At 43.4% G+C, this 288,358-nt stretch overlaps 4 protein-coding genes across 8 annotated transcripts; 2 read left to right on the top strand and 2 right to left on the bottom strand.

Moving 5' to 3' along the window:
- Window positions 1-13,334: 13,334 nt before the first annotated feature.
- On the bottom strand, window positions 13,335-108,311 carry NID1 (nidogen 1). Of its 2 annotated transcripts, none has more exons than XM_082407577.1 (20): window positions 107,951-108,311; window positions 84,180-84,479; window positions 81,805-82,031; window positions 78,555-78,925; window positions 76,048-76,200; window positions 71,952-72,203; window positions 69,113-69,313; window positions 66,784-67,029; window positions 64,999-65,142; window positions 57,437-57,562; window positions 51,265-51,414; window positions 49,758-49,880; window positions 32,481-32,699; window positions 29,745-29,917; window positions 24,752-24,878; window positions 20,960-21,131; window positions 18,939-19,096; window positions 16,397-16,520; window positions 15,602-15,714; window positions 13,335-14,598 (listed from the first exon to the last, which is right to left on the bottom strand). In XM_082407577.1, exons 1-20 carry the CDS (start codon window positions 108,173-108,175, stop codon window positions 14,477-14,479), a joined length of 3,726 nt encoding a protein of 1,241 aa, XP_082263703.1. In that variant the 5' UTR covers window positions 108,176-108,311; the 3' UTR covers window positions 13,335-14,476. The 2 variants fall into 2 exon arrangements, with proteins under 2 accessions (XP_082263703.1, XP_082263704.1); XM_082407578.1 differs by having other exon boundaries at window positions 76,048-76,197.
- A 55,822-nt stretch (window positions 108,312-164,133) lies between these two features.
- Window positions 164,134-212,083, top strand: GPR137B (G protein-coupled receptor 137B). Its single transcript, XM_082407718.1, has 7 exons — window positions 164,134-164,808; window positions 184,850-184,899; window positions 193,184-193,406; window positions 196,019-196,168; window positions 198,605-198,733; window positions 207,629-207,753; window positions 209,332-212,083. The coding sequence occupies exons 1-7, from the start codon at window positions 164,440-164,442 to the stop codon at window positions 209,441-209,443; spliced, it is 1,158 nt and encodes a 385-aa protein (XP_082263844.1). The 5' UTR covers window positions 164,134-164,439; the 3' UTR covers window positions 209,444-212,083.
- On the bottom strand, window positions 196,188-280,529 carry ERO1B (endoplasmic reticulum oxidoreductase 1 beta). Of its 4 annotated transcripts, XM_082407677.1 has the most exons (16): window positions 280,232-280,527; window positions 268,385-268,504; window positions 261,031-261,114; window positions 256,271-256,312; window positions 254,605-254,687; window positions 248,942-249,015; window positions 243,110-243,230; window positions 242,926-242,972; window positions 235,685-235,696; window positions 233,770-233,796; window positions 230,127-230,219; window positions 229,767-230,013; window positions 228,875-228,944; window positions 226,277-226,363; window positions 225,131-225,264; window positions 218,111-220,641 (listed from the first exon to the last, which is right to left on the bottom strand). In XM_082407677.1, exons 1-16 carry the CDS (start codon window positions 280,331-280,333, stop codon window positions 220,581-220,583), a joined length of 1,404 nt encoding a protein of 467 aa, XP_082263803.1. In that variant the 5' UTR covers window positions 280,334-280,527; the 3' UTR covers window positions 218,111-220,580. The 4 variants fall into 4 exon arrangements, with proteins under 4 accessions (XP_082263805.1, XP_082263802.1, XP_082263803.1 ...); XM_082407676.1 differs by lacking the exons at window positions 218,111-220,641; window positions 235,685-235,696 and adding an exon at window positions 196,190-197,556 and having other exon boundaries at window positions 280,232-280,529; XM_082407678.1 differs by lacking the exon at window positions 235,685-235,696 and having other exon boundaries at window positions 280,232-280,526.
- LOC309604755 (uncharacterized protein) lies at window positions 267,607-287,176 on the top strand (the record flags this gene model as incomplete). Its single annotated transcript, XM_082339687.1, has 4 exons — window positions 267,607-267,740; window positions 279,367-279,433; window positions 280,004-281,145; window positions 286,338-287,176. 4 exons carry the CDS (start codon window positions 267,607-267,609, stop codon window positions 286,573-286,575), a joined length of 1,581 nt encoding a protein of 526 aa, XP_082195813.1. The 3' UTR covers window positions 286,576-287,176.
- Window positions 287,177-288,358: the final 1,182 nt, after the last annotated feature.

The raw sequence follows: 288,358 nt of genomic DNA, 5'->3' as shown, positions 1-288,358 counted from the left end.
GTGCAGGGAAGCCCAGTAAAGTATTTTTTAATTAAGGTATGTACATTGTTTTTTAGACATAATATGACTGCACACTTGATAGACTACAGCATAGTGTAAACACGACTTTATATGCACTGGGAAACCAAAAAATTCATGTGACTGCTTTAGTGCGATATTCGCTTTATTGGGGTGGTCTTGAACCGAACCTACAATATCTCTGAGGTATGCCTGTATAAATCTTTCTACTCCAACTGGCTGATATGATTTCATAGTCCAAGATTTACAATGACTTAAGAAAACGAATGTGTTTTATTTTACTTTCCACGAATCCTTGCTAGCATGTAGATTTCAGCTGATATCTATGGAAACAGGACTTAGAATTCTTTGTCTCTATTTTCAGTTTTCAAAAAGGCTGTGGCATCATTGATGGTAATGGGGGTGATGATACATTTCAGAACCGGCCTGTTACTTCAGTTTTACTTTTGTTTTTTTTTCTCCTGGACCTTTGAGGCAGGAGCCAGACTACACACCTGGGCATGGGGACAAGGAAAGGAGGGTAGGAACTCAAGAAAGCCAAGAGAGGCTACTAGGTCCATGCTGAGAATGTCTCAGAGCTGTGCCCTCCAAGGGCAGGAGAGGGCAGGATGAGAGCCGTGAGTGGGTACCAGTCATTCTGGGAGGGAATCATGGGCCAGTCCTGCCCTTTAGCCTTCCTGCAGGGTAGGCAGGGGTACAATTCATAATTAATGCTCATTCAAGGCCTCAGGGATGGAGTTCTAGGAGTCCCACGCTTTCCTGTCCCCCTTAAAGAGTGGCCCATTGTTGACAACCCTGTCTGAGATTCCTGAGTCCCCTGACCCTTGCACATCCTCTTCTTGTTGTCTGGAATGCCCTCTCTTCCTTTATCTGCTTCGCAAACTCCTCTTTCCCTTCAAGACTCAGCTCAGGCCTGGCCCTCCCAATCCTCCTGTTTATCTCTGAATCCTGCTTCTATCCCCAACATCTGGCACAAAGTAGGTGCTCAAGGAATGCACAGGATGAATGAACTTTCACGCAAGATGGTTGGATGATGGAGACAGCATGGGTTCTGGCACTGGAGAGAGGTCCATTTGCATGTCATACCTGAAATGCACTAATGGTGAGACCTTAAACAAGAGACTTAACCTTCTTCCTGTGCCGCAGTGCAATCACACAGGAAGCAGGACAGAAGTATTTACACTGCGTTTCCCACAGCTTAGCAAAGGTGAAAGCATTACGTGGATTTTTAAAGTGCTTTGCCAAGCTCAGAAATAGCCAACACTTCCTGTGTTCTTGCTGCACACCAGGCGCTCTCACCTCCCATCCCAGGCAGCCCCACAGTGACGAGGAGATGGATATTCATACCCTAATTTCAGACAGGTGCAGGGACTTGTCCCAACAAGTGGAGGACCGAGGCTTCACCCAGACCCCTCCCACTCCTGGAACGCACGTCTGCTTGATGTACTGCAGGAAGGGGCACATCCACAAACAAGGACCCCAAAGAGCTCATCTCCAAATGGCTGTAGCCGAAGGGCCAGCAAACCATCCCTCACTTATGAATTATTCAAGCCCAAACCCGAAACCCCAGTGAACCTCTAAACACACCAAACGCTGCTGTTTATCTCAAACTTCATGATCAGTTTATTTTTTTCCCCTCCTGAAGGATCCCACTTGCATCTCAACGGCACAGAGGTGTTTCCTACTCAAATCCGGTTATTTCCCAGTTGGACCAAGTGAACCAGGACACAAAGCAGTTTCAAATCTGATCATCTGCTAAGATGTATTCCATGACCGGCAGAGACGAGGCAGCCGCTCTTCCTCTTCTTGTTTTTCCCTTTGAGTGGAAGGAACCAGTTGTCTCGAGAGAGAGGAGAGCCTGCCTGCTGCTTACAGGTTGTGCTGAAGAGCCACTCTGTGCGTCAGCCATTCACGGCAGGGTCAATCAAGGGTTCAAGTTCTGCGGCTGTGATGTGCTGCCCAGAGAGCGGGATCCTGCTTGCTTTGTGACAATTCACATTTTCCAAATAACAAAACTGGGTAAGGGCCAGGGCAGTGCATGGTTTCAGGGCTTTTACTGTCAGTCATCCCCAGCAAATGCCAGTTATCCATTGCTCTGTAATGAGTTCTCCCCAACACTGGGCTGAAAACAATAATCATTTTATTATTATCTCTCATGGTCATGGGTGTGGACTGGGGTCACCTGGGCTGTGCTCGTGGGATTGCTGTCAGCCAGTGGCTTGGGCTGCACTCGTCTGGGGGGTCTTCTTACCTGCATGTCTGGTAGCTGATGCCTGCTGTCGACTGGGACCTCAGGATGGGTTGCCGGCCCAGACACGTGGCCGCCCCGTGTGGCCTGGGCTTCCTCGCATCATGGAGGCTGGGTTCCTAGAGAGAGAATCCAAGAGGACCAGATGGAAGCTGTCCCACCTTGCAGGCCTGGCCTCAGAAATCACACCGTAGCCCCTCTGTAGTCACAGACGCCCCCCCCACCCAGTTCAGAGAGGGAACGTGGTCCTGCTTCTCAAAGGGAGGAATGTCAACATCACATCAACACAACGTCACATCAACACAGCTCTTTAAGAACATGTGGGACAGGAGACGGTGCTGAGGCCGTCTCGGAAAATATTATCTACAGAGTAGAACCTGGACACGCTTGGCCTCATGACTTCTAGGCCAGTGCTTTAACTCTAGTTCACGCTGCTTTGGGAAGATGTGGGGTAGTAAAATTGACTACCTATAGATTAAACCCTTCTATATGGTAAAGAAACCACAAAAACAAAAACTGAAAATCCCTGGGATATATTATTTGCAATATCTATGACAAAAGGCTAATTAACTTTAAAATGTATAGGGCCCTTATAAATCAGTAAGATTGTCCCAATTTTTTAAAAAACTAAGGACTTGAAGACTCAATTTACAAAAGAAATTAAAATAGGAGTATACATTTAAAAAGTTCAACTCAACTAAAAGAATTAGGTTTTAATAAACAACACCCCCGTGGGTATCTTCTAATTGTCAAAGATTAAAAAAAAAAAAAAAGAAGAAGAAAAATAAAGAATCACCCAAAGGCAAAAATATAGGGAATGGGCCCTTCCAAACACTCCTGCTGGTGGGTGTAAGTTGGTACAAACTTTCTGAGGGGCAGCTGGGCAGTATTTATTAAAAGCCATAAAATTTCAAATAATAGTGAGTTGGAATTTATCCTAGAGAAATGAATAAGGACACTTTGGTACACCTGAAACTAATACAACATTGTAAATCAACTATACTTCAATTAAAAAAAAGGTTAAAAAAGAAGTGCTGGGGCTTCCCTGGTGGCGCAGTGGTTGAGAATCTGCCTGCCAATGCAGGGGACACGGGTTCGAGCCCTGGTCTGGGAAGATCCCACATGCCGTGGAGCAACTAGGCCCGTGAGCCACAACTACTGAGCCTGCGCGTCTGGAGCCTGTGCTCCGCAACAAGAGAGGCCGCGATAGTGAGAGGCCCGCACACCACAATGAAGAGTGGCCCCCGCTCGCCGCAACTGGAGAAAGCCCTCGCACAGAAACGAAGACCCAACACAGCCATAAATAAATAATTTTTTTTAAAAAAAAGTGCTGTTCACGTGCACATTTAAGTGGAAAACAAAAATACCTAAAAGTATATTTAGCAGGATCCCACTTTTCTTATGTAATTTTTACAAAATATATATAACAATTTTTAGAACATTTCTGGGATAAGATACCAATGTATGAATGAGATGATTGCTGAATAATGAGATTTCTGGTGATTTCTTTTTCTTGTACCTTACGTTTATTTTCCAGTTTTCTAAATGAGAATGTGTTAAATACAAAGAAATAATAAAGTAAGATAAAGTAAAAATAAATTTCTACTTAAAATATTTTGTAAGGGAAAGGTGGGAAGGATGTGAAAGCACGGCCTTTAGAGCAAACCAGATCTGGAGTTGGACTCTGCTCTGATACAAAGTGCATGATCTTTGCCACGTTTACTTCACTTTGGGCCTCAGTTTCCTGAGCTGACCAATGGGCACAGTAAATTCTACTTCACAAGGTTCTAATGAGGAGGGACCCCATTTCCCATTGCATTCAGCAAAGGAAATCTCACTCCGGGATCCCTGCTGAGCCCTCTCCCTTATTTCATCTCTTAAAGGCCTGAATGTTGGAACTCAGCACCACTTGGTACCCATGTTGACTAAGCAACGAGACACACTTGTGGGTGAGGACAACGTCTTGTTTGCAAGGGGCCTGCATTGTCTGGAATTAGCCTTGTATTCTGTGTCATTCTCCACTGAGGTACACCGGGAACCTGGTCCCTGAAGAGAAGGGTACACTCACGTGTACACAGAGGCACACTTAGGAATACTTCTGTGTGTTCCTCATGTCACTGTGTGTTCCTCATGTCATGTATAGATGTCTATAAATGCTTACTGAATAGAGATGACAGACTCACAGACATCGAGAACAGACTTGTGGTTGCCAAGGGGGGGTGGGGAGGGAGAGGGACGGACTGGAGGTTGGGATTAGTAGATGCAAACTATTATCTATAGGATGGATAGATAACAAGGTCCTACTGTAGAGCATAAGGAACAATATCCTATCTCCTGTGATAAACCATAATGGAAAAGAATACAAAAAAAGGATGTCTATATGTATATAACTGAGTCACTCTGCTGTACAGCAGAAATTAGCACAACATTGTAAATCAACTCTACTTCAATTAAAAAAAAAAAAAGACTCTGGGAGGAAATGCTGGGCTGTTTGGGGGAAATCTGCAATAAAATGTAGAGGCTTGAACACATTTGGGACACTAACATTTAGACTTCCTTTGGTAGCAGGTTAGGCAACTGACTTTTAAGAAAGTTCGTTAGCAGGACGGTGGGAAAGCTTGAACCCCTCTTCTTTCGGGTAAGTTACGTGGGCGGCCAGGCCTGGGAGCCTCAACACCCCGCCCCCGATGCCCAGCAGGCATTGAGAGGTGTATCCTGCCCTCTAGTGGTCTCCTCTGGAATTGCCTCCAAGGAGAAACCTTGACGCAATGGGGCTGGAGAGCTCTCACGCTGTCGTCTGGGCCCGTCTACCTTCGCCTGCGCTTCAAGCAACCAGGGCGTCAGTCTCAGAGCCTGTTTTTCAAGGCTTTTTGGCCCTTCCATCTCTTAATTGTGTCTTGTTTTAACAAGGGCCCCTTGTAAGGGTTCTTCTCCAAAGTAAGGGACTCTGCTTTAGGCATCCTGGCTCAAGAGGGGAGGGAGCAGGCAGTGCCGGACCTCAGAGCCATAGCTGGGCAGTGACCGTTCCGCCAGGGGGGCTGGGGCCCTGCCTCCACCTCCTTCCAGCCCTCCTCAACCTGCTTGCTCCAGGATCTGTGAAAAGAATTCTGCAAAACCATGTTTCCTCTTAACATTTTTATTCGGAACATTTTTCATCATAGGTTCGCTCAGTTGTGAAGAGATGTAACTTCAGGTGTATTGTCCATGTTGGCATTAAAAAAAATAAAACTGTTACAATCACTCCACACATGTATCCAGTGAACCCCAATACAAGAGCATTTCCGATCTACTACCAGCTGTTGAAAAGAGCTGTGAATAAGCCCTTTAGGACGTCCTTTCTCGCTTTGCACTTGTATTCCCATTCCCCATAAAATGTTATTGTAACGTGATGTGTTTTTGTCCTGCAAAGTCTTTCATTGACTACCTTGAACTGAATAACCCAGACTCGAGGGAAAGGAAAGGATGCCGGAGTGAGGCACCCCACGGGGACGGGCAGGGCAGCCTGTCAGGTGGTGCGGACCCGCACAGCAGGGGGCAGACGGGGCTCAGGGCCCAGGAGCAAGGCTGAGAGATGTGCAGGGCTGCATCCTCCTCGGACTATTTCCTGTTGTCCTCAGTTCCCTTGCTTGCTTCCGGAGGGTCTGCCACCCTCAGCGCAGTAGCTGGGGCGGTACTGTGGAAGGAGCTGAGGGGCATGGGGAGGCGGGGTCTGCTCCGTGCTCTGCCCTCTCCTCGGAGGCCTTTGAGGAGGAAGACGGCAGTAGTGGGCCTGGGAGGCTGCAGGGGGCACATGGGCATCAGCGCCAAGGACACCAGAGGCCCCCATGGAGCAGAGAGGAACAAAGACCCACAGGCTCAGCAGCCAGAGGGCAAAAGACATAAGACAGCTGGAAATGCCAGAGGCAGGAGGTATAGGTCCTGATTGCAGCCCCTTCCCAGTACTATCCCTGGCCCCAGAGAGCTCAGTTCCTGAGGGAATGTGCCTGAAAGCCCCTCACCTACTTCTGTTACGAGACCATTCATTTCATGCCTTCTGTAGTGTCAGAAATTCTAAATGTTGGGACTTCCCTTGCTGGTCCAGTGGTTAGGACTCTGACCTTCCAGTGCAGGGGGCACGAGTTCGATCCCTGGTTGGGGAACTAAGGTTCCGTATGCCCCAAGCCGCGGCCAGAAAAAGAAAAAAAAGAAAAAAGAAAGAAAGAAATTCTAAATGTTAACATTTATATTATCTGAGGCCCAACACCATATGTGCAGCTAACAGATACTCAATGTATGGTGGTAGTTTTTAAACTAAATCCATGAGTGGATAAATGAAATAGTGGAAGCCCTCCTGGGCTTAGTAATCAGACCCCCAACATTTATTCCTCAGGTAAGAAAAGTTAGCTGCTATAAGTATTAAAATGAAATGGCTTAATAGAGAAGGAGATTCAATTGGCTTTGAGGATTGCAGATCAAAGCAACTATATTTGCACAGTGTGTCTGTCTTTTAAGACCCAACATCTTATTCCCTCTGAAAAGCCTTTCTGGATCAGTTTTACCCTTATTATTTCTTTTTTTTTTTTTTTTTTCTGGCCGCACCGTGCTGCATGTGGGATCTCAGTTCCCAGACCAGGGATTGAACCCGTGCCCCCCTGCAGTGGAAGCACAGTCTTAACCACTGGACCGCCAGGGAAGTCCCATTTTTATTGGTCTCTTAAACTGTGTGTGTGTGTGTGTGTGTGTGCACACGCGCGCAGGTAAATCAATCATTGGAAGCATCAACCTATGGGGTGTCCTTTCTCTCTACACCCCGACCCTCTGGGACTACACCACTGGGACTACATTGGTCCCAGGAGGGCTGTTGTTGGAATGATGGTGAACAAGGTGTGAGACCGAAAAGACTGGCAAGGCCATGCCTGAGGGCAGAGGAGTCCCCACTCTCACCGCCCCCAGAAGAACTCAGAGCAGGGGGTGGGGGAAGGGAGGAGGTCAGGGCACTCCTGACCCAGGAGCCGAGCCTGCGGGAGTAGGAGAGTGGCCCCCGAGAAAGGGCAGTGAGGGAGGAGGGCAGCCCACCGACTGCCCTGTCTCCCTCGGGGAGGGGAGAACAGCGCAACTTACCCCGTCTGCAGAAGGGCCGGGGAGCCGCAGTGGTCCAGGCAGTCGGGATGAGGAGGCTGCAGAGTGACCCCCGAGGATCAGGGGACCAAAGACACCCACGGAGGGAGACCCTGGGGCAAGAGAGCCTCGGAGCACCGCAGCACCCCCGGAGGGCCCCTCGGAGGGAAAGGCTGGAGGCACCCTAAAGTAGCACATCCACAAGCTCCAGGTGTTACCAGACACAAGTTCGCGTGCCCCATGCATAGTGAGGCTAAATAAACCGAACCCTCGAAGTGAAACAGGAGGGAAGCGGGCAGGGCACAACCTTTAAAAGGATGACATAGCCACCGAGGATACGACGAAAACTGGTTAGAACCGATTAGGCCCAAGATGGTGGAAGATTCGACTTCCGGTAGACCTCGAGCCTCATTATGCACTCGTTGTAATATATTAGCATATGATAATGCCCCCCCCCCAACACACACAGAGGCGCCATGACAGTTCCGAGGCTGACCGTAAAAGGCCAAAAAGTGGGCAGTGGCCCAATTCCCGGAAATCCCTGCCCCTTTCCCAAAATAATTGGACTAACCCTCCCACTTGTTAGCCTATGAAATTACGCAGCCCATAAAAACAAACCACTCCATATTTCGGAGCCGCTCTCGTCTTTTGAGATGGACCGCGTTCTGTCTATGGAATGTATATCTCTCTAAATAAATCCACTTCTTATGTCTCACTTTGCCTCTTGCTGAATTCCTTCTGCGCTGACATAAAGAACCTGAGCTTCATTAAGTCCTGACACCAGGTGTGCGATCTCAATTAAAAGACAGTCGGTTAGAATCCCATCTGAGTTGTGAGGTTTCAGGAGTTTGGAGCAGAGAAAGGTTTATTGTAGGGCCAAGCAAGGAGAACAAATGGCTTGGTGCTCAAAAACCCCAAACTCCCCGATGGTTTTGGGGGTGAAGTTTTTGCAGGCAAAATTTGGGGGGAGGGCTGCAGGGTGTGACTTTCTTCTGATTGGTTGGTGGTGAGGTAACAGGGTGGTGTTCCAGGAATCTTGTGCTCAGCCTGAAGCTACCATCCTCCACCTGGATGGGGGCCTTAATTCCCGCAGAAGAACTCAAAGATATTATGTATATCCCTTGAGGAGGAACCAGGATCCTGCTTTAATGGCTACACTATAGTTTCTTGACTGATCCTCTTCTGTTTCTGCATTCCTTTCCTTCCCTGATTAGTAATTGTCTGAATCTGCCCAGTGGTACTCAGGAAGGTCTAGGCGGCTGAAGTCTTTATCCTGTAAATAAGAAACTGGGGACACAAAGGTTTTTGTGCCCAAGAGGACCCCATGGGGCCCTGCTCAGTTTCACAGGGAGCTTAGGTTTGCCTCTGGGGGAGAACCTGAGGAAGGACTGGGCAACGATGCTCCTTAATATAACTGAGTTTGACCCCAGAGTGGCTGAGCAATTCCTGTATTGAACTAGAATTCCCCAGAGTGAGGAAATTAAGTTTTCTGCCTGTTGCAGGCTCTGCGCCTGAAAATCAAAATGAGCTACAAAATAAATAGGACTTTTTGGTACGTTTTTCTGTACATCTGTATGATTCATACATGCTAGTTACACTGTAACTAACATGTATCCTAATTGGACACAAGTACATGTGAGGTGTGGTTATAAAAAAGCTTTTAAAAAAATTTTTTTTTAACTAAACTACATTTAAAAACATACTCAAAAGGAGATCATAGAGTTATGAACTTACGTGTCAGGGTTTGTGCTCGAAGAATGTCACCTGCCATATCAGTAAACAAAGGATGTTGCTGCCATCAGCCACTGCAGTCACCGTGGACCGTGCACCCTGAGGGGATTCAGGATGGAGAAAACCAGAACACTGGCCCTAAATACTAAGGTGCATATCAAATGAACAGTTTCAAGAAGCCCAGATTCTTGCATCTTCCCATACATAGGAAAGCGCTCAATTCATTAACTTGGGATGTCTGGTTTTCTTTAATTAACAGTAATCTTTTGATGTTCCGGCTCCCTGGGGTTTTTTTGTTTGTTTTTGGTTTTTGGTTTTTGTTTTTGCAAAAACTCCTGTTTATCCGGCTCCTCCCTTGCCTCTTTAGAGCCTAGCCTCAGAGTGATCTGAGAGACTGTGAAGTCCTCAGTAAGTCTGCTGAATAGGACATAATTCTCAGCTTTTAGGCTGTGCAATTTTTTTTCAGTCGCAGTCTCAACAAAAGCCAGATGTACCCATGTTAGGATAATATGAGAGAGGTTTAAAGTTACTGCTGGGGTGTGAGGAACCTCAGAGGGAACGGAGCAGTCCTAGGGGAAAGTGCCAGGGGGCTGCTACCTCCCTGAGGTCCAGAGACCAGGGAAGGGAGTGGTTCCTGGGACCCTAGCAGACAGCGTGGGAAGGGGGACACCTGGGGAGGGGCAGTGACCTTCGGTGGTCAAGGGGTAGAGATAGCCTTCAGCAATTCGGCAGGGAGAGGGGAATAAACACTTAGATTCACTCTCCTCTCTCCCTCCCTCCCTGCTAGGAAACCAGGGGGCAAGGGAGACACAGATATCCTTAGATGGATTGGCTTCTCGGGGTCCAGCTAACCAATAATCTTAATTCCATCTGCAAAGCACCTAGATTAGAATCTTGGCATCTTTAGAATTCAGCCAACTACAATAATGATCAGCATTTTGCCAATCTTAGGTAACTCGCCTTTCTTTAAATTACAGTGTATTTTTAGAAAGCAGGTTTATAGAGATTATAATTCATATGTCATACAATTCACCCATGTAAAGTGTACATTCAATGTTTTTTTGGTATATTACATTAGTAATTTTAAAAATTGTGGTAGAATATATATTACACAAAATTTGCCATTTTTAAGTGTACATGTGGCATTAAGTACATTCACAATATTGTGTAACCATCACCACTATTTATATCCAAAACTTTTTCATTACCCTAAGTAAAAACTCTGAAACCATAAAGCAATAACCCCCATTCCTCTTGCCCCTAGCACCTGGTAAACTCTAATCTACTTTGAGTCTCTATGAATGTGTCTATTCTAGGTACCTCACATAAGTAGAATATTTGTTCCTTTGTGACTGGCTTATTTCATTTAGTACAGCGACTCCAAGGTTCATCCATGTTGTAGCATGTGTCAGAACTCCATTACTTTTTATGGCTGGATATTATTCCCTTGTATGTGTACACTAGCTTTTGTTTATCCTTTCATCTATTGATGGAATCTTGGGTTATTTTCATGTTTTGGCTATTGTGAATAATGCTGCTATGAACATTGGTGTACAAGTATCTGTTCGAGCTCCTGCTTTCAATTTCTTTGGGTGTATACCTAGGAGTGGAATTGCTGGATCATATGGTAATTCTGTGTTCAACTGTTTGAGGAACCACAAAATGGACTTCCACGGTGGCTGCACCATTTTACATTCCCACTGGAAATGCACAAGGGTTCCAATTCTCCACATCCTCCTCAACACTGTTATTTTCTGTTTTTGTTTTTGATAGCCATCTGCCACCCTAATGGGTGTGAAGTGATATCGAATTGTGGTTTTGATTGGCTTTCCCCTAAAGATTAATGATGTTGACCATCTTTTCATGTGCTTATTGGCCATTTGTGTATCTTCTTTGAAAAAATGTTTATTCAAATCCTTTGTCCATTTTTGATTGGGTTGTTTTTGCTGTTGCTATTGTTGAGTTATAGTTCTTTACATATTCTGGATATTAACCCTTATCAGATATAGGATTCATAAATACTTTCTACCCTTTCATGGGTTGGTTGTCATTTCACTTCTTTTTTAAAAAAATATTTATTTGTTTATTTATTTATTTGGCTGTGTCAGTTCTTAGTTGCGGCACGCGGGATCTTCGTTGCCGCGTGCAGTTATCTTTTTAGTTGCAGCATGCGAACTCTTAGTTGTGGCACGTGGGATCTAGTTCCCTGACCAGTGATGGAACCCGGGCCCCCTGCATTGGGAGTGCAGAGTCCTAGCCACTGGACCACCAGGGAAGTCCCTCATTTCATTCCTTTGATGCACAAAAGTTTTGAATTTTGATGAAGACCAATTCGTCTTTTTCTTTTGTTGCTTGTGCATTTGGTGTCATATACAAGAAATCATTGCCAAATCCAACATAAGGAAGAGGTTTCCCTCTGTGCTGGCCTCCCAACAATTAAAAGCAGCAATCAGAACCCACAAATCTGATTTTTGGAGAGCAGTGTTGTTCTTATCACTCACCCTGGCCCTAACAAGCTGCACCAGGAACGTGGGCTGCTGTCCCCACAGCTGAGTGTCTTGGGGCTGAGGGGTGGGTGATGATTGCCACTATTAAGAGGAAATTGATCAAAATTTATCAGCCTTTCATCAAGCTCTCTCCTGGGTGCTGCAAGCATTCTACTAGACACAGAGTTCCAAAGTACTTTAATCAGACGTCTCCTGCCAGTTCAACTGCTGTTTTGACGGATGGATAGATTCCTAAACCTTCCTAACTCCACCATCTTCCCTGGCATCACCTTTACAATTTTATGACCAGAATAAAACACTGGAAGTTTTAGCCCTAACGTAAGTTGTCCCTGTCAATAAATCCACATTGGCAGGCTGTAACTGATTCCACTATGGTGCCATTTTACAAGCAGGCCCTGACGTACCAGGTCCCTTCTCTACAACTTCAGCTCTGAGCACCTTGTTCCTGCTATTTCTGAGCCCCCTTCACTCTGTCCAAGTCAACGGTCCATTCTCATCCCCCCAGGGGTCAGCACGGGTGGCACTTCCCATTGGTGGCAGCTTAGAACAGAACGGGGGTCTCACTCCGTGGCCAAGGTCAGGAAGGTATCTTTGTTCCGGAGGGGAGAAAAGCACAGCTCATCTTCAGAACTGAATCAGGAAACCCTATTGCCTGTAGCTATAATTTTTCTAAAAAATGAAAACAATGTTTAAAAGGGTGATTTGAAGTCCACAACAGAATTAATTTTTAAGTCAAATATCAGCCCCTAAGTTCAGGGACTCACTTGGGAAACAAACCACCCCTTATAACACTGGGGACTAAATAGGTTTTGCAGATTATTAAATGGCTATCTTTCCATTGTGAATCCGCCTCCCGAGATTAAATATCTTCATTCATACAAGATAGAGGGAGATTTTTTAACAAAAAAAAAAAATTTATTTTCTGCACTAATATTTATACAGCTGTAAACTCAAAGAATCATCCAATACTTGTACAAATCTGGGGAACAGTTAATAAGCACCTTCAATGGTTTCCACAGTTAAAGAATTTATCATTTACAAAATTTTAGAATGAGTCTAGTAAAATGAATAAGATAGTTATAAACATTATACAAAGTCATGACAAAACATTTGATATAGAGGACTCAATATGGAATGATAAATATAAAATTAAACTAATTGATGGGGTTGGGCTATATAAAAGACCCATGTGTTCCCCAAACCTTGTGATTCTTGGGGATATGTGTGCCTCTCAAAACAAACTCCAATTATTCAAGGAAAGGCTCTCTTGATTCAGGTCTCATGTACTGCAGAAAAGGGGGTGGGAGGGGCTGAGTGTCCTGAGGTTTGCAGATAAGAAGAGGGGTCTCTTCCTTAAGGAGAAAAACAGGCATATTCTTCCATGTCAAGTGTATAAGCGTTCTCTGGCAAGGAACATACCATTTTTTCTTTGGCGTTATTTAAGAGTTTTTCTCATTGCTATTGTTAAATCCCCTCCTCCACCCTTTCTCTTGGGCTTTCCATTCCTGCTCTTGGTCAATCTCTTTGAGATACTTCTGAGTCTTCTCTACTCCTTTACCCCGATCTTTACTGACTCCAATTTTTTATTCTCAGCTTTCAATCCAAAATTTCTATCATTTTAGGACTCTGGGAAGCAGTTGACAAAAAAAACAAGCAAACAAACAAAAAAACCCACTAGCTATATATAGTCAGGAGAGGTTTTCTAAACAAACTGTAGAAACATACACATGAAATGTGGCAATGGTCCTTTTAATTACACCAATGAGCAATAAACGGTCTGGATCACTAGTATAAATATTCAGTTTGGCCCTCCTGGATTGTGATTTTGCATGAGAATACAGCCAGCAAGGGCCATGGATAGAGGGAGAAACAAAGGAGAAGAAAGCTTAGGGTTGATTGTAGATTGGATCTCATGGGTGGAGGCCAGAGGTGAGGGACTATAGGGGGTGTCATCACTGGTACCAGCCCCATCCTGTGTCTCAGATGGGTCTCCATTAGGAGGCTGGACACAGGTGTCAGCAGTGGGGCTGTGCCGCCCCAGAGACCAGATGCTAGGATCCAAGTGCTCTGGTAATCTTTGGTATAATTTAAGGCACATCAATAGAATCCCCATCCTCAAACATCTGACTCTACACATTGAAATTCCTACTACTGGACACTCCTTTGATTTGAGCCTTTGAGTACCAAAGACTACTGCTGAAATGCCAATAACTTATCTGGGAGAGGCTGCTCCGTATCATCCACCAAACACCCATGTATCCTTCAGACAGGGTGGGTTTTGACCAAAAAGCAGGGCTTGCTCTCTATAATGTGGGCCTTGGGCAGGATGCAGGTGGTACAGAACTCAGGGGTTAAAAGCCTGGAGTACAAAGAGGGAAATCAGAGCACCAAGATGAAAGTGTGGGAGGGCTAACTCCCTCCTTTGCTCACAGCCTTGCCTAGACAATCCTGGCTGGTGTGTTCAGCAGCTGACGGGATGATGGGGATCTCAGAGTGAGGCTGAGCTCGTAAGGCCACAGGGAAGGGGCAGCTCAGGCCTGGGGAGGTTCTGCTCACCACTGGGGTGTTAAGGTTGGCGAAAGTTTCCAGCACCAGGATGGGGCATATAATCCTCACTCAGGGCTGTATAAGCTTGTCTGAGGGTTGGGGTCAGAGAGGTTTTCTGTCTTTGTGTAGGAGTAGAGGCTTCCCCATTCCAGAATTGCAGGGCATATGTTTTGGGGAACAGTGAGGGCAATGCTGTTGGGGCTCAGGCTGGGTTGGCCCTGGACCTGGTGGCCACTTAGCCACCAGGTCAGACAGTTTTCAGTCTGGACCCTTTCAAGTAGGGTGTTGCTGTGAAATACTTTAGAGAGGGAACGAGGCACTCTTGTCTTCATTTCCGCTCGATACAGTCAACGCCCAGGGTATTGTCAGGGCAACGGCAGGTCCTGCTTCCTGGGGTGGCCAAGCAGAGGTGGGTGCAGCCACCATTGTTCACTGAGCAGTAGTTGTGACCTGGAAAAGGCAGAAGTCAGCTCAACATCTAGGAGAGTGGCCTCCATACTAGACCCCTTTTTGGTCTCTGGGAGGCCAAGCTTGTGGGGGCTCCTGGGGAACAGGGAAGGCTGCACAGGGCACTCAGCTCCGCTTATCTATCGGCTGTTTCCTCATCATTAAGGGTTTGCCAGATGTGCAAAAACCTTGATTCCTGATCTGGGGGCTATGCAGATTTACCATTGAAGCTATTAAACAGATCTCAGGGAGGGTTTTCCAGCTCTGATCAGAACATGGAGTTGGAATTTTAAAGCACAATGTACTCTTTATCTAGCTTGGCCACTTGAGTGGGGGACAGGAGGGAAGCCAGGAAGGAGGCTGGGTTAGGGGAGAGAATTTGGAGAGGCGACCTAGCACAGACTCAAGCCAGGCTGCATAGCTCATCCCCGGTTCTGCCATCGTGAGCACCATAAATGACCGTGTGACTCTGGGCACGTGGCTTCAGTTTCCTTATTTATAAGGTGAGCATAATAATAGTACCTACCTCGTAGGGTTGCTACAAGGATTAAGTGAATTAGTGGATACAAAGCACTTAGTATGCTAAATGACTTAATATATGTGATGTACCTAGCTCACAGTAAGTATCACATCCATGTTTGCCTGGTAATTATTATTATTATGAATTATTGTTGTTGCTGTCAGGCCAAATGGATGGATTTTAAAGCAGCAGAGATCCTAACACTGATGTTCCTCCTTGGAACCTGAAGACCGCATACTTTTAGACGCAGCCCAAGAGTTGATACTTTTCCTCACCCTTATCCTCTATCCACTTCATTCCTTAACATTTTCTATTGATTCATCTTGGCTCACCTACTCAATAATGAAGACCCTTGACGGAAGGGACTGTGTCTCACCTGCCATGTGATAAGGGCTACGAGAGGCCACATAGGTAGCAGCCAGAGTGTGGGCTCTGAGCCCCAGAGTGCCCCCAGCCCCCTGACCAGTTAGAGCACAGGTGAGTTACCTTCGGGACACTGAGACAGGGCGGTGGTGATGCCATACAGCCGGGTCTGTTTCTGGGGATGGAAGGAATCCGTCTCTTTGGAAATAGCAAGATCCACAGCGACCACAGAATTCCTACAGAGCACCAAAGGACGGGAGGTTAAAATACATCTAATGTCTTGAACTTTTCTCTAGGGGGCAGCCTCTTTTGTTGTTTGGGGGATAATTTGGAGGCCATAAACAGATTCACTGGCCTTGCTTCCTAGCCATCCCTCCCTCTTCCTAGGATGAGACAAGCGTGCAGTTCTCTGGCTTCTTAAAAAAAAAAAAATGGACAAAGGTCAGCTAGCTCTTCCCTCCAGCTCTAAATTCCAAGCTGGGAAATCGGCTTTCTATACAGTTGCCGTTGCCACATCTGCTTGCTTGGTTTAACCCCACCTTCCTGCAGGAAGAGCTGGTCAAGAAGGGGCTTTGGGAATACTGCAGTTTAAGAATTAAAATAAAATAGGGGCATGGAGCCCACCAGCCAAGTGACCGAGGTCGGCTCCTGGGGAGAGAACAGACATGCTCAGGAAGTCCAAGTCTGCACTTGAAGCTGCCCATCAAAGAGCATCGAGATGATACATGGCAACCCCTGCTCCCCTAGAGCCCCTGCCTCCCATTCCTCGCCCTCCTGTCTGACAACCAGAGGGCGAGGCAGAGGGGGCACCTCTGGAGGCGGGAAGGTCAAGCCAAGAGGCCACTTGGGAAGGGCGTGGCCTCCAGAGAGGGCGGCAGGGCAGGCCCCCCGCCCCCCGCGCTCCAGCTGCTGACGTACGTCTTCCAGTCTGTGTAATACAGATTCTTCCCGAAGCTTGTAACGGCGAAAGGATACTGGAGCCCTTCAAGAACCTTGCGTCTGCTGGGCTGATCGGGCTTCAGGCATTCGGCCTGATGGGTGCCTGTGTGGGGCAAACACAAGTCGTCCATTGTTCATATAAGAAATGGCCCCTTTGTGTCCAAAAACGAGAGTAATGAGGGCAAGGGTGAGGGTGAGCGTTACAGGCTCATATCCTAGAGAACACAAGACTTGCTCTTCTAAACTGCAAAGTTGTCTGTTCATCCTCCCTGGCCCCTCATTGGTCCACACCCCCTCCATCCAGTACCCATACCCGGTTCGGATGGGGAGACAGAAGCTGGAGCAGAAGAAGAGCACCCCGTCTCACCAATTCCCGGGGACTCAGGAACGATGCCGTCTTCCAGCTCCTGCTCAAGTCCCTCCTCCTTGAAGCCTCTCCAAACCTCCCCTCCCTGCATTCAGAGCCCTTAGAATCGCCAAGCTGCACAGCCTCGCGTCAATACCCGCATCATGACCAACTTAAGGCTTGGGCTTTCACTTGACTGCACGCTTTACTCCGTGCATCCCCCGTGGCACCTGACAGTGTCTAGAACAAAGCAGGAACACCAGGGAGACCTGATGGATGACTGACATTCCTCCCCGACCGAGCGTCCTGCCCACATCCCTCGCCCGAGGGACACCCCAGATCTGCCCGGGCAGGAGCACACATCAGGGCTGCATTACTTTATCTTCCTTGGCCTCAAGTCCTGCCTAAGCCCTTGGGGACAAGCGGGAGCTACAAGAATGTTAAGTTGTGACTTGCTTAATAGGTATCAGGATGAGGACAGGCTCTGGGGGTCGGCAAACGGTTTCTTAAAGGGCCAGTTAGTAACTAGTTTAGGTTTTGTGAGCCAAGAGGCAAAATCCAGGACATTATATAAGCATTTATATAACCTTTTATTTATTTATTTATTTATTTATTTTACAGTATCAATCTATTTTATTAATGTAAACAAATATTTTACTGAAAATGCCAAGGTTTAGTTTGTCCCCAATCTGAAAGGTAGAGTATTTGTATCAAATTATTTGGTCTTTGGGAGAAGACTTGACTGTACTGAAAATGAGTATGACTAGGCCGAATGTGTGATTTGTACTGACATTTCTGAGATGTTCAGATTCTTGCATGTGAAATATAAAATGAGCCTCAGCAGGAGTGTGACACTAATACATTTGAGCCAACTAGTTTGTCTGCAAAAAAGTCTATGGATTAAAAAAAATTTTAGATAGCTCTAATGCCAACTGATTAAAATACACAGTGTTTTGGAGGCCTCGGTGAAATCGTATTATGGTGTAGTACTCAGTTAGAAATGACTATGTAGATTATACACTCAGCAAAAATGGGTAGAGTCCAGAGCACACGATGGCATTGGTAACTGCAGGCAGGCCCATCAAACTTTGCTTCCATCTTTTAAAGCATTGTACACAAGTACTATTGGATGTGGAGGAATGAGACACCTTCTTTATATCTTTGAAAGTTCTTTTCCCTTTATTTGGCCCTTCTCTTCCTATGTGAGGAGGGAACTTGCCATGGAGGCTTCCCTGTTTTCCAAGCGGCAAAGAGAATGCATGATCCTGGGCTGCTTCTTTAAGGCTCTTCACTGGGGCTTCTTAAAATGCTTGAGGGAAATGAGTAGGAGAGAGGGAGGGATCGATAGCGCATGGTTGATGGAAGATGCTGATAATTTTGTTGGTGGCAAATAGGAAGCTGAAGCTCCAGCTACATTTTTCTCTCTCCAAACTCCAGAACTCCCCACTCCAGAGGCCCTCCTTTCCATGTGCTGTATATAACCTTTTAAAATGTAACATTTAAAAATGTGAAAACTGGGGCTTCCCTGGTGGTGCCATGGTTAAGAATCTGGCTGCCAATGCAGGGGGCACAGGTTCGAGCCCTGCAGGGTCCGGGAAGATCCCACATGCCGCGGAGCAACTAAGCCTGTGTACCAAAACTACTGATCGTGCGCTCTAGAGCCCATAAGCCACAACTACTGAGGCCACAACTACCAAAGCCCGCGCGCCTAGAGCCCATGCTCTGCAACAAGAGAAGCCACCGCAATGAGAAGCCCACGCACCGCAGCGAAGAGTAGCCCCTGCTCACCGCAACTAGAGAAAACCTGTGCGCAGCAACGAAGACCCAACACAGCCAAAAATAAAAACAAATAAATTAATTAATTTTTTAAAAAATGTGAAAACCGTTTATAGCTCCTGGGTTATACCAAGGAGGTTGGATTTGGCCCAAAGCTGTAGTTTGCTGACCCCTGACCTGGAAGATTAAGACCTCTCCCTAGACTGTGTCAAGCCTAGAGAAACAATAAATTTCAGAGCAAAGATATGCAGCTATTGTTTGTGCAGGAAAAAAGCAGTTATCTTATGCTCTCTTCCCCATAACAGATAATCTTGATAGTACAGGGGGTAACAATAATTGTTCGGTAAAAAACAAAGCACTGTTCCAACCCCAGGAGCCAGGCCTGGGGCTTTCCATCACCTGCATCCACCCAGCAGAGTTGAGATGAGTAGGCATCAAAGGTCAGCCCGTTGGGCAAACCCAGGTCATCCTGCACAAGGATCCTCCGGTTTGTGCCATCCATGTAGGAAGTTTCGATTTTGGGGCTATCTCTGTTCCAGTCTGTCCAATAAAGATTCCTGGAGGAGGAAAAGGAGGAGAAAGAGGAAGAAAAATATGAAGATGCATGAGAAAAAGTTCACTTAGAAAACACTTAAGACTCACAGAGTTGGAGAATGAACTTATGGTTACCAGAGGGGAAGGGTTGTGGGGAGGGATAGTTAGGGAGTTTGGGATTGACATGTACACACTACTGGTGGCGCACTGGTTAAGAATCTGCCTGCCAATGCAGGGGACATGGGTTCGAGCCCTGGTCCTGGGGGATCCCACATGCCGCAGAGCAACTAAGCCCGTGCGCCACAACTACTGAGCCTGCACTCTAGAGCCCATGAGCCACAACTACGGAGCCTGTGCTCTAGTGCCCGTGAGCCACAACTATTGAGCCTGTGCTCTAGAGCCCATGCGCCACAACTCCTGAGCCTGCATGCCACAACTACTGAAGCCTGGGTGCCTAGAGCCCATGCTCTGCAACAAGAGAAGCCACTGCAATGAGAAGCCCACGCACCACATCAAAGAATAGCCCCCGCTTGACACAACTAGAGAAAGCCTGTGTGCAACAATGAAAACGCAACGCGGCCAAAAAATTAATTAATTAATTAATTAATTAATTAAAAAACAATGGATAACCAACAAGACCTACTATATGGCACAGGGAACTCTGTTCAATACTATCTAACAACCTAAATGGGAAAAGAATTTGAAGAAGAATAGATACATGTATATGTATAACTGAATCACTTTGCTGTACACCTGAAACTGACACAACACTATAAATCAACTCGACTCTAATATAAAATAAAAAGTTAAAAGAATAACAACAACAACAACAAAAAACACTTTAAAAGAGGGGAATTCCTTGGCGGTCCAGGGGTTACGACCCCACGCCTTCACTGCTGAGGGCCTGGGTTCCATCCCTGGTCGGGGAACTAAGATCCTGCAAGCTGCAAGGTGTGGCCAAAAAAAAATTAAAGTTTAAAAAATAAGTTCATAAAGGAAAAAAAAAACACTTAAAAAGAACCCATGGTGAAGACATTAGCAGACACTGAGACACAGAATGGCTAAAAAGGATCTGCAGGTGTCAAGACATGTTTTCCTTTGCAAAGACCCTTGGATTTGGCTCTTCGCTTGAATCTTTCTGTTACTCACGATTTCACTCCCCTTAAACATAAGTTACATATTATATCTCGGCAAAACTGTTTAAAAAAAACCAGAACACCATAACTGACATAAACACATGGGAATAATTCCCATATGCTGTCACCACACAGGAAGACACAGCAGACCCAGGGGATGAGGCCCAGAAGCAAGGCTGGCAGAGGCAGTGGTCAAGGCACCTGCTGTCAGGGAGGTGGCTGAGTGGCCACAGAACAAGAGACGTGGTCTCAAAGGGAAGGAGTCAAAGCGTCAAGGAGACACAGGCCTGGGGTGTAAGATGTAGAGTTTGCAGTAAGGGAAAGGGAGAAAAAGCACTGATACGCTGACAAAACCCATAGGGAGGGACTCCAAGGTGTTCATGCTGGGTTGGCCCCCAGGAAGGAGCCCCAGGGGGACATATATGCTACCTTGATACTCTTCTGGGGTCGATACAAGTCAGGTGTTGATTCACATTCAACCCAAGTGGAAATACCCAATTTCTGAGCTGTCAACTTACAAAGGCTCTTGGTAAAAGATTGGAAAGTGGAACATGGTATCAAGTCCATGATCACACGTAAACATACTGCCATTTCACAATGGATATCTGTAAGCCACCAACTGTAGACTCACTCATCCTAAACTCATTCATTTCAGGAGAGCAATGCTGGAGTTACAGCCTAACATTTGAGAAAATCCAAAAGGGCAGATGCAAATAGAAGAGACGCACACACAGATTTACGCAAAGATACCCTCTCACGGAATCCGTTACGATGCCTCTGGGATTCACCAAATCAGTCTCAAACAGCACCCGGCGCTGGGTCCCATCCAGCTTTGCAACTTCTATCCGATCCAGGTGAGAATCTGTCCAGAAGATGTTGCGGCCCAGATGGTCAAGAGCAATGCCTTCTGGGCTTCCAAGATCTAGAAGCAAACACCAAACACTCCTGATTTTTTTTTAAAGCAACTAAGATGAGGTTTTTCTGATTACTCAGTGCTATTTCACCTGGCATCCAATCCTTGCACTGTGAAAAAACAAATGAGAGTGTTAAATGCTTGTTGTTTAAGATAAGTAACACTTAGTGACAAATTGAAAAATGCTACTCATTCCCTCGATGGACATCCACATTGGGAGCCAGGCCCATAAAGATGCTGAAGCTGTGGCCCTGCCTTCAAGAAGCCCACAGCCAATCACAGTTCAGACTGAGTTCCAGGTTCTGTGGGAACATGAAGGAGGGACACTGGACTCAACCTGGGGAGACCAGGGAAGGATTCCTGGGGGAGATAACACCTCCTAAAGCTGGCTCCTGCAGAAACAACAGGACTTTGTCAGGCAAAGATCCTGGATAAAGGTTTTCCAGGTAGTGGGACCAGCACATAGGTCTAAAGGAAGAAAAGACATGGCCCGAAGTAAACCGTATGTCATTTTGCGTGGCTGGAGACCCCGAGGGTGGAGGGTGGCCAGAGATGAAGTTAGGACGCCCGTGTTAATGAGCTTAGCGCTTATCCCTTATGCAAAGGAGAGGCACAGGAAGATCTGAAGATGGGAACAGGACAGATTTACCTTATTCATCAATGGGGAAAAGAGGTCATTTCAGAGAACTAATATATGCTAGAAATCACAGCTGTTATTACTTTTATACAAGTATTAGGATTACAAAGAAGGGGTGTCAGGAATTGTGAATAGCACCCAGAAGTCCTTACTAGGCTATAAGCAACTGATTTCCAAGCCAGGGGTTGCCACAGCATAAGCTGACTGCAATGGGAACCTTCAGCACCCACCTAACCTAATCAGGAGTTCAAGATTGCAATAGTTTCCTGACTAGAAATACAATCAAGCTAAAAGCTAAAACCCCACCAGGGTTTTACTGGTGTCATCTGGGATGCTTTCCCCTCTGCTGATTATAGAATCGAAGGTCATTAGTACAGCTGGAAGTGGAAACAGGAAGGGGGAGAGCCGAGGATGGAGCTACCCTGCCCCAGGGGCCTGGTACAAGGAAACCATCCCAGCACTGTTTTTTTTTTCTTCTTTCTTTCTTTATTTGGTTGCATCGGGTCTTATTTGTGGCAGGCGGGCTCCTTAGTTGCGGCTCGCTGGCTCCTTAGTTGTGGCAGGTGCAGCACTGTGTTCTTTCATCAATAGAGAAGCAATCCCGACCTTCAGCCCCCTCCATATCGGCTTTCACTAGACCCCTAATACAATCATGATTGTGAATGCCGGCAATGTCTAAGGCCCCTCAAAGGACCCCCACCAGAGGAAGTTTATTAAGAATTAAAAACAGCAGTTTCTAATTTTAAACAAGTTCTTTATTGTTCTAACCAAAAGTAAAGATTTATAAAGTATTAAAATATTTTCCATGTCCCTAGAGGCAAAGGGATGGTGAGACTGAACTCCAAAGGCCCCTTTCAACTTTCAGACAACATCAGAAGAAATCATTCTAGGGTATATTTGGAATGAGTACATCCTGTCTGAGAGGCATGAGCTATTCAGACACACATAGAACAGTGGGACCAGGGAAGGCTGTTCAATGAGTGTCTCTTTACAAGTTCCAGGAAGGAACTCCATGTCATGTTGTCTCTTTATAAACAGCCCTGCTCTTGACGTCAAACCCAAGAGCAACCATACCTCCTTCCCCAACCAGGAAAATACTTCTTTATGGGATAAGGAGCCAAAGGAAAGGCCTGGAAAACCTCATCCTTTGCTGTGAGTCAGGGCAAGATGGGAAGATGTCAGGGCAATATATTCCACACTGATTATGTTGAAAGGAAACAGATGACGATACTTATCAAAGATATTTGGCTAGGACTTTAACTCAAGGAAAGACAGAGAAGCCCAGGATTCAGACGTTACGAAATTAGGAAGAAAAGAAAAAGAAAAGATACACACTGCCATTTTCACTCACTAGGAATGTACCAACACATACCATGATGAAGATGTAAGTGGAAGTTTCTTTCTCTCTTTTTGAAATTAAAAAAAAAATGGATCCCTAGGGATCTTTCTTCTACAAAGATCACATTCTGATTTAATTCTGTGTTTTCACAGTGGGCTTTTGTCTGGAATGTTTCTTACTGTGCTTATAGCTTTCTTGGATGATTATCAGTTCCAAAAGCAACAGGAAATAGCAAACGATGACCTACTCCCCTCTTCCACTGGGTTTTGAAGTCAAATCACAGACAATAGCAACAACATTTTTAACGGTGATAAGATACAAAAAGGCATTTTCAAACTTCTGTTCATTAAAGCAAGCCATGAAAACTAGCAGACATTATTTAAATAGCATACTGAATTCCAGAAAAGGATTTGAGGTCTATGTCCAAAGTCAGACATATTTAACTCAACCTCAGTTTAATTCCTGCTACATCATCTCTTGTGAAGGAGTCAAGGAAGGAAAAACATGCCCCAGGGGCTACTTCGCAGGCACAGGGACCCTTCCAGAGTACCAGTTTCTAGGGAAATGTTAAATTGGAAATTAGAAAATCTACACTTGGTCCCAAGTAAAAAGAAATACCAAAGAGGCTCATATATTTTAAGGATGTATCTTTGATTTGAGTGTTTTGCAGAGGAAACAAGATGATTTTACACAGCAAATATCATTGGCATGACAATGTCTTTTGATTGAAAATATCTGCAAGTCAGCTGATGAGTCACAGACTTAGTAATGTGTAATATTTGACCTTTTCAGTACAGGAGAATTTTTACAGGCCCCTGGATTTTTGTCATAATGGACTTGAATCTTGATAAAACATATCCACCTAAAATAGCCTTGACTTGTTGAAGGTAGACATTAACATAATAGAGTCCTTGGCTTAAATCAGCATCCATAAGTTAAGGAATTGAGGTTAAATGTTGAGGGGTAAGCTGTGCCAAAGTGCCATGTGCTTTGTCATCAGTGATGCAACAAAACCAGAAATGTCTGTAAGAGTTCAGCCTGATTTTCTGTACTCTTCTGGCAATCTGAGCAAGGTCCAGTGGGGGTGAGGTAGAAGAGAGGAGACCCACCCCACCATGAGGTTACAGGTTGAAGTGACAACCCTTCAACTGGAAAACTGTCTTGGGAATAGACTCACTTCTCAGGGACAATATCTGCCAATATGCTCGTGATCCTCCCATCTTTACGATTCATCTGCGTATTGCCTGATGGACCACCCACCCTGGGGCAGACAGTCTGAGAATCGGTTCTAGGCTCAGCAGCCAGAGGGTGAAATGTATATCCAAACTGGATGGTTGAGTTTGGCCTTTATTATTCCTTAAAACTGGCTACAGGAGCTTGCAGAGACAGGCATGGACACTTACCCTGTTTTAATTTTATTCTCCTCAGGCTAGCAACAAATCCCAGCTAAGATGTTCATGATTTAGTGATGAGTCCTCAGAGGACTCTTCAGAGAAGGCTGGAAAGGGCGATGTTTGAGGTTGAGAACCCAGCCCCTCTCAGATTACCATATCCTGTAAGCAACCATACACTGCACCCCTCCCCTCTCTCCCAAGAGCCACGTGGGCTGCTAGAAGCAAAACTGAAAAGGAAGAATGACATTTGCTTGCCCACCTTGTCGGATGATGGTGCTTGGCTCTCCACCGTGCAGACTGGCTCTCCCAATGGAAGGCTGACTGATGTCGGTCCAGTAAACAATCTTGTCCACACAGTCGAAGGCCAGTCCAATGATGACTTTATCCTGGAAGTGCAGACCAGTGGTGAGAGTGGTCCACCTACTAGTGAATGATGATGGCGGGACTCTCTCCCATGCTTAGAGGCACTTAGATACCTTTTGAAATGAATTGTCTTCAAGTCTTTGTCTTTTTTTTTTTTTTTTTGGCTGTGCCACGCAGCATACAAGATCTTAGTTCCCCGACCAGGGATCGAACCCATGCCCCCTGCAGTGGAAGTGCGGAGTCCTAACCACTGGACCGCCAGGGAAGTCCCTCTTTTGTCCATTTTAAAAATTAAATTATTGAGTTGAAGGATTTCTTTATATATTTCAGATAAAAATCTGTTGTCGGGGCTTCCCTGGTGGCGCAGTGGTTGAGAATCTACCTGCCAATGCAGGGGACACGGGTTCGAGCCCTGGTCTGGGAAGATCCCACATGCCGCGGAGCGACTAGGCCCGTGAGCCACAATTACTGAACCTGTGCGTCTGGAGCCTGTGCTCCACAACAGGAGAGGCCGCGATAGTGAGAGGCCCGCGCACCGTGATGAAGAGTGGCCCCCGCTTGCCACAACTGGAGAGAGCCCTCGCACAGAAACGAAGACCCAACACAGCCATAAATAAATAAATAAATAAATAAATAAATAAATAAATAAATAAATAAATAAATAAAATATTTTTTAAAAAAATCTGTTGTCATACACATATATATATGTATGTATGTATATGTATATTTTTTCTCAGTAAAGAGCACTTTTTCATTTTCTTAATGATGCTTTTGGAGAGCAATAGTTTTAAATTTGTATTAAGTGCAATTTTATTTTTCTTTATGGCTAATGCTTTTTGTATATTATCTAAGAAATCTTTGCCCAACTGAAAATCATAAAAATTAAATAAAAGACATAAATATTGGAAAGGAAGAGGTAAAATCACTCTATTTTAAGACTATGATTATTTATGTAGAAATTCCTGGGGAATCTATAATAATATTTTAACTAAAAATTGAATCTAGCAAGGTTGCAGGATCCAAGGTCAATGTAAAATTGTATTTCTACATACCAGCAAAAAGTAGAATTTAAAAATAATAAGGTTTCTAATAGCAGCAAAATATTTAAGAATAAGTATTTTAAAATGTGCAAGATTCTATACTGAATACTATAAAACATTGTAGAGTGAAATTAAAGAAGACCCAAATAAATGAAGAGATGTTAGTTTAATGGATCATAAGATTTAATATTGCTAAGATATACTAAATAGAGTTTAGGATATCCCTAAATAGAGTTAAAGATCTAGTGGTATCCATATCAAAATCCCAGCAGGCTTTTCTTTTCTTTTCTTTCCTTTCCTTTCCTTTTCTTTTCTTTTTGGTAGAAACTTACAAGCTTACTCTAAAATGTATATGGAAATGCAAAGTGAGGCCCTGGGGACCATAGAAGTGTAAGACCAGGATGCTCTTTTACTGGGAGAATCAGGGTTATCAGCAGACACTTGCCCTCCAAAAGTCATGTCATAAAGGAACACAGATCCTTACCATACACCATATACAAAAATTAGCTCAAAATGAAGCAAAAGTCTAAATGTAAGAGCTAAAAATACAAAACTCTTAGAAGAAAACATAGTTGAAAGCCTCATAACATTGGATTTGGCAATGATTTCTTGTATATGACATCAAAAGCAAAACTAGATAAATTGGATCTTATGAAAATTAAAAACTTTTGTTCAGTAAACAACACAATCAACAAAGTGAAAAGGCAACCAACCCATGGAAGGTGATGAAATATTTGCAAATCATGTAACTGATAAGGGGTTGATAGAATATATAAAGAACTCCTACAACTCAGTAACAATAAGAACAAAACAACCCAATTACAAAATGGGCAAAGGATATGAATAGACATTTTTCCAAAGATATATAAATTGTCCATAAGTATATGACAAGATGCTAACATCACTAATCATTAGAGAAATGCAAATCAAAACCACAATGAGATACCACTTCACACATATTAGGATGGCTACAATTAAAAAACAGAAAATAATAAGTGTTGACAAGGTAGTAGGGAAATTGGAACCTTTGTGCTCTGGTGGTGGGAAATGCAAAATGGTGCAGTGCTAAGGAAAACCGTATAGTGGTTCCTCAAAGAACTAAAAATAGAATTACCATGTAATTCCAGGTCTTGTTTATATCCAAAAGAAGTGAAAGCAAGGACTTGAACAGATGTTTGTAAATCCACGTACATAGCAACACTATTCACAATAGCCAAAAGGTGGAAGCAGCCCAAGTTCTCCACTGATGGATGAATGGATAAACAAAATGTGATACATCCATATAATGGAATATAATTCAGCCTTAAAAAGGAAGGAAATTCTGACACATGCTACAACATGGATGAAATTTGAAGACATTATACTAAATAAAGTAAACCAGTTACGAAAGGGCAAATACTGTATGATTCCACTTATAGGAGGTCCCTAGAACAGGCAAATTCATAGAGATAGAAAGTAGAAGGGGATGCAAAGGGCTGGCAGGGGAGGAGGGAGTTATTATTGGATGGATCCAGAGTTTCAGTTTGGGATGATGGAAAAGGTTCCAGAGATAGATGGTGATGATTGTTGTACTTAATGCCACAGTGGCATTAGCTACAGTTAAAATAGCTAAATGATAAAGATAGATAGATAGATAGATACATACATACATACGTACATACACAGAAGAACAGACAGATAGATGATACATAGATAGGAAGGACGCAGTGACTATTTATAATGTTGTTTCAGCACTCTCCCTCCACTGATCCCATCTCAATTTCCTGCTTTTCATAGCCTCATTTGGCATTTAAGCCTCTCCCCTTGGTCTTGGGGGAAAACGACTTTCACACGGAATTTAACCCACTCCCACTACCCGGGAGTGTGTGCTAGTGGATACGGAGGAAGAATGATGATTACCCCTTGAGGGCTGTGTGCTTCAGTGAGGCAACAGGAAATCACAAAGATCACTTACACATTTGTTCAACAAATACTTTTCAAGTGCCAAGCACTGTCTGGGATCTTCGAATACCACTGTGAAACAAACAACTCCATGAAACAGACGGACAATTTCTGATCTTGCTGTGCTTATATTCTTGGTGGGAAGAGATACATCAGACATAGAACATGTACCCTGATATACAATGTTTCGAGTAGTGCTGGGTGCCTGATGAAAGACAAAGCAGGGTAGGTGGAGGCTGCAGTCTGGATAGGGCAGCCAGGACAGGTTTCTCTAAGAGCTGATGCGCCAGCAGAAATTCAAGTGACATGCGGCAGTGAACCGTGCAAGTGTCTGGAATGAGAGAACTCCAGGCAGCAGGGACAGCAAGTGCAAAGGCCCTGAGGTGGGAGCGTGCGTGGTGAGTTGAGGACCAGCTAGAAGACCAGAAGGCTACAGCCGGTGAGTGAGGGGGCAGTGGTAGGGAATGGGGTAGGAGAGGTAGCCGGAGGCCATGGAAAGAACTGGATATTTTTCTGGGTTAAGGGAACCGATCAGAGGGTTTTGTGTTGGGGAAGAACATGAATCCAATCAAGGCTGCTTTGCAAGAGGCTTCTGAAAAGCATTTTTACCATGGATGGACCTACAGATTATCATCTCTAGTAAGTTAGTAAGTCAGAAAGAGAAAGACAAATACCATATGACATCATTTATATGTGGAATCTAAAATATGACACAAATGAGCTTAACTATGAAACAGACTCAGACAGAGAACAGACTTGTGGTTGCCAAGGGGGAGGTGGTGGGGGTGAAGGAATGAGAGTTTGGGATGAGCAGATGCAAACAATTACATGGATAAACAAAAGGGATAAACAACAATGGATAAACAAGGTCCTACTGTAGAGCACAGGGAACTATATTCAATATCCTATGATAAAACATAATGGAAAAGAACATGAAAAAGAATGTATGTATATATATATATATATATATATATATGTATAACTGAATCACTTTGCTGTAGGGCAGAAATTAACACAACGTTGTAAATCAACTATACTTCAATAACATAAATTTCTTAAAAAAGAAGCATTTTTATTTTGCAGACTTTTTTGATCATGTTTCCTCCCTGGTCAAAAAGAAGAGGGGGTATGGCGGTGTGTAGAGATCCATGCAGGAAGAGAAAATAGGGCAGGTGGGAAAGACAGGGGAGTAGGGAAAGGAAGATGAGAAGAAAGTAACATTTCTACCCGGAATCTTCAAGCAGGCTCTGCAACCAGCACTGAGGGGTAAAGAGGATTCCTGCTGGACTTTCATCTCTAAGAGCTGGTAGCCCGCTCGCTGCTACTTCTTCACTCCTTAGAGACCCCTGACGGGCCCCACTGCCCTGGCAACCCTGAGTCCACAGCCAGGAGCCTCCACCAGGTCTCAGGTTTGGTTTCCTGGCAGGAGGTCAGGATCCCAGATAGAAAAGCTCCTCAAAAGTGTCTGAGCTCTAACTAACGGACAAAAATTCCCCGACTCACAAAATGCATCTTTGAAACTTTGAAAAGCTCTGGTTACTTACTGCCTCTGGGCAGACAGGAGCATCTTGAGCTGAGCGGCTGCCGAAAGATGAGTCACGTTGCTAATTTAGCAGGGATGGCAACATCAAACCTGGCAGATGCTCACAGACAAGAGAGCAAACTCACATGACGCGCCCACCTGAGGGGTCAGATACCAAAGGGGTCTCTCTGGAAGCCCTACTGTTTCTGCTCCCACCCTCGAGCCTCACGGGGGTGCTTAGGAATACAGTGGCCTCATTTAGAGGTGGACACCCAGGGTCCTGGGTCCAGGGGTCCAGCCCTGGTCCCTGGGCTGACTGCACCCCGCTCGTTGCTCCAGGCCATTGAAGCAGAAATTGTCACCAAGTGCCATCGGCCAGCACTCACCGGGGCGTGAAGCAGCGCCTTGGCTTCCGTCTTGGTCATGGTGCTTCCCTCCAGGGGGAGGTGCTCTATCTTCCCGGTCTGGGCGAAGAGTAGGTGGGTCCCAGGTGGCAGGGGGATCACGGCGGTAGGAACTGAGGGTCCGTGGTGAACCGGGGGAGCCACTGTACTCAGACCTGGGTGGTGGGAGACGGCAGTGAGTAAGGCCCGCGTGCAGTAGGAATGCACAAACGTACGCGTGTGGGCGCGTGCACGGACTCACACACATGCACCCACACCCGGTCACGTCACCTTCATGGCACCACAGACTGCACCGTCGCACGTGCACATTTAATATCCGAAAGCACAAGGAGCAGAAAGACCTCAGTCAGTCAAAGGGCATTTGTGATGAAGATGATGCAGGGCCAGAGTTTAACATTAAAGGTCGACTGGAAAGAAACAATGGCTCAGTCTCCCCCTTAATGGAACTAACCTGGCTATCGGTGCCCTGCTCTGCACACGGGCTGCAGCAGTGAACGGAAACAATGCAACAGCAGCAACCCTGAAACCCTGGCCACAGGGAGCTCGCACCCCAGCAGGAAGCTGCTGAGTATTTTCATGCTCGAGGAGACCGTCTGAGTGGACTAGCCCCACTCACCCCATCCCACGGGGGTGGGAGGGTCTCAGACGCCACAAACGGGAACACAGGCCTTCTGGGCTTTCCAGAACGAAATGATGGGCAGGGCTAATCCTCCCTCAGACTCGGCCTTGCCTCCTACCTGCTGACCTGGTGGCCCAGCACAGCTCCTGGCTCACCTGACAAGAGAATGTCCCAGGAGGGGACAGGCAGCCTGGGCTGCGGGTAAGGAACACGCAGTGGCTGTCGGGAAACCTGGGTCCCAGACCTGGCCCTGCCACTCGCCGTGTGGACACGTCGTGGACCTTCCTGGGCTCGTTTCCTGCTCTCTGAAGTGAGAGAACGAGACCAGGTCAGCACCGAGCTCATTTTCAGTTCTTTTCTCTTGTCCATCTTGCCTGTTATACCCAATCAATGATATAAACCAATCTCGTGGACCTTTTTAATATCTCTGGACTCTATCCCTCCAAACTCACTGCCAGCACCTCAGGTCAGACCCTCGCCGTTTCTCACCTGGATTAATTAGAAATACTGCAATTAATTAATTGCACCCGCCTCCCCACCACCAGGGCCTCACTCCTCCCTCTCAGCTCTTCTAAAACTGAAACCTGGTCACATCAGCGCCTGCTCGAAACCCTTCCTGGGCTCCCCTCTGCCCTCAGGACCAATCCAGACCCCTCAGCGGGGCATCTGATGTCCTTACCTCCATTCTGCTCCCCTCCCACAGGACACAAACCCCTGGTGGTTTTTTTCCTGCCTCTCCGCCCGTTCCTGCTGCCTGGACCATGGGCCTCCTCAACCCCTACTCCCCAGCGCAGCTGACTCTGGCCCTGCTCAAAACCTTGGTTCTCACGGTACTGCTCTGCAAAGCCTTCCTGGGCTAGCCCGCAACCCCCCAAGCCACTGTGCTTCCTGGCCCACCTACTCTCTCTTAAGGTTCCTTTCCCTACCCTGCACCTGTTTACCTGTCCTCTGAGGTTCTGGGGCTGGCACTGGGGCTTCCCTCTGTGGGCTGCCAGCACTGACCACACCAATCTGACACTCAGTTAATGTTGGCTGGCTGGTGTAATGAAGTTTGTGAGTGATCACTTCTCACTTCCTTTTTTTTGGCCACCCTTCGCAGCATGTGGGATCTTAGTTCCCCGACCAGGGATTGAACCCACGCCCCCCTGCATTGGAAGCGCAGAGTCTTAACCACTGGACCGCCAGGGAAGTCCCTGTGAGTGATCACTGCTTACTCAGCAGCCTCTTAGCAGCTTTGGGAAACTATCTGGTAGGGGATCAGTTTATGATTATTAGCTAAATGGAGAATGGAGAGGCAAGGACTGATTGTATTAGATTTTGGTAATTTGTGACAATTACCATTTTCTATGCCTGTGACAGAATTTTAGAGCTGAGAAGCATCCTAGAGATTATTTTGCTTGAATCCGATGTTGAGGCCGAGGATGCTGAGACTCAGGCAAGTATCTGTCCAGTGTCACACAACCTGGCCCCCAGCTCGGCGCCTTCCCACCGTCATGGACTGTCGCAGAACTATCTTGCAGAAACCTTTGCGGCTGTTTGCTCCTGCCGTTCTAAATGGACCGAGTACCTAAAGGTCCAGGCGCAACTGTGAAAGAGGCAAGTGTACCAGGAGGAGAACAGTTCCACACCTGAGTTAGCCCCTCCATGCCTGGGGAGGGGCTCCGGTTGGTCTCTCCCATCCCTGCACTGTGTGCCAGCGCAGAGCCGCTGGAACGCTGGGCCACCCACTGCAAGGTTTACCTCGGGGACCCCTGAGCACACACCCTCTCTGCTACCAATTGCAGCCTCAATGCAGCGGGTCCTGCCCATCGTTTGCACAGAACAGGTTTGCACAAAAAAAGAAGAGGAAAGGGTAAGAGGGAGGAGAGGGAAAGTGGGGAGAGAGATGGTGGGGGTGGGCAAGTGATGGGGAGATGGAAAAGGGGGCTGCAGAGGGGAGAAAGGGAGGGAGGGACGGGCTCCGAGCCAGTGGAGCAGGTCAGGATTTAGGGCAGGCAGAAAGTGCCAACTGCACCTTTGGCAAGGGTCCCCGGCAAGGGTCCCCAGCGATGCTTGCAGGTGCTGAGACTTCCTGTCTCCAGCACTGTCCTCTGACTTACACGGTGGCCTCATCCCGGGCGTGGTCCTGGTGCCCTCCACCTCGCGGCCGTCGCGGTCCACACACCAGCAGTAGCCAGTGCTGCCGTGGCACTGGGTGGGCGCGTAGTGTCCGTGCTCGTCACACTCGGGAACAAACAGTCCCGGAGGCCGGGGGCGCTGGGGGTCCACCGCCCCGAGGATGTGTTCTCGTTCATGCTGGCATCGGGTCTTCTCCACTTCTATTAGAGACGCGAGCAAAAGGAGGGTCATCAGCTCAAGTCCCCACATCCCACTCAGAACCTCAGGAGCTGCCGGTTCACTACTGAGTTTTGTTTCATTAATTTAAAATTTTTTAAATTTATTTTTATTGAAGTCTAGTTGATTTACAATATTATATTAGTTTCAGGTGTACAACATAGTGATTCAAAATTTTTATAGATTATACTCCATTTAAAGTTATTATAAAATATTGGCTATACTCTCTATGCTGTACAATATATCCTTATAGCTTATTTAAACATTTTTTTTAAATTTAATTTTTATTTTGTATTGGCGAATAGTTGATTTACAATGTTGTTAGTTTCAGGTGTACAGATAAGTGATTCAATTATACACATACATATATCTGTTCTTTTTCAGATTCTTTTCCTATATAGGTTATTACAGAATATTGAGTAGAGTTCCCTGTGCTATACAGGTCCTTGTTGATTGTCTATTTTATATATAGTAATGCATATATGTTAATCCCAAATGTTTTATTAATTAAAAAAAATTTAAACATCATTATTATTTAGTGAATTTAACGGTCAAGAACAGTATACCTACATTTTCTTTTCCTTCCTAGGCCATGTTTTTTTTCAGTTTTGAAAAACTGAGGCAAACTGAGATAACATAAAATCAACCTTTTTTTTTTTTCTTTCTGGCAGCACCATGTGGCTTCTGGGATCTTAGTTCCCAGACCAGGGATCGACCCCAGGCCCTCAGCAGAGAAAGCACCGGGTCCTAACCACTGGACCGCCAGGGAATTCCCCAAATCAACCATTTTACAGTGAACAATCCAGTGACATTAGTACAGTCACAATGCTGAGTGACCGACCACCTCCTCCCTGTAGTACCAACGCATTTCCTCACCTCAAAAGGAAACCCCAGACCTATTAAATGGTTGTCTCCACTTCCTCCTTCTTCCCAGCCCCTGGCAACCACCAGTCTGCATCTGTCTCTATGGATTTACCTATTCTGGTTATTTCACATAAATGGAATCGTACAATATGCGACCTTTTGTGTCCAGCTGCGTTCGCTCAGCAGAATGTTTTCAAGGTTCATCCGTGTTGTAGCCATATAATAGTACTTCATTATTTTATTTTTTTAAGATTTTTTATTTATTTTTTTTGGCTGCACCACGCGGCATGTGGGATCTTAGTTCCCCAACCAGAGATCGAAGCCGCGGCCCCTGCAGTGGAAGCTCAGAGTCTTAACCACTGGGACCGGCAGGGAAGTCCCAGTACTTTGTTCTTTTTTGTGGCTGAATAATATACTATTGCATGGCTACATCACATTTTGTTTATCCATTCATCACTCGATGGACAGCACTGACATTTGTTTTAAGAAATTTTAAGTGTTTCTTAAATGTGTCCTTTTTATCATCACCAGCTTCTTGATTACCCACACTGAGTCTGGGTCAAAGATTTGGGGGACCAAAGACCACAGGGCACATTTACCAACATTTGTATGTTTCCTTTTAATTACATGCTAGTGTTTGGCATGAAACATGGCCTTTTGACTGTGTAACTCACAGATCCCAAGGCTGGGAAATACTGCTCTATCTTTGGGAAATTGCCGATGAGAAGCTATGAACTGGCATAAACTCCCATGTTTATAGAGTTGTAAGTGGCAGAGTTGCAGCTGCTTCCACGCTGGCTAGACTCCAGCCACCACAGCACCCAGCCAGGCCAGCGCTGCCATCACCTCTGCGGCATCCACCACCCAAAGCGACGCCCAGACACTGCCGAGAGCCACACTTCAGCCAAACTGAACCACGTCTGCTGCCCCTCTCCTGCAGGCCTTTCCATGTGCCGTTCATTGTGTGACTACCCCCCCCCCACTGCCCCCGCTCCTCCTGCCCGGTGAATCCTTCAAGAATCAGCTCAGACATGTGCTTCTTGGGCCCTCCAAGAGCTTCCAGGATGCTCTGGCCTCGCCCGCCCTGTGACTCTCATCACACTAATGCTGAGACTCTAAGGCTGTTCCTGGTCTGTCTCCCTGAGCACATTCTAGGCTCTGAGAAGGTAATGAGGGACTGCATCCCCTTAACCTTGACTTAGGAAGCCCCTCCTGGGCTGGAGTGGGGATGGACATGGGAATAAACCCCAGGCCCTGCCCTCAAGGAGCTCCCAGTCTGGAGGGACAGGAACAAGCAAACACACAGTAACCATCCAATGAGTCAGTGTCTTGACAGAGGAGCCCAGGACACAGCACATACACACAAGAGGTCCCCTCCGTAGGGCTTGGAGAGCAAAGGCGTGCTGGAGTGCGTTTTTTTGATCTTTACTGGAAGATTGTGGTTATATAATCGAGGGCAGGGCTCCACTGACTTTTCCTGCTAAGGAGCAGAGAATAATTATTTTTGGTTATGTGGGCCATATGGTCTCTGTCACAACTCAACTCTGTGGATGTGGCATGAAAGCATCCAAGCTTAATACATATTGTAAATGAATGAGTGTGCCAATAAAACTTTATTTACAAACAGTGGGCCAGATTTGGCCTGTGGGTCTGTAGCTGTCAACCCCTGCTCTAGGGCATTGCTAGTTATGTTAGGGAGAAATCTTATATAAATACTCTAATTAATATATTAATGTATATTAATATATTGCTGTGTTCATAATATATATATTGTAATAATAGAGTATATAATAATATATTACATATTTCACAGAATTTTGTGTCTGAAAAATGTTTTTGATGCTCAGTTCCACCACATCTGGCCCTGTCAGCAATGCTGGTTGACGAGCGATGGCAGGAGTAACTAATCCCACGGTATTATTTGAGGCGTGAGTAGAATGTGATGAGACAATGTAAACGGCTGGAATTTTAAGTCTTGCACTCCAGCGTTCATCTGTGACTGTATCTACACCAGATGACAGAAGGAAAACAAGTCTGTGGGCCACAGATAATTTCGGGGAGTGAGTTAAGCTAACGTGTGTGTGTCACCGTTGCCATAACATGTTCAGTGAGCAGGGGGTGTCCTAGGCACTGGGCATGTGGGTGCAGAGGGCCCGGGGCTGGGCTAGGAATCCAGAGACCTGGGTTCTAGCGTTCATCAGTGACTGTATCACACAAGAGATCCTCTCTAGGGCTTGGAGAGCAAAAGTGTGCTGGAGTGCTTTTTTTGATATTTACTGGAAGCTTGTGGTTATACAATCGAGGGCAGGGCTCCACTGACTTTTCCTGCTAAGGGGCAGAGAATAAATATTTTTGGTTATGTGGGCCATATGGTCTCTGTCACAACTCAACTCTGTGGATGTGGCATGAAAGCATCCAAGTTCAATACATATTGTAAATGAATGAGAGTGCGTTCATCCGTGACTGTATCTACACCAGGCCTTCACAGTGTGTTCAGTGATGTGCTGCCGATGACTGTTTAAAGTGCCTTTGTGTGGCCAGTTTTCACATCAGCCTGCTGGACATGGCTGGCCCCTCGATTAGAAACAGCGAGCCTGCCAGGAAAGTATGTGTTGAACCTGGGAGGGGAAACTGGGTCTGCTTTCTCTTTTGTCCCAGAGGCTAATATAAAAAACAAAAGGCCCTACTGTATAGCACAGGGAACTATATACAATATCCCGTGATAAACCATAATGGAAAAGAATATAAAAAAGAATGTATATATGTGTGTAACTGAGCCACTTTGCTGCACAGAAGAAATTAACATATTGTAAATCAACTACACTTCAATTAAAAAAATAAAATTAAAAACAAAACAAAAACAACAACAACAACCACAAAACGTATTTGATGTAGGAAGAGCCAAACAAAGGCACAAATAATACCATCTGGTTGATGATAAAAATGTTGGTTTTCTTCACTCTTGGATGTAGGGCTTGTTTACTTCCTCGGTATCTTACATTTGTACAGGGCTTTAGTTTCTATACAAGCTGTCTCTGCTCACACATCGTTCACTCAATTCTCACTATAATCCTATGCAACAGGCAACTACGGTTTTTACATCAAATGAGAGAACGGAAGCTCAGATTGGCTTCCCCAGGCCACGGCACTAGCGAGTGGCTCAGCTCAAGCTAGAACCCGGGTCTCTGGATTCCTAGCCCAGCCCCGGGCCCTCTGCACCCACATGCCCAGTGCCTAGGACGCCCCCCGCACACTGCATGTGTTATGTCAACAGTGACACACACAAGTTAGCTTAACTCACTCCCCGAAATTGTCTGTGGCCCACAGACTTGTTTCCCTTCCATCAACATATGTATATAGTGCTGCCTTTCCAACTAGAAAACAGGCCTGGTATTCTGTGTACTGTCAACCAAATCAAACTTTTAAGGGAGGAAGGGGTACCTCCCTTGTACGTGGCTGACAGTTTTGGGTTAGCCAATACACAAAATCTCAAGTGATCTAGAATTTCCAGCGGAGCTGTATCTCAACTGTATCTTAAGTGCTGTTATCTTGAACTTATATTAAGGTGGGGGAGACCTCAGCTGTGACTCAGGAAACAGAATTTCAAGTGTGTGTTTTTTTTGTTTTTTGTTTTTTGGCCGCGCTGCGTGGCTTGTGGGATCTCAGTTCCCCGACCAGGGATCGAACCTGCGCCCTCGGCAGTGAAAGCGCCGAGTCCTAACCACTGGCCCGCCAGGGAAGTCCCCAAGTGTGTTTATGGAAAGCTGTGATATCACCGTGTTCCCTGGGATGGCTTCTCAGCCTGGCCCACAGCAGCCCCTGTGGGCGCCTCCCCTGAGGGCTCCAGGCTCCCACAGGGAATGTCCCACTGTGGGTGGGGTGGGGAAGGGATAATAAGGACACGTCGGCCTTGCTTCTGGTTGAGGCAAGATTCTCTTTACTCACCTAGTTTAATCTGCTCGGGGGAGGAAGCATTCGAGACCTGATACTTATCCAGGGAACAGCAGGGAGTCTGGGGTGACTTTTCTCAAATTGGGGACAAAGAGAATGAGAGGAAAAGGAAATAGATGGAGAAGAAAAAAAGCACATGTTTTTGTCTCTTGATTTGCATCCCATTCCCTTGCCTGATTAAACTTCTTCCTAGGTGTTAATTCAAATAAATAACTCTTGTAGCCTCTGATATACTCAGTGGGATGGAGGAACTTGTTGGGGGCTTCCGTTTATTCAACCTCTTCCTGCACAGTCCACCCCCTTCCGTAAGGGGCCACCTGATCCCAGTGGCACTGCCACACACACACATCTTGGGATGAGCTAACATGGGCGTGGTGAAACCATGCCTGGTCTCTGCTGGGTTTGAGATTTTTGGCTCCTGGCCTCATCTCCTGAGCTGCCAAATGGACCCTTGTTAGTCCAAGACTGCCAAATTTCCAAGAACGGGAATTTACAAGTAAGAGAACAATACCCATCTGATGTGAGGTTTCCTAAGGACACCACCACAATCTCCACCACCGATGATGACGATGGTGGTAAAAATCTCTCTACTTATGAACTCTCTTCAGGTCCCTTCCCAACATTTGCCCCCAATTCTTACAGGACTGGTGAGGAAGGAGAATGCCCAGAAAGGGGGAAATAAACTAGCAATTAGCAAAGGGCAAAAGGGGAGGGGAAAGCAGAAAGGTCATAAAGCAGCAGGAAGAGAAAATGCACCTCTAGCCTGTGTGCCGTCTCATCGTGTGAAACTGCGTCTTTGGGTTTTACTCCCGTCTCCTCGGTCCACCCCGTGCATCCTTCCTCTCCTGACACCCTATTAGTGTGGGCCTTTTTTTTTTTTTGGGGGGCCCTACTGTGCGGCTTGCAGGATCTTAGTTCCCCGACCAGGGATCGAACCCGGATCCCCGGCAGTGAAAGCGCAGAGTCCTAACCACTGGACCGCCAGGGAAGTCCCTAGTGTGGGCTTTTTAAATTGGTGTACCTCTCAGATCAGGAACCCCATGGACCCTTGAATCATTTATGTATTTGTGATAAGCATTTACTGAAACCTCTGCGAGCCAGGTGCCCGGCAGGTTGTGGGCATCGTCGCTAGATACGAGGGCCCTGGGAGTTCACAGGACCCCACCAGGGTAACGCATTGTGAGAAGTGGCTGGTAGTGGTCGAACAGGCTGCTTGGGAGCCGAGAGGAGGACCCTCTCGGTCAAGGGGTCACCTGACACCGAGGGCAATCAATCTGCAGTGTTCCTAATACACCCCTAATACTCCGCGTGGTTGAACCCAGTGGCCTGGGTGTAGCACTCACCTCAGGCTGGAGGTTTTCAGGCCATGCATGGAGGAGAATAAAGAAGCCAAGAAATTCAGGATATTGGTGAGGGTGGTTGACATGATGCTCCTTGGGGTTACGGTGAGAGGACTTCGAGAAAAAGAAGGGATGGAGAAGCTGACTTGGAAATGAGGCTGTGTGAGGCTACAAGGCAGGGAGGTGGTGGTCAGAGGGGGCCACGGGCCTCAAGACCATAGGAGTTCTCCAGCCTCTGGGGGCCTCGTTTTCAGGATCCTCTATGCCCTGACCTCACCTGAGCTGCTTAACCGTATCTCGTCCCCACTATTCCTCCCCATCTCCTGTTCAAATCCTACCCATCTTCCAAGGCCAAATCCTACTTCTCACGCTTTCCCTCACTTCCCTAGCCCACCTGGATCTCCTCTCCCAGCCACTGGTTACCACTTACAGACTCACTATAGTTTCAAGCGCTCTCTTCTCCTGCCCAGGGGCAGTGTGAGCTCCTCCCAAGCGCAGACATTACTGTTTATGTGCCGAGTACAGTGACAGGCATATCACAGATGCTTAAGAAATATTTAGCAATTGATCCTGGCTAGTTAGCCAGGTGCCTTGGGCAAGTTAGGTGGCTTCCCTAACCCTCGTCCATTCAATGAGGTTAATCGTACCCCCAATGACACATACCAGCCAATGATGGAGAAAACTAAGAGGTGTGGTATCCTGGACACCAAAAGAAGAAAGTGTTTTAGGCGGGAAGGTGAGGTCAACTGTACCAAGCCTTACTAAGAAACGGGGGCAGGGCTGAGATCTAACAAAAAGTGAAGGTCATTGCTGACTTTTACAGGAGCAGTTCCAGGGTGGGGAGGGGGGTTGGGGGATGGTAGGGCAAAGCTGACTGCAGTAGTGAAACCGAGCAGGACCCTGTGTGGCTCCTGGGCACAAAAGCCTTCCTGTTTCCCCCCATTTCTTGATTACAGGAAATAGGCTTCATTCAGCCTCCAAGACCTTCCCTGAGTTCCAAGGGGTAGGTTCAAACAGATGCTAATCAGGGAAGGGACAAGAAAGAGACAGAGACAAGGGAAGAGTAGTCAAGAAACAATAGCTCAGCCTTGGGGCAGGGTCCTGGTTCCCCCTCAAGGGATACACAGAGCAGTATCTTTGAGCTGTTTTGCAGACACTGAAACCCTCACCAGGTGGAAGAAGTTGACTGTTTGCTGCCCACAAGCACGTAGACCCCAGACTGGCTGGAACCAGAAGGCTGATGACGGACTCCCGCTTACCTCACCACCAACCAATCAGCAGAAGGGCCACGAGCTGATCACACCCTCTTTGAACCATTGCTATAAAACTCCTCACTACTCCCTCCAGGTCAGGACACACAGTTTTGAGGGCATTAGCCCACTGTGTCCCCCTTTGCCTGGCAAAGCAATAAAGCTCTTCTTTTCTACTTCACCCAAAACTCTGTCTCCGAGATATAATTGGGTATCGGGGTACAGAGGCTGGATTTGGCTTCAGTAGTTCAAGAGGGAATGGGAGGCTCTGGGAAGAGGGTAACAGCCTAGTTTTAGAATCTAATTACAGACAGACTAGCTACAAAAGCCATGGGCAACATTTACAATGAAACGAGGTGACCAGGTTGTCCTATGAACCCCCAAACACAAGCAGGGGTCACAAAGCCCCCCTGGTGTCAGTGTCTGTGTAGAGAAAGGAGAGGGAAATGGCAGCAGGGCATCTAACAGTTCTGGGAACAGGAGAACCCCAAGAGCTAACAGGTACTCAGCTGGAAAGCGGGCCAATTTGAAAATGGCAGCTGAAACTTTGGAGGGATTTTTCTACTCCAAGATGGAATGTAAAGCCAACAGCGGCTGGAAGATCTAGCCCCTACTGGGGAGAAAGTGCTGGGAATGGGATCAACTAAGGAGGATGAAGATGACACGTACAAGGAAAGAGAAGGTCCAGCGGGGGAGGGGAGCAGAGCCAGGAAATCGTAATGTAAGCTGAAATATTTTTAAACACTTCACCAAAAGAGCAGAAGAGGAAGCTCTGTGTCGCTAGAAAAAGCTATCTGCACCAAGCTTCTTTCAGAAAGTTCAGGAAAACTAAAACTCTCATAAAAATGAACAACAGAAAAGTATGGAGGGCAAATCCAACACAAAGTTACTATAAGGAAAAAGGATATAAAAGGATAGTCAGGAGTACAACAACCCTACAGATAGTGAAAGCTTGCCAAAAAGATGTGCTAATGGATCAAAACTGTAATCGTCTATTGGGTTGGCCAAAAAGTTCGTTAGGGTTTTTCTGTAAGATATTATGAAAAAACCCAAACGAACCTTTGGCCAACCCAATGTTTCAGCTTAAGCGAAAAGACAGTAGAAAATGATAAAAAACAGGAAAGAACAAAATGAATCAGCATTTGAAAAACTCAAAAATGAGGCAACAGAATTCAGGAAAGAAGCAGAAACTTTTAAAAAAGAATCATTTCAGAAATGAAGACTCAACTAGATGGAACACAAAGTGAATAAACATAACAGAGTATGCCTTAAGAGAAACAGAAGGTGGAAGTGAGGAAAATGTTTAAAGACAAAAAGAAAGGATATCAGACAAATTTAGGAGATTTGGGCAAATACTGGAGATAGGCAAAGAAGATTCAATATGCAAAATGGAAGTCCCTAAAAAATAACCCAAAGCAAGGAAAGAGAACAAATACTAAAACTAAAATTCCAGAAAAGTTTCCTGAAATTAAAAGATGTGAAATGACAAATTGAAAAAGCACACCGTGTAACTAAGACCCAGAACAACCAACACCAAGTCATATTCTAGTAAAACTGTTGAACTTTTGAAGGGAACTATGGAAGAGAAAGAAAAACATCCTTTGGGCATCCAGGTAAAAAGGGGAAAATTATCTTCCGATTATCATTTGCCCTTTGGACAGCCATGCTTTATGTCAGAGGAATATTTGAGATAGTCAAGGAAAGAAAATGAACCAAGGAATACTGTTTTCATGAGCCCTTCCTGAGAAATTTTCTAGAGAACAAGCTTCTGACAACCAGATAACTAGAGAGGCATTGACATAAGGACTGGTAACAAGCAATAAATAGTGACTTGTTGAACTAAGACCAAATGAGGGTTCAAAGTGAGAGAACATAGGGACTTCCCTGTCGGTCCAGTGGTTAAGACTCCCTGCTTCCACTGCAGGGGGCGTGGGTTTGATCCCTGGTCGGTTACTAAGATCCCACGTGCTGCAGGGCACAGCCAAAAAACAAAAACAAACAAACAAACAAAGTGAGAGAATATAGTAGGTGTTGGTTACATGTACATGCCCAGGCAATGTAGATATAACTGTAAAAACAGGAGGGCACGTGCAAAAAATTTTAATTGTTCTAAGAAACTGTATTGGTGGTATGTAGTATTTGAATGCTCAGCCTGTTATGTGTGTGATGTGGAATAAAGTAAATCCGGACTTATGTTCTATTCTAATTCTTACATCCACTGTGCCCTTGAGAACCAGGATTCTCAGTATGGAAGAAAGGAGATATGGATACAATCTAGACAGTGTAAAGGAAAAACCCTGTGGTCATGTATTTGAATTGGAACTATCAACACAGACACATGAATTCCTAGCTCTGTCTGAACATTTCTACTACTTAGATTGTGGTCCTGCAATGCTATTTCCCACTAAAAGAAACCAGAGCTTCATGGAAAAAAGGCTGGTTCTAGTTCAGAGAGCAAGGGAGATATTAAAGACCACAGTGGACCCTCTGTATCTGCAAGGTTCCACATCCTTGGATTCAACCAACTACAGATCGAATATATCAGAAAAAAAAAATCCCAGAAAGTTCCTAAAAGCAAAATTTGAATTTGCCACACAATTTACATAGCAATTTTCATTGTATTTACAACCATTTACATAGCATTTACATTATTTTTACAATTTTTTACATACCATTTACATTGTATTTATAATTATTTACATAGCATTAGGTATTATAAGTAATCTAGAGATGATTTAAAGTATCTGGGAGGATGTGGATAGGTTATATGAAAATACTACACCATTTTATACAAGAGATTTGAGCGTCCATGGATTTTACTATCCTCGGGGGTTCTGGAACCAGACCCCCATGGATACGGAGGGATGACTATACTAGGATCATGTCAAAAGGACCAGGAGCCAACTTGAAGAGGTTCCCATGGGCCAAAGATGGGACTCTGAACCACAATGAGAATAATGATTACAACCAATTGATATCCATGAGTCTATAATGCTATTAAAAAACTAACAATTAATTAGCAAACTTCAGTGGCTAATAAGGAATCAATCTGTTATCTTATCAACCAGTAAAAAAAAAAAAAAAAAGGGAAAGATCCAAGCATCTATCCTGCCTTTTCTTTATGAAATGTACCACTGGGCATCCAAAGAGTAGATGAGGGGAAGCATTTCTTTATAAGTATTCCAACTAATAAATGAAAAAAAACAAAAACAAAAACTCACCATGATGATAGAATTAGACTATTGCCATTTTGTTACCCACTAAACATTAATGGACCTAAGCAATGAGCATCAATTCCAATGAATAAAGGAGAAAGAAATGATAGAATTAACGTCTCACCATTTGCCACTCCCTGGAAATTAATGGATCTAGGACATAATCATTAACAGCTCCTAACATCACCTAGACTGACACAAGCAGACTTTATGCGCTTCTGATGGAAGGTAAGACCACCACTTGTCTTGCCGAAAGGACTGAACCCAAGTCTGATCAAGCCTCTGGACTCAGCTGCCAGTTTGCAGACGATATGGAGAACAGAGGAGCATGTTGAACTGCCCCCGACTGTGCAAAACTACAGCTCAAAAGTCTTGGGTTCTTCAATAGATGAACTTCAAGGACAAGAAAGGGATGGCAGAGGAACTAGAGGTAGAAAAATAAGCAACTCTCAATCTGTAGTGTCTAGGAATGTACATGCATGATAAAACAAGAAATGCAAGGAAGTGATTTCTGTGAAGGTGATGTTGGTGGTTACTTTTGGAGAGAAGGAGAAGGCAATGACTGGAACAGAGCACCTGCAGCAGCTTCTGGGGCTGCTGGTAAAGTTCTACTTCTTGACCTGAGTGGTAGTTACAGGGGGGTTCACCTTAGCTATCCATCCTTGAGCTATCCATCTGTTCTATACGACTTTCTGTATCTATGTTTTATCTTACAATAAAACGGTGGAAAAAAGGAGAGAAAATGGGAGAAGAGGAAGCGGAAGTAGAACTCCAGACAACCTTCATGAGGAATTAAACACTATAAAAGGGAGGAGGAATGGGACGGCAGTTGGGGAGGGGTGGAGGCTCAAGGGAAGTCCTCATTTGTGTCTTTTAGATGAGAAATGGCTTCTCTGCAGGCTGACTGGAATTATCCAGTAGAGATGGAAAGAATAACCATCCAGGATGGGAGAGGCTACCGCAGGAAAGACAATTTCATCTCAGACAAACAATAATCTGGCACATTAAATGAATGTTGATTGGAAATTTATGATTTGACATTTGGTTGGTATTTAATTTGTAAATGTGCTTTGCTTTTATAGTTATAGAAGAAGTTGATACCTAGATTTCTCCATAATAATCTAAGCCAACCCTGGAGATCTTAAAAATGTTTTTCTTTCAAAAAGGGTCTTACTCAATTTTGAGAAAAGTTGCTTTAGAAAATTCTTTTCTATAATGAGTTCAAGAAACCTTTTTGTAAACTAAGAAATTATTCGGGCCTCATGTTCCTTATTTACAAAATAAAGGAGATGAATTACAGAATTTCTGGAGCCCTTTCCAGCTCTCAGTGGGAAATTCAAGTTTTCTAAGAGCGGGTTTGTTTGAAACAAAGTGCAAACTGTAACACAAACAACAGACACACAGCAAACAAAAAGTACATGTTAAATTGTTCCTCAGTTCTCCTCCCTTTACACTGTATTATCCTAAATGTTTTGTTTTCCTCTTTCCACGCAGCCCTACTTTCTGAACTCTTTAATTATCTGCCTTGTGGATCTGTGGATCTGGAAACAGTAAGCTGGTAAGCGTGCCTGGTGCCAAGCGTAAAGAAAAGTGATCAAGCATCCCCAGGTTTGGTACTTGTCCTTAAAAATTCGGGCTTTACATCTCTAGCCCAGGATTCTTCATACTCCTCTTTCATCCTCTAATAAGCTCTCCTATATTCCAAACCTCTACCCATTTCCATTCCCCCAGACCTGTCACCTCCTCATATTCCCACACTTAGGTAGTTCCTTTTCACACTGTAGGAGGGTTGGCCTGTGACTGATAGTATCAGCAGAAGTGACAGCATTGTAATTTCCAAGCTTAGGTTACAAAAGACTGTGGCTTCCATAAAAAAAGAATGAAATCATGCCATTTGCGGCAACATGGATGGACCTAGAGATTCTCATACTAAGTGAAATAAGTCAGAGAAAGACAAACATATGATATCACTTATATGTGGAATCTAAAAAAAAATGATACAAATGAACTTATTTACAAAATAGACTCACAGACATAGAAAACAAATTTATGGTTACCAAAGGGGAAGGGGGTGGGAGAGGGATAAATTAGGAGTTTGGTATTAACAGATACACACCACTACATATAAAATAGGGAAACAATAAGGACCTACTGTATAGCACAGGGAACTATGTTCAGTATCTTGTAATAACCTATAATAGGAAAGAATCTGAAAAAGAATATATATATACATATACATAATATATAACTGAATCACTTTGCTCTACACTTGAAACTAACACAACATTGTAAATTAACTATACTTCAATTTAAAAATGCAAAAAAAAAAAAATCTTAAGAAAAATTTTTTTGAAAAAGACTGTGGCTTCTATCTTGGGCATGCTCCCCTTCCTTGCTTGCTCTGGGGGGAGCCAGCTGCCAGGTCTTGAAGACACTTAGGCAGCCCCGTGGGGAGACCCGTGCTATGAGGAACTGAGGTCCTCCGTCCAACAGCCCATAAGGCCTGCCAACCACCATAGGGATCCTTCAGCCCCAGATGAATCTCAGAAAAGATGGTAGCCCCGCTAAGGTCTTGACAACAAACTCTTGAGAGACCTTGAACCCAGACCACCCAGCTAAGCTCCTGAATCCCTGCCCCACAGAAACTGTGAGATAATATACATTTACTGCTTTAAGCTGCTAACTTTGGGGGATAATTTGTTACACAGAAATAGATGACTAACATGGCAGCTTTCAAACTTCCTGACCACAACCCATAGAAATGCTTCCCACTCTGCAATTCAGGACACACACACATGCTTACACATACAGACGCTCAGCCATGCACTGGACAAGCAACCACAACTATTATTTCATGAAACAATACTTATGCCTACTGCATATACTCGGCATACTCTATTTTCTTGATTATTGTTTTCTTTTCCGTTCCATTCCATTTAAAAGAAAATGGTAATAGTGCCCCACTGAGCTGATTTCACAATCCACACATGCATTTTGGGCAAAGAGTGCAGAAGGACAGTGGGGAACAAATCATCATTTTTTTGGTTTTGCTTATCATTGGCTGATACTGCAGTAGCCATGACCTTAACTGACTCACCCCTAAAGCTAGTTTAGTTTTTTATTTTTTTAAACTAGCCCCTGTGTATAGAGTAGGTACCAAAAAATGCTCAATGTCTAATCCCTACACTTCATTATGTTTGGCAATAGGAGTCCAGATGACACTATACTTAATTTTTCATTAATATTTCATTAACTATTTAGTCACACAAAATTTAGAAAAATATGATGAAAACCTCAGTGTTCATATTCCAGCTGGGAAAAAAAAACACATTAGAAATACAAATGCAGCCCTTGTGCAGCCCTTCCCAACCCCAATTCCCTCTCCTACCATAGAAGTAACCTTTATCCTGAAGTTTTTGTTTCTCATTCCCATGCATGCATTTTATAGTTTCATTGTATATGTTTACACATATGCAGGTTTCTTTTCATACAGGCTTATATTTCATATAAATGGGATCATACTGCATATATCCTTTTATGACTATTTTTTTTAATACGTAAGAAGTAAATTTATTGAGAGACAGACACACTCCATAGACAAGAGTGTGAGCCATCTCAGAAAGTGAGAGTCTTTTATGACTTTTTTTTGCCCAACATGCTGTGGAGATTTATCCATTAACTCTAGTTCACTCAGATTTATTTACTTACTTACTTATTTATTATTTAATGTGTCCATTCATTCATTTATTTATTTGCTGCACCTCGCGGCTCGCGGAATCTTATTTCCCCGACCAGGGATTCAACCAGGGCCCTTGGCAGTGAAAGCGTGGAGTCCTAACCATGGACTGCTAGGCGATTCCCTCTAGTTCACTCATTTTAACTCCTGTATATTATTTCGTGGTATGAATTGTACCCAAACTCATTTGTCCATTCCTCCTGTTGGTAGTCACTTAGATTTTTTTTTCTGTTATGAACAATACTCGATGGACACATATATTTCTAGTGTATATTCTCTCTCGAGCATATAAATAGATGTTGAATTTCTTAAGAAAACAGGATTAAACACCTAAATAATCCTAGCAAAGAACTCTGATTGATTTTATCCTTGTCCCAGTTTTGTATCCCAGACTATAGGTCTGGATTTGTTTCTGTTTAGTCAATAGAGCCTCGAAAACGGGGCAAGGAGTCAGGTTAAAAGAACAAAAATAAAAAATGAAACATCTGCTTCCTTTTGAACTGGAGATGTGAAGGAAGCCTAAGGAGATAATGCCTTAGTCATTTTTAATAGCTGCTGGAATGTCTTAACTCAAATGATCATGAACTTTTCTCTATGTAACCTGCCTAACAGAATCTGTGGGGAGAGCCGTGTCTTTTACCCATAATTTCAGGAACAAAAGGTTGATCCTGCCTGGGTTCATCTAGGCTGGGGATCAGCAAACTTTTTCTGTCAAGTGCCAGGTAGTAAATATTTCAGGCTTTACAGTCTCTACCACAACTACTGACCTCTGTCTTTGCAGAATGAAAGCAGCCATAGGCTATTCATAAACTAAAGAGTATGAGTGTTCCAATAAAACTTTATTAACAAAAACAGGCAGTGGACCAGATTTGACCTGCAAGTCATAGTTTGTTGAGTCCTGTCCTAAGCAGAAGAAAACAATTTAGACCAGCAATATGTAGTACTGTATATCGAAATTTAAACTTTAATCTGATATTTTTCTCCTTTTAGATGGTTAATTATCCTAAAAACTGGTCACACCCAGTCCTGTTGAGAGTGCAAATAAATAATTATCAATACTATTATACACTGCCGGTAGGAGAGGTGCATTCATTTACTTCCTCAACAACTATAAAGAGCTACGAGCCCCAACATAGGCCACGTACTCTACAGGATACTGGGGACGTGAAAATAAAGTGCACAGGCACCCTATGCTCAAGGCACCCAAGGCTAGTGAAGGGAGGCAGACATTGGAATAGCTTGTAGTTGCCCAAAAAAGTAATGAAATGGAAATTTCCATGTATCTCTTATTGAATCATTGACAGTGGCATAAATATGTTTGGCCAACAAGAGCAGCAGCAATTAAAATAAGTAACAACTCAACTGGCTAACTGCAGTCGGAGGCATCAGATACATCCTTAATCTCATGACAGGATACCATGTGGTTTTGGGAACTGAATCCAGGTTGGGAGTCCATCGGGCAGACCTGGGTTTGAGTCTTAGTTCTAGTACTTACTACCCCCGGGACCTTGATTGTGCTTTTATCTCTGCGTTTTAGCATCCTCTATGTAAATGGCAATAGTAATAGGACTTACTTTAAAGAGATGATTATGAACATTACATGAAATAGTGTCGGTAAAGCACCCAGCACACAGTAGGCTTCATGCAAATGGCAGCTAATTATATGTATTCATTCAACAGCATTTGTTGAGTGCCTCCTAAGTGCCAGGATCATTCCAGGTACTGAACTAGGGCTATCATTATCCTCATGATCTAATGAGATACCACAAAAGTCTCAACTTTAGAAGCTGCACGGTCCAGGTGTAATAGGTGGTACGTGCAATTCTGTGGGGTCCTCAGCCTGACTCTTCCCACAACTGCTGGCCCTTCACCTTCCCCACCCTCACCCCAGCGCTATTCCCCGTGACTCTTAGGAATCTGTGATGGTTAATTTTCGGTGTCAACTTGACTGGGCCACAGGGTGCCCAGATACTTGGTCAAACATTATTCTGGGTGTTTCTCTGAGGGTGTTTCTGGCTGAGATTAACCTTTCACTCTGCAGACTGAGTAAAGCAGATGGCCTTCCCTTAGGTGGGTGGGCCTCATCCAATCAGTGGAGGGCCAGAATTGAACACAAAGGTGGACCCTTCCCCGAGTCAGAAGGAATTCTCCCTTCCTGATGACCTATGAATGGAACATGAGCTTTTTCCTGCCTTTGGATTCAGACACTGGCTATTCCTGGGTCTCCAGCTTGCCGACTACAAGCCTTGGGACTTGCCAACGTCTATAATTGTGTGGGTCAGTTCCTTCTGATAAATCTCTTTATATATAAATAAATAGATTTCTCTCTCTCTCTCTCTCTCTCTATATATATATATACACATACACACACACACACACACACACATATACACACATCCATGAGTTCTGTTTCTCTGCAGAACCCTAATACAGATCGGTTCTTACCCTGTATCGCTCAAGTCACAGGGATGACCAGCCTCCAGGCTGCCAGCACAGTTTTGGTCCAGGTGTGGGACCCCCGGAGTTGTGCAGTGTGCAACCCACATGCTCACCACCGCAGCTGTGCTCTGATCGCCCACCTCAACTCTCCACGGAGCCCCACCTCGCCTCCTCTCCCAGGGCCATGTACTCAGTACTCACGGACAGGGCAATGACCCACCAACTCCAAACGTCCCCGACACCTTACCTCCAGGCATGCAACGGAAGCCGTCTCCCTGATAACCGGGTTTGCACTGGCACGTGAAGGACCCGGGAGTGTTGTAGCAGACGGCATCAGGGTGACATCGGCTTAGCTGGCATTCATCCACATCTGCAAGACAGGCACCAAGCCCGGGGATAGTGAGATTGCTTCCAGAATTCCTAGTTTACACAATAATATAAGCCACTTGCTCAACTTCTGGGGACTGAGTTTCTGATCTGGGAACAGTGATTTAAGAACTCACCAAACATTAATTATCAAAACACTAACTCCTCAATTTCTATCTAGTGTATTTACAAATGTGTTTCACTTTGATGTTTTCATGAAAAATCAAGCATGCAAAAGGAAAAACGAGAGGATTTTTTTTCATTATTTCCTTCTCATCATAAACGAGAGCTTCAAAAATGTCTGAGTTTGGAGACAGATGATCAACTGCTTGACAGAAAAATCTCAAAGACCAGAGAAAATTCACATGTTCAGTAACAAAGAGAAAGTATTTCAGAAATTATAATCCCTTAGAGAAGCTTGGACTTTCCAGAAATACTCCATGGTATAACGTTAAGTAATTTTGCAAACCAGGGGACCGGGGAACGGTGTTCAGAGTTATTTCACTTGAAATTATCTTTAAGAGCACCCTGGCTGCCAACAATGGACTGATCTGAGGTCTGAGAGAATTTTGTGGAACCATTTATTCTCTGCATCTGAAGTCATTTATTCAAAAAGGGGACTTCACTTTTTTTGGAACACAAGATTAGAGCAGGCCAGGTGAATGACTGTATGTATCTTATTAAATAAAAGGCTGGACTTTAAGCTCCATGTGTGTAAGGATTGTTTGTCTTTTCATGAAAGACAAACAATCTCCTCAGTCCCTAGCAGACAGCAGGTGTTTAATTATTGCCTGAACGAGCAAGTGACATGGAACAAAATGGTACGGGGAGGACAAGTGTCTTCCCCAATGAGAACAGCCCCCCAAAGAAAGCACATAATTCAAATTACTAGAGATACAAAATCCAGCCCATCTACTCAATAGAGTTGAGAGAAGAATTCTCTTTTTTTTTTTTCTTATTTTATTTTATTATTTATTTCTGGCTGCGTTGGGTCTTCATTGGTGCGCGCGGGCTTTCTCTAGTTGGGGCGAGCGGGGGCTACTCTTCCTTGCGGTGCGCGGGCTTCTCGTTGCAGTGGCTTCTTTTGTTGCGGAGTACGGGCTCTAGGCGCACGGGCTCAGTAGTTGTGGCTCACGGGCTCTAGAGCGCAGGCTCAGTAGTTGTGGCGCACGGGCTTAGTTGCTCTGTGGCATGTGGGATCTTCCTGGACCAGGGTTTGAACCCGTGTCCCCTGCATTGGCAGGCGGATTCTTAACCACTGCGCCACCAGGGAAGCCAGAGAAGAATTCTCTTGAATTCAGAGTTGAGTCAGTAATTAGCATATGAAAAGTATCACCCAGGGGATTTTTTCAGGTTACACAGGGAGGAAAGTCAGAGTGACCACGTACCTTGGCAGGCTCTGCCATCCCCAGAGAAGCCTGGCAGACAGGAGCAGGTGTAGGACGAGCCTCCCAAGTAGATGCACTGGGCCCGCTGAGAGATGTCACAGTCATGAAGGCCAGTCTCACAGTAGTTGATGGGGCGCTGGTCCACGACAGCTTCAGACAAAAGGTTGACACGCAATGTTTGGAAGAGTCCCCTGAGCAGTCCCAGGGCCCTTCCAAGCAGTGCAGTCCACTGAGGTGGACTATGTCTGGACCCCAGACCTCCAGACATCTCTTCAGGTGCATCCCTGCTCCCCGCTGGTGGTACCCTGGCTCTCCTCCTGTTTCCTCCCACCTGGATCCCACCTCTGATTAAGTCTTCGCAGCCTGCCACTGCAGGGGGGGTCCATCGGCCTGACTCTAGACCTCAGCTTCGCCCCAGGGCTCTGCCTCAGGCCACTCTCCACACCTGGTCCCCGAAACCCAACTTTCCCTTCATCTGGTTGTGGAGGTGGAATCTGCAGGTAGACACGCTTCCTGTGGCACCTCTGTTGGTGGAGCGTTTGGAGCTGAGGATCTGAGACTTCCACGGTATCTTTGCCCTCGGCTCACTGGGCGGGTGGAATATTCACTATGAATGCCAAAGTCACCCACTTCCCACCAAGGAAGGTGAAATAAATTTTCCCAGGGAAGTGAGACGGGGATGGTAGAATGACTGTGGGCCTCTGGGGTGGGCAGCCCTGGGTTTCTACTAGGTGCATATGAGTTCACCATATGGCTTTGGGTAAATCATATAACTTCTCGGAGCCACAATTTCTTCCTCTGTAGAATAGGAATGACTTCCAGCTTGCCAAGCATGGGGAGGCCCAGTAGATGGGACTATTATTTTCTAAAGGGTCCTGATGACAAGACTCAGAGAATGAGGTCGTAGGAAGTAGGCATGTGACATAGAGGCTAGAATATCATACCCCATCTTGTGCTGTTGCCTCAAGATGAAAGTCAAGGACTAAGGTCTAGAGGGTGATTTCCAACAGCTGGTTCAGATACTCTGGGGTTTGTAAGGCACTTTAACTTCTGGTCTTAAAGCTCTAAGGCCCAGGTCAGAGTCCTGGCCCTCGCAATGTCAGAACAGAACACTTTCTTCCTGCAAGGAGGCCCTCAGGGTTTCGATTATCCTGGATACAGGAGGACTCCTTATCTTTATCCTCAATGAGTCTTCCCAAGATTAATTCCAGTTCATCCTGCCTCAAGTGCCTCGGCAGAGAGAGTTCCAAGCACCGTCAGGGGACAGGTAAAGAAGAGGCTCCTCTTCAAAGGTCTGCGCCCATGAAAGGTTAGCAAAGTACCGTATTGGTGGATGGAGGCCCAGCCTGTGGACTCAGCACTTCAGACTCCTGAAGTTGGACTGTTAACTAACTCCCATGGGACAGGGACCATGGAACCAAGTCTGTGGGACAAAGGGTTACTGGATTTTAAATTGCTACAAGTGGTCCAAATTTCTTTCTAGAAAACAGTAGCCCAGATTACACTGAACCAGCCCAAGGACACACTCTGTTTCCTTGGACCACTCCTGTTTTCTCTCACTTTTCATCGTTTCTAACACTCTTCTTCTCTCCAGGGTCCTCTTTCCCCCAACTCCTTCAGCTCGCAAAGTGTGAAAGGGACACTCTCGGAGAATTGGGACCGAAAAAAGGTAGGGGAAATATACCCAGACAGAACAACCAGGAAAGGAGTCTCACTTCTCTTCCATCAAATATTCATGTCATTAGAGTGCGTAAGTGATCATTTTACACATTGTGTTTGCTCCAGCCTCATTGTGCCCCACCCTTGGTAACAGGCGAGGACCTTGCTGCAACATGGGTAGGTCCTAATGTCCCCTGCCCTGCCATCACCTTCACCTTTGCTTCTACTTTTATTTTATTTTTTTGGCCAAGCTGCTTGACTTACAGGATCTCAGTTCCCCGACCAGGAATTGAACACTGGGCCCACGGCAGTGAAAGTGCAGAGTCCTAACCACTGGACCGCCAGGGAATTCCCACACCTATGCTTCTATAATTCTCAAATCCTTTCTAGAAAAAGGCAGTTTATAATTTAATTTTTTAAATCATGTTTTCCTTCATGTAAGACCATTTTTCACACCAGAGCAATTTTCTTCTGAAGGAAGCTTTAGAACTTTACAACTCCAAATAATTTAGTTCTACCTTTTTCATTTTCAAAGTATACAAAGCATTTTTTTTCCTTTTTTCTTTTTCTTTTTTCTTTCTTTATTTTTTTTCAACATCTTTACTGGAGTATAATTGCTTTACAAAGGTGTGTTAGTTTCTGCTGTATAACAAAGTGAATCAGCTATACGTATACAAATATCTCCATATCCCCTCCCTCTTGTGTCTCCCTCCCACCCTCCCTATCCCACCCCTCTAAGTGGACACAAAGCACTGAGCTGATCTCCCTGTGCTATGCAGCTGCTTCCCACTAGCTATCTATTTTACATTTGGCAGTGTATATTTTTAAGCAAAATATACAACAACCCAAAGAAGACCTTTCCACTAATTTACACGAGAGGGGCCACCAGCACATCCAGCTGTGCTTCCTTCCCTCAAAGGCTCCTAACCCCGCCGGCCGGCAATTTCCTACAATTCTCACCCTGCCTGTCAACTAGCAGGGGGTGCAGGGTGGGAGGGAGGGGAAAGTTTTGGAAAGGACAGAAAATCAGGCTCAAAATGGGATTTAAAAACAGTATGGAGGTTCCTTAAAAAACTAAAAATAGAATTCCCACATGACCCAGCAATCCCACTACTGGGTATATACCCAGAGAAAACCATAATTCAAAAAGACACATGCACCCCAATGTTCATTGCAACACTATTTACAATAGCCAGGACATGGAAACAACCTAAGTGTCTATTGACAGACGAATGGATAAAGAAGTTGTGGTACATATATACAATGGAATATTACTCAGCCATAAGAAGGAACGAAATTGAGTCATTCGTTGAGACGTGGACGGATCTAGAGACTGTCATACAGAGTGAAGTTAAGTCAGAAAGAGAAAAACAAATATCGTATATTAACGCATATATGTGGAACCTAGAAAAATGGTACAGATGAACTGGTATGCAGGGCAGAAATTGAGACATAGATGTAGAGAACAAACATATGGACACCAAGGGGGGAAGGGGTGTAGGTGGTGGTATGATGAATTGGGAGATTGGGATTGACATGTATACACTGATGTGTATAAAATGAATGACTAATAAGAATTTTTTAAAAAATTACAAGGTGAGGTGGTGGGATGAATTGGGAGATTGGGATTGACATATATACACTACTATGTATAAAATAGAGAACTAGTGAAAACCTACTGTATAGCACAGGGAATTCTACTCAGTGCTCTGCGGTGACCTAAATGGGAAGGAAATCCAAAAAAGAGGGGATATATGTATACGTATAGCTGATTCACTTTGCTGTACAGCAAAAACTAACACATTGTAAAGCAGCTATACTCCAATAAAAATTAATTTTAAAAAATTAATTACAATTACATGGTCAGTTGTGGTTTTACTTTTCTAGCTCCTGCATTTCTGAAGAGAACCCTGAACTGTGACCTGGCATGGGCAGAGCCGAGGAACTGCCCTGAGATGCTGCCACCCAATGTGACATTGGTCCCCGAGAGACACCTGCAAGGCTGGCTGGGGCCAGGAAATGAGACAACGTGGAGAAGGGAGGTGATGCCAAGAAGGAAGGACAAAACGAGGGACAGAAGCCACGTGTTACAAGGAGAGAAAAGGGCGGGGAATAAAGAGCCTTTAGGGGAGTGGTTTCACAGCCTCTAGTTACTTTAAGTTCTGAGAATAAGATCACAAAGATGAATGATTCACAATAATTTTTCCTAACAACATGACAGGAGAGGGAGGGAGAACAGGAACGCTGGGTGAGCGAGGCTGAGCCTTTAGCCTAAGCCCACCTGCCCTGACCGATGGGCAGGTGAATGGGGCCGTGCACTGTACAACTCGGGGTCCCAACCTGCCCATGCTCCGTCCAGGCCACGTATCACAGGGGGCAACTGTATCTACACATAAAGGTGATTTGCAGGCCAGCTGAGGCTCTTTCCCTTTGTGTCAGCATACTTTGCACATTCCAATTAACTAAAAGTTTGCACCAGTGGAAAAGAGAAAGTCACAGGCTTGCAGAAAATGACAAAGATGGAAATCCACAAAGCAGCCCCTCCCCTAATGGATACCCATCCTCATGGAAAGACAGTCACCTCTGGCCATCCACACACCCTGCATGAGCGCACAGCCCCTCACAGTTGTCAGGACACAGAGCCGGCCCCCTAAACCATCCAGATTCTTTCCTCACCCTTCCCTGCTCTGACCTGACAGACGTCATCATCCCAGCCTGGGCTTCAACCCAGGACGTAGTTTTAACAAGGAATTCCGGGACAGTGAAACTGACCACTAAATTATCCAGTGACGAGCCAGAGTCTTTGTGTGAATGCATTCAGGCAGACTTGGTTTCACCCAGTGAGCCATCTCTCTATGAGGTGAGCCTCAAAGGAGCCAATTAAAAGAGGCAAAAGGCCAAGTGGGATGGAATTGCACAGGGGGCCACAGGCAGGGGGAGAATCAGGAAACCTCGATGCCAGGTCTTGGTGGAACTCAATGATCTTCAGGTGGTTTTCACACTTGCTTCTGAGAGGGGGGAATCCATTATTCAAACAAAATCTTACTCAGAAATTGATATACAGAAAAATGAAATAGTCCTTGTATCCCCATTGGCAGATCCTGGGGCATCTCCAAGGGTTCCACGGGACACAGGAAGCCCATGATGCAGTCTAATCACCTCATTTTACAGGTGAGGAACTGAGGCCCAGAGAGGTTGTCTTCCTCAAAATCAAATGCCTAGGAGTAGACGTTTGCCCACCACCTGTCTTGCACCCCACCCTAGCCCTTCTGTGAGGGTGGATTCCAGGAATGGCTGGAGACAGAAACTGAGGACACAACGTGCCTCACACACGTCTGCCCCAGGACTGCCCACGTCACCACCCAAGGGGTAAAGGATCCACCACCAAAGCTTGAGCCGAAATGTAACGTAGATGGTGTTGCCACAAAAAATAGACCTTTGGATCTCCTTCGTCTCAAAAAGCAGAGAAGGAAGTCAGGCCAAATTCACAGAAATTGTTGTTCTGTATGGAAAAAAAAAAAAAAAAGATGGAAGTAACTTGAGCAGAGCTGAAATCTCAGCTCTGTGCAAAGGGGACTGGCTGCTTCTCAGTTCACAGATGTTTGGGTCACACTCAAAATATGAGAACGGCCTGTTCCCTCCGCCCTCAAGACACCATCTCACCCCGGGACCTTGGCGGCCTCATCTGAGTTTCAAGACAGAGCAAACAGAAAGCATGCTAGGGTTTAGTAAACAGCAAGGAAAGCACAAGGAGATGGTTCACTGAGGCAGTAAAAGGAATCTGTTTTAAATTGGGAAGAGATGTTGAGTTCAGACGGCCCCTTTAGCATGCTGCCCTCCAGACCTGGAAATCTCCAAGAACCTTTGAACTTGAAATTCTTGGAAACAACAGGTCAAAGTGCAGCGGTCGGAAAAAGTGGGGAAATTTAAACAATCTGGCTCTTTGGAGTTGGCCCGTCACCATCATCACCAAAATCATCAGCAACCTAAAGCATAATTAGCCTAATTAATAGCCTTAACTTCTAACTTGGATAGGCTAGGAAGTTATGCTAGTACTTGTGGCTTGTAAAATGGAAATCCATAAATAGAAAAGCTCCGAATGGAGTTTTAGATGTAAATCAGGAAGAATTCAATCTAAGGCAGGTAATGACACAAATGCCTATAAGGTGTTCCCTCCACGTGAATCCCAAGGCCACTAATTATAAGGAGAAACATGTCTAATTGTTTGAATAGCTATTAAAAGAATAATGAAAAGAGTTAAAAGGAATTTTATAAGAAGGGAAGGATATTACCAGTGTAGACAGACAACACTGCTTATTTCTTGTACCTGTGACTCTCCAGGCAGTCGGAGGGAAGGAATGAAGTCTGATTCACCTTTGTAAGCTGTCCTCCCCAACAGAACAGGGAACCTTCCATCTCAGCCAGGATAACTACCTGGGGCAATACCATTCACACAGGTGCTGACATAGGTCATGTGAATTACTCGTTTTGAAAAGTCACCCACAAAACTTACCCACACATGTTCCCTCCTCTGAAAACCGGTAACCCTCTACACACTCGCATCGGAAGGTCCCTGGGTGGTTATTGCAGATTGCATGGCTCCCACACACCGAGGGCTGCTCTGAACATTCGTTGATATCTACAGCAAAAAAAATGTTTTTAAGATTTATTTATTGATTTATTTATTTTTGGCCTCGCCGCTCGGCTTGGGGGATCTTAGTTCCCCGACCAGGGATCGAACCCAGGCCCCCTGCAGTGTAAGCACCAAGTCTTACCCACTGGACTGTCAGGGAATTCCTCCCAAATTTTTGTTTGAATGCAGACTTTAAAAATAAAAAACCTCTTCAAACACCACTAAACATAATAAAATAGAAAGCATTTTGGCATGCAAATGGATCCACTTTAAAACACCCATTTTTATATTCTAAAAATGGTGTTAAAGAAATCTTTTTTTCTGTGCATAATTTGAGAGTGATCCCAAGGCCCTCCTCCTAAATAAATGTGTACTCCCCGCTCCCCGCCCAACCTGCCCTGCCTTTTGGAGTTAGTTGCTGAGCCTGGCGCCCACTGACATCAGATGGGCAAATACGTGTTAGAAAGACGTGCAGACAAGTCTCCAGACTCTGAATAAGGTTCCTAAACTACAAAACGTAATTAAATATGCTCTTGTTTAAAAATATTTCCTTTCTCCAATGATAGTGACAAAGCAAAGTTGGACCGTTTAAAGCCTGATTGTGAATCTTGGAATGTTATCCTGAGCTTAACGCACTAACAGAGAAAACCATTAACTCATAAGATTGTGAGTGATGCTCTCCCACAGGACAATACTGTGGCCATCGCGTGGGGTGACTGGAACAAAGGAACGTATGCTCTGGAGCTGGACACAGCTAGGTTCAAATCCTGCCTCCTTTCCTTACCAGCTTGTGTGGTCCTGGGCAAGTTGCCTCACTACTCTGCCTCAGTTTCCCCATTGGTGAGTACTCACGCTACTATTCATCTTGAGGGGTTCTACTGAAGATTACAGAAAATGGATGTAAGCCTAGCCTGCTCAAGAAACATACCTATTGGGACTTCCCGGGCCGTCCGGTGGTTAAGACTCTGTGCTCCCAATTCAGGGGGCACGGGTTTGATCCCTGGTTGGGGAACTAAGCTCCTGCATGCCGTGGGGTGCGGACAAAAAATAGAAATAAATTAAAAAAAAAAAAGAAATGTACCGATTATTATTATCCTACACTACCAGCCGGAGGGATGTTCCGATTCTAGGAACATAGCCGTCAGATGGCCACTGGCATTGGGGGCCGGTCTGTGGTTACCCCTACAGGAAGGCTGGTTGGCCCAGATAAGAAATCAAGCTCCTCTGTCATCACCTGGGTTACCTGTCTGCTGATGGATTGAAATAAATACAGTCACACAAGATCCTTCTGTGCCAACCTCACTCTCAGAGCGCACAGGTACTTCTGGCGTTTTTAGAACTCCTGGAGACGCATGTGAGGAAGATTTCATGGTGGCTGAGACCACACAACTCCCCTCCCCCTCTCAGCTGCCCCTCCTCAATTCCATCATGTGAACCTTCCTCGTGCTCTGCCTCCGATGGCCAGTCCAGCCGGTCTCTTCACTGGTGAGGCAAAAGCCCCTGCTGGCTTTTTGGACTACATTGCACAAGACAGGCATTTTTGCCACTTCAGCCCTGTGGTTGGACCTATACTCAGAAAAAAACCCAAACCAAATGGCATTCAGCTTTTGAAACTACACTGCAATGTAAGTTTCTGTGACGTGTTTAAGATACAAGATCTCATATCACTTATACGTGGAATCTAAAATTTGGCACAGATGAACCTATCTACAAAACAGAAACAGACTCACAGACATAGAGAACCAAGGGGGAGAGGGGGAGGGGGAGTTTGGGATTAGCAGAGGCAACCTATTACATATAGGATGGATAAACAACAAGTTCCTACTGTATAGCACCGGGAACTATATTCAATATCCTGTGATAAACCATAATGAAAAAGAATTTAAAAAAAAGAACGTATATATGTGTATAACTGAGTCACTTTGCTGTACAGCAGAACTTAACACAACACTGCAAATCAACTATACTGAAATTAAAAAAAAAAAAAAAGCTACAAGATCTCAGACCAGAGGATGGCTCCAGGCACAGCTAGAAGGTTACAGAACAAAGCCCCTCCCAAGGCAGCCTCTTTATGAGCTGGAGCTGGGATGGGGGGTGGAGGGATATTCAGCAAGTGTGGACTTTCCAGCTCCATCCACCAGCTGCTGCTTCAACAACATGGGAGAAAAAGATCATTCTGCTTCACCGTGTCTGCACTACAGCTCTCAGAGGACACTCCAGGCCCAGATGTCTGGACACACCGTGCAAACTGAAGGGATCCACGGCTGAGACTCAACTGCCAAAGCACAAGAGCACAGAGCAGCAGTTTTCAATCAAAGGGACAGAACACAATCACCAGGGGAAATTTGCCAAGCTTCATTCCACCCCTAGAAGGTTTATGGAAAGGGAAACCGCGTGTTTCAAGAAAGCTTCTTAGGTGATTGGACAGATGCTCATCCTGCACACCTTACCTGGAGAACCACGGCAAATAGGATCTGGGGGGCCCGTGGGAGGAGGGAGGAGATGGCCCCCTAGCACTACCCCACCTCCATGCAGGTCTGCACATAAAATCCAAGCTGGGCGACTCCTTTTCTTTGAGAGCAAAACCCTAGCCATTTCCCTGCTATTATTTCACGGTCCTTACAGTTTGGAAATTCTCCCTAATGCCTAATTTAAACCCTCCCTTCTGGGGTTTCCCTGGTGGCGCAGTGGTTGAGAATCTGCCTGCCAATGCAGGGGACACGGGTTCGAGCCCTGGTCTGGGAAGATCCCACATGCCGCGGAGCAACTACGCCCGTGCACCACAACTACTGAGCCTGCGTGTCTGGAGCCTGTGCTCCGCAACAAGAGAGGCCGCGATAATGAGAGGCCCGCGCACCGCGATGAAGAGTGGCCCCCGCTTGCCACAACTGGAGAAAGCCCTTGCACAGAAACGAAGACCCAACATAGCAATCAATCAATCAATCAATCAATAAATCTTTAAAAAAAAAAAATGGGGGAAGCATACCCAGTGTCTTTCTCATCTCCTTGGTATTGCTTTTCCTCCTATTTCTGCCTGCTTTGTGTGCATTCCAGTGCCTTCAGCTCTTTCTTTTTTTTTAATGTTTTGTCTACTGTTAATAATTGTTATCTATAGGAGAATTGGTCTGATATCACTGGAAGCAGAACTCTGTTCATTTTTTTTAGGCATCTTTTAAAATGTTTTTGTATTTATTTCTTGGCTGCGTCGGGTCTTAGTTGTGGCACACGGGGTCTTAGTTGCGGCATGCGGGCTCTTTGTTGTGGCATGCTGGTTCCAGAGCCTGTGGGCTCAGTAGTTGCAGTGTGTGGGCTCCAGGGTGTGTGGGCTCTGTAGTTGTGAACAGGCTCCAGAGCACATGGGCTCTGTAGTTGTGGTGCGCAGGCTCTCTACTTGTGGCGCACGGGCTCAGTAGTTGCGGCACGTGGGCTTAGTTGCCTCATGGCATATGGGATCTTAGTTCCCCGACCAGAGATTGAACCGGCGTCCCCTGCATTGCAAGTTGGATTCTTAACCACTGGACCACAGGGAAGTCCCCCTGTATTATTGTTAATGTTGATTGTTATTAACAGGTACAATGTTAGAGTCACCAATAAACACACAAATCAATGAAGATTAAATTTCTTGTTTGCAGTTTATCCTATTCCTTTGTCCTCTAAAGAATTTATGTAGGGCTTCCCTGGTGGCGCAGTGGTTGAGAATCTGCCTGCTAATGCAGGGGACACGGGTTCGAGCCCTGGTCTGGGAAGATCCCACATGCCGCGGAGCAACTAGGCCCGTGAGCCACAACTACTGAGCCTGCGTGTCTGGAGCCTGTGCTCCGCAACAAGAGAGGCCGCGATAGTGAGAGGCCCACGCACAGCGATGAAGAGTGGCTCCCACTTGCCACAACTAGAGAAAGCCCTCGCACAGAAACGAAGACCCAACATAGCCATAAATTAAAAATAAATAAATAAATAAACCCTCCCTTCTGTAATTGGAGGCTAGGACTCTAATCCATTCTTTAGTAGAAACAGTGAACTAGCAGTGATAACAGTTCCTTATAAAAGATCACAACATCTGCTTGAAGATTATTGTTCTTATTAGTCATGATCTGGTCAACGTCTTCACTGGGAAGAGGTTTCCTTTCACATAAACCATTCCCTAACCCAACAGGAAAATCCTGGATTATTCTTGTAATCACTGCTTCCTTTTTGACTTTTTTTCAGAGTGGCTACTTTTCAACAACTCTAAGTTTCTCTAAAATGTGTCCTTTTCATAAACACCAGGCTCTTATTGGAGAAGAGTCTCAGGATTTATCTGTTAAATGCCTTGTGCGCACTCAAGATTACTCAATGAGAGATTGTGCAAAACCCTCTCTTACAGCCTCCCAACTGAGAAATATAGGGAAGTCATTCTGTCAGGCACCAGAGCTCTTGTGATTCAACTGGAAATCTCCAAATTAGCTCGCAGGGTCACTCTGCAGTGTCTAATCAAGCCCAGCCTTATTTTGAATGTCATCTATCATTATATCAATGCTACACACACTGAATGACAAAGGCTCACCCTCATTCTCTTCAGAGGCACTTTCCAGATCAAAATATTATGTGAAGTGATCTGCTTAATGCAATTTCCTATCAACAGCCCGGTGTCTCAATGCATTAACACTACGAGGCTTATTCTCGTGACCCAGAACAGAAAGTAGCCTGACTAGGAATATACCCACATTCCATGGTGCAAATCTGCCAGGATGAGGACTAATCACAGGGCGAAAGCAAGTGCACACAAACACCTGTCTTCCTGGGCCAACACATCAGAGGGGTTTCCACGATAGCAACGGATTCCATCCATAAAGCATGGCTGGTTGTGCCTTGGGAAAGTGAAGCAAGCAGTCCCACCACAAGCTCAGGCACCAAAAGCAGAATTAGCCAGAGGTTATGGGTCAGCAGGTTGGGGTAGCTCCATGTTTTACTAATACAGTAATTCCCTTACATACGAATGAGTTCCATTCCGAGAGTGCGTCTGTAAGTCCAATTTGTTTGTAAGTCCAACAAACTTAGCCTAGGTACCCAACTACCACAATCATCTATATACCGCTCATTTTACGCATGCTTCCGGACATCTGGGCTTGAAATAAAGATACTGTACTACTGTACTCTATACAGTACTGTACAGTAAAGTACACAAAAGCACAACCACTTATAGAGGATGCACGCACGTGACAATGTACACCAGACACGTGAACTAACTTAGGTGACTGGACATGCGAATGCACATTTGCAGCTTTGAAGGTTTGCAACTTGAAGGCTTGTATGTAGGGGACTTACTGTATTCAGTTGGCTTATGAAGCTGAAGCAGAGCTACATAAAGACTAAGGAGGTATAGGCTTCTGCTGGAGAAATGGGGGCACCTCATCCCTTCATGCTGTCCATCACCATCACCATGGCCTGGGAGGTCTCTGCTCACACACACACAGTATCACAGTTTCAAAGTGGCCTGAGCCAATTTAGCCATTCAAGACTGTTGGGCTCTTTGGGGAAACACAGGGGAACTCTGATGATCAGAGGTGAGTAGGAACTACGTCCCCTGCCCAGTGGTATGTTACAAGGGAAGCGAGTCTCAGATTGAATTCTACCACACGGACAAAGTCATCAGCGAGCTGGCTAAACAGTTGTACAAGCTGTTCCTGTAAGCCCAGTCCCTGCTCTCCATCCTTTCCAATGAGCACCTCACATAAATTTCACTCTGAAGTAAACGCAGCAATACCCCCACAGCAGGATCTGCTAAGCTTCACGTGAAATCAGCACACTAAAGCTGCCATTCATTGGAGGCATCCAATGGACTCCATTCAATGGATTCCGGACCCAAGGCATTGTTCCCAAATTCCAAGGCTGCTGGGCTCCCCAGATTCTTATGCCCCAGTCATTCAAGGGGGCTGCTCATCATTTTGGCCAAAAAGACATGTGCACACCACCCATTTCACTAGGGAAGCTTACTTCTAGCACTCTTTACATTTGTTGGTGAGCCCCTGTGGCGGGTTTAGGAAGCTTTGACATTCTTACCCTAGTTGCCTCTGCTGTATGGACTCTTCACTGAGTCAGGAGTCAACTAACTGCCTTTTGGTGGTGGATTAAAATTTAGTAACAGACATAAATATCAAGCTGTCTACGTGAAAGTATTTAAAGTGAAATTATAAGTAATAAAATAAGTACAATGAAGACAGTATAATATATGCACTTGAGTCAGAGTCTCAAGGTCCAACGTTCCAATGTCCCCGGCTCATCTGTAAAAACAGGAATAGACCTCCCACCCATTAGGATGGCCGCTATCCAAAAAACAAAACAAGTGTTGGCAAGAATGCGGAGAAATTGCAGCCCTTGTGCACTGGTGATGGGATATAAAATCATGCAGCTGCTGGGGAAGACAATATGACGGTTCTTCAAAAAAATCACACACAGAATTGACGTGACCCAGCAACTCCACTTCTGGGTATATCCCCAAAAGAGTTGAAAGCAGGGTCTCAAACAGATATTTGTACTCCATGTTCATAGCTGCATAATTCACAACAGCCAAAGAACTGAAGCAACCCAAGTGCCTGTAGACAAATGAATGGATTAAAAAGAAGAAGGAGTATGTGTATACAATGGAACATTTCGCAGCCTTCAAAAGAAAGGAAATTCTGACCCAGGCTACAACATGGATGAACCTTGGGGCCACTATGATAAGTGAAATAAGCCAGATACACAAAAGGACAAATACTGTATGATTCCACTTACATGAGTTACCTAGAATCATCAGATTTGTAGAAAGAATTATAGAATGGTGGTTGCCAGGGGCTGGTGGTGGAGAGGAGGGACGGGAAGTTGTTATTTAATGGGAATAGAGTTTCAGTTTTGCAAATGAAAAGAGTTCTGGAGATGGATGGTGGTGATGGTCACACAACAATGTAAATGTACTTAATGCTGCTGAACCTTACACTTAAAAATAGTCAGAATGATCAATTTTATATTATGTGCATTTTACCACAATTAAAAATAATTTCTAAAAGACAGAAATGAAAGAATCTATCTCGTTAGAGTTGCTGAATTAAATCAGTTAGTGTTTGTGAAGCACCTAACACAACAATGCCTGGGTACGTCACAGGTGTAGTCATATTATGTGTGTTAACAAACAGCGCTGACTTGCCCTTCCTTTAAGCCCATGTATTCTCGACGTGAAGGGGAGTGTGGCCTTATAAATTCTACTCTGCTGCTTAGAGTCAGGGCATCTGACCAGGTGAAGGAAGGGCCAGGACCCCTAACATCACGGAGGGAACACTGAGCGTGGGGCTTCAACAACTCAGCGTGACCATCAGTGTTTATCTCACCGGTGCTGCCTCTCCCTCGCCCCTCTGCTGTACAGGATCTGTTTCCGCAGCCCCCCACCCCGCTGCCCACCACCACCAAGTCAGAGCGGACGGCTGTACCGTAGCAGGTCTGTCCGTCTCCCCGGAAGCCGATGGAGCACTCGCAGGTGAACTGGGTCCCGGGGCCGGGGCGACAAGCTGCATTGGTGTCACACCCATGGGTGCCGATGTAGCAAGGATTCTGAAGCGCATCAGGGGAGCCGTCTGTGAAGGCAGAGACATTGAAACCCAGTGAGCATTCAGAAACCCTTATTCCTCCAGAAACTCCAGAAAGTAAGGCAGGACTGATGACCAGGAAACCCACCGACTCCTGAGTCACCTGGGGGTCACCTGAGGCGGGATCAGCAAACTACATCCCTTTGGACTTTTGTCTGTTTTTGTAAATAAAGTTTTACTGGAAACCAGCCACACCCATTCACTTACATATACGGTCTATGGCTGCTTTTGTGCTACAGTCACAGAACTGAGAGAGACTGCACGGCTGGCAAAGCCTGAAATATTTATTGATACTGTCTGGCCTTTTAAGAAAAAATACGCCAACCCCTGATGCCTGGAGCTACAACTGTCAAAGGAGGGAGACAGACACCTGCCCTCCTTCTGCTTTATGGAGCTGAGGACAAACCCGACTAGCTGGAGAAGTGACCTGGGTACAGAGGGAGAATCAAAAATAACTGAAAAAGAGAAAGACCTTCACACGTAGACCCCAAATATACAGAACCCCTAGGGCTTAAAGATTTGGATGACGTGAGACCTGACACTGGGCTGTCCCACCAGCTCCAGCTCCTTCCACGCAGCCAGAAGCACCCCCAGACTAGATCCCACCTCTCGCAATGTGCCGTCCCCAGGCAGAAAGCTCGTTGCAGGCTCCGTGCCTAACTTTTAGCACATTTGATTTGGATTTCCCCAGGCCCTGAGCACACAGTGAGTATCAGAGTGTTTTAAATGCCTGGCCATCAATAGGCACATGAAAAGATGCTCAACATCGCTAATTATTAGAGAAATGCAAATCAAAACTACAATGAGGTACCACCTCACCCCGGTCAGAAGGGCCATCATTAAAATGTCTACAAATAACAAATGCTGGAGAGGGTGTGGAGAAAAGGGAACCCTCTTACACTGTTGGTGGGAAGGTAAATTGATACAGCCACTATGGAGAACAGTATGGAGGTTCCTCAAAAAACTAAAAGTAGAACTACCATATGGTCCAGCAATCCTACTCCTGGGCATATATCCAGACAATTCAAAAAGACACATGCACCACTAGCAGCACTATTCACAATGGCCAAGACATGGAAACAACCTATGACACGGAAACAGCAACAAATGAACTTATCTAGGAAACAGAAATAGACTCACAGACATAGAGAACAGACTTGTGGTTGCCAAGGGTGTGGGGGAAGGACAGGGATGGATTGGGAGTTTGGGGTTCGAAGATGCAAACTGTTATATATAGAATGGATAAGCAACAAGGTCCTGCTGTATAGCACAGGGAACTATAGTCAATATCCTGCAATAAATCATAATGGAAAAGACTAAAAAATAAAACAAAAATAAATGCCCGGCCATAGGCAGCTGCAGCCCTTGGATGGTCTACTCTTTAAGGTAACTCAAGGATTATCATTCTTCTCTAATGGAATAATGAGGAGGCCTTAGGTTAGCAGAACAGAGACGGGTAGGTTTTCTAAGAATCATAAATGAAAAGACGTTTATTTCTGTCGGGAGCTATTTCAGCGTAACTTTCTTCTTCTTACTGAGAGTAAGAGACGAAAAACAACACGTCAGAAGCACCGAGAGAGCCGTGCAGGCAGACACACACAACGCCCAGCCTGAGCTGCCACCTCTTACCCCTCACAGGACCGACAGAGTTACTCAGAGCATAGCGCAAGATCCTCTCCTCCTGGTTGTACAGGACAAACACGCTGTCCACCGAGAGCTGCTGGGTTCTGGGCAGGGCTGGCCGGGAGTCGTCGTGGACGCACTCCTGGAAGGTGATGGTCTGGCGCCACTGGTAAGTGTGGACGTGAGAAGGGGCAGCGCCGTCCCGCTCGGGTTCCGTCACTGTGTACTCCCGGCTGGAGGATGATGTGATCACTGGACGCGGGAGGGAAGCAGGGACACAAAGGAGAGATCTTGAAGGTACGAGAGGCTTAGTCAAGGGCTCTAAAACCAACAGCAGTATTCTCTGCCCACACTGCTACCAGATGAGAGATCGGATGGAACAGCATAAATAAAACTATTTATTTCAGCACTGGGACTCATTCTGCCACCTAGATTTCCCATACTATTATTGATGTTATTTGCATTAGGAATAGTTACTGCTTTTTCTTATCAGGTGCTTCTCTATAAGTTCCTAAGTCACCCAGAACCAACCCAGAGTTTAAGGTCTGATGGAAGGAGCATGGGCTTGGAGGGAGAAACACCTGAATTCACACCTTGCCCCTTCGCTCACAAGATGTGTGCTCATAGACCAGTTACTAACTTCTTTACCCTCTGTTTCCTTTCCGACACGGGTTGGGGTGAGGATGCGATAATGTATGTAAAATTTCTGGAATCAAGCAGGTTAAGACTCTTATTAAGACACACTACCATTTATGGAGCATTTATCACGCGACTAGCCGAGTGCTAACTGCTTTTTATGGGTTATCTCACTTAGGATTCAATAAATAGAAGCTGCTATAAATAACCCTAGATTAAACGGTTCTCTGATATATAAAAATGAGACACTAATAGGTTTCAGTAGCCAACTTCTATAGAGCTGTGAGCAAATCTCAATAGAGAAGGGAAACAGTCTTCCCCACTTAGAAGACAGCTCGCTTTTCACCCAGACAATGAAAAATCTCAACTTCCTATTTTAAAAAAAGTATAAAAGACTCTTCACATCTGTGTGCTCTGCTGTAGTTCATAATCAAAGCCAGAGGATACATAAAAGACTAGTGTAAGTTGCCTTCTGTCCAGCTCCCACGTGCCGGGCTGTCAGAAACACCATCTGGTCATAGCCTGACTTGCAGACCGGGGTGCTGCGGCTCCTTGCACCTCCTACTCACCCACTCGTTTTCCCCAGGAGAGACGGAGCAAGCCACAGAGCCATGGTAATGGGTACAACCTTTCTGGATGGCCATTTAGTAAGAGCCTTTAAAGAGTCTCCATTGTTTGACTTGGCACTTCTATTTCTAGGAATTCGGTCAGAAAAGAATCAGGAATGTGGTCAAGATTTATGATGAAGATGATTATTTCAATTCATTATGAGAAGGAAAAAGTGGAAATAACCTAAGTTTTAGAAAAGAGAATGGTTTACATTGATAGCCATACAATAGAATGGTAGAGATTCATTAAAAAGTGTTTGCAAAGCCTATTTAATGAAACTATCAAGTATTCATAATTTGACGCTAACTGGAAAAGTGAAGATACAATAATGTGGTATGACTGAAATTATGTAAATAGAAACTATATACTTGACTGTAGAGTATACAGTAGTATTGCATCAATGTTAAATTTCCTGATTTTGATGAGTGTACTGGGACCGTGTGAGAGGACGTGCTTGTCCTTAGGAAGAACACGTGAAATATTTAGGGAATGAAGGATCACGGTGCCTGCAGCTTACTCTCCAAAAAACCCCATATATATATGTATGTATGTGAGAGAGAATGATAAAGTAAATGTAGCAAAATGTTAACAACTGGTGAGGCTAGGTAAATGATATGTGGAAACTGCTATTTTCAACTTTTCTGTAAATTTGAAATTTAAAAAGTACATACAGATGTATATTATAATAAAATTATATTATTTTGAAATTATATAATATGATGAGATTTTACGTTGGGATATTATTTGTGTTGGTATATATACATATGTTGGGATATTTTTTATATGGAAGGAAAAGGCTGAAAGGAAATACACTTAATCTAATAATAATTGTGTCCTGGTTTTACATCTGTAAGTTATGCTTATTTTCTTTTCTGCCCTAAATTCTCTCCAATGAGTGTGCACGATCTCTATTAGAGAAAAGGTGATTTGTATAAGGTACCCCCTGCACTTTCCTCTCCGAAGGCCAGGAGATAGCATGAGCTCAGGGCTGGAGCCTGTGGGTGGCGTTGCCCCGGGACGCGGCGTTGCCCCGGGACGCGGCGTTGCCCCGGGACGTGGCGCTGCCCCGGGACGTGGCGCTGAGGCTCACCCTGGTGGGAGTAGTGGTAGAGCTCCGTGTAGGGCTCGATGTGCACCGAGGAGCCGAAGGCGATCTGCGGCACTCGGCCCTCCAGCTCCGTGTCGATGGTCAGGTGTCCATGCTCATCGATACCGCTGAACTGCTGCTTAATGAACAACTTGCCCGGGTGCCCCACAAAGGTCACCTCAGCCTGGCGGGTGAATTCGCCCCCTGCAAAGCAAGGTCAGTCTGTCACGTTGCTGTCAAGGAAGCCACCCTCATGCCCACCCTGGGCTCACTGTGGGGACAGGCTCACACCTCCTCTGCAGATGCTTTAGTCTGGTTAGTAGAAATGGGGCTGTTGACACCAAGGACAGAGCTGGGACATCCATATGGCCCAACTGAGTCACGCGCAAGAAACAGAAGCCGCTTGCCAGCTGCAAACCAGCATCTGAGACAGGTGGGCTCATGGCTTGGGCTGGAAAAAGCAGGGGATAGGAGTTGGACCCCCAGCTGTGCTGGGTACTGGTTGGGTGAGCTTGAACAAGTTACTTAACCCCACGGAGCCTCCATTTCCTGATGATGAAAAAGGGATACAATCTGTCTTGTGGAAATTAGACAAGTACGTTAAAACGTCCTCTGCCAAACATCAAGCGCTCCAGGACGTCGGCTGTGGGAATGACTACTGTAACAGCTAAGCCCTGGTCAGGATGGGCCAGTTGTTCAGGGCAAACTATCACCAGGCCCAGAAACCATCCTAGGAGCACATACTAAGGTGCTGGCTCAGGACCTCCCCTTGGTCTGGGCAGGGAAGCAGCCCCCGACAAGCAGGAAAAAATACCCCCCCATCTTCCAGCTTCCTCCCTTTGCCACCTTTGCAGACTCCCGATAGCACGGCTGGCAGCTATTTCATGAGATGTGAGAAGTATATGAAATTTACATTTCAGTGCCCATGAATAATTTCATTCCAACACAGACATGATCATTCATTTGCATATTATCTTTGGTGCTTTTGCTTGACGACGACAAAGTTGAAGACAGTTAGTCCCCTACATACGGATGAGTTCTGTCCCGAGAGCGCATGCGTAAGTCCAATTTGTTCATAAGTCCAACAAAGTTAGCCTAGGTACCCAACTAACACAGTCGGCTATCTAGGACTGTACTGTAATAGGTTTACAATACTTTTCACACAAATAATACATAAAAAACAAACACAAAAATAAAGAAAATGTTTTTAATCTTACAGTACAGTACCTTTAAAAGTACAGTAGTACCAGCTACATCACCGCTGCTTTTACGCTTGCTTCCAGACATCCTGGGCTTGAAATGAAGATACTGTACTACCGTACTCTATACAGTACTGTACAGTGACGTACATAAAAGCACAACCACTTGTAGAGGATGCACTCACGTGACAATGTACGCCAGACATGTGAACTAACTGACGTGATTGGACATGCAAACGTAGGTTCGCATCTTTGAAAGTTCGCGACTTGAAGGTTCGTATATAGGGGACTTTCTGTAGCTGCAACAGAGCCCGAATAGCCTAAAACATTTAGGCAAAGCTTAAAATATTTACTAACTGGTCCTTTGCAGAAAAAGTTGGACAACTCCTGCTTTATAACCCCCAGGTCCCAGGCAGATATCCAGCTGATAACACAGGGGCAGTTAAGAAGGACCATTGTAGTAACAAAGATTCGCTGTTGTAGGGAATTTGTAAAGCCTCCCTCAGCCTCCCTGAAGTTGATGTAAGTGACAAAGGACCATCCATTTAAGTCAACCCATAGTCAAGGCAACACCAATGTGAAATGCTGTGCAGCCAAGGAGTAGGACCTGTGGATCTGGCCGCAAAGCTCAACTACGTCTGCAAAGGGAAGAGCATGTGTTTGCAAGAGAGCCCGAACATCGTTATGCTACTCAGGGTACACATGCCTGTGGGAAAGGGAGAAAAAACACTGGGCCATAAATAAGGTATCTTATACCCTTTTCAAATATATATCCTCTCCTTTCTTAAAACGTCCACATTTCAGGAAGTTAGGTATTTATGCTCTGTAACTTTGGGAGGGGTGTCTATGCAAAGCCCACAGACCCTGCTCTCAGCAGTGTTTTCACGATAAAGCCGTGGCTGAAGCTCCAGTGAGGCTAGGGGTGTTGGAGAAGGCAGGTCTAGGTAGTCAGAGGCAGCGGCTATGTACCTGTGCCCCAGAACAGCAGGCTCCAGGTCCCGGGAGCGGCCAGAGATGAAGGATGCAGGCTCCTCCACCCAAGCAGTTCCAGGAAAGGGCCTCCAGCACAGCGGGGCCAGCCTCGGCACAGCATGGGAGAGGCCACCACTGCTCCAAGGAAGCATCTCCTCCGCTCCCGCCCACCGACAACCTGCCCACATGTCCCCTAAAGACTGAACTGTCCCCGACGGGACACGGTCTCTAAGCAGCTCCAAGGAAACTCAGGTTTCCTAAGACTCATGAGGATTATGTTTATCAGGCTGAATTTACCAGCTAGAAATGACAGGTTCCTTTTCTCCAAGCAGATACTGAGGAAATGTCAAATATCAGTTTCAGATTCGTTGGGAATTTGGAGGCAGGCTGGATAAATAGAAGGAGCTCCGTACTTTGGGTTGTGAGGATATAGGAGCAAACACCATTTGCTCTGCCTAAATCTAAAATCTCCACACTGAAATCGCTCCCTGATCAAAATGCAATTCTAGACAGTCTTAGTTAATGTATATTAATTGAAAAACTTCTTGATAAGTTTACCTCAACACCTTATTTCCAGAGCCACAAAATGCTTATCGGTAAGTTATTTGCAGACATGGATTTCCCTTTCCATTCACCCCAGCCCATTAATTTTAAGGTCTGATGTCAGTTACCTGTGATGCTGAACCCATTCTTGAATCCATCTTGCTCCACGGCAAACATCCATCCAATGATGCCTCCAATAGGGGCCAGAGGAAGCAGAGAGTACCCGATGGTCTCAGGAATGGTGCTGATGGCTGTGTAGGAGCGCCCATGGTTCATTACCACGTAAGAGTGGAGGTCGGTGTTCTCAAAGACAGTGGGAACTTGGCTGTTCCCCACAAAGACCTTCCCTTTCACCTTGCCGTTAACTCTCTGGGGGGTACCTGAGTGAGAAACAAAGAAAGCAGCCAGCCCTTCAGAATAGAATAGTATGTCTGGTAGGACCAGTACGTATAAAAGCAAAGAGCCAAACAGTGCTGGGGTAAAGGGCTTTGGGGTAAGTGAAAGCAGCTGTTCTTCCCAAAAAGGCAGTTCCTATGGCTGTGTCTATGAGCCTTACAAATTCCAATTTCTTCCTCTCTTCCACGCTGATGGATAATGGACAGCAGAAAAGTGAGACCCATTGTTTGATGGAGGAACGTCTGAGGCAAATAAAACCATCTCATAGAACAGTATCATGGATGGTCTAGAACTAGGTGACATAAATGTCTCACTTTTGAGAGTATCAGGGACAGAATCAGTCATTTCACTGGGACAGCAGGGCTAAACTGGATGGGACATTTGGTTGCCTGATCTGTAACACATCTTAAAGAGCATATCCGGCTCAAATATAGGACTGCCACTCTGAGTCCTGGACCTTCACTCAAGCCAAGCCAGACAGAAGTGGCCACAGCGGATATCGCAGGCCACACAAATACGCCCTCTGACCCAGAACCAGCTTGTGGGCTGGGGTGTGTTTGTTGTTGATCGTTCCATTTAGCCAACTGGGAAAGATGTGAAACTTACTATGGCATACTTAAAAGCTTTCTTCATAAATTGCTAAATAGTATATGTATAGGACACCATTTTTAAAAATCACATTAATGATAAATGTTAGCATACACTTGGGGGCAAATATCTGAAGGGATGTACACAAAACTGCTACCAGCGGTTAACTCAGGGCGATATGGTGAACTTTCATTTTCTATACTAGATATCTCTATAGTGTTCATATATTTATAACTTGCATATATTCATTATTGTTTAATCAGGAAAAGATAAGCTATCAAGAAATTAAGTTGTTCTTGCATTTGAATAAGAAAACTGAAGGTTACCACATGACCCAGCAATTCCAACTCCTAGGTATATACCAAGAGAACAGAAAATATATGTCCACACAAAAACTTGTACACGAATGTTCTTAGTAGCATTATTCATGATAGCCAAAATGGGAAAGCACCCAAATGTCCATCAATTGATGAATGGATAAACAGAATGTGGTATATCCATGAAATGGATATTATTTCGCTAGAAAAAAGGAATGAGGTACCTGATACACGCTAAAACATGGATGCACCTTGAAAACATCATGCTAAGTGAAAGAAGCCAAACACAAAGGTCCCATGTTGTAAGATTCCATTTATATGAAATATCCAGAACAGGAAAACCCGTCTTGACAGACAGTAGATTAGTTGTTGACAGAGACTGGGGATGAGGATAAATTGAGGGTGACTGCTAAGAGATCCAGGGTTTCCTTCTGGAGTGATGAAAATGCTCTAAAATTAGAGGTAATAGTTGCACAACTTAGTTAATATACTAAAAAGAACCAAATGGTATACTTTAAGTGAGTGTGTTACTTACATCTTTAAAAAAAAAAACAAACTGGGGCTTCCCTGGTGGCGCAGCGGTTGAGAGTCTGCCTGCCAATGCAGGGGACACGGGTTCAAGCCCTGGTCTGGGAGGATCCCGCGTGCCGCGGAGCGACTGGGCCCGTGCGCCACAATTGCTGAGCCTGCGCGTCTGGAGCCTGTGCTCCGCAACAGGAGAGGCTGCGATAGTGGGAGACCCGCACGCTGTGGTGAGGAGTGGCCCCTGCTTGCCGCAACTGGAGAAGGCCCTTGCACAGAGGCGAAGACCCAACACAGCCATAAATAAATAAATAAAAATTAAAAAAAAAAAAAAAGAATATAAAATTTAAAAAAAAAAAAAAAACTGAAGGAAGAGGTAAATAAGTCACTTTGGACTGTTCAGGTTTGATGTAGAATTAAATTCTATCACTTACTGATTGTGCATATCGTGTTTCTCTTCCTAGATTATAAATGTCTAGAGACAAGACTTTCACACCCAACTCCATGGCTCCGTCTTAGCAGAGGTTTCTGTGCACAGTAAGTTCTCAGGAAAGTTTGTAGAATAACCTGAGACAAACAAGCCCTCATCTGAGCCTGGTCACCAGTGTTCTGAAGACTTTCTGCTGTGTTCAATATGCCTTAGCTGCTAAACAGGGTCACTGAGGGACTTCCCTGGCGGTCCAGAAGTTAAGACTCCACGCTCCCACTGCAGCGGGCATGGGTTCCATCCCTGGCCGGGGAACTAAGACCCTGCATGCCGCCTGATGCGGCCCCCAAAAATAAAATAAAATAAAATAAACAGGTTCACTGACAAGCCAAGGCAGACTCGACACAGCGTATTTCTGCAAATAAACTATGTCATTACACTGGGGGATGCTGTGAAGTTAGAAGACTAATATCAAAAAATGCCTCTCCCCCAAACAATTACAGAAACAAGCAGGAAAGCCAGGGGAAGGAAACCAAATTTTTTCCACCAAACTTGGAGCTAGAAAACTATTTCAAAAGTAGCAAGACTCCAAAAAATATTTAAACCACAAAACTATGACGGGGCGTGTATAGAAGGTCAAAAAATGTAGCCGAGCAATCTGTCACATCTGAGCTTCCTGCCAAATGCAACCTATCAGCATTTCCAGTCTGATATGTGGCACAGAAAGAGCTAATGAGATTGCTCTTTGAGAAGAAACGTTCACTGTAGATTTTGGAAGCTGCTCCCAGGGTGAGAGAAATATAAAAGCCAAGCCTAAAACAAAGCAGCAAAGGTACACCATCCCTGGGGCGGTGGGCTTTAGAAGAAAACAGACAACACATTTATAAACGTTAAACACATCTCCCCAAATTAATATGCAACGTATACAAAATTTTCTTTCGTTGCTGCAGATAGTATTTAACTATCTAATTGTGACCTAGGAGGGAACTTTTTTATTTTAGCAAATTAAAATAACTGATTTAACTTTAGCTATGTCAGGGGATCTGAAAAACAGAAAAGCATTCCTCCAACTGAGTTTTATTTAGTTGTATTGTGTGAAGCAGTTGAGGTTCCTCATTAAACACACGAGGAAAATGACAGGTGACAAGTGAGGTCACTTGGCATCTGAAGGAACAAATGTTGAGTATGGTTGGTTTCGGTTTTGTTTTAATTCTGGTTTATGGCCTCAGGTTCCCATAGGTCTCCCTCTCTAAGTAAACTCTGAACCGGACCCTCTAGACTTTGGAAGAGAAGATCCTTCTGACCATCTGAGAATGTCAAGACTGGTTGGTCCTTTTCCGGGGGCAGAGCTCAGAACTGATGCCAGCCCACTGACGCCAGCTGAGTCCGTTTTGCAGTGGGCCCACAATGGGTCTGGGCTCCAGAGCTGTGATGCACCCCTTATGCTCCTCCATCACCATGTTGGGATTCCAGGGGCGTGAGGACAGGAAAGTCTTTACCCGCTACACACTTTGGTTTCCACCAGCCCACTGTGGCCTTGCTGGAGTTGAACCACCATTAGGATGGTGTGAGTGATGCCAAAAGAAAAGGTTTGAAAGAAACGGAGGAAAATGGGGGGCACTGACAATTCGTGGTCCAGGCTGCAAAATTTCAACACTTCAGCCTTTGTCTCACGCTAGGGACAGTTGTGAAGATGGGCTCCCAATGGCCGTCATTTCAGAGATGGAGAAACAGCACAGGAAAGAAAGAGACCTCCCCTTATTAGAAAAAAAGGACACTCCCCAGGACCACCCCCCCAATAGAAAAATACGGGCAAGAACGGGGAATGAGAGATTAACTATCATTGCCCGACTGAAAATACCACCCCCGTTTACAGATCTGGGTAAAGGAAAGATTTCAAAACAAGCACCAAAACAAAAACTCCACTCCTCCCCCTTTCTCCCCCTTCAAACGGAACAGACAGAAGCAAAGTACCTTCTGCAACACATTGCCGGCCGTTCCCCGTGTAGCCGGAAACACAGCTGCAACAGAAGCCGGTGGCAAAGTCCCTGCACTCTGCGTGCACGGAGCATTGGTGTCTGTTGTTGGCACACGTCTGGCGGGAATCTGTGTTGTAGCTGAAAACTGCTTGGAGAGAACACAGCACACCTGTAAGTGCTTCACAGGGCTCTGGACCAGGAGGCTCTCTGACCCTACGCCCTCAGCTGTGCAAGACTTGACATCTGCTCAGGCAATTCAGACCCAGGGCTCCCTACCTGTAGCCACTTAAATAGTACAGTGGTTCCATTATTCAAACCACCAAAGCAAATGGGTCTAAAGGGAGTTTGAGAAATCACAAGGGTGAAGTCTTTAAAAATGCTATAATCCAGTGTCCTCAGTATCATGGAATCAATATTAGGTGACTGCCACCCAATGTCAATCTTAATATGGCATCCATTTAATGTCGTCAGATCTGCTTCACATTTTGGGCAGGAGGGACCTTAAAATTTTTTTAAATTATCTTTTATTGTGGTAAAATATCTATAACATAAAGTGCCATTTTAACAAGCTTAAATTTTTTTAAAAAATTTTGACCCTTTCTTCTCACCAGGGGATAAATCAGAAGCTCTTGAGTCAAAAGCTGGTTAGAAATAATTCCTCAGTCATACCTGGTCTAAAAGCCCTTGACCCAAGAATCAAGAAGAATTTCTCCCTATTTTAAATGTCTCCCTCACAGGTTCATTTTATTGGATGATGAACTAGCTCATTAAACTCAAAAATCCAGAGCAAATTAATTTGGGATGAAGTTCAAAAACACGAGAGGGGATGAACTTTTAGAAGGGATAACGACCCACTTTATAAATGACTGTTATGAGTGAAGAGAAAAGTAAAGTTTAACTCCAGGTAGATTCCATGAGTCTTACATACCCAGAAGGGAATTTCCTGTATGTATAAAGTTGGCGTTTGGAGCTGAGAATACTTGGGCCCTGAGCTGAACGCATGTGAGGCTACTGATTGCTTAAGCCCAGCTCCCAGTGGGTCTGTTATGGTCGACATTATCTGTGGGTGACTATTCAAGTCACACCAGGAATGCACTGCTGGCTACAGAAGATTGACCTTTCTAATAAAAACAGTGAAATAACCGGGATCAAGGGCAGAAAAACATCTCTTTTAAGCACCGTTGGGATTCAAATCTAGGCTTTTCTTTTTACTAGTACCAAGGAATATACTACCATAAGTTGCTGGGGCTAGCTATGCTCTCATTTAAGTGATGGCTTCACAAATGAGAATTTCAGAGACACCTATGTGGGGTGAAAGCAGGAGGAGACTCAAAACTCACCCTGCAGGTAAACATATGTGCAGGTAAACATATGCAATCCATCTTGGGGCGACCACTCTGAGACCCAGCTATAAGAGCAGAGTGCAACGTGCTAGGCGTCAGCATTACCCCAGGAAATCCAGGGTGCCATGTGTGTAAGGGGAGCCCTGAGACATGAACCACGTCCTTATCATGTCACTTAAGGGCAGCTTCTCCATTTCTGTGCCTCAGAGGTAAGTAAGCACACTACCCTGGCCACCAGATCCTGTCCATGCTTTGGGATACTCGATAAGAACAAACATCTGACTATTGCTACGAGACAAATCACAAGTAAGGAGAAATAAAAAATGGGTGAATAATGTGGAATTGAGTTTATGTTTTGAGGGCCTTATGATAACTTCATAGCTGAAGCAGTTGTGCGTCATAGTAAACATCATTTAAAGGCTTGGACCGGCCCCTTGATAGGAATCTTAATGGATTATAGGTCAACCTGAAGGGCAAAAAAATAATGAACACAGTCTAGTTCAAATGTCTTTTATAAGACAAATCAAAGCATGCTGGGGTTCCAGTGGTTTTCCCTGAAAATGTAGCAAAAATCTGATATAATACGGTTGACTAGAAGATATTGTACTTTAAAACCATCCTCAAAAAGGGGATCTACTTATTTTGTAGCTTTAAATGCTCACAAACTAACTCTGAAACTGACAGGGCCCGGGAGGAAAAATAATCAACCATCCTCCTTCCAAAACAAAGAGGAAATAAATTTCAAAGATAAACCGTGTCAATAGCCAAAGGAACTTCTAAAATGTTTGTTCAGGTGGGTGAATATATTGCTGATCTCAGAAGTCACAAATAAGGAAGGAAATCTGACTATCAGAATAATTCTAAAGCACTTTTCTCTTTAAAACGGAAAAAAAAAGAAAGAATAATAGGAGACTTGAAAGAGGACATGTTCTACAGTCTCCATAACCCCAGCCCTAATGGCCAGATCCCTTGGAGTCTCTGAAGCCTTCAGGCCCATCGACCAATGCCCTGCAGCTATGAGTTCCACCCCACCTTCCCCAGGCGCTCATCCTTACAAACCACCAAATAATGCACACAGCTGACACCCCGCCAGCAATGCTCCCCTGTCTGGAAACCCAAGTATCCAAGAAGGTACCACCGGCAACGGAAATGGCCTTACCAACTCCTGTTTCCTCAACTTCATCCACGTCTATGACCTGTGGTTGCTGCTGGGGAAACCTCTCCACTGGCAGCTGGAAAGATCTGGTCCTCTCCGTGGGAGGTCCAGGGGGTCTCTCAGTAGCCAGGCGGCGGGGGGAGAGGTCACTGGGCATGTCGTACGTGCCAGTGTCTCCCCTTCCCCGGGCCTCATAGGGGAAGGACGTGGTGCCCGTGTCCTCCAGGCTCAGAGATGTCACCGAGTCATAATCGTCATCATACTCTGCTCCGTCGTCCAATCCCAGGTTCACGTCCGAGGGCACCACGCCACTGGCCGTGGCCGGACTCCCAATCTCAAACACCCAGATGCCCTGCTGCCCAGAGTTGCTGCTCCTAGGGGGAAGGAGAGGCTTCTTGGAAACAGGCCAGCAACCCACAAACAGCCCCCAGCAACCAAGCAGAAGGAGCCCTGGGGGTCCGTGTCAATCTGAACCCCACCGCCTGCTTCTGCCCGCAGCCTCGGTGGAGGATGAGAGAGCAGACGCAGTCCTGTCTGGTCCTCACAGAGCTGAGACCATCCAGGGGGATACGGTGAGGCTGTAATCCAATGGGCACAACCCTAGCAAAGGCTTAGTCTCGGCCATTCGAGAGGCACGCTTCAGGCCTTAAAATGCAATTTATAGGAATCACTGGTCATGTGCTTTACCATATAAGCAACCTGTTGACCGGAGTGATCCATTTTCTCAGTTATTCTCTTTCCAGGGCATGGTGTGACATGATCAGAAATATGTATTTGGTCCTTGTCTCTGGTTCTGGCATATAACCCCTAAAATCCCTGTAATTTCTGGAGTGATAAGAGTGTCTTTTTGTATGCTAATGAGATGGCTGGTGGCTGGGGACCCTGGGTAGCTTCAGGATGGGGGCTGGTCACTAGGAAGAATAAGGCTTGATTACAGGGTTGGAATTTTCTTCCCCACGCCCTGACTTCCAGGGAGGGGGGTGAGGAGTGGGGTTGGAGAATAAGTGAATCACCAATGGCCAATGGTTTAATCAATCATGCCTATGTAATAAAAATTCCTAAGTGGTGAAATTGACAGAGCTTTTGGGCTGGTGAACACATCAAGGGGCTAGGAGGGTGGTGAGCCCAGAGAGGACATGGAAGCCCCTCACCCACTCTTCCTCCCATACCTTGCCCTATGCATCTCTTCTATTTGGCTGTTCCTGGGTGTATCCTTTATAATACACTGGTAATAGTAAGGAAAGTGCTTTCCTCAGTTCTGTGAGCCATTCTAGCAAATTATCGAACTTGAGCAGGGGTTCATGGAGACCCCCGATTTATAGCTGGTTGATCAGAAGTGCAGGTGTCAACCTGGGACTTGCAAGGGATGTCTGAAGTGGGGGCAGTTTTGTGGGACTGAGCCCTTCACCTGTGAGGTATGTGCTGACTCCAAGCAGTTAGTGTCAGAACTGAATCGAGTTATAGGACACCTAGCTGGTGTCTGAAGAGTTGGAGAATTGGTTGGGGAAAAACCCCTACAAATTTGGTGTCAGAAGAGTTATGAGTGAAAATAGTACAGAGTTGGTTTATTAGAAAGCCCAACACTGTTAGCTGTGGAACCTTGGACAGGTCTCAGTTTACCTTTTTATGTTCAAAGGGTGTAGTGAAATTCAAATGATATTGAGAATCTAAAGGCATTTTATAGTTATAAAATACAATAGAATAACCCTAATCTCTACTTCTTGCACCACCATTTTTACTGTTCTTCTGTGTGTGATTGGAAGTGTTCCTATAAGAAATTATGTAAAATGACCAGCTCATACAATGGAAAGAAGGGACATACACTACTTGGTAGAGAATACTGAGCAAAAGATTGGGGTTGGACAGGGAATGAGGAATCAAGAAAGTCCTGCAGAAACTGGACGTCTAATCAATCTGTCTGCTTGGGACTCAAATAAAGGCAGTGATATGTCGGAGCTTGCTTGAACCAGCTTGTAAAAAATTAAATTATATAAACTTACAATTAAATAATCTATATTAAAAGCAGAGGCAATCAAAAAGATACAAATACCCCAGTGTTCACTGCAGCACTATTTACAATAGCCAGGACATGGAAGCAACCTAAATGTCCATCGACAGGTAAATGGATAAAGAAGACGTGGTACATATATAAAATGGAATATTACTCAGCCATAAAAAAAGAACAAAATAATGCCATTTGCAGTGACACGGATGGACCTAGAGATTGTCATACTGAGTGAAGTAAGTCAGGGAAAGACAAATATCATATGATATCGCTTATATGTGGAATCTAAAAAAAAAAAAAAAGTAATAAATAAACCTATCTGCAAAACAGAAATAGAGTCACAGAGGTAGAAAACAAACTTATGGTTATCAAGGGGGAAGGGCGGGGATAAATTGGGAGATTGGGATTGACATATACACACTACTATATATAAAATAGACAACTAATAAGAACCTACTACATAGCGCAGGGAACTCTACGCAATACTCTGTAATGACCTATATAGGAATAGAATCTAAAAAAGAGTGGATATATATATGTATAATTGATTCACTTTGCTGTACAGCAGAAACTAACACAACATTGTAGATCAACTATACTCCAATAAAAATTTAAAGAAATAAAAGCAGAGGCAATAAATACTTGAAACTCATCCCATCTGTATTATGTTACTATTAGCTATCTTCTTCAAGTTATTTGAATCTACTGCACCTCTATGGTGAGAATACTATACCCCAGGTTGAGCAACATGATGTGAGCAGCTGGAAACTGGCCATGGTAGGAGTATTTACACCACGGAAAGAGGCAAATGCTATAAATGAGGGCTTCCCCAGCCCGCCTAAAGCCAGTTGCTAAGCATTTACCAGCACGCCGTTAAAGTGTAGAGGAGTTTTAGACTCAATTGGCAATATGAAATTGGGAGGGGTTTTCTCAGCCTTGGGGTCATAGCAGGAGATAGTTTTGAATAACTTGTATTTCTAACTTTATACGTATAGAAGAGATGGTAAAACTGTCTCAAATGAGAATGATATCTAAAAACTTGGATACCTGTTCATTCTAAGAGTATACTCCCTTGAGTTCATCAGAAAAACAAAGTACTCCATAATATAAAAATTATATACAAAATTTAAATCCATGGGAACATTTTTAGGTAATGTTCTATATTGCCCATTACATTATTCTTAATAAAACAGTAAAATGATAATCTTATTAAGGGGAGAATCTACTGAAGAACAAAAAAAAGCATACTTGGCCAAGTTTCCAATTGATTCTCTGTCATTAGCAAATACATTATAAGCTCCGTCACTCTTCCATATTAATCCTACTAAACCTTGGCTGAAAGCAACCACTGCGGGAACTTGGTTCTCATCCTTCTTTGAGAATGTCGTATAGAACTGCAGACCATCTTCAGGATAAAGGAAAATGGCGTAGGTGCTGGAATCAGAGGAGGCCAGAACAGCCTGGAATGTGTTTCTCTGTGAAGATGAGTTAAAATTCAGTTACTCAGGAAAATATCTACAGATCTTAAAATGTGCTCTTCACCAGATCGTATCTAAAAAGTACAGAGATGGCAGTATTTACACCTCATTCTAAAGAAATACTTTTGTAACAAGGACCAAGTATTCCAGGATAATTCCACTTAAATATCTCTAAAGCTATGTCAACATGAAATTTTCTAATTAATCAATGAATACTTTCTGCATAACTGTGACCCTAAGGTTAATGAAAAATTACAGAGATGGCACCTCCAGGTAGTGGCCTAAATCTCATGCAACTTAGCAAAGTCTTACCCGCAGAATTTGTTTCCACAGCCATTAAACATATTCAACCACATTCATTATTTAGCTGATTGAGCCCAAGCACCGTGCAGTAAGAAAGAAAATGAGCTTTGAGAGAAAACAAATCTGGATCCAAATCCTGCTCTACCCCTCATTGACTGTGTGACCTTGGGCATGTTACCTAACCTCTCTGAACCTTGATCTGTGAATCTGTAAGATGGAGATGAAGCCACCTACCGCATAGAAATGTTAGGAGGACTACGTGAGCTGGCATATGAAGGGCCACAGAGAACATATTCCTAATGTTAGTAGCTCTCCTATGCACCAGGCATTGTCCTGAGCACCGTGAAGACGGATAAAAGTATGGGATCGCCGCACTTGAGAATTTACAGTCCAGGTGGAAAAACTGACATGTGAACAAAACACTGCCAAACTGGAGGATAGATTCTGTAATGGAGTCGTGTGCAGGCGAAGTGCCCGATGCTGGGAGGAGCGGGGGCAGAGGAGGCGGAAAGAACAAGCAGGAGCTGGACACGTGCAGTGAGGGTCACGGAGAGGCCATCGCAAGCAGAGAGCACAGCTAGTGCAAGAGATTGTGGGTAAAACAAACAAGCAAAAAGCCTCAGCAGGGAATTGCAAATAATCTGATACAGCTGCTGCAAGGGGGTGCAGAGAAGTAAGAGTGAGGGGAGATTTGGCCCGTGAAGCAGGCAAGAGCTCTGTACAAGGGGCTGGGCAGGTATCACTCAAGTGAAAGGGATGCACACTCGAGAAACTGAAGGTTTTAAACAGTTTTCAAGCACAGCACTCAGGCAGATACAGGTGGCAAAGCAAAACGAGTCAGACAGACTTCTCCAAAGTGTGCTCTATGGGATGCAATGTGTCTTATTTGGAAGGGAAAAAGGTATGGCCAAAAGGTTTGGGGATGGCTAAATTAAACAAAATTAAACAGGTTTCTGTACTATAGGACTTTCCAGAGTGAGTCACCATGAGGGAGATACAGTTTTAGCGCTTCCCAAACTTATTTGGTCCAAGGAGTCCTTTTCCTCAAGGAATGTCTGTGGGACCAGTGTTCTGCGGTACACACTTTGGGAACCACCAGCTGGGAACATCCCCCATTTAAAGGGAGTGCTTTTGGGCCTTTCAAGTTGCTCTCTACCCTGCAATGCTATAAAAATTAAACAATGGTGGAGCAAATTTATTTTTCCAAGGAGAAATCGAAGCATGTCCTAAAGAGTCACCTCAGATCTAGAGATGGCTTCTTCAAATATTCTCCTTCCTTCAAGGGCAAGTCCAAGCTCTACACACCCTAACACCTTTCCCAACCACTGCATCCACAGAGACTCCCATCCCTGGTTACGATGAAACTTGTTTGCTGAACCATCCACATGGTACAAACGGGTTTTGTCCCCTCCAACTAGAGTGTGGGTCTGGTCTTTATTTCTTCACATCTCTTGGGACTGCTTTTATTAGTTTAACCTATCACTTCATATTAATAAATTCTCTATTTATCTAGAAGCCACCTCCCACTATCCACCACCCAAAGTAAGAGCAGCTAGGGCTGTAATTTATCAGCCCTGTTCTTGCCATGTGGCAATCTTCTCAGGAATTGGCTTTCTTTACATCTAATCATCATTACAGCATAGATTTATATAGCCCTGCAGATAAGGTTTTGGAAGTTTCAGACCTGCAATAAACAGCTTACTAGATTTTGCTTTGGATGTCTGTCCAGTCTTTATCAATCGCATGGGCGTGGTGTACATCAGAGTAGCACAAACCAGAAGACCAAAGTGTACAAAGCCAACACGTTAGACTATTTGCCCTTGTGCCTGGGTGGGTGCTTACCTTGCCTTCCTGGGCAGGGTCCTTGCTGGGCCCTTGGTAGGGAGCCACGGATTCCCAAGTGACAACCACCACGCTACTGGGCTTGAAAGAGACTTCCGGGAACCCTCTCTGGACACACTCCGCTGCCAGCTGAGTGACAGAGGGAGATAAGTCTTCCCGATAGTAAACCTTCCCAAGGCCGTCTGTCGTGTCCAAGTCTGCCAGGAAAGGGGCGACTGCTCCGAAGGTCGGTGGGAATAGCCCAGGATGGGATTCTTTGGCTGGGGGCTCACTCATGGCAATAATGCCGTTTGTGGTAATCTGTACAAAACCAAACATCATTAAAAGGAGTGCAGAAACTTACAATCAAAAATTGGGAGCAACCCACATACCCATCAACAAGAGAACAGGTAAATAAATTCTGGCCATTTCATACAATGGAATACTATACAGTAATTTTTTTAAATACACAAAACAACATGAGTGAATCTCACAAATATTAAGCCAAGCAAAAGAATACAGACACAACAATAGTACACAGTATATGATTTCATTTATGTGAGATTCAAGAGGAAAATGGTGCAGTTCAGTTAACTGCAATTAATCTCAAATGTACACAAAAGTTGCACTTGTAGAGTACGTAAAGATAAAATTATCTCAGCTCTTTTTTCCTTGAAAAAAGAAAGAAAGGAAAGGAAAAAAAAAAGATGTGCAGAAACGACGTCTTCTTCAGGGAGACTGAGCTCCCGTTCACAGAATGCTGTCATAGTGTATCAAACATGACAGTGTGTCAAATACAAAAAAAACTGGAGAAAGACATGATCCAGAACTGTAAAACTCAGCATTCTTTTCCTAGGGAGGACGGCCCGGTAGAAGGAACAGGGGCAAGAATCACAGGACCTGACTCTGGCATAGTCACCAGGCCTTGGGCAAGGGTCTTAAACTTCACATCTTAGGCTTCCCATGTGTGTGGTTTGTGGCACACGAAGGACCATTCAAACATAAGTCATCATCAAAGACTGTGTTAATTTACTCAACAGAGTAATCATTACAAACCAGGGCTGTGCTAAGCACTGTGGGTCCACAAATAAGTAGAACCCAGGCTCTGCCTTCAAGGCACCCACAGTCCAGAAGGACATGGAGATGGACTAACACAGATGATAAGACAATAAGCAAACAAGTGTCAAGGAGTAAATGTGAATGGGCCACGATGGTGGCGTTATTTTGAACAGATTAATTAGATCAATAGCTAACATGTATTGAATGTTTACCATGTTCCAGACCTCTTATTAACATCTAATCCTCAGAAGAACCCCGTAAAACTAGCTATTACTATTATCCACATTTTTCTGAGGTGGAAAATGAGGTAAGTTGATCAATTTGTCCAAAGTTACCAATAAGAGGCCTCACCGGGATTTGAACCCAGGGAGCCCAACTTCAAAGTCGGCCCTCTTAATCACTACATGGACAGCCTTCTTGAAACCAGTTATCAGTTATCACTTCTTGAAACCAGTTTATAGCCTATGAAAAGATTTCACTGTTCTTATCCAGCTAAAACTCACATCCCCTGGGAAAATGGGGAAGGGACTACAGCCCCCTGGCAGTGGACGTGCTTGGGCCTCCTGCAAAGCCATGCTTAGAATGAGGCTTTGAGCCCTTCCCACATCCTTGTTAGTGCACAGTTCAGAGAACACCACGCCAGTGATTTTTTACTTCCGGAGTCTATGAATTAAAAACAAAAAAATCCCTAATCCAATGGGAGCGACTTTGCATATGGCCCTAGTTTGCACTTCAAGAGGCTACAGATTGGAAGAACACAGCAGCAAAGGGAGTTACAATTAATTGTTCAGGAGTTCATTAGAAGGCCTGTGGGTTTTCCAGGTCACTTACTTCCCTCCCTCCTCTTCCCACGGCCTTATCCTTCAGTCACTTCAGACCTCATTCCTAGAGAAGGGGGCAGCGGCCGACAAGAAGGAAAGGAACTTAAGACCAAACTCTACAACATGCCAAGAACCAGGTAAAAAGCTTCGATGTGATGGAGCCAATTTGGGAAGGGAAAAGAACAACAGGTTTGAGTGTTAAGTGTGGACCTAGCAAGATCCTTCCTTTTTACCAAGTGTCACGGTTGTTAACTGTTCGGGTGACATATTTTCCATCATCACCTGGCACCAGCAATGATTTTCTAGAATGCACGGACAGGCTGCAAAGAAGGGAGTAGGGAAGGAGCCTCGTCCAGCTGGTCTCCTGCCCTCTTCGCCTCCACCCCATCCAAACATCTCCCAGCACAAACATCCTGATTGGGTTGCCGTGTGAGAGCGTGGGAAACGGCTCACTTTCTCAAGCCGCCAGAAGTTGGCAGTTACCAGCTGCCAGTGGGAAGTGATCACATGGAAGCCACATACAGACAACTTGGTTTTCAAAAGCTGTTTTCCAGTGAAATTTAAATCAGGCCAACAATTTTGAAAATGTTCCCGGTGCCTTACATTATTGAGAATCTGGGCACAGGAATTTCTATTTTCACAAGGAACACTTTAGGAACTGAGTTTTTAGACGAGAAGCATGACGCCCTGCCTGCAAATGCTTTGGACAAAGACCAGATAACCCTCATTAGTATTAGTAGGAAAATTATTTTTCAGGCAGTTTTATGGCACATTCAACTCACTTGTCTATGATAATGAAGAAAAGATGTCATATACAGAACACCCGGAAGTTTCATTTGATTCTTAAACTTCTTAGTAAATGTTTTCAGTTTTTTGTTTTTTGGGTTTTTTTTTTAATTAATTAATTAATTTATTTATTTTTGTCTGTGTTGGGTCTTCGTTTCTGCGCAAGGGCTTTCTCTAGTTGCGGCAAGCGGGGGCCACTCTTCATTGCGGTGCGCGGGCCTCTCACAATCGCGGCCTCTCTTGTTGCGGAGCACAGGCTCCAGACGCGCAGGCTCAGTAGTTGTGGCTCACGGGCCCAGTTGCTCCGCGGCATGTGGGATCTTCCCAGACCAGGGCTCGAACCCGTGTCCCCTGCATTGGCAGGCAGATTCTCAACCACTGCGCCACCAGGGAAGCTCACGTTTTCAGTTTTGTTTTTGTTTTTTTCCAAATATAGCAATTAATGGCAGACTTGATGAACGATATTCCTTTACATTTGGGGGCCAGGCTTATTCCACAAATCTGTCCAGCTCATGATGCTCCTACTGGCCTGGTTCCTTTTCTCCGTCTTATTCAAGTCGAGCAATTCAATAGAAGGGCAGGCGCACAAAGGGAAGGACCTAAAAGGCACTTAGGAGGCCAGGAGGACAGACCTGGGTACCACTGAGACAGGCTGGGACCTGGGACCCTCTACCTGAGCGCTTGCAATTAGACCTGGACAGACGTCTCCTCCAGCAACAGAATACAAAGAAACTAGAGGGGACTGAAAATAACTGTGTGCATGCGCAGTTGGGACAAATTATGAACAATAAGATACAAAAAGGCCACAAACCAATCAGCACTTCTGAGGTCCCTGGAGCAAAAGCAGGGTATTGCGCATGCCCCCTGAACACAGCACCACCAAGGGGGTGGGCAGGCCACCTAAGCCACCCCTCAGGCCCGACCCACCAATCCACTCCCACCCTCACCCCATTTAAGGGACCAGCTCACCGCGTCCCCACTAGGAGAACAAGCAAGGGCACCTGTTTCTTGTTTTTACCCCTCAAGCTGCAGCCCAAGTCCCAGTAAAGCCTTGCCTGAGTTTCTTGTCTGGCTTCTTATCAATTTCTATTGATTAAAGAATCCAAGGACCCAGGTCGGTAACACCATCTCCAAAGGGACTAGACTGGGGACCACAGAGAGAGTCACGCAGCCTGTCCAGCTGCCCAGGGCTGTCGCAATAACAGCTATTCACCCAGTTGCTTAAGCCAGGAAACCTGGCAGTCGGCCTTGATTCCTTGCTCTTTCTCATCCCATGTCCTGCGTGTCCGGCCTCCAAAGTATACGGGCACTTTCTCCATCCCGGCGACCACCAGCACCCCTCTTCCCCACCTCCTGCACCCATATAACGGGCTCTTTCTCGCCTCTTCCAGGGCTCAGCTGAAATAACACCTTCGAAGGGAGCCTCCTCCATCCATCCAGTGTAGGCTCCCCTGGCGGGCCCCTCCTCCTCCCTTCCCTCACGCCTGGCCCCCATTTATATCTCCGCCTCCTATTTGTGTCCTTCCGGGCACAGACCACAGTGTGTAGGGATCTCACTGACTCACCTGCCAGCTCTGGCCGCTCTCCCCACTGCCACAGTACATCCCTTGTGGTCCAGGACCAGGTCCGTCTTGGTCTGTGCCATAGCTACAGAGCTTATCCCCTGCCTGGCACACGGAAGCTCCCTCCCTTCCCGACTCCCTCCAGGAAGTGCAGAGGGGAGGTTCATAGGGATAAAACCTCTGACCAAGGCTGTTTGAGAAATACTGCCCGGTGAGCTTCGAGGAGGGCCACAGCATTATGTGTCCGCGGTTCTTCCGCTGCAGGGCGACACGATTTACTAAAACACTTTGCATAAATGTGAACCGATAACTCAAGTCTGAGCAAGTCTCTAGATCTAACTACCACTTTACAGGAAATACAAGGGACAGAAGCACATTTAGAGGATACCATAGGGATGTGACCAGCAACATCCAGAATATGGGACATCCTGAAGGACAAATACTCAGTTTCTTTAATAAATGCATGGAAAAAAGGTGAGGGGAACCTGTAGATTTCAGAAGTCGTGAGGTATATATCTACTAGACGTGATGTGTGGTCTTCACCTGGATCCTGATTTAAACCAGTCAACTGAAAGGCCAAATAAAATATTTTATGAACCTATGTGATACTGGATGACATTAAGGAAATATTGTTAACTTTTTAGGTGTGATCATGATTTTGCAGGGGTTTTTTTTGTTTTTGTTTTTATTTTTGGCTGCGTTGGGTCTTTGTTGTTGTGCGCGGGCTTTCTCTAGCTGCCGTGAGCGGGGGCTCCTCTTTGCTGCGGTGCGCGGGCTTCTCATTGCAGTGGCTTCTCTTGTTGCGGAGCACGGGCTCTAGGCACGCGGGCTTCAGTAGTTGTGGCACGTGGGCTCAGTAGTTGTGGCACAGGGGCTTAGTTGCTCCGCGGCATGTGGGATCTTCCCGGACCAGGGCTCGAACCCATATCCCCTGCATTGGTAGGCGGATTCTTAACCACTGCACCACCAGGGAAGTCCCCGTTTTGTTTTTAAAAAGTCATTTTTTTAGAGATACATTCTGAAATATTTACAATGAAATAAAATGTTTGGGATTTGTTTAAAAACAATTCAGTTTAGGTAAGAGGGGAGAATATTAAGAATAGGTGGGGATATAGGTGAAACTAGACACACCATAAATGGATACATGTTGAAGCTGAGTGATTCATGAGAGTGCATCATAATATTCTATTTGTGCATATGTTTAAAATTTTCAAAATGAACTTTAAAAAACAGATAATGAAGTGATTAATCTAAAGTTTAAAGTTTCTAAAGAAAGGCAGTTAACTTTTATAGCTAAGCCCACATGAATGCTCTCTGTGAGGAGAAGGGCCCATGTTCATTGTCTGAATTCCTCCTTCCCCAGACTGGTCCACCCCTTCCCTCACAACCCCTGCCTCTCCTCTACCAGAGATTTTCAGGAATGTTAGTTGCACTGGGCAAGCTAGATTGTGTTAATTAGTAGAAGGTGCTGGTGAAAGCAGGTTTAGTAATTAACATGAACCAAAAGTTGCAGACGCTTGAGGCTCCAGGTGCAGGGCCCTGAGTCCAGAAAGAAACAATTATTAAACATAAGTATTATACAGCAGTCACCAGTATTATTTTCTGTTCACCACTTTGTGCCAGCTGAAAAATTACGTGGATTATAGGCCCAGGTTTTAGTTTTGATACGAATGTTGGTGAGGAAAAGTCTAGAGTAGAAATACATGTGCTGGAATTTTTTTTTTTTAATTGCTTACACTTCTCCAAACTCACCATGGTGTTTCACCTACTTAACACTGCGTGGTTTTGCATTTATGGTCCCCTCGGCCTCGAAGACCCTCACTCAGCTCCTGTCCGTGGCAAAGTCCCATTTCTCCCTGTGAAGCCCTCCTGCCCTCCCCAAGCAGCGTTTACCACCAGCTCCTTTACATCTGCACCTCTCTCTATCTTTTGTTAAAAGACAGAACAGGCCCAAAATGGAGTCGCTTATGCTAAGCCCCACATCACCAAACTGAGACTTAATTATAGTTTCCACTCTATATGGAATCTTAAACCAGTCAATCAGAAACCACCTGATCAGCACTAGTGAGGTCATCTGCTGGGTAGACCCTGCCCTCCCCTAAAGAAAAGTTAACTTTGCAATACTAGGACCTGCTTTTTTTGGCCAGATAACTTCCCTGTTCCCACTCCCTCCTGCCTATAAAAGTCTTTCATTTTGCATAGCTCCTCGGAGCTCCTTTCTATCTGCTAGATTGGATGCTGCCCAATTCGAATCGATTTTTGCTCAAATAAACACTTAAAATTTTTAATATGCCCCAGTTTATCTTTTAACAGTTCGCAATCAGCACCTTGGAGTCCTGACTCAGAAGCCCTGAGTCCCAGTGGCACCAGCACATTCCTTGCTGTGGATTATGTAATAGGGAAGAACAAATCGAACTCTATATTGGATCTGTTTCTTTTATTTTAACCTTGAAGCAATTATACTCCAATAAAGATGTATTATTAAAAAAAAAAAAAAAGAATGTTGCCTGTAGCCTGAAATATACAGGACAGCCCATTCTCAAGGCTTTGAACTTTAAAGGTATAACACTTCTCCATTCATACAGAGATAAAAAGTTGCAGAACAGAGAATAACATTTGTCCTGTTGGACGTTTATAGGAACATGGTCACCAGACCTATGGGGACAGCTGCAAGAACAAAGGATTCTGGCACCAAGAAGTGTGCACCAACCAACCACACCCCCTCGCCTTTCGGTATAAAAGAAGCCTGAACCCTAACTCAGGGAAGATGGTTCTTTGGGACACTAGTCCCCCATCTTCTCGGTCTGCCGGCTTTCCAAATAGAGTCACTATTCTTTGTCCCAACACCTCTCTCGATTTATTGGCCTGTCATTCAGCGAGCAGTGTGAGCTTGGACTTGGTAACTATAACATGGCAAAACTCTTGTGAAATTTTTTTTTTTTTTTTTTTGGCCACAGGGCATGGCTTGCAGGGTCTTAGTTTCCCAACCAGAGAGCGAACCCACACCCCCTGCAATGGAAGCTCAGAGTCCTAACCACGGCACCGCCAGGGAAGTCCCAAAACTCCTGTGAATTGAATGCATTCCTGAGAAAGTCTGTCTGTATTATTGAGGGCTAAAGTAATAATAATGATGATGATGATGATGTTATATTATTGTCTTAAGGTAACTCTAACCAAATATTGCCTCACTGAGGCTTTTGGTAGCGTAATAATACATTGCTTCTTTATTGAAAAACAGCTACATCCAGCACACTGACCAAGGTAAATACCGCCCTGAATCTTGCTGACAGTTCACACTGGGAAAAAGAAGTTCCTTCAGCAAAGTTAACGTTACTAGCACAACTTAACACCCCTGTACAGAACACACCTATTCACTCACCCCAAGGAACCCACCAAACAATAGGCTCTTCATCCAGCTGCACCATCAGTTACATCACAAAACGCCCCCGGGTGAAAATGCAAGCCTCACAGGGCTAACAGTTGGAGCCACTTACTTAACAATTGTTTCAACTCAGCTGACAGTAAGAAGAGGCAGGACAGAGCACTAACTCATAATGAGGAAGTGGCCCCCATTTTTTAAAAAAAAAGCACTTCCAATCTCCCGTGCATCTTTAAAGTGAACTTACAGGCAAATGAAGCCCTGGAGAAAGTCTAAATGCAGATACTCCATACATTAAAATTATGTGTTAGATTCCTTATATACAAGCAAATCTTTTTTGACGTCAATGAGCCTGGTAGCAGGCCCCAGGGCAGAATGCTCTTCCCTTGCAACCCTGAGGGGAAAGCCTTCTTTAAAACAGATGTGGTTAAGAATACTTGAGGTAGGCACAAATAAGAAACAAATGGGCTCCTTTTAGAAATGCAAAGAGCGGTACTGGGAAGACAATGAAATTGCTTGCAGTTGCAAAAGCAAACTCCACGGGTGGGAGGAAGCAGGAACCTAAGGTAAAATAATTTAGGCCAAAGAAGGAACGGGAAGCAAACGCTTACTGCTAGGTTTGAGGCCCTTTACTAAAGCTGTTTGCATTTTTTTTTAATTTAATACAACCACCCCTCTTTTCACGTGTATGAAACAGACAAGGAAATGACAAGAGACTTAATTTAGCTTCATGTCACACAGCCAGCAAGTGATGGGACCAAGATTTGAACCCACATCTGGTCGAGTCCATTACCGGTGCTCTTTCTGTTATACTCAGTTTAGAGAAATGGGGAGCAAAAGTCCTGGAAGTTGCAAAGCTTCATGGGATGGCTCCATGGATAGAGATTGGGCAGCTAGAAAAACCTAGAAAATGAAAAGGGCCTAAGAAAAGAAAAACTTGAGAAAGAAGTCCCCGAAATAGCCTGAACTAATGATACAATCAAGGTGGAGGTAATAACTGATTCCAGCCTAGAGCCCAGAGGGGACCTGGGGCCTGCCCCACGTGAGTGGTACTTGATAGTTTACAAAGCCTTTTTACTCCAGTTATTGTAGTGAACCTAGTAAAGCATGCATTAATATCATCTTCATTCTTCATTTGAGAAAAAAATGAGTTTCCGTTTATAGGACTTGCCTAAGATCATACACCAGAAGTGCCAGAATGAAACTCTTGAGTCTAAATTGCAAATATTTTCTATTAACTCCACAGAGCCAGAGAAACGACTCTGGCTTGAATTAGAAATAGAAACAAAAGGATTAGCAGATAAAAACAAGGGGCAACCTGGTAGTAATAGTTAAAAGATGAGTCAGTGTTTTAAACTTAATCCAGTTAATGTCTAATGAGAGACTCAGGATAAGTTACCCATCTCTTCTGCAGGAAATTTCTACCTGAGATTATCTGCCAACATTTAAAAATGGTTGGGAGTCTTTAAATTTTAAACTCTGGTGTGTCTATCAAAGAAGAGGTAGAAGTGTCCTTCAGCATTCCAGAACAGGAGGTGATCAGGAAAGGCAAGAGAAGGGCCTTGTCCAAACCCTCAGTCTCTACGGAGAAGTGTGCCCCTCCTTAACACCTCGGATAGAGATATCAGAAGTTCACCTGTGCTGACTAGGGCACCAGGACTCCCTGAATTTGGATTATACCAATCCCTTAATTGGAACACCAGTCCCTTAATTTGAACATCAGAAATTATAGGGAAAGAATTAAGCACTTATCTGCCTTTCCAGAACAAACCATGTCAGTGTAACCCAAAAACCCCAGTTGATGAGGGAAAGCTCTTCTTTACAGGAGTATGAAAGCTAATAAATGTAGAAAGAATGCTAGAAACCAACAAGTAAACAACAAGACAAAATAAGACACAATTTGGCAACCGTTAATTTAATAATTGATTCAGGCAAAGATCATCAATGGTTGCTATGGACATTAAGTGAAAGGTTGGTGGGCAAGGGGACAGCTGCATAAGGCCAAACAAAGTATCACCCCATAGCTTGCTCTCTGCTTACAAGGGGAAAAATGTAACACGACAGACATGATCTAGCTGTCATCACCTTAACACGAGCAGCTAGCAGAGCAACAACTAGACATCACTTGCCTCCTGATATTATACACTATGACATATATGGCTTCATTCATGAAGTATTCTTGTTAAATAATGTTTAACCTACTCAACAATAAAAATACAGATAACCCAATTTAAAAATAAGCAAAGGATGTGAACAAACATTTCTCCAAAGACGATATGCAAATGGCCAATAAGCACATGAAAAGATGCTCAACATCATTATCATCAGGGAAATGCAAATCAAAACCACAATGAGATACCCCTTCACACCCACTAGGATGGCTAAAATCAAAAAGTCAGATAACAACAAGTGTTGATGATGACGTGGAGAAACTGGAACCCTCATACATTGCTGGTGGGAATGTAAAATGGTGCAGCCCCTTTGAAGAACGATTTGATAGTTCCTCAAAATGTTAAACATAGAGTTACCATATGACCTAGCAATTCCACTCCTAGGTATACACCCAAGAGACCTGAAAGCTGATGTCCACACGAAAACTGGGACACGGACATTCATAGCAGCATTATTCATAATAGCCAGAAAGGAGAAACAACCTGAATATCCATGAACTTATGGAAGGAAAAATAAAGCCATGGAATATTACTCAGTCATAGAAGAACTAGGAACTGCTAAGTACTGCAAAGTGGAGGAGGCTTGAAAATGTTATGCTCAGTGAAAGAAGCCAGTCACAAAAGGTCACATGTCGTATGATTCTATTTACGTGAAACATCCAAGGCAGACAAGTCCATAGAGACAGACAGTAGATTAGTGGTTTCCAGGGACCGGGGCAGTGGGGAGGTGGGGGAGATGGGGAATGACTGCTGAAGGATACTGGGTTTGTTTGGGGGGTGAGCAAAATATTCTGGAGTTAGACAGTGGTGATGGTTGCACAAGTCCCTGGGTATACAGAAAACATTGAACTGTACACTTTAAAGGGGTGAATTTTAGGGTATGTAAATTATATCTCATAACACTGTTATTTAGAAAATCAAGGAGGTGTAGAAAGCAAGGGGGAATGTGTACATATATATGTTTGTACATTTGAGACTCTCTCTGCAAGGAGATAAAAAATTCATGAATAGTGATTGTCTCTGGGGAGAGAACGATGGGCCTGGAGGCCAGGATAGGAAGGAAACTTCCCTTAACACTGTTTTTACAAGTTTTGTTAACCATTTGCATTGTCTTACTATTCCCCAAATTAATTTAAAAATAAAATTCTACGTGTTTTCTAAAGAAAACAATTGTTTAACCTGAATATTTTCAAAGTTACCAGTTTTCAGAAAATACAGAGATGGAATAACAGGCTAGACTACATTACAAAGAAACAGTCAAATGCAGAAGGTGGGACATTCTACAGGACATTAAGCAGTGACTCTTAAATAAAGTGAGAAATAAAAAGGGGGAGCGTATTGGTCAAAATTAAAAGAGACTAGCGACTTCCCTGGTGGTGCAGTGGATAAGACTCCGCGCTCCCAATGCAGGGGGCCTGGGTTTGATCCCTGGTCGGGTAACTAGATCCCACATGCATGCCGCAACTAAGAGTTGGAATGCTGCAACTAAGGAGCCCACGTGCTACAACTAAGGAGCCGACGAGCCGCAACTAAGGAGCCTGCCTCCTGCAACTAAGACCCAGTGCAACCAAATAAATAAATTAAATTAAATTAAATAAAAAATTAGAAGAGACTAAAGAGCCAAATGTAATGCTTGTCATCCTTTGAGCCCCAGTCTGAATGAGTCTAGCTATAAAGGACAGCTTTGGGGATACTGGAGAGATTTGATATGGACTGAGCATAAATTGATAACAGGAAATTATTATTGATTTTGTTTAGTTTGATAATAGTATGCTGGTTAGGTAGGGAAATGCTGTTACTGTCTTAGGAATGCATAGTAAAATATTTAGTGATGAAATGTCATGAGGACTGCAATTTATTGTTACTTTGGATACACGAGTAAAGAGAAATTAAACAAATAGGGAAAATGCTAACAACAGTTACCTTTATGTAGCATGTCTATGGGTGTACATGATACTAATTTCTCCCCTTTTGTGTGTGTGTGTGTGAAAACATTTCTAATTAAAAATTAAAGGGACTTCCCTGGTTGTCCAGTGGTTAAGACTCCGCACTTCCACCGCAGGGGGCACGGGTGCAATCCCTGGTTGAGGAATTAAGATCCCACATGCGGCGCGGCCAAAAAAAAAAAAAAAAAATTAAGAAAAAAATTTACCTGAGGACAAAGCAGTTAAGAAACCTGCTCCTTAAGGGATAAGAACCAACTTTTTTCACAAGCAGTGCAATGGTGAGTGATGTGATGCAGTGTGAGTTCCGTGAGAGCAGGGATCATGTGTGATATAGCCTCACACACCTGGCCCCAAAGTCTGTACATTACAGTGCTGATGAGAGACTGTTAAATGAATAAATGAATGAAGGAGGGGAAGAAGTCGGTATCCAAGGTGGCATAGTGTAAAGACCGCAGAACTAGGAGTGGGGAGATCTGAGTTCAAGGTCTACCTCGACCCGAGCTGCGTGTATTTGACAAGGCCCTTAGCTGCATGTGTCAGTCTTCTCTATAATAGGGGACTCATCCTATCACCTGCCTGAGCGACCTCACAGGGCTGCTGCGTGTCGCAGATGAGATAACACATGAGCAAGCCTCATTGCACTCACCTCCAAATAGCTCTAGAACCCACAACCCGTGTCCACACACCATCGCCACCCTCCCCTGGACCCTGGCAACAGGTCTCTAGCTGTGCAATTCACTCTTCCTCCTCCACACCTCCCCTAAAAGTCCTTTACCCACAGGCAGCATAATTTTTTTAAAACTTTTTATAATTAGACTACTTTTAAGGGAGAATTTTCAAACACACACAGAAGAATCACTAAAATTATCCACACACTCTAGTTCTTGCTTTATCTATTCCTTCCACACATGTGCATATTTATTTTTTTCTTTTTTGAAGTATTTTAAATGAAATCCCAGGCATCAAATTATTTCACCTGTCCATATTTCCATATGTATCTCTCCTAGAAAAGCAGTTTGTCTCAAAGATGTGTTTTACGGCCACTTTGTTTCCATCAGGATCCAACAAAGTCCTTACCTTACATTTGGTTAGCTTGTCTCTTAAGCCTCTTTTAATCTATGCAGTTCTCCCTCCTTTTTCTCCCATGCCATTTATTTGTTGAGGAAATGGAAATCTTTTAAAAATAAATCATATCGGGGTGGGGGGAGGGATAAATTAGGAGTTTGGGATTGACATATACACACTAATGTATTTAAAATAGATAACCGACAAGGACCTATTGTATAGCTCAGGGAACTCAATATTCTGTAATAACCTAAAATGGGAAAAGAATTTGAAAAAGAATAGATACATGTATATATATAACTGAATCACTTTGCTGTACACCTGAAACTAACGCAACATTGTAAATCAACTATACTACAATATAAAATAAAAATTTAAAAAAAAATCATGTCACTCATCTAGCTAGAATCTCTAATGCTTCATAGAATAAAGCAAGAAATACCAAGCGTTCATTCATACCTTCATTCATTCAACAGATCATAACAGAGCACCCACTATGTGCCCCAGACCCTACTCCTGGTGTGTACCTGGGAGACAGTGGTGAATAAGGCAGGTCAGACGCTGCCTTCAAAGGATTCAGACTCTAATGGGGAAGATGAGCAACACACAAGTAAACAAATAAACTAGTTTTAGGTGGCTATACATGCTGGGATGAAATCAAGACGGAATGCAACAAAACAACACGCACGGGCGTCTGCATGTGAGCAGAGACCTGCGTGACGGGACGGTGCAGAGGGGAGAGGAGTGTCTACACCTGGGTGGGACAAGCTGGCTGTGGCCGAGGAATAGAAAGTGGCTAGTGAGGCTGGAGCCCAGCGCGTGAGGACAGCAGGGTAATAAGGGATGAGGATGGGGAGCCAGCGTGGCTGTACCATCACCACACGTGGTGAGAAGCTGGATGTCATTACGTGCAAAGGGAAACACTAGGAGGGCTCTGAGCTGCACTGTCCGGGTCTGACTTAGCTCCCCCAGTTCTTGCACCACCGCCCTCACTCACACTGGCTTTCATTCCATCCTGAAGACATGCCAAGTTCCTCCTCTCTACAAGCTCCTGGTCTCACACTCAGTAACGAGGCACCATTCTGCCCCTTCCCCTCTTTTCACATGGCTAACCCCCTACCCATGCTTTAGTTCCAGGTCGAGAAGGTCCTCCTGACCCTCCACCTAGCTCAGTTTCACCACAATATATGAACTTCTTCCTCACAGCACTTATCACAGTGTCATTACTAGTTTAATGTCTGTCGTCCTCACTAGACTGTAAAGATCAGAAACAACACTGGTCTGGTTTCAATCTCTATCTGCAAAGCCTAGCACTGGTCCTGGCATGTTAGGCAACAAATTAAGTATTTCTTGAATGACTAGATGATGTATCTCAACATTGCACTGCATTATATGAGAAATAATAGCCAGTGTCCTGTACATAGTAAAGGTATATACTCAACAGCTGGTCACTTGATCAGAGAATACCAAAGATCCACGATAAAATGAACCTTAGAGATAATCTTATCAAACCTCTTTGTTTTATAATAAAAGAGATCTGGAATAATAAGAGGGTGAGATATGAAGTGACTGGACCTCAATTATAAGTTGGTTAATCAACATGATTCATCAATTTCACTTTCGCCCCCATTAGAAATTAATACTCTATTAAGTATTCTGTGACTCAGCCAGGGCCACTGTTAGACCACAGGGCGCCTTTGGGCAAATTAGAAGCAAGTACCCTGTCCTCTGAATGGCCCCAGGCCCATGCTGAGGTTCAGGGCTTGGTGAGTGGCCTGTGGGCTGGACTTTAGTTGGTTTGTCCCCTCAGTCAGAGCTTTGTGCTGCAAACCACCTGCATAACCATGGGTGGTGGGCCCCGGGCTTAGCCATAAACTTCCTATGTGCCAGTAAGTGTGGCAGGTCCACGAGTGATGTCAAGAGGAATACGACACAATCTCAGGGAGCCAGGCCGGCCCGCAGCTCAGGAGTAGGACGGGCCTGCATGAACCCTCCCATCAAACCTGCGCCTCCCCAAAAAGTCATGGGACCATGTCGAATATGGAGCAACGCCTATTTAACTTGTAGTTTGCTGTCAAAGAACTTAATAGCAATGCCGAGAAATATGAGAGAGAAGAAAAGGCTGGAAAGGCCAAGATTAAAAAGGCCATTTAGAAGAGCAATCCTCATGTAGTAAGCACTGCATACATATCCAGTTTTTAATTTTTAATGATATCCTTATTATTATCAGTGAAGGTTAGTTATCTGGTAAATTGTGAAGACAGTTATCCCCTCACCAATCTGTTAGTGAGTGGAGACAAAACATTGTGTATTAAATGAATACTTTACGTGGCCACTGTTTCAACTTAATTTTTAAAGGGTTAAAAATTCAAGGAAGGCAAACTATTATTTACAGATAACACAAACATCTAGATATCATGGTCATTATTGGGAAAATCTGAATCTGACTAAATATCATCTCACCTGGTATTATTAAATAATTTCTGTGGCTGTAACTTCATGGAAAAACTATATAAGCTATTATTAACTCCACAATCATTTCACCAAAGTATGTTGGACTTGATCACCTCATTTATACACTACTGACAATGTCATTTGTTATTATTCATTGATATGATGAGGCAATTTATAAAATAAGAAATAAAGGTGGCCAGTATACATCTGAAAAGGTGTTACATCACCAACAACCAGAGAATTGTAAATGAGAGATTATTTTGGACTATCTCGGCAAAGTTTAAAAAGATGGATAGGGTGCTACTGAGGGGCTGGTGACACTGGCGTTCTCATACATACATTGTTAGTAGGAGCAGAGATTGGTACAACCTTTCTAGAGGTCAATTTGGCAATACAAGTAAAAACATTTAAAAATATGGTCTTTGATTCAGCAGTTCCACTTCTTGAATTTTATCTTAAAGGAATGTAGTCAGACAAATACACAAAAATGCTTGTATATGCATGCTCACTGCAGTTTTGTTTATGATGACAAAAAATTGGAAACCACCTAAATGCCTGCCAGTAGAGAAATGTTTAAATAAATGACAGTAGAGCTATACACTGGGACTCCATGCAGCTATTAAAAAGATAAGATCTGGGCTTCCCTGGTGGCACAATGGTTAAGAATCCACCTGCCAGTGAAGGGGATACGGGTTCGGTCTCTGGTCCGGGAAGATCCCACATGCCACGGAGCAACTAAGCCTGTGAGCCACAACTACTGAGCCTGCGCTCTAGAGCCCGCGAGCCACAACTACTGAAGCCCGTGTGCCACAACTACTGAAGCCCGCACGCCTAGAGCCCGTGCTCCGCAACAAGAGAAGCCACCGCAATGAGAAGCCCACGCGCCGCAACGAAGAGAAGCCCCCGCTCGCCGCAACTAGAGAAAGCCTGCATGCAGCAACGAAGACCCAATGCAGCCAAAAATAAATAAATAAATAAATTTATTAAAAAAAAAAAAAAAGATAAGATCTATTTGTGTTGACATGAAAGATGTCCATGATCCATATCAGATACCATTTTTATATTAAAAAGGTATATGCATAGAAAAAAAATTGGTCATCTATAACTTTTTAAAAGCAGCTTTATTGTGGTATAATTTACATACCATACAATTCACCCATTGTTAAGTCTACAATCCAATGACTTTTGGTAAATGCATACAGTTTTGCAAGCATTACCACAATCCAGTTTTAGAACTTTTTTGTTACCATCCAAAGTTCCCGCCTGCTCATTAAGGCTTAACTCTTAGCAGTGGTTAGGTTGGGGGTGAAGTCTGGGAGGGTGAAGGCAGGAGGGGAGAATTATAGACAGCTTCCTAGTTTATCACTTCTGTCTTATTTGAATTAATTTACGACAAGGATATACTATCTTTTAATTGAGAAAACAGTAAAGGTTTTTCTATTTTGAGAAGAACAAAAAAAGGAAACAGACTTATACCCTTTGACCGAAATCTACTTCTGGTAATTTACCCTAAGGAAATAATCAAATATGTGGAAAAGGATCTGTGAACAAAGATATTTATCAATGTTTTATCTGAAACAGAGAAAAGTTGTTAAGCAATCTAAATATCTCATGATGGAAGAAAACAATTACTAATCACACTGAAATATGAAAGGTACAGGACACAAACATTTATATGCAATCTTTATTATTTTATCCATGTAAAAAAAGTTAATGCACAGCCAGAAAGTCCTGTTTGGAAATATAATGAAATCTCGCCAATGGTTATCTCTGGATGGTGGAATTATAGCACTTTTAATTTTTTTGTGCATTTCTTCATTTTCCACAATGAGTATGTATTATCTTTACATCTAAAACCAATTACATAAATGATACTAATTAAAAATAGATTAATTATGGTTAAAAAAAAAAAAAAAAGAAGAGCAATCCAGAAGTGGCAAGAACACACATTGAAAATGCAATCCACCAGAGGAACCAAGCAATTAATTTCTGGAGTGTGAGCAATGGGGCTCCTGCTGTGGCAGCAGGAGTTCAGACTACAGGCAAGGTGACAAAGTTCACGGCCGTTGGTTGGCTCTGCAGATGCTACATGGAGGGGTATAAACCTCCATGAAAATATGTTTGCCCCGATGGACATGTGTAAATACCAACTGGAAATGCTGAAGGTTCAAACGCAACAAAGGGAAGACACGATGAGTCACTCCACAACCCTAACAATACCACAAAACCAAGTGGATATGTTGCTCCAAGAAATGGCAGATGAAGCTGGCCTTGATGTCAAAAGCAACTACCACGGGGTCAGTAGGTTCTAGAGGCACAAGTGTTGCTTCAATGGAACAGGATGAACTCTAAGAGACTTGCTTGTCGGCGTGATCAAGAGTTAAGTTACAGAACTGGTACTTCTGTTTACTTTACTTGCCTCTAAAATATTTTGTGTGTATATACAGATAAGTTGCAGTCCAATTACACTAAGAACACTATGCATGCCAGAATGCTTAAACACTATTTGTATGTAGTGCTTTCTTTTGCTTTGCTGTACTTCCCAGTACATTAAGAAATTGCAGGGGGAAAAAAAAAAAAGAAATTGCAGGGAGTTCCCATTTTGACATATTTTACGGTTCTGTATATTATGCGTAAAAGTACGAGGGATGTCTTTTTGTCCATGTCTTTGACAGAGTAGCATTAGCTTGTTGTGTATGAAACATCTTTCTCAAAAGTTAACATCGAAAATCTAGCACGAGGGACTTCCCTGGCGGTCTAGTGGTTAAGACTTCGCCTTCCATTGCCTGGTCAGGGAACTTAAGATCCCACATGCCGTGCAGCGTGGCCTAAATAAATAAATAATTTTTAAAAAAAGAATTCTTCCTTGGTAAGGTTGGTGGAATGAAGCCACATTTTCTTTCTTTTTTTTTTTTTTTTGCCGCGCCTTCCCGATCAGGGATTGAACCCACGCCCCCTGCAATGGAAATGTGGAGCCTTAACCACTGGACCACAAGGGAAGTCCTTGAAGCAAGTTTTGAAGAAAGTCAGTGGCCTGTATTGGCAGAGAAGGTAGGGTAAAAATAGGAAGAATGTTAGAAGATCTTAAGAGTTAAATTTACCTTACTTAGGGAAAGATGCCTATATGTAAGTGGTATAATGAAAATCAGTTTGTGGAAGATGTATGTGGTGTGTGTGTGTGTGTGTGTGTGTGTGTGTGTGAGAGAGAGACAGACAGACAGACAGTCATGAGGAAGGGAGATAAGGAGATGAGTCAGGAGAGCAGTATACAATCTTTTTGCTTCCAAGGATATCCTTTTATTATTTTTCCATAGCCATAAAGAATTTTATTTCCCAAACTGAACTTATTAAACAATAACTAATTCACTTCTCCATGTTTATGAATCAAGACATGAATAACATCATATGTAATCAAATCATGTACTAGATTTAAACACTGGCCCACTCCCCTCTCATTACTCAGGATGGGGTCCAAAGAATGACTGGCTTCATCACTGGGACTGTGCTGATTTAAAAATAAAGAGATTACTCCACGTGGAGAATCAGATCTTATCATGCAATGGCCCACAGGATCAAGTCAGGAAACCAAGATGGCCCCTCGCTCCACCATGGAATATTCCCCAGCAATACCCTCTGCCTTGGAACAGCTCTCAAATTAAGGCAGAGGCCTACGATATCTAGATACCATCAAATCAGCAGCTCTTGAACATTTTGGTCTCAGGACCCCTTTATATTCTTAAAAATTATTAAAGAACCCCTAGAATCTCGTGTTTATATAGGTCATATTGATCAATACTTATCATATCCGAAATTAAAATTGAGAAAAATTTAAATATTTATAATAAATAATAATGAACTCATTACATGTTAACATAATTTTAAAGAAAATAAAACCCAAAAGTTGTTGTACATTTGTGCAAATCAATTTGATGTCTGGCTTAATGGAAGATAGCTGGATTCTCCTATCTTCTACATTCAATCTTCTGTGACAAATATCACAACACATGTAGATAACACATATCCTATAGCCTCTAGTGAGCTCCACTATATACACATGAGAGCATGGGAGTATAAAAAGCAAACAACAGGGACTTCCCTGGTGGCGCAGTGGTTGAGAGTCTGCCTGCCAATGCAGGGGACACGGGTTCGAGCCCTGGTCTGGGAAGATCCCACATGCCGCAGAGCAACTGGGCCCGTGAGCCACAACTACTGAGCCTGCGCGTCTGGAGCCTGTGCTCCGCAACAAGAGAGGCAGCGACAGTGAGAGGCCCGCACGCCGCAATGAAGAGTGGCCCCCGCTCACCACAACTAGAGAAAGCCCTCGCACAGAAACGAAGACCCAACACAGCCAAAAATAAATAAATAAATAAATTTAAAATTTAAAAATAAATAAAAAGCAAACAACATTTTCGTATTACCAGGAAAAGAGTTTTGACCTTGTGAATTTCTTGAAAAAGTCTCCAGGATGCCCAGGAGTCCCCAGACCGCACTGTTAGAACTGATGAGTGGGGTCATTACTAATGGTACCCTTTCCAAGGGCTCCAAACCCAGCTCTCAACTTGTTCCCTGCTTTCCTACTTCCCCTTGTAAACCAGTGTCAAGGCTTCCATTCACCTTCCAACCTAACTGGTCGTTTGAAGGTCTACAAGCTCCAGGGCATCTCCATGTTCTGGTCCCCTTGTTGGTCTCCAACACCACCGAGTCAAACCTGGACTAATGCCTTTTCACTCAAGTCAGCTCTGCCAACCATCTCATCATTCTCTCACGCCTCAAGACCAAGAACCTCTCCCTCCCTGCCTTCTCCTCCGCGTTCCATATGTGACTGGTCAGAAATCTTGCTGATACATCTTAGATCAACTCAGGTTCGCCCACTCCTCTCCTTGCCCCATTCCTGTACACTCTAATTCCTGCATATCTGATAAATCAGTAACTTATGGGACTGGTTTTCCTGCTCCCAAACTCTTGTTGTCCGTTTGTTCATGCTGTCTTGCAAACCACTGCCAGACTTATCTTACTAAAGACAGGCATGCCTTGTGACCAGCTACAGACAGTATAACCCATCAACCACTAACCTTCCAGGAGCCATCTTTCATGACCCTCCATGTAATGTATTGCATCGTTTGGCTCCACATCTTCAGCTCTCCCTGTATCCATGCCTGTTACCACCACGGCGGGGGGTGGGGAGGGCGCGGGGATGACCTGCCTCACCCATTGACTCTGGGCTCAGCCATGAGACTTGCTTTAGTCCCTGAGAAGTTAGGAGGCATGACCCAAGGGAAGGCTTGGAAAAGCACTATGCATTTCCACTTACTCTTATGCTTCTGACATCTCCATGTAAAGGAACATGCTTAAGCTGGCCCTCTGAAGCAGCACCATCCAATAGAATTTTTAGTGGTGATGGATACATTCAACAGCAGCATTGTCCAATCTAGTGGCCACTAGCCACTAGTGAGGGTGTTGAACATTTGAAATATGGCTAGTGTGACTCAAAAGCTGAAATTCTATTATTATTTCATTTTAATTAATTTAAAATAGCTATACATGGCTAATGACCATATTAGGCAAAACAGCTGTGGAGGTTGAGAGACACCCCCCCTCCCCCAGCACCTCCCAGAGCAGAACCAGATCATCCCAGTTGCTCTTGCTGAAGCCGCCCTAAATCAGCCCACCACCTGTGGAGTCCAGACACATGAGCAACAAGTGCTTATAGTTATATGCCACTGACGTTTTTGTGGTTGTTTGTTACACAGCAAGAGCTAACTGATACATTTATCCCCTGACCCCACCTGCCTATCCCAGACTGAACCCTCCTATTCCAACAAAAACACTCTGCTCCAGTGGGGTCATATTCCTCACTTTCCCAGCATATACCAAGCTTGTTCCCATCCTCATGCATTTGCCCCTGCAGTACCTCCCACCATGAATGGCCTCTCCATTTCCCCCTCCGCCTACTGAAAATGGACCTGTCTTTCAAGTCTTAAATGTAACCTCCTCTGTAAAATCTTTCCTCACTACTCTAACTCACAGCAATCCCTTGGGTCCATCACATGTTTTAGGTCCGATGCTTGAAAGCATTATGAGTCAGACACAGACGGGCTGAAATCCTAGTTTGGGTATTTTTAACTGATGCTATGGCCTTGGGTAATTACTAATTATCGTTATTATTTCTTCATCTGAAAAAAAGGGGGCACGTTGTCTTGAGGATTAAATAATGTAAAACTAGCAAGTCCCTGACACATGTAGATGTACTCATCCAATAATCATTTTCCTTCTCAGTGGGTTTCCTTTCATTTTCTTAATCTAATGTCCAGAACAGTACAGACCATCTAGTTCATGCTCACACGTCCTGTCAATTCACCTTTTCACTCAGGGCCATGTGAGGGTTTCCATCAGCTCAAAAGAGCATCTACAAAACTGCAGATACTGGTGGGTGCTGTGATGTGGCACCAGATCCTCATTCAGCTCCTGGGAATGCAGTCCTCAGCCCTCCTCTTCGATAAGTGCCTCCGTGGAAAAAACTGCCTCACCCGAGGGTCACACCTCGGTCCAGGGCAGCCCTTAGGGAACCACGGATCACTGTAAGGACACGGAGGTCCATCCCTCTCAGGAGACTTGAGAGAGCTCTGAAGGGCCATCCCACCTCCAGAGCTCCCAGGGGACTGGCCAGATGCCCTTGCAGGCCTGCACCGCAGCTCCGCCACTCCGCTCAATCTTTCTTCACCGCCCTCCCGCCTACAAGTGTGGATCTGAGAAGCTCGCCCTAATGAAATAACCTACCTGCTAATCTCCATCTCAGAGTCCTTCCTGGGAACCCAACCTGAAGCACAGAAATAAGATGCAAAGAGACCTCTGGGAGTCTTTCTCACTGAAATGCAGATGAGAAACCCAAATTGGCTCAGAAGGTGTGGACTGACGGGAATCACTTTTTAGCAATCGATTTTCTAGGTCTTTAGAACGTAATGTGGTTACTCTGATGCCCCAAGTAAAGAAGGGCAGGAGGGCCCTAATTTAACATAGGGGTTCATGAATAGAATTCAGTGGGTCTGTTAACCTAGAGAGAAAAAGAAATTTCATTTTAATTTTCAGTAACCCGTAACTGGTATTTAGCATTTCCTTCCATTATAAATGTAGGCAACAAAACACGGTAGTATTAGCACTTAATGACCTTGCCACTAACAGCAGTCACAGATATTCTCCTATCACATTATAGTCACAGTAGGTGTCTCTGAATATTGTTTACAGTCCCCATGACCTTGAAAGTTCCGGCATTAGCTGATCGTACACTGGATCCACTGCTACACCTTGCTATTTAATACGGTTAAAAAAAAAAAAACATATATATTACTTAATACAATTTTTAAAAAATATTTTAACTCATTTTTCAACATAATTGATCTCCTTGGCAATCCTGTGGATTTTATCTTATGCATTTAAAAACCTAAGGCAGGGTCTTACAGGCTACAGCAGACTGCGCAAGGAGGTCAGGGCAGTCAGCCAACAAGAGGACACCCTCTGTCGGTGGAGACTTCAAGGACTCATTCTTTTTGGGCAAAGCCGACAAGCTCCACGTGGGTGTTGTCCCGGGCGAAGTCTGCCCCGGCCAGAAGACGAGCACAGCCATTTCACCGGCAGGACAAGCTCCAGCCGCTGCTGGCGTTGTTCCCTCCACTTCTGGAATGCACACAGCTTTATATGAAATCCACATGGTGCGCGGCGGCGGCAGGCGGCGGCACGAAAGGACTTTACCAAGTTGACAGCGTCCCCAAGCCCGGCCAGTTCAGAGAAGGATCCAGAGAGCGAAAGGTCCCTGTCCCGCTCCCCATCTGGCCGCCCTCCCCCCGCCCCCCATGGTGACAGTGCTCGGCTACAGGAAATTGGATCACCGGGGCGCCCTTTCCCAGCCCTTAACTTCGGACTGAGAGCAGAATCACTGCCAAGGCACATCCGGAGTCCACACACACAAATGCAGGGGCTGTCGGCTACATTCCCGGGGCGGAGAGCCCGGTTTGGCGGTCTTTTCCTGCCCCGGCACCTACGGCAGTCGCAGGGCCCGCGCGCCGGCTGCAACCCAGCTCCGGCCTTTTGCCCTGCGCCCGCGCCTGGTCCCAACCGCACCGGGACCTGTCCCCAAAAGGCAGGGGACAATGGCGAGACGCGGACCGACTTCTCGGTCACACAGCCGCCGGGGTGGAAACGCCGCCCGGGTCCCGGGGTCCGGGGTCACGGGGTCCCGGAGTCGGGCAGGGCGCGCACGGGGCGGCGCAGACGGGACGAGCTCCCCAGACCCGAGTGCCCCTCGGGCGACAGTGACCAGGCGGCGGGGAGGCGTCGGCGGGCCGGGCGGAGGCGGGAGCCCCCTTGGGCTTGGAGACCGAGCGCCGCACCCCGCGCCCCGGCGGCCTGCGGGTCCGGGTCCCCGCCCACGACGCTCACGTCCGTCCGGCTCCGCGGGCGCCCCCGGCCCGCCCGGGCCTTCCTTCCGACGCCGCGTCAGCCCCCCGCGCCCTCCCAGACAACTGCCCCCATCTCCCGCCCGGGGTCGCACTCACGTAGACCGAGTTGAGGTCGGATTTGTCGAAGAAGCGGAGCGCAGTGCTCAGCTCCAGGGCTGGGGAGACGCGGTCGTCCCCGGCCTCCAGCTCCAGGTCGCCCCGCCCGGGGCCGAAGGGAAAGAGCTCCTGGCGGCTCAGGCAGCCCCCGGGCCCCGCCAGCAGCAGCTGCAGCAGCAGCGCCCGCGTCCACGCAGCTCCGCTCCGGCGGACCGCGGCCAACATGTTCCCGGACTGCCGTCCCGCAAACCGAGGGGCTCTGCGGCCGGAGGCTGAGGAAGGCGGAGATGTAACCGGACGCCCCTCGGCAACCCCTCCGCGTCTCCCGCCTCCCGAGGTTCCCACCCCGGGAAGCAGGGGAGGGGAACCGAGGGGAGATGGGGAGGGCCCCGCCCCGTCCACAGGGCGCGCCGCGGAGGCTGCCCAATGGCCGCGAGGGGGAGGGCGAGGGGCGACACCTAATCCCCCAGCCGTTCTGCCCGCGTCGCCTTCCTTCCCCGCGGGGTGATGGGTGATGGGCGCTGGTGGCCCCGATTCCCGAAACCAGCCCAGTTCCCACCGAACGGCCCCTCCGGGAGTAGGAGCGGAGGGCCGGGCTCTGCAGCATTATCCTCGGCCCAGGGCTGAGTCGTGGAGATCGGGCCACGCGGAAACGCTCAGGATTTGGGGACACAGTCCACCCCAACGCTGCTTGGTGGCGTCCGGAGGTCGGACATGGTCAGACTGGTAGGAAGAGGGGGTAGTAGGTGCTGAGGATCAGCAAGAAGGGACCGGGCCAGGAGCATGGCCATTTACTCATCCCTCCATTCTTTCAGCTTAATTATTGAGTGTGGGAGCCTATGCTTGGTAATGGGAACTTCGGCCAGAAGTCGGGTCCAACCCCCAAAGTCATGAGTGTATCACAGTGTTAGGCGGGGTGGAGCCCCCAAGTGATAAAGGACATCGGGAGTGAACTAACTGGTCAAGGATAGCATCTTTGGGGATATGGAAATCAAACCAGGTCTTCCGGAAGGGATAGAATTTCACCAGGGGGCTGCAGAAGGAACTTTCTAGAAGCTGGAGGGCTGAGCTGTGGGTGGATTCAAGGTGCCATCCCCCGGTGGAGAATTCGGGAAAGGAATTCCCGAATTCCAGTTCGAAGTAAGTTTAATACCAAACCTAGGAATTTGAACTCGCTCTAACCCTCACAGGAGAACTATTGAGAGTTCTTGACAAAGGGAGATAAGCGACGTAAGTGGTATCCGAAATAATCCGTTGGTCATTAATTTGGCACTGGGTTGAAAGAAGAGACACAGAGGTCATCAGAGGATCGCTGAAAGAAAAAAAAAAAAAAAAATAGGGACGAGGAAGGAAAAGTGGAAACCGAGAAGAAATGAATCTAAAAGGCATTACAGTGAAAGAAGGAATAAGACCTGATTATAAATTTGATATGGGGGATGGGAGAGGAGAAAAGTTTAAATTGGGTGGAAGGTTTTGAGCCTGGAGGATTGCAAAACCTGTGTTGCCTTTTGAAATCAGGGAATGGGAGCTGGGAAGTTGGGAGTTGGGTATGTGTTTGATGTCAGATCTGTTAACCTGGAGGGGTCAACAGGGTATCCCCCGTTGCCTGTTGCCCACTAAAATTAAGGACCTGGGACCCGGTTTGGGAGAATCCTCCCAATAAACAGCAAGTTCTGTATAATGTTTAGGGAGCATGAGTCCAGTAGAAAATATGAAGAAAAAGCCAACGAAATACACCATCGTTTTGCAATCACAATAACCCTAGGAGACAGAAACCATCCCCACTTTACAGAAGAGAGACAGGAACCCAGAGAGGTTTAAATCACTTTGCTAAGGTCACACAGCTGCAAGCCTGCCCGGGACCCAGGGTGGCCTGGTTCCCCTTTCACCACTACACTAAGTGGAGGCATTATTGCTACGTTTGTTTCTCTTGATGTTAAAAAGCGACTAACGCTGCCTGCCTGCAATCTGTTGCCAGATCCAGTGGCTTTTCTTTCAGTTCCCTCCCAGAATTGCAGCGCCTGGAGCCTGGAGCCTCCGTCCTGCCCCAGAAGGACTTCCTACTCTACCCCATGCCATCCGTAGCCTCAGCTGCTGCACCGCCCATCTCTGGGCTTCTGGGCCCCAGCTCTGCCCGTTCCAACGGAGAGAACCCCATACAGAGGCTCTTCTTTCTTCCTCTGTGCTCACCTGCACAGGCCCCAGTTTTCCCAGTGTGCGCTCAGCCAGCCCCATCCGGCCCGTCCCTCAGACTCACCCCCTTCCATACCCCCATCCCACCTTCTGTCTCACATCAGAGCTGGCTCTGAAGCCGCCGCCTGTCCCTGGAATGCTCTCATCCCCTCTCCCGAATTCTCTGCCTTTTTAGTACGCAGACAGCTTCTGAAACTCCTATTGGTCCGTGGAATTTTCCTCGGCTAATACAGAGCAAGAGCTGTTCTCCACTCAGCGGGTAGCTTGGAGTCCAGTCTGGCTGAGGCCTGGGCTCTGCCATTTACTAGCCCTATGAACTTGGGCAGGTTTCTATATCCTCCTCAATTGCATGGGATGTTCATTCCCACAAACAAAGGATTGTTATGGGAATGAAATAAGATGATTCATGGAATGCTCCTAGCACAGAATCGGAGCATAAAGGAAGCACTCAGTTAATATTAAGCCATCATTATTATCTAAATGTATGTTTTTCATGATTCTTATTATTTCCACAATTAATAAGAATCCACTTTGTGTCAGATACTGTAGTAGGAATTCGAAATACGAAGACCATTAACTCATAATCCCTTTTGTAAGCAGCTCATAGTCTACTGGGAAAGACAGGCACAACATTAACACAGTGGGATGTTTAACAGATACACAGAGAACAACAGCGAATGCTGCTTGTTGAATGCCTGCTTCTGCTAGATGCTTTATGGAGCATCGAATTTAATACTAGTAACAATTGCACAAGCTAGTAGCTTTATAGTAGATGTAGGAAAAATGAGGCCTGCAAAAGTTAATGCGCCCAGTTTCACACAGTTGAAGAGCCAGGATTTGAATCCCAGTGTATCTGAAACCAAAGTTGATATTCTTTCTACCACACCCTCCTGCCTTTCTGTAGAAGGAGAGCTTTCTCCCTCAATTTCCATCCACAAAACATATTTGCTCCCTTGTTTATACACAATGTTCACGCTCTATTTATGTATGCTTCTGTTCCCTAATTTCATTAGTATAGTCTTGCTTAAGTTAGTTTGGTATATACTGTAAACTATCTGTCATTTCCTATTTATAGCCCTGCCCTCACCACACATTGCCTGGTGCTCTGGGGACATGACATCTATGCTGTGCCTCCCATTAGGACAATGTGGGCCAGGTGCCAGCCACTCCTTTAGAATTTATAGTTTCAACTACATTTAGCATGTAATCATAATCTTCATCATAGAATATTTAATTTCATATTTTGCTCTGGTCATTTTCTAAGTGTGTTTAATACCTAGATGTTTTTCTCTAGTTGTTTTATGTGGGGTCTTTTCCCCCAGATATAAGCTCTTTGGGGCGAGGATCATGTATTCTGTTTCTTTTCCAAAGTTCACAGAGCCTAGCACAATGCGGCATGCACGTTAATAAAAGTCAACAGTTTGAGAATTCAATAGTACTTTTACGAATCATTTGAGGGACTTCCCTGGCGGTCCAGTGGTTGAGACTTCGCCTTCCAATGCAGGGGGTGCGGCGTTAGATCCCTGGTTGGGAAACTAAGATGCCACAGGGCAACTAAGCCTGCGCGCCACAACTACTGAGCCCATGCACCTCAACTAGAGAGCCCGCGTGCAGCAAACTACAGAGCCCACGCCCTCTGGAGCCCGCCCACCACAACCGGAAAAGAGAAAACCCGCACGCCACAACTAGAGAGAAGCCAGCACACGGCAACGAAGATCCCAAGTGCCACAACTAAGTAAGACCTGACGCAGCAAAAAAAAAAAATCATTTGATATCTGCAGTAGCAATATGCACCCACAATTAAATGACTACACCAGTTTTGTTTTTTTTTTTTCTTTAAATTAAACCCTACTTTTGAGACATGTACTCTTTCATTGACTGCTGTGATGGGATAAGGCAAGAAGACAAAATTTAGGAAGCAGACTATACCTATAAGAAGCCAAGGTAACTTTTCTATTTGACTTATTTCAGACAAATGTCCAGGCAACTGAGTGGAAAAATAGCTCAGTTGTCTATTTCACTGAAAGAGACATCTGTTATAATCTCACTCTCCTGTGAGGTTTGGCCACTGACCACATACGGCCATATTTATTCCTTTATTTACCAGATGTCATGCAGAGTTCAGCGTATCAGTGTTTCAATTCCAGGGGAATTCACTTAACTCATGAATAAGGTGATTGCTATTTTAAACAACTTAAGCTCAGTTGTTATAAGCTTATCCTAAATTAAGAGACCATCCCTACCAAAGGATGAGAATCAAGCAGGATTTGGTGCTCAATTTATTGTATTTTCAAAGGAGATTTGGATAAAAAGTACTTGGGGGAAACACATTATGTCCTTCGATGTGTTTGGTTTGGAAGATACCACAGTGTTCAGGATAAAGTTTAATCCTTCTATTTCTACATCCTGTTTTCATCTGGACATTTTGCGGGTTCATTAACATCAGACCTCCAGCATAACCTGCCTTTTGTTGTTGTTTTAATATTTTATTTTGATTTATGTAATTTGCAGACTTACATAAATGTTGCAGGAGAAATACAAAAAGTTCTCATATACCCTTCACCCAGATTTCTTCTTAAAGTTTTACCATAATTGCCTTAATTCTGTCTCCTTTCTCTCTCTCTCTCTCTCTCTCTCTCTCTAGATAAATAGATAGATAGATATACACACACACAAATTTTATCTAGACTATTTGAGGATACGTTTTAAACATGATGTCTCTTTACCTCTGAATACTTTAGTGTATATTTCCTAAAAACTGGAACATTCTCTTACATAGCCACAATTCAGTTGTCAAAATAAGGACATTAACACTGGAGTTAACTTTGATCAGTTGATTGAAGTGGTGTCTGCCACATTTCTCCACTTGGTTTTTTCCTAAAGTAAAATTAATTAGTAATGTTTCCTTAAGCACCAGAATTATTACTCTTATTATTAATAAAGACTTATTATCTTTCCCATTTTCAGGGTTTGTAAAGCATCTGCGTATATTGAATTCCATTTCCAATCACTGTTTTTCAAATTTTTCACTTCATACCATTTTTCTTCTACATTTTTTTTCTCTCCAAAATAATTTGTGAGAGTATTTTTATAACTACGTCATGTTCCAAGACAATGTTCATCCCAAGACAGTACTACAGAAAACTTAGGAGATTAATCCAAAACGCTTATATTTATGGCTTCTCAGCTGCAGTTCACAATTTTCTTATTCCAATAGTGGATTTTCATATGTTAATTTAATCACCTTTATGATTTTTTCTAGCTTTATTGAGATATAATTGACAAAATTGTATACATTTAAGCTGTACAATGTGATGATTTGATATACATACACATTGTGAAATAATTACCATAATCATGTAGTAAACACATCTATCACAATTATAATTAACACACCTGCCATTTCACATAGTTACCATTTTGTGTGTGTGTGGTGACAACACTTAAAATCAACTGTTTTAGCAAATTTCAGGTCTACAACACAGTACTGACTATAGATAGTCACCATGCTGTACATTACATCCCCAGAACTTACTCATAACTGAAAATGTGTACCCTTTGACCAACGTCTCCCCATTTCCTCCACTTTCCCGCCCCTGGCAACCACCATTCTACTCTCTGTTTCTATGAGAGAATAGCAAAGATTTTTAATATTGTATGTTTCATTGAAAACAGTAGTGACTTGTGATAGATCACACTCATGGCCTAAGATTGTTAAATATCACTCAGAGTCAAGTGCAAGTAAAGGTATTATTTCTTCTTAATTTTCTTTTGTTAATAAAGCTTCATAAGGTCCCATTTCCATGTGGTAAACTTTATTGTAACAAAAATAAACAGATCGAATTTGCATAATTAACTAAATTCAGCATAAATTGTGACGACTGATGGATTATAATGTAGTTCACTGTAGCTGACTGTACTCAGTCACAGCAAGAAGGTCGTTCAGACCACGATGACTCATTACTTTGTGTTAGCTAATTAGATGAAAAATAATTACAAAAGTATGTTTGTGAAAAATGTCTTTGTTGGAATGGGATTAAGCAATCATCGCCATTCAGCCTCTGGTTCTACGTTTGATGCTGAGACAAGCTAACCACTGAACAAAGTGAGTGGGGAACAGATTTCCTAAAAAAAAAAAAAAAAATTTGTAACATGTTTCCATATGACATCAAGTATGCTTAGGGAAATAAAGTAAAAAAAAATACGTTGAACTAGAACTTCTTTGAACAATCTAGTTCTGTGGTATGGGCTACATGTCATTTCCTTAGTGCATAGATGCTGTGCTTAGAATCTGTACCTCCTGGGCAATATTGCATTGTAATTTCTTCTCTGGATATTTTATCTTTCTACAAAATAGACTAGGCAACTGCCTTCATGGAATTATTTTAGAGGGTACAAAAAACTCCTCCAGTTCCTATTTACCCACTGGTTTTAATTTTGTTTGTTGAACTTGAGGTTTTCCTTCCAATTAAAATCAGAGGCCACTCAGGCTGGTGCAACGTCACGCCACGCTGGCCTCTGCCGCCGCAGGCTCGCCCCGCATCCGTACCCCTCCCTCCCCCCGGCCTGAGTGAGCCAGAGCCCCCGAAGCAGCTGCTCCTTTAACCCCGTCCTGTCTGAGCGAAGAACACATGCCCTCAGGCGACCTACATGCAGAGGCGGGGCCAAATCCAAAGCTGAATCCCAGGAGCTGTGCAAACAAAGAGGAGAAAGGGAAATCTCTCCCAGCAGCCTCAGGAGCAGCGGATTAAATCTCCACAATCAACTTGATGTACCTGCATCTGTGGAACACCTGAATACACAACGAATCATCCCAAATTGAGGAGGTGGACTTTGGGAGCAACGATATATATATATTTTTTCCCTTTTTCTCTTTTTGTGAGTGTGTATGCGTATGCTTCTGTGTGTGATTTTGTCTGTATAGCTTTGCTTTTACCATTTGTCCTAGGGTTCTGTCCGTTTTTTCTGTTTGTTTGTTTGTTTTTAGTATAGTTTTCAGCGCTTGTTATCACTGGTGGATTTGTTTTTTGGTTTGGTTGTTCTTTCTTTCTTTCTTTTTTAATTACTTAAAAAAATTTTTTAATAATTATTTCTTGTTTTTTATTTTAATAACTTTTTTATTTTATTTTATTTTATCTTTTTCTTTCTTTTCTTTTTTTCTTTCTTTTTTTCTTTCTTTCTTCCTTCCTTCCTCCCTCTCTCCCTCCCTCCCTCCCTCTCTCTCTCTCTCTCTCTTTCTTTCTTTCTTTCTCCCTTTTATTCTGAACCATGTGGATGACAGGCTCTTGGTGCTCCAGCCAGGCCTCAGGGCTGTGCCTCTGAGGTGGGAGAGCCAAGTTCAGGACATTGGTCCACCAGAGACCTCCCAGCTCCACGTAATATCAAATGATGAAAACCTCCCAGAGATCTCCATCTCAACGCCAAGACCCAGCTCCACTCAATGACCAGCAAGCTACAGTGCTGGACACCCTATGCCAAACAACTAGCAAGACACGAACACAACCCCACCCATTAGCACAGAGGCTGCCTAAAATCATAATAACGCCACAGACACCCAAAAACATACCACCAGACGTGGACCTGCCCACCAGAAAGACAAGATCCAGCCTCATCCACCAGAACACAAGCACTAGTCCCCTCCACCAGGAAGCCTACACAACCCACTGAACCAACCCTAGCCACTGGGGGCAGACACCGAAAACAACGGGAACTACGAACCTGCAGCCTGCAAAAAGGAGACCCCAAACACAGTAAGTTAAGCAAAATGAGAAGACAAAGAAACACACAGCAGATGAAGGATCAAAGTAAAAACCCACCAGACCTAACAAATGAAGAGGAAATAGGCAGTCTACCTGAAAAAGAATTCAGAATAATGATACTAAAGATGATCCAAAATCTTGGAAATAGAATAGACAAAATGCAAGAAACGTTTAACAAGGACCGAGAAGAACTAAAGAGCAAACAAACAATCATGAACAACACAATAAATGAAATTAAAAATTCTCTAGAAGGAATCAATAGCAGAATAACTGAGGCAGAAGAATGGCTCAGTGACCTGGAAGATAAAATAGTGGAAATAACTACTGCAGAGCAGAATAAGGAAAAAAGAATGAAAAGAATTGAGGAAAGTCTCAGAGACCTCTGGGACAATATTAAACACACCAACATTAGAATTATAGGGGTCCCAGAAGAAGAAGAGAAAAAGAAAGGGACTGAGAAAACATTTGAATAGATTATAGTTGAAAACTTCCCTAATATGGGTAAGGAAATAATTAATCAAGTCCAGGAAGCACAGAGAGTCCCATTCAGGATAAGCCCAAGGAGAAACATGCCAAGACACATATTAATCAAACTATCAAAAATTAAAGACAAAGAAAAAATATTAAAAGCAGCAAGGGAAAAACAACAAATAACACACAGGGAATCCCCATAAGGTTAACAGCTGATCTTTCAGCAGAAACTCTGCAAGCCAGAAGCGAGTGGCAGGACATATTTAAAGTGATGAAAGTGAAAAACCTACAACCAAGATTACTCTATCCATCAAGGATCTCATTCAGATTTGACGAAGAAATTAAAACATTTACAGACAAGCAAAAGCTAAGAGAATTCAGCACCACCAAACCAGCTTTACAACAAATGCTAAAGGAACTTCTCTAGGCAGGAAACACAAGAGAAGGAAGAGACCTACAATAACAAACCCAAAACAATTAATAAAATGATAATAGGAACATACATATCGATAATTACCTTAAATGTAAATGGATTAAATGCTCCAACCAAAAGACATAGACTGGCTGAATGCATACAAAAACAAGAACCGTATATATGCTGTCTACAAGAGACGCACTTCAGACCTAGGAACACATACAGACTGAAAGTGAGAGGATGGAAAAAGATATTCCATGCAAATGGAAATCAAAAGAAAGCTGGAGTAGCAATTCTCATATCAGACAAAATAGACTTTAAAACAAAGACTATTACAAGAGACAAAGAAGGACACTACATAATGATGAAGGGATCAATCCAAGAAGAAGAGATAACAATTATAAATATTTATGCACCCAACATAGGAGCATCTCAATACATAAGGCAAATGCTAACAGCCATAAAAGGGGAAATCAACAGTAACACAATCATAGTAAGGGGACTTTAGCACCCCACTTTCACCAATGGACAGATCATCCAAAATGAAAATAAATAAGGAAACACAAGCTTTAAATGATACATTAAACAAGATGGACTTAATTGATATTTATAGGACATTCCATCCAAAAACAACAGAATACACATTCTTCTCAAGTGCTCATGGAACACTCTCCAGGATAGATCATATCTTGGGTCACAAGTCAAGCCTTGGTAAATTTAAGAAATTGAAATTGTATCAAGTATCTTTTCTGACCACAATGCTATGAGACTAGATATCAATTACAGGAAAAAATCTGTAAAAATACAAACACATGGAGGCTAAACAATACAATATTTAATAACCAAGAGATCACTGAAGAAATCAAAGAGGAAATCAAAAAATACCTAGAAACAAATGACAATGAAAACAGGATGACCCAAAACCTATGGGATGCAGCAAAAGCAGTACTAAGAGGGAAGTTTATAGCAATACAATCCTACTTTAAGAAACAAGAAACATCTCAAATAAACAACCTAACCTTACACCTAAAGCAATAAGATAAAGAAGAACAAAAAAACCCCAAAGTTAGCAGAAGGAAAGAAATCATAAAGATCAGATCAGAAATAAATGAAAAAGAAATGAAGGAAACGATAACAAAGATCAATAACACTAAAAACTGGTTCTTTGAGAAGATAAACAAAATTGATAAACCATTAGCCAGACTCATCAAGAAAAAAAGGGAGAAGACTCAAATAAACCAAATGAGAAATGAAAAAGGAGAAGTAACAACTGACACTGCAGAAATACAAAGGATCATGAGAGATTCCTACAAGCAACTCTATGCCAATAAAATGGACAACCTGGAAGAAACGGACAAATTCTTAGAAATGCACAGCCTTCCGAGACTGAACCAGGAAGAAATAGAAAATATGAACAGACCAATCACAAGCACTGAAATTGAGACTGTGATTAAATATCTTACAACAAACAAAAGCCCAGGACTAGATGGCTTCACAGGCAAATTCTATCAAACATTTAGAGAAGAGCTAACACATCCTTCTCAAACTCTTCCAAAATATAACACAGGGAGGAACACTCCCAAACTCATTCTACAAGGCCACCGTCACCCTGATACCAAAACCAGACAAAAACGTCACAAAAAAAGAAAACTACAGACCAATATCACTGATGAACATAGATGCAAAAATCCTCAACAAAATACTAGCAAACAGAATCCAACAGCACATTAAAAGGATCATACACGATGATCAAGTGGGGTTTATTCCAGGAATGCAAGGATTCTTCAGTATATGCAAATCAATCAATGTGATACACCATATTAACAAATTGAAGGAGAAAAACCATATGATCATCTCAATAGATGCAGAGAAAGCTTTTGACAAAATTCAACACCCATTTATGATAAAACCCTCCAGAAAGTAGCCATAGAGGGAACTTACCTCAACATAATAAAGGCCATATATGACAAACCCACAGCCAACATCGTCCTCAATGGTGAAAAACGGAAACCATTTCCACTAAGATCAGGAACAAGACAAGGTTGCCCACTCTCACCACTATTATTCAACATAGCTTTGGAATTTTTAGCCACAGCAATCAGAGAAGAAAAAGAAATAAACGGAATCCAAATCAGAAAAGAAGAAGTAAAGCTGTCACTGTTAGAAGATGACATGATACTATACATAGAGAATCCCACAGATGCTACCAGAAAACTACTAGAGCTAATCAATGAATTTGGTAAAGTAGCAGGATACAAAATTAATGCACAGAAATCTCTTGCATTCCTATACACTAATGATGAAAAATCTGAAAGTGAAATTAAGAAAACACTCCCATTTACCATTGCAACAAAAAAATAAAATACCTAGGAATAAACCTACCTCAGGAGACAAAAGACCTGTATGCAGAAAATTATAAGACACTGATGAAAGAAATTAAAGATGATGCAAATAGATGGAGAGATATACCATGTTCTTGGATTGGAAGAATCAACACTGTGAAAATGACTATACTACCCAAAGCAATCTACAGATTCAATGCAATCCCTATCAAACTACCACTGGCATTTTTCACAGAACTAGAACAAAAAAGTTGACAATTTGTATGGAAACACAAAAGACCCCAAATAGCCAAAACAATCTTGAGAAAGAAAAACGGAGCTGGAGGAATCAGGCTCCTGGACTTCAGACTATACTACAAACCTACAGTAATCAAGACAGTATGGTACTGGCACAAAAACAGAAATATAGATCAATGGAACAGGATAGAAAGCCCAGAGATAAACCTACACACATATGGTCACCTTATCTTTGATAAAGGAGGCAACAGTATACAATGGAGAAAAGACAGCCTCTTCAATAAGTGGTGCTGGGAAAACTGGACAGATACATGTAAAAGAATGAAATTAGAACACTCCCTAACACCATACACAAAAATAAACCCAGAATGTATTAAAGACCTAAATGTAAGGCCAGACACTATCAAACTCTTAGAGGAAAACATAGGCAGAACACTCTATGACATAAATCACAGCAAGATCCTTTTTGATCCTTTCTGACACCTCCTAGAGGAATGGAAATAAAAACAAAAATAAACAAATGGGACCTAATGAAACTTGAAAGCTTTTGCACAGCAAAGGAAACCATAAACAAGATGAAAAGACAACCCCCAGAATGGGAGAAAATATTTGCAAATGAAGCAACTGACAAAGGATTAATCTCCAAAATATACAAGCAGCTCATGCAGCTCAATATCTAAAAAACAAACAACCCAATCCACAAATGGGCAGAAGACCTAAACAGACATTTCTCCAAAGAAGATATACAGATTGCCAACAAACACATGAAAGAATGCTCAACATCATGAATCATTAGAGAAATGCAAATCAAAACTACAATGCGATATCATCTCACACTGTTCAGAATGGCCATCATCAACAAATCTACAAACAATAAATGCTGGAAAGGGTGTGGAGAAAAGGGAACCCTCTTGCACTGTTGGTGGGAATGTAAATTGATACAGCCACTATGGAGAACAGTATGGAGGTTCCTTAAAAAACTAAAAATAGAATCACCATATGACCCAGCAATCTCACTACTGGGCATATACCCTGAGAAAACCATAATTCAAAAAGAGTCATGTACCACAATGTTCATTGCAGCGCTATTTACAATAGCTAGGACATGGAAGCAACCTAAGTGTCCATCGATAGATGAATGGATAAAGAAGATGTGGCACATATATACAATGGAATATTACTCAGCCATAAAAAGAAACGAAATTGAGTTATTTGTAGTGAGGTGGATGGACCTAGAGTCTGTCATACAGAGTGAAGTACGTCAGAAAAGAAAAACAAATACCGTATGCTAACACATATATATGGAATCTAAAAAAAAAAAAAGGTCATGAAGAACCTAGGGGCAAGACAGGAATAAAGACTCAGACCTACTAGAGAATGGACTTGAGGACACGGGGAGGGGGAAGGGTAAGCTGGGACAAAGTGAGAGAGTGGTAGTGTATATATGGACATATATACACTACCAAGTGTAAAATTGATAGCTAGTGGGAAGCAGTCACATAGCACAGGAAGATCAGCTCGGTGCTTTGTGACCAGCTAGAAGGGTGGGATAGGGAGGGTGGGAGGGAGGGAGACGCAAGAGGGAAGAGATATGGAGATATATGTATATGTATAACTGATTCACTTTGTTATAAAGCAGAAACTAACACACCATTGAAAAGCAATTATACTCCAATAAAAACGTTAAAAAAAAAATCAGAGGCCACCTACGTTTGTGAGTTATGAAAAGTATGTTTTGGCATAACAGAGAATTTCAAGGGGCTAAAAGAGGTATGAGAGGGCACCATTGAGGACTGAAAAATAAGAGTCTGGAAGAACCAGAGTGCTTAAGACACACTTGGCCTATTACACAGGCCCACTGGGGTCAGCCAGGTGTATCCATTCAAATACTGAGGACACGGCATACTTTTTGATGGGTTCATTGATGCCAAATAATTTTATCTAGTATTTATAGTTACACCTTTAATAAACTATACTGATCACTTATTCATCAATTAATATTTACTGAGCACCTACTATGTACCTGACACTGTTCTAACAGTGCTGTGAATAAAAATAAATTAGGAAAAAAATTAGGATAAGGATTTACATGGGTGGGTGTCAGAGGTAGTTTTATTTAGGGTGATCAGGGAAGTCCTCTTCAGGGAAATACCTTTGAAGCCGAGGCCTGAGGAAGTGAGGGAGTGAGCCACATGTGTGCAGGGTGAAGGAGCATTCCAGGCGAATGTCTGGACAGGGTTGGGCTGCGGTGCAGGGGACCGCAGATTTAAAGTTCCTGAGCAAGAATGGGCCCCCTCTAGTCAAAGAATAGCGAGCGGCTACAGGTAGGTAGAGCTGGCCCTCCGCACCCACCGACACATCACGCTGTGGCCCCGCTTTACTGAGTCCGACGGGGTACTACGCAGCCCCGCTCCTGCGGGATGCAGTCGCCTCCTTTAGGTGACTGGGCCAAGAGTCACACTGCAGCCTGAGTGTCTTCCCACCCATCCTCCTGCTTCCTCCCTCTCCTTTCACAGGTGTGAGACCTGCACTGAGTCCGGTCCTCCTTGCCCCCTCCTGCTCCCTTTATCCTCCCCAGGCCGAAGAAAATGGATGAGGTTTGGGGACTGGCTCACTCACCACCTGGTGGGCAAAAAGGATGGTTACATCTGTGCCATTTACAAAGTATGTATCATATATGTGATGTCATCTAATCACTACAGCAGCCTTGTGTCTGTTCCACTTTACTCGTGAGGAAACTGGGACTCAGAGTATTTAAATGGTTTCCCTAGGTCTCAACAGCTAATAAATGTTATAGCTGAGGCTAACGTGCCTTCTTCTAGCTCCAAACACAATACTCTTTCCACCCATGTAATGATACTCAGGTGTTTGTGTAAACAGTTTTAAGGCAACATAAGACTTACTCAAATACAAGTATTTTTTGTGGATTCGAATCTGTTCAATTATGCAAATATTCTATACAGGGCTGCCACTAGAGTATACATACACCACTTTATTCCGCAGCATGTGGGATCTTAGTTCCCCGACCACGAATGAAGCCACGCCCCCTGCAGTGGAAGCACGGAGTCTTAACCACTGGACCACCAGGGAAGCCCCATACACTTAGATTCACTTTTTTTCAGTTAACATGATAATGTCATGACGTTCCATGTTGTGACATAGCTTTCATAATTATTACTTTGCAAACATTGCATTTATTTGAGCTTAATTTATCTGACCATTTCCCGTCTGTTAGCATTTAGGCTGTTTCCTTTTTCTTTTTTTGGCTGCTATTAAAAAACATCTGCAGTGAATATTGCTCTTTCTCTCTGGGGATTATTTCTTCAAATCTTTTACCCCAAATAGGATTACTGGGTCAAAGGATGAGAACATTTTTTACAGCCCTTGATAATGTATTGCCGCTGTTGGGAGTGAGGGGTAAGGCGAGTTGAAAGGTAGAATGTGGACAAAATCACCACCAACACTGGAGAAACAAGGCCTGTGCCTTTTAACCTTTCTACAGAATCAGCTCAAATCTACCTCCTGCAAAAATCCTACCCAGACCCCTCCCCAAGAGAATCCATCTCTCCCTTTCCTGCACCCTATTAGATCAATGATTGTAGCAATATCTCATCTTGGTTGAGAACTCTTTAATTTACAAAGTATATCTACAATCTCATGTAATCTGCAGGAGTATTTTAATCCTCATTTTACAGATGAGGAAACTGAGAGTCAGAGTAAATACCTTGCTCAAGGACACTCAATTAGCAAAAGGCAATGCTAGGTTTTCAAAGGCAGGGCTCTTCCCTTTACAGAGCTGTAAAAGAACAACTCAGATCAATAGTGAAATTTTTGTCTTTGTCCGAAGTGGTTACCAGGTTGCCATGGGACAGCAAGGTGTGGGGGGAAGGGGCTGGAGAGATGGACAATCATTGATCAAAGCTGATGATCTGCTGACTGTCGGGATTGGGCTGTCTCTCCAGGCTCCATTCGGAATCATTCCCATCGCTCCATTTAATTCTGATTACAAACAGTCCATTCCTTATGCACAAAGTTATAAGAAAAAAGAAAATTTAAACCCAGACAATGGAAACAGATCACGAAGGGACATTTCAACCCTCTCTTCCTTCTTTTTTTTTTAAATTTATTTTATTGAAATATAGTTGATTTCTTTTTCATATTCTTTTCCATTATGGTTTATCACAGGATATTGAATGTAGTTCCCCGTGCTATACAGTAGGACCTGGTTGCTTAACCCCCTGTTCATTCTAATGCTAGGAAGAAACATACAGCAGTTTGACCCATGTCCTACTAATGGCTGAGTGGCCCAGTGGGAAGAGACCTGGCCTAGAAACTGTGCATGCCAATGAACTTGAAAACCAACAGGTTCTGTGATATGAATAGTTTTGTTAAAAGTATCCTCCATATTTACCTTGTGAGAGGCTTCTGGGGAGTTCTTCTTCCTTCCTTCATCTGCTGCCTGGGATGCAGATGTGTGGACTGGAGCTCAGCAGTCAACTTGAATCACGAGGCACACCCAGGGAGGGGGCTGCAGCGAGCTGCAAGGGCCCCCGAGGATGCATGGAGCTGCCCCGCTGCCTGAACTGCCGGCCTCCGGACTTCTATTATGTGAGAAAGGAGTCACAGAGAAGGGCCAAGTGCAACACCGTTAGGGGACCAGTCACAGAAAGAGAGGCCCTCTCTACAGGGTAGAAGAACCCCAACCTCTCACGGCGGATGGTGCAAGCTTCCCCTGCAGGGTCCATTCTGATTCTCCGCTTTTCCAGTGCTTGCACGTTGAATCCGGACTTGGCTGTGACAGGAGCTCTTTACAGGATCTGGTCCAGAGTGAGGGCTGGGAGCCCCTGAGGAGAGAGGAATCCATGCCCACACTGTGACTGATGATCTAGTGCAGGAGTTTGCCCGGAGGAGTGCTTCTGGGTCTGCCTGAGGTGAAGGAGCAGTCTGTAAATGTCCACTCTGTCGTGGACTGATACTTTTGTAAAACACAATTAAAATGAAAATTCTAAAAAGACAGATCTTACATTTGTAATGATTAGATTGGATGGACATAAAATTACTCTGTCAAATTGCTATAAAATTTCCAATGACTGTTGCTCTCAGGTTCTGTACTTGTCTCATTGGGGACTGGTAACAATCCACAGACCAGAGCTGGGTAGGATGGACCTTTTAACCTATACCCAAAAGGGGTATTGTGTGCGTAATATGTATATTAATAGAAATGTTTAGATAGAGTGAATAATTCTACATTAGGTAATTTTTATGCTGAACAGTCCTACAATATAGGTAAGTAATTTGGAAATGTTACCACTGGTTAGTTTTCACTAATTTGTTGGAGACAATGAAGTGAGTGGGAGGCACTTCACTGGAGGTCTTAGACCCCCATATCTAACCACATTGTTGGGCCACTGAATCAACCAGCCCTGCCCCTGGATTTCTGGTCTTGTGAGATAATGTAAATTACCTTTGGGCTCAAGCCATATTGAGGGGTTTCAGTTACTTGTAGGCAAAAAGTCCTAAAAATTCCAGATTCAGGGACTTCCTTGGTGGTCCAGTGGTTAAGACTCTGAGCCTCCACTGCAGGGGGTTCGACGCCTGGTCAGGGAACTAAGATCCCACATGCTGCACAGCATGGCCAAAAAAAAAAAAAGAATAAAAATTCCAGATGCTGACCCTCAATCCATAGGGTGATCCTTAAAGAATGTGGCTCTGCCCTTGATCTGTAGCACTCAATGCCTGCTTATGGTCTCTCCTGAAGACTGATTTGCTGTTTAACAGTCAGCAAAGCCTGGCTGAAAGTCAAAGTTTTAAGGCTGGTTGTTTGAAACATGTAGTCTACTCATCCTTCTGAAGACCCTGGAACATTCTAGAACATCAGAAAAATGCACACCTCGATCAGGTTATTTGGCTCCATATAGAGTTGCTCACACTGTCTTGTGCCTCGGCTCATGTAAAGTTGCTCCTGGCTCACAAAGGGAGATCTTAGAAGAGACAGCTGCAGGAAATACTCTAATTTATCACCTGTAGATTGTTGAGGACCTTGCTTGTAATGTTATCCAGAGTCTTAGATTGTCTTCAAATCCAAGTGCCAGGAGAAACTTCACCCTCCCCAAGAGACTGCTATGAGTCTTCCCCTGAGAAGTTAACTGACTGATTTTCTCTTTTGGTTTGTCTGCTCATGGAACTCTCAGAGTAAAATGTAAGGTTCACCTTTAATAGCTGTGCAGACCCTATGGTCTGTAGTAACTCCTTTATCATTTCCACAACTTTTTTTTTTTTCTTTTTGGCCGCACTGCGTGGCATGTGGGATCTTAGTTCCCTAACCAGGGATTGAACCCGTGCCCCCTGCAGTGGAAGCGCAGAGTCTTAACCACTGGACCGCCAGGGAAGTCCCTCATTTCCCCCATCTTGATCTTCTGCTCCCATCTATATTAATCTGTTCTTAATTTTTAAAATCTGTTGTCATTTTAATTGTACGTCTCCTCAAATCCTTTATGGAAAGATACCAGAGGGTGTGGGATCAACACATAACAGCTGATCCACTTTTCAACATCTGACTACAGATTAAATCAGATGAATATGAGACTCAAGGGCAGGCGTGAAAGAAAAAGTAATTCATAAGCACAGGTCAGCCTGAAGGGTGTGTGCAAGGGCCAAGGAATGATTTTTGGTCATGGGAGGGGGGATGGAAAATAGATGTCAGGTGACAACTCGATAGGTCATCTATCAAAGGATTGGAGTCCATCTGATGTGCAAATAGATTTGTTGCCTTTAATGAAAGTTGCAGGTTTTCTCCACACCACTCCGGTGTTTTGAATCATTCCTCCCTGATGAGGAGATACAAGCGCAGTGGTTCTCAAAACATGGGACCAGCAGTAGCATTTGGGAACTTGTTGAAGTGCACATTCTCAGGGTCCCACCAAGACCTACTGAGTCAGAAACCCGGGGGGTGGGCCCCATATCTGTGTCTTAACAAGCCCTCCAGGGGATTCTGATGTTGATAGTTTGAGACCCACTGCACAAGACCGTCAGATCCTGGTCAGCTGGCATTTATATGATCGTTTCTGAATTCTCATTAGGGAGCTTGGCATAAGGCCTTTCATCCATTAGTTGGTCCGTGAATGTCTTTGGACCAAATGGAACAGACTCTTTTCTTCGCTCTGGTTGTGCATCCGGACTCTGTGAGGAGCAGCGAGGTATGTACCACCCTTCTGTGGGTCCCTGGTCTCACACGCTCCTCATTTTCTTCCCTTCTTCTCCCTCTCCTTCCACTTCTTTCCCTTTCTACTATTCCCTTTTTATTCTGCCTTTTACTTTGTCCTATATATACCTTCTGTCTCCTCTGACATCCTCTAACAAACAAGAGAGAAACCCACGTTCTCCCCTTCGATCCACGTAATTCCGAAAATCAAATTCCTCCTAAATACAGCCACGTAGTTCCTATTTGAGTCCTTTATTTTTTTACTTTTTAATTTTTTAATTGAAGTATAGTTGATTTACATTGTTGTGTTAATCTCTGCTATACAGCAAATTGATTCCGTTATACATATTCTTTTTTATATTCTTTTCCATTATAGTTTATCACAGGATATTGAATATAGTTCCCTCTGCTATACAGCAGGACCTTGTTGTTTATCCATTCTATATGGAATAGTTTGCACCTGCTAACCCCAAACTCCCAGTCCATCCCTCCCCCTCCCCAACTTGTGGCAACCACAAGCCTGTTCTCTATTCAGTTCTTTAATTAAAAGTAAAACGGTGGTCATTTATTCATTCATTCATTCGTTCCTTCTTTCAGCATCTACTATGTGCTGGGCATTGTTTTAGGCTGGGGTAGGTGAACATTTTCTGTAAAGGGCCATATAGTAAATATTGATACTTTAGGCTTTATGGGTCAAGAGATAATGTCCTCAAATCTTGAAGCAACTGTCTCTCTGAAAAGCTAATAGTGGGTTTTTGTTGTTGTTGTTGTTTTGTTTTTGGGTTTTTTTAAAAAAACATTTTAAAATATAAAACATTTCTGAACTTGCTGGCTATACTAAAATGAGGGTAGGTGGGATTTGGCCTAGTGGCTATTGTTTGTTGACCCCTAGATTTAGGCATTGGCGATACAGCATTGAATGAAAGCGATGAACGTTCCTTCTGTCATGGAACTTACATCCTAGTTGAGGGAGAAAAAATAAATATGATAAGTAAATTATCTCATATGTAAAAAGGGCTAAGTGCTATGGAGAAAATAGAGATGAGTTGGGGTTTGGGGAAAGTGGTGGTGGAAGGGAAGTGTGAATTTTAAGTAAGGTGGTCAGGGAAAGCCTCACTGAAAAGGTGGCAATTGAGTAAAGACTAAGAGGAAGCCAAGGAAGCAGCTATGAGTGTTCCAGACAGAGGGAACAGTCAGTGCAAAGGTCCTGCAGCAGGAGCCAGCCTGGTATGTGAGGCTGTCGACGTGGCTGGAGCCAGGGTGAGAGAGGGGAGTGGTAGGTGAGGTCAGTGTGTAGACTCACGTGCTGTGTGTGTGCATGCACTTGGGGGGTGCTTGTGTGATGTTTGCGGAATGAGGAGAGGAGAAGCTGCCGAAAGGGCCACTACCTGGTCTCTGAACTCTGTCTCATTTCCTGAGCCTGATTCCAGTCTATCCTCCCAATGAAACCAGAAAGCATCTGCTATGAGCCCCTTCCCAGGGTCATTTGCCTGACCCTCCACAGTCTGTGCCATGGCTTGACCCAGGCCTGCCACTTCTCCTGGCCAGTGGGGAAGAGCCAGAGGTAGGGATATACGCTGATTAGCAGGGCATCCAGTTTCAGGGGGAGTTGAAAACTCACTAGAACATTCAGGTAACCTCTCAGATTGGAAACGAAGGGAAAAAATAAAGGATTTCCTATTAGAGATGAAAGGACCAAATGGGAGGGGGTGGGATGTTCTGGGTGGTTGTTTTTCAGGATCTGTAATGGAGGAGGGAAAATGAACCACTTCCTGGGAAAGGAAAGACCCCTCCCACACCCCACCCCCAGCCTAAGTACCAAGAGGAAGGGAACGCAGGTGGCTGGCTCTGTTTTAGGGCATCCCCTGGCGAATCCAGGCCAGGTGGGACTTGGATTGAGTGAATTCAGGCTGAAGAGGGTGCTTTCTACGAAGAAATACAAACAGAAACGGACCTTGGGAGCTGTGACCTCATTACCTCTTTTTTTTTTTTTTTAATTTTATTTTATGTTGGAGCATAGTTGATCAACAATGTTGTGTTAATTTCAGGTGTACAGAAAAGTGATTCAGTTATACATATACATGTATCCATTCTTTTTCTTTTTCTTTTTTTTTTTTGGAAGCTCAGCTCGGTACTTTATGATGACCTAGATGGGTAGGATGGGGTGAGGAGGGAGGTCCAAGGTCCAAGAGGGAGGGGAATATATGTATACATACAGCTGATTCACTTCATTGTACAGCAGAAACTAACACAACATTGTAAAGCAATTATACTCCAATAAAAAAAAAGATAGGTTAGTGTTTTGGGAAAGGGATAAAATAATTGGATTGAATACAACCTTGTGAGGGAAGGTACCATAAGACTTGTGAGATGTGTTATTCTTTTTCAAATTCTTTTCCCATTTAGGTTATTACAGAATATTGAGCAGAGTTCCCTGGGCTATATAGTAGGTCCTTGTTGGTTATCTATTTTATTTAATTAATTAACTTATTTATTTTTGGCTGCACTGTGTCACACGTGGGCTTTCTCTAGTTGCAGTGAGTGGGGCTACTCTTCGTTGCGGTGTGCGGGCTTCTCATTGTGGTGGCTTCTCTTGTTGAGGAGCATGGGGTCCGGGCACACGGGCTTCAGTAGTTGTGGCATGCAGGCTCAGTAGTTGTGGCTCGTGGGCTCTAGAGCGCAGGCTCAGTAGCTGTGGAGCACGGGCTTCGTTGCTCCACGGCATGTGGGATCTTCCTGGGCCAGGGATCGATCGAACCCGTGTCCCCTGCATTGGCAGGTGGATTCTTAACCACTGCACCACTAGGGAAGTCCCCCAAAAGAGTCTTTTTAATTGAATATGGTTGACTATGAAACGTCCACTTTATATAAAGAATATAGGAATGTATACATGACTACATATGTGTGTTTATATATATAGTTTGTAATTATAATACATGTAATTTTTAACAGTTTTACCATGGACTAATGAAAGCTTTGTCACAGAACAAAGCTGACCCCAGGCCCCTTCTTGGGAGCCACGGCCGATGCAGGAGGTGCAGGATCAGTGATGGGGCCCCTGAGGCCCTCCCTGGCCCCCTCACTCCCCACCTCATTCTTCGCGCTCTGGCCACTCCACACCCCTCGCAGTTTCCTGAGCTTCACCCCTTCTCCCCTCTTTTAGAAGATAGATTCTATCACTCGTGCCTTAGAATAGTATCACTTTCAGACTTCTGTCACTGTTAGTCTTTTTTCCTTACCAGACCCTGAATTCCTTGTTCACCTCTGGGTCCTCTCACAGAAGGAAACACATAGTAGGTGCTCATGAAATACTCACCAAACTGAACTGATTATGAGCAGAAACTGTTGTTCAAAGCAAAGTTTCCTTAATGAGAACAATTCAGACAGGAGCCAGCTGGATAACAAAACCACCTCCATGGGGGTGTAAACATCAAACACTGCATGGGAGACTGAGTCATTGGTCCCTGTGTCCAGGAAGGTCCTGGGGAAAATGATAGGTGTAGACGGGTTTAAAACAAATATAATTCAAAATGATCGTCCTCTGATTCACTTTGCTGAAAACTGAAACTAACACAACATTGTAAATCAACTATGCTCCAATAAAAATTTTAAAAAACAAAAATAAAAAGTAAAATGATAGCTCTCAGCATGGAGTCTTCATTGGTCCAGATAACCTTATTCCACAGATACTATTGAGGAGAAAATACAGCCGATTATTATATTGTTTTTTAAAAAAAAGCGCAAATGAATAAAACAGCCATTATGAAGCTGTAACTAATACATCATCTTTGGGACACATTGTACTGTGGGTGGATTTCTTTTTCAACCTAAAACTTGTTCAAATATTATTTTCTATAAGTAGTCTAACTGAGGTGCAAAATACCCTTTTAACTAAAACCTGTCAGCTTGGGGCTCCCATGGGGTTCTGTGTAATGCACAAGAATTTCCTCTCGGCCACGAAGCCCTGCAGATAAATAAATGGACAGAAACCCCCGAGTCCGTTTATTCTGGGTGAGTGTACAGACCTACTATCCATATAGTTTATACAGTTTATTTATGTCTGGTAACTGCGTGGACCTAATAGCTTTCGTTCGAGTTAGAAGATCTGAAACTAAAACCATCAGCAATCTACTCATTTCAGCCCAAATATGGTGTGACATTTTGGTTCAGAACACACACCCCACGGGGTTGTCCTGCAGCCCAGGGAGGTTTAGGAAAGTCAAGTACTTTTCTTCTTCCAGGAACTCGAGTGCTAAATATTTACAAACGTAAAGAGAGACAGTACTCCTGAGACCCTCTCAGGGCAGGAGTGTTTGGCTGAGAGGGTTTTTTTCCCTCCTAGGTTTGCACTGAAGATAGATTATGGCAAAACAAATGATGAAAAATGAGAAGCGTGTTGAACTGGTTGTTTGGACAACCTCACACCAGCTGACGTGTTTGGCTCATCTACGGGACAATTCAGTCCCATTCTGATCGTCTTAGCATCCAATCCACCCTTTACTACTGTCCTGTTACAACCTCAGGGCTTTCCACCTGCATCCCTGCTCTCTCTGAGGCTGAGGGGACCATTAGCTCCAGAAGTGAATTGTCTTCTTTTTTGAGTTTTATTTTAAGCAAATGTTACCTCTCTCCATTGTGTTTACTTTCCCCTAAAATGTCTAGACCTAAAAAAATTTCCTTTTCTAAATTATGAAAGCAGTGCATGACTATAAGAAAAACTTCAAACATTCAGCCATGTACAGTGTCAAAAGGAAAGTTTCTCCTTTCCCCTCCCTGCGTCCCATCTTCCAGAGGTCATCTGGGATTTCTATTAGGACATGGTCTCTGGAGTCAGACTACCTGGGTGCAACTCTGTCACTCTCCTCCTTGGAAGACCTCGGGAAGTTCCTCGACCTCCTCGTGCTTCAGTTTTCTCATCTGTAGAATGGGGACAATTATGGTACTCACCTCACAGGGCTACTGTGAGGATTAAACAAGTTATCACATGTAAGGTGGCTGGAGCAGAGCTTAGCACCTAATAAGCACTAGGTGTGTGTTAATTATCATTATTAGTAGTGGTGATACTATAGACACATACCGTATTACTTAGAATATAGGATTAGCTGCTGTAACAGAGGTCCCGAACTACAGTAGCTCAAACAAGACAGATGTTTCTTTCTCTTTCTAGAAGTGTTTGGAGGAGTGGGACAGGGCAGGTAGTTGCCTCTGTTCCATGAAGTTTCATCCTCTAGCAGGGGTCCTTGACTGCATCAAAGCCTTATCTCTGGGGTCCAGCTGCAGGAAGGGGACAGAGGAAGTGAACCACTAACTTCCTCTAGAAGGATGTGACCATTTGGTTGCACACATCACTTCTGCTCATCCCACTGGCCAGAATTTAGGCTCTCTGCTAAACCTGGCTAAAAGGGAGGCTTTGGCTGTCCACTTAAATATAGGATTGGCTACACTGCCCCCTGGCATCTTCATACCAACCCAAGGTAATGCAGTCTTTAGCTGCCCTCTTAAAATAGACAGGAGTTGGGGGAGACCAGAATTCTATTATTAAATGAAAAAAAGAAGGGATACTGACAAACAGCTAGCAATCTCTGTCCCACACGTTTTCTCTAATGGTATCATTCCAGACATACTGCTTTACACACAGATTTTCCATTTGGCAATATATCGGGTAGGTCCCCCTATGTCAGTATAAACATATCTAGTTTATGCTGTCTGTCAGCTCACTGTATTCCAGGGAATGGAAGTCCTGTAATTCACTGAACCAAGCCTTAGCGATGGGCACTGAGGTTATTTTCAATCTTTGCTCTTACAAAGCTGCAGTGTGCATCCTTCTACATAGATATTTTTTGCAATTTTTTAAAAGAATAAATTTATTTATTTATATTTATTTTTTGCTACGTTGGGTCTTCGTTGCTGCACGCAGGCTTTCTCTAGTTGTGGCGAGCAGGGGCTACTCTTCATTGTGGTGCGCGGGTTTCTCATCGTGGTGGCTTTTCTTGTTGCAGAGCATGGGCTCTAGGTGCGCAAGCCTCAGTAGTTGTGGCTCACGGGCTCCAGAGCGCAGGCTCTGTAGTTGCGGCGCGAGGGCTTAGTTGCTCCGTGACATGTGGGATCTTCCCAGACCAGGGCTCGAACCCGCGTGCCCTGCATTGGCAGGCGGATTCTTAACCACTGCGCCACCAGAGAAGGCCCGCAATTTTTTTTGCTAGCACTTCTATGTCATAGGTTTATAGAAGTGGGTTGCTAAGGAAAAGAGCATGTGCATTTAAAATTTTTTACATACTGTGAAATTCCACTCTGGAAATACTGTATCTATTTGTGCTCCCCCAACAATATAGGAGAGTCTTTGTGTCATTCTATCTAGAGAGGGGAAATCTCCCCTTTGGAGAGCCAACTATCTCCATCTGAAGACCTTGGAGATAGGGTATGTAACCACAATGGCCCTCCCCACCCATCAAATGATTATCTTGATTTACAGTTGGTCCCGTCTGGTGGTATGGAAAAAGGAAAAAAGGAAGGACAGGAGGCAGAAACTTGACATTCATTGAAGATTGGGTATTATTATCCTTACTTTCTAAGTATGAAAATAGAGGCAGAGAGCAGTTATATACTTTGCCCAGTTCCCTTACCTGGTAAGACCTTGTTCCCTTCTCTTTTCTGTCTTTTTCTAAGCTTTTTCTCATTCATTCTTCTCTTAGGTACTACTTACATATAATACAATTCACCAACTTTAAGTACACAGTTGGCAAGTTTGTTGCTGTTTTTTTTTGGCCGCAAGGCATGCAGTTTCTTAGCTCCCCACCAGCGATTTAACCTGTGTCCCCACCGGCATTGGAAGCAAAGCGGAGTCTTAAACTCTGGGCCTCCAGGGAACTCCCTGCAATTGGCAAGTTTTAACAAATGGACCCCATTGTAACCACCATCACAATCATGATATGAAACATCTTCATCCCTCCCCAGAGACCCATTGTGTTCCATTACAGTCAATCTCTTTCCTCCACCCAGCCCTGGAAACCACCCATCTGCTTTCTGTTGCTATAATTTTGTTTCTAGAATTTCATAAAAATGGAACTATATAGTATGTGATCTTTTGTGTCTGGCATCTTTCATTTAGCCTACTGCTTTTTATTTAATTTTTTTAAAATTTATTTTTATTTATTTATTTTTGGCTGCGTTGGGTCTTTGTTTGCTGCACTCGGGTTTTCTCTAGTTGCGGCAAGCGGGGGGGCTACTCTTCGTGGCGGTGCGCGGGCCTCTCATTGCGGTGACTTCTCTTGTTGTGGAGCACGGGCTCTAGGCACGCGGGCTCTAGAGTGCAGGCTCAGTAGTTGTGGCACATGGGCTTAGTTGCTGTGTGAAATGTGGGATCATCCCGGACCAGGGCTCGAACCCGTGTCCCCTGCACTGGCAGGCGGATTCTCAACCGCTGTGTCACCAGGGATGCCCCCTACTGCTTTTTAGATTCATCCGTGCTGTTACAAATATCCGTAGTTTCTTCTTTTTTAACTGCTGAGTATCATTCTATTGTATGGATATACAAAACTTTGTTCATTCACCAGTTGATGGATAATTGGGTTGTTTCCAGTTTTTAGCTATTACAAATAAAGCTACTATGCGTGTTTCTTCCCAGTTTTACGTGAACATATGCTTTACTTTCTCTTGGGAAAATACCCAGGAGTAGGATTCCTGGGCTGCTTGTAGGTGTATATTGAACTTAAGAAGAAACTTCCAAACTGGTTTTCAAAGCGGGTGTGTCATGGCGCATTCCCACCAGCAATGGATGAGAGTTCCGGTTGCTCCACATCCACGCCAGTCCTTGATATTATTGGTCTTTTTCATTTTAGTCATTCTCAGTCAATTTCAATGGCTTCCTAACCTGTCCTTGATCCGCCCCCCGACTTCCTGCAGACCCAGGAAGTATGTCCTCTCTGCCTTTCCTCTGGAGGATGGTCTTGAACACAACCCCCTCACACTGACGGAGTTGGAAGGCACAGTCCAGGTGAAGTGAGTGAGAAGTTACCTGCCGGAAGGGGGAATTTTAGAAAGAAGGAACCAGGAAGCTAGGGAACCAAAGGCCAACAAGGCTGACCAGAAGGGAAAATACGTGTGAATTAGCAAGGGGAGGGGCTAGAGAGAGCTAATTATCAGAAGGAAGTGAAAATGGGAATAGGGACAGGATAAAAGAGAGTTCTGGAGACTTCCCTTGCAGTCCAGTGGTTAAGACTCAGTGCTTCCAATGCAGGGGGTGTGGGTTCGATCCCTGGTTGGGGTACTAGGATCCCACATGCCATGGGGTGTGGCCAAAAATTTTTAAAAAAAGAGAGCTCCCTTTTGAAGAAAAGTTTTGTGATGCTGAGATACGTGAGGTGATGCAGAGATATAGCAATGACAGTGTCTGAGAGCACGGACTCTGAGGCAGGCTGCCTAGGTTCAAATCCCGGCTCCACCACTTGCTTGCTGTGCCACCTTGGGCAAGTTACTTAACTTCTCTGTTTCCTCGTTTGTTAAATTGGCTAAAAATAGCACCTACCTCATGGTTGTTGCAAGTGAAACCGCACAACTCAGGCTGGGACTTGAACCCACGGGCTGGGACTTGAACCCAGCCAAAACCCAGATTGGGACTTGAACCCACTGTCTTTTAATTGAGATCACACACCTGGTCTCGGGACTTAATGAAGCTCAGGTTCTTTATATCTCATGGCAGAAAGAATACAGTGAGAGACAAAGTGATAGATAAGAAGTGGATTGCTCTGCCCCCTTCCCTCCTGTTTCACAAGGATGGAGCTATTATCAATACATGTAAAGTACTTAAAATAATGTCTGGGTCCATTTTAAGAATTAGGGATGGGTTTGCTATTCTTTCCCCATCATCCTCATCCCTTGTCACTACGGATCTAGAAGCCAACTAAACTGGATTTGTTTCGCATCCCAAGATTTCCTTGCACAGTACCCAAAATAACTGTTCACTTGATACTCAGAGTCTGTGCACCCTCAGCAGAGTGGGGGACACGAGCCACCCTAGGGCAAGCACCCCAGCCTTTGATTCTGGGACACAGTTGTCTAACCCATGGAGGGAGCTCTGAGGAGCATCTTTTGCAGATTTGCCCTGGGATGCCGTTTCATCACGGTGGGGGGAGAATTTGACAGTCAACGGGTCAGGAGAGATAGAGCGCCACACTAACCTGCTGACAGTGGGAGCAGCTATTAAGAGCTCCCATCCATTAGTTCCCACTCAGTCAAACTCCGAACATGTGGTTATACTGATTAAGTATACATAAATAGAGCTTCTTGCCTGCCCTAGACATGTATGGCATTGTCACAAAACGAGACAAGTTTTAAAGTTAATTTGAAATGCGTGTGTCTTTTGCAATGCCAAAGATGGTAAAGCAGCTGCATTACATTCTCACGGACCTCCAATACTTCCTTCCTTCCTGGCTAGAGTATTTAACTCGGTTCTCAAAGTACTGACTGTCGGGCTGGAAGCTAACACGGGACATCTGGTCTGCCTGCCCCGCCCATGTAATGCGTTCAGCAGACCTGTCCTCTACATGGGGCCTTGCACAACCTCCATCCTATAAGCAAAGACAGAGATGGGCAGAGAAATGGCAAGTGAAGATTTTTTATTCATAAGGAAGGGAGAAGAAAGAAAAGAGCCAACTGAAACAGAATTGCAGCCCATTAAAGTGAGGTTTGGGGGGCTCCTGGAGCCTTTTTGTAAGTTTCTTCTTGTGTCTGCCTTACCTATCTTTATGAGCTGCCCAGCAGAAAGCAGGAGCCCAGTGGCTGGGTTCTGGGTGATCTCTTCTCCCCTGGCAGTGCTGCTTCTGGGAGGCCTCTCTCTTCCACCTGCAGCTATCCCAGCATCCTTGTTGGGGGCCCTTCTTCCGCCCCCTCTGCATGTTGGTGTCCTCTGAGATCTCTCCTCTTCCTACTTGAAGGCCTTTTCCTAAACGATTTCATATCCTGTACTGGCTTAAACTTCCTCTTTTACGCTGTTCATCCCCCAGATTTCCAACTCAAGCTCAAATCTCTCTACTGAATGCCCGATGGACATTTCCATTGCTGTCCCATGGACATCTTCAACTCAACATTTCCAAAACTGGAACTCAAAATTCTCTCCCCCAAGTGTGCTCTTCTACCTGGATTCTTCACCTGGGTCCAGGACACCACTTTTGCCCTACTTGCTCTGTCTAGAAGCCTGTCTCCTTCAACTTCTCAATTTTCATCTCCCTCCACCCCATGTCAAATCAGTAGTAATCATTATAGGTAATATTTAATGGGCACATTCTGTGTGCCAGACATTATACTAACATTTTCATCTGATACACCAATTATACGAGGTAGGTACTCTTATTAGCAGTGCTTTATAGATGAGGAGATTGAGGCACAGATTGCTTGCTCAAGGTCACAGGGCTAATAGACAGCTGGGCTGAAACTGGAATCTGTTTAATTCCAAAGCTTGAGTTCTTCATCACCACCCTGCACCTTGATCACTCGTCCTAAACACTTCTCACCTCTGCGTCCTTCTCTCCATCTCCTGGGCTGCCGTTTTTTGTGCTTGCATCATTTCTCACATGGACCAATGTCGCCCCCTATTAATGCTCCACCTTTGAGCCTGCACCTCCGTGTTGCTAGCACAGTGAGATCTAAAACCTTTCAAGGGTTTGCCACCACCTGTAAGAGAAAGCCTGACCCCTAAAGCATGGCCAAAAGAAAACACATTCCTTTGCCGAGATTCTCAGCATCGTCTCTCTGCTTGTCCACACATATCCTGTACTTCCACCTGCTCCATGATGGGTCATGATCTTTCACTTTTTAGGGACTTTGCCTAAGTTATTTTCTCTCCGGGACCTCTTTCTACTTTCTGTGAATTCTACTTGTCCCTTAAAACTCAGCTCAGCTGGCAACTTCCCTATGACGACATCTGTGATTCTGTGATGTATAATAAGAAATATCTGTTTGGTCTTTGTCCAGATCCAGTTCCTGGCACAAAGCCCCTAAAACCTTAGAATTTCTTAAGTGATAAGAGAATTAAAAGAAGTGTCTTTTGTATTCATCAAAAGCCCCTTTCGACCCCAACTGCGTTTATGTTAATGAGGTGACTTTTGGAAAGTCCCTCAGGATAAGGGCTGGTTGCCAGGGTACCAGTCAGTGATTAGAGAGTTGGAACTTTCAGCCCCCAAACCTCCAGGGAGAGGAGAGGGGCTGGAGGGTGACTCAGTCACTGACTGACCAATGATTTATCAATCATGCCTACGTAATGAAGCCTCCATAAAAATTCCTAAAGGATGGTGTTCAGAGAATTTCTGGGTTGGGGGACTCACAGAGGTGCTGGGAGGGGTCCCAGAGAGGGCACGGAAGCTCTGCGTCCCTTCCCCCATACCTAGCCCTGTGCATCTCTTCCTTCTGGCTGTTCCTGAGTTGTATTTTTAAATTATAAACCAGTAATCTAAAAACAAAACAAAACAGAAAACACAGAAAACGAAAAAGCAAAAAACAAAACAAAACAAACCCCAGTAATCCAGTAGGCAAACTGTTTTCCTGGGTTCTGTGAGCCATTCTAGCCAATTATTGAACCCAAAGAGGGGGTCGTGGGAACCCTCAATTTATAGTCGGTCAGAAGCACAGGTAACAGCCTGGACTTGAGGCTGGTGTCTGGAGTGAAGGCAGGGGCGTGGTCTTATGGGACTGAGCCCTTAAACTGTGGGATCTGATGCCATCTCCCGGAGATAGTGTCAGAATTGAGTTGAATTGTAGGACACCCTGCAGGTGTTGGAGAATTGTTTGGTGTAAGAAAATTCCCCTCATATTTGGTAGCCAGAAGTATTGAGAGGAGAGTGATAAGTAGAAGAGAAACATGGTGAGTTTTCCCTTTTCAACATCCCAGTTCTCCTAGGCAGAACTAAATGTTCTTTCCCCTGTGCCCATGTTATTTTATTTTATTCCTTAATAAGCAGTAGTGATCATTCCTTTATCTGTGTGTTACTTACCCTAGAGTTGCCATTTCTCTTCTCAAGCGGATTCACTGCCACTGTTGCAAGTAGGTTCTTAATCACTGGCCAATTAGTCGTTCAATAAACCCTACCTGAGCTCCTTCACTTAAATCTCAGACACTGTGCTAAGCACAAGTGATGGAAAGTGAGTGAGAGAGGGACCTGGGCATTGAGGAGCTCTGGGTTCATGTCAAATACACTTTTAGGATATAGCTTATCCCATAGGGCTGGGACCAGGTTCTAATCACACATGCATTTCCAATGCTTAAGATAAGGTGTGCTCAGGGCAAGTATTAAATAAATGTCAAATGAATGAACAAACCTGAGTTCTATTTCTGATCCAATTTATGGATTGAAAACAGAAGTGAGGAGAGAATAAAATCTCTGTTGAGAGACCGACCTCCTGTTCTCCAACTAACATCCACAGAGGATTCCAAGAAAACCCCAAAGCATACTTTGGGAACCAGCACTGCACTGACAGCAGTGGGTCCCCACATGATCTATTTTAAGGGCCCCTGGCATGAGGCCCAGATAAAATCACTGTTATCGTGCTGCCAATGGGTAGAACTTTTACAGGCCTAAGAAGGTAGGATTTTGCTTTCCTCCTAATGATAGAACCTATTATTGACCTCAGTGAAGCCTTTAACATCAAAATGGAACCTGCAGTTCACTTTTTTAAAAATTTTTTATTTATTTTTTAAAAGTATTTATTTATTTATTTATGGCTGTGTTGGGTGGGTTTTCGTTTCTGTGCGAGGGCTTCCTCTAGTTGCGGCAAGCGGGGACCACTCTTCATCGCGGTGCTCGGGCCTCTCACTATCGCGGCCTCTCTTGTTGCGGAGCACAGGCTCCAGACGCGCAGGCTCAGTAGTTGTGGCTCACGGGCCTAGCTGCTCCGCGGCATGTGGGATCTTCCCAGACCAGGGCTCGAACCCGTGTCCCCTGCATTAGCAGGCAGATTCTCAACCACTGTGCCACCAGGGAAGCCCTGCAGTTCACTTTTGAACACCTGAAATCATTTCCTTGCTTCTCATGTTCTAAACACTCAAAAGGAATCACTCACAGTTGTTTGTGGGGAAACTCCCACCAAGGTTAACAGTCATCTCAGAGGGAGGAGCGGGGATAAGGGGCATGAGGGTGACAGCAGAGCTCACTGGCAGAGTGTCCCCTAGTTGGAGAGTTCCTGCAGCGCAGATGTACAAACTCCACCACGGACCAAATTCAGTGACCGCCATCCCATCTCGAGGAAGGACTGGAGACCCCAGGAAACATAGACATAGCTGCCAGGCCTGTAATTCACCACCAGGCCCCCTGGTTCCAGAATCAAGGCAAAGCTGCCCCATTGGCCCAAGCCAATGACACTGTACAGCCCCCCAGCCTCGCACAGCCTGGTCCCAGCAAAGCCAAAACCAAGTCCATAGTGTGGAAAAGTGGAGAGAGCCGGTCCTTTGCCATGGTCAGTTTTGGAGAAAATCTTCATGAATTTCAGCCTCATCAGTACCTGTGTGACTTGCTCCTGGAGATTTCATGTGGATCCCCTGGGAAGCCTGAGGGGCGGACAGGGATTGGAGGGCCGCCTTTGTTAACATGGGTGTGAGTGTGTGGTTGAGGTGTGGGCATGACTGTTTCTGATCTCACACCACCCCTCACACCTACTCTCCCATTTCCAGGCCCCGTTTGGCTGAGCACTCCCCGGCGCCCTCCCACCCCGTCCACCCCCCGCTGGCCCGGCAAAAGGGAGCCTCTTCTCTGAGGTCTCCGGGCACGTTCTATCTTATGATGATGACCGCTGCCTGCGTTCTGTCGGGGTCATTTGTACCCCTGGACAAATGGACAGCTCGGGACCCAGGCCGGCTTCCGGCAGCAGCAGCAGCTGGTAGGTGCTCACGTGACTGTGAATCGCTCCCACGCAGCTCAGGTGTTCTCAGCGGGTCCCCGGATGCTTTCCTCCCTCCCTCCCTCCCTCCGTTCGGCTCCACGGAGGGCTGGCTCAGGCTGCCTGCGGTTGAGGTGGCAGTACGAGCAGGTCACCCAGGCTTTGTGCGGGCGGCCCCGTCTCCACTCCACACCGTGTGAGCCCCCGGGTCCCCCACAAGGCGTTGGCCGGTCGGGCTCCGCAGAGGTAACTTGCCCAGAGCAGCCGCGAAGGAAGGACCCGGCAGGTCCGGCTCCGGCCCGGGACAGCAGCGCGGGAAGCTCTCCAGCCAAGTCGCTGCCGGGGGCGCCTCTTTCCCTGATTCCGTTCTGCTGCGGTTACCCGGTTTTAGAAGTTGCTGGAAGTACGTTTCTTTCCCCTGAGAGAGCGGGCTGTGCTGGCGTTGCACCTAGAATCAGGCCTCAGTTTCTCCAGGTCAGTGGCTCTGCACAGCCTTTGCTTTTCCCACTCTCCCTTCTCTAGTCGTTGCTATTCTACTGGATATTAGTATTTTAGGGGAGGGTGGGAGGGGAAAGTCAGTAGAGTTAAAATTCGATCTGATTGCAGATTTGGATCAATGTTTTAGTAGGGGAGAAGTTAGTATTTAACTAACGTTTTAGTAGATTTATGATTTCCATGTTTCTTCTTACAAGGGATTTTCAAAATCGACCGCGTATCAGAGAACAAAGTACAAAATTTCTATTTTGTCAATTTTATTAAATTCATGCATGGCATGTAAGAACAGCAGCTCCCAGAAGATGGCGCCAAAGTCTGCCTTCTCTCCACTTTCCTCCTGCGCTTCACTGTTTCACAGTCGGCAGGGTCCACTCTCAAAAAAGTGAAGTTTCCTTATCAGCACAGACCATTTCTGGCGAAGGTTCACAGCAGAAAATCCTCAGTAAGATGTTTAGGGGGAAAAATAGTCCCCAGGGTTGTAGCCTTGGCTGGTGTAACTAGCAACTTCCAGTATTCCAAACTGTAGAACCTTTCACAGGTGGGAAGCAATGGAAAATGTCTTGGGTTTGGAGTCAAGGTCAAGCTCTTTCACTTATTGACTACCTGGCCCCGACTACTTGAGCCGCAGTATCCATCTTTCTTTTTCTTTTTTTTTTAATATTTATTTATTTATTTATTTATTTATTTATTTATTTATTTATTTATTTATGGCTGTGTTGGGTCTTCGTTTCTGTGCGAGGGCTTTCTCTAGTTGTGGCAAGCGGGGGCCACTCTTCATCGCGGTGCGCGGGCTTCTCACTATCACGGCCTCTCTTGTTGCGGAGCACAGGCTCCAGACGCGCAGGCTCAGTAATTGTGGCTCACGGGCCCAGCTGCTCCGCGGCATGTGGGATCTTCCCAGACCAGGGCTCGAACCCGTGTTCCCTGCATTGGCAGGCAGATTCTCAACCACTGGGCCACCAGGGAAGCCCTCCATCTTTCTTTAATGGGACTAAAATCCTACTTAGTTACAGAGCAGTTATGAAGCTCAGATGAGTTGGGTTTATGCAGAATGCTACATAAATCATAATGGAGTTTACCAACTTAACAGCGGCAAACTGTAAAATTTGTAAAATGATGATGATGGTGCCAATCTCATCCCAGTTTTATGAGGAATACATAAAATAATGCATATTTATTTTTCCAGTTATTTGATCATATTTATTGATGGTTCCTATTATTAGACACTGTACTAGCTGGGCAGTCATAGAGAAGATGTAAAAACCCTTTGTAGATTATAAAGCTTTTATGTAAAAAGTCCTTTGTAAATTAGAAGACAACATACATTTTTTTCCCTCAAATTTCTTCATCTTTTCCAATCTAGACACACCCACATTTGCACTAAAACACACCTGCAACTAACATTATACCTTTGTCTCATACCTTTGTTTAAACTATAATACATGGCAGCCATCTCAGACAATGGCATGGAAATAAAACTATGACAAGAAAATATCCTCAGACTATTTTGGTGACTGAAAAAAGAGTAATACCAAAATTCATACAAAATTATCTATACATATATGAATCTGGGAGAGTATACATTAAAATAGTCACAGTAGCTTTCTCTAGGTGGTAAGACTGATGATTTTGACTTTCTTTTCTTGCTCAGACGTAATTTTTACTTTTTCTATAAAAAATTACCTATGTAATTTTTAAGTTAAAAATAAAACATTTTCATTTAGCTATTTATCTTTTTTAAATTACTTTATTTATTTATTTATTTACTTTTGGCTGCATTGGGTCTTCATTGCTGCACGTGGGCTTTCTCTAGTTGTGGCGAGCGGGGGCTACTCTTCGTTGCGGTGCGCGGGCTTCTCATTGCAGTGGCTTCTCTTGTTGCGGAGCACAGGCTCTAGGTGCACAGGCTTCAGTAGTTGTGGCTTACAGGCTCAGTAGTTGTGGCACACGGGCTTAGTTGCTCTGCGGCATGTGGGATCTTCCCGGACCAGGAATCGAACCCGTGTCCCCTGCACTGGCAGGCGGATTCTTAACCACTGGGCCACCAGGGAAGTCCCTAGCTATTTATCTTATAGAATCCTAAATGTGGGTTTGAAAGGGGCCTTGGAGAGCATTATAGATGAGGAAATTGAGGTTCAGGGAGATGGACTGGTGGGACTTCCTTCTCTAAACTGGACATTTTTTTCCTTCCTCTCTTTCCAAATGTGTCTGCAGAGCTTTTGATTTTTAGTCTAAACACATATGCTCTGTAATTAGATTCTCATCTTTAATTATCTTTCTGACTTTTTGATGTATCTACTTACTCTAGCATGGTAGTTTTTCTTTGACTTGTTTCTTTTTTTTTCTTTTTTTAATGTTCAACTGACTGCTTGGTTCCTTTGACTTTTCTCTTTGAAAGACGCCTGAGGTAAATAAGCATTTTAGCCCCATCAGTGGTCTCTTTAATTATATTCTTCTCACATTTGCCTTTTGGTCTCTACCAACTAATTTCCTCAGAAATTTCCAAGGGTGAATCATAATTCCTCAAAGACATCATTCCTGGAGTCAGAACATTTTTTTTTTTTAAATTTGATGTAGATTGAAGTAAGAGTCTTTCAGACAGAGTGTACAGTATTCTTTAACACAAAGGCTTTTGCCTTCTGGGCCTCAGTGTTTCCATCTGCCAAATGGATGTTTTCCCACCTCACTTGATGACTATTACTTATGGGAAACATCTTGGAAAATCTGAAGCCCCTCCAGCCTCAGCAGACTTGACTCCTTAGATTGCATGTGAGTGAATGGATCTGGGGCCAGAGATTGTGATAGAAGCCAGAGCATCAGAGCTGCCCCCCACAAGACGTGGAGCTTTGGACTGTACAAGGGGAAAGCCCAGCAGGGCAGAGCCAAACGTTAGATCAAGTGAATTTGACTCTTTTTTTTTTTTAATTGAAGTACAGTTGATGTACAATATCGTATAAGTTACAGGTGTACCATATAGTGATTCAGAATTTTAAAAGGTTACACTCCATTTATAGTTATTATAAAATATTGGCTCTATTCCCCGTGTTGTATAATATATTCTTGCAGCCTATTTTGTACCTCCTACTCCCCTACCTCTATATTACCCCTCCTCGCTCCCCACTGATCACCACTAGTTTGCTCTCTATATCTGTGAGTCTGCTGCTTTTTTGTTACATTCACTAGTATGTTGTATTTTTTAGATTCCACATGTAAGTGATGTCATACAGTATTTGTCTTTCTATGATTTATTTCAGTTACCATAATACCCTTCAAGTTCATCCATGTCGATGCAAATGGCAAAATTTCATTATTTTTCTATGGCTGAGTAATATTAATTTAACTCTTTTTCTAAATGAAGTCCTTTCTGTGACTGATGTCCTACACTCAATTATCCTGCTCAGGACACCTATGGCTACAGTTTGATTGGCCCCTTATCTGTGGCTCCTTAGAGCAGTGCCAATCATGAGGCTTATAACACACACACACACACACAAACACAGAGTGAATTCACATAAGTTTCCACGTTCTCTGAGAGTCCAGAGTAGGCAGTCCAGTAGAAATATAATTCAAGCCGCAAAGTTTCGCCCCATATGTAATTTAAAGTTTTTCTGAGCAGCTTCATTTTTAAAAAAGTAAAAAAGAAATGTGGCAATAATTTTAATAATATAGTTTATTTAACCCAATATATCCTAAATACTATCATTTCCATATGTAATCCATAGTCCAACTTACTACTGAGATATTTTACATAAACAAAATTTGCACAGAATGCTATAGTTTTCTGTAAACTGTTTTTTTAACCTTTTAAAAAATTGTAGTAAAATATACATAACATAAGCTTTACCATTTTAACCATTTTTGGTTTAGTGGCATTCAGTACATTCACATTGTTACGCAACCATCACCACCATCCATCTCCAGAAAGTTTTCATCATCTCCTCTGAAAGCTGGTGAATCCACAGTCTCATAACACATGTTATTACTGGTCAGGTAAGGAAACCAAGGCTTGCTTCCTCTCCCCTCATCTCCCTTCCCTTTTTCTCCGTCACACTTGCAGCCTAGCTTCTGCCGACAACTGCCCTAGAACTGGTCCCATTAGGCTGTCAGCCCTTCCTGGTGTCCGAACCTCACGGGCTGCCTCCTGATCCTGTCTGGCTTCTGGTCTGCATCACTGGGCAATCCTGTTTTCCAGTCCGTCCTGCACATTTCCTCCTCCGGCTATTTCTATAACATCCTCTCCCTGGGGTTTCCTCTCACCTTTTGGGTCTTCTGACATCTCCTCCTCCTGGCTCAGGAACTCATCCCTACTCCCTAGGTCATTGCAAGAACAGCCTGGCTGGTTTTGCTGCCTCTGGGCTTGCTGGAGGGGCTCCTCTCCTTCCCCCTGCTGAGTGTCCCAGAAGAGAGGCAGGCGGGGAGGGAGCGGGGGCGTGTCGCTCTGTCCTCCCCAGGCCGAGGGGCTCTGTCCACCTCCTGATGGATCTCAGCCCACAAGAGCTTGCTAATTCATAGCTCACACAAGAAAGGCAGAGCAGTGGAGCTGAAAGAGATCTTGTCTACATCAGGATACTTAGTTCTGTGTTTTTTCTAGATCTGCCACTAACTGGCCATGTGACTCTGTAAGGCCCAGGAGCCTTATTCATGTGTAAAACGAAGGGTATTTAGATCTCTTTCAACTCAAAAATTCAGAAAGAGGAAACATTGCGTTTAAAGGCTGTTCCAGGCTTTTAAGGATAAGTGGATCCACATTTTCCAAGGTATCAAAGCGATGGCTGAATCCTCTCACTGGGCTAGTAATCACAGCCTCCCCTGCGCTCACCCGTGACCGTGACCTGCCGCCAGATGACTGCTGCTTATATAAATGCCCAAGTCATTTGAGGAGCTTCCCTGGAAGAAAGAACTGTAGTTGAACTCTTGTTTTTCACTATTTTCATGTGTTATGAGTTGAAGTAAATGATATATTTGATTAATCTGTGTGAAAGAGATCTTGCTCAGAGTTCTCTGAAAGATGGCTGTACTGAAGGAGCTACTGCCCAGGAGGAAAGGAGGATGGGGGAAGGGGGGAGAGAGGGAGAGAAGGGGGGAGGAAGAAGATGAAGAGAAGAAGGAAGAGAAAGGAGGGGGAGGGGGAAGAAGGGGAGGGGAAGGGAGGGGGATGGAGGGGGAGAAAGAGAGAGAGAGAGAGACTGATTTCCCTTTACAAACCCAGATCATGGTTTCCACAAACCCCACCTATCATTGACTCAAGACCGTTAATCAGGGGACACAGATCTGGACTGATGCCTATAGCTCCCAAGCTGATTCTTCACCAGGAGGTTGAGCTGGCGGCTGCAGCAGACAATGGAAATTCACCAAATGCTGCCCGTGGAGAAGGTCCACCTCCAGGTCCTAGATGACTATGAGTCAAGGGCGTTTCACTCTCCAAAGTCCTGCATATATCTTACTTCATTTACAGTACAACCACATAAGGGGTAAAAACCGTAAGATTTAGTTTCCAGATTAGGAAACTGAGGGTCAGAGAGAAAAACTAACTTTCCGACGTCACCCAGCTGGCGCATGGAGGATCCGGGATTCAAAGTCGCTCCTGACCCCGGGACCTCATCCTGCCTCTCTGCATAACCAGATCCGCCGCACCTCAATTCCCCACCCCTCAGGCCTTCCCCATGTCTCCATGCACTGAACAAATCACACCCAGTGTGATTTGCTAATTCCCTCATTCTTCCTTCCCCAGTCCTCCCACTCTCTAAACCTCTCTGATTGTTTCACAGATTACTTTCACCTCTGCAGCCAGGTGGTAAGGTTCTTGAGGTCTAGGAGCATGTTTCCTACTTCGTTTTTCCTCCCAAATTACCCGGTGCCAAGCTGAGCACAAACTACATGTGGGGTAGGTGATGGGCCAGCAGAGCACCCACCAAAGACATTCTGTTCCCTGGCCACCCAGACTCAAGTGTCAGCCCTGGTTATTCTCTCTCTCTCTCTCTCTCTCTCTCTCTCTCTTCATTTCTCTATAAATTTATTGTTTTTTGTTGAAGGTGTTATATAAACCAGAGTTCTAAGCCACCTCTTTTTGAGTTATTTTTTCCCATTTACATATATGAGACAAACATGTTAATAAACATGATTTTTTAACTCTATGCACATTTACTATTTTTAATTAATTTTTATTGGAGTATAGTTGATTTACAATGTTGTGTTAGTTTCTGCTGTACAGAAAAGTGAATCAGTTATACATATACAGATATCCACTCTTTTTTAGATTCTTTTCCCATATAGGTCATTACAGACTATTGAGTAGAGTTCCCTGTGCTATACAGCAGGTCCTTGTTATTCATCTATTTTATATACAGTAGTGTGTATATGTCAATCCCAATCTCACAATTTATCCCTCCCCACCAACCCCTTTCGCCCCTGGTAACCATAAGTCTAATAAGCTTGTTTTGCTTTGTCTTGTTAATCTGTGTTTGTATTACACGGCATCATCTGAGGACCTATGAAGGGTAGAAGAAAGGTTTTTTTCCTGCCCTATGGTATGTCCTGATTGTTTTTTCCCTTTGGCTGTTTACCTGACAAGCTCCTGGTTGTCCCAAGTGGCTCATGGGGTCCCCCTATCGACCTCAGAGGGGCTGGGATCTGTGTCCAGGCGTCAATGGGGGTGACATCCCGTCAGTGACAATCTGGTTTTAAGGAAGGGGCTTTTAGTGTGTCAGTAGACAGTGACACTTAATACACCCAAACACGTTTACTGGGAGAATTTCTTTTCCAGGCAGAAAAAGTCAGTTTTATTTTGTACTTATTAGTAATTTATGAATATTTAACACAGTAGCATTGGACATAGGTATACTCTGTTGTTTTCTTATGGCATTTCTTTACTCTCTTTTAAAAACTTACTATGATGTGTAATTATATGCTCATTTGAGTATCTACTTGTTTTCCACTAGAATGTAAGCCCCCAAAAGTCAGGGACCATGTGCATTTAATTCACCAGAGACTCAAAACATATTTGTTGAATGATTGATAATAGTAATGTCCACTGTCCTCATTTTCTAAGGACCAACCATGTGTGTAGTGAAGAGGGTCCTAAATTAGGAATCAGAGAACTAGGCCCTGGTTTAGGCTCAGTGACCCTCTGGCTGAGTGGTCATGTCCACACCCTCTCCTGGCCTCATTGGTTTACTTGCAAAACAAGGATAACAAGGTCTAGTCCTACTTATTCTCAGAGGCTGTTCAGTGAAGACAGTGGGATAATTTTAGACTTACTGTGTTGTTAAAGTTAAAGCCTGTGTTGTCAAAGTTAAAGCCTGATTTTTTTTTTTTTTTGGTCACACTCTGCCTGGCTTGTGGGATCTTAGTTCCCTGACCAGGAATTGAACCCAGGCCCCCAGCAGTGAAAGCACTGGACTACCAGGGAATTCCCCGGGCTCATGTTTCACTCTGTCTTTTTTTTTTTTTTTTTTGTCTTTTTTTTATTAAACTTCATTTCTGTGAATAGGCCATACAGATACATGGTTCAAAAAATATCAAAATATACAAAAAGGTATAAAGTGACAATCCGCCTTCACTCCTCTGTCCCCACCTGCCCAGTTCCCCCACTGCTAACACTACCATGCGTCTCTTTTGTCGCGTTCCAGAGCTTCTTTATCCACATATGAGTAAACACGGAAAGATTTTCCCCACAGTAACAAGTCTTATACCTACAAATTTCCCAACTACCTTGCTCTGGACCCAATACGGAGTGAATCTGCAATCAATATCTGCTGATGAATTTGACTAACGGGTATCGTAACAAAAAATTGGACAAGAAGGAACGTGACTTCACGATATGCATTAAAGATGGATGGGCACATGTGCTGACCCGGACTGTTCCAGGTCACTGCCTGCATCTTTCCTGCTCCTATTCAATACCGACCCTGACATCTGGGCCTTGGTTTTGTTCAGCTTTTTGTGTGTGTGTGTGTGTGTAATGGAGGTAAGCAGTTTATTGGGACATCTCAACTCATGGGTTGTTACAAGGACAAAATGTGTGACGTCACGAAAAGGTCTTAGAGTCTAGCACAAAGACAAAACCCAGGGACCACTAGAAATTATTATCACTCTTACCTCCTATCCACAACTCACCTCAGATGACCGGTTGGTTCTGCGTCATCGGCTGAATTCGTCCCCCTGAAATTCAGATGTTGAGGCCCTAACCACCCCCAGTACCTCAGAAAGTGACTAATTTGGTGATATGGTCTTTAGACAGGTAATTATGATAAAGGAAGGTCATTAAATTATCCAGTCTGACTGGTGTCCCTATAAGAAGAGGAGGTTAGGACACCGACACCCAGAGGGAGGACCATGTGAAGACACAGGGAGAAGACGGCCGTCGAAAAGCCAGGGAGAGAGGCCTCAGAAGAAACCAACCCCGCCAATACCTTGATCTGGGACTTTCAGCCTCCAGAACTGTGGGACAACGGATTTCTATTGTTTAAGCCACCAACTCTGTGGGACTTTGTGAGGTAACCTGTGCAAATGAAGACACCTTGTTTAGCCCTTCATTTCCCGAACATATTAAAGTAGAGAAGACTTGTGTTTGGTTTTTAGAGCCAGGCCTCTGCCATCACGAGGACACAAAGGTGCACCAGCCACCTGTGAAGGCGTTTCCACCCGCAAGTGGGGCAGAAGGAGTGCGCACCCTGGGGCAGGCCGCTCAGCACCTGCTCCAGGAGCTCTGAGCCATGCCTGGGGGTAGAAGCGCCCTCCTGGCCAGCTCCTTGAAGGGCTGTGTACAGAGCTGCATGACAGCCATGGCCTTGCCTGAGAAGCCGAGACCCTGCAGGAGGAGAGACAGAGCAGATGCCTGTCTGGAGTCCTGCCTTCACCCCAGCCCCTCTGAGGCCAGCCCCACCGCTGCCTGCCCTGAGCTTTGACTCCTTGAGCTCACCTCCTTGTGCTTACGTTAACTGAGATGTGTGCAAAGTTTACAGCTCAGAGGGTGCTGGCAAACACAGTCTCTAAAGAATAAGATCCTCGGGACTTTCCCTGGCAGTCCAGGGGTTGACTCCACGCTTCCACTACAGAGGCATGGGTTCGATCCCTAGTCGGGGAGCTAAGATCCCACGTGCTGCCTGGCCAGTGGCTGCTGGCCGGGCTCCAGCCTCCCTCTCCCTGCAGCCCTGGTGGTGCAGGGATGCTCCAGGGGCCCCAGACAGGCTTCCCACCAGAACAGCCGCCCTCACTGCGCAGTGCCTGCCGACAGCCAACAAGCCTCCCGCTCCAGTGACACAGCTCAGATTCTCCACCAGAAGCTAAGCCTGCCTCTGCTGGGCTCCCAGTGTCACATGGGTGTGCAAGTGTGTCTGTCTTGGGTTCCTCGAGACCTACGCCTGTGTCGTGTTGCATTAGCATCCGTGGGGATGTCTGCGTGCTCTCTTCTGTCCCTGGTGGTTTGTCTCTCACCCCCTGGAGTCCGGTCAAGCTTACAGACAGCAACCCCGGGCCAGCATCGGGTCTCTGTGCAATGGCAGAGTCAGGTGGAATCCAGACCCGGACCAAGCCCGTAAAGAAGCTCGTGGTTACGATGCCTTTGCAGAACAGTCACTGGGCAGCTCGTACTGAAGCGGAACCGAGCTGGCTGCCCGCTGACCTGGGCTCGCTGCCCTTGCTGGGCTGACCAGAGTCCAGCTCCTGGCTGCACATTAAAGAACAGGGGACGTTACAGTTCATAAAGTCACCAGCTCCAAAGGTCACTGCCGTGGCCACACATCCTGTGGAATCGGCTGTGGTCTCACCCTGGGTTGGCGGGGGTGAGTCATCTCTGTGCTCTCTGGGCAGCCCTTATGCGGTGGCTCAGAGCTAGACCCGGGGCTTCCCGGGCCGGCTTTGCCCTCTGTGTGCTGTGTGCCTTTAAGGAAGCCCCCTAACCTCTCTGAGCCTTTCATCACTCATTAGCCAGAGAGAACCATGTTATAAATTAATAGGGGCATGCTTAGGAATGCATGAAATACTAGGCGTGAAAGTGTTTCATTCGAACACCTTGAAAGTGTTTGTGCACATGGACACCGAGGGGGGAGGGGCGGTGGTGGTGGTGTGATGAATTGGGAGATTGGGATTGACATATATACACTAATATGTATAAAATAGAGAACTAATAAGAACCTGCTGGATAAAAAAATAAATAAATAAAATTTAGGGAGTAAAAAAACCCAAAAGTGTTTGTGGTTGTTTGGTTGGTATGGTTTTCCTCGAGCCTATTTAATTCCATCCCTAGCCCTCCCCACCCCACCTCCTCATGTTCTGACCTCCTCAGGATAATCCCAGAGCTGCCTGCTGTCCCCTGTCACAGCCATCATGACCTGTGATTACTGACCCCTCTACTCTGCTGTCTACCAAATCTGTCTTTTTCTGTTCACACTCCTAGTTCCCACTTGTTTCCTGAGCTAACTCTAGACACTTCCTTCTTCTTCCATCCTGACCTCGTGACTCTCAGTCCTGGAGCAGGGAGATGACACATCTCCTAAGTGCCTACTCATCTCAGGGCCACCTGCTGCTGAGCCACTTTTGTTACAATGGGGAACCAGACAAGAGGAGGCGGACGGGCCAGCGAACCCCCCCTCACTGCCAAGGTGAAGATGGCTCCCGGTCTACCACCACCATCACTAAACGGTCAGCATCAGCACCTCTCACCACTCCCAATGGGTGGGCTCTTCCAGATCCAGGTCTAAGTGCTCCTATGCGTTATTTTATTTCGTGTTCACAACAGCCCTATGAGGTTGATCACTTAGTCTGGATGGGAAGAGCCATGGTTATCAGCAAGGCTGTGTTTAAATCAATGAGGCACAGCACGTGGCCATCCCAGGCAGAGCCCAGAGTGACCCATTTCTTGCCCCAGCAGCTTGGCACCAGGTATGCCAGTGGCCTGCCTCCTGCTCAAGGGCCCTACGTCTCCAGCTTGGGCACCTACTCAGCTCACTGTGTGCCCTGGGCTGGTGGGGCCCTCCTGATGGGATTAGTGCCCTTATCAGAAGAGACAGCTGTCTCTCCACCGTGTGAGGACACAGAGAAGACGACCACGTACAAACCAGAAGGAGAGCCTCTCCAGAACCTCACCACACTGGCACCCTGACCTTGGACTTTCCAGCCTCCAGAACTGAGCAATAAATTTCTGTCATTTAAGCCTCCTGTCTGTGGTACCTTGTTATGACAGCCCTCACAAACTAATACCGTTAGTTTCCTTATTCTCAGTCCAAGATGAGATATCAAACGTGACTACTGTTGCAGTTATTATCCCAGGTGCTGTTTTCACATTTGGAGAGCACTATTAGCAAGCACTTTGTGAAGGATCTGCTTCTGGATGCTCTGGGACCAAGTTTAAATTCTCTGTCTACTCTGGAAAGGTTGGCTGAAATGGAGCAGGACATTATGGTCCTTCCCCCCCCGCCCCGTGTTCCCCACCTGCCTTTTGTGTGTGGAAAAACTTCAGCCAAAGAATAAGTTTAATCAGAGAAGTGAGAAAATGCAAAAGCAAAGAAAAGCAGTCAGACAGGACAAAATAAAAATAGTTCAGTCAGTAAGCGAAGTCAAGGACTTTTAGTCCCTCCTCAAGGGCTATAGATAATATTCTGAGCCGTATCCTGTGAGCTGTCTTATAGATACTGAAACCGCCACCAGGTGGAAGAAGTTAACTACATGATGACCAGACTGTAGCCATGACATAAGCTGCCACAATTCCAAGAATTGGCCTCAAGGAAATGGGAACAAACCGACCCTGGAACTGAAGATTAACTGTACCTGAAGCAGCCAAGATGGTGCTGAGCAGACCACCGCAGGACCAATTTCAAGATGACCGTCAGAGCTGACTGTGCCATTCTGCGTGGAGCTCCCTCCCTCTGTCTATACAAGCTCTTGCCCCCCGATTGGCGGGGGTGGGAAGTCGGCCTTCGGGACAAGCGTCCGCCTCCCCCACCCCTCCCCCTGCCAGTTGCCAGCATCCAAAATAAAGCAAACTTTCCTTTCCACCACCCTTGCCTCTTTATTGGCTTTTGACTGGCGAGCAGCCAGACCCAGGACCCCACTTTCGCCTACAGGTCCATTCCCAGGGATCTCTGAGATCCTACCCGTCCAGACCACCAGGACCCCCAGAGCCTGGCCCTCCCACCTGGTCTGCTTTCCCTGCGTCCTCTTCCTCCCCTTTCCCTGGCCTCCAGACAGAGGACCAGAGGAGGCAGGAGGCTGTTCCCTGGCACTGTGGGCAGGGAACTCATTCTTCCCTTTCGAGAAACACAAAGCAATCTCTATGCACTGCCTCACAGAGGAAAACTGCAAATGAGGCTCTGGGTGTGGCGAGTCCAGGCTGCAGGAGCTGGTAGGCATTTTTTCTTAGGGAGACCTTTGTCTTCCCTTTCAGCAGACTGGCCTGAAATACGGAGGCACCTCAAAACTCTTAATATACCACCACCCGGAATTCACAATAAACTGGGTAAGGAGTGTCACCAACTCAAAGACTCCTTAAGATGAATCACCCCACAAGAAAACTTGAGATACCCTGAAAGCTATGGATCATAAGTGAAAAAAGCTCACTGAGGTTTTCCCAAGCTGACAACAATCCTAAAAATCCCCATGACTAACAATAACGAGTTCTGAGCCTGAAACTCTCCTGAACTTCAATAATAAGTGGGTTTTTTTTTTAATTATTATTTATTTATTTATTTATTTATTTATTTTTGGCTGTGTTGGGTCTTCGTTTCTGTGCGAGGGCTTTCTCTAGTTGCGGCAAGCGGGGGCCACTCTTCATCGCGGTGCGCGGGCCTCTCACTATCGCGGCCTCTCTTGTTGCGGAGCACAGGCTCCAGACGCGCAGGCTCAGTTGTTGTGGCTCACGGCCTAGTTGCTCTGTGGCATGTGGGATCTTCCCAGACCAGGGCTCGAACCCATGTGCCCTGCATTGGCAGGCGGATTCTCAACCACTGCGCCACCAGGGAAGCCCCAATAATAAGTGTTTGATCAATCGTGCTGGAGAAAAGATTTCTCTGTCTATTCTCTCTACAGAAAATTAATTGCAGAATCACTCTTACACGAAGAGGAGTATGAAGACCAAAGAAGTGTAGGGAAAAAGGAATTTAGAGATGCCTCAGACAATGAATAAGTAAAAATATTGCACGACTCTTCTGGATTTTGTGGTGTTTGTAGGACTGGCCAGCTTCTTTAAATGTGTGATGTGTTATTCTAAAGAAATGATTCATTTTGGTACCTAGTTTTGCATTTGTAGTTCTGTTTTTCTTTTCCTAAAGAGGATCTCTAACAATGAAGAAGAAGCTTCAGGACTCACAAAATTGGATGTGGTGCGGCCTCTTGAACTGCTTTCTCAGAAGGATTTTCAACACACCTCTCACCTTCATTCTTTTGGTCCTGCTCTGGGGGGTATCAGTCAGCCTACCTTCATAGTTCACTGGACCTGGAAGTTCCGACCACTCTCAGTGGCTGACCACGTGTGTGCCAGTGAGACCAACGGTGCCATCATAATGGCTCATTTCCCTGTGGTGCACACACCCCTGAAAATAAGATGTGGTCATTCTCAGACCTTGAGACACAATGACGTTCCACGGCTAGAATCAGTGCCCTCTTGGGCTCTAGCTACTTGAAGTACTATTTCTGGAGATGAAAATAGGAACCTGTAAGAAGAACACGGAGCAATAGCCAGCAGCTTAAATGCCTTTTCAAGAATTCCTGGAAAGGACTCCCCTGGCGGTCCAGTGGTTAAGACTCCACTCTTGCAATGCAGGGGACACGGGTTCGATCTCTGGTCGGGGAACTAAGATCCCACATGCTTCGTGGCCAAAATGAAACAAACAAACAAACAAAAACTCCTGGAAAGAACTGGATCTAGTTTCCTGCCCAGAAACTTGAGCAAACCACTGACAATACTTTCCCTGGAGCAGAGTATGAGGTGAATGCGCTTTGGGGGATTTGTTGGTAGGAAACATTCCATTCTGTTTTCGGGTAAATAGATAATATTCCATGCTCTTGACCACTGCGGGCTTCAATTTACACTAAGTTCCCTTTTTACCCCAGATCCACTTAATACCAAAATTTTAATGAGGTTATTGAATCATTAAAAGAGCACATCTGAGCAACCCTAAGAGGGCTGCACCACCATCTGCCTGTTTGCTTAGACAGCATTAAGGATTGTCGTAGATTTATAGTTTGCTGTAAATAATCCCATACCTGACCTAATTGAAATCTGATATGCTTATTATGGGGGGGGGGGGATGAAATCTGTGTTGAAATCCAACACAGATTTATGGTGATAGTTGCCCCACGAGGTGAAGTTACTAAAAATCACTGAATTGTACACTTGAAATGAGTGAATTTTATGATCCAACAAAGTTGTTTTAAAACTCTGATATGCTTCATGGTCTACATTTAGGAATTACAAAAATGAGATCAATGAAAATAGATATGTAAGATGTATTTGTTGAAACAGGAACTTTCCCACAAGAATCATCTTAGCTTGCAAAACCCTTATCACTTATGCTATCTCACCCCTTGAATCTCTTAGCATTCCTGAAACCTTTGACACCCTTAGCTTTCAAAGTTTAAGACTGCAATTTAGACCAAAAAAAAAAAAAAACCCACAAGCGATGTTGACTTTGTCCTGAATTGCTGAGAACAAAAACTATAGCCAGCGAATCAGTTGCTCATTCGATAATGAATCAAACACACCTAAATATGTGTTGATCACGGAAATGAAGAGATTGTCATGTTTTTCTGTCACTTTACATTTGGCAAAGCAGGACACATCACTTAGAGCTAAAACAAAACCAAACCAATAAAACCAGTCTTGTTAGGAGTGGAATCTGGAGGCTGAAAGCCACATGACACAAAGTTTTCAGGGGTTGAGTATAAAAAATGTAAAAAAGCAATAATTCTGTGGCTACTGTAACAGCTGAACAGTTTCATCTCACAACGTACATCCATTAATGCAAATAAGCAGAGTTTCTGTTGTCCGGGAGCTTGCCCTCTTTAGTTGACTGAGACTCCTAGTTTGTGTATCCCTTTTAGGGGCCTTTCTTAACATCCTAGATTGAGTAGGCTGTGGTTAGTTCTGTTGTTTCTAAATATCCTACATTTCCCTAGCTGGAATCAGCAGTACCCAGGAGTGCTCTTTTCCAGGAAAATACCAGCAAGGATTTGTTTATCGAAATGAGCTACTTACCACCTTGGAAATTCTAGTTCTCTGAAGTGGAACACAGACAGACACGTTTAACCTGGCGTGGAGCCTGGGTGGAGGTGTGGTAAAGGTCTGGAGGCTGGGTATGCTGGGGTCAGTAGGCTCGGGGCAACCACACAGCTGGGGGTTCCTGGCTACCTGAGCGCTCAGTCAGGACAGGAAATTCAGAGCTGGGAGAGATGCCTAGTGATAGTTGGATCTCAGTGACCAGCCAAGGGGCAAAACAGAAATTCCTTCTTTGGCCTGCCTTCTTCTCATCCCTTAAATATTTGAAAGAATTTCTGAGGGTAGCTGGCAGATAACTTAAAAAAAGATAAATTTCTTGCAAATGTTATATCCCTTTTCCAAAAATTTACCTCTAAACTTTTAACTATATGCATATAATCATCTGGGGAAATCTATAACAGTATGGGAAGCTATTTGTCACCATTTTGTCTCCCCAGTGTCTGAACTCCCTTCCTACATTGGGGAATTTCCTACTCTAGGAAGTAGAAGCACCCACCATGGAAGCTGAAGATGCTAGATTCTCACGTTCTCAGCCGCTATTGCTGCTGGGATGTGGGCACATGGTCTAGTCTCAGCCAATTAGATGGCTCTGCCCCAGACTTTGAATTGGAAGCTCTTGATTCAAAGCAGCATGAACTACAGACTCTATTCCAGAGAGGGATTCACTCACCCAACACCCTTTACCACCCTTTACCTTTTCCTAGCCTGCCCCTACCATCCAGGCTGGTCATGCATTCCTAACTTCTTTTGTATCTCTAGATGGTTATATGGCACACTTCTGGCTGGGAAGATACAGATGGAGGTTTGTCTTGAGATTTCTGGAAAACCTTTGCCTTCTTGATACAGGAATCACCTTTTCTGTCTTCTCTCAATTTCTGCCTTGAATGTATATGCAGTATCTAGGGCTGCAGCAGCCATCTTGCAACCACAAGGGAACAACTCTGGAGATTAAAGCCAGTACGCTAAGGGTGGTGAAGCAGACCGAAAGAGCCAGGATGGATCCCTGGCAGATTTTTTACATAGTTGAATCCATGTTTGCAACTACTAATTCCTAGATAAATGAGAAAAATAAGCACTTATGTTTAACCTATTATTAGCCAGGATTTCCATTGTTTGCAACTGTCTTCGCTCCTAACTGATATAGGCAATTTCCAGTGTCCAGCACTGGGGAGGTCTGTGGTGCAAAACTACCACATCCGAGCCCGGGGTGGCAGCAGTAGTGTTGTTACAGAACCAGTTCTGCAGCACTATTTTGGGTGTCATTCTTCTTTCTTAGCCTCCAAACTCCTCCAGAACTCCTGAGGATTTCGTGAGCTACATAAAGTACCTTTTAATACATTCTTTTTCTGCTTAAATTTACCAAAGTTTAATAATAATAATAAAAGATGAGGTCAGTAGGGGGGTCCTAATCCAATACGACTGGAGTCTGTATCAAAAGAGGAAATTTGGACACAGAGAGAACACCATGTGAAGACGAAGGCAGAGACTGGGGTAAAAGAAATTAAACAAAATTTATTTCCTTTGCTTGCAATCAAGAATCCTGAGAAATACAGAAACTGACAATCAGGAGAGGTGGCAGCAAAATACCCTCAGGGAATAGGGGAGGATTTGAGATTGATTGTCTGGTCTGGTTGGATCTAAAGACAGTGAAAATTCAAGTAGTATTAAGACAGTTCACGGCACACTGTCACTTGTAGTGGCTTGCATGAAGGGTCACCCAGCACAGTGAAGGTCCCACTGAAGTTAAGGCATTGAGAAACCAAGTGGTTACTGCCAGAGAACAGCATGAAAGGCACAACGAATTCAAAAACTGTGGGGTGGAGTGGTTGATGCTAAGGCAGGAAAGCTTAAGAAGCGATTGGCAGAGTCTTAAATTGTAGTTCAAGGCAGTCTGAGAACCAGGGACTTTCACTGACTATGCTGAAAGCATATCTTATCTTTTGCAACCGCAACTAAACCAAAAGGGAGATTCTCTGGGTTCCTGATTTACCATATCTGTTAAAGTCACGACCTCCTCTTTTCTCCCATGGATAGTTAGGGGACCGACTGGAAAGAGTGAGAACTGGGAGATTCTGAATGGGGACAGGTGGCCTGAGGACTCAGAACACACAGCTTCCGCAGTAACCCCTCCTTCTGTATAAAAAGCTCTTCCTCACTTCCTTGATGACCTAGTGTAATCTTGCCTGAGGAAGTCATTTTGCAAACGGAATTCTAGGCCCTTTGGACCTCCCCTCTTCTCAGTGTCTTCAGACCAAAACCAGAGCTAGGTACCAACATATCCCTCATGTTGTAAAGCCAGACCTGGCTGGAGGAGATTGATACACCAAAGTAATTGCACAGTTTTGCTCTTTTTATCGGTAAAACACATGGGAATTAATTCTGAGGGTGCTAAACCAGGGAGGGAAGAACAGGATGTTTCCTTTCCAAGAGATTCCAGCTCAATGCGCTTCCTGGAGTGGGAGGAGTGGTTCTAACCGTTTGCTTCTTGCTATGAAACCTGGTAATCCATATACCAAGAGAAGTTGAGATGCCTGCATTTCTTTGGCATCATGTAAGAGCAGGGATCCAAGGAAGTGGGAAGGTTGGTGTGAATATATTGTGTATGACCCACCCACCAATCCCCTAACTCTGTCGCCTGAAAGGGACCGGAAGATACTCCCTTCATCAAGACATTGAGAAATACATTTGGTGAGGGAAAGGCCACCACCTCTCAAAAGCACTGTCATGGCTATTTTATGTACATCAGGGATGCTGTTGAGAGCTGCTGGAGTTAAACAGACTCTGTCATGTTAGCCAGGATCCCAGGAGCCAGAGGCCAGCAGTGGCACAACCAACAGAAGAGGCAAGGTCATCTTGGTAGAAGACATGGTGACCATGACCATTCGCAGGGTCAGCCTGGGACTCAGAACGGTCTGCGCATCAGATGTCTTTGGCAGAAACAAATTGATCATGGGCCCCTGGAACCAAAATAGATGAGCAGCCCTCTATGGCCCTATATGATTCATATGACAGAAGCAAACCAAAACTCTCTGGGTCTGACTTAAGTCATCAACAGACAACATTATACCCATATCCAATGCTTAGACCTGAGCTTGAATGCTATGGAAGTGGCAAATTCCTGCAACATCCCAATTGTACTGTCCTACTGATGTAGAAGATGGACAGGTCCGGGATAGTGATGATGGCTTATCATAAACTTCATAAGGTGGTGACTTCAATATAGCAAACCACACAGCCCCTGGAGGAAAGTGCTTTTTTCTCATTCCCAATGAGCAAAAAACTCCAAACGCTGCTTTGTCTCATCTGGCAAGGATGACTACCCATCTTGCTTTCGACGGCAACTTGATTATGCCAATGTGATCTTCAGAAATCTTCATCACCTCCATCATCTTTAGGACACGGTGACACGGTGACTACTACACTGATGATATGTTCTGAAGATCTGAAGAGCAGGAATAGTAGCTATTCTGATAACATTAGTAAGAAACATGCAAATTGTTGTGTGGGAAATCTCTCTCACTCATCTACAGAGGCTTGTGACCTTAGGGAAGCTTTTTAGAAGGTCCAGTGGTCTAGGTTGAGATGTCTCCTCCAAAGTGAAGGATGAACTTTTGCACCTTATGCCACTTCCTACAGGAAAGAGTGATACAATGCTTGATGGCCCTCTTTATGGAAGCAACATTTGTCCCATTCGCCTGTGCTTCTCAGACTGGGTGACTCAATGGGTGCTAATTTTGAGGAGAGGCCCAGAGGCAGAAGAGACTTTCCATGTGGCTCAGGCTGTGGTGCAATCTGTCCTGCCACCTGCGACTCCGTGGATCCAATTGGTGCTCCAGCGGCAGATTGGAGAGAGGTATGGTGCTTGTGACAAGCCGTGTTAGGAGAATCACAGTGTCAGCTATTAGTGTTTGGAGCAAACACACACCTTCTTTGTCAAACAGCTATTTTCCTTGGCTCGCTACTGCACCGTAGAAGAGATTGAATGCATGACCCATGCAGTCTGAGCTGTCCGTCTTGAGCTGGATGTTATTTTGATCCATTAAGCCACCAAGTCAGGTTCAGCCAAAGACCCAACTACACTGGAGAGTCTCAGTACTCAGGAGGACAGGTTAACATGCCCCATGGATGTAAGTCAACTTTTCTCCCCAGCTGGCCCACTGCTTATTCAATGGATTTATGGACACAGTGACCGTGCAGGCAGAGACTGAGACCACCCATGTTTTTAACAATCTAGACTTCCCCTCTCAAGGCTAACCTGACTCCTTACCAGCATTTACTAACCAACTATGAGTTCTTCCTAAAGGTACCAGATTCAGCCACCTGGAAGCAGATTATATAGATTGGACTTCTTTATTCATGGAGGGGATCAGCAATTTGTCCTCACGGGAATAGACAATGCTTCTGAACTTGGATTTACTTTTTTTACCCAGCTATGATCCTTGGGCTTTCCAAATGCCTTGTTCATCATCATGGTATCCTATCAGTATCACTTCTGACCAAGGTCTCACTTTACACCAGAAAAAGAAATGCAGTGGGTTAATTTCTGTCCCTCAGTAGCAGCTGGCCTTATAGAATAGTGGAACGACTAATTGTTGACTTAGTTTTAGCGCCTGCTGAAAGACACATCTGTAAAGACAGTATGACTGTCCTATAGCACATAGAATATCTTCTGAACTCAAGGCCAGTGTATGGTGTTGCTTCTCCTGCAGCCAGGATACATGGCTATAGATCCAAGAGGATGGCATCTCTCATGAATACACCCAATGACCCACTTGCAAATTTTTTTGTTTCTGTTCCCTTTACCTCTGGGCTCTGCTAGTTTGAAGGTCTTAGCAATTAGCAAGGAATTCTTCCACCATGGGAAATCAAGCATAGTTCCCTTAAGACTGAAATTGAGACCCTGGCTATTTCAGACTCCCTGTGCCAGTGGGTAAGAGTGCAAAAAGAGCGTGATGGTAGTGACAATCAGGGGATGCAGGGTAGCTGTCATATGATGGGCAAAAGAGGCCAATATGGGACTTCCCTGGTGGCGCAGTGGTTAACAGTCCTCCTGCCAATGCAGGGGACATGGGTTCGAGCCCTGGTCCAGGAAGATCCCACATGCCACGGAGCAACAAAGCCCGTGCGCCACAACTACTGAGCCCGAGTGCCACAACTACTGAAGCCCTTGCACCTAGAGCCCACACTCCGCAACAAGAGAAGCCACCGAAATGAGAAGCCTGTGCACCACATCGAAGAGTAGCCCCCGCTCACTGCAACTAGAGAAAGCCCGCGCGCAGCAACGAAGACCCAACACAGCCAAAAATAAATAAATAAATAAATTTATTTAAAAAAATAAAAGAGGCCAATAGATAGAATCCAACCATGGTGGTGCCTCATGTTACTGGCATGTCCAGTGAAAAACAATTTTTTGTTAAAAAAAAAATTAACATACTCAGACCCCTCCGACCTAAGGGTCATCCCCTGATTAGCTAAGATTCTTGATAAAGGGAAAGGGGGATTTGTAATGTGCATTAAAGAGTGGAGTCATAAACTGATATAATGATATATCAATTAAAGCCTTGCGACCAACTGCAAAAATAAGAACTCTAACGTCTACTTATATTTTCTTCCTTGCTGTGTTATATGTATATTTATATCTATTTTAACTAATTATCCTTTACTTTTAACTTTCTTCTATTTTATGTAGGATAAATTAGTGAAAGATATCATAATTTAATCTTTGTGATCAGAATATTGAGATGGGACTGTGGCAGAATTAAAGGAGGAATTACTATCACCCAGAGATCCTGGACTTAAGCTGGACACAGAAAATGATCCTTCAGTGTGACCCCCTTTGGAGGAAGGAGTGAAGGTATTTTTCAGTTCTATAAGGAATATTGCATTATATTAAGTGGGAGCATTTTTATTTTATATAGTTTTTATTTTCAGAATTGTAAGAATAGTGAGAAGCACATTTGATGCTGGGTGGTCAAGGGACAGACTATTGTCGACATTTGACATTTTGGGGGGCTGCTTTGGAAGTATGGTGAAGACTGCTAGTTCCTCCCCAAATCCATCTCCCCTTCATCCATAATAACAGAACCTTGACTTTTAGCTGTGCATATTGACATATGGAATAAAAATTACATTTCCCAGTCTCTCTTGTAGGTAACTAAGTTCTACCAATGAGTTGCAGATGCATTGTGTCCTATTTCTGGGAAGGCTCCTTGAACTAGAGAGAACAAGTGCCCTTTAGTCCTTCCCTGTTCCTCCTAATGCCATCCTGGCATTAGGTGGATGCAATGGTTGCAGAGCCAGCAGCCATCCAGGATCATAAGGTTGTCTTGTGACTAGAGGTCTAGCATGGTGGAGGAGAAATATCAGAGCACGGGCCTTTGATGACACTGTATTCTTTCAGTAAAATAAAATATAAACAGATATTTTTTTGATTGTCCAGGCAAGCACAGGGAAGACCAATATAAGCAAGGCATGTTTCCATACTAAGGAAACTTATAAACAAGTGGGGTGAGTGACAATTATGCAAGGATGCTCTGTAAGCACACAGGTGGTGCACCTAACCTAATACTGAGTGGATGATGGTGTGGTCTGGGAAGTCTTTCTGGAGGAAGTATCCCCCTTACAAATGAATGTGATTTGGCCAATTGTTGGAAGAAGGGGTTGAAAGAGTTTCCTTGGCAACGGGAGTTAAGCGGTGTTAACACTCATTAACACCTCAAGAGACAAGTCTGGGAGGTCAGCCAGGGTAGGAGTTTGGACTTTCCTCAGAACAATGAGGGGGGCAAGTGAGAGAGGGAAAGGATTGAGGAACTAGAAAGGAGCGTGACACCAAAGGCACACCTGGCCCTGATGAAGCACCTGAAATGTATTAGGAGGGTGTAAGCACTAAATAATTTGTTGGAAAAGCAGCGCTGGTCCAGGCTCCACCGTGGGGGAGGACGGATTCGTTTAAGGAAAGAGAACACACAATTAGGCACGAAGTTGACTATTAACTTCAGGTGAAAAAATAAATCACAAGATACTACTGGAGTCTTGGCGATTTCGGGTCCCTTTCCTTTGTTTACCCGAACTGCTTGCCTAGAAGCGCTCCCAGACGGCCGCTTGGCCAGCCCTCTCTGCCCACAGCACTCTACAATTCCCGCCCACCCCTCCCCCACCCCATCCCCTCCCCCACCCCACCCCCCGCCAAGGTGATGCTAGAGAAGCTCCCTGGGGCGTAAACTCAGTCAAAGCCTCGGAAGAGCGACCCCTCAGCCACAGCAGACGAGAGGGCTTGTCTGTCTGATGGGCAGGCCGTCCTGCTGGATGGGCCGGATTGGAACGGGAGGCAGCACGCCGAGAGCGGCCACCCGCTCTCTGAGATCCCGCGGGCTCCCTCCGCTGCCCCGCCCCCGCGCTGCCCGCCGCACCAGCTGCTTTCCTGGGAGGTGAGGGGCGAGCATCCCCCAGCCCCACCGAGGGAGCACCGTGTGGGGCGCACTATAAGGATTTCCGGGAGAAAACAGCCCCGCTTACCACCGAGACCAGGCGGCAGCCATAGGGACCATTCTTTTCCTCACTCTGCGTACACACACTTAACCTCAAAAACACAAACCCTGTCTTTGGCATTTCTGGATTTAGAAATAAACATCACCCCAGCATGACATTTTCAAGGAAAAACGCCAATTAGTTCATAGCCACAGAGTCGTAAAGTTTATTTTTAATGTTTAAAAAGATTGCAACGTTTGTCGCTGTTGAAATAAAATAGCTAACTAACTTCTGCAAAACAACAAGTAATCATCCGCGGAGAGCGCGAGGCGTGGGGCTCCGTCCCAGGAGAAGGGGGAGACGCGGCACCCGTCGGGCGGCTCGGGGGGCGTCGGGGGCCCGAGCGGCGCGGGGGCGCGCGGCAGGGGGCGGGGCTCCGGGGGCGTGCGGCGCGGGGCAGGGGGCGGGGCGGGGCGGGGCGGGGGCGCGCGGTAGGGGCGGGGCTCCGGGGGGCGTGCGGCGCGGGGCAGTGGGAGACGTGGGGGCGCGCGGCGCGGCGCTGGGGGCGGGACTCCTAGGGGCGCGCGGTGCACAGCCCGGGCGCGCGGGGCTGGCGGGCGCGCGGGGGCGGCGGGCGCGGCGCTGCCAATCGCAGACAAAAGGCCGCCCCAGTGAATCATGTGGTGCCGGGGGAGGAAGTGCGGCTTATTTTCTTTCCTCCAGTCGCCGGGCTCGGGGTGGAGCGCGATGCTCGGAGACCCCCGCGGGGGCGGCGGCGGCCGCGAGCCCCGATGAAGCCCGAGCGCCCCGGCCGTGCCGTAGCGCCCCCGGCCCGATGGAGGCCCCGCCGTGGGACCCCCTGCGCAACGACTCGCTGCCGCCCACGCTGACCCCGGCCGTACCCCCCTACGTGAAGCTCGGCCTCACTATCGTCTACACCGTGTTCTATTCGCTGCTGTTCTTGTTCATCTACGTGCAGCTCTGGCTGGTGCTGCGCTACCGCCACAAGCGGCTCAGCTACCAGAGCGTCTTCCTCTTCCTCTGCCTCTTCTGGGCCTCCCTGCGGACGGTTCTCTTCTCCTTCTACTTCAAAGACTTCGTGGCGGCCAATGCGCTCAGCCCCTTCGTCTTCTGGCTGCTCTACTGCTTCCCCGTGTGCCTCCAGTTCTTCACCCTCACGCTGATGAACTTGTATTTCACGCAGGTGAGTCGCGGGAGGCCGCCCCCGCAGGCGGGAGGCACCTGGAGGGCGCTCACCTGGAGGGGGCGATGGCAGCCGCCGGGGCGGGTCACAGAGCCACCGGCCTGAGAGGGTCCGGGGAAGAAGCATTGGTTCTGGGGTGGTCCGAGCCCTGTCCTACCTGCAGGCCTTTGTCCCAGGTAACGCCCTCCCATTCCCAAGGGAGGCGAAGGAGCAGGGACAGGAAAGTGAGGGCTGGAGGCCACCCGCAGCCTCTGCCCTCAGCTCAGCATCAGCCAGTGGGTATGGTCCTCCGTGCGCGGGGAGCAGCATCTCCGTGCACGCAGGAGAATCGAACTGATGGGAGGTGTGCCCCCCAGGGACACTCGAACCCTGGAGTTTTCCCTCTATCCCCTCATCCCAAAGGATGTAACCCCCAGCCCGGAAAGATCACCTGCACGTTGGCCTCCAGGTTGGGGCCAGACACTGGCTTTGCGAGGCAGGGTGGGACTGCCCTGGTTTGGATGGGATGTTCTGAGTCTCCAGAGTGGGAGCCCTGCTGAAGTGCAGCTTGCTAACTCATTCTACAGGATTGCTAAACAGCAGTCGCGGCAACACCCAGCTCCTGAGCTGATGCGGCGGGAGGTCAGGGTTGCCGAGAAAAAGCCGTAAAAGTTTGCTGGGGCCCTTTTACAGGCACACGGGAGTCGTTTTATGAGGCAGATTGTTAATAAGCTAATGGGAGAACGTGCAAATTGACTTGGCTGCTGTGACGGTTGGCTTAATGAAGTACAGTAATTGGAAAGTACTTTGCAAATACTGTGTAAAGCATTGCATAAAGGTGTAATAGCACAATACCATCGTCATCGTCATCATCATCTCTGCTTCTCATTAGCTTTCCAAGCACTAAAATGTCCATTTTCACTAGGACCCTGCCCAGGGGGAAGGCACCAACCACGTCACCTGGTAAGGGGAATTTAAGAGCTGTAGCTTAGGTAGAGGCTTTGTGCCAGCAAGCATTCCATTCCTTTTAATAGTGTCCTTATTTATTAAAAGAAAATGCTGTTGATTTAAAAAAAAAAAAAAAGGAAGAAAAGAAAAGTTAGAAAACGGATTGCCCTGGTGTAGTGGGAGCCCCTGACGGAAAATTTGGAGGAAATACCTTTGGCTAAAAACTAACATATGTACTCTTTAGTAGCTATTATAATCTTATCAAAAGGGATCTATACTCAAAGCCTTCTCCTCGGTCCAGTGTATCAGCATATTTTCCAGTCCACAAGTAATGTGTATCATCTGTCCAAACACAACTTTTAAACCCGAAAACCAGTTCAGGCAGTCAGCTACATTGCAGACACTCCGGCTTGTTCATTGGATGGAAAGGGCTGATTGCAGCAAGATACGTAAGTCAGGTAGGTTGATGTTCGTTCAAGAACTGTGACGATGATCTGATTGCATATTGAGATCTTTATTCTGGTCCCTTTCTGAGAAAAAAAGGACAGCGTAGAGCACTGCCATGGCTCTCTGGCACTCGCGTGCAAATTCTGCACTCAGAGCTGGATGAGGGGCAGGGCTTCACATTTTCTGCACCATCTGCTGGCTGGGGAGTAAATGCTGAGCGAGGGAAAGAGTGACCAGGCCGACAGCCTTGAAAGCCAAGAGGCCGCAAGCCACCACTCTAGCTTCTTTGTAACTGTCAGGACTTGTTTTCTTTATATCTCCAGGGTGGCTGGCAGGGGAAAGTGGTACTAACTGGTGGCATCTCAGACCCTGGCAGAGAAGCCATTCTCTGGCTTCCTGGCAAATACTCTGATACTTCTGGGGTGTTATAAAGGGGTCGCCCTTTGACTCCCCGCTCAGACGCCCCTCTCCCCTCTCCCCCCTGCCACATGCCTTCTCTTAGGCAGGGTTCTCAACCACTGGAATGGCCGGGGGACCTTTAAGGATTACTGCGGCCTGGGCCCCCTCTTAGAACACATAAATCCGATTTCGGAGGGTGGCGGGTAGTGGCTAACAATGAAGAAGCATGTGCTATGTGCTAGGCACGGTTCTAAGCGGTTTGTCTTATTTATTCTTCCCAACAACCCTCTGAAGGAAATACGGATGGTGTCCCCATTTCTCGGAGGGGGGTCAGGGAGGTTGTATGACTCACTCAAGGTCACACGACCAATGAGCCCTGGAGCCAGGAGTCCCCCCCACCCCCACCCCACCGCCGCCGCGTCCAGACCAGGCTGTACAGCAGAGGCTCCGAGGCCAAGGCTGCCAGCTTCTGGGCCAGGGCAGCCCTGCACGAGGCAGGTCTGTCTGCAGAGCTGGGGTGGAGGGTCTGGGCGGGGTGTGTGTGGGGGAAGGCAGGGTGGGGGGAGTTGGGGGAAGGGCCGGGGGGGGGTGAGTTCAGCGGCGCCTGGGCAGCCGTCTCCCCCAGCTGTTCTCTCTCCTAATTTGGGGTCTGGCCCTCAGACTCCTGGGGTTCCTGGGTGTGACCGAATGCGGCGGGCTCAGCTGCCCCCTGGTTCAGCCTTGTCCTGAGCCCTGGGACAGATTCCTGCCACTACAGGCTGGTTTGAGGAAGGAAAAGGAGAAGTGAGGCCTCTTGGTGGGGAAGAGGTGGTGTGATTAATGGACACTGACGCAGGAGCCAGCACCTACCACGCCTTAGAGCGCGGCAGGGAAGCTGCAGGGGGGTTACTGTGGGCGCCTGGGGCTCGTGGTGGGCCAGCAAAGGCCTGTGAATCCGGGCAGCGCTGGGAGTGGAAGGAGCAGGGACCCTGTGGGCAGAGCTGGGTCGGCCCCTCACGTGTCTCCCAGGGCCAGTTACCCACCTGCTGCAGGACAAGGGCAGCCCTAGTGCTCTCCCCAGGGTTGGAGCAGGTTAAAGGAGGTGCCGTCTGTGCTGCGTCCTTCGGCCCCTCCTCTCCCTCAGTTAAGGTGCTCTTTCTGCATCATCTCCTAATCGTCGGAGCCCAGGCTCTGGCCAAACCACAGTCCTGAACGTCAGGCCCCAGCACTGGCTCGGCCCGTTATCAGCCCACTGTGTCACTGAAATAATTTTTCCCACCAACCTGCAACTTTTATGTTTGTCAAATGGCAGTGACCCTGGGCCTCCCGTTGCGGGGAGGATGGAGGTCACCAGTTCCTCACAGCTGTAGCTCCCCACGCTGAGAGTCGAAGGGACTGGGGGGTCCGCCCTTCATTCTGCAGATGAGGCAGCCGAGGCCTCTAAGATTCTGGTGACTTGTGCTGGGTCCCCCAGCCAGTCACGCAGAGCCGGGAAGAGTGCTTGCTGCACACAACACCCCGCAACTCAGAACGCAGCCTGGTCCTCGTCTCTGCTGACCGGGAACGAGGAGGCAGCTGAAGAGCTAATCCAGGGACCCTGTCTCCACCCCACCAGGAAAAGGGAGGTGGTGACCTCAGGCATAAGTGGATCTCGCTGTGGCTCTTGGCAGTCAATTTAATCAAGAAATGTTTACCGAATCTGTTGTGTGCCAGGCCCTAATCTAGGAGTTGTGAAGAGGGAAGCTTCTAGGCCTCTTGATGATTATGAAGAAGTAAGAAGCTTAGGAACACACAAGGCAAGCCTTTGCTGGTCCCCAAGTACCTTATTTCAAAGCTAGGAGCACACAGTCGCACAGGGGCCGGGAATCCTCACCTCTGCACCATACCGTGGCTGCCCGGCCCCTGGCAACGGCTCCTTGTGGTCACTCAGTGGACTCCCAGCCGCCAGAGCTCTGTGTGTGTGTGTGTGTGTGTGTGTGTGTGTGTGTGTGTGTGTGTGTGTGTGTGTGTGTGTGTGTGTGCACGCACACACGCAGGACCAGGAGAAGTTTCTTTATTAGCGTTCAGTCTACCATCTACCACCAGCACTCCCCAGGAAGTCACTTCCTAATTTTACTTCTAAAAACTGCCCCCCAAGAAGAAGCTTTCCAATTTTACAGCCCGATTTCCCAAGATCGGTCCTCGAAGCACTACTTCTTTGTTCTCTCTGTCCTCCACTCTTGTGGCTTCAGTGCCAAAGGGCTCGCATGCCAACATCAGGGGAACCAAATTTCCTTCACGGCCTCCACACTCGTGGGAACAGCCTCTTCTCAGCATATCTGAGCTCCAGCCCATTGCCCAGGAAGCCGCGAATTCTCAACAGCAGAGGCTGAGCTGAGAACGGTCAGCGTTGTCCCTGTGTTGTCCCTGTGCCGTGAACCCAGACCTGTGGCTCCCATTCCCACTGGAGCCTGGGTCTGGTCCCACACACCCTCACGCCTATAGGTTTTTGCTGCGTCCTTTTGCTCCCCTGCCTTTCCCTGGGTCAGACGAGCGGGGACTCGCAGGGAGGCAGAAAGAGAGCGTCATCCTAAGGCCCTTTTCATTACTCGGGTGGGTCGTGTGCGGCAGTGCCCTTCCCGCCAGAGGGCTGTGATGTGCCCCCATCTGCCAGCCCCCAGAGACGTCAGCTCGGAGGTGCCGGCTGGAGCAGTGAGGGGTGGGCTGATTGGAGAAGAGCACTGATGAAATTGATGCCACTCATCCGAATGACATCCCTAAGAGTGTCAGGTTTTTGGAAACATCATAGTGTGTGATCCCAGGATCTGTTTTCATCCACTGATTCCTGATCGCCTTGCAGTTCCAGGGAGAGGAGAGAAGCCTCTTCCCTGTTATGGGTCTGGCAGGTCGGTTATCTCAGGACGGAAATGGCCTCAGCACACAGGTGACCATACCTGGCACGTAGGCACCCCCGGAGGTCCGCAGAGGCTTGTAAATATTTTACTTTTGATTCATCCTGTGGCTAAAGTTTAGAGCCTGTTAACCTCTGAGGACAGAGGAGGTCCGAGCGGTTTTACTCTGAGTGGGTTATTTCCTCAAACTTGGGCGTGGAGGACGCAGGAAAGGAAGTCCAGACGGTGCCCGAGTCAGTATTTTAAGCCTTGTGCGTCGCGTATGGTCTCTGTTGCATATTGTTTTTTCTTTTTTAGACATCTCTTTAAAAAGATAAAAACGATTCTTAGCTCACAGGCCATACGGTAACAGGCTACAGGATGAACTTGGTCCTCGGCACAAGGTTAGGACAAAGCCGGCGTGTGTCACCAAGCTCCCATCCCACCTTGCTGTTATTTTTACTGTGACAGGTCCTTCGGGCACATTGGAAACAGGCCGTGGCTTCTCAGCTTGTGGTTAAAGAGTGTCGTTCACTCAGCGAACAGATCTCATCAATCACCTGCACACAGGTGTCTGGGCTCAGAGACAGTAAGCTGAAATTTGTGCCCTGAGGGGCCACAGACTATAGGGAAAGACAGACAGATGGAGGCGGCAGTGCCGGGGGCCACCTGCCACCCACAGCACCCGGGGGAGGCGGGACCTGTCCCGGCCGGCGGGGCGCGGGGGAGCTGGGGAGACACAGACGAGGGGCCTTGGGCTGGACGTCTTGTGATGTCGCCCGCTCCCCCCCTTTAAGACACACCTGTCAGGCTACGTAGCGTGTAAAGCACAGGGTAAACGTCTGCACACGCTGCTCTCCTCGCTCCCCAGACCTAAGAGCCGTCAGAGGTCACGTTGCCCATCAGGCCATGTGACGGTCTGTTGGTTGTGTGTGACCGGGGGCAGACAGGGAGGGACGTGGGCCGAATGTGAGCCCGGCTGGCTCCTGTGGGCCCAGCCCCGGCGGGACCACAGCCCTGTCCTGATGAGACGGCATCAGTGTCCACACAGAGGTCCTGGTCCTCCCAGCTTTCAGTCGCACAGTCTACGGACGTGAACTTGGAGACACATTTCACTCACTTGACAAGTCTGTTCTTAAAATTGGGGTGAAATTCACATCCCGTAAAATTAACCATTTTAATATGTATGACTTAGTGGCATTTAGTACATTCACATTATTATGCAACGATCACCTCTGTTCAGTTCCAGAACATTTTCATCACTCCAAAAAGACCCTCCACGCCCATTAAGCAGTCAGTCCCTTTTACCCCCTCACCCCAGTCCCTGGCGAACACCGATCTGCTTTCTGTGGATTGGCCTGTTCTGGATACTTCACATCAAAGGAATCATACACTAAGTGGCCTTTCGTGTCTGGCTTCTTTCACTTAGCATGATGTTTTCGAGGTTCATCCGTGTCGTAGAGTGTGTCACTAGCTCATTCGTTTTTAAGGCTGGCTGATGTTCCATCACAAGTGTGTTCCACAGTTCGCTTACCCACTCATCTGCAGAGGGACACTAAGGTTGCTTCAGCACGTGCTTCTGAGTGCCTGTTATTCCCTGGAGGCTGTGCAGATAGGGTGAAGGTCACATGTAGTTCCTGCTTTCAGGGAACTTGGCGTTGAACAGGGAGAAGAAGAGACCACGTAAATTCCGTCTCCATGGTGCCAGTGGCCCATGTGACTTAGTGACAGTCCTTACTGTGGTGACACCAGGTGCGAGATGTTTCTGATAGAAGATTGGGGGCTTAATTCACTCCGTCATCTCTGTAATTCTCCCTCTAGGACACACGCTTTAAACAGAACCAATGGCTCTGCTACTATTTAAGTGTAAGTCAAATCCTTTCGCCCTGCTTTGTTCACGGCAGCCTCTTGGGGTCCAGGCCACCACCAGGATGGAAAAGTGAAGCTGGGGGAGGGCTGGCCCCGACCCTTGGGGCCATGCGGAGCGGTGTCACCCCTCCCACGACAGACTTGGTGGCATATGTTGCTTCCTCTTGGGTCCTCCCTGCTCTGGGTGGGACATTCTCAGTTCCCTTCATTGCTTCTGATGGGATGTGGGTTTGTCCCTCACCGTCCTGGTCATTATCCCAGGTGTCTCCATCCAGTGTCCTTCAGTGAGCTGGGGGCAGCACAGCAGCAGACCCACGTCTCGCTCCCCGAGAGCAGTTTCTGTCACCACGTTCCTTCCCCTGGAGGAGGTACCGCCGGCAGTCCTCTTGGACAGGATACAGGAGCAGTCTCTGACCTTGTCTGAGTCTGTTTGGCTGCTACAATGAAACACGACAGACTGGACAGCTTCAACACCAGGAGTTTCTTTTTCCTTTTCTTTTCTTTCTTTCTTTCTTTTTTTTTTTTAACAATCCATTGCTTTCTTTTCTTTCTTTAAAAAAATTTTATTTTATATTGGAGTAGAGTTGATTTACAGTGTTGTTAGTTTCAGGTGTGCAGCAGAGTGATTCAGTTATGCATATACATATATCTGTTCTTTTTCAAATTCTTTTCACATTTAAGATTATTACAGGATATTGAGTCCCCTGTGCTATACAGTAGGTCCTTGTTGGTTATCTGTTTTATCTATAGTGGTGTGTATATGTCAGTCCCAAACTCCTAATTTATCCCCGCCTCTACCTCTCCCCTTTGGTAACCATAAGTTTGTTTTCTATGCCTGTGAGTCTGTTTCTGTTTTGTAAATAAGTTCTTCTGTATCATTTTTTTTAGATTTCACATATGAGTGATATCATATTTGTCTTTCTCTGTCTGACTGACTTTCCTTAGTATGATAATCTCTGGGTCCATCCATGTTGCTGCAAATGGCATTATTTCATTCTTTTTTATGGCTGAGTACTATTCCATTGTATATATGTACTACATCTTCTTTATCCATTCACCTGTTGATGGACATTCAGGTTGCTTCCATGTCTTGGCTATTGTAAATAGTGCTGCTATGAACATTGGGGTGTGTGTACGTTTTCAAATTATAGTTTTCTCTGGATATATGCCCAGGAGTGGGATTGCTGGATTGTGTGGTAGCTCTATTTTGAGTTTTTTAAGGAACCTCCATACTGTTCTCCATAGTGGCTGTACCAGTTTACATTCCCACCAACAGTGCAGGAGGGTTCCCTTTTCTCCACACCCTCTCCAGCATTTATTGTTTGTAGACTTTTTGATGATGGCCGTTCTGACTAACACTAGACACTTCGCTCTCTCTGGAGGCTGGTCGCCTGAGGGCAGGGTGTCAGTAGGGTCGGGCTCTGGCGAGGGCCTCTTCCTGCTTGCAGACAGCCGGCTTCCCTTCGCGTCCTCACGTGGTAGGGAACAGAGGGAGGCTCCTTGGGGTCCCTTTGATAAGAGCACCAATCCCACCCACGAGGACTCCACCCTCTTGACCCTAAGTGCTCAGAGGCCTGACCTCCTAATACCATCACAGTGGGGGTTAGGATTTCAACATGTGAATTTGGGGTGGACACAAACATGTAGCTCATAAAAGATACCACACTGCTCCCAGCAAGGGCAAGAGTTCCAGGAAACCTCAGAATTGTCCTTCCTTCCGAGACAGAAAGTTATTTTCTGGAGGGAAAAAAACCCCTGAGGCATCTTCACTACCTATTCTGTAGTACGTACATCATTTGCCGAGAGGATTGGGGTCCAGTGGCGAGCCGTGGCCCGATACTGCAGCCACACGAAAGCCTGAAGCCTTGGGGCCCGGCTGGCTGGTAACCCAGCTAAGCTTCCTAGGTGGAGAAATGTATCTTCCGTGCTATGGTGTGTTACCTTATTTAAGCCCGTTTAGAACAGTTATGGGCAGGGCCCTGGCAGGTAAACTGTGAACTGCCATCGTGGCAGGAGCAGTTCAGAAACATCATACTGATCGTGGTACCTCGTGTGGCCACAGCCCTTCCCATTCATGAGCCCGCAGAGGGAGACGCCCGCCAGGGAGGCTGATGGGCGTTGTTCACCTCCACCTGCACCAGTGAGGGGACCCGGGCTGCCCTGGGGGCGGCTGGGCCCACGTCCCTCCCCTCCTCCCCTACAAGTCAGGCCCACCCCCACTTAGAAGCAAGGCTTTAGTGATCCCTGTGGCGCTGGGATCCCTCGGGGAACTTCGTGTCATAGTTTTGAAAGCAGAAGTCACCGTGATAAACATTTGTACTGACGCTCTTATCTTTTTTTTTTTTTAATATATATTTTTTTAACTTTATAGCTACTTTATTTATTTATTTATTTATTTTTGGCTGTGTTGGGTCTTCGGTTCGTGCGAGGGCTTTCTCTAGTTGCGGCAAGCGGGGGCCACTCTTCATCGCGGTGCGGGGACCGCTCTTCATCGCGGTGCGCGGGCCTTTCACTATCGCGGCCCCTCCCGTTGCGGGGCACAGGCTCCAGACGGGCAGGCTCAGTAGTTGTGGCTCACGGGCCTAGTTGCTCCGCAGCATGTGGGATCCTCCCAGACCAGGGCTCGAACCCGTGTCCCCTGCATTAGCAGGCAGACTCTCAACCATTGCGCCACCAGGGAAGCCCCCTGACGCTCTTATCTTACAGGGGGACCCTGAGGCCCAGGAGCGGAAAGAGAGTTTATCAGGGGTGAGCAAAAAAGCAGGTTCAGGGAATTCCCTGGTGGTCCAGTGGTTAGGGCTTGGCGCTTTCACTGCCGTGGGCCTGGATTCAATCCCTGGTCGGGGAACTAAGATCCCATCAGCCAAGCGCGGCCAAAAAAAAAAAAAAAAGGTTCATGGCAGCCTGGCCAGCTGCGCGCCCCTGAACCCAGATGCTCGGGTAGCAAGAGATGACACAGGAAAAATCAGGGCGCCTGAAGGCCAGCGTTCAGTGTGTCGTCAGGTGACCTTGAGGGCCTTTGGACAGGCACGCCCTCCAGGGTGCTGCTGCCCGTCGTGGGTGGTACCTGTGGGTCTGACTTGACCAGTGTGGAGCCGAGAGCCTGCGGGGTGGCCGGGCATGTGTTGGTGATGTTGGATGGAGCTGCAGTTCAGTTGATAGGGACACGGAGGCTCTGGTGAACCGCTGGGGGGTGGAGGAGAGAGGGGCTTGGCTGGACCCCTGGGAACTGGAGCAGGAGAGGAGCCTTCAGGAAGGGACGGGGCAGGTGGAGACGCCTGTATCCCGCGAGACCTCATCCCTTCATCATTTGCAAAGGGGTCCTGAGACTACAGGGCAGAGAAGTGTGAGGCTGAGCTCCTGCCTTTGTGGGGCTCCCAGGCTGACTGTGGGGATAGGACACGGACACACACACACACACACACACACACACACACACACGCCTGAGGAGGGCTCTCCGGTGCTGGCTCAGCTGGACAGGACAGGACAGGGCAGCAGAGCTCTCAGGAGAGCGGGAGAAGGCTGAGGGTGCTTCCAGGGAGTTCTGGGCTTTACAGGAGTTCAGAGGAGAGGCAGAATCATTGTTGGTCCCGAGAGCACATATGAAAGCAGCTCGCCTAAGTGCTGGGGGTCCTCTGTCCCAACGGTCAGCGTGAGGCCAGGCAGTGAGTAGGACTCGCTCCTTGAACCTCGCACTTGCCAAGTTCAAAGACAGATGACAAGCTGAAGACCTGACCTTGGGAGCCGGTCACCTCCCTGGGGGCCTGTCACACCTGCCCAGGTGGGGACACAGAGCATGCCTTGGCTCCAGGCTGCTGCCCCCAGAATGACTTGGCATGGAGAGCGTACTCCTTTTTCTTTCATGGGGTTCCGTGGCTTTTTTTGAGGAAATTTTATTTTTCACTGAAGCATAGTTGATTCACAGTGTTGTGTTAGTTTCAGGTGTCCAGCCAAGTGATTCAGTTATACATATCCATAAATCTGTTCTCTTTCAGCTTCCTTTCCCTTATAGGGAGTAGAGTTCCCTGAGCTGTACAGTAGGTCCTTGTTGGTTATCTATTTTATGTATTCTGTGGCTTTAAAAACAGGGCCAGTGTCTGCAGACATAGAGACATCGCCCCGCCCTTGCTGTCTTAGAGAGTTGACCTTGCTCTTCTTCAGGGATTGCTATGCAAAGGGAGACATCCTGCATTTGAATTCAGCGGGCTCCAAAAATTAAAAAACTGCAGGTCGAGTCACCCTGCTCTGGTGAATGAGGATGCTTAGCATGTGGAAACACAGACTAATGACTGCCACCCAGGGAGACCAGGGCCTCAGGGTTTGCATAATTTCCCCAATACATCAGGAAGTGGCCAACACAGAGGGATCACAAACGCAAATCGTGAATGTGTCAGTGGTTCCTAACCTTCTTGAGTACGAAAGTTCCTTTTATGGTCAAGAGAGCATTTATGATCACAGTTTAGTAGCTGTGCATTTAGAATCGTGGTTTGAGAGCATTTGCAGGGACTGGTAGTAATAATATAGCAGCAGCGGGGGCAGCAAACACATAAACGCTGAGATAGTGTCTGGTAGGTGGCAGGCATTTGGCTGAGTGCTCTATCTGTGGTAATTCACCTAATCTTCACAAAAACTGATGAGATGGGCACTGTTATTAGTCTCATTTTACAGATGAGGTACTTGAAGCACAGAGAGGTTAGGTAACTTTTCTAAAGTCACACAGCTGATTATTGGTGGAGCCAAGATTCAAGCCCAGGGGAGCCAGCTCCGGAGTCCACAGTCTTTTTTTTTTTTTCAAGTTTTTATCATATATGCATATACATACATACATACATTGATTTATTTATTTATTTATGCCTGCATGCATGCACGCATAACCCGACCAGCATGGGTTGCAGGATCTTAGTTTCCCGACCAGGGATCGAACCAGGGCCATGGCAGTGAGCTGAGTCCTAACCACTGGACCGCCAGGGAATTCCCCAGAGTCCACACTCCTAACCATCTTTAGGCGTCTCTCTGCTGGTGATGGACACACAGCTGTGACCTGCAGACGGTGGAATACCCAGCCTTAGTGAGAACGCGTGAATGAGAGCCAAGTGTCTCAGCATCGATACATTGCAAATACCTCGTGACAGGTGAACAGACAAGTTGCAGAAGGGTATGGAAGGCATTGACTCAAACAAAGTGAGAAACCATGCAAGATGGGACTATATATTGTTTATCCTCGTAAAAGTAGAAGCCTGCTGGCTATCAGAACACCAAAGTCAGGTGGCTATTCCCTCTGCGGAGGAGGGAGGGATCAGAACCAAGGAGAGAGACGCTGGGGGCTTCAATGGTGTCTTTTTATTTATTAGAAATAAAATGAACTGGAGCAAACAGGGCAGTGTCAAAGGTGACTGAACTGCATGGTGGGTAGTGAATTTTGGTTACTTTATTTCTTTGTGTATACGTGACATAGTTTATAGTAAAGTTTAAACCTACTATAAAAGTGTAACATTTTCAAACGAATTTGCATACATACATTTAAAAATAGTATGTGAGAGAGGGAGGGGGAGGAGGCAGAGATTGGTTTAGACATGGGTCTGTGCTTGGTGCACACAGAGTTACAGACCCTCTTGGTTACTGTGAGGGTCTCCAGGGGCCTCAGCCCCCAGGCGGGACCACAGACAGAGGACCAGGTGTGCAGCCTGGGCCTGGGGTCTGGAGCCTGTTTAGGATGGGAGGGTTGTGAAGTGTCCACCTGCCTGTTCGCTTCTAAGGGGGCAGCACTTCAGGAAGAGGTGGCACCAAAGCGGAGACTCGGCGACACGGGTCGTGCTCTGGGGCGGGTGGGGATGGGTGTGGAATTTATAAAGCAAAATGGCCACATAGAGAAATTGTGAATAAAGTGCAGGTCTGGAGGCATAGCGCTTCATTGAGCTGTCACGGACGCTGCCTCTGGGGACAGAAGAGGTTACTTTTGTTTAGTTTCGCCGAATGCACAAGGGTCACTGTCATCCCCACACGGAAGAGCCTGGGGTGTTTCTGCCAGAAGCAGCCAGCGTGCTTCGTTAGGAGAAATGACTGTAAAGCAGCAAAGGCCAGCTGGGGTTGGTAGGAGGGAAAAACAGGCAGGCAGGACTTCAAAGGGTGGGAACAGAATGGGTGAGCCGTTCAGGGGCTGTGATTTATGAGGGGAGGGAGGCCGAGGGCAGCAGCTGCTTTTAGAACCTTTGTACTTCTGTCACGCGTGTACGTCATAGGCGGCTCTCTGGGCCCTCCTGCGTCATCCGGGAGGTGGCGGGAAGGGCCTGGGGTTGCCCAGAGGGCACAGAGCCCCACAGGTGGGGAGTGTGGGCGAGGTGGGAGGGGGGCTGGGAACAGAGGAGGGCTCTCCCCACCCCGGCCTCCCTCCCTGGGGCCAGCTTGGGGGTGGGGACGTCCCCCCACTTCCCCAAACCGGAATTAAACCTTCAGAAAGTCACCTGGCTTTCCTGTCCTGGGCGTCAGTTCTAGGTAGGACTCCGCAAGGCCGTGGAAGTGATGCTGAGACCAGACAGGAATGGGTGAGGGGAGCAGGCTTTAGTCCCACAACAGGATGGGAGTTTCCATGGAAACTGCTGCTCTGCTCCTCTCTCTTGGCGGCACCCCTGCCTCCCGCCTCTCCCTCCCTCTGCTCTGTCATCCCGGTGGGTCCCGGGGCCCAGGCTCCTGATCTTAAACCAGGTCCTAGTGCCCTTGAATAATCTCTCTCTCATTTCACAAACACATTTTTAAAGAGTAGCTGATGCTCTAGAATAGACGCCCCGCTCCCACTTCCTCCTGCCTCCCCCCACTTCCCCTCCAGGCCCCTCCCCATCTGCCCAGCTCCCCACGGTTATCCTGTCCTACTTCTGAGCAGCATCTGGCACCCTGATGGTCCCTCACCCAGACCTCTCTCTCCTCCTTTGCCCGCCTACGTGCCACCCGCACCCCCGGGCCAGCTCCTTGCCTGCTGTTCTGCTCCTTTATGTTGATTGAGACCAGTTCACACTCTGTACTGTTCTCCATTTAAAGCTCTACATCCACAGACTTGCCCAACCATCACCACCATCAATTTCAGAACATTTTTTTTTTTGAAGTATAATTGATTTATACGGTTGTGTTCATTTCTGCCATACAGCACAGTGATTCAGTTATACATATATACACATTCCTTTTCATATTCTTTTCCATTATGGTTTATCACAGGATATTGAATATAGTTCCCGTGCTGTACAGTAAGACCTTGTTGTTTATCCATCCTATAGATAATAGTTTGCATCTGCTAACCCCAAACTCCCACTCCATCCCTCCCTCACCCTCACCCCCCCTTGGCAACCACAGGTCTGTTCTCTATGTCTGTGAGTCTGTTTCTGGGTTATAAAAGTTGAGAACATTTTTTTGTCACCCCCAGAAGAAACCCTGGAACCCTTAGCAGTCACCCACACTTCTCCCCAACACCCCAGACCCAGACAACTGCTAAGCTACATTCTGTCTTTGATTTGCCTGTAAACATACACCTCTGTTTTCACCTTCTTTCTGAACCCCTAGTCCAAGCCCTTTGTCTCTGGTCCCCACCCCTGTCCCCCTCTAAAAGCACAGCTCTGATTTCAGATTGTGTGGATTGTCCTGAAAGCCTTCTGATTCTCTTACAGGGAAGTGCATGTGCCTTACCTGACTTCAGGCTGCTGCCTGGACTTGTACCCCAGCCTAGCCTGCTGCCCACCTGGCCCACCCCAGGGTGTCCAGGTTCCCCTCAGGCTGTCTCACCTCCTCACACCTCACACCCCCCTCACACCATGTCTGTATCTGGTTGTAGTTTCTGGAAGTCAGGGACCAGCGTTTCCTTATTTTCACAATTCTCAATTCCAGGTCTGGTGCTCAGTGTCAGTTGACCCATCACAAATACCACCAGTCTGAATGTGGGGAGAATTTGAATTTTTGTCTGGCCTCACTTGTCCCCCAGCCGCTCACAGGTCCCTCCCGTCTGGTAGGTCTGGTTCTGCAGGGAGCAGGCGGAGCCCGCACCGTCAGTAGCGGTGGCTGTAAAATATGAAGGAGTAATTCATGCTTGTCTGCCTCCCCCTCAGGAGCCCTGCCCTCCTCCCAGCCGGTCCGTGGGAGCCAGCGCAGACTCCAGGAGATGGGCAGCGCGATAAGAGAGCAGGAGTCAGCCCCGGAGGGTTAGCTCCACTTCTGGGCACTAATCAATCTTTAATGAATTTCCTTGGAACACAGACAGGAGTGGGGGAGGGGTGAGTAGGAGAGTTTAGAATTTTTTTTTTTTTGAAAACTTGGTCCAGACATTTATGTACTTTCTTTAATGAGGGCAAAAATGACGCTGCAATTAAATGTATACTGTGTCAGTTTAAAATCCCAGGAATTTAAATACAACTTTAAGCAACTTAGGTTTAAGGATTAACTTGAAGGACAGGGCAGAGTTTCTAAGCACAACTTGCAAAGGCCCAGGTGAATTCAAGACATAAGCAGTTGACCCTTGAACAACATGGGTCCACTTAGATGTGGATTTTTTTTCCACAGTGGATACTACAGAACTACATGATCTGCGGTTGGTTGAATCTGTGGATACAGGGAAGCCGCCTTTATGCTGAAGGCCCATGATAAATTCTACTTGGATTTTCACCTGCATGGAGGGTCAGGGAGGAGCCCCTGACCCCCTCGTCGTTCAGGGGTCAACCATAATTGCCACAAATTGTAAAGAGTGGACAGAGCTTTTACAAATCACGGTTGAGGCTTTTATTTTGATGTCATTATCTGTCACCCTGGCTTTCAGCTTAGAGAAGATCGAATGGTTTATTTCACGTCAGACTGTCCCCTTACCTGATGATGACTTTTCTCCTCCAGGCTACGATGTGGACTTAACGAGGATCTAAGTTTTGTGGGGTTTCCCCATCTTTTACAGGATGGGGCTTTGGGTTCCTTTTGGGGTAGAATGCTTGACCTGGGGAACCCCTCGTGCTCAGTGCCTTGCTTGATTGGTGTTCATGGGGGTGAAGGCTGAGTATGATTTTAAAGTTGTCATTTTTTCTTGTTGTTGTGATTATTATTATTGCTATTATTAAGGCTGCAGTGAACATTCCACCTGTGCTTAGCACCTTAAGGGCAGTGTCTCCCAAACTCTGTTCCCTGGAACACTCATTAGGAACACCTTCAGTGGCCAAATAAGTTTGGAAAATTGCTGCATACCTTGCGTTTCCCTTGAAGATTTACAACATAGAGTAATTAGCCTTTTAAAGGCTCTCGGAATTTTTGCAGGGAAAAGCTGGGTAGCCTATAAGTTTCTAAATTTGTTTGCTGACCTAACACCTATTTCCAGTCACCTTTATGAATTCCCAGTTCTGTGGGCGCACCTTGAGAAACCCAGCCTCAGAGTCAGTTCTTACAAGGAGAATTATGGGGGCAAAGCATGTGATTGTTTATAAAGCTCGAGTCCTGGACCAGATATTTGATAGTCATGGCTGGGAACACTGACCTTCGCTGTGTTCCAGGAAGGGGCTTCTGGGGTCCAGGCTGGCCTCCCACCCCTGCCTCCTTTCAGTTCATCGTCCATCTGGCACGTGCATTCGGGGCTGCAGGGACCGTGGGAAGTAAAGAAACGTCTCTTATTTCATTTATGGAGGAGGATGGTGCCACAGTTGGGCTATGCTTCCACTTGGGAGGGTTCACTGCTTCTGCAGCTCTTGGCTGGGGGTGTGAATCTGCAGATCCCGGGCCCTGGAGACCCAGCGCTGGCCGAGTGGTGGCAGTGAGCTGGGTGCCCCGTGGGTCACGGGTCGACCCTGATCCGTGCCTGTGCTCTCGTGCCGTCCTGGTGGGACCAGGAGCCGCCTGGGTGAGACGAGGCAGGATGTGGCCGAGGAGCAGGAAGAGTTGATGTGCCCGTCACGCGGCCGAGCCCCCGACCTGCAGATCAGCCCCCGGTGCCCAGACCACCTGAGCCCATGGCCTTTCTGGGTTGCATCTCCTCTTGTCATTTTCCCAGTGCAGGTTTTCCCTCACCAGTAGGGACCATAACCCTGTTGAAGGCAGAACGGGTCAAATTTTTCTTGCATCCGTGACAGCACTTTGCACCGAGCTGAGTCCATAGCACGGGACCACCTGTGGGTGGCTTCTGGGAGCCCAGCGATGGCCCTGGCGTATGAGAGTCAACTGAGTTACCTGCCACCGAGTAAGCCCCACAAGGGTGGCGAAATATTAAAACGATATTTGTATATTTCGTCGACAAGTTCAAACACTTTTTAAAAAATACTGTAGTTTCAGTATCATATGATATCACTTATGTATGGAATCTAAAAAAATGGTACAATTTAACTTATTTACAAAACAGAAATAGACCACAGACATAGAAAACAAACTTATGGTTACTGAAGGGGAAAGGGGGGGATCAATTAGGAGTTTGGGATTAACACATACAAGCTACTATATGTAAAATAGATAAACAACAAGGACCTACTTACTGTATAGCACAGGGAACTATATTCACATCTTGTAATAACCTATAATGGAAAAGAATCTGGAAAAGAATATATATATGCATGTATATATATACACACACGTGTGTGTATGTATAACTTAATCCCTTTGCTGTACACCTGAAACTAACACAACATTGTAAATTAGCTATACTTCAATTTAAACATGGTTAAAAAATACCGTAGTTTCATCTCCTCACTTTGATATCTGTGAAGAATTCTCTCTTTTTTTTTTTATATTTATTTTTGGCTGCGCTGGGTCTTCGTTGCTGTGCGCGGGCTTCTCATTGCGGTGACTTCTCTTGTTGCGGAGCACGGGCTTCAGTAGTTGCGGCACGCAGGCTCAGTAGTTGTGGCGCACGGGCTTAGTTGCTCCGCGGCATGTGGGATCTTCCCGGACCAGGGCTCGAACCCGTGTCCCTGCATTGGCAGGCAGATTCTTAACCACTGTGCCACCAGGGAAGCCCCAGGAATTCTCTTGATTATTTAAAAGCAAGATCCTCAAGGTACTGTGTGTCATAAGAGCATTTTTCTGAGAGCGTTGTTATAGGTTGCATGAATCAGTATTATTCAGTATTATCAGTAACAGAACTTTGGAGTGATGTATTAATCTATGTCTTATTCCTAAGGGAGGTTGTTTTATAACTTTTCTCCTTCTCATGGACTGCAGAGAAATACCAAAGGTGATGTGACTTGCCTAAAATCCCACGGGAGCTTGTCAGAGAAAGCTGAGCTCGGGGCCCCTTTGACGTAAGGGCAGTGTACTCACGCCATCTCTTTGTGTTTTTACCAGGTACTTTATTTGTGGTGTGAACCCCTACTTCCTACCTCCTTCCCAAAAGGATTTAGGACAGAGACAAAACTCATGTCATAAACAAAATAATTCCTCCATAAGTTTGGAATGCTCCCCTGTGAAGCTCTGAAAATGTGTTTTTAAAAAGCGGGGCGTGGGTTTGCTCGTTGTAAAGTCTGTAGGAATGTCTGCGGTTCCCCTCTCGCCCAGATGTTGATTCTGAGGATTAGAGTCCTCAGTTGGTGGCACGTTGTTGTAAGTTTGAGGCAGGCGTGAGCGTGAACGTCGTGGAGTGCTGTCCGTGGACTTGGAGCGTCCCCTGATATCTGTTCTTGGCACTGTACCTGGTTTCTTGCGGTGTCATCTCATTGCTGTGAACAACTGTTTCAGTGTGTTTGAAATGAATGATTGCAAAGCTACTCAAGAATATTAGGTCAGGCAGTTTCATCTCTTTCGTATTTCCTACGAGGTGGTCTTTGTGCTAGCCAAACCCGAATCCGAATCACTCGCTCGGGGTGGGCAGTCTATTAAAATGCAGATCCCTGGGCCCCAGCCCAGACCCATCAGCTTGGCACCTCGGAGGGTGCGGCTCTGGGATTTGCATCATTAGCAGGTTCCCTGGGTGATTCCTATGCACGGATAAGTCTGAGAATTACTACTGAGGGTCCTCAGAAGAGTGTCTTTGAAAAGGTTCCCGGGGGAATGACTGCTTCTATTGCATGCGTTTTGTGGGAATCGGCCCCTAGGGTCACTTGGAGGCTCGCTGCCCCTCGTGACATCTGTCTGCGTCTGCAGACACGGCAGGGCACTTGGATCCACTGAAGGCTTTCCCAGCGTTATGTTCGCATAACCCTCCAGCAGACTGATTTCTCACTGCTCGCTCCTCAGACAGGAGGGCGACAGTATGGACCCCCCCGTGAGCCCCCGGGGGTTCCAGGGCTGCCTGTCCCCTCCTCCCCTGTCGCCAGGACCGTGCCCTTACTCCCCACCCTGTTTTCCCCTTGTCCTTCTCTCCTTACCGCTCAGGCAGGGTTTCTCCCCCTTAGACAGGCGTTTGGGGGGGCTGAGTAAATCCCAAGGGAAGTACCAAGGGCCCGGAGGGCTGAGGAGAGGGGAACGGCGCATGGCAGAGGACGGTGGGTTCCCAGAGGGACATCGCAGCCCTCAGGGCCAGCAGGAGGAAAGGCGGGGTGCCCAGGGCATGTTTGGGAGCTCCGTGCAGAGGGAGAGCCAGATGCAAGGAGTGCAGGTCGTCTGACCCTCGCCGTCCACAGCAGGAGCATCTCTGAAAAACTGTCCTCACTCCTCTCCCCTTCCACACCCTTCCTTTCCTTCTCCCCGTGCTGCCGCCACCGCTCGCGAACACCGGGGGCCACCGCGCACGAACACCGGGGGTCGGGAGAGCAAGGGTACCGGCCCCTGCCCTGCTGCTCCACTGCGCCCCGAGCCAGAGCCTGACCGGTGAGCGCCCTCGGGGCTCCCGCGAGCACACACCCGCACCGTGGGAAGAGCCGCGGGTCTCGTGGGGCTGGAGCCTGAGCTGACACTGCTTTCCATCTCCCCTTCGCCTTCTCACAGGCTCTGCCAGGCCAGCCTCTGCCCCCCGCGTGGGCCTGTTAACAGACTGTGCAGGCTGTGAAACTCTGGGGAAATTCCAACAGGCAGCATGTCATCGAGGTTGACACTCCTGTAGTCCAGTGGGCTGCAGAGTTTGAGGCCTGAGTCAATGGACACACGTACATTCAAACCACATTCTTTTGGTGCCAGTGAAAGTCCTAATAAAGTGTGAGAGTGAACTGTTTATCTCTGGGGGAAGTATGGGCTCAAATACAAAATTTTTTTTTTTTTGGCCACACTGTGCAGCATGTGGGATCTTAGTTCCCCTACCAGGGATTGAACCCACGCCCCCTGCATTGGAAGCACGGAGTCTTAACCACTGGACCACCAGGGAAGTCCCTCAAATATAAATCTTAAAATAAGGGACGTACCGGCTAGTGGTAGACCAGTAATACCTTAAAAAAACAAAACATTTTAACCATTTGTAAGTACCTTTCCTTTTAAATTTCAAATTAAATTTAAATTGTATGCACAGCCTAAACAATGTTTATTAGCTTCACAAACTTTCTCACAAAGCAGATGTCTCAATCTCAGAGGCCGTGCCTCAGCGCCCAGGCACCAAGGGAATGGGGAGTTCTAAGCAATGATATCAGTTTGTCAGTGTCAGCAGACTGTGTACCCAACTTGCCGTGTTTTTTTTGTCATTGCAGGTGATTTTTAAAGCCAAGTCAAAATATTCTCCAGAATTACTCAAATACCGGTAAGTTCACCCTCCCCCCCTCCCCTGGGACATATCTCTGTGTGACAGCAGGTGACCTCGAGGTTTGCACACATCACTCCTCTGTGAGCCGCCCGAAACCGGCCTGCTTGCTGGGTGTCGCGTTCACTGCTCACTGAATCACCGTTTAGCAGGCCTTGCAGCATATTGGCCTTGATTAGAAGAAACAAGAGTCCGGTAGGGACCTCCCTGGCGGCCCAGTGGTTAAGACTCCCAGCTTCCACTGCAGGGGGCGTGGGTTGGATCCGTGGTCGGGGAACTATAAGATCCCACATGCCGTGTGGCATGGCCAAAAAAAAAAAAAAAAAAAGAAACAAGAGTCTGTTAACCTTTCCTAACCAGGGAGAACGGAGAGGGGAATTAAGTCTAAGTCGCGCACGCTGCGTCTAAACCTTTCCGAGGCACTTGCGAGGTCAAGGGCCTCAGCAGAAGGAAGGCAAGCTCCCTAAAGATGCCCGCGTGGCCAGACATCCCCCTCCCTACCCTCTGGGTGCAGGTGCAGCTCTGGTAGAGCCTTGTCCCCGAGGCCCTGCCCCCTCCCCCTGGTGGCCTGACCCCCAGTCCCTGCCTGCCGACTGCTGGCAGGCTCTGTTTCTGGAACTCACCAGCGAGGCCCATGCAGGGCTGAGCAGGAGAGACTCGTAATCTGGAAGGGGAGGCTTTCAATCACATGCCGAATTGATGGCAGGAGGTAGATATACATGTTTTTCCTGGGGGGGGCGGGGGGGGTCCATCGCTTTCCCCAAGCTTTCAAAGAGGCCTATTGACTTCCCAGCAGCAAAGAACCCCAGTGGCTTCAAGAATAGTCAGCCTTGGGGGACTTCCCTGGTGGTCTAGTAGTTAGGACTTCGCCTTCCAATGCAGGGGGTGTGGGTTCGCTCCCTGGTTGGGGAGCTGGGATCCCACATGCCTCATGTCAAAAGACCAAAACATAAAACAGGAGCAATATTGTAACAAATTCAATAAAGACTTAAAAAAAAAAAAAAGGAATGGTCAGCCTTGAGATGTAGAGAACAAATGTATAGATACCAAGGTGGGAAAGCAGGGGGTGGGGTGGTGGTGGTGGGATGAATTGGGAGATTGGGATTGACATGTATACACTAATGTGTATAAAATAGAGAACTAATAAGAACCTGCTATATAGAAAAAAACATAAAACAAAATTCAAGAATGGTCAGCCTTGGGCAGAGGGGGAAGGGAGACAAGGTGTTCAGAAGGTGTGAGATGGGCACCGCATGAGTCAGGGTGTCCTGATGTCCCTGCCTGGGAGAGCTCGGCTGCCTGGGTAAACATTTCTGGAAAGGTGGCTTTGGCCACTTACCTTCTAGAGTCAAAATGAAATTTTAGTTATTTTGTTACTTTACAAACATGTAAAAATGTATACATATTTTATTTAAACATATATCATCTTAAATTTACAAAGACTTTTATTTAAAATTCTGAAAGTGTATGTTTTGATCCTCCTTTTGTATCCCAGGAAGCTGAAGTTCAGAAAGTTAGGCGATAGTACATGGGCCAAGATACAAGTGAGGAGACTTGTGTGCTGTGTGTTTGTTTTTGTTTTTCATCTGATCTTGCTGTTTCCCTTCAATGCTTTTTAAAAACATTTTACTTATTTATTTTTGGCTGCGTTGGGTTCTCATTGCTGCACGTGGGCTTTCTCTAGTTGCGGCGAGCAGGGGCTACTCTTCATTGCGGTGCGCGGGCTTCTCATTGCGGTGGCTTCTCTTGTTGCGGAGCACGGGCTCTAGGCGTGCGGGCTTCAGTAGTTGTGGCACGTGGGCTCAGTAGTTGTAGCTCGCGGGCTGTAGAGCACAGGCTCAGTAGTTGTGGCGCACGGGCTTAGTTGCTCCGCGGCATGTGGGATCTTCCCAGACCAGGGCTCAAACCTGCGTCCCCTGCATTGGCAGGCAGATTCTTAACCACTGTGCCACCAGGGAAGCCCTTCACTGCTTTCTAAAAAAAATTTTATTGAGGTATATTTGATTTACGATGTGTTAATTTCTGCTGTACAGCAAAGTGACTCCGTTATACATATACACATTCTTTTTCATATTCATCTCCATTATGGTTTATCACAGGATATTGAAAATAGTTCCTTGTGCTGTACAGTAGGACCTTGTTGTTTATCTGTTCTGTATATAATAGCTCGCATCTGCTAGTCCCAAACTCCCAACCCATCCCTCCCCCACCCCACCTTGACAATCACAAGTCTGTTCTCTGTGTCTGTCCCTTCACTACTTTTGAGGAGTTCAGTTCATGTTTCTGCCAGACTATTTGGGACTTCAGAGTCTACCATGGAATGATGTTGCTTCTAAGAAGCACAGTTTAAAGTAGCAATAGTTTACAGTCAGCCCTCCGTATCCACAGATTCCGCACCTGCAGATCTGGAGGGTGGGAGGGGGCTGACAGTCCCTTATGTGACATGTACTACACTATTCTCTGTAATGGACTTGAGCATCCTTGGATTTTGGTATTGGCTGGTGATCCTGGAAGCTGTCCCTTGCAGATACCGAGGGACAGCTGTATTAGGAAAACTTGGGAACATGCAGGAGGAGGAACATTAGAAGTTAAGCTTGCACGTGGGCCTCAATGGAGGCTGTTTGGAACGTGAGTCGACTTGGACAGAGGCAGTGGCTCGAGACAAGCGCTTTTTTTAAAAAAAATATTTCAAGGATTATTTTCACAGATGATTATCATACAGTATTACAATGTATTATGTGCAAAATTCCATTCAAAAAATCATTTACAAAAGGAAGTACAACACAGTATGTGTTGAGGGTTCTAGATGTACAGCAAAAGCTTAAAAAGGGACAAGGTACAAAGCCAACCAAATTAGATGACTATGCATCTTTACACAGTACAATAACATGTTTTTGTAACTACCTGTGTTACGTTGATACGAGACCCTCATCCTCTGTGCAAACTGCCCCCCGCCCAAGGAGGTTTCGTAAAACAGAAATTTAACTTCACCACACATTCTACAACACAGGTGGGCTTTTTGGTGCATTTGCAAACTCCTTTCCAAATGGCATTTATTTAACTCAATGAAACTCACATTACGTGGTTTCTGCCCAAAATAATTTGATGCTGTTAGTTTTGATTTATGCGGAAAAGGAAAAAAAAAAAAAGCATTGTTCTTATGTTTTTTTCCTCGTGGGGTTTTCAAAATTGCTTCCGAAAGCAAATAACATGGGACAGATTCTGCAAATCTCACTGCATGTTCACAGTATTTTCAGCATAGGTGGTTCCTTCTATCTCCTTTTCCCATCTTCCTTCAAGGAGCCTGAAGCAGCAGACTCCACCCCTTAGTCCTCTGTTGGAGTCTGTATCTCCCTCTCGACCTCTCTCTACATTCATTTCTTTCCTGATCCTCAGCATCACGTGGTGAAAACACAAAACAACACGATACCACTGAGCGTGAATAAGGTAATAACAGTACGTCGGATTTCCAAAGGCATTCTGTGGCCAGTGTCAGTAATACATGGCTGTAAGAAACCCAGCAGTCTCTCCCCACAAAGTTGCCCAAACATCCGGTTACAGAAGAGAGACTTTTAAAACGCAGTACTCTCAAATCCAGCAAGAGATTTCTTTTTGCATATTAAATGTTAAAATCACATGCATAATTATAGAACACCTTAAAGTTCCAAAAATATTTTAAAAACCAATTCTGACAGTTTACCTGCAACTGCTATAAAAATTTCTATGAAATATATAAAAACACAAAGGCTCTTCATTAAGAAAAGAAGGAAGGAAGGAAGGGAGGGAGGAATGGATGGAGTCTCTCACTGAACTGAGAGGTCCTTCATGCACCGCATCGGACAGTCTTCTCAAAAGCCTGCTGTTGAACTCAGGAGCTTGTACCTTAAATGTTTATTTAGTACATATACATACACGTGAGCCAACCTAGAACCTGGCTGGGGGTAGGCAGCAAATGATCTCGGGACACCTGAACCATCAGATGCAATTCTCCAGCTCCGAAGGATGGATCCTACTGTTTCATGAACCTCAGCTACCCTGCTTGGGCGTCGTGGCTACAGGTGCCCTTGGCCACGTCGGCCTGTGGATGGCTCCGTCACTGAACCGAGTGGTCCCCAAGGAGGTGACTGCTTTTCAAGCACAGGCACGTGGAAGCCAGAGGCCAGGTTCCTAACTCCCCTCTTCGGATGCACCACTGGGAAGCCTCGCGTGTCTCCTGGGAGGCGGTGAGCTCTTCTTCCCCGTACTCCTCGGGGTCGGCCCCCTGGAACTTCTCGGCACAGAGCTGACACACGTCCTCCGTGGTGACATCAGGCCTCAGGAGGAGGGTCTTTCCCGCGCGGCCACTGTTGACATCTTGGAATGCAGGCCGGAGGTAATTCTGAGCGTCGTCCACTAAGGGGATGGTCCGGTTGGTGAGACAGGCGCTTTTGAACGTGGTCGTACGGGAGCTGTAACTGAGGCCGGAGGAGGGAACGTATTTCCCGAGGAAGAGGGTGCAGGGCAGGAGCCATAGATGCTGTCACCCCGGGGGAAGACGAGGGGGAGGAGGGACCAGGGGCCTCCAGGGACAGGCTCAGGCGGGGGAAGGATGGGGCGAGGGTCACGCCTTTGAGGTCAGTGAGTAGGTGGTGGGAGGACTCGAGGCCGCAGGGGCATCTGCAGAGGAGGTGATGGGGCAGGAGGTGACGCCTTTTTCTAGAAGTTGCTCTTGACGAGCGTGAGGTTTCGCTGCTCCCTGGGTGATGTCAGAGGAGAAGCTCAGGGTTCCTTGAATTCTCACGGCGGCTCTTTGAGGCAGGAAGGGAGGGTCAGCTCCGTTTTACAGAGGAGGACACGGCAGCCCCGAGCGGCTGAGGACCCGCCTGGTGTCGTGGCTCTGTGACCCAAGCACTCTGGGTCACGCCCAGCAGATGAGAGCAGAGCTGGGGAGGGTATAGGGGGGACGGAGGCTCGGAGGCTGTCGTGTGACCATTCAAGACAGAGAGGGTGGCCGGGGGCACACACCAGCAGTGTGTCTGGGTGGGGAGCTGGGCCTGGTTGGCTTTTGCTTTCCCTGTCCCCAGTGTCCTCTAGGGCTCCTGTATTATTTATTGTAGTAAAGAAAGAGTAGTAAGAATTTATATCCACCATAGTATTTAAAACAATACCCAGGAGGAGTCCTCTGGAAAAGCTGAATGTCCAGATTGTGCTTTTTCCGGAGGCTTATCGCCGTCACGTGGATACAAAGTGTGCACACACACCACCAAGGGGCCAGGAACAGTAGGGCTGATTCCAGAGGGTTCTGGATGTTTCCAAATTGTGTTCTTCACAAAAGCACAGCAGGTAATAATAAAACAATAAAAAAAAATAGGGCTTTCGAGGAACCAGAATGCAGATTTTTGGTGACTCCCAATTGGTCCTGCCTTTGTCTCTCTCTCTGTGCCCCTGATTTCCCCCATCACCGTGAGAACGTGGTACAGAGCAGATGAGGTGGATTGCAAGGGCCTGGACCAGTGATCACGTCCTATAAAAGAACCTGTCCTTGGCAACTAATTCACGTGCATCCCCCCCGCCCCAAACCTGTTTCTGCGTGAAAAGCTTTGAATGCGTGACTATATGTGAAGATGGATCTCTGAGCCTTAACAGAGCTGCCCACCGCCAGCCTCACGTGGCACAACTCCAGGGGCGAGGGTCACGCTGGACCTTGCCCTGGGCCGGTGGGTGGCAGCTCTCACCACCCCTGTGCACATCTCATCTCCTTTAATGGCATCACCCTGTGTCCATCCCCACGGCCCCCCGTCCCCCTGCCTCTGGCATGCCTCCCTGCTCAGCTCCCCAGGGCCGTTGTCTCTGCTGACTGCAGGCTCTTCACCCCTTCCCTGCTCTGCCAGCCCGTCTTTCTCAAAGACAAAGATGGCCACGTCGGTCACTCCTTTGCTTATCAACCTCGAGTGTTCCCCGGCTGTCCTGCCCACCCCTCCGGTCTCTCTCCCACCCCCGTCTGTGTCCCCTGCAGGGCTGGTGCTCAGTCCTACAAACACTCTTCAGCCCAAACCAAGCATACTCTTTCCTGCATTTCTGACTTTGTACCGATCATACTCTCTCTTCCATGTGCTTTGTCCATCCCTCCAGTATCTTCCCAGCCACCCTGAGCAGGGGACCCGAGCCACCTCTTCTCCATCTTGTTACCTCAGCCCACCAGCCCAGAGCTCCGGTGGGAAGAACCCACAGTTCTTTCTCTCTAACTTTGAAAGAGACAATCCCTCAAGTTTAGATTGTTTCCACAAGAAGGGGGAGGATCTAGTATCTGCTGCAGTAGTGTGTTTAGGAAAGAAAGGGCAGCCCTCGTTTAGTTAGCCAACTGATGCTTTTTGGATTCAGAGTGCACCTCTTCATCTGGCTGACTCCTTCTTCCCTCTCTTCCTCTTTGACATGTTTATTGAGCTCCTCCGGTATACAGTGTGGATAGAGGAGGTGAAGGAAAGAGCCGAAATCTCGACCCTCATGGAGCGCACTGCCCGGGTAGAAGCAGCAGGTGGTCAGACCACTGTCCATATGCTTCATTATAAACCGGTGATAAGTCTGCGAAGTTCAAGTGCAGGGGACCGGGAAGCAGACCTCAGGGAGACCTGATCGTGTGCGTCTGGTGAGGGCTGGGTGTGCAGGAGGTGTCAGGAAAAGCTTCTTGGAAGCACTGATGTTTGAGCTAAGATCTGAAGGCTGAGGAGGAGTGGGGTAGGCCAAGTTCCTTTGGCAGAATGTGGGTTCTGAAAATTACGTGAGAGCCTTTGCCAGTGGATAGTAAATCATTCATTGCAGGACATAAAATCCCATTCAGATTAGCTTGGGTAAGTGGGGGGTTTATTCCATCACCCTGACATCTGACGGCAGGAAAGCAAACTGCAGCTGCCCCGTCGCTGTGCTGCCCCTGCCACCAGTCGCTGCACCGGCTCCTGTCAGTGGCGTGATGTCTGGAGCTGGGACCAGGATCCAGGTTTCTGTGCCCCAGTCTGTGATGGCTTTGGAAGACCCCAACACTACCTTCTAGCTTCAAGCCCGCTTTTAGTTGCTGGTTTTCTGCTTTGGGACTTGCGGACATTTTCAACTTAAATGGTCTGTTTTTGAGCCAAACCAGTCTGTTCCTTATTTGCCTCTTGAGTGATATTTACCTGAAGTAAACACGATATGGACAGTCCAAGAGAGAAACTTGAACTGATTTCGGTTTTGGTAAATCTGAGAAGCCTCTCTCTAGACCTTGCACAGGTCACGTAGGCGGCGTGTAGCTCTGAGAAACCACAAGTTAAAAACGGCCAGTGGCATAGCCTGTCCCCTTCCGCCCCAGGGAAAGTGCTGAGGCTGAGGCTTACTCCCTGCAGACTGTCCGCTAGTGAGTGTTCCCACGCGAAAGGGGGTGCTGCCCGGACTCGATGACTTTGGGGGTGGCGGTAAAACCCTCTTTCTTTTTCGGCTGCGCCGCTTGCAGGATCTTAGTTCCCCGACCAGGGATGGCAATGAAAGCGCAGAGCCCTAACCACTGGACCGCCAGGGAATTCCCTAAAATCCTTTTTAAGCATGATCTCACTTGATCTGCAGAAACAGCCAGCAAGGTGGGTATTATTTAGTCTGCTTTCGGATGGTGACGCTAAGGCTCACCCAGGGCGATCTTGCCCAGGTTCTCAGAGCGCAGGGTGCTTCCCGCTCTCCCCGAAACCCGGCCCTGCCTCTGAGCCCGGCTCTGCTCTCTGCATCCTTGTGAGTAGCGGGTGCATCAGCCCGTGTACATACAGCTCCTCTGATCCTCACAGCCTCCCAGGGACAGGGGAAGCGGGGCTCAGGTAAAGGACCTTCCTGAGAGCACAGTTTGTAGTTGATTCGTCTTTTAGATCCGGGAACCCTCCAAAGACCGAGCTCTTTTTTTTTTTTTTTTTTTTTTTTGATTTTTTTAATTGAAATATAGTTGATGTACAATGTTGCGCCGATCTCAGCTGTACAGCAGAGTGACTCAGTTATACACATACAGACATTCTTTTTATATTCTTTCCCGTTATGGTTTATCACAGGATATTGAATATAGTTCCCTGTGCTCTACAGTAGGACTTTGTTGTTTATCCATTCTAAATGTAATAGTTTGCATCTACCAGCCCCAAACTCTGAGCTCTTAAGTGTTAACTTTGGCATGTTCTGCTTCTAGCATTTAACCAAAAAAAAAAAAAAAAAAAAATCACAGTTTCCTTGTGGATTGATCCAGAATGTACAGGCAGCATGTGTGGAAGGGTGCCTTCAGTCTCTCTCTGGTCCTTCCCAGGTTACCCCTCTACCTGGCCTCACTCTTCATCAGCCTCGTTTTCCTGCTGGTGAATTTAACCTGTGCAGTGCTGGTGAAGACGGGCACCTGGGAGAGGAAAGGGATCGTCTCCGTGCGTGTGGCCATCAACGACTCGCTCTTCGTGCTGTGTGCCGTCTCCCTGTCCATCTGTCTCTACAAAATCTCCAAGATGTCCTTAGCCAACATTTACTTGGAGTCTAAGGTAAGGTGGACATGTGGCCGAGATCCCGCTGCTAAACTGGTTCTCAGAAGAGTTCCCTGGTTTGCAAACGGAACTCACCCAGTGCCTCTCACACCTGACCTCCTGCAAATGATGAGCCTGGTTGTGGTTGCCAGAAGAAGGAGCCGTGTAGTTCCTTGAATTTTGTATGTGAGGAGAGTTGGCTCTGGGTGGCTCGCCGTGTACGGGGGTGTGCAGAGTTACTGGCAGAGAGCCAAGACTCTGGTTTATGGATACAGCGGTTCAAGTGACATTTTAAAGGACCAGTGGCATTGATTGTGCCACTAATATTAATAGAAACACACACCTAGTGTTCCTTGCGTTCCCGGCACTTTTATAAGCACGCTGCATGTGGCAACGACTGTAACCCTCACAACTCTATGGGAGTAGGTATCACTCACTTGATAGATAGGGAAACTGAGGCGAAAAGAGGTCAGAGGCTCGCCCCGGGTTACACAGCCAGGAGACGCAGAGCCAAGACTCAGTCTCCGCAGCCTGGCTCCGGGGTCTGGGGTCTGTCCTCTCCACCACCCCGTCGTAGTGCAGGGAGACTCGGATCCAGGCTCACCCCTGCCTTGGCTGTGCCCGTGAGAGCATCCCCCTTAAGAGTGGGAACTGCTCCCGGGGTTCAGGACATCAGGCCTCTCATGGTGACAGTGCAGAGATGGAGCCGGACAGGCTGTGTGTTGGGCTGCGGCCCACAGACCTGCAATCCCTGTGCATAACCAGCTTCAAGACCAAAGAAAGAGCCCGGAGTCAGCAACAGAGATGTCACTGGTTTAATAGATGGGAGAGCTTACACGTGTGAAGCAAGGTCCTGGAGAAACACCCCACCGTGTGCGGTGGACGGCAGGCGGGACTTGGTGGCAGTCTTTGCTCGCTCCCGGGGCGGGGGAAGGGGAGATTACCAGTTAAGGGGGGGGATTGACATCCGGGGGGCTCCTTAGTTACCAGGGAAACCAGCAGAGGGGCCCACCCTTCACCGCCCCCTTGATAAGAACAGTCACCAGCTGGGCCCTGGGGCAAGTATGTAGGCAGGTCGGTCCTGTGAGTAGGTGTAGGTGAAGCAGGCCCTGGTCAGGCAGGGGATGGACAGAGGGCAAGAGAACAGCCACCCTGAGTGGCCTGACCGTACACTGGGAGAGGGCAGCTCCTGCCCGTCCTCTTGTTTAGCTGCTGTGCCCCCCACCCTAGGGTTCCTGTCTTCTCCTTTTCTTCCCCCAGAGTTACAAAGAGGGGCAGGTCCACTGCCTGGAACAGGGATTCTGAGGTGCCCCTCACCAGGCTGGTCCCCAACCCTCCCTCCCTGAGAAGCCTGGTGGCGTGTGGAGGTCGGGAGAGACGCCCTGGGCTCCGGCTGGCCGCGCGACCCCAGGCCCACCAGCCTGTCGCCCCACGGAGCCTGGGCTTTCTCATGTGTACAGCAGTTGAGTGATTTCACAGCTCCTCTGCTTTGGAAATTCAGTGATGCTGTGCCCCGTGGCACCCCCTTTGCCTTCCTTGCCTCGCGGCCCATGTGGCTGGCTGTAACATCTTTGGTCTGAAGACTTGAGCAGCCGTGCCTTGCACGATCCTGTGTCTTCAGGAGTGATCAGTAGATTAAAGTCTGCGCCTCCAACTTCAAAAATACAAAGCCTTCATCAGGGCGTCCTGTGATGTGACTGAACTCTTGCAGAATCCCAGAAGTTACCGTGGCAGCGTCGTTTTTTGATTATGTCGGCAAATTTTAGACGTAACTTTGCCTTGACTTTATTATTCATAGTGTCTCCTGTATAAGGGCTAGCAAAGGCTTTTTAAAAACAGGATTGTGATTTTTATAGGAGGGGTCACATTTTAGATGGTCAAAGTACCGTTTAGATGACCCCTATGGCAAACAAGCTAATAAACTACCACTGGCAGAATAAAATACTAGCTTAGATTTAGTTAATGACTTTCAAACACAAAACTCAAAAATCGATGTCAGGTTTTTAGTTAACCGTTTCTAGCCAGGGGTCATTTAACTGACTTGGGAAATTGATAGCTTCGTGAATGGGGGCACAGATGGCCCATTTGCACAGAATTGCAAGCCCTGAGTCACATGGGGACTCCAGCACTCCCGCCTAGAAGATGCTGCGTCTTGAGGAAGTGCTCACCGCCCAGACCCACTGCCCACAGCAGCGCTGTCTGCCAGCCGCCATCCCTCTGAGGTGGTTTTGTTGTCCTCAAGCCAGGGGCCGGGCGCTGGGCTCACAAGCTGACAGGGTCCTTGGAGCTGAGCAGCGGCGTTCAGAGATTTAACCAAATAAGGCATCTGACTTTCTTGTTCTTCCAAACCTAGGCCTTAGGCAAATGGCTCATATTTTCAGGCATCTCCAGATCAAGTCCCAGGTTTTGAAGCATCTCTATGAAGATAATTTGAAGTTTGGGATGGGTGTGGCGTGAGGTGAGGTTTGCAGTTGGGTTTAAGGTCTGAAGGTGGAGGAGAAGCTCGGAGGAGACGGCAGTGCCTCTGAGCTCGAAGCTTTAGCAGGTGCGAACACAGCCCGTGTTCTGGGAGGGGGCTGGGGTCCTGGGCCCGGAACGGGTACCCCCCCTCACGGCTCCTGCTCTTCCAGGGCTCCTCCGTGTGTCAGGTGACTGCCGTCGGTGTGACCGTCATCCTGCTCTACGCCTCCCGAGCCTGCTACAACCTGTTCATCCTGTCGTTTTCTCAGAGCAAGAATGTCCATTCCTTTGATTACGACTGGTACAATGTGTCAGACCAGGTGAGTGGGCGCCGACGAGGGCCACCTGATCGGCGGCTCTTTGCAGCATCCCACGTGGCAGAGAGGTGTAAGCTCCTTGATTCTGCTGCCAAATAGCTGGGTGACCTTGAGAGTCACTTACCTGGGTGGTGTCTGCACCCTCACCTGTAAAATGGGATCATAGTTCCTGCCTTGTCCCAGCTCACATGTCTTCTGAGAAAACTAGGAAACACACACACACACACACACACACACACACACACACACACACACACACACACTTCTCCTTTCTACTTTCTGGGGCTTTTGTCAAGCAGTACTTAAATTTTTTAAGTGCTTTCATATAAATGTAATATGATGTTATTAAAGGGTGAAATTTGCAAAGGTAAAAACAAATTGTATCCAGGTTTCAGAAAATACATAAAATTATGAAGTTTTTTTTAATGGAGCGTGTAAACTAACAGCATTTGAGGAAATCTAGACAAAAGTGACCAAGAATATCAAGGTGTTAGTAAGAGCCCATTTTATATCTCAATATGAAACTCTTTCTTTTTTATAATGTATTCTAGAAATTCATAAATTATAAAACAAATGAACAAAGGTAGTGAAATATAATCTGGCATCCATGTTCACAAAAGCTCAAAATAAAAAAGAATGAGAATTAGTGTTCTCTCATTTGAGAAATATCGATTCTTTGTCTCCAGCCCTGGGCAAAGTGCTGGGGACACAAAAAAGAACAGACCTAAGCCTCCCAGTAGGAGTTTGTGTCTGCTGAGGAAAAGAGCCACACAGATAAGCCATTACGATAAAGAAATAGAAACGTCTATAGTAGGAGTCTATTGGATTGAATGGCAAACGCTCCTGAGATTTTCCTGGAAAAACACTGAATACCCAACTCTAGACAAATCCACTTCTAAAATCCCAGCAGTGCTCAAACCTTGCAGTGAATTGCACTGAATTAAGACTGGAGGAAAGAATAACATGACCATGATAAGTTAAAACTGTGAGGACAGGATGAAATCCAGAAGAGGCACATGCACGATGTTATAATTAGAAAGGATAAAAACCACCACAATGACCACCGCCGCCCGTCACCCAAACGAACAGCACAAATATAGGATGGGAGGAAGGTGGGCAAAGCACTGCTGAAGCTGTGTCCTGTTGTGAGAAATCAAATACATAAAGATCTAAACGTTCAACAATGATAAATTAGAAACTTATTCATAACACATAGAGGATTTTTATTGTGGTAAAATATACAATACAGTCGACCGTTTTAATCATTTGTAAGTGTCCAGTTCAGAGGCATTCAGTACATTGACACTGTTGTACAGCCATCACCACCATCCATCTCCAGAACCTCTTCATCTTCCCAAACTGAGACTCTGTCCCCATTAAACAACAGAGATCTGGTTTTAAAACAGAATAATTATTTCAACGTTTCTTTCAATTAAGAGCTTATAATTATAATGAACTTAAAATATCACAATTTTAAAAATTCTGTTGTTTTGGGGATATCTATTTATTTATACATATCTAGGTCTATGTGTTGCAACCAAAATAATCTAGGAGCAAGCAAAACAGACGGCCCCAAGTTGCGGGTTATTTATGTAGAACGGAAGAAGCACACACAACACACTTTTGAGACATGTAAGTAGAATTTGAGATGCAGAGTGTGAGAGTAATCTTTCCGAAGCAGAGCATGATTGGTTTTGGTTACTGTACTTTACACACGACGTAGTAGAGAAGGCAAAAGGATTCCGTCCAGGGGATCGGCCCTTTATGGTTTGATGTTGGCGCAGTCTTCCTTTGAAATGACGGCCTTTCTGATCGACTTGCCCAGAAACAACCTCACACACCTTCCGTCTGCCCTACAGAGAGGAGAGCTCTGCTACACCACATCCGCTCAGCCGTCTCACTGGTCCGGCAGGTAAACATCCTGGACTCAGAGAATTTTTTTCTAGGCAATCTAGCCTGCAGTAAAGCTTTAAAGGGTAAATCATAGGATGTGGTTAATGTGAAGAGAAGTTTAAAAGCTGACACATTTATCCCAAGGAAGAGCCCAAGGGTAACACATATTCCACTGCTCTCGAGAATCGGGAGAAGGCAACACAACATTCTCATTACTCAGTTGTTGAAGAAAAGGAAATCAGCTTAGAGACTTAATTTGGATGTAAGGGAGATTCTTGGAGGGTGAAGGAATAAAAAAACATCAGAGATTGGCAGTGTCTGTCTTTGAATATTTTGAAGAAGATAATTATCTATCCTGTCTGGTTTAAATAACTCCCCACCTGAGGCCTGGACCATTAGTAGTATCTGATTTCAACATGCACATTTTTGGGGGAAAGAATTACACTGTATTAGATTTAGTCTCTGTCATGTTAGAAAGAATCGAATCAAACTTATTTCCTCTGCCCTCAACCTAGTGACTCTCTTATTTTCTTCTCTTTTCAACAGGCAGATTTGAAGAATCAGCTGGGAGATGCCGGATACATAGTATTTGGAGTGGTCCTCTTTGTGTGGGAACTCTTACCTACCACCTTAGTAGTCTACTTCTTTCGAGTTAGAAATTCTGCGAAGGACCTTGTAAGTAAACCACTTTGTATTTGCAGAAAACATCTCCTAATTCTAATCACAAAGCGTACAGTTGGAATTTTTTCTTAGATTTTTCAATAGAGAGCCTCTTCCATCCTATTGTGATATGAAAAGTTCCTTGTCTATTTAAGTGAGACTTTCTTTTCCCTTAAGTATCTTTTGAGGGAAATTTTTCAGTTTAGCTTTATTTTACAAAAAAAAAAAAAAAAAATTTAAGTTGCATCTTGAGGCCTGGAGACAGTGATGAACTTTGTTTTGTAATGAAACAGCCAACTCACTAGTATTTGAGCCTTGACTTGCTGTGAACCAAAGATAGAAGCTTTATTTTAGCAAAGGGAAATAGAGAATGGTAATTCAGCTCTTCACCCCTGTGTTGTGCTGGATGGCGATTAGGGGGGTGGAGTGATAGGGAGACACAACCTTATTGTGAAGAATGCTAAAGTCACTCCCCCAGTTTGGTCACGTTTCTGCTCAACCAGCTTCATATAAATGTCTTTATGGGGGCGGGACAGAAAATGCCAAACCCGGTAGAGTGAGAGGCTCCTGGAAGCTTTGCTCCCTGAATTATTCCATCCATAGGAACTAGTGGTAGGATTTTGAATCACTCATCGGTGAAGCCCACAGAAAAGTATAGTGAATGGATTTTGGCCAATGTAAGCAGTGTGGGTGGCAGGGAAACACAGATACAGTAACCAACCTGTTTTGTGTTTTATCTTGTTTTTTGTTTTGTTTTGTTTTGTTTTCTTATTCATCTCTGGATAGTCACTAGTGAGCCAGGAATAGGAAAAAAAAAACCCAAAAAGTAATACTGGAGCAGGGTGGGTAGTGGAGAAGCACAGCCTGACCAATGGGCCCTTGAAGACAGAGTGGGTGGGCACTGTTTTCTAGATCTGAGAGTCAGTTTCCTCGCCTTTTATTGTTTTTAGCTTCAGGACAGCAGTTCTGTGCTCTGTCTGACCTTTACTGGCATTGGGAACACCTGGAGGCTTCTGTAAAGTCAGACCCAAATGCTTCCCCATCAGTGGCAGAGAAACATGGGGTAAAGGTGGGCAGGGGACTCCAGGCCAGAGTCTAGTGCCTTGTTTTCTTTCCTTCTCTGAAGACAGACAGTTGAAGCTTTCTGGAAAGAGCCTCTTAACAAGTATCCCTGAGCTCACTGTGCTTCTCCTCAGCTCCATGGGCCTTCTCACCACTTCCTAGTGTGACGGAGGCTTAGGAACTACACTCCCTAAACCCAAGGCAGCCTGAAGGAGAGAGTGCACATCTGAGTCCTAAGGGGTGAAAGACCATTGTTCAAAGTACTATTTTTTTTTCCTCTGGATATTTAATGTTCTTTCCATCACATCTCTGTTGATTAAAATGAAAGAAAGAAAAAAAAAAGAGTATAAAGAATCATCCTGGCTGAGTTTCAAAGTACTACTTTATTACGTGAATACAGAATAATAGGGATGGTCTCATTTGTACTCTTAGGTCTCACTGTCCAGGGAAACATGTCAGCCTTAACACACTCTCTGTGTATGTATACAGAGTTACTTGGCTATTGTGTTTGAATATATTTACTGTTTAGGGTATTATCTAGAGCAGTGGTTCCCAAACTTTTTGGCGTCAGGACACTTTACACTGATACATTATTATTTGTTGTTTTGTTTGTTTTTATTGAGGTATAATTGATATAACATTATATTCGTTTTAGGTTTACAGTGTAACGATTTGATATTTATATACATTGCAAAATGATCACCACAATACGTCCAACTAATGTGTCACCACACATAGCTTATCAGTTTTTTTTTCTTGCAGTAGGAACTTTCAAGATCCAGTCTTATAACTAATTTCAAATATGCAATACAGTATTAACTATAGTCACCATGTTGTACATGAATCCCCATGACTTATTCATTTTATAACTGGAAGTTTGTATCTTTTGACTTTCTTCACCCATTTCACCCACCTCCCACCTCAGGCAACCACCAGTCTGTTCTCTATATTTGTGAGCTTGGGGTTTGTTTGTTTTTAGATTCCATATATAAGTGGGATCATATGGTATTTACCTTTTTCTTTTTGTCTTTTTTTTTTTTTTTTTTTTTTTTTATTTATTTATGGCTGTGTTGGGTCTTTGTTTCTGTGCGAGGGCTTTCTCTAGTTGTGGCAAGCGGGGGCCACTCTTCATCGCGGTGCACGGGCCTCTCACTATCATGGCCTCTCTTGTTGCGGAGCACAGGCTCCAGACGCGCAGGCTCAGTAGTTGTGGCTCACGGGCCCAGCTGCTCTGCGGCATGTGGGATCTTCCCGGACCAGGGCTTGAACCTGTGTCCCCTGCATTGGCAGGCAGATTCTCAACCACTGCGCCACCAGGGAAGCCCTCTTTTTGTCTTTTTCTAGTTGACTTATTTCACAGCATAATGCCCTCAAGGTCCAACCATATTTTTGCAAATGGCGAGATTTCATTCTTTTTTCTTTTTTTTAAATTTTATTGAAGTATAGTTGATTTACAATGTTGTGTTAATTTCTGCTGTACAGCAGTGACTCAGTTATACATATATGTATTCTTTTTCATATTCTTTTCCATTATGGTTTATCAGGAGATTTCATTCTTTTTACAGCTGAATATTTCTAGTGTGTGTGTATCACATTTTCTTTATCCATTCATGCATTGGTGGACACTTGGGTTGTTCCCACATCTTGGCTATTGTAAATAATGCTGCAGTGAACATGGGGGTATATATATCTTTTTGAATTAGTGTTTTCGTTTTCTTCAGATAAATATGCAGAAGAGAAATTGCTGGATCGTGGTAGTTGTTTTTAATTTTTTGAGGAACCTCCATAGTGGCTGCACTAATTTACATTCCCACCAGCAGTGCACATGGATTCAAGGATTCCCTTTCCTCCGCATCCTCGCCAACACTTTTTTTTTTTTTTTTTGATTATAGCCATTCTGACAGGTATGCAGTGATACTGATTGTGGTTTTGATTTTTATTTCCCTGATCATTAATGATATTGAGCATCTTTTCATGTAACCAGTTGGCCATCTTCTTTGGAAAAATGTTCAGATCCTCTGCCCATTTTAAAATCAGATTGTGGGGGTTTTTTTGTTTTTGTTTGTTTTTTGTTTTGCTATTGAGTTGTATGAGTTCTTTATATATTTTGTATATCAACCCCTTATCAGATCTAGGATTTGCCAATATTTTCTCCCATTCAGTAGGTTGCCTTTTCATTTTGTTGATGGTTTCCTCTGGTGTGCCGAAGATTTTTAGTTTGATGTAGTCCCACTTGTATATTTTTGCTTTTGTTTCCTTTGCTTTTGGAGTCAGATCCAAAAATTGTCAAGACTGATGTCAAGGAGGTTATTGCCTATGTTTTTTCTAGGAGTTTTATGGTTTCAAGTCTTTCATCCCTTTTTTAAAAAAAATTTATTTATTTATTTTTGGCTGTGTTGGGTCTTCATTGCTGCGCGTGGGCTTTCTCTAGTTGCGCTGAGCGGGGGGCTCCTCTTCGTTGCGGTGTACGGGCTTCTTATTGCAGTGGCTTCTCTTGTTGCGGAGCACGGGCTCTAGGCGCATGGGCTTCAGTAGTTGTGGCTCGCAGGCTCTAGAGCGCAGGCTCAGTAGTTGCGGCACATGGGCTTAGTTGCTCCACGGCATGTGGGATCTTCCCGGACCAGGGCTCAAACCCCTGTCCCCTGCATTGGCAGGCAGATTCTTAACCACTGTGCCACCAGGGAAGTCCCTTTCATCCCTTTTGAGTTAATTTTGGTGCATGGTGTAAGATAGTGGTCCAGTTTTCCCAGCACCATTTATTTAAGAGACTGTCCTTTCCCCGTTGTATGTTCTTGGCTGCTTTGTTGTAAATTAATTGACCATATATTCTTAGGTTTCTTTCTGGGCTCTCTATACTGTTCTATTGATCTGTTTCTATGCCAATATCTTACTGTTTTGATATACCTTCATAATATAGTTTGAAATCAGGGGACATGATGCTGCTGGCTTTGTTCTTTTTGCTCAAGTTTGCTTTGGCTATTTGGGGTTACACTGATAAATTATTGAGGACTGCAAAAAGTTTGTTTGGAGGTGTGTATGTGTGTGAGAAAAATTTTAAATGCTCATTTATTAATTCATTGTAAATAATAAACCCATAGCATGTTACCATAAAATTTTTTTATGAAAAAGAACTATATTTTCCAAAACAAATTAGTGAGAAGAGTAGCATTGTTTTAAAATTCTGTGACTCTTTTTAATGTCTGGGTTAATAGAAGACAGCTGGATTCTCATATCTGCTTCTGCATTCAGTCTGTAGTGATATGTTGTTTTGGTCGAAGTATATGAAGAAGATCCAGCTTCACAGAGATACATAGTTGCAAAAATGAGTATTTTAATAGCTTTTTGATTAGCATAATTGTGAATATTCTTTAATATACACTCAAACTCAACAAGTTGTGATTTCTTAAAAGTTAGCTGCAATATGGAATCTAAAACCATATCACTGAACTTTTCAGGTTGTGTTATTAACATCCATTGGTTTACCTTGCACTTTGAATGGATCTTTTACCCATGCATAGTTTTGTATTTAATACCATGCATTGGTCATTTGGAAAATTCTGGTTTATTGAGTTATACAGATCTTCCAAAAGTTAAGTTTTTATTATACAATATCAAAAAATATATCTCTCATTCATTAATATTACCACTGATCATCAGAAAAATCTTTAAATATTGGGAAGCTGCCAAGCTCATGGTGGGGAATACAAGTTTTCCAAAGCTTTAATTTTTGCTTCAATGCTCAAATTTGATCAGTGACAACAAATACTGTCATATGTTTTCCTTGAAATGACAGCTTAGTTCATTCACTTTTGAGACAATGTCTGCCAGATGCCCACGTCTGAAAAATCATGGTTGTCATGAGTTTTCAAGTTGCATGAAAAAAGTAGCTACAGCTCAGAGTTGTACAGGTTCTTTTCCTTACAATAAAATTGGTCAGTTTTTCCTGCTTCGTTTAGACCTTCTTAAGTGAACCTTTTTCTAACTGTGATTGTGTAGTGGGGGAAGAACCTGGTAACTACTAGCGCAGTTGGTGCCACTGCTTTGAAATCTGCTAAAGCACCAGCACTTTTACTGCTTTTGCGCCATTGGTGCCAATGTGAACACAATGGAAAAGGCAAATAGAATCTTAATATGCTAATTATGTAAATAGGTATGACCTTGTCAATCCTTGAAAGCATGGGGGGGGGAGCCTCCAGCAGTCCGTGGACCACACTGATAACTGCTCATCTACAGTAGCATGTTAGTGAATTAAAATGATTCTTTATGCCTTAAAGGACATTATCTCCTAATTCATCCTGAGGGAGTGAATTCATGATACAAAATCATAAATAGAAAACCCTTTCCCATTTTTATATCATGCTCAGGAAGTTAAGTCTCATTAGCAGGTAATCTGAGTGTCAGATCTGGCTTGGTGAAGCACCAGTGTTCATAAAATACCCTTGGGCAAGACAACCAGGGTTAATGCCATTATTACACACAGAACTTGCTAAAAATAGCTAACAGTTATATAGCATTTATAGATGCTAGGCACTGTTCTAAGCACTTTAAATATATTAAATTCTTTAATCCTCACAATAGCTCTGTAAGGTAAAATCTAGTATTATACTGATTTTGAGATGAGGAAACTCAGGCTCAAGATCCCCACGGCTAGTAGGAGGCAGAGCCTGGATTCAAACCAAGGCAGCCTGGCTCCTAAGTCCATGATTTTATTTTATTTATTTTTCTTTTGTTTCTTTTTGTGACTTGTTTATTTCACTTAGCATACGAAGTCCATGATTTGAATTCTGTGCTGCACTGTGGCTTTACTTGGCATAATAACGTTTGGAGAAGAAATTAAATTCCTAATGACTCAATAATAATCCTATTACTATCTGTAACTTCTGTAATTGCTTGGAGAAAAAGGTCAAATATTCTTTTGGGGGGAGATTTATAATTTAACTCATACTCATTGACTTTAAAAGGGCACATACTGTAGGTGGGGCATTTTAAAAAAACGTTAACTACCATTTGTATCCAAAATACAGTTGGTATAAACAAGCCTCCACACTTGGCATCACTAGAGCTGGTGTAACAGGATACTCAAGGTGTGGCTCTTTGCCATCCACGTCAGAATCCCGAGGGGTGCCTGGTGTAAGTACTGATGCTTGGGCCGTGTTCTGGACCCAGTTCAGAATCTCTGGGATAGGTTCTGGGAATCCACAGTTTAAATAATTTAATAAGTACCCAAGTGATTTGAATGCACTGTAAAGTTTGAGAATCTCTCTCCATTTCATATATATATATATTTTTTAATAGCTTTATTGAGATATAATTCCCATACCAAACAATTCACCCATTTCACTTGTATAATTCAGTGGGTTTTGGTATATTCAGGTATGTGCAATCATCACCACAGTTTTTAGAACATTTTTATCACCTCAGAAAGAAACTCCGTACTCTTTATCTATCACTCCCCATCCCCCTGCCCCCAAGCGACTACTAATCTACTTTCTGTGAATATAGATTTCCCTATTCTGGACTTTGATATGAATGGGATCATACAGTATGCCATTTTCTGTCACCGGCTTCTTCTACTTAGCATAATGTTTTCAAGGTTCATCCAAATTGTAGTATGTATTAGTACTTCGTTCCTTTTTATGGCCAATTAATATTTCTTTGTATGGATGTGCCACATCTTATTTATCCATCCACTGATGGATATTCGGGTTGTTTCTGTCTTTTGGCTACTTATGAATAATGCTGCTATGAACATTCATGTACAAGTTTCTGTACATATGTCTTCATGTCTCTTGGGTATACATCTAGGAGTGCAGTTGCTGGGTCATTTGGTCACTCTAGGTTTAACTTTTTTTTTTTTTTTTTAATTTTTATTTATTTATTTTTGGCTGTGTTGGGTCTTCGTTTCTGTGCGGGGGCTTTCTCTAGTTGCGGCAAGCGGGGGCCACTCTTCATCGTGGTGCGCGGGCCTCTCACTGTCGCGGCCTCTCTTGTTGCGGAGCACAGGCTCCAGACACGCAGGCTCAGTAGTTGTGGCTCACGGGCCCAGCTGCTCCGCGGCATGTGGGATCCTCCCAGACCAGGGCTCGAACCCGTGTCCTCTGCATTGGCAGGCAGATTCTCAACCACTGCGCCACCAGGGAAGCCCTAGGTTTAACTTTTTGAGAAACTGCCAGACCGCTTCCCACAGCGAGTGCACCACTTCGCATTCCCACTAGCCATCCTCCCCAGCACTTGCTGTTATCTAACTTTCTGAGTCAAGATGTCCTGATAGAGATCTCATTGTGGCTTTTGATTTGTATTTCTGTGATGACTAATGATGTCAAGCATTTTTTATGTACTTACTGGCCATTTGTATATCTTCCTTGGAAAAATGTCTATTCAGATCTTTTGCCCACTTTTAAAAAAAATTTAATTATTTTTCTTTGGCTGCGCTGCGTGGCTTGCGGGATCTTTGCTCCCCAACCAGGGATTGAACCTGGGTGCTTAGCAGTGAGCTAACCTAACCACTGGACCACCAGGGAATTCCCTGCCCACTTTTAAATTGTCTATTTACTATTGAGTTGTAAGAGCCCTTTATATATTTTAGATAGAAGTCCCTTGTAAAGATATATGATTTGCAAATATTTTCTCATTCTGTGTCTGTCTTTTCACTTGATGGTATCTTTTGACCGAAAAACGTTTTTAATTTTGAAGTCCAGTTTATCTGTTTTTTTGGTTTGTCGCTCATGTTTTTGGTGTCATATCTAAGAATCCTTTGCTAAATTGTAGGTCATGAAGATTTGCCCCTATGTTTTCTTCTAAGAGTTTTATAATTTTTACTTTTTCGTTTAGGTCTTTGATCCATTTTGAGTTACTGTTTGTATATGTGTGAGGTAAGGGTGCAACTTCATTCTTTGTATAGACATTCTTGAACTGCTATAAATAGTAAATTTGAAGGTGTCCCACCTTGTATAAGTTCCGCTTTGCTTCCTATGTTTGGCTAGATGAGTCTTAGAAAAGCAGAAATTCACATATAGATACCCATCCTATAATAACCTTTTTTCATACTCTATTGGTTAACTTTTAAATAGACCACTAGGGACTTCCGTGGTGGTCCAGTGGTTAAGACTCCGTGTTCCACTGAAGGGAGTGCGGGTTCAGTTCCTGATCGGGGAACTAAGATCCCACATGCTGCACCGTGTGGCCAAAAAAAAAAAAAAAAAAGACCACTAATGATATGTACAAAGATGTCAAACAAACGTGGGATTTTATGCCAGATTGAATCCACAAACGCGGAATCCGCATATACAGAGGACTGACTGTACTATATCATTTTATATAAGGGACTTGAGCATCCTCGGATTTTGGTATCTGTGGGGGTGGGGGGGTCCTAGAACCAATCCCCTGTGGACAACTGTAATTTTTTTTGAGAGGTGAACTCAGCTTGGGGACAGAAACAGGAGCAGCAGATTATAGAAACTGGATAAGAAACTCTCTCAAAATTTCATCATTTCATTCTTTTAATTTGTTGTGAATGCCCACATCATTATACAGGTTTATATCTAATTTGGGACTGTCTAGTTTGGCTGATTTGGGTATTGTCTGGTTTTTCTATAAGAGATTAAAACGGTGATAATTCACTGCTGCAAGCAGAACTCTGAAAGAAGATTTTGTCCGTACTGATAAGAGAAAAAGTTAATATCGCTTAAATTAAAAAGTAACTGAAATGAACACTCCAGCTGAACAAGTGCCTCCATCCAGGTGAATAGAGCATCTTTAGTCTCCTGCAAGAAAGAGATGTTATTTCTCTTTGCCTCGTGCAAGGCACAGTGTCTGAAAATACACTGAACCATTACACTGTCTTTCTAGACCAACCCTGGAATGGTCCCCAGCCATGGATTTGGTCCCAGATCTTATTTCTTTGACAACCCTCGAAGATATGACAGTGACGATGACCTTGCCTGGAACATTGCCCCTCAGGGACTTCAGGGAAGGTAAGACCCTAGTTCATGCTGGAGGGGTGTGGTTAGGAGGCTGAGGGCCAAGCCAATGAAATGGATTCAGACTAAACGGAAATGCCTACATAAAACCCCAGAGCTGGAGGTAGGGTGAGGCCAACAGAAAAAGGAGGGGAAGCATCTGAGTAGTAAGACTAACTGCAGCCAGAGTCGAGACCCACCTCCTGAGATCGTGCGCTTCGCGACCTCTGCCAAGGCCACGGTCGTGGTCTGCAAACAGGAGGTGGGGTAGCTACTGGATTCCCTTCCCACTCCTCAGCCCAGGGACGCTTCAGCCACACTCCACTGCTCAGCGATCAGCCTGTCCCCTCTTTCAGCCTGTGAATCTGGGACTTCAAGGCCAGCAGGGGCGAGGGGAGCAGAAAGGGCTGACCTAGTGCTTGCCTAGCTCCTCTCTTCACTCTGCTGTCCTCCCAGGACCCCGGGACTGTTCCTATGAAAGGGTAGCTTCAGGCTGAGTGGTTTTTAGACGTGAAAGCTTATCTTATGTAATCCTTTGTGAATTTAAAGACCCACCGTTAACATATTAAGGTAAATTCTTTTTCCCCCTGGGGCAAAATGATAAAGATATGCTTGCTTTTCTGCTCTTTATTACTACAGTAAAATTCTTAGAAAACCTTAAAAGAGGTCTGAAAGGAGTCCTTGTTATAGGGACAGGAAAAGCTGGGAGAATACCTTGCTTTCTCAGTGGATCAGCGAGCAGAGAAATCCTGGTCAGATGATAGAATAAAAGATCGTGCTGGGGAGAACAGAGAGCAGAGCAGCCCACCCCGCCAGCAGGTGTAAAGAACACAGATCGTTGGGAAAGGAGTCAGTGAACTCCAGGACTCTGAGGTCAAAAGGTGTCCCATCTCTCTTCCCTAAAACTGTTCTCTTATCCAGTCCCCCACAGCATTGCCTGTTCGCTAGGTATGTCCCTCTGTAACCTGCTGGAGCAGCCCTAACCTCTCACATGCCGGAAGAGACACAGCTGAGGGCGCCCTCGCTACCTCCTGTGGAAGAAGAAAAGATCCCCTTTCCATTACACAGAGGAAAATGATGATGATAAAACAACAATAATGTACATTATGGAGAGCTAACTGTATAGTAAGATTCTGTTATAAACATTTTACAGGTATTAACTCACAAAAGCCCAACAAGGTAGTTACCAATATTACTCCCATTCTAACAGATAATAAAATTGAGGCACAGAAAAAAAATGTTTTAAATCGAGGCACAGAAGTTATTTGTCCAAAGACACACAGGTAGTGAGCTATACTCTCCATTAGGATTCAGATACAATTTGTTGCTAAAGCGTTTTGTTATACATAGTGATTGGCTGCAGTATTACTACACTTCTGGGCTCTATAGAGTTCAGGTGACTTTTGTGGGTGGTCTTCTAGCCACTGCGTATAGCACTTGTTAGTGGGAAAACGGGCTTCAAGAAGCTACTTTGAACAGCTTTGGGATTGTCTAGTTTATACAAAACCCCAGTTCTGTCTACCTAAAATTGGCATGTCATCAACAGTCAGCGTAATGTTTCACGTCACTGAAATCTCTCTTTTTCTTTTCAAGTTTTGCTCCAGACTGCTATGATTGGGGACAACAAACTAACAGCTTCCTGGCTCAAGTAGGAACTTTACAACCAGACTCAATTTTGGATCCTGACAAACCAAGCCATGGGTAGCATCAGTTAACAAGTTATATGGACGATGCCTCAGTTGAAAATCTTCAGAAAGACTAATTTAATGACAGCTGAATTTTTAGGGCACGTTTCCTTAAGAAATAGGACTCGATTTTTCTTTGTTACAGGTTTCTGATGGCTCCATAGGACTAAGCAATAATTTAGATTGATAAAAACCTTATTTTAGTACTAAAAAGTGAGCCTGGCTGCCTGTTTCAGTGAGTATAATTTAAACTTCAAAAAAATTCTGTACTTTTATAAAGATGTATTTTATATAACTTAATAATGCTAAAATATACTAGGATTTTTTGAGAATGTTACTGCAATATATGTTGTAGTTTGCACAGACTTTTATGCATAATTCACTTTAAAAGTATACAGTACATGGTCTGATGGTTTTTTTGTTTTGTTTTTTGTTTTTTGTTTTAAAGGCTTTTGGACTAAAGCATTCCTCAAATCCTTACCTCTTCAGATCGCTCAGATTCTGGTAGACTCTAAGTACAGTTGACAGCTAGAAAGCCGATTGCAGCGCCAGTGTTGAAAGTTACAATGTAGCAGAATGTCAGCGGACTACACAGTAGGTAAATCGGCTCCTTAGAGTTGTGGAGGCATAGACGGTTGGTTCCTCAGAGAATCTCCTAAATTTTGCCAAAATTTACTACTCCTTTAAACAGGGCACTAATGTATACCTTCAGTGATAAGTTGATGTTAATAAAAACATTGATAGAATTGACTTACACTATTAAACTTCCTCTGCTGTATTCAGAGATTTTTGCACAGTTTGTTAGCTCAGTGAATCTAATACCCATCGCCTCAGGACTTCAGCAAGACTGCACCTTTCCCAGCTCACTGAACATTCATTACTGAACAACGAAGAGGTTCTCAAAAGGGGTTTAATAACAGGTAACCCTGAGTCCTTGAGCCAAAAGACGATGTGGAATCCTAACAGTTTTCTTATAGTCTCCAACCATTTTTAAAATAATACTTTTTATTTTTAAGTAGCTCCGAAAGCAGCCCACTGGAAGCTGCATGTTTAAAATGGTAGTAGCACTGCAGTATCCTATAGCATGAGTCCTGCCTCTCAGCCATGTAAAAGGGTATTCCAGACAGTTGCTTATAAGTTGTCTTTCATTTAAGTGAAACACGTCATGAAATACTAGTTCCCCAACCATAAATGCCATTCTAAAATCTCCAAGTCTATATATATATGTGGCCTGCAGTTATAAAACTGCCTATAATAGGAGACTGTACGTGGCTCTGTCAGGGAGGCTAGGGGTACTAGAGAAAGTACTGTTACCAGAGAGAAAAGAATCTTTCTGCTCTGCCTAGGAAATCTTACATCTCGGGACAGAGGGAGGGGCAGGTGAAAAGGAACTTATATTAGTAAGTTCTGCCCACGTAATGAAACCCATTTCTGATGTCTTCCTTCCCAGTTTGGCCTTCAGGAATAACTTGTCTCCGGGCACTGATTTCACAGCGATCAAGTCTGCTTCTCTTATCTTGATGGTATTTAAAAATCAGGATCTCAAGTTTTCAGTGGGTCATGATTGGGTTCTTCATGTGTACCAACACCTTCACCCTGCATAATCACACACAACAACATTCTTGCTTTTCAGTATATGGAAGAATTTGGGTCACGTATTTAAAACAGTTACTGCCAGGGAAAATTCTACACTGAAGCAAAATTTGCACTGATTATTCAGGTTACCTTAAAATATTATAAGTTGTTATTCTAAATGGCTTTAAGAACACCCTACTTGTCATACTATCTTTGTTAGTGATACTTAGAAGAATTTAAAGGCAGACTCAGCAAATGCGTAAAAATCCTTTAAATCATGCTTTCAGGAAGTACTGCAGTTCTTCAATATTAGGTCAAAACATCATGCAATTATTATACTCATCCTATGACATACAAATATCTTATTATTCTTTTATTATTGGCAAGAAAATTGAAATACTCAGCATTAACTGATAAAAGCCGTAATCTATTTTTATGATTAAGCTGCTAGTAGTATTTGAACTATTATTTTTTTATCAGAAAGGATAAAAATGTTCTAAGTGCCTATTTTTCTCTTCTTCCCTTTTTGAAAAGTAATGCCTTAAAGTAATGTAAACACATCTAGAATATGAAAAACTATGATTGTAACAAACTCTCTCTCATAGTAAATGATCACGTATACTCTGAAATGTTGTGTGTATGGTGTGGAAAGGAAAATTAAAATTTCCTTTAACTTCCTAATTTACTTGTGTTGCCAAGTACACTAACAAAGCTACTCCTAGGTGAAATACTAAAGGCCAAGAGAAGGCAAGGAATGGTGATTACTGGTTCTAAAATACCCAACTGTCCTCTTGTTTTAAGGCAACATGATGAAATTAAAACTCCCATAATTCGAATGTTAAAAAAGTATGGGGAAGTATGGCAATATCACTGAAAATTTTGTACCATCATTTAGCTAAGGCTGATTCAACACTAAAAGGCTGCATGTAAATGTTCCTGTGTATCCACTGGAAATATGCGTAACAGTTAATTATGGAGTTAGTTAATTGTCTAAAGAATTCCAACTGATGTGTGTACAGGCAGACCTTGGAGATAACTGCAGTTTGGTTCCAGATCACTTCAATAAAGCAAAACATTGCAATAAAGTGAATCACATGAATTTTTTTGGTTTCCCAGTACATATAAGTTATGTTTACACTACACTGTAGTCTGTTAAGTGTGCAGTAGCATTATATCTTAAAAAGCAATGTACGTACCTTAATTTAAAAATACTGCTAAAAAATGTCAACCATTATCTGAGCCTTCAGCAAGTCATAGTAGTAACATCAAAGATCATGGATCACCTTCACAAATATAGTAATAATGAAAAAAGTTTGAAATATTGGGAGAATTACCAAAATGTGGCACAGAGTCACAAAGTGAGCAAATGCTGTTGAAAAAATGGCGCCGACAGACTTGTGCGATGTAGGGTTGCCTCAGACCTTCAATTTGTAGAAAATGCAGCATCTGAAGTGCAATAAAGTGAAGCACAGTAAAATGAGGTCTGCCTGTAAGATATCCTTCAGGGGCTCCTTTTCCTTTCTACAATTAACCCATTTAATTGAGCTGATGATTAAAACAGCCGGAGTGTAACACACAGAGCTGTGGACTCGAGGAGGTTTTGATTCTTACAGTATACACACCCCAGTCACATTGAGCTATGCCAGTTCCTTCCTGAATGTGTCGGGCACATTGCTAATGACGATGCTGGTTATTGTGTTTAGCTGCTTACATCAGGCACACTTGCTAATGCATCCCCCAATTTTCTCTCTTACCAAAATCCAGAAGAACTGCTCTTTGTTGGCCTTGAACAATTAACCCCTATTAAGGGGAAAGGAATAAGCGTTAGTAAACCCTAGAGCGTGAGAAGTGCTTTGAGAAAAAGGTCCTCATTTACGTTTACATAGTATTACAAGAATATTGCTTTTACTTTTTAACCATAAAGATGAACTTATATTAGAACTAAATGGGTCTAAATATTTGAAATTATCAAGATTTCCAAATAAAGAAACTTTGTTTTTTTTTTTAAAAAAAAACTTGCTCTCGTGTCTTTAGATTACTGCATGATAAAGTATAGGGCTGATCAAAGACACATCTAATATGCATTTCTAATTTTTATTCCATATAGGTGAGAATTCTTTTTAATTGGAAGCACTTCTAACTATGCATAATGCTACTTAAGACTTCATAGTCCAGATGGAGGAGCTTTTGGAAAGGATCAAGCTAAATAGTGGAATTCTTCTCAAAGACTATAAACAAACTGATTAAAGTGAGGAAACATTTTTTTAAAGGGACCATGAGGATAAGGAAGTGGAATTCAGTCAGTGTTTATTGAGCACCTACTATGTGCTAGACCCTGGGCTCAGTACTTGTGTCTGTGGACCCAGTCTGTGGACACAGCACCACCCTTATATTAACCCTACTCTTGGCACTTAGCAGGTATGTATTTATGAAGAGCCCTTGCACCAAAGGGTCAGAATACCTTAAAAGTCAGCTGATGTTCGTGTGCCTCCAACCTAGATCTCTGTGTTCATTCCCCGTACCTGTCGCTCAGCTCCTCTGGGCCTGGGCACTGATGTGGGTTCATTCAGTGTGGGGTTCTGAGACTGGCTGCCAGGTCATCAAGTAGGGGTTTCAAAGTCCTCAGGTCCAAACCCGTTGACTCAGCAGCTCCTAATGGTATCTACCTGGTTCCTCTAAAGCTGGATTCCGTACCTCTATCTCTATCCCTTGACCTGTCGCTGGGACCCACCCGCTATTTTCCTAGAGACTAATCATACCTTGCCAGCATTCATTCTTTAGCCTCCAAACCTCATCTGTCCTTTTGGAGCTTGGTGCCCTACCACTCAGAATATTAAGAGTCTTTTATCTCCAGAACATGCTTTCTGTCTCTGAACTTTTAAGAGCCTAGTCAGAACTAGAGATGAGCTGCCTGCTCTCCAGCTGGACCCATGACCTGTTTCTTCTCAGCCTGTGTGAGCTTCAGAATCCCTCTCTCTTCTCTGCTGAGCCCTGTCACTCTGACCTTTCTTGACTCTGACCCTCAATTTCCCAGGACCCTTGCTAACCTACAACAGTCCCTCCCATTTCTTTGCAGTCCCAAGTCATACGTGCTCCTTGAAGGCACTGATTGAGGTATAGAAAGGGTGAGTTTAGGATAACCAAATAATGCTTTACCAGCGCCATTCAATTTGTGCTACTGTATACCCTTGGTGTGTTATCCCCTTGGTGCATTCACTAGCCCAGAGTCTGGGCTTCGGGTCTGCAGCCTGAAAACCTGTTAAAGGACAGCAGAACACTTACCCATTTGGAGATATATTCTGTGAAGGAAATCCGCACGAAAAGTTAAATGACATCAGAATGATGCATGGTGAATGCAGACTCTGCCCTGACCAAGTGGTGGTAGGTAGATGATTTTAATTGATTTTAATCGGCCTGTGACAACTTGATGGCACTGTCAAGCAGACAACTAAGATTCATTCACATCGAGGGGACCTTCTCCACTAGACAGGTTTCTGTGTTAACCTATTCCTCTTCGACTGATACACAGTTGATTACTGAACATCGTGAAGGTTAGGGGGGCTGACCCCCAAGTAGTCAGAAATCCACATAGAACTTTATAATCAGCTCTCCGTATCTCCGGTTCTAAATCTGCAGATTCAACCAACCACACATCGCGTAGTACTGTAATATGTATATATATATTGAAGAAAATCTGCATGTTAAGTAGACCCGTGCAGTTCAAACCCATGTTGTTCAAGGGTCAACCGTATTCTTCCTCTAGGTGCATTCTCGCTATCAACTAGATACAACCTAGTGAGGTTATAGAATTCATAAGTTACGCGATGGCAGGGATATCTGTCTGTTTTGTTCGCTGCTATATGCCCAGCTCCTAGAGCAGTGAGTGAGTACTCAAATCCTGTTTCTTCTGGTAGATATCGCTGGGGCTTTTTTAAGGTGACTTCTTGCACTTGCACTTTTATCCACTGCATATTAATTTTAGAAGATTAATACTCATTTAAGGGCCCCTGCCTGTTTTGTTATGAATCTTTGACAGACATCCAACTTTTGGACAAAGCATCCATAATGGAGTAAAAGAGGAAATAAGGATTATATAGCAAGATAGCTTCTAAGAATGATTTGAGAACTAAGTCTTAAAACAGAAGCACTGAGGTGAAATTCTGTCTACACAGGCACCTCACGTTCTGTCTCTTTGCTCTCACCTGTCTGGGCGCTGGCAACTAGAATACTGAAATGATTAACAACAGATAATGAAAAGTAGATTTTTATCAGGTGAAGTATCAAATTAAAAGAACAGTGACACATTATGTGGTTAAAAGGGCAACCCTCCAGAGAAAACAATGAGGTGGGCAGAGTTTTTAGCATGATTCATTTGTTTAAGGGTTTTTTCTTAAAGCTCCTATGGAACAAACAAGAACAGCTAAAAAAATCATTTTAAAAGTTTGAAAGGGGGCAGGGTAGGTAAGAGGGGGCCAATGTACCAGGTATTAAAACATCGGCCCTGAGTAGTTAAAACTGTGGTACAGGTACAGGACTGAACAGATCCATGAAATAGAGAAGCCAGGATCTGAGATGAGATACACGCAGCATCTCAAACTAATGAGGAAAGAAGATAAGCTGCTCGATAAATGGTACTGGAGTCAATGGGTCGTCGTCTGGGAAGAAATCAGCCTGGGTCCTGAACTTGCACTTTATGCCAGGGTACACTCCAAGGGGTCACAATTTAGATCTAAAAAACTAAAGTCATAAAAGTTCTAGAAGAAAATATAGGTGAATTATTGCTGTGGAGTGAAGAGGGCCTTCTTAATTATCACTTAAAGTCCGGAAGCCACTAAAACATTAATACATTAGACTGCATAAAGACAAATCTCCATGGCTAAACCACCATAAGCAAAGTCAAAAGACAGACTGGAAAAAAAAAAAAGTACAGCTTATTACAGTCAAAGTATGAACATCTCTAATAAATAAAGCACTCCTAGAAACTGATAAGATCAACAGTGCAGTAGAAAGATGGGTAAAAGTTATGAACACAAAAGGAAATAACGGCTCTTGAACATATTAAAGGTAGTCAGCCTTACTCATGATAAGAAAAATACAAACTAAAATACACTGATACATAATTTTGCACCTTATCAGAATAGCAAAAATCCAGCTTTTTAATAACACCGGTAGGGGCTTCCCTGGTGGCACAGTGGTTAAGAATCCGCCTGCCAATGCAGGGGACATGGGTTCGAGCCCTAGTCAGGGAAGATCCTACATGTCGCGGAGCAACTAAGCCCGTGAGCCACAACTACTGAGCCTGCACTCTAGAGCCCGTGAGCCACAACTACTGAGCCCATGTGCCACAACTACTGAAGCCCACGCGCCTAGAGCCAGTGCTCCGCAACAAGAGAAGCCACTGCAATGAGAAGCTCGCGCACCGCAACAAAGAGTAGCCCCCTCTTGCAACTAGAGAAAGCCCACGTGCAGCAACAAAGACCCAAGGCAACCAAAAAATAAATAAGTATATTTAAAAAAAAACAAAACACCGGTATTGGTTAAGGCTGTGGAGGAGCAGATACTGCCTTCAACTGAAGGTGGGCGTGTGAATTGGCAGCCGTCCCCTGTGGAGAGCAATATTCTAATATCTTTCAAAATTACGAACGCACATGGTCTTTGACCCAAAAATTCCATTTGGGGGAATTTAGACTACAAGAATGGCAAAAATACAATGTCTGGAAACAATCCAAATGCCCATTAATAGGAGATTGGCTAATTAAACGATTGCATAGTCATATAATGGGATACCAAGCAGTTACTAAAAAAAAAAAAAAAAAAAGTGATTAAGCTATCTATTAACATGGGAAGACTGCCAAGAAAAACTAAGTGGGGGGGAAAAAAAAGCAAACAGTATGTATATGATGCCACTCTTTGGGTAAAAATGAGAGAAAAAATAAGACCTTTTGTATTTGTTGGTATATGCCTTAAAGATGTATGGACGGAAACATAAGAAACCAAGCGCAGAGGTTACTGATGGTGAGGGCAGGGGAAGGGTGCCCAGTACAGAAAGTTGGGCCCAAGAAGGACGACGTTCCACTGTAGAGCTTTGTATATTTTTTGGTTTTTGAACCATATGAATGTCATTACCTTTTCAAAAAATAAAATATATTTAAAAAGCTTTATGACTCAATACCAATCAAAAGATGCCAGAAGTCCCCAGTTTTTAGTTGAATGGTAATAAGCCAATTTATAAACTAACACAAATACACCACCTTTTGAGCCGAGACTCTATAGAGCCAGGCTTTCTAGTTTCAAACTCTAGTCCCACAACCTAGAATTTGTGACTATGGATAAGTTACTTAGCCTCTCTTATCCTCAGTTTTCGTATTTAAAAACAGAGAAGTAATTGTACTTACCTGCTAGGGTTGCTGAGAAGATAAATAATCCATGCAAAGCCCTTCAACAGTGGCTGCCAATGAGTGCAATGATGATTTTAAACAGAAACAACCACAGACTACTTAGTTTCTCCCTTCGCCACAAATTATAACCAAGTTTTCATCTCATAAGAGGAAACATTTAAAAGGGGGTTAGAGAAATAAAAGAACAAGATAGGAAGATGGCAGAAACATTTAATTCACATTTTCTATAATCTGGTGGGTACAACAGCAAATTATTTGGAATTCTGTTCAAAATCAAAGCTGCACCCGTAGATGTTACTTAAAATAGAGTACACATAAATTTGGTGTGTGTCTATGTTGTTTTGTTTTACCAAATAATTTCCATGGTACCATGCACCCAGTCTGTATTTTGGTGAATAGCTATGGTTTCTGCAGGTACTTCAGTGTGCAAACTGCTGAGAGGTTTACTGTGAACTGTTCCCAAATTTCCAGATGAAGGCAATGCTGACAGAGATCAAAATAGCTGTCCCTTCTTATATACAGTGGCACCTAGATAGAGTTGGAAAACATGGCACAGTGTTTCATATAAGTACAGAGATTACAAGTACTGAGTAATTCACAATGTTAAAATGTCAAAATAAAACGTTGGATTTATCGGATTTCAAAACTGTAAAAACCATTACTACTATTCTGTCTGATCCTCCTCATAATCTAAGAATCAACACAAGAGAAACATTTAAATTTACCAGTTTTAATATACAGTATTTCTAACTTACATAGATGCCACTTAAGAAAAAAAAATAAACTCATGCCATTGAAGGAAGGAATATTTTCCTTTTCTGCATTTTCATTACTTTATCAGCTGGTACAATCATTTCTGTCAAGTTATATTATCAAGTGTTGGACTTTTAAATTAGGTGATGAGATAAAGACAAAATGCCAAGAGGTATTATTGCCAGGCAAGCATTTTCACAATGCAGTCGGTACTCTGGTATCACTTGACAACAAAAAGGTATGTGAGTTGGAAAAAAGTTTATATCACAAGGACCATAAAACATCACCAGGCTCACAAAACAAAGATTCCTATCACTTACACATTCATTTAAAAAGCACACACATACACGAAAATGTAGGCTGCCCATCACAATCTAATTTATGGTAAAATAAAGTTAATCAAATAGATTTCAGCTTAAGAATACTTCATTTGTTTATTTTCTTGGTAGTGAAAGATCTGTTAAAACCTTTAAAAGAACTTTTTACCCTAACTAGATCTTTTAATTCCTAGAACTCACTCTAATACACAATTTTAACTAAGCTTGAAACAAATCACAGTAAAGGAAAGAAGCAAGAAATGGAAACGACCAAAGATTTTCTCCAGGAAATAGAGCTTAAATAATAGCCTTTATCTTTAACTGAGGGAACGGTGAAGTAACACTACCAAAAAGATTTTTAAACTTACAGTAATAATAGACAAAGTGCAAAACATTCACATTTTCTTAGACTCTGAAAAACACTAAGAATAATTCTTATTAATTTACCAGCAAGATTACTTAGATATTCACTTTTTAGACAAATTTACCTGAAGGTCCCCCTCTCCCACCAGACAATACTTGCATCCCTAAAAATGAAAAGAAAAAGTGGAGGAGGCTCCAACCAAGTCAGCCTGTTTTATTCAACTTAAAAAAAATACCACCACTATCAACAACAACATGAAAACTCTAGGTCTATAAAGGTTAGAAACGGGGTAAGAAAATAACTAAATAGTGAGATCTTACTCCCTCAAACCATAGCCCTCCAAGGGACAGCTAAGTATTTTTAAAAGAGGGATAAGCCAACTAAATACAAGTTAAAATATGCCACTAAAAATCATCAATGAACACGTTCAGACTTTGGCAGGATAAGATATGGGTTTAAGAGCACTTATTTACTTCATGAAAGACTGATACCCACATTACTTCTACACAGATGCAACCTTCCAAATTAATCACATTATATATACTAACACCTTTTAAAATAATCAATATTTTAAATATTAAGGATATTTAAATCCCAGGTTTAGAAAATGACAGTTTAGGACTTATGAAGTCATCTGTTGGTACAAGTCACATGAAGTACCATTTATATACAAAGAACTAAAAAAGAAAAGGTGGGGAAAGGGGAAGCTTAGAGAAGGTATGAACTAATTTATCTACTTAAATACCCTACCAAAGAAAATCAGATTGAGAGAGGATTGCATAGACTGTATTCTGAAATAAAATCCTTTAAAAATGCTTACTTTAAAATAGTAAGTTTTGTGTATATAATGTTTTCATTTGGTGTTATAAATCCATATAATTCCATTCAAATTTTATAAGATGGAAACTGTTAAATAAGTATTTATGCAATTTTTTTTTGGTTTGTTTTCTTAAACAAAAATTTCTAAAACTGGAGTAGGGGCAAAGAAACACACAATCAATAGAAACTGATTTACACGTTCTAAGTAAAGAATCCTCTTGAGCCAGCCCACTGCAGGCACATGAAATCTGGCTGGGTAGCATAGGGGATATTACTTATTCACCTTTGCCGAAGCAGGTCCTTTAGACCAAAGCAAAACACAACAACAACAACCTAAAATCTTCAATAAAAACCAATGAAACTGAAGTCTTGGGGATTCTTAAGTAACTACTATAACTATACATTGAAAGGGTCATTGATCACGCTGACACTTCCATATTACAGGAGGTGACACACAGAACTAGGCAAGGCTAAAAATACATTTAAAAATCACTGACAAATTTTTGTCACTGATACCTGCCCTAAGCAACATTTGCTCCCTAGTTCTCCTTTTCCATAACAGACTAGTTAACAGTATTATTCAGATGGAGACATAGTCATTTAAGTTTGACAGCTGGAAATAAAGAACAGAGTAAGCACAAAGCCAATTCTAAACAAATGGAAGAGCAGAATATTCAACAGGTGGAAACACGTGGAATTAAATACAGAATTAGTGCAGTTTACATGTTTTAAAAGTATATTTCATTTACAAATATCTCTAATTGATAATCTATTAAGAAGCATAAATATTCAAGTGAACATTTGAATTTTCTCTTTAAGAGTTCAGAATTCTTGAAGTCTGAAGATTAGTCTCCTTCTGCTGAAATGTCCAAGACTAAAAAGGCTTCACACAGTCACTTTATGTCTCTAATTAGACATATAAAAGCCTCTATTACCTACTGTGTTGTAATAAGACTTTGAAATTCTGTAACTCTTTTACACTTGTAGAAAGCCTACAAGAGAGAAAAAAAAAAGCATATTAGCACAGCTAATATGATGTGTACACATTTCAAATTATTGATGCTGTTATATGGGCTACAATTTGAAAGCAAAATCGAAAATAACATGACGTAAACAACACTGGGCAGTGAAGCTTCCATTTTTAAATGTGTATGCTATAATGATTAAAGACTGACAAAACACAGAGCTGTAGTTCGTTAGTCTTGGTTTAGAAGGGGCAAAGGAAGCCAGTTACTTCGTATTATCAACAGATTCTAGATTAATGATGGGAACAGTGGTATGATAATTCATTGCAATAAAGAATCTCAAATCATTTACATTTGGCCTTATAAATTCATTTTGCACACTACTCTCCAAATCCGCTTCTTTCTTGTTGTTCCCCAAACATGGATTTGTTTTAACCCAAACACTAATTTGTTTTAACACAAAGATACAGATTCTATTTATTCTGTCTATTGATGAATCCCTGTGCCCGCCCCATCCACCCATATTTATAGTGTTCAATAAATTATTGTTGAGTGAATAAATGAATGAAATGCTTCTGAGCCCAGACCCAGAAGTAAAACTCTAGAATGGAAATCATAAAAAAAAAATTCTGTAAGCTCAATTATCCTTAGGTACAATTCAGGGTTGATACAATAAAAATCTAATGTTTTTCTTTCTATAGCTTAAGATAATGTAGAATGCAGTACTGAGCCCATTTCTTTAAGAACTTAAGAGCTTTTCTTATATTGAGAGCTTAATGTATGGTAGGCAATGTTCTAAGCTCATCACAGATATAATCTCATTAATTGTTTAAAAACAATTCCACAAGGTAGATAAAATTAACCCTGATTTTACATTTTAGGAAAACTGAGGCTCAAATAAATCAAGTAATTTTCCCAGGGTTGCTCAGCTAGTAGAGTAGGTGGGTCCTAACCAGATCATCAGATCCCAAGACCATATGTCCTCTCAAAAAAATCTATGTCCTTTATGGTCTCAAAAACATTTTCTTTATATTCTTACAAGTTGTAGGATTAACAGAAAATGAATTCTTACTCTAATCCTCAGAATATTAGAGGACTGAAACAGTGTTTACTTATTATGAAAAAACAATATGATTATTAAACAAAATGTGTAAAATCATATGCTGTACCTCAAAGTACCTGTTTTAAAAAAAAACCTATCAAAATACATAGGAAGATACAGTAGAAACCAAGGTCCATAACTAAAGAAGAGAGAGCTTCGTAAAGAGCAGCGGCTGAAAAAAACAATGAAAAAAGTACGCTCAAAGTCTGATTCAGATACAAAATGGAGAGGGTCAGAAAACTCGAAGGTTATCATACAAACTAACTGTAGGTTACCTTTTACGCGGGGAGTACAAACTCACCAGCACTATATGGGACCAGAGTCTCTGTGAAGATGCATTCCAGACCTCACAATTTATTACACGAGAGATTTTCCACATTCCCTATTATTATTCTCCGACAGACACAGAAAGGCACAGAGCGTACCTGCATTTACCTACTGCTTTACCGGTACTTTTAGAGGGATACTAAAATATATTTTAATAGCCAACAGGTATATTAATTTGTTCCCTGGAAAATAAGCCATTTGATATAAATGTTGAAACTATCAAAAAATGGCTGTTAGTGTAGGAAAGACATTTGCAGAGTATTCAAGATAAAGAAACCACATTTCCCAGCCTTCCTTGGCCAGAACCAAGACGAAGCTCACTGTATGTCTCCGCCCACTAGCATCACATGACGAAGCAATGCGGTCCTGGCTGCCCTAATTGAGGCAGAATTGTATTATATAGGTTGTCAGACCAAGAAAACTACCAATTCACTTAACACGAACGAATGCACAAACCCTCCCAAAGTGCAACACGATAATTGTGTGTGTTAGTGCAGCCAAAATCATTTACTATTTAAATGGACTGATAATCAGGTGGAAGATACAATGAACAGATCTCATTAACAATTATTAAGAACAACTAATATTTTTTAAGGAAAGAGTAAGAAATGTATAGAATACATATGAAGGAAACAGTTAAACTCGACTAAGAAATAAAAGAATGACTAAATTGTGCTATGTCCATGCAATAGAATATTGGCCTATATTTAAAATAGTGCTTATGTATTTAAAAGTTGCTAAAAGAGTAAATCTCAAAAGTTCTCATCACAAGAAGAAAAACTCTGTAACTACGTGTGGTGATGGATGCTACTTAGACTTACTGTGGTGATCATTTTGCAACATATACAAATATTGAGTCATGACGTTGGACACCTGAAACTAATACAATGCTGTATGTCAATTATACCTCAATAAAAAAGAAAAAAATAACTTATGAAAAAAATTTTAATAATATTGGGAAATGATTCCAATGTAATGCCAAGTAAAACAGGATAAGAAAGCATACAAAATGTATGGTTTCAACTCTGTAAATATGTACACACACACACACACACACACACACACGTACGTAAATTTTTTACACATAAGTAGTGGGAAAATACACATTAAAAATACGCCAAATGTTGAAATCGTCCTAGGTGGTAGGGATATGAGCGATTTTAAAATTTATTTTCTAAATTACACTTTCACATGTTTTTCCAGATTTTCTATAATGACCATGAATTACTTTAATAATTAGGGGGAAAGAAAGATGAATATTTTAAAAGAGATTTTAAAAGCAGATGGCTGCTATTTGTTTTCCGTGGGGAGGAGAAGGGAGATTAAATTAGGCTGTACCTTGTTTGTGTAACCATCCCACCCTGAGTGTCATTACCCTTAAGAAAAGAAAGGTTTCTCACATCTAGTCTAGCCATAAAAACAATAAGACAATTTTTTAAGTACTGAAAATATTAGGGCACTAAACACCCAATGGTGTTTGTAAATCACCATCCCCACGCCCACCATTGCCATGGACTTCAGGTAGCATCTTGTGATTTAAAAGTGTCACACAGGACCTCTTTTATCTTCATGTTAACTCTGTGAGAAAGGTTTTTACTCCTCTTCATTATACAGAGAAAGGAAACAAGCTGGGAGAAAGGAGTGATGTACCTGAGCTCATGCTGCCAGTAAATGGCAGGGCCAGGATTCCAGAACTCTAGGACCTGATTCTGAGTCCAGTACTCTCTAGAGAGCAATAAAAGGTAATAGCAGGCTCTAGCTAGAGAACTGAGCTGGAAGGGTTGCATTTGTGAATAATTCCTTGTGAGACACAGAGAAATTTTGAGGAAGTTAACATCTGTTTCTTTCTCAATTTAATTTTATTTAGATTTAAATATGTTTTAAGAAGCAGATTCCCAGATATAGAGAACTAGTGGTTACCACTGGGGACAGGCAACATAGGGGTAGGGGGGTTAAGAGGTACAAACTACTATATATAAAATAAGCTACAAGGATACATTGTACAACACAGGGGATATAGCCAACATTTTAAAATAACTATAAAAGGAGTATAACCTTTAAAAACTGTGAATCACTATATTGTACACCTGTAACATATAATACTGTACATCAACTATCTTCAATTAAAAGTGTTTAAATTGATTAAAATCTTGTTTCATTTAAATTTCAAATAATTTAAATTTAATTCAGCTTCTCCTATTTTATCTTACTACAGGCCTCATAAGTGGGTGGACTGAATTTTTCATGAAATACCAATTACCAGTGGACATTCTATGTCTATCTTGTGTTTGAAATCTCAACCTACATGGTCATCTTTAAATACAGGGGAGCAACAGATGAAATCTTTGCTATTAAGATGGGGAAGGGGCAATTAATTTATTTTTAATTTAACTGCCTCTTTTTAACTTAAAAATGCATGTTAAGAAAACATAAGAATCTCTGTATTACTTTGTTCTTTATTTATTATTATTTTTTTAATTCTTCCTTGATTTGACTTTGCCTTTTTTCCCAGGGCAGTATAGTATTGTTTTCTCTGAGTTTCTCTGATTCTTTTCCTTCTCTTCTGTAGTCTTCACTTAGTTGGTACTGCATGTATCTCTATAGGCAAATTCAAATTATTTTTGAAACCATCTGTGGTATAAACAAAAAGCAAACTGTATGTATGTACACAGAAAACAATGGGGGAAAAATGAGTGAAAGAAAAATGCCTCCTCAGATTAAGACACAGAGCAGCTGAAAGGTTTAATGTCTTTTTCTTTCCTCACCTTCTGAGCCAAACTCTCCTTACTCCTGCTATTGTACTTGAACAAGTTAAAACCAGCTAAAGAGAATTTTATTAGGAGAATATTTCCCCACAAAATTGAGAAGGCAAACTGGGAAATGCTGGCAATTTGAAACTATTACTTTTTCCTGTAACCTGTAGAGAAACTGGCTTGTGAGTGCAGGTGCGATGCTATATGACAATAATGCTCCCTCTTTGTCAACGAAACAAAACAAAACAGACTACTTTAGCAAAGAAGATGATCTTTGCAGTTTGTTGAAACCAGCAGGGGAATCAAAAGTCTTCACTATGAAAACAGTTCTTACCTTCCAAAAGCATTTAAAAGAGCAACTATTTCCTGTCGAGTGAGTTGGAAGCCTTTAGATGGGCTGTTCTCTGGAAGCTTTTGGATTTCTTTTTCTGAGAATAATATCTTCAGGGCAGTTCCTAAACCCTGAGTCTAAAGAAAATAGTGATAAACTTTCAATTAAATTCATATAATAATAACTGCTATAAAGGTTTAAAGGAATACTCAGTCACTGTGATGAGAAGTCAGGAAATTCATATGAACTGAACTTTTCACGAAAATGTTCAACTATGTAAAATACAGTTTCTACTTCCTCACAGATTATGCATATGATAAATTTATCTAAGCTGTTAAGGAAATCTGAATAGTTTAACACTTTTTGGATACATATCCTACTATTCCAAATTACTAAAATGCCTTTTTTTTTTTTAATGTAGACAATATCACATTAGGATTACAATGTTCAATATGTAACTTTGAAAGCATTCTTTACAGCCCATAGCAATTCAAAACTTAGAAATCAGCATAAGTTTATAGGTATAGTGATACCTACACTTAATAATTTCTCAATTATTAGCAACAGAGAAAAAGAAAAATCTGATTTCATTGTATCCTCCATTAAAAAAATTCTGTCTCTTGACTTTCTATGACTTAATATCATCTTTGTAAAAAGATAAGAGAAAATAATCACACAATCCTTTTTACACTGAAATATTTAGGGAAATGGGCCTGCTGGGCAGAACTTTCCTATTTTGTGACTAGGGGGCCTCCTTCTTTTGACCATTGATACAAATTCAGTGACCAAAATTTGATAATTAAATTTCTTATATAATTATATTTTACCTTTTATATAGGTATATAAAATACCAATACACTCTCTATTTGTAACCAGCAACTTCAAAAATGAATCTGAGATTGTACCTACAGAAACAGATACAATAAACCTAAAATCATTAACCTACAATAATAGGAAAAACATCCTAATACATACACATATAACACAGAGTCTAATATTAATTGTTTTTATAAATAAAACAGAAAAACCACACTTTGGATCTCTAATTCAATGAACAATGAGGACATTTTAGTAAATAAAAACTTTCAACTTCTCAGTGGAGAAACTTAAGGTTGGTAATAGTTTCAAAACAGAAGACAACACACAAACCTGTAATTTCCCCCATAACCTGCATTTGTCACATCCAACACAGTCCATTATACGGGAGATATTCTTGAAATGTAACCGGAATTCCTCCTAACAAGCAGAAAATATGTTCATTCTAATTAGACATTTAAAATTAAACTGCATTTGTCTGAATTATAATAAAAGTTTTGAAGCTTATTAATGAATGAGTTGTGTTTTTCAACAATGAAGAAGAGAAGTATTTGAATTTGTATAGCACAACATGGCACATAAAACAGCTAACATTAATGACAGTTTATAAAATTCATTCTACATATTAATTCAACAAACTTTTGATTCAGGGGCCACTCCACGCAAAGCACCAACACGTACCCTACAGGGGACACCAAAGTAAATAATACACGGTTTTTACTTTGAAGGAGCTTAACTGCTGCTTCCATTTGATATCTGTGTACAACCAGTGGTAAATACATCTATATTATGTTTCATTTATTTTTGATGCATTGCTTTGTGTGAGTCTAAATCAGAAAGCTGGTCCTAGAACAATAATCAGTGTCCATCTCCCTCCTTAGGACCACACCATGTTTATAGCATGTACTCCATCAGCACCGATGATCACAGGGCTATACAAGGGGTCTGTGATCTCACAGTCCCCCACATTTGCTAAGGCAACTTCTCCAGGGATGCTTGCTTACTGGATCCTTGACTTTTGCTGTATTAGTTTCCCACACAGTTAGATGGGCATCTGTGCATGGGTTTCTGTGACTCTAAGGTGAGTCTCACCTTCTCTGAGGACAAAACTAGCTAAGAGAAAGTTCCCTCATCTTTTTCACAGGGCAAACATAGAAAATAAAAATCATTTTATTGCACCGAGGTAAACAGTTTATTGCAAAGAGCTGGAGTGAGTCACCTGAAAACTTAAAGCGTTTGGAGGAATCAATACCTTGGCCAAAAGAAAGACAACATAAATAGAACACAAAAACTCCTTTGCTCTCCATTCTCATGTAATTCATGTTCTTTGGAGCAGATGGAAAAACGGACTTATATTCTCCTTTCTACACCTTTGAAAAATAGGAAACCAAATTTCCAGCATTTTATAACTTGAAAGCTAGCTGTGAAACCTTACTCTGTTCTCAGTCTTACCTTCCTCATCTATAAAAAGATACGTAATTATAGTTGTCTTGATCAGAAGTATAATATTTGTATAAACACTAAGAAAATAGGAAGCATTACAAAAATGAATTAGCATTATGTTAAATACTGTAATACTAATGTACCTCTAAAACAACCATAAAACAAAACAACCTTCCAAAACTAAAATATAGTTGTGGCTAAATTACTTCATTTCAGAAATACCAAGGAACCCTTACTAATGTATTCATTCTTGCAGCATATCCACATCTAAAACATCTCGGGGCCAAATGTGTTTCAGAATTCAGAAGTTTTGAGATTTTAGTAATGTAGTACATACACTATATATTATGAAACACCCCACCAGAGTGTATGGCAACACCCTGTAATCAAATACATGATTGTTTTTGCAACAAAATGTAAGAATATTCATACAAAGCAGAATTTTTTAAAAAACACTACAAATATCCTTACACCAGTTCAGGTTAGGTTTTGCTAACAAATTAATTTGTACCAAACATAAGAAAAATGTTCCAGTTTTTGGAGCTTTTTGGATTTCAGAATCGCATATAAAAAATTGTGGGGCTTCCCTGGTGGCGCAGTGGTTGAGAATCTGCCTGCCAATGCAGGGGACACGGGTTCGAGCCCTGGTCTGGGAAGATCCCACATGCCGCGGAGCGGCTGGGCCCGTGAGCCACAATTACTGAGCCTGCGCATCTGGAGCCTGTGCTCCGCAACAGGAGAGGCCGCGACAGTGAGAGGCCCGCGCACCGCGATGAGGAGTGGCCCCCACTTGCTGCAACTAGAGAAAGCCCTCGTACAGAAACGAAGACCCAACACAGCCAAAATAAATAAATAAATTAATTAATATTTAAAAAAAAAAAAATTGTGGAACTGTGGTAGAAGACTATTTGCCAATCAATTTCAAATACTTTTATGAACACTGTAACGGTACAGTGCATTCCTTAATTACTGTAAGCAAATGAGAACCAAGTGCTTGTAACATGAAGTTGCATAATGTTCCTAAAATATAGTCTCCTTCTGACATCACAGGTCAACAGGTAATTTTTGCCTTATATGTTAGTCCATTAGGACAAAAACATAATAGTTTCAAAACTGTAACATTTTGTAAAATAAACATTAGAAAATATACTATTTACTGCCTTCAAAGTGGCTAACAGTGCATGATTTTTTTTAAGACGCATCAAAACAGCAATAAGAAAATGAAAGAAAAGAAAGAAAACTTTCAAAATGATGCCTTTTGAGAAGACATTTACAAAGGTGTCATAAGAGGTATGACTGAGGATTCACTAAGCAGTTGGGCAAACTAGAAAGGAGAAAGGAATTGAGAAAGAGCTTTTTGTATCATTTATAGTAAAATCCAATCAGACCCACAAGATGGAGAACTGGAAAAGAAAGTTTAGATGAACAGGATTAAAACACAACCAGTAAACTGTTCCCCACCCGGTCCCCCAGTCAAGAACTTTTTACCTTTAACGATTTGGCCCCCTTTTTGTCACCTGCAAACATGGATTTCTCGTCAAAGTGCATGGGAAAGGACCTGATGAAATGAAAATATTATAAGCTACAGATGGAAAATTCAAGCTCTGGTAGAATTTTCTATCCCTACAAATATTTAAAATTCAGAATTTACTCATGTGTAAGGTTTGGTAATGTGGGAAGGTGGCAAACAGTTTAAACTATTCAATCAAAGAGTAAAGCAAGATAAAGAGGGCTTTGTAATTTATGAGAGCGTAATGTTTTGAAGAAATTACGTGACAAAAATAACCTAAAAAATTAACTAAAAACAATTTGTGTGAAAAAATGTACAAAACTCTAAACATTTTAAAACATTTTAAAAAATTTAATGCATAATTTACCTTAGACATTTCTTAACCCAACTCTCCTCTGTGCTCATTTTTAACAATCAGTAAAGTGCAGTTTTATACACCCAGGATTTTTTTTTTAAGGTTATATTGTAGAACGTAAGGCTAATGTCATCTTAGGTAATCTATCCTTATGCTAGCACATATTACCATCTGAATTTAAGTAGCAACTGGAAGAATACAAAATTGGTAGAAAGAACATTAAAGTAGCATTAAATTTTGGTACTACATAAAATTTGAAGTTATATTTAAAAATACAGCCTATTCTCAAGTGTGAAAGTTTATGCAACAAAGCTTTATATACGCTTTTCAGTCAACATTTTTAGAAATACTTTTAAAATGCTGCCATTCTATGGAACACTTTCCTTCTCAGTTCTAATTCTCCCTTTTCCTAACTAACTTTCAGGAGTCAGTTTTTGTTGTATCAATATTTCAAGAACTACCTCAAATCAACTACAGAGTGGAGAATTTCAGATCACTGACAATTCAATTCTTACTTTGTATCTTGAAAGATATTCAGTAGAAGGGTTTTTGTGTCGGCATCCTCTTTTACATTTCCAGTGTAAAGATCGACAATTGAGCGCTCAAAGTACGGGGCCACCTTTGATAAAGCTCGAAGCTCAATTAAATATAAAAAGTACAGATTCTTTAGCCTTCTTGGGCCTTCTCCCTTGGTTTCCACAGGGTCGAAGCGGCGTTTAAATTCTTTCATATTAGGTCCCCAGGTAGGTTTACCCCAGGTTTCTAAAGAGAAAGAGAAATATATTATACACTCTTAATAAACAGGATTTTTGCTCTATAGAGAATATGTATTTTTCCCCAACAATTTTTATACTAATAGAAAAAAATCTGATTACCTTCCAAAAGATAATTTGCGCATAGATGTAAATTGATACTAGCATGAAGTCCCGATATAAGCTTATAGAAGACTCTTTTCTCCAAACACAAACCTATTCAGAAAAATAGTGGAAAAGAAATCACATCCATTTAGATAACAAAAATACTGAATCAAGAGGATTAGGTACACGGGCTTATATTTAAAGTTAAGATTTGAGGACATTAAAAACAAATCAAGGACTAATATAAAATAATTAGATTGAGATACTGTCACTAGAAGATAAAATAAGATTCTGACTTCAGAATGGAGTTAACTGAGTATGATAACTTAGTGCAGAATAAGATACAAATGTCTGGGCTACTGGAGGTCCAAACACTATGGATGCACTTGGAAAAGTCCTCATGTTACCCAGAAGGCAACAGCACAGATTTTTTGTGGTTTAGGCTAAACTAAAGCAGATATAAAGTCACTGCTTTGGTGTAACCATAGCTGTTTCTCCTTTTCCCTTCCCTATAGATGTTCTTTATTTCAACCTACTTGTTAGTGGAGGAAGAATAGACTGAATTCTATTTCTCTCCTTCCTCCAGATTCTTTAGTGTGTCTTACTAATCCTTTGCCCTGGAATTCTCTAATTCTACTTAACTGTAGGTTCCACAGGTAAGGAGCCAAAACTTGGAAAAACCATATCAAGATGGAGTTCAGGAATATGATGGAAATTTATTTTATGTAGCCTTCTTAAGCCACACAGGCTTTTGCTCAAAACAGAGGTCAAGATAATTTCGCCATCCTATCCAACCCCCGCCTCCATTTAAAAATATTTTCTCTTATTATAAGAGTAATACACATTGTGAATGAACTTAATGCTATTAAATAAATTTTGAAATGCTTAAGAAGGTAAATTTTATACTGTGTATATTTTACCACAGTGAAAAAAGAGAAACATTTTTAGAAAATATTCTTTATAGAAAAATTTAAAAATAAATAAAAATGCAAAAAGTTTTAAGAATCCACACTAGACGCAGAACAATTAGCTCTTCCCCTTTCCTACCACCCAACAGAGTTTGTTTTTGTCTTTCTTGCTTTTTGGTTTTTTTACTCTCCCTATGGGGAAAAATGGGCTTCAACAGTGGAAACTAAGAAATAATCTCATTTATATGCTGAAGGATTTTAAAAATGTTAAGAGTATGTATGTGGCTTACTTTGCATCCTTTCAGGATCTTTTAGATCTTCAACTTACTCTCCCTTTATGTTCTACCATAGATGGCTCTGAAGCAAGTAGCTTCTAATAGGAAAAAATAATTATTTTGAGATCTCATTCCCTAATTCAGAATTCTTCCTAGAATATTCTCATCATCATGGATAGAGACCAAAAGGTAGAAATTCAGTTCTATTTTGTGGCTTCTTCGTAAAAGTATATGGCCAAATTTGAATGTTTATGGTAACAACGGATATAAACAATATGGATAACTTTGATAAAACATTAGGTATTAACTTCTCTAGTAAAACTTTTAATCAAATCTGTTATCAAGTACCAAAATGATCAGATTTGAAGTTCACTTTCTCTTCCTTCCAACCTACTTCTCTAAGCAGTAAAATATCTAAAGACAAGAGAAGGGAAAATAGGCAAAGCAAAGCTCATGAAAATTCATATGCCTAAAAATGAGAACATGAAAACTAGGAGGGAATTCTAATTTGCAAAGCCCACAAAGCCCCTTACCTAAAAGGGGATGGGTGGTAAGAGGGAAGGAAGGAGTAGATATGTACTCCTGTAAACTGTGAAAATTCGGTAACTTCAAGCAAAATCTTAATAATAAAAGATGAGCCAAGTGAATGCACCAAGAAGACACACAACACTCTTAGCAGAAAGTGCTGGAGAGGTGCTCCTCGCCTGCGGTCTGCTGCCAGCCCTAATGCCTGGCAAATCCAACTATTCAATTTAGAAAGTGGTTCTCCTCTTCCTCTTTTGGATTTAATTTCATTCAAATTCATTTTCATCAACTGAATTACAGGATACCAATATATAACTTTTTCTCTCACAAAAGGGCTAGATACACTGTAACACTGTTATCTGGCATTTGTACATTGCTTAGTGATTTTCAAAGCAGTTTTCACAGGCGTCATCTACACTCACAGTGTAGGTAAGCTGGATGGCTAGTGCCACTCTCGTGCCCCAGATCAGGAAACTCAATCTCCGGAAAGTTGAGCCAGTTGCCTATAAATAGGAGTGCTCGCTGGACCATCTATCAGTATTCAGGGACTCCCATCAATAGGATACTAGGAGAGTGGTTGATATAGTATACCCTAGAATCCGATACTGCCCATAAATTTCATTCTCATCCTCCATTATCAATATGCAGAGTCTCTGACCACCTCTTTTAACCTAAATACTACTTTTCACAATTTGTGCTCTTAAAATAAAGCTAATTAAACAAAGATGATCATCTCTTCCCACACTGGCCATTTATCAATATAATTCCTAGAAGTATTTGCACATCAAAAATAGTTCATTGGGCTTCCCTGGTGGCGCAGTAGGTAAGAATCTGCCTGCCAATGCGGGGGACACAGGTTCGATCCCTGGTCTGGGAAAATCCCACATGTCACGGAGCAACTAAGCCCATGTGCCACAACTACTGAGCCTGCGCTCTAGAGCTTGCGAACCACAGCTACTGAGCCTGCGTGCCACAACTACTGAAGCCCGCGTGCCTAGAGCCCGTGCTCCACAAGAGAAGCCACCGCAATGAGAAGCCTGTGCACCGCAACGAAGAGTAGCCCCTGCTCACCGCAACTAGAGAAAGCCCGTGTGCAGCAACGAAGGCCCAACACAGCCAAAAAAAAAAAAAAAAACCCAAAAAAATTCATTAAAAAATAAAGAGAAATCACATTCATAAGTTAACACGACTGATTAACAAAGATAAAATGGAATTAAGTGCTTAGTTTAACTCAGTAGAGTTCCTATAAGGTTATGGCTATGAAATATCCATTTTCCAGTGTCATTCAACTTGCTTATCTTTCATTAATATATTTGAACTTTTGGTTTCATAAATTAATGGCAATTTGCTAAATTTTTGAAAAGCATCATATATCCAGTTATTAACCAAAGTTGTTAAAATCCTAGAATGTTTCAGCTTTCCATTAATAACGTTTCATAACTTCAACACTAGAAAATATAAGAATGCGAACGTATCTGATATATTGGGATCTATATTACTTTATCCTTTAGTTAGACAAGTTTAGACTACATGTGTAAACATGTTTAAAACCTTCTGAATTCAAATTCATCTTCCCTTAATTTCATATATAAAAAAAAGTACTTCCTTCCAAAAAGAATGCCTCTACTTAAAAAAACAGACTTGCATAGTGGTTACTAGAAAAGTAGTTTGGATGAGTATTACATACAGAATGGAAATAAGACTGGGAACCAGTTCTGGAACCCTGATGACTGCATCTGCCCTATATATTTCCATAACACTGGTTTTTAGCTGACCAATAGCCTCAAAATTTTCAAATAATTTTATCCTAAACTACAATAACCTAAAACATGCTATTTTCTTTCAAACACTGTCAAGATTTAATGAATCCTAAAACTTACAAATATATATTAAATAAATCAATTCATTTTTTGCAAGATGCCAATAAATTTAAAATGCAGACATTAAATTTACCTTCTAGCCACGTGTAGAACGATTCTCCTAAAAAACAAAACAAAAACAATCAAAATTATACACACACACAGAATTGGGTTAAAATGTTTAAATGGTCATTCATAAATAAGAATAAATTTAGTCTATAAAATATTTCTCATGACAGATTAAGGAATATGTCCACTGCTCATGCGTAATGGAAAAACAGGCATATGGTTCTAGAAAATAAAGTCCAAAAGTAACTGAAGTAGTTTTGGGAAGAAGTTCTTACAAATGACATTTTGACTTGTAAAATTTTTGAGAAAACTTCCAGTCAAAATATGCAAACCTTATTCACTTGAAGACTTAAATATCCGTAAGTATATTTACGGAGAGAAACAATCTTAAATTTGCTTTTGATGATAACCATAGCATTATTCAAAACTTCCAGGAAAAAAGTGAATTATAATTAATATGAAAATCAAATTAATTCCCTTTTTCCTGAGCAATAAACCTAAGTATATTTCCTCAATTATCTAAAACTACTAAGTTCTAAGAGATAATAAAAAAGTTCCCTAATTTTCAAAATAATTCTTCAGAAAAGTTAACGACCAGAATATGAAGGGGCCTTCCTTGTGTACTATGCTAAAAGAACTATTTCTAGCCCAATATTGTTCTGAGTGAAAAGAAAAATGGCAGTCAATAAAGATAAAAACAGTTAATATACTTCCTAATTTACTCATCCTTATTTTAATTGCGAAAAGCAAAGCATGATGATAAAAACTCAACACATAGGTGAGCTGAGCAAGGAGTCTAGGGGATAAATTAGATGGTGGGGAATTACTTTGCCTCCTGAGAGTCTTCACCCTTAGCAAAACAACACAAACATCTTCCTAGAGAACCATTCATTCAACATACTCTAACTTAGATGATACTCTTACACAAAACATCATTCATTATCTCACTTGTTTACTCAAAAAGCCCCAACTGCTAACAGGAAAAGTCTAGCTCCTAAGGTCCTCAATAATCTGGCCTCTACTCATCTTTCTAATTTTAAATTACCCCATATATGAAGTCTTTCCTACTCTCCCCAAACATGCCTTGTTTTTCCTTTCTCAACCCCTTAGTCCATGTTGTCATCCAAGTAGCACACACTATCCAATTCTACTGGCTTTAAATCAGTCCATCATTCAAGTCCATCTCAAACACCACCTCCTCCAGTAAATTTTCCCAGTGAGGCAGGATCTGTTCTACCTCTGAAGAGCTACACCACCTACTGCTGTACTATGTATGTAATACTTCTTTATTATCACTTATGTACAGTGCTTATCATTCCCTACTATACATATTTTTAGCTCCTAGAGGGAAGGCATGTTTTATACATCTTTCTATCGTTTACAATGCCCATTACAGCGCCCTTGACACATAGGGTAACTTTATTTATTTTTTAAAATAAATTTATTTATTTATTTTTGACTGTGTTGGGTCTTGGTTGCTGCGCACGGGCTTTCTCTAGTTGCAGCGAGCGGGGGCTACTCTTCACTGCAGTGCACGGGCTTCTCATTGTGGTGGCTTCTCTTGTTGTGGAGCACGGGCTCCAGGCACGCAGGCTTCAGTAGTTGTGCCTCGTGGGCTCTAGAGCACAGGCTCAGTAGTTGTGGTGCGGGCTTAGTTGCTCCGTGGCATGTGGGATCTTTGCGGACCAGGGATCGTGTCCCCTGCACTGGCAAGCAGATTCTTAACCACTGTGCCACCAGGGAAGTCCCTAACATAGGGTAACTTTAAATTATAAAAAACACTCTTATCTTTTTGGTCACCATTGATTGGTAGCTATTTTCTGAAAAAAAAAAAAAAGGATACTTTCTTTTGAATTAAAAACAGGAAAAAATCAAATTTTGATCATTAAAGGCATTTCTTCTACATTTGAAGCAAACATAAAATGAGACTTTTAACTTACCATCATCTTCTCCTAAAAGAGAAATAATAGACAGGATTTTAGAAAATGTCTTACACAGTTCAGATTCCAATCCTATTTATTTATGGGATTAAAACTTACTATGTGTTAAACTATTAATTATACCATGAACCTTGCTCAGTGTGTAGTTACCCTGCAAATAACACTTCTTAATCAGAATATAGGCCAAAGAGTACAAGATTTTCACATATGTTTTATGCAATAAATAGTATCAGAGAGTAACTAAACAATCATAAAGACCACTAGTTTCAATAATTAACAAATATACAGTCACTCCTTTAATCATTATGCACACAACTCTCTGAACATGTGTTTCCAGACTGGAGTACTTTTCTTTTTTAAGTTACTGCTCCTCAGCACATATTCACCTTAATAAAAGCACTTCCCAAACTCTAGTCAGTGCAAGCATCCCTGCAGGGGCTATGGGGCTGCCTAGACGTGGGGAAGAGGCCAGAAGGCTGGGCTTTCAGGCTCCACAGCAGCCTTGTCTTGATTAGCTTTACAGGTGGAATTCTGACAGAAAATTTCATTTTTGGAAAAAAGCTGTTGGAAAGCTAGCTGTGGAAGCCAGGAATAGTGTGGAAGAAACACAGTTAAGAATATTAACCACCAAACCAGCTCTACAACAAATGCTAAAGGAACTTCTCTAAGTGGGAAACACAGAGAAGAATAGGACCTACAAAAACAAACCCAAAACAATTAAGAAAATGGTACTAGGAACATACATATCAATAATTACCTTAAACGTGAATGGATTAAATGCTCCAACCAAAAGACACAGGCTTGCTGAATGGATACAAAAACAAGACCCATATACGTGCTGTCTACAAGAGACCCATTTCAGACCTAGGGACACATACAGACTGAAAGTGAGGGGATAGAAAAAGATATTCCATGCAAATAGAAATCAAAAGAAAGCTGGAGTAGCAATACTCAGATAAAATAGACTTTAAAATAAAGAATGTTACAAGAGATAAGGAAAGACACTACATAATGATAAAGGGATCAATCCAAGAAGAAGATATAACAATTGTAAATATTTATGCACCCAACATAGGAGCACCTCAATACATAAGGCAACTGCTAACAGCTCTAAAAGAGGAAATCAACAGTAACACAATAATACTGGGGGACTTTTAACACCTCACTTACACCAATGGACAGATCATCCAGATAGAAAATTAATAAGGAAACACAAGCTTTAAATGTCACAACAGACCAGATAGATTTAATTGATATTTATAGGACATTCCATCCAAAAACAGTAGATTACACTTTCTTCTCAAGTGTGCACGGAACATTCTCCAGGATAGATCACATCTTGGGTCACAAATCAAGCCTCAGTAAATTTAAGAAAATTGATATCATATCAAGCGTCTCTTCTGACCACAACGCTATGAGATTAGAAATGAATTACAGGGAAAAAAACGTAAAAAACACAAACACATGGAGGTTAAACAATATGTTACTAAATAACCAAGAGATCACTGAAGAAATCAAAGAGGAAATCAAAAAATACCTAGAGACAAATGACAATGAAAACACAATGATCCAAAACCTATGGGATGCAGCAAAAGCAGTTCTAAGAGGGAAGTTTATAGCTATACAAGCCTACCTGAAGAAACAAGAAAAATCTCCAATAAACAATCTAACCTTACACCTAAAGGAACTAGAGAAAGAAGAACAAACAAAACCCAAAGTTAGCAGAAGGAAAGAAATCATAAAGTTCAGAGCAGAAATAAATGAAATAGAAACAAAGAAAACAATAGCAAAGATCAATAAAACTAAAAGCTGGTTCTTTGAGAAGATAAACAAAATTGATAAACCATTAGCCAGACTCATCAAGAAAAAGAGGGAGAGGACTCAAATCAATAAAATTAGAAATGAAAAAGGAGGAGTTACAACAGACACTGCAGAAATACAAAGCATCCTAAGAGACTACTGCAAGCAACTCTATGCCAATAAAATGGACAACCTGGAAGAAATGGACAAATTCTTAGAAAGGTATAACGTTCCAAGGCTGAACCAGGAAGAAACAGAAAATATGAACAGACCAATCACAAGTAATAAAATTGAAACTGTGATTAAAAATCTTCCAACAAACAAAAGTCCAGGAGCAGATGGCTTCACAGGCGAATTCTATCAGACATTTAGAGAAGAGCTAACACCCATCCTTCTCAAACTCTTCCAAAGAATTGCAGAGGAAGGAACACTCCCAAACTCATTCTATGAGGCCACCATCACCCTGATACCAAAACCAGACAAAGATACTACAAAAAAAGAAAATTACAGACCAATATCACTGATGAATATAGATGCAAAAATCCTCAACAAAAATAACAGAATCCAACAACACATTAAAAGGATCATACACCACGATCAAGTGGGATTTATCCCAGGGATGCAAGGATTCTTCAATATACGCAAATCAATCATTGTGATACACCACATTAACACACTGAAGAATAAAAACCATATGATCATCTCAGTAGATGCAGAAAAAGCTTTTGACAAAATTCAACACCCTTTTATGATAAAAACTCTCCAGAAAGTGAGCATAGAGGGAACCTATCTCAACATAATAAAGGCCATATATGACAAACCCACAGCAAACATCATTCTCAATGGTGAAAACCTGAAAGCATTTCCTCTAAGATCAGGAACAAGACAAGGAGGTCCACTCTCACTACTATTACTCAACATAGTTTTGGAAGTCCTAGCCACGGCAATCAGAGAAGAAAAAGAAATAAAAGGAATACAAATTGGAAAAGAAGAAGTAAAACTGTCACTGTTTGCAGATGACATGATACTATACATAGAGAATACTAAAGATGCCACCAGAAAACTACTAGAGCTAATCAATGAATTTGGTAAAGTTGCAGGATACAAAATTAATGCACAGAAATCTCTTGCATTCCTATATGCTAATGATGAAAAATCTGAAAGAGAAATTAAGGAAACACTCCCATTTACCACTGCAACAAAAAGAACAAAATACCTAGGAATAAACCTACCTAAGGAGGCAGAAAGCTATAAGACACTGATGAAAGAAATTAAAGATGATACCAACAGACGGAGAGATATACCATGTTCTTGGATTGGAAGAATCAATGTTGTGAAAATGACTATACTACCCAAAGCTATCTACAGATTCAATGCAATCCCTATCAAATTACCAATGGCATTTTTTACAGAACTAGAACAAAAAATCTCAAAATTTGTATGGAGACACAGAAGACCCCGAATAGCCCAAGCAGTCTTGAGGGAAAAAAACGGAGCTGGAGGAATCAGACTCCCTGACTTCAGACTATACTACAAAGCTACAGTAATCAAGACAATATGGCACCAGCACAAAAACAGAAATATAGATCAATGGAACAAGATAGAAAGCCCAGAGATAAACCCACGCACCTATGGTCAACTAATCTATGACAAAGGAGGCAAGGATATACAATGGAGAAAAGACAGTCTCTTCAATAAGTGGTGCTGGGAAAACTGGACAGCTACATGTAAAAGAATGAAATTAGAACACTCCCTAACACCATACACAAAAATAAACTCAAAATGGATCAGAGACCTAAATGTAAGACCGGACACTATAAAACTCTTAGAGGAAAACATAGGAAGAACACTCTTTGACGAAAATCACAGCAAGACCTTTTTTGATCTGCCTCCTAGAGTAATGGAAATAAAAACAAAAATAAAGAAATGGGACCTAATGAAACTTAAAACCTTCTGCACAGCAAAGGAAACCATAAACAAGAGGAAAAGACAACCCTCAGAATGGGAGAAAATATTTGCAAATGAATCAACGGACAAAGGATTAATCTCCAAAATATATAAACAGCTCATGCAGCTCGATATTAAAAAAACAAACAACCCAATCCAAAAATGGGCAGAAGACCTAAATAGACATTTCTCCAAAGAAGACATACTGATGGCCAAGAAGCACATTAAAGCTGCTCAACATCACTAATTATTAGAGAAATGCAAATCAAAACTACAATGAGGTATCACCTCACACCAGTTAGAATGGGCATCATCAGAAAATCTACAAACAACAAATGCTGGAGAGGGTGTGGAGAAAAGGGAACCCTCTTGCACTGTTGGTGGGAATGTAAATTGATACAGCCACTATGGAGAACAGTATGGAGGTTCCCTAGAAAACTAAAAATAGAATCACCATATGACCCAGCAATCTCACTACTGGGCATATACCCAGAGAAAACCATAATTCAAAAAGAGACATGCACCCCAATGTTCACTGCAGCACTATTTACAATAGCCAGGTCATGGAAGCAACCTAAATGCCCGTCGACAGACGAATGGATAAAGAAGTTGTGGTACATATATACAATGGAATATTACTCAGCCATAAAAAGGAACGAAATTGGGTCATTTGTAGAGACGTGGATGGATCTAGAGACTGTCACACAGAGTGAAGTAAGTCAGAAAGAGAAAAACAAATATCGTATATTAACGCATATATGTGGAACCTAGAAAAACGGTACAGATGAACGGGTTTGCAGGGCAGAAAGTGAGACACAGATGTAGAGAACAAACATATGGACACCAAGGGGGGAAATCAGCGGCGGGTGGTGGTGGTGGTGTGATGAATTGGGAGATTGGGATTGACATGCATACACTGATGTGTATAAAATGGATGACTAATAAGAACCTGCTGTATAAAAAAATAAAATTCAAAAATTCAAAAAAAATAGTAAACAGCTGTTAATCAACAATTGGCAGTTTCAGTGGAGAAAGCATATAAACAGCATTAGCAAGAGCTATTGCATTACTTCCTGGGGTACCCACTTATCACCCAGGACCCATCCTCTCCCTTACCTAGTCTTTTGTCTCCCTCTTCTACACTTGTTTTTTCTCTGCTCCTCTTTCCTCCCTCTATCCTTTTCTCTATGCACTTTCCTTCCTCTCTTCATCTTTCCTACAGCCTCATGTCTGTAGTTTATCATAATATGGAAGTGAAGTATTTCTTAGGACTTGATGCTTTCATTAAATGAACAATTATATTTTCTGCTTTAAGAGTAAGTGATCCATATATATGGAATCTAAAAAAAAAAAAAAAAAGGTCCTGTCCTAGGGGCAGGACAGGAATAAAGACGCAGACGTAGAGAATGGACTTGAGGCCACAGGGAGGGGGAAGGGTAAGCTGGGACGAAGTGAGAGAGTAGCCTGGACATATATACACTACCAAATGTAAAATAGATAGCTAGTGGGAAGCAGCCGCATAGCACAGGGAGATCAGCTCGGTGCTTTGTGACCACCTAAAGGGGTGGGATAGGGGGGGTGGGATAGGGAGGGTGGGAGGGAGACGCAAGAGGGAGGGGATATGGGGAGATATAGTATACGTATAGATGATTCACTTTGTTATACAGCAGAAACTAACACAACATTGTAAAGCAATTATACTCCAATAAAGATGTTAAAAAAAAGGTCTTCCCTGGTGACACAGTGGTTAGGAATCCACCTGCCAATGCAGGGGACATGGGTTCAAGCCCTCGTCGGGAAGATCCCACGTGCTGCGGAGCAACAAAGCCCATGCGCCACAACTACTGAGCCTGCGCTCTAGAACCCACGAGCTACAACTACTGAAGCCTGCACGCCTAGAGCCCGTGCTCCGCAACGAGAGGCCACCACAGTGAGAATCCTGCACACTGCAACGAACAGTATCTCCCATTCGCCACAACTAGAGAAAGCCCGCGCACAGTAACGATGACCCAGCACAGCCAAAAAAAAAGATGTTAAAAAAAAAAAAAGAGTAAGTGATCATAGAAAAGGTCTGAAAGGATACCTTCCAAACTCTGTACTACGGAAAAGAAAAAGTGTGTGGGGGCAGGTAGGGGTGGGGGAAGCGTTCCCTTTTTACTTTATGTAACTTTTGCATTGTTTCAATTTTTATAACATCTTGTATAATAAAAACATTTAAGTTGAAAATGGAAAAGTTATGAGGTAAAAGTAGTAAAAGAGGCAAAGGGTAAGAAGCCATGCACACCTTCTTCACACCCCGATTATCTTGCCCAAGCCATTTCAGGATGAATTTGGGAAGACTATCGGCCATACTGTGAGCACACATCTGAGAGCAGCCCATTCATTCAAACGTCCTAAGTCTCTCCGGTTCTGAGAAATGCCTAAAGAGATGACTCTAGACCAGGAAATTCAAGCTCCTAAATCAATCCTGGTCTAAAGAAAGCATTAGAATGGCACGTCAATCACAGGGCTGCTCCCAGGCTTTGAGTCCTCGTTGAGAATCGATTGAGGATATGCCTAATAATTTTATATTGAATAACCTCCAACTATGTACGACAATGCTGTCCCGTAGAACTATAACAACAGCCATGTATGTAATTAAAATTTTTTTCTAATAAAAATTTGTAATGTTTTCTAATATCCACATTTTAAAAAGTAAAAGGTATACATGCACTGCAGTACATCAACAAGTTGTTTTGTGATGCAAGGGTTAAAGTAGTTCTACCAAAACAATCAGGTTCTCTTTAATGGCAAAAATATTTTATACTGCTTCAGTTTTTAAATTGAAATGAACTAAAACGACATAAAATGTAAAATTTAGTTTCACACCAGCCACATTTCGTGCGCTCAACAGCCTGACGTGGCAAAGTGGCAACCTAACTTTCTGGTACTTCTCTGCCGCCTTCTGAATCGGAGTGCCGTGCATCCATCAGCACTTGGGCATCACCTGGGAGTCCCACCCACGACTTACAGAATCAGAACCTGCATTTAACAAGGCTCCTAGGCGATTTGTATGCGTATTGAAGTCGGAGAAGCACGCTATGAGCCACTGGTTCTGAAAGTGGCTGCATACTGGAATCATATGGAGAGCTTAAAAAAAAACCAACGCCTGGGTCCGAATTCCAAAGACTGTGACAACTGGTATGGGACAGGGCCTGGGCATTCAGATTTTTACCAGTTCCCCAGGAACCTCTAATATATATGGATTGCTCATATATTCTAATTTATTTTGTATATAGCTCCTAGTTTAGGGCCTGGCACATATCAGGCAGTCAATAAATGACAGTAATTATATAAAACGTGGAAATCTTGAGACCTAACTATGAACTAATCTTATACTTTTGATCATTCAAATTAAGCAAAAATATAAAATAGTTGAAAATTTTCTCAACATATAATTACAAAGGTATCTTGTAAACAATTTCTAAAAGCATGAAAATGTACCAAAAACCCACCTCGGCTGGGTGCCAGAGGATTTAAAGGACGATAAACAGATCGAGGCCTGAAAAAGAAAATACAAAACTCAAACGTAAAATGGTTTGACATTTTGATGTCATTTTTTTCAAGAGAAACAAGTATTCCCCTTCTTCCACCCTCCCTCTAGTCAATCCTCCTCCTTCCCCTACCCCCTCCAGTTACTTGAAACAGTTTTCTTCGTAGATGCTGTTCCACACTCTCCACGCAGAGGACCCTTTATAGCCAGTGTAACGCTCAGGGTTCAACAAAAGGTCTACATACTGAGCAGCTGGAGATCTCTCATCTGAACAAGAAACAATTCATAAAACCATCCACATTTCACTATTTATCTAAAATTTACCATTACAAAGCAAACAGGACTATCCAAAGGTTTCAGAGAAATGCTACGCTTTCAAGTCATCTCCAACTTAAATGGTAGAGTGGTTAGCACACTTGTGACTGTCCTTGACCCAGGACTTATAATAACTTGAACTTGAGAGAGGAAAAATAACTGCTCCCTTTCTTTTGGACGCTCAACGCCCTCTTACGTAATGTAACAGGCTTTACCCTTATTAGAGGCATTAATCATTTCTTAAGTTTTAACCACTAGGACTGAAAAGACCTAACAGAATCATAACCTGTTCTTAATATTTTACGTGATTGCCCCCCTAAGTATATATCTACCTAAACACATACTTGAAACATTTATTTTGTTTGCATATATTGTATCTAAAAAAAAAAAAAAAAAAAAAAAAAATTTCCCTGATACTTTCTGCTTGGACTTAGGAAGTAAATGGTGCAGTAATTTTGTGATTCAAATTCGATCATTCATAGAGTTACACAATGTTGTAGTAAAAAAAAAAAAGTTACAAATTTATTTTTACCAATGTTAATATATTGGTTAACATATTAATTGGTTAACATATTGGTAAGTAGGCACAACTTCAAGAATTTATTAACACATTTAAAATTAAATAACCATTTTCTGTGTTGAAACTCAAATTAGTATTTACTAGATCTCCACTATTTGGACAACATTTTGATAGAGATCTCTGCGGGATACAAAAGATAAAGAAAAGTGGTCTTAATGGTCACATTCTGGGTAGAAAAGGGAAGCACACGCTTTGCTATCTACAGAAAAATTATAATGACTATGCTTCACAAATCTATGCTAATACCACCTATAAGCTGAAATGCTATGTATGTTGGCATGGATGTATTCTTTTATGTAAATGTTTCCTAATTTTTGGTGTCACGGTATTAAATCAATGGTATATAGACACCTGCCTTGAAACAGGGACAAACATGGTCATTAAAATACGGCCCCTCTCGCTTTCATTACCTATCAGTCAAAAATATTCATTGGCCGTTCAGTGACCATAGATTGAGATGATCCATAATCTTAAGGGAAAAAACCCAGCATCCTGGTCCATGCCTTTCAAAAACCACCCGATACTTTTGTGATGTATAAAGAGTACAAAGATAATCATAACTTATCATTACTAAATGAGTGGTGTCTAACTTACAGACAATGAAAACATGATTTTGAAGAATCCTGGCTCTATTTCCAGCACTAACATTACATAGATATCCCACTAAATAAGTTAAAGCACAGAAAACGTTAACTTACAGATGGATGAACAGAAACTGTCGAAGGACATTTATTGATCAGGACTTAAAACAATAATTTAAAAAATCTTAATTGAAAAATAAAAATTCAAATCATTTAGTTAATAAAATATGGATTTTACAGTAAAATTTTAAGTTTTACAATTCACTAATTTCTGTTATATATTTTAAATTTCTTTGAGTTGTTCTCAATTAAGTTCACTTGCAAAATTGACTCAGTTATGTATATAAGCTTTAGAAATACTAATTAAATATGTACCCAGACATATACATGTATATACACGTGTATAAAGAACGTGTGTGCACGCACATAAGCCTACACTTACATACAGTCATTTATGAATGTGAAGACTGAATTAGTATCAACCTCTTCGCCCAATTAAACTAAACAACCAACAAAGAAAAAAAAAAAACCCTGGATTCAAATATTAAAGTACATGGATTTAAAATATACTCTAAGGGAGTAGAAAGTCACATGAGTAAAATCAATTATATCAGTTTTTAAAGTACTTAAGTAAACTTACGTTCTTAATGTTCTTAGTGTGTATTCCCTTAATTCCCAAATCAAAAGTTGTTTTAAAAAATTTTATACTTTTTCAAATCATGAAAAAGGTGTTTTGTTAACCTACAGAACGTATCAGCAAACTATGGCCCACAGGCCAAGTCTGGTCTGCTGTGTACTTTTGTAAAGAAAGTTTTATGGGAACACAAGTCATGTTCATTTGCTTATGTGCCACTCTCACATTATTACGGCAGAGTTGAGTAGCTGCAAGAGAGACCACATGGTTCACAAAGCCTAAAATATTTACTGTCTGCCCATTTAGAGAAGAAAAAGTTTGTCAACCCCTGACCTATACTGACAAGAATTTCATGACACCCACAGTGAGGAACGTATGTGGGAGAAAGCATACACAGGCTGAGGTTCCCTATAAACACACACACCCATCCTTAGTCCCAGGGCCACCTGTGACATGATCATAATTAAATTGTTCCCAAACGATAACTTCTTTCCATTTGTACAGCTGTACCATACGTTCAGGTAATGCTCTTGGATCCCTACACTAAGTCCTCCCCTCAAAAAGTTTTCTCTTTTTCCCCCTCTACAAACCTGCTCCAAAGTTATTCTTTCTTTTTGGCCATGCGAACCAACACCTAAGGATTCAAAGAATTTCTACTGAATCAAAATACCTAATTCTGGGAATTCATCAACTTGAACCGATATGTCTTCCTCCTCCTCAGTACACCTTTTTTCCCCAGCTGAAGTTTCTTTTCACTGTCCTGATTTAGTGTCAGTGTTACGAGGCCACACTGCACGCTCCACCGTGCCAGGCGTCCTTCCCACCTTCTAACCCACACATCGCTTAATACGTAAGGGTTGCAGAGGACAGCTTAGCGTGCAAGCTTTTTGCTTATGGACACAGACAAAAAATATTAGCTTACGGACTCAGGATTGAGTCTACAAGCCTCCATCTCCAACTGCTACCCCAAACTGCTACTAACTCACAATTAAAACATAATTTCCTCAGTCAAGGAGAATCTATAGTTTATAAAGCATCCAAGTAATTCTGATACACAGCCAGATTTAGAAACTAGTGTTTTAAGCAATATTTTTAATGTATTAATGAACCTGTTTTAAGGGAAAAAATAAAAGTAAAAGTCTATCACACTGTTCAGGTTATTTATGAACTAACTACTTCATTGAGCAAATATTTACTGGGCATGAACCATGGCCAGGCAGTGTTCTAGGTACTAGGGATACAGTTGTGAAGAAAAAGACATGGTCCTTGCTCTCAAGTCGCTCACAATCTAGATGAAGACAGACAACACACAGATAAACTAAATAATGTTTCTCACATAGTTCTTAGTACTCTGGGAGCAGGCAGCAGTGCAAAGAGATAGAGCGTGAAAGTGGTTACTCTTTTATGACAGCAGGCTTCTCTGAGGAGGTGACATTTGAGCAGAAACCTGAAGCAAAGGAAGCAGCAAGCCATGCATAACAACAATATCAAAAAAAAAAAAAAAAATAGAGGTAGGGAGAGCAGCTTACCTTAAACCACTGAATTATTTAGAAACCTATTATTTGATCTATGAGGATCATCTTCCTTTCAAATAATGACAAAACCAAAAACAAAACAGCAGAGAGCAGGGGTGTTTGACTATATTCCAATAAACTGGGGTGAATATTCTTTAGATTTTTTGTTTTAATCTAATGATTTTATTTTATTTTTAAATATTTATTTATTTATTTAGCTGCGTCGGGTCTTAGTTGCAGCATGCGGGATCTAGTTCCCTGACCAGTGATCGAACCCAGGCCCCCTGCACTGGGAGCACAGAGTCCTAGCCACTGGACCACCAGGGAAGTCCCTAATCTAATGATTTTAGAATACTGAAATAACTAAACAATGACTCCAAAGCTACTCTGATAGTATTTTTTTTAAACGGTAGGTAAAAATCTTTGGGACACACATGAACATTACTACCCAGGAGAATCGTGGTAATCCAACTAGTAGCATGGTTTCACGTGTTTAAGAATTACATAAAATATAAAAACAGGGGCTCCCCTCGTGGCGCAGCAGTTAGTAATCCGCCTGCCAGTGCAGGGGACACGGGTTCGAGCCCTGGTCCGGGAAGATCCCACATGCCGCGGAGCAACTAGGCCCGTGCGCCACAACTACTGAGCCTGCGCGCTACAGCCCACGAGCCACAACTACTGAGCCCACGTGCCACAACTACTGAAGCCCGTGCGCCTAGAGCCCATGCTCCGCAACAAGAGAAGCCACCACAGTGAGAAGCCTGCACACCACAACAAAGAGTAGCCCCCGCTCACCACAACTAAGGAAAGCCCACACGCAGCAACGAAGACCCAACGCAGCCAAAAATTAATTAATTAATTTTAAAAATATAAAAACAACTAGTTATTTTAATATGTAATCCTAAAAATTTTAAAGGATGATTTTATGGAAATTTTTATAGGACACCTCTTCCACTTTTACGATTTAAGAAGCCACTATTGAAAAATTAATTAAGACTATTTATACTGATGACAGGTAATAGAACACATCAATTTAATCATAGCAAGTAAACTCTACAATTGAGTAGTATTTTTTACTAAATACCTAAAGAGAAATATATATTCACAGAAATGATTTTTTAATCTGAAAACCTGTTAAATAAGCACTATCCAGAATATTTTAATAAAAGAATACATAAGAAGTTGGAAAGAAGTGACTATGAGTGTTAAACACTCAAATATAATTAGATTGACAACCAAAAAGCAAATGAAAGAGTAGTCAGCCATGTGAGTGCTTACCCAGGTACAACGGCTTGCTCTGAAAAAACCGTTGCCAATTCTAAATACCATAATAGGGGTATTTATGAATTGCCCATTATCATATCGAAAAAAACTTTGTTCAGATGTCTTAACAATTTCCTTGCTGAAACCATATAAAACATGGTAATAACACTCCCTCTCCCAGCATCTTCTCAATTTACCATACTATTGTAGAAGCGACCTGTAATTTATTCCATTACAGACTGCATTAAAAACACAATTCTACATAAGAATCTTTTAAAAATCTTTAGAAAGCAAACCACGCTAGATGCTTTAAAAATTCAGAAGAACTTCTGCTTCTTGTTTTCAGTTATGCATGGTTGAACCCCAAATTCTTTTCTACCATCACAAAGTAACAATACCAAGGTAAAAGGTAAAGAGAGGCCAAATGAATGACTTAAGCCTACTCAACACAATTACTGGGAGTATTCTCCTATAGATAAAAAATTTTGAGTCACGTCAATTATCTTCTGTTAAAAGAAGTGGTAGTTATTACTGAACTACCATTTGTTCCATTCCAGGGGACTCTTGGAAAGAGGGCTGTGGGGAAGTCAAATTAGAGTCCTCCACGATATCGGAAGATGTCTTTATGTTAGTTTGTTGAGACCTCCAACTAATTCGAGTGTGAACATTTCTATAACATGGTCACAGACCCATAACTAAGTGGCTTGAATTAGAGGTCCATAGGAGGTGGGATGTCACAATGGAAAGAAGACAGGTTTGGGATTCAGTCAGATCTGGGATTGAATCCTGTCTCAGCCTCTTGCTACTGTGCGATCTTGGGCAAGTTACTTTGTCTTTTTGAGACTCAGTTTCCCCAGATATAAAATAATACACACCTATTAGGGTAGTTGTAAAGCTAAGAAATAATGTACTTAAGGCACTTAGCACAGGGCCTGGAACAGCGGTTCTCAATAAACACCATTATGAATAATAAGATCCACATACAACATCCTGTGTCTTTAAGCTATAACTCTGACTGTAACTTCACTGATTTAAGGGTCTTAAAAGGGTTAAAGTTAAAATAATGTAATTACAATAGTTTCTTTTATTACCATCAAGTTCACAAAAGTGATCCTGTGAATCATCATATCTTGCCCAGTCAATGAAAGCTTCTCTGCTTTGATTACTATGGGAAGGAGGAATAAAAAAGAAAAAGGATTAAATCTGGAGTTGAAAACTTTAACACTGTATTCTAGTGTACTAAAAATAGATAATCTGAGATCACGTCTTTATTAATTAGATGGTGTTACAAATTCAGTTAGCAGTCACATGAAGGAATGATTAAAACAAGTTATACAAAAGACAGATATTTATTTCTGTGAGTGATTTATATTTCTTAACTATATTAAAACTATTTTAGCCCTAGTTCAATGATAACTACTTTGACCAGAAAACTAATTTACAAATATATATAAGATGTAGTTAAACACGAAATTCAGGATGGTCTTTTTAGTTGACTTAGAAATTGCAGTTAACTATGTATTATTTTTTCCTAAAGTAGGAATTAAGTTTACTTTCATAATTCTTTTAATTTATATTGCTTCTCTACTTATACAACCCAAAATACTAAAAAATGCATTTCTAGGATCTTCCATCCAATGTGCTATTCCCTAGTAACACCAATGTCACTTTCATCACAGTATATCATTCATTTTACACATTACGTCACATTTAACACAATCTATGATCAAGATTTCTCTTTTTTTTAATAAACTTATTTGTTTTATTTATTTATTTTTGGCTGCGTTGGGTCTTCATTGCCATGCGCAGGCTTTCTCTAGTTGTGGCGAGCGGGGGCTACTCTTCGTTGTGGTGCACGGGCTTCTCATTGTGGTGGTTTCTCTTGTTGCAGAGGACAGGCTCTAGGTGCGTGGGCTTCAGTAGTTGTGCCTTGCGGGCTCAGTAGTTGTGGCTCGCGGGCTCTAGAGCGCAGGCTCAGTAGTTGTGGCGCACGGGCTTAGTTGCTCCGTGGCATGTGGGATCTTCCCAGACCAGGGCTCAAACCCGTGTCCCCTGCATTGGCAGGCAGATGCTTAACCACTGCACCACCAGGGAAGTCCTATGATCAAGATTTCTGACCTGTAGAACTGACAAAGGAACAACTACACTCATTCAAATAAACTTTGACCTATATTCACTTTAACCTATATTCAGACCTTCTCTGTCTTAAATACATGATGGTAGCATATATACCCATCTTTATTCCCTACACTAAAGGAAAAAAAATGAGGCAAAAAAAAAAAAATGATGTACCAAGTATAAATCAGGTATTCATAAATGTGGTACTGTCATAGCCAATAATTTATTTTGTATTTGAGAAGCTGCTGCATCTGCATAGCGTAACGACTGCAGGAAGTATATAAGTCTGGTCGCACTGCAACAACTTTACCAATAAAAATTTCCAATTCAATTTACCATGGGATTTTTTTTCTCCTATGGGAATATATAATTAACTTCATAAAAGTTAATGGAAAATTTTATATCATAGGTGACTCAGTTGAAATATATGATGCCATAAAACAAGAATGCCTAAGTTCTAGTTAGAGCTAAAATGGTAACTACAGTTACGTTTAATCAGATAAGTCTTCTGCTGAAAATAGTAAAGAACAAAGCAATTTTGATATAAATGCCTATTTTCTTATTAGCAATATGACTAACTTAGAGGAACTTTTAGCACACTTATTTGATGAAGTTTTCTGGATTGTTTCATCTAACCCTTGCCTAAAGCCATGGTAGCAGAAAAGATATGGAATGTTAATCTAATGCTAATAGAGCTGGCCCAGCTTGGTTTATAAACAAGTTATAAGGAACCTTAGAGATCATCTAGTCCAGCTTTTCTAAAAGTCAGTTTGAAGATGGATGCCACGGTACTTACAGAAGAATCTCCTGGGCTTAACCTAGGGCTTTCTGTCAAGACAGTGCTGTGAGTTAACGTAGTCGTCTTTGAAGTGGGAAACAGGGACAGGAAGGGATGGGATGGAGGGATTACACTGGGGCATGAGAAAACTCTGGGGAGTGTAGACATAACCATCTTGATTGTGCTGATTTTTGTGAATGTACACCTGGCAAAACATCACATTGCACACTTTGAATAGGTGCAGTGTATTGTGTGTCAATTACACTTCCATAAAGCTGTTTAAAAATGACACTACCGAGGGCTTCCCTGGTGGCGCAGTGGTTGAGAATCTGCCTGCCAATGCAGCGGACACGGGTTCGAGCCCTGGTCTGGGAAGATCCCACATGTCGCGGAGCAACTAGGCCCGTGAGCCACAACTACTGAGCCTGTGCTCTAGAGCCTGTGCTCTGCAACAGGAGAGGCCACGATAGTGAGAGGCCCACGCACCGCGATGAAGAGTGGCCCCCGCTTGCCGCAAGTGGAGAAAGCCCTCACACAGAAACGAAGACCCAACACAGCCAAAAATAAATAAATAAATAAATAAATTTACAATGTCCCCAATTCCTCTACCTTAAAAAAAACAAAACAAAACAAATTACACTACCGATTGTCGGAGAAGTTGTGGAATGAGGAACTCCTGTACACTACTACTAGCGGCAATGTATTTTGGTACAATCATTTTGGAAAACCATTTGACAGTTCTTAATTCCACTCCTAGGTATATTCTCCACAGAAATGCATACCAAAGGTACCAGCAAATATCCACCTAAATATTTTGTGAAATGGCCAAGACATCCAGCATAGTATTATTCAACATAATGTTGCATAAAATAAGCCAGATACAAAAGAATACACCTATATTATTCCATGTATATAAATGGGCAAAACTAATCTTTACTAACATAACTCAAACTCATGATTAACTCTGGAAGGTGGTAATGGCTAGGAAAGTACATAATGTGATCTTCTGGGTAGCAAGTATATTGTTCTGGATGGTGGCTAAAAGAGTTGGTTCACTTTGTAAAATTAAATTAGCCTTTATACTTAAGATTTGTATACTTTATTATGTGTGTGTTAAACTTAAACTGAAGTTATTAATTTTTTAAACTTTTAACAACAAAAATCCATAAGCAAAATTAAAAAACAAGCCCTAACAACCCATACAGGCAACAAAGAATTATTATCAGATTATATGAAGAATGCCTACAGAATAATTTTAAAATGCATCCCTTCCCCAACGGAGGAAAAGATAGCAAAGAATATTAACAGGCAATTTACCGCAACATCTTATGATAACTTAAGGCCCAGTCCCTGGATCACTCCTCTATTTATATTCTCTCCTTGGTAATCTCACTCAGGTTTATGGTTTTTAAATATCACACATTCATTGAATGACTCCCACATTTTATCTCCAGCCCAGACCCCTCCCCTGAAATTGAGACTTGTATATCCAACTGCCTGCTGGACATTTCACAGGCAGCTCAAACTTAACAAGTCCAAGGTTGAACTAAAATTTCCCATCAAACTTGCTCCTCCGGTAGGTGTCCCCAGTTCAGTAAATGGCAGCTCCATTTTTTTTTACAACCAAATCTTGTAATCATTCTTGGCTCCTGTCTGTTTGCATATCCTACATCCAATCCTTCAGCAAATACTCTCAGCTCTACCTTCCAAACCTATCCAGAATCTGACCACCTCTCATCATTCCCGCTGCTATGACCGCAGCCTACACTAAACCACCATCACGTCTTGCAAGGATGACTACAATAACCACGTCAAGCAGGCTTCCACGACGTAACACCTGGCTCCCCAACACACTCTCTCAAAGTCCTCCAATGACTTTTCGTTCCACTCAGTTTTAAAGGCAATATTCATAATAAGTGTCTTCAAGAGGCTACAAGGTCTCCACCCCACCCTACTCCTGCCCCATCCCATCCCTAGCATCTTCGGATTTTGTCTTCTATTGCTTTGTCCTCATTCACTGTACTCCAGCCACACTGGCCTTGTGCTTCCTCAAGCAGTCTAGGCAAGCTCGGCCTCAGGGCCTTTTACTAACCAATATGCATGCCTGGACTACTGTTCCCCACCCCCTACCTGCCCAGGCAGCCATATTATGACTCAGGCCTTCATGAGCGCTTTGCCTGTTATCACAGGCAAATTGTTGGCCTTCTTGGACCAACAATTTAAAACAGTGCAACCACCTTCACCCCTAGCCCTCTCTCTCCCTCTTCCCTGCATTATTTTTCTGCCTGGCACTCATCATCATTTTATTACTTAGCACTAACTTTACTTGTTTCTTGCATCTCTGACTAGGATTAAGCTGCAGGAGGGCTGGAATTTGTTTCCCACTTACACCACTATAATCCTAGAATAGCACCTGGCATATTGTAGGCGTTCATTTGTTGAATGAATAAGAAACCGGAATGCCCAATAAACAGAGGAAAAAATGCCCAAACTCACTAATAATCAACAAAATATACTTAAGCAAAAATGAGATACTATTTTGCACTTATCAAACATTACCAATTTTTGGCAAGGATGTGGAGAACAAAGCAAATTCTCAGTGCTGGAGGCCATACATAGCCACACAAGTGTTTTAGAAAGCCATCAGGCAATATGAAGAACAGCTGCAAGAGGGCAAGCCTAGGGTTCAGCAATTTTATTTCCAGTGTATACAAAAAACATTATCAAGGATGCTCAAGGTGGCACAATTTGTAGAAGTAAAAAATTTGAAACAACCTAAATGGCCATCAGTAGGGGAACAGATAAGCAAAATATGGCATATTTATATGATGAAAACCATTTATCGGCTAAAAAAACATAGAGATTTGTCTCATTCTAACATGGATATATCTAGAAAGCAAAATGTGCAGTGTAAAAAGAGAGTTGCAGAATGTTAATTATCACATTATATCATTTACATAAAGGAAAAATAAAATCATATACACAAACTATATATATATAAATTAAAAACAAAAACATGGACTTGGATACATACCAAATTCAGTTATCTCTAAGGAAAGAGGGAAGAAAACAGGATTGGGGAATAAACATAGGGGATTTCAAATTCATCTTTGGCATTTCTCTTTTCTCATAAACATGGTAGAAAATGTTAACATTTATTCATTTGGAGTAGAGGATATATGGGTGTTTATTATATTATCCTTTCTACTTTTCTATATTAGAATTTTTCATCAATAAATAAGATACATAAAACTACTAACTTTATTGTCTTTAACAATTATAGTACATAATGACAAATCTTAACAGGGAAATTAAAAAGAATTTCTGTAATATTCCCTTCCCCACTCACAACTGCAGATCTGCTCAGTCATTTTATACTGCATAATCTGAGACCACTTACAAATTATTCATGTTGGCCTTCAAAAGCAGGTTTGTACTTAGAGCAAATGAAGAAAAGTCAACAGAAAAAAAAATCTATGAACCGTTAACAGTTTATGTTAACAGAAACCTTTATCATTCAAAATGTAACATACAGATTGAATTACTATTTTAAAAAGACTAAGAGATTCAAGTTCCTTTTCCCATAATAATCAGGAAGAATGGACCCATAAACCCTGCTAAATGAGAAATCACCTAAATTTTTCCTTTTTGATAGTCATTACTGATGACTTAGAAATTTAAGAACGAATCAGCTAAGAGGAAGCAAAGCTATCATGAAATTTAGGATAAAGAATAACTTTTTCCTTTCAAAGATTAGTTGAAACTTTAATGTTTAATCAAAATCACAAGGAAAACCAAAGATTTCTAACATAAATAAACAAGGGAATATTTTCTTAATACTACTAAAATGAAATTTACCTTAATGTGCTGTTAATTGCTCCCAGTTTACTAGCTTGTTCACAATCTTCTAATTCTCTGGTATTGTTTGCCACTTTCAAGTACTGAAAAGAAATTCATAATATGTAAGTTTAGTAACAATTATTACCTTTGTCTTTATTTCAGGTTCCTTTGGCAGAAGAGTCAATTTGTCAATGATGATGTATACTAAATATAGATACATCCTATTATCAGAATCCCTAACACATGGAAGAAATGCAAATGAAAATGTGTCACAAATTTCCACCTAATAAATAAGCAAAGACATTAAAAATGTAGCAATTTGCATTGGTATGTTGGTGATGATGTGAACTGAGAAGACCCTCTTGGGAAAGTAATTTAACAATATTTATGTAGAGCTGTAAATATGAATAAACCCTTGAGCCAGCAGTCCCACTGCTGAATCCATATCCAGAGCAACATTTAAAAACAAAAACAAAAACCACTTTAGAAAGTTATTTGGTACTCTCTTGTAATGTTGAGATAGGCATCCCCTTTGGCCCAGCAATCTTACTTCTAAATATAGACCTAGAGAAACTCTTACATATGTGCACAATTCGACGAAAGACAAAGATGCCAGTGCGTCATTGTTTGTGATAGCAAAAACCTGAAAACAATTGAAATGTCCATCAACAGAGGAATGGGTATTCACACAATTATACAAATATCTATACAACTGAATATTTTACAGCTATTAAAATTAACAAAATCTACATATATTAGCAGAGACAAAATTTCAAAAGCACAATACTACGTAAAAATATAAAGTAAAAAAAAAAAGTTTTTAACTTGAAGAAATACAAAATATTAAAAAATTTTTAAAATTTCGTATAACAGATCTATATATTACTTGTGGATACATATATAATACAATATAAAAAGAAAAAGTATCACAGAAGGATAGACATCAACTTCAGCAAAGTGGCTAGCTCTAGGGAGGGAGGAAATATAATGGGATTGGGAAGGAGTTCAGAAGGGATTTCAATTGTCTTTATCCTATTTATTGTAGATCTGAAACAAAAATAAATAAAAGAGGGAGCGCAAACAAAAGACTGCAAAGGTAGAGAGCACAAGAAAATGGAGAGAGGATGCACAGGGAAGCAGAGAGAGAGGGTAGGATGATCTTTACTACATATGTATGATAGTGAAAAACTAGAAATACACTGTTATTTAAAAACATATGAATGGCCAAGTAGATTATGACATACCCCATAAGAGGAAAAGGATAACCTTTTAATGCCACTGAAAAGTACTATGCTCAAAATACCTTGATAATTGTTTACTCTATACAATATAATCCTGAATATGAGTGAAATAGCTGAAAACAGCTGAAACAGAATAGTAAAAATACATGCCTGACAAAATGCCTGTTGATTAGGTAAACTGGCACTGACTACAGTACTTTATAGTTATTCTAGAAGTTCTAAAGACAGAACTAAAGTATTTCAAAAGAAGCTATATAGTTTAATTGTAAAGAATACACTACACCTCAATGCTTGCTACAAAATTAAGGATTTGGGATTCTCAGACAAAAATGTGTCCATTCCCAACTAACCATATCATGGTTCTCTTTAGCAACTACACCAAGCAGTAAGGGGCAAGTTTCACTATGTAAAGCAGAAATATTTAATGAAGAAAAGTGACTCACCTTATTAGAACTCCCAGCTTTAATTCCAACTGGAATTTTACTCTTAAAAGAAGAACAAAAACAAAAATTTAGAAAATGATCTTTATATTTTTTGAGATTTCTTCACGAATTTTTAATGCCACTGTTCTAATTCAAAGGCTATTTTATTTAGTCCATGAGGAGAAAATATACATTCATTCAAATTCTGTTTTCATACTACCTCCTGAGGTGAAAGGTAAAGAACTATCCCAATTTACAGACTTGTAAATCATAGTATAGAAAACTGAAGCAAAGAGTGTCAAAATCAGCTCTAATAACTCTCAATGCAGTAATTAATAGGTTATATAATTTTTAGGTTTAAAAAAAAACCTAGCGAAATCACTTTTTCCATAAACTTTCTTTCCACAGAAGCTTTTTAAAAATTAAAAATTATTTGAAACATATTATGCTTAATTTAAATTTCTGCTCTAAGTTGACATTTGAAATTTAGATAATTTTGAATTAATACTAGAAAGCAAGAGTAAGTTCTTTGACAGACCTGTGGTTGCCAAGGGGAAGGGGGGGTGGGGGAGGGATGGACTGGGAGTTTGGGGTTAGCAGATGCAAACTAGTATATATAGGATGGATAAACAACAAGGTCGTACTGTACAGCACAGGGAACTATATTCAATATCCTGCGAGAAAAACAAAACGGAAAAGAATATGAAAAAGTATATATACGTATAACTGAGTCACTTTGCTGCGCAGCAGAAATTAACAACATTGTAGATCAAGCACACTTCAATAAGATTAAAAATAAAAGGTTCCTTGGCTCATATGATTAACCTAGGGCTTACCAATCTAGGTAATCTAGGGTTTACCAATGTAAGAACTTCACATAGGTCTTTCTTTTCTGTAAAACCAATAATTAGTTTCAGGCTTAAATAAATCTATGAATTATTACAACTGGTTTATCAAACACAATCTTAAGCAAAAATCATATCTGAAAGCAGGCAATCCCAGGCTGATCCTCTAATCAACCCAGGGAACTGATTTCCAACATTTGAATCTATGGGCTATCAAATTAATTGCAAATTACCCATTAAAACTTTTTCATGTTTCATAGATAAAATTTAGTCAAATATTCAGAATAAATATTTTTCTGTCAGGCTGAAGAATGTAAATAAGAATAATGATAAGAAATTTCCCCCCAATATCATATAGTTAAAACGTTACTTGCTGCCAGTATTTTATCATTTCAGTGTTTTCTAGCACCACTAACAGAAGGCAGAAGAGGGAAAACTATAAAACTCAAGTCAAATGTAGCAGTTACAGTTATCAGACCCTGAACTTAAAATATGGAATACTTATTAAAATGCCCTCTCATTACTGTTGTCCTCTAACAAGTATAAAATATGCTAAAACCAAAGTACTAGCAGCTTTTTAAAAGGTTTGATGGTAAATGCAGTAACTTGACTTAAGCAAATCTTAATACAGGCTATTGAGAAATATGGGGATAGGCACCACACATGATCATCATGAATAACATAAAAATCACAAAAAAGAATTATTAAGAGTAATGATAGGGGGCTTCCCTAGTGGTCCAATAGTTAAGAATCCGCCTTGCAATGCAGAGGACGCCGGTTCGATCCCTGGTCAGGGAACTAAGATCCCACATGCCACAGAGCAACTAAGCCTGTGCGCCACAGCTACTGAGCCTGCGCTCTAGAGCCCGCAAGCCACAGCTACTGAGCCTGCGTGCCCCAACTAAGACCCGACGCAGCCAATAAATATTTTTTAAAAAGTAATGATAAATGTAAAGTTAATAACTAAAATCAAATAAAAATAAACCTTGTTGTTGCCACTAACAATATGAAGCAATCTGCAAATTACAAAATTAAGTGAGCCTCACGATTACATTAGACTTCAAGTTACAGAATGCAAATTGTAACTCTGTATCATGACAAGTTTGGGTTCAATGTGAAACGCCTACTGAATTTTCCCCAGAGAGAGAAATACAAATATCCTCACATTAGTTGAAAGAACCAACATAAAGGGATAGTTTTTATCTCTGGAAAGAAAGGAAAGAGAATGACACTGGGAAGGGGACAGAAATTTTTAAATACATATATTAGATTTCTTATGTTGGGGATTTACATGCAAATAAACACCTTCATTTATTCTTATTAGAAATTTAAGACTACAGAGGATAATCCACTGTAGACAATAAATAACTGATTATTTTAACATAAAACAACTTAGAAACACATATTGTGCAAAACCAAGTAACTCTCACAACTGAGCAATAAAAAGGCAACTCAATTTAAAAATGGGCAAAGGATTTGAATAGACATTTTTCTGACGAATATATACAAATGGCCAATAAACACCTGAAAAGATGCTTGATATCAGGGAAATGCAAATCAAAACCAAAATGAGATGCCATTTGTAAGCATGGCTACAATAAAAGACAAGACAGTATAAGTGTTGACAAGTATGTAGAGAAACTGGAACCATCATACATACATTGCTAGAGGCAATGTAAAATTGTACAGCACAATGGTAAGAGTTTGGCAGTTCCTCAAGAGTTAAAGTTACTATATGATCTAGCAATTTCACTCCAAAGTATACTTGAGAATTGAAAACATATGTCCACACAAATATTTGTGCCTGGTTATTTATTCATTATTCATAGTAGCCAAAAAGTGGAAACAACCCAAATGTCCATCAACTGATGGATAAACAAGATGAGGTATAGCCATACAATGGAATATTATTCAGCAATAGAATGAAGTACTGATACATGCTACAACATGGATGGACCTTCAAGACATTATGCTAAGCAAAAGAAGCCAGTCACAAATGATCATATATTGTATGATTTTATTCACATGAAGTGTCCATAATAGGCAAATTCGTAGAGACAGAGAGTGGATTAGTGGTTTCCAGCAGCAGGGAGTAGGAAAGAGGGTGACCGCTAATGGGCAGGGGTTTCTTTTTGGGGTGATGAAAATGCATTACAACTAGATAGTAGTGATTGTTGCACAATTCTGTAATATACTAAAACTCACTGAATTGTGCACTTTAGAATGAGTGAATTTTATGGTATGTGAATTATGTCTCAATAAAGCTGTTATTAAAAAACATAATGATGGTAACGATATACATTGACATAAACATACAATAAATAAAGAAAAAGCTCTCGCAGTAGAATGCCAACTAATAAATGTAGAAGAAATGGAATCAGAAAATCACTATTTGACAACCACCATATAAATAATTAATTCAGGCAAGAATCATTAATGGATGCTAAAACTTATGATGGCAAAAATATGATAAAAGATGGGATATTTTCATAGTCTCAAAAAATTTTCCCACTTTACCATGAAGAAGTATGGCAAACATCACCATAACCACATGATCAAGATGACATCATGTGTCTCCTGATATGGCATTGAGAAGGACACATCACTTCTATGGTGCACCTGCCCAAAGTGCATGACCTTAATCTAATAATTAGGAAAGACCAGGAAATCCCCAAATAAGGGGGATTCTACAAAATAACTGGTGTATTTTAAGGAAGGGAGGGAGGAAAAAAGGAAGGAAGGGCGGGAGGGAGTTCATTAAAGTCAAGACAACAAAAGACAAAGAAATACTGAGGGACTCTTCCAGGTTAAAAGAAGACTAAAGAGATGTGACATCCAAATGCAAGGCACGATTCTGGATCAGAAAGTTTGTTGCTGCTGCTGCTACTCTGAAAGCACCTTATTAAGTCAACTGGCGATGTGTGCTTAAGGTCTACAGAGTAGACTTTGGTATTGCAGAAATGTTAATTTCCCGATTTTGCTAATTATGCTGTGGTTAATAATCTTGTTTTTAAAGAAACACACACTGCAGTATTTAGGGGTAAAAGATCATCATGTTGGTTACATACCTAAATGGTTCAAAAAATAATAATATTAATATATACATATAGAGGGAATAATAAAACAAACTTGATAAACATTAACATTTGGGGAATCTGGATAAAAAGTATATGGGAATCGTTTGTACTATTCTTGCAACTTTTCTGTACGTCTGAAATAATTTCAAACTAAAAACTGAAAACATTTTATTCTTAAAGGAAAACATAAATAATTTTTTTAAAAATTTTCTGTTTAGAAACGATATTGGTTCAGATGTTTTTTTCCTGTTTTTAAAGGCAAAAAACTAGACTTACTGGTTAGGTAAGAAAAGCAAAAAGTAAAATGGAAATAACTAATTACTGTTGAAGAGGAATATAATTAATTATGCTAGATGTCAAAAAACAAAGTCTAAAATGTAGCATTCCCTTACTAATAAGTACAGTCCTTTTCCCCCACCCAATGTAACAAGACCAAGGGAAGATCTAACTCCAAGCCTTGAATTTCCCAAGTTTTTGCACTCTAATTCCCACTCTAAATTTGAAACTTAAGGTCCAGTAGCATTTTCTTTGCCCATGAAACAAGATGCAGATTCAATAAAGCATGAAATAAGAGCCAACTGCAGATCCAGTCCTAGAACAAGCCTCCATTTTAGAATCAGACTATATTTCCACATCCAGTCACCAACACCACTGGATAAAAGACTGTCTTCAAACCCATTTTGGTGGCAAGTACAGAATAAATCTTCTGTAATCTGGTTAAAAAGAAGAGAGCTGAGACCATATGAATTGGATGACAAGTCCAAATGCTTTGACATTAGCCTAAAATGCACAGTTCGTGCTTATCTAAAAGTCTAAGAGAAAGCATTTCTTTTCTCAATTTTTAAAAAATTGATTTTACCTCTGGACAAGGCTCTACATGACAGTCTTTTATTGAACAATGGCCATCTTCTGCCCAGAAAGGACACGGTCGCTTCAGGTTGACCTCGAGAGAAAGAATGAATGAGCGTTAGTCAGTGTGTGTCACGGTCCTGCGGTGCTAGGTATCACTCCGCTGGGCTCCAGGGACCCAGTGGTGAAGGAAAAGCATCCTATCCTGAGGCATCTATATAGCTCAGAAGTGAAAATGACTGAAGTTTTCCAGACATCCCAGGTATAATACTTATTTTTAAAAACAAATGGCTGCTATTAGTCCTCTGACACTTCAAAAAGGAATAAAGTCCAAGCACATTGCTCATCTGCAGAGCCTGGAAAGCATTTCGGGACACGCTAATGTCTCCCAGCTCTTACCATCATCACCTCACTGACTGAGTTCTCCCAGGCACCCACTCACTTAACAGATGTGCCCTGAGCACCCACTATGCATCAGGCACTGTGTAGGCTCTAGGGGAAAAAGAGGCAGAAAAAGCGCTTTTCCCCTGCAACTTACAGTTTCCTGGAGGGAACAGGAATTATATATTTGCATGCTGATTTAATTACAAATTGTGGCAAGTGCTACAAACGAAAATCCAGAGTTCTGTGATGGAAAATAACAGGGCTGGTGGATGCAGGTCTCTGAGGAGGTAGTGTTTTAGCTGGCGGAAGCGTGTGTGTGGAAAGGTGACAAGGCGCTGACTTAGTTTAGCTGACTTTTAGTGGGGAAGGCGGAGAGTGACAGGGAATGAGGGCAGAGATAGACAAGATCATGCAGGACATTTCACCATGCTACAAACTCTGGATTTTCATATTCTAAACCTAACAGGAAGACGGTAATTCAATAGGACATCCACATGCATTGCCCAAGCCAAAAATCAAAGTTTTATTCTTGTTTCCTCCTTTTCATCCCCTGCAAACAATTCATTACTTGCTGCTCACCACCTCTTCTGTCACCACCTGCCCCTGCCCCGACTACTGTGAGTCTCCCTACTCCTACCACCATCTATTCTCTACACAGTAGCCATAATCATCTCTTTGAAACACAACTCAGAGCATACCAATCCCTGCTCAAAACCATCCCGTGGCTTCCTCTCACCTTTAGAGTAAATCCACAGGCACTCCATCACCTGGTCTCCTGCCCACCTGTCTGACCTATCTCCTCCCAAAGTCCTCCAGGCACAATGGCCTTGCTGGGGACACAACAAGCTCCTCCCTGTCTCAGGGCCTTTACTGTGGCTGTTCTCTGTGCCTGTGCTGGTGGCTCCTCCAGGTCTTTTATGGCTCGATGCCCTCACCTCCTCCAGGGCTCTCTCAAATATCACCTCAGCAGAGAGACCTTTCTGACCAGACTCTCTCAAGTAGTGCTCGATACGCACCCCACACGCTGTTTTACATGCTTTTACAGCACTTATCACTACTTGAATATTATTTATTGTCTGCACCCCTGACTGCAAGGATGGGGATTTTGCCTGATTCATTATTTTATCCCAGTGCCCAGCACACGTAATAGACACCTCAGTACACACATGCTAGGTGAAGCAATAATAACCACATCACAAGGAAGAGGCAAAAACAGGTATAGACTGGCAACCTGAGGAGAGAGTGGTCAACTGTGCCTACAGGGTCTCAGGAAGGCCTCCTTGGTAACACGTAAAACGGGTATGACTACAAGTTTCCTAGAGGAAGAGATTTCTAGGCACAGGGATCCGGATGTCTGAAGGCAAAGAAGCTTAAGGCCGCCTGGCACGCTTGGGAACTGCAGGTCCTGAGCTCCTGGCTTGTAAATCCACCTCCTCCCTGGCATCTCCACAGGTCACACACAGGCGCCTCAAACTCATTATCACCTCCCAGCCTGTGCTCGACCCTCTAGTAATTCTTGCCATCTCAGTAAACAGCAACTCCATTATTCTAGTTCTTCAGGCCAAAATCATGGCATCATCCTTGACTCTTCTCTTTCTCACCCCACATACGACACCTCTGAAAATCAGCTCAGTTCAAAATCCAATTCAATGGCTGAGAACGCCTTCCGTGGGCTGGTTCCCTAGTTGCCTGCCCCTTCTGCTGTTCCTCAAATACATGAGGCACACCATGGTCTCGGGGCCTTTGCTCTTGCTGTTCCCTCTGCCTAGAATGTTCTTTCTCCAGATATCCACATGGCTTGCTTTCTCATTCCCGTTAGGTCTTCCTCAAATGCCACCTTCTCGGTTTGCTGGAGTTGCTAAACTTTAGGCTACTTTGTTATGTAGCAATAGATAACTAATACACAGTGTTAAGGAGTGGGTTGTGATAGACGCTGCAACACACTACTCAGGTCACCCTTCAGGAAGGAAAGGCTCTTACCCGAGCCCTGGAAACACTGCAGGCATTCAACTTCAGCTAAAGAGAGCCACTTTGTCCAAGGTGGTGCCACCCCTTCCTACAATGCCCTTCATTCAATGACTGCTGTAAGGATATAAAGGCCTAGACATCCCCCTGAAGTAGGGACAGCTCTGGGGGGTTATCCCATCTTAAGAACTACCCCCCAAAGGGTCACCTGAGGTTTCTCTGAGGCTGCATCACAGCTTTACTTCTCCCTTTGCCCAGTCCTGATGTCCTCCCTTCCTTTTCCTTCCCTACGCTGTTGGTTCCAAGAGTTGTCCCTAATTAACCTCTTGGATACTAATCACTGTCTCAGAGTCAGCTTCCCAGGGAACTTAACCTGTGACAATTTGTCCGGCTCCAGAAAAAAACTACTTGTATTTTTATTGGGATCACATTAAATTTATATATTAACTTGGGGGAGAATTAACATCTTTATGCTACGAAAGACATCTGTCCATTTGTTTGAGCCTAGTTTTATGTCTTTCAGGAGTGTTTTGAAGCGTTCTTCCTTTCGATTTTGCACATTTCTTGATACATTTATTCCTATATATTTTATCTTTTTTTGCTAATGTAAATGGGGATTTCTTCTCCATTATATCTTCTAACTTGTTATTGTTTGTATTTAGGCAGATATTGATTTTTCAATATTAAATTTATAAACTGCTATCTTAATGGATTTTTTATTATTTGTGTTCATTTAATAATTTAGAGTTTTCTAGGTCTACTTTGTCATTTATAAATGGAGATAGCTTTATTTATTCTTTTAAAATTTTTATGCCTCTAGTTGTTTTTTCTTGTTTGACTATACTGGCCAATATGGTCCAACAGTAAAGGAGATAGTAGGTATCCCCTCCTCATGGTTCCTGACCTAAGGGAGAATTGCTCTAGTGTTTCCCCAGAAGTAAGGTGCTGGCAGTGCTGATGTTAGGGTTGAAATTATCATGTTAAGGAAGTATCCCTCATTCTTACTTTGTCAACGTTTTAAAAAAATCAGGAATGTGTACTGAATCTTGTTGAAGACCTAAAAGCCTCATCTTTACATTCTTGGAATGAAATCCACTTGGTCATGATATATACATTTTATTTTTGGTAGCATGCTCAAAACTTAGGCATCATCTTTGAGTTCACTTTTACCCTCACACCTTACATTCAATTCATCAGAAGAGCTTGCTGTGTTACCTTTCATATATGGCACTAATTCGATCATTTTTCACCTTTTCCAACTCTACTAGCCTATTCCAAATCCATATCATCTTTCAGCTGGACTACTGCAATAGCCTTGGAAGTGCTTTCTCTGTTTCCTGCCTCACACCCACACAGTCTCTTTTGTACAAATTCCTCCAATAGCTTCTTATCACACTTTGGCTCCAACAGCCTTACTGTGGTTAAAAAAAAACACAAAAACTACAGGGCCTTATTAAGTCATTGTTTAATTCTCAAATTTTGATTTAAATGCTTAGATGAAAGCATAGGGGTTTTTTTGTTTGTTTGTTTGTTTTTGGCCACCCCAAGTGGCTTGCGGGATCTTAGCTCCCCGACCAGGGGAAACCCAGCCCTTGGCAGGGACAGCGTGGAGTCCCAACCACTGGACCACCAGGGAATTCCCTTTTTTTTTTTTTTTTTTTTTTAATCTGGCCCCTACCTACCTCTCCAACTCTCCCTCTCATTCACCTTCCTCCAGCTATACTGGTCTTCAAACACTCTGCGCCTTCATACCTGCAGTTCAACTCCCCTTCCCTGGAATGTTCTTTCTCTAGATCTTGTCATGGTTGACTCTTTCACATTAGGTAGGTCTTTGCTCAACTGGCACAGCAAGAATGCCTTCCTTTCCTGACCACCTTCTTTAAAATAGTGCTACCTACCTTCCCCATTCCCATTATCCTCTATCTCCAACTTTATTTTTCCCCATGTAATTTCCTATGATTATAAAGTAAATGCTATTTTATTGTTTACTTGTTTGTCTGTCTCCCTAATCATATAAAAAGTTTCATAAGGTGAGAGGCTTTGTTTTATTCACTATTGTATCCACAGCACCTAGAATACACTCTGTTACAAAGTAATTATTCGATAAATACTTGGCAAATAAAGAAATGTAACAGATAGAAGAGAGAAAATATAAATACAAGCTACAGCAGCCAAGTGACCAGTTGACAAAGGTAGACTGTTACTTCTACTTGTATTTCCTTGCTTGCTGAATCACGTGTGTTTAAAATTAACCTCTTCTCTTAGCTTTCCTCTTCCACCACTAACGTACTCTACGTCAAATTTCCGTTTTTTTTTTTTTAATTCATAGGTTGACAGAACTGCAAGAAGAGTAGATAGCACCCACATATCCTAGACTTGAAGCTAACTGGATTAACTAGATCATTGCATTACCCTCCTTTGGGAAAGGGTATGAATATATTCCGGTTACATACACAGTAATTTCATTACGTTGGTTGGAACATTTTTTAAATTGCATGTATGACAATGAATTGTATGTTGGCTAGCCAAGGACCACACTGTTATTTTTGCCTACTCAACTTTCATTTTTCCTCCTTCTGTAACATCCCCTAACCTCCCTTGGAGAAACAATATGCAAATGCAAACAGGACTATTAACCAAATTGTCCTTTGGTCAAGTGGTGGGGTTATATGACCCTGCCTAGACCAATTTAGACCCTCTCTCCCAGAAATCTGACTCTTGTGTAATATTAAAATATGGGAAAATGGTTAATTTGATCCAAAATTTTGGCGGTATCATGAAGAGAATGGCCATTAGTTCCTGCTACAATTTCTGTCTTTTCTGAAATATGCTTCTTCAGCTTATCTTTCAATTTTGTGAGCTGCTCCACACCTTTTCTTAATAAAACTTCTGTTTTGTTTGTAAGCCAACAAAAGTACCCTACCTTAGGATACCTAAACCATTGTTTATTCTTTGGAAAATGTGGATAATGTTGACCTAACAGGCTTTCAGTGTAAAGATTCAATGAAATATTCATTCATTTATTCAAATATTTGAGTGCCTACTATTGACCAGACCTATGGGGATACAGAAACAGAAGATATAATCCCAAAAGGGAGGAGTGAAAGAGTGAGGGCCATGACATAGAGTGGACATGTGATCTGGACGTTCTGTGAAGGGATGGTCTTTGATAGAACGAACACTTCCTTCACTGTATTAGACTGAACCATATGAAACTGGCAACATTCAACCATTCTGACCTCTAAAAGCAACAATTTCAAATGGTCTAGCAGTAGAAAGGAAGCAAGAGAAAGCAGTTACAAATGCAGACAGACTCATAGACATAGGAGTGGGAATTTGAAGACGCTATTCGAACCTGTGTTGTTTGTATGTAAAATGTCTAGAATGTTAGACAATAGTTTGCTTAGGTATAGATTTCTTTTTGAAATAAGTTTATGGAAACTGTATTCCTAAAGGATTTTGTATAGAGGAGAAACATTCACTTTTTTGTATATTCTTGTTGCTGATGGGAAAAGGGGATGGGTTCCCAAATCTTTAGGTCTTGACTTTGTTATCTTTCTGCACAACTTACACTATTTGGGAAGTTTTATTTTTTAACCTTCAAAAATATTTAAAGGACTGGGGACTTCCCTGGTGGCGCAGTGGTTAAGAATCCACCTGCCAATGCAGGGGACGTGGATTTGATCCCTGGTCTGGGAAGATCCCACATGCCGAGGAGCAACTAAGCCCATGCACCACAACTACTGAGCCTGTGCTCTAGAGCGCGTGAGCCACAACTACTGAGCCCGAGTGCCAGAACTAGTGAAGCCCATGCGCCTAGAGCCCGTGCTCTGCAGAGAGAAGCCACTGCAATAAGAAGCCTGTGCACCGCAACGAAGAGTAGCCCCTGCTCGCAGCAACTAGAGAAAGCCCACGCACAGCAACGAAGACCCAACGCGGCCAAAAATAAATACATAAATAAATGTATAAAAAAATATTTAAAGGACTAAGATAACCATACAGTAACAGGATAAAAAAGGAAATCATGCTTACTTTTTAAAATAAACTAAAAATGAAAATCAAAGAAATTATAAACCCAACCAAATACTGAGAGCAAGAACACAACAGCAGCTTTTAAACCACTGTTCTTTTGAATTTGTGTTATTGCTACTGCCTTTAAACTACCGTTGGTTATTTTGAAATGGTCTAGAGTGGACTATTGTTAGACTTCAGAACCAATGCTGCAGTCTTACTACGGATGGTGTTCTGCTTCTGTCCTCAGGCTGCTTTGCCACCTGTCACAGTGAGCTACCCAACAAATGCTGCTGTGGAACCGTGTACCACTCACAACGACAGCACACAACAACGCCATCAGCACAACTCAGAGCCTGGGTAGGTGTGTCTAGATGACAGAACCTAAGTTACAAGGGAGGTTGATAAAATAAGTACTGGGCATTTTCAACTTCTGTAGAGGAAGGGGTCTCTGCCGCAAAACCCAAATTGAACAATGAGAAATTCCCCAAACACAGGAAGGGAGTTCAGATTCTTAGGGTTCAAAAAGACTAATAGGTTTTCACTGCAATACTTAATACATTCCAATGATAAAGGGTACACACAGAGTGCTGAGAAGAATAGAAATGGGGCTTCCCTGGTGGCGCAGTGGTTAGGAATCCGCCTGCCAATGCAGGGGGCACGGGTTCGTGCCCCGGTCCGGGAAGATCCCACATGCCGCGGAGCAGCTGGGCCCGTGAGCCACAACTACTGAGCCTGCGCGTCTGGAGCCTGTGCTCCGCAACAGGAGAGGCCGCGACAGTGAGAGGCCCGCGCACCGCGATGAAGAGTGGCCCCCGCTCGCCGCAACTAGAGAAAGCCCTCGCACTGAAACGAAGACCCAACACAGCCAAAAATAAATTAATTAATTAATTTAAAAAAAAAAAAGAATAGAAATGGGTTTCCAAAAGAGTCGCAAGAGTCGCACCTGTAGAGAGCTATGTAAAAATCTTTAGTACCAATGGAATCTGAAATTATAACCATACCTTGTAATAACGGAAATAGTCTCGTTCTTGCAGCTTTTTTATTTTGGGGAAGATTTTGAAGGTGTTGAAGTTATCGATGCTATCAACATCACACAAGCAGTCATCCAGGACACCGGTGACCTAGGGGGAAACATGTATATAATTGAAAAGATGTAAACTACTGATGTTTCAATCTTAACAAATCTGTACTATTACATAAAAAGACAAATTATGCATTCAACTTAGCTAGTATTTGCTGATTAAGATATATAACATTTAAAGCAGTCACTTTTTTACAATGGTCAATTAAACAAAAAGCAATACAAGGATTAGATATACCCATTCTGAAGAACTAAACATTCTTGTTCAGCAATCAAAAAGAAAGCTATTGAATGCTTTCTCCCTTGACTAAACATATATAAAATCCAAATAGTCATTGGAATGCTAAGGCAACTTCTTCCAAGATTAACCTAGAAATCACAGGCTGTAATAATATTGCTGTAGTAACTCTGTCTTTCTTTTAGACTGCCATTTATGGAACACTTACGTGACAGGCATGATGCTAAGACCACTACATATGTTAACTCATTTATTCTTTAAATACCCCAAGAAATGGTATCATTATCCTCATTTTACATGTAAGGAAATTAAGGCTTAGCAAGGTTAAAATAATTTTTCCAAAGTAGACATGAGACTTCAGTCGCAAGTCTATTGCACTTTAAAATCTATACTTTTATCCACTACTCAAAGTATACATTAATCGAAGAAGAGAAATTGATATTTACAAAGTGAGTTCAGAGTCTAAAAATTCCATAAAACTTTCTTCAGCTAAATTTAAAACTGGGACTCATTAACATGCACAACTTGGATGAATCTTTATGGAATTAAGCTGAGCGAAAAAGCGCCAATCCCAAAAGGTTACATACCATATGATTTCATTCATATAACATTTTTTTAATAACTTTATTTTATTTTATTTTATTTATTTTATTTTTGGCTGCGTTGTGTCTTCGTTGCCACGCACGGGTTTCCTCTAGTTGCGGTGAGTGGGGGCTACTCTTCGTTGCGGTGCGCAGGCTTCTCATTGCGGTGGCTTCTCTTGTCGCGGAGCATGGGCTCTAGGCACGCGGGCTCAGTAGTTGTGGCTCGCGGGCTCTAGAGTGCAGGCTCAGTAGTTGTGGCGCACGGGCTTAATTGCTCCGTGGCATGTGGATCTTCCCAGACCAGGGCTCAAATCGATGTCCCCTGCATTGGCAGGAAGATTCTTAACCACTGAGCCATCAGGGAAGCCTGATACAACATTTTTGAAGTGACAAAAGTTTAGAAATGGAGAACAGCTCACTGGTTGCCAGCGCTTAGGGACTGGAGTAGGGGATGGGAGCTTGATGGGGGGAGTAGGGTAGGAAGGAGGTAGGTGTGGTTATAAAAGGGCAACAGAAAGGATCCTTGCAGTGATGAAATTTTTCAGTATCTTGACTGGTGGTGGACACACAAACCTATACATGTGAAAAAAGAGTACAGAACTAATCCATAGGTACACAAATGAAACAAGTAAAACAGATACACATGACTGTATCAATGTCAATGTCCTATTTATAATATTATACTGTATGTTTACAAAATGTTACCGTTGGAAAAAACTAGATAAAGGGTAAATGACATTTTTACGTATTATTTCTCACAACTGCATGGAACCTACAATTACCGCAATTAAAATTAAAATTTAAAAACAAAAATGGGACTCAGCCTGTTAAAGGTTATTCATGTGATCCACAGGAGGAATATATGCAAAGAACGATCAAAAAATGGAAACTTCGCAGTTGTTTCTGTCTCACGCTTTTTCCCTAGGAGTATAAATGTGTCGCCAAACTCCTTACAACATAAAGAGTTAGAGCTATATTATCTTGAGATAAAGAAAAGGAATCATTATCAAGAATTGTGGCTCTGAAGTTCTATTATGCTTTGCTATCCCACTTACTAAGATTCTGTCACTAACTCCACCAAATTTCATTCCATTGCTCTGAGCTTACTGCTTACAAAACTTCAAATTCTAGGCCCCTAAATAATAAAAGGGGGGAAAAGAGGAAACAAAATACACACCAAAAATCTTTCTAGGCTTTAAAAATATTTTACCCACTGACTGCTCATTCTTACAAATTCTTCTTAAATTGTTAACTTTTAGTTAGTAAACCACAGTATTTTTAAATATGTTAATTGTGTAGGGGTTGGAGGAAGGCATACAAAATTACCGTGAACTTATTTCCAACTCTTAAAGGCTACTACTAAGACAAACACTGTATATAACCAAATTTTTAAAAATAGAAATTAGAAAAGAAGAAGAAATAAAAGGCACCCAAGTTGGAGAGGAAGAAGTAAAACTTCCACTATTTGCAGATGATATGATATGATACACAGAAAATCCTAAAGAATTTTAGACTAAACACTGTTAGAACTAATAAACAAGTTCCAGGATACAAAATCAATACACAAAAATCATGTGTAGTGCTTCCATACACTAATGACAAACTATCCGAAAGAGAAATTAAGAAGCAATTCATTCAGCATTGCAACAAAAAGAATAAAATAACACCTAGGAAAAAATTTAACCAAGAGGTGAAAGTCCTAGAAACTATAATATATTGATGAAAAATATTAAAGACGACACAATAAATGGAAGGCTATTCCATACTCATGGATTAGAAGAATATTGTTAAAATGTCCATAGTACTCTAAGCAGTATAAAGGTTCAATACAATCCCTATCAAAATTCCAGCAGCATTTTTCACAGAAATAGAACAAACAGTCCTAAAAATTTGTGTGGAGTCATAAAAGACCCAGAACAGCCAAAGCAATCTTGAGAAAAAACAAAGCTGGAGGCATCATATGCCCCAATTTCAAACTAAATTACAAACCTAGAAAAACAAAAACACACAAATCAACAAAACAGAATAAAAGCCCAGAAAGAAACCCATAAATATATGGTCAATTAATTTATGACAACGGAGCCAATAATACACAATGGGGAAAGGATAGTCTCTTCAATAAACAGTGTTGGGAAAACCAGACATACAGCCACATGAGCAAGAATGAAAAGTGGGCCATTATCTTACAGCATACACAAAAATTAACTCAAGTGGATCAAAGACTTGAACATAAGATCTGACACCATAAAACTCCTAGAAGAAAACACAAGTGTTAAGCTCCTTGACATCAGTCTTAGTGATGATTTTTTGGATTTGACACCAAAAGCAAAGGCAACAAAAGTAAAAACAAACTAGTGGGACTACATCAAACGAAAAAGCTTCTGCACAGCAAAGCAAAACCACTAACAAAATGAAAAGACAACCTATGGAATGGAAGAAAATATTTGCAAATCATATGCAGTAAGGGGTTAATATCCAAAATATATAAAGAACTCACACAACTCAACAGCAAAAAATAATCTGATTAAAATATGAGCAGAGAATCTGAACAGACCTTTTTCCAAAGAAGACATATGGATGGCCAACAGGTACACGAAAAGGTGCTCAATATCACCAATCATCAGGGAAATGAAAATCAAAACCACCGTGAGATATCACATCACACCTGTCAGCATGGCTATTATTAAAAAAGACAAGAAGTAACAAGTGTTGGCGAGGATGTGGAGAAAAGAAAACCCTTGGGCACTGTTGGTGGGAATGTAAATTGGTGCAGCCACTGTGGAGAACAGTATGGAGGGCCCAGAAAAAAATTAAAAATAGAACTACCACATGATCCAGCAATTTCACTTCTTGGTATTTAACTGAAGAAAACAAATATACTAACCTGAAAAGATATATGTAGCTCCACGTTCACTGCAGCATTATTTACAATAACCAAGTACTGAAGCGACCCAAGTATTCATTGATGGATGAATAAAGAAAATGTGGTATATATATATACAATATATCCAGTCATGAAAAAGAATAAAATCTGGCCATTTGCAACATGGATGGAACTTGAGGACATAATGCATATTGAACTAAGTGAGAGAGAGAAAGATAAATACCATACAGTCTCACTTACATGTGGAGTCTAAACAAAACACAACAACAAAAAACAAAAAGAAATCTAAGCGCATGCATACAGAGAACAGATTAGTGCTGTCAGAGGTGCTGGGATAGGAGGTTCAGTGAAATGTGGGAAGGGGGTTAAAAAGTATAAGCTTTCAGCTATAAAGTCATGGGGATGTAATGTACAGCATGGTGACTACAGTTAATAAGACTGTATTATATATTTGAAACTTCCTAAGAAAGTAAATCTTAAAAGTTTTCATCACAAGAAAAAAATTTCTAATAATGTATGGTGATGGATGTTAACTAGACTTATTCTGGTGATCATTTCACAATATTTAGAGATACCAAATCATTATGTTGTACATCTAACATTGATACAATATTATATGTCAATCATATCTAAATAAAATTTATAAATAGAAATTGAATACCACCAGTATCTTTGAAGTCCCTTTTTAATTATATCCATCTCCCTCCTCTTAGAGGTAAAAATTTTACTTTTGTTTATTTCTTTTCTTTATAATTTCATCACATATGAAGTATCCCTAAACAATGTACTTAGGTTATCCTTTCCTGTTTTTGAACTTTAACATGAACGTAATCTAATGTGTGAATTCTTCCGTGATGTGCTTCTTTTGCTAACATTTTACTTTGGCATTTATCCAAAATGATGAATTTTATAGTAGCTCATTTATTTTCACCGCTGTAAATGTTACATTATCTGAAAATATCACAATTTATTTGTTCTATTGTTGATCTATTATATACAGTAAGCAGAGATGGCCCCCCAAAGATGTCCATGCTCTAATTTCTGAAACCTGTGACTATGTTAAAAGGGACTCAGCAGATGTGATTAAGTCAAGGAATTTAAGATGGTGCGATTACACTGGATTATTCAGGTGGAACCAATACAAAGTTCTTTATAAGAGGGAGACAGGAATGTCAGAGTCAGAGGAAGACTGGAAGATTCTACACTGCTGGCTTTGAAGATGGAGGAAGAGGCCACAAGCCAAGGAACACAGCAGCTTCTAGAAGCTTGGAAAAGGCAAGGAACAGTTCTCCCCTAGAGAAAGGGAGAAAGAATGCAGCCTTGTTCACACCTTTAACACACCTTTAAGACCAATTTTCAGACTTCTGGCCATAGAACCATAAGATAATAACTTTGTGTTATCTTAAGCCACCGAGTTTGTAGATTTGTTACAGCAGCAATAGGAAACTAATACAATCCATATTTAGGTTATTTCCAGAATCAGCTAAAGAACAATGTATACAAACATTTTTGTACATATCTCCTGATATATGTATGTGTGTAAGACTTCCTCCAGGTTATATGCTTAGGAGTAGAATTACTAGAAGTACATGTTCAGTTTTACTAGGGAATGACAGGCTTATTTCCAAAACAGTTGTACCAGTTTACAACCCTACCAACAGCAGATGGGAGTTACTGTTGAATCATACCCTCAACCAATATTTTATATTAATCTGTGCTTTCATTTTTGCCAATCTAGTAAGCATGAAAGGGTCTCTGATTTTTTTTTTGCACTAATGAGGTACAAAGTTCTAATGTTTTATAAAACATTTGTATTTCTTGTGTAAAATGTCTGTTTGTATCTTTTGTCCATTTTTCTATTGGGTTGTCTTTTTTATATTGACATGCAGTAAAAATACTGCTTTTTCCCTATTCTATTTTAACCTTCTGGAACTCCAGTCATCATATGAGACCTTCTTACTCTATTATTCACGTCTCTTAAGCTCTCTTAAACATTTACCATCCTGTTATCTTTCTGGGCTTCATTATGAAAAACTTATTTGCACTTCTCTTCCATTCATTTATTCATTTATCCAACATATTTATTGAGAGCCTAACATAAGCCCTGCACTGTTCTAATTACTGGGAATGTAATATTAGAAGAAAGAGAATTCTCATAGAAGAGAAAAAAAAAGGAATGACCAAAGTATAGAGTCTGTCAGATAGTAATGAAGTGATACGGAGGAAAACCAGAGAATTGAGACAGGTGTTACAGAATCGGGGCTGCTAAATTTTTAAAGAGGGATAATTATAGAAGGTCCAACTGAAATTTCAGCAAAACTTAAAGAGGGGAAGGAGCAAACCATACTTTTTTTGGGGGGGTGAGGGGGGGCAGGAGAGGAAGAAGCATTCCAGGCATTGGGAATACTAAATACAAAGGCCCTGAGGCAGTAAGCTTGCCCAACGGCTCAGAGAAACAATAAGGAAGACTATGTAGTAGGTAAAAGGAGAATTAGAGGACCTTTATTAAGATTTTGGCTTTTCTGAGTCTGGTGTTTTCTCACACCAACCAATTCTCCACCTCTCCAACATTAACTGCGTGCCCAATTCAATTCTGATACCACACGGAATTAGAGCAGACCCCAAAGAGTAAGGGTGTAGACACACAGGACTGCCCCAACTTAAGATACCAGCCCCAAGCCACCTGTACTGGCTGACTGGTTATAGAGAGGGGTTCCCACAACTTCCTTCTCAGGTTTGATAATTTGCTAGAATGGCCTAGAGAACTCAGGAAAAGACTTTACTTACTTTTACTGGTTTACCGCAAAGGGTACAACTCAGAAACAGCCAAACGGAAGAGATGCACAGGGCAAGAGAGAACAGCCAAACGGAAGAGATACTGATTGGGGTATGGGTGGAGGGGGCAACGTGCAGAAGTTCCGTGCCTCTGCGCTACCCTCCCAGCAAGCCTATGCGTTCATCAACCTGGGAGCTCATCGAATCTCACTGTTCTAAGAGTTTTTACAGAGCTCAATCTACAGCACCCCTCACCCGAACCTGGAGGTCAGTGGGTAGGGCCGAAAGTTCCAATCCTCTAAGCACTTGGCCTTTCTGCACCAGGCTCATCCTGAAGCTCTCTAGGGGTTCCCACCTAAGTCACCTCATTAGCATAAACTCAGCTACGACTGAAAGGGGCACCCCTATTTCTCAGGAAATTCCAAGGCTTTTAGGAGCTTCGTGCCAGGAATAGGGGACAAAGAGCAAGCATGTTTCTGTATCACACCACACTGAGTGAGGCAGGAAGCCACTGGAAGAGTTTCAAGCAGAGGCTAAAAGGAACACGGAGTACAAGGCGAGGATGAAGGGTTTCTCTTTTGTATTGTACGGTCAGGGAAGGCGACAATTTAGGTAAGTGGACATGGCAGACAAGGTGACACTGTAGCAGAAACCTAAGAAAGTGAGTGAGTGAACCACATGAATACATGAGAAGAGTGCTAGCTAGGCAGAGGAAACTGCTAGTCCAAGAGTCTCAATGCAAGAACACATTTGCTGTGTTTGAGGAACAGCAGGGACGTCAGCTTGGCTGCAGCATAGGTTTAAGGGGGAGCAGACTGTGGGAAGAACAGATTTGAGAGGGAAAAGAAATCAGGAATTTGGTTCCTGATACATCAAGTTTGTGATACCTATTAATTATCCAAGTGGAGAGGCTGAAAAGGTACTTGGATGTATGGATCTAGAGCCGAGAATCCTAGTCTGGAGATTCTGAGAGTCAGTTATATAGATGGTATTTAAAACCAAGAGATTAAATGAGATGACAAAGGTGGACAGACGAAAGAGTACAAGATTTGAACCCTGAGGTTCAACCGATTAGCGGTCAGGGACAGAGGAGGGACAAGCAAAGGATTCTAAGAAAGACTGGCCTGCAGAAAGACAGGAAAGAAATCAGAAAAGTATACTCTCCTGGAAACCAAAAAAAGAAAAATAAAAAACCAAAAAACGTATTTCAAGGACAGTGAGTGGTGAGCTGTGAAAAAAATCTGCTGATAGTTTTTAAATCTTAGCTTTCCCAAAACTACTGGCTTTAGTAGCAAAGAAGACATTAGTGACCTTGACAAGAGCAGTTTTGGAGAAGTGGTAGAGCCAAAAGTCAGGCTGGAATGGGCTGAATGATCGGAATAGGAAAGATAAAGATAACTCTTTTGAGGAGTTTTTCTATAGAGGGGAATTTTTCTATAGAAAAATTGAGCAGAGTCAGAAGAGATGGGTGGGTCAAGAGAGAAATTTAAAATAGTAGAATTAACAGCATGTTTTACGATGACAGTAACTGTCCATTAGAGAAGGAAAAATCAATGATCCAGGAGAGAAAGGGAAGATTTGCTCGAGCCATGTCCTTGAATTGGAAAGAAGGAATGGGACTAAAATAAAAGTAGAGGGATTGACCTTTGATAAGAGCACAAAGGGTTCATCCATGGTAATCTACAGGAAGTCAAAATATGTGTGTCAGAGACTAGTAGGTGGACAGATGTGGATTCTTCTGATTACTCCAAGTTTTTTAGTGAAGTATGAAGCTAAAAGTGAGGGTGGAAAAGGAGGTGTTGGAGAGTAAAGTAGAAAGAAAAGGACATAAAATGGTTGTCTGATGCAATAATCATTGTTTTCTGCTGGGTATAATCAGCTATTTAATCCATCCATTGATTTCTTAATTTCATTTCTAGAACTTCTACTTCATTATGTTTTAATCTTTTGGGTAATTCTTTAAAATTTCTTGTTCCTTTTCATACTTTCAAGTCTTTTTATTTAAACACATTAAACACAGTGATTTTAAATTATGTCTGATATTTTCAAAATCTAAGGTCATTACAGGTCTATTTCTATAATCTATATTTCTAATATCTCATTCATGGTGCCTTTGTGTGTTTTGTGATTTTTGACTATTAGCTTATTCTTCCTGACACTTTATCTTCAAGAATTCTTTAGGGCCTGGGTTGAAAATAAATCCATCCAGAGGGAATGGATATTTGCTTTTACCAGTAAACTGGGAGCGTACCAACCTGAGGCTGCTACAAATTAAATTTCCCACTTAAAGCTTTTCCCAGCACAGGTGGCATGAATTTGCCCTGTAGAAGGGCTGGCTCATGGTTACAAATTTTCAAGGCAGTTTTTTTTTCCCCTTCCCCTAGCAAGTTTCTTCACTTTCCCCTTACTTGTGGTGGGTTTCACTTCTCATTTACCCTTGTTATTGAAGATGTAGCTCTGTGGAGCCCAAGCTTTATGGTGGGGCCTCCTTTTATTTCCCTCTCTTTGGGCAGACACAGGCTTTATTTGTTCACTCCACTCCATGTAGTTGTTAAAGCAGAAGCTCAAGGTGTTCAGAGTTTGGGGGAGGTCCTCAAGGTAATGGGACTGAAGCAGCACTGTTTGAGTCTCAAGGTTCTGGCTTTCCATCTTGGGGGGCGGGGCGGCTTTATGTATTCCTTGATTTCCTGCCACCTCAGAAATGCATTTTAAAAAATTTAAAAATATATCTGACTGAAGTTATTTCTTTACAGGAAGATTAACTTGTTATATCACTTGTATGCACTATGTTTTTAGTTCCTATGTTTTGCCATACTACAGAGCACATTTACATTTCATTTATAAAACATGGAGTATGTGATGTACAAATGCCTATCATTTCATGTGCTTAAAAATAATTTTATGCTTTTAATGTAAGGAGATAACATTCAATATACTCATCTCCTTAACTAACTTCTTGTGAATAGAAGTACTTTTCAAAAAAATCTAATTCTTCCCTTTATTCTTCACCGTTTTCTTCCAATTTAGTGTATGAAAGAGAAGAGAAAGAACTGGCTTGGTTCCATCTTTTTATTTTCCTGGGTCTCCCCCTGCTCTATTTCTATACCGCAAAGAAGCAAGCTCACTGAGATGCACTGTATAAACCAGAAAGAAGCCTACTGGGGCTCCAGTCTAATCTTTTTCACTTACTTAACAAGTGTGATATTTATCATGTAAGCTCTCTGAACGTCAGCTACCTCAATCGGCCCACAGATACATCAAATAAAATGAGATAATGTATTTTTAAACATGTTACAGATTAAAGTACTATCTAAAATATGATCCAACACTACATTAGAAAGTACCACTGGAAACAAAAACCATATATATTCATTTTTGAGGACTGCTTGGTACAATGCTACCTTGAATATGCACAAATCTTTAACTATTGAACTATATATATTCATTTGGACATAATGAAATTTAAATTACATATATTCACTTGGATATAATAAAATTTAAAGTACACATGGAATTATAAAGCATTAATACACATAATTAGTGATAGGAACCTAAAACGAAGCTTCTACATTGGTGATAAAGTATACAATTAATATATGCTATATAAAGAGAAAATGAGAAAAATCAAAAATTTAAAAAATAGCTAAATGTAAATTCTACTCAAAAAGAAACGGCCCACTAATAACTAGAAAATAATTTTGCCAAAGACAATTCGGAAAATATACTTTTCCTAAGTCTGGTAGATATGCCCAGATTGCCACTATCTATTTCAGTGTTTCCAAATGGGGTTAAAAGATAGTTATAAGGGTAACTGCATTAGTTACTTGCAAGGCTGGTTTAAAATGCTGATTCCTGGTTCACATCCAGATCCCTTAAGTCAGAACATCTGGTAACGGACCCAGAGAATCTGCACTTTTAATATCTCCCCCTCCCCACCCAAACCAAAAGTCTGCCCCTTTTATTTTTATCAAATCATTCATTTAAAAAATATTCAGGGACTTCCCTGGCGGTCCAGTAGTTAAGACCTCACCTTCCAGTGCAGGGGGTGCGGGTTCAATCCCTGGTCGGGGAGCTAAGATCCCACATGCCTCGCAGCCAAAAAACCAAAACATAAAACAGAAGCACCATTGTAAGAAATTCAATAAAGACTTAAAAAATGGTCCACATCCAAAAAAAAAAAAAAAGATCTTTAAAAAAAACTTCAAACAGGAACAGAAACTGAATATTCGGGCATTCCGGGATTCAGAACACCATAACGCTATGAAAAACAGTGTCTGAATAAAAAGTGAGAAAAACATGTTTACACGGTTACCCTCAGTTATTTTCAATTTTACTTAACAATCAGCATTAATTGCTTCAATCGACATCTCCCCTCATTATCGGGCCACCTGAGACACCTTTTTGTGTTTTTTTGCTTTTAGTAGTTTTGCCACTTTGGAGCAGGTGCAGGCAAGAGAGCACCTGGCAGCAGTCTATTCAAATTCTCCTGTATGAAAAAGAAGCAAACACCTTTCTTAAGGCAAAAGGCTCTGGGAAGCTAACCCTCTGATTTCCAGCATACTGAGAACCCTTCCGTAAGATACGCCTCACAAAGACGACCCCCAAACCCTAATTTACCAGCCAGCACCTCACTGCTGATGGAGCCACAAGGTCAGACACAGACCCCCAGTCTCGTACTTGGGCTCACCTGGCGATGCCACTTAGGAGACAGAGTACAAGCTGGGTAAAAATACGGCGGTCCTGAGCGAGGGAAGATGCGAGGGGCTCTCTAGTCCGAAAGTCGAGGAAGTTAAGTCTCGTCCCCCTCGCGATCCACACGGCTGTTGCAGGGCCGCGGGGTCTGTCACCTCCTCTCCATCTGCTCGCCGCCCCCCTGAGCTCGCCGCGGGGAGGGATTCCCCATTTCTCTGCGTGCTCTCTTCCCTTAACAGCCGCGAAGGTTTTCATTCCCGTCCCATCTCCCGCCACACTCTCAGCCGCTTAAACATCAGAAAGATAGAAACGAAAACACCTCCGGGGACCGTCACCATCTTCCTCTTTCTCCTGCCATGACCCCAGGAGTGTCGCCATCCCCGCACGCCACGAGCGGCTCGCAGGCGTTTCCTGGGCTCAACGATCACGGTTTCAACCCCCCTCCCCGCGCCCCACCCCCGTCTTTTCCGCTCGCCAGAAACCACGCCGGGCTCTGGCCGCGGCCCTCCCGCGCCTCAGCTGCGGCCCGGTCGCCGCCGCTGCCGCCGCCGGCTTTTGGCCGGGGGTCCCCGCGCCGGCATCACTCGGGCTCACCTGGGCCTCGACGACGCTCGGGAGGAAGCTCAGGGTGACCAGCAGCTGCACCGCGGCCGCCGCCCCCTGCCCTGCGCCGGCCCGCCGGACCCCCCGGCTCATGCTGACCTCTCCCCTCGCAGCTGCCGGCCGGGCCCCTCGGGGCCGGAGAACGGCGGGCGGCCCGGGCGACGACCCAAGCGGACGACTCCCGGCGGCCAAGAGACTCCAGGGTCAGAGGTCTGCACGCCCGTCCGGAGGCTGGGGACGCTCTGCCTGGCGCCCAGCAGCTGTGAGCGAGGCTGGCGAGCCGAGTGGCCCCGACTTCATCCCCCAGGCGGCCCCGCCCCCGGCCTCCCCTGCGCCCGGCCACGCCCCCTCCGACCGCGAGGCCTTGTGGGAGTTGTGGTCCCACGCGGGCGGGAGGGCGCCTCAGGCCGGAAGGCGGGGCCGGCGGCAGGGGAACCCGGGAACTACAGCTGCGGAGACCGCTCCGCCTCCCCGGGGCCTCGGGCTCCAAGGCGACCAATGACGGGGGACCACGCGGGCCTCCAAAACAAGAGGCGGTGCGGGCCGGTGGGATGGAGCGCCCTACCCCGCAGCCGGCCGCAGGCCGCGCCCCTTCCCTTGGCAGTTGCTCCTGGAAACGGGACGAAGGGGCCCCTCCCTGTGTCATCGCTCGTTGACACCGCGCGGCCGCGAGGCTCCAGGATTCGCCCAGGATCTACGCAAATGAGAAACACCGGCTCTTCGACTTTTCAGTGTCGGGCGCTTTCTTTGTCTCACCCACTTTTCTGTAGCCTCACATCTACCGCGGGTGCCTGGATGAGCCACCTGCGACTTGTGGAGATGGCTTCGGCTCCTCCTTCATCTTACACGCCCCAGACGTGGATGTCGTCCTCTGCCTCGTCCAGGTCCCACTCCTATGCTGACAAGTACAAACATGATTATATACATAATTACATACATAATTACAAACACGTTAAAGGATGGGACGTAACCCAAGTTCATAATAAAATCTGGGAATGGGGATGAACACACAGAAAATTTTGGAGTGATAACTGGGTTCAGCTCCCACCTCTAAAACATCCTAGTTTGTTATGTGGCTTTAGACAAGTTACTTAATCTCTCTGAGCCTCAGTTTGTCCGTCTATAAAGTAAACACACTAATACCCACCTGAAACATTGTTCTAGGATTGCATAAGATTATAAACATAAAGGGCTTAGTATGGTGCCTAGAATAAAAGAAATGTTCAATAAATGATAGCTGCTATTAGCTTTATTAATATCCTTGATTTCTAGTAAACTAGTAATACATCACCTTACATTTATGCAGTGTGTATTAGTTTCCCATCGTTTGTATAACAAATTACCACAGATTTAGTGGCTTAAAACAAATTTATCATCTTACAGTTCTGGAGGTCAGGAGTCCAAATTGGATCAGCAGAGCTACATTCTTTCTAGACGCTTTCTCTAGGGGACAATATGTTTTCTTGCCTTTTCCAGCTTCTAGAGGCCAGGCATTCCTTAGCTCATGACCTGTGCATCACATTGTCACATTTCACTCCCTCTGCTTCTGTTGTCACATGCCTTCTCTTTCTAAACCTAACTCTACCACCTCCCTCTTGTAAAGATCCTTGTGATTCCATTGGGCCCACCAGATAACCCAAAATAATCTTCCCAACTCAAAATCCTTAACATAATCACATCTGCAAAGTCCTTTTCGCCACATAGGGTAACATACTTACAGGATCTGGGGATTCGGGCGTGGGCACCTTTGGGGGGCATTAATCAGCCTACATATATCTTATGAAGCACTTTCATAGTGCAAAATGAAAATGCAGGGTCCTGGCTCAAAAAATAGTAAGAATTTCAAGACAGCGACAGCAGAGCATTAAGGCCAAGGGCAGTGCCCTTCTGAGCACAGGTCACATGCCCAGAAGCCAGCCCTGCTGTCCTATTCCTTTTCAGCACCTCTTTCTCCTGCCTCCAAACATGTCTAGTTCATCCCTAGCTTAAAAACAAAAAGAATTTTTCCTTGATTCTTCCAACTACTTTTCCATCCCTCCTCTTCTTTTCTTTGCCAAACCTATATTTTCTATCTTCCCGTTTCCTTCTTTCCCTCATACAAACGTACTCTGTCCCCGTCAATCTGCTAAAGCTTTGCTCTTATCAAGTCCAGTGGACTTTCCTCAAGAGTCCTTGTCTCTGTTCAGCGTTTGATGTTACTGGTAACACATACATCCTGGGATGATGTTATAAAGAATGCTGGGAAATTTTTGTTGTTGTTAAAAAGAGTGGATTATAAATTTACTTGTTATAAAATCTCAGGTCCTTGAATGGATCTTTACTCTTGGGTCCTCTCTTGGATGCACAGTTTGAACCTTTCCATCCCTAATGCTATGGTTGGAAGTTCTAACAGAAGTAAAGTGTATGCGCTAATTCCCTTTGGTTGCAACCCACAAAAATCAGCTAAAAAAAAAAATGTTTTTTTTAAATAATAGCAGATTTTAAAAGTGTGGAATAGCTTATAGTACTGAGGAAGATTTCATCACTCACATCTCTGGAAATGCAAGTCCATCAGGACAGCATTCAGGGACTCCAAGGAGAGTCTTACCTAGGACACTGCCATTGGACTGATCAATTCCAATCATTTTAGCCTTTGTCCCTCCTATCAAAATTCAGATTTCTTCTAGAGTTTAGCTTCAAGGGAGGGAGCAAGCTCTTTGATTGACAACCCCACAATACTGCACAAAATGAGTAAGACGTAATTACACAGATGAACAGTGAGTGCTACTGCCTTCAGTCATTAAAAGAAGGGAAAAAGACGCTGGTCAGACAAAAGTGACAGATGTCCCCTTCAGGAAGTCATGGTTTTATTCGAGTACTCCCTTTGCACATATTTTTTTTTTAGCATATATTTTTCAGCATATATATACTTTTCAGCTTATATTCACACATTCATTAAATTGTCCCAGATGTCCTGAGTGCAGAAAACCAAGAAGCACACCTCTGGACACTGGCAGCCCAGAAATAGCAACAATATGCCTCCTGTAGTTTATGTAATTTTTGATTTACTTAACATCACCTGGATTAGATGAACCTAATTACCTGGAACTAAGGTGTAGAAAAATTGACCACATTGCTCAAATGGAAGAATTTATAGACCTTCCAGATCTATTAATCTGAGAAGGGCCGGCTAGGAAGTCAATCAGTACAACTCCCTCATTGCAAACAATGACAATTTATAATTGATTTGGTTGGGACAGATTATTGGAGAGGGTTAACCTGGAGGAACAATCTTAGTATAGATAGTAATTCCACTAGGGCCAGCTATGACTGTATTTCCCATGATTCTTAATGGAACCAAAATCAGAATCAGCCGTGGATGACCTCAGTGTGCTTCAGCTTTTCGAATGAATAGTGTCAAAATGTGCTTAAGTCAAGATTAATAATAGTCATATTTGAAATGTAGTCACACTGACACCATGCACAAAAACAGATTTATATTTATTGCAGATTCCGTTTTGCTCTCAAATACAAATGATTCCCTCATCTCTCGTCCCTTTGTTTCACCTCCCCTACTTTCCACTCCACATCTCGCTTCTTCTCTGAGTCGATGGCCGAATTATCTCATCCCTGTAGTCTGGAGTGAGTCATCCAGAGTCTATGGCGGTTCCTATCACCACATTCGTTTAGCACCAACAATCTGCTGCTCTGTATTAGGAGCTAGCTTTTCCTGTGAATACGTGTATTATAGACATCTAGCGTGTAAAGTTGTAGAGGACTAGCTCTTCTTATACTATATTCTCTTTAATAACTATCTCAGTTCCTATGAACGGTAATTGATAAATATTTGTTGATTGACTGGTTAATATTATTTAGGATCTTAATTTATCTTGGAAGACATCTATCTCAGAACCAGTCCTGGGTATGGTGCCCTCTGAACATTTCCTATGGGCAGCTGGGACCTGGCTTCCTTGGGCCGGAACATTTCTGGTGAAGGCAATAAGATGAAACTGGCAGCCTTTCTTTAAGGCAACGGATTACAGTTCTTTAGAGGTGTATTGGGGGATTAGCAAAAAAAACTGAGGGAGTAACACACTTGTCAGAGGACTGGTTGAGACCAATTACTGGAAATTTACTACTTCAAGAGTTCTGTTTTTTTCTCAAGAACTTCTTGATATGTCCATAGCTAGTGGTTGAAACAAAGGCTTGAGAATTTTCTTGAGTAGATTACTGTAATGCTTAAGAGATTTTGTGAATTAACCAAATTGCCCTAAGTATTTACATTTCCGAGATATCATCAAATTGTGTTTCTTTGATGTTTTTTTTTTCAGCTTGGTTAACTTGTGACTTCTAATGAAGGAGGAAACTGTTGATGAATGGTTCCAAATAAAAGTCAAGGGAATGGGGTGGAAATTTACTAACACCAGTAATTTTCACTCCTGATAGCAAGCTGAATTGTGATTAATGCACCTGCTGAGTAATGACAATCTGGTGTGTTTAAACAACTGTATTTGTAGACAGCACTGGTGTGTTAACAACTGGCCACGGCATTTTTTTAAGTGGATTTCTACCTGTAACTTAGTTATAAAGGGAATTTTTGCTTGATGGTAGGATTTCTGAATTTTACTGAGGGCATTTCTTCCCCTTTTCTTTTCACAATAGGGATGAAAAGTAATCAAAACAAAAGAACTTGGCTGGCCTGTGGCTTGTTATTTGTTACCTACCTAAAGTAGTCATTGTTTTTTCTTGAATATTTACTCAGCTGTGACACTCAAGGATTTTCACTTAACAGCATTAAAGCTGATAAACTTAAGTTAGAATTATTTCCATTTCTAAAGGAGTTTATATGGTGATACATGCAGTTTGGATAAAACTTTATTTTATATAACAAACATATTATGGTATTGTGCTAGAAGTTCATATATCATGTGATCAAGGGAAACACCTATTAAATGTAAATAATTGGAAAAACTAGACTCATAATTCTGCCAATTTCATCCTCCTACCTAATTTCTAGAATGCAAAAGACTTCACATCATCATAATTATGATTCTGCCAATTTCATCCTCCTACCTAATTTCCAGAATGCCAAAGACTTCACATAATCACAAAGTTCTTCACTGCTTCCTACACATTGGGACTGTCTGACTTCTATCCACTTTCCTACTCCAGTTCGTTCCACAAAGGGTCCAGGGCACAGGACAGTGAGGGCTAACACCGAGAAAGAATGTTTGCATGATGTAAAAACGAACATCCCAGGAAGTAGAGAGGGACAAGGTCATGGAGATGGTGATTGCAGACAGGGAAAGGCAGAGAAGGTCATAGATGGTCATTCAATGCCTGTTGGAGGTGTTTCTGTGTCGGCAATGACTGAGTTCTTCCCTCCTGTCAATATGTACCCCCAGCCATTGGGAACCTCAAGAAGTTTAGTTTCTCCAAATTCAGTTGCTCCATATATATATATATATATGGAGTTCAGTCAGCTGCTTCATCTTTGTGCTTCTCCAATGGTCACATTCCCAATTCCCCCCCTACTGCTGCCCTACTGTCCCCCTTCTCTAACCCCTTCCCCCAGTAGAATCTGGTTTTGACTGTCCAGTATCAGTTGGGAAGAAGCCTGACCACCTGTGCATCATTCTCTCTCACTTGCCAACATCTTGACTCAGATACAGATTTCATTTGGTCTTAGCAGAATCACATACTTGCTTGTTTCCACTTCGTATTATTTCCTTTGTTCTATTTAGGAAATTTTTTTGTTTTTTGTTTTTTCATGAGGTATAGTTGATTTACAATATTGTATTAGTTTCAGGTGTACAACATAGTTATTCTTTTTTTTTTTTTATAGATTATATTCCATTTAAGGTTGTCGTAGGGACTTCCCTGGCGGTCTAGTGGTTAAGACTCTGTGCTCCACTGCAGGGGGAGCAGGTTTGATCCCTGGCTGGGGAGCTAAGATCCCGTATGCCCCACAGTGCAGCCAAAAATAAAAATTAACTAATTTATTTATTTAAAAAAATTAAGTTATTGTAAAATGTTGGCTACGTTCCCTGTGCTGTACAATGTAGTTTGTACAGTGCTGTGTCCTTGTAGCTTATTTATTTTTGATAATCTCTCGTAGATACACATTCTTCAAGGATCTTCTCCTTCTACTGGAGCAGGATGATTTTGCATCTGAGATGTTACATAAAAATCCTGTGCTCTTTTCTGGAAAAAAGATGAGCAGAACACATACTCTGCAAGACACTGTAAGTGCCCCTTACCTAATATCTCGCAGGATTGGAATCCCAGTGGAATTCTTATTGTCTGTGACAATTGTCCATGGTCACCCACAGAAGCAGGATGAACCACCTTACTAAACTGCATTCTTGGGATTCTTCCAGTACCCCAAGTATGAAACAGGTCATTTATGCCTCTCTTTTCTTCCATAATCCCAGGGATTCACTTTCCATTCTGCTAAACAATAAAATCAACTAGTTATTTCTTAGAAAATACTACCTATTTTTACCAGTCTGCAGTTGCCAGCAGATTATAAAACCATCAGAAAACCCGGAGAAAATATCCAGTTATCTCAGAGATTACTTTACAATTACTTGAGAGAATCTTTCCCCCCAGTTTTCAGGTTCTGCTTTAAAAAAATGTCTGAAAGGGCTTCCCTGGTGGCACAGTGGTTGAGAATCTGCCTGCCAATGCAGGGGACACGGGTTCGACACCTGGTCTGGGAAGATCCCACATGCCGCGGAGCAACTGGGCCCGTGAGCCACAGTTACTGAGCCTGCGCGTCTGGAGCCTGTGCTCCGCAACAAGAGAGGCCGTGATAATGAGAGGCCCGCGCACCGCGATGAAGAGGGGCCCCCACTTGCCGCAACTAGAGAAAGCCCTCGCACAGAAACGAAGACCCAACACAGCCATAAATAAATAAATAAAAATAAAAATAAATAAAAATAAAAAATAAAAAATGTCTGAAAATCTGATGCTCCTAGTCTGTGGTGCTTTTTTCAGACATCCCTGGATTTATCATACAACTAAATTACAGTGATTCTTCACTGTACAAAATAATTTACCAAAGAAGTAAATGTCTTCACTGTCAGTGCTTTTTTTTTGTTTGTTTGTTTGTTTCTTTGGCCGAGCCACACTGCATGCGGGATCTTAGCTCCCCAACCAGGGATCTAACCTGTGTCCCCGGCAGTGGAAGCACGGAGTCTTAACCACTGGACCACCAGGGAAGTCCCCACTGTAGTTTTTTAATTGCCATGGGTAACAATTTATCAAAAATGGTTCCAAGTTTTCTAATAACAAATGAACATTTTGGAAATGAGTAGTTGTGCTTATTCAGAAACTTGTGTTTACACCTGAAGGCTTTGTGAAATCATTTTTTAATAGACTTAATTTTTTTAGAATAGTTTTAGGTTTACAGCAAAACTGAGCAGCAAGTAGAGTTCCCTTATTCCCCCGCCCCCTAAAAGCACAGCCCACCCTGCTGTCAACATCACCCACCACAGTGGTACATTTGTTACAATCAATGAACCAACACCGACACATCGTTATTACCCAAAGTCTGTAATTTATATTAGGCTTCAGTCGGTGTTGCACATTCTGTGAGTTTTGATAAATGTATAATGACATGTATCCATCATTTGGTGGCCCTTAAAATCCCCTATTCTCCACCTATTCATTCCTCTCTCCCCAGTGAAATCAGTTTTTTAGTAAACTTACTATCCTGAGGTTTATGTCAAAAATGGACAAGTCTACTTCAGCTGGAATTAATTCTAACAGGTAGATTAAAACAAAAGTGAAACATCAGAATCATTAACCTGTAATGATTTCACTCTGTCTGCATTATGTGCTTTTAAGAGAAAACAAAATGCATAGGTGTGTCCAGTTATCTTATTAAACATTAATGATTATGAACTTGATCTTCTGACCAAAACGATGACCAGAAGGGTGGTATTTTAAATCTTGCAGTAAAACCAGGTACCCTGAGCTAAGTCAGAGACAAGAAAAGTGGCTGCCACGCTGTCAAGGTTAGGGAAGAAAATTAAGATCCAGGATAGCTTTGGGATATCATCCTCCACCCTCACCTGTGAAGCGACTAGTGCTTCAGACAAGAATTAGCTTGGGATCCTTTGCAGCTCAGCCTGT

Source organism: Balaenoptera borealis (genome assembly GCF_965194805.1).
Source record: "Balaenoptera borealis genome assembly, chromosome: 10".
Taxonomy (NCBI): domain Eukaryota; kingdom Metazoa; phylum Chordata; class Mammalia; order Artiodactyla; family Balaenopteridae; genus Balaenoptera; species Balaenoptera borealis.
Note: the sequence above shows the minus strand (reverse complement) of the source record. Positions and strands in the feature narration are given on the sequence as shown.

Excerpts from the sequence above, each read along its gene's own strand:
- NID1 (XM_082407577.1), bottom strand. The coding sequence starts at position 108,175 with ATGTTGGCCGCGGTCCGCCGGAGCGGAGCTGCGTGGACGCGGGCGCTG. Across the intron at positions 32,700-49,757 it reads CTTCCGTTGCATGCCTGGAG|AAGTGGAGAAGACCCGATGC; the intron begins GTAAGGTGTCGG and ends CGTCTCTAATAG. Across the intron at positions 21,132-24,751 it reads AAGCACCATCATCCGACAAG|ATCTTGGAAGCCCAGAAGGC; the intron begins GTGGGCAAGCAA and ends GTTTGCTTCTAG.
- GPR137B (XM_082407718.1), top strand. The coding sequence starts at position 164,440 with ATGGAGGCCCCGCCGTGGGACCCCCTGCGCAACGACTCGCTGCCGCCC. Across the intron at positions 193,407-196,018 it reads ACATTTACTTGGAGTCTAAG|GGCTCCTCCGTGTGTCAGGT; the intron begins GTAAGGTGGACA and ends CTGCTCTTCCAG. Across the intron at positions 198,734-207,628 it reads GAAATTCTGCGAAGGACCTT|ACCAACCCTGGAATGGTCCC; the intron begins GTAAGTAAACCA and ends CTGTCTTTCTAG.
- ERO1B (XM_082407676.1), bottom strand. The coding sequence starts at position 280,333 with ATGAGCCGGGGGGTCCGGCGGGCCGGCGCAGGGCAGGGGGCGGCGGCC. Across the intron at positions 230,014-230,126 it reads CGCAAATTATCTTTTGGAAG|AAACCTGGGGTAAACCTACC; the intron begins GTAATCAGATTT and ends CTTTCTCTTTAG. Across the intron at positions 197,557-225,130 it reads CTTTTAAATGCTTTTGGAAG|ATCTCTGTTGTTTAATGGGG; the intron begins GTAAGAACTGTT and ends TTTTAAAACCAG.